This window comes from Tamandua tetradactyla, chromosome 3 (genome assembly GCF_023851605.1).
Source record: "Tamandua tetradactyla isolate mTamTet1 chromosome 3, mTamTet1.pri, whole genome shotgun sequence".
NCBI lineage: Eukaryota > Metazoa > Chordata > Mammalia > Pilosa > Myrmecophagidae > Tamandua > Tamandua tetradactyla.
This window is the reverse complement of record NC_135329.1, coordinates 168,997,651-169,286,008: the sequence shown is the minus strand read 5'-3', so window position 1 is coordinate 169,286,008 and position 288,358 is coordinate 168,997,651. Positions and strand designations below refer to the sequence as shown.

General features: G+C 35.3%; 3 long non-coding RNA genes across 5 annotated transcripts; all 3 read left to right on the top strand.

Moving 5' to 3' along the window:
• The first annotated feature begins 27,184 nt into the window (after positions 1-27,184).
• LOC143676482 (uncharacterized) lies at positions 27,185-82,943 on the top strand. 2 transcript variants are annotated; one of them, XR_013172122.1, is made up of 5 exons: positions 27,185-27,370; positions 60,698-60,775; positions 66,925-67,146; positions 71,243-71,453; positions 81,659-82,943. It is a non-coding gene; the product is annotated as an uncharacterized LOC143676482 (long non-coding RNA). The 2 variants fall into 2 exon arrangements; XR_013172123.1 differs by lacking the exon at positions 71,243-71,453.
• Positions 82,944-124,144: 41,201 nt separating this feature from the next.
• On the top strand, positions 124,145-164,346 carry LOC143676481 (uncharacterized). Its single transcript, XR_013172121.1, has 3 exons — positions 124,145-124,234; positions 143,212-143,319; positions 164,285-164,346. It is a non-coding gene; the product is annotated as an uncharacterized LOC143676481 (long non-coding RNA).
• A 185-nt stretch (positions 164,347-164,531) lies between these two features.
• LOC143676480 (uncharacterized) lies at positions 164,532-257,133 on the top strand. Of its 2 annotated transcripts, none has more exons than XR_013172120.1 (3): positions 164,532-164,613; positions 176,015-176,107; positions 256,891-257,133. It is a non-coding gene; the product is annotated as an uncharacterized LOC143676480 (long non-coding RNA). The 2 variants fall into 2 exon arrangements; XR_013172119.1 differs by lacking the exon at positions 256,891-257,133 and adding an exon at positions 189,081-189,160.
• The last annotated feature ends 31,225 nt before the right edge of the window (positions 257,134-288,358 follow it).

Sequence of the window (288,358 nt, the reverse complement as noted above, 5' to 3'; positions counted from 1 at the left end):
AATGATCAGAGTTCTCATGACCATATATTATAGTTAAATCTGAAAGATGACCAGCAATAACCTGATCATTTTTGAATACCGTGTAACTCACACCTCCCATTCAAGGAGAGCATGCTAACAGCCAGGTTGTGCTAAGGCAGGAAATAGGGACAAATGCTGGTGAAAGGTAGCCCTTTGAAGTACTAGCTGATTGGAATATGGCTTATGCCATGGCCTGTGAAAATCATGAAGTCATCACCAATCACTGAGGTCAGAGGCAAATTGGAAATTTTAGTCAGGTGCACATGAAAAATGTATGGAGGGGCGGGCCACGGTGGCTCAGCAGGCAAGGACGCTTGCCTGCCATGCCAGAGGACCTGGGTTCGATTCCCGGTGCCTGCATGTAAAAAAAAAAAAAAAAAGTATGGAGAAGAGATAAAAGCAGTCCTGCTCTAGGAAGTATCTAGAGAGATCTGATTGCTTTACCAACAGTGGTGTTGTCATTTACTGTATATTATAAATCTAAACCAATTTATACATTTTGGTATTTGGTAACTTTAAATTTTTGATAAATCTCAAAAAAATCATAAGTGCAATTTTTATCGTGGTAACATATATACAACATGACATTTCCCAATTTAATCACCTTCAAGCGTATAATTTAGTGACATTAATTATATTCACAACAATGTGATACTATCAGCACCATCCATTACCAAAACTTTTCCATCACCACAAACAGAAACTCTGTATTCATTATCAGAGTTAAGGTAAAAACGTTCTCATTAAATTAACACTTAAACTTTGGGGTTAGTTAATGTGCAATGTCTTGCAGTAAAACCATAATTATACAAATTTACTAGTATTTTAACATATAGAGAGTACCTGAATCACACAATTTTTGTGACATATCTAAATTTGAGTTTTTTAAAAAAAGATTCTGTAGTATGGTATGTATTTTTTTCTTTTTGTTGTCTGCTTTAGGCATATTTAAACCTCTGGAGAATTCCTTTGCAAATTAACTTAACTATAATGACATAGAAATTATAGCCAAACAAGTTCTAAATTTTTATTGCATTTTTTTGGGGGTCAAAATTCGTTGGAATTTTTAGTCAACATAATTAATGAGCATCATTTCCAAAATATCAGCATTTGAAACTTTTAGCAAATCACAATTATTTTCAAACCTTATGACATTAAACTTTTTCCAAAGATAGAACTGACCAAAAAAACTTAGGATGTCAAATGGAGTATCAGATTTAAATTTGAAATTCTATAACTGCATATTGAAATATCTTGTCTTGCGAGAAGAATCTTTTGATGGAGCTTTTATTTTTAACTAGATAAATTTATATTCTATGCCAGAATGGAAAGAAACTAAGAAGGACTGTGATTTACTTTTGGCAAAGCATCAAAATGAGTCATAAAGAGAAACAACTTATTTGATATTTATCTTGTAAAAATGTTTGTGAAAGAAAAGCACTCTGGATGCAAAAAGGCAGTACCTGCAAAAATATTTGGGCTGAAGTATTGACATATTTCAGCACAAAATTATATTTAATAATTCTCATTAAGTACAATTTAGTCTGAGTTTACCGAGTACCTTAGCACCTCTACTGAGAGTTCTTCATTAAAAATATTATGGTGTCAACTGAAGATATCAATAATTTCAAAATGCTGAGGAAGATGGAAGGTAATTTTATGAAAGCAATGAAAAAGGAAAAAGATTATATAGAAAACTAAATTCTTCATAAAAGTACCAGGACAGGTACTGTCAAAAATTGATTAAAATAAGAGCAATTAATCTACTTTTATTGCTTTTTAATGTTCAGATATTTAATATAGGTTGCTGAATTATGTTTTATTTTTTATTTTTTTGCATGGGCAGGTACAGGGAATCAAATCCAAGTCTCTGGCATGGCAGGCAAGAATTCTGCCACTGAATCATTGTCACACCGCCCTAAATTATATTTTTAACATACATGGATATGTGTTATTTTTAGTTTAAAATTTTTTAATAGTACTATTTTAAAGATCCAACAATATCAGGCAAATATCTGTTGATCAGTAAAATTTAAAAAAAATTGTGTTATTTTAAATAACCCCTTTCTACCAAAGTTGTCTTGGCTTGGATGATTAATCATTTGGTCACCATTTATATAAGGGATATGATAGCAAAAAGCCTACAACTTGTTTTTTTGCATGGGCAGGCACCGGGAATCGAACCTGGGTCTCCAGCATGGCAGGCAAGACCTCTGCCTGTTGAGCCGCCATGGGCCACCCAAAAAGTCTACATCTTGAGATTCATCTAAGACCAACTGTTCTTAGCAACCAAGGGGCCTCTGTTTCATGTCTGAACTTCTCCATTTTGCTTGCTCCCCATTTTACACCGTTTTATCTCCAACCTTGATTTTGGGGTCTCAGTTGTTCCAATTACTGCTTTCTCTTTCGACTCAATGGCTAGGCAGGAGAAATAATATAATTTATTTCTTTTGACCTTGGATACTGTTTTGGTTTGCTAAAGCTGCCAGAATTCAATATACCAGAAATGAAGCAGCTTTTAAAAGGGGAATTTATTAAGTTGCAAGTTTACAGTTCAAAGGCCATGAAAATGTCTAAATTAAGGCACCAACAAGAGGTTACCTTCACTCAAGAAACGCTGATGTCATCCAGAACAACTCTGGCGGCTGGAAAGGCACATGTTAGCTTTCTCTCCCAGCTTCTCATTTCATAAGGCTTCCCTGGGGACATTTTCCTTCTGCATCTCCAAAGGCCCCTGGCTGTGTGGGCTCTGAAACTCTTTCCAAAATGGTGCTGTCTTAAAAGACTCCAGTAAGTGACCCCACCTTGAATGGGTTAAGACACATCTCCATGAAAACTACCTACTCAACAGGTCCTACCCACGACTGGTTGGGTCACATCTCCATGGAAATAACTTAATCAAAAAGATCCCTCCCAGCAATATTGAAACCAGATTAAAGAACATGGCTTTTCTGGGGTACACAACATTTTCAAACTGGCACAGGTACGTTTCTTGAAAATCCTTCCATGGAAGTCCCATTGAGTTGGTCAATGTTTAAGAGCCCTTTCAGGCTGTGCCTTGGTCCCAGGTCTTTAAGTTCTGCCTGAGCAGTGTTGTTGATTGTCATTTTTGGGTTTTTATTATTATCATTTTAAAATTTATTCATGTTTTATTTTTCTCTATAAGAGAATATATTAGATATCTAAATGGTTTAATTCACTTATGCTTTATTCTGAATTATCTAGAGCTGACAATCTGATATTCAGATAAATGCCTACAAATAGAGATACTTGTTTATATTTTATTTTTAATCATGAAACATTTATTTTTGTGACTGACCAAATTCTAGGATAAACTCTTCATATAGATGACTATTTGTTGGATACAGTAAGGCCATAGCTGTCTTATGTAATTTAATTAACTCCAGTTTGTCATCTTTCTGGAATACTCAGGAGGTTTCCAAATTTAGGGTATTCTGTTAAAAATGTTGTCACCTGCAATTATGATCATGTTCATGCATGGAAATTAATTTCTGTTTCTGATTATCCCTCAATTAGTAACCTTATCCATAAAAATTTTACCTTCCAGATTGATAATATTCAACAACAAATTCTGTGGAACCCTCCTTCCACTGTGAAACTAGTTATACTGGCAAAAAAATTTTAAGGTATATTCCTGGTATTACTTTAATCTTTATAAATATGACCTGAATACCTCCTTTAAGGGACAACAGCTTTTCTTGTACATGTGTCGCATGAAAAGCAAAATGTGGTATATGTGGTCACTTAATTTAAAGTCTCAGATTCATGGACAGCACAGACTTCAGTGATATTAAAACAGAATTTATTAGGAAAGCAATCAAAAGATTGTTAGAAATAAGACACCCCACGGGACTGTACCAACACCCGAAGAGAAGTGCTGGGGAATCCTGGAGACAGCATTCAGGGTCTGACTGGAAAAATCCCAAGTAGAGCATCTTCCTCCCAGATAAGATTCTTTAGCCTAACTGCTTACATGCAGTTTACATGGTGTCTTTACACAACGGTGGCTGGATTCCAATGAGCTTGCATGACGGGGCCCAGGTGGTCCTCTGGGACTGGCTAGGGACTGAGAGGAGCTTCCTGGGACCTAGATAACTTTATCAAAGTACATCTCCATCTGGGAGGAGAGCCAGTCCTCCCAGCTGGAGTGCACATTTCAGCAATGCATCACCAAGGTCACGCAAGGCAATATCAGTTGAGCAGAACAAACTCTACAAACTTAGTTTCCCTTTCAATATATTGTAAAATACTGATGTTACACAGCATAGGAAATAACTTTTTCACTCAATCAATTGATCAAAGAAAATATTTTTGCGCTGCTTGGATTAACTGCACTTTTTCTGTTGTAACCTCAGATATCCAAGAACCACACTGACAGAATTTACCAAAATTTCATGCCGTGTGCATGTGGCTTAGTATATTTATACCATAGTGATATCACCTCACTTTGTGGGCTTTGGAGAGAAGAGGGTGGGTGCCATCTGGGAAGGGTTTATATGACATTTTGGGTTGTGATATTTCTATACTGGTTGTATCTAAGATAAATTACTCCTCTCTCATCAAGGTATCTGTTGACATGGAAATCTAGGAGGAGTTGGATATATTGGTTTCTCTTGCAATGAGCACAAGTTTCTCCCTTGGCTTGACATCCCTTAATGCTGCATTTGAAACTCTCCTTTCCATGGCAATTATAGCAAATGACACTGTGCAGACTGTGTGTGCTATACAAACTAAAACAAACAAACAAAACCACGTTTAACCTGCTTATTGCAAAGATGCTTGACAATAGAATCACTTTAGCTATTTTCCTGACTAAATAAGGTATTATTTGTGGACAGGCTAAAACACCTACTCCATTTGGAAATGACTGAGAATGCCAGAAATCCAAGTCAGTTGGAGGTCCGAGGTGGGAAAAAAGAACCCATTGGATCTTTCACTTGTTTTGAACTTATCTAAATAGAAAACTGGTTAAGGGATCCTTTGTGAATATTTTTATGTCATTTCTAATTGTTGCTGCTGTCATGTGTTATTAATTGGATCTGAGAGTGTTTTTAACAGCCCTCAGACCGCAGATTCATGCATAAAATAGTTCTATATTGAGGTGAACTCTAGTGAGGATGACATTCGAAACCAAGGTGGAATTATAGCTCCTAAAATTTGATGATTTGTGTGCTCAACTCAGTGCTTTGTGATAAAGGAGCATCAAAAGGATGGACTATAAAGTAGAATTATTTTTAACTTAGAGTAGACTTTCCTGGAAGATGTCAAACACTCTCAAAGCTGAGTGTTGGGTTATGTCACAATGGATTCCAAACAACTGAAGTTGATAAGTGACCATAAATTTTGAGTGAACACCAGACCCTTACTGGACCTAAATTAAGATTCCTTCCTGACTAATGAACAATGGGACTTTTTTTCTCCCCCTCTGATTAAAGGTTTTATTTAACTAAGAAATCTTAGCACATCAAAAAATAATCTTTTGAGTGTAAGTGTATTTCAAAATTTTAACACATGTATAGATTTGTGTAACCACCATTACAATCAGGACACAAAACAATTTCATCACATCCCCAAATTTCCTCCTGCTAACTTTTCATAGTCAATAGCCCCTTTACATCAACCACTGTAGCTCCCATTGGCAATTACCAAACTGTTCTCTACTTCTATATTTTTGCTTTTTCCTGCATGCCAAATCATGGAGAAGAACTTTTGAGTTTGGCTTCTTTTTACTCAGCCTTTGTGATTCATCCATGTTGTTGCAAGTATCATAATTTATTCTCTTTATTTTCTGAGAAGTGTTCCAGTATATGAATAAAACAGTTTGTTATCCATCTACCCAATGAAGAATATTTTTTCCTTAGTTTGTGGAACTTATGAATAAAGCTACTATAAATGTCTATGCACAGATTTTCGTATGAAATAAATCTTAATTTTCATTTCTCTAAGGATTGCTAGGTCATTGAGTAGGTGTGTTTAATTTTAAAGAAACTGCCAGACTGTTTTCCAAAATAGCTGTACCATTTTGCATTTCCACCAACAATATTTAAGCATTCCAGTTGCTCTGTATCATCACCAGTATTTGGTATTAACAGTTTTTTAAATTTAGTGACTCTAATAGGTTTGTAGTGATATCTCATTGTGGCTTTAATTTGCGTTTCCCTAAATGTTAATGATTTTGAACATATTATCATGTGTTTAATTGCTATTTATATCTTCTTTGGTGTTTGTTCAAATCGTTTGCCTAATTTTTTAAAAATTTGGATTGTTTCTTGTTGTTGAGTTTTGCGGTTTTATTTAAAATATAAATTCTGACTATAGTCTTTTGTTGAAATTGGGACTTGTTTTAACAAACTGTGTACAGGCAATATATATTTATTTAATTCTCTCCAGAGAACTAATATTCAGTGCTTAATTAGCATAACTACCATGAACTCCCCCTTTCTAGCTTGTAAAAGCCCTGACTTTTTCCCTTCAAGTAGGTTACTAGACTACTATGGTAAGTTAATAGATTCAGAGTTTTAAAAATAAATATCTTGAGGTCTTTTTTTTTTTTTTTTTAATTCTTTACCATTACGAATCTTGACTGTCATCTCCTAAGCAGGCTGCTGTGGATGTGTTGCCTAACTTCTCAGGGCTTCAATTTATTCAACTGGAAAATAAAGATATGCCTTAGAATATTTGTGAAGACTAAATCAGATAATGCTTAAAAAGTGCTTAATTAGAGCCTTGTGCATATTGGAATACAACAGGGATACAAAGGAATTTCAATGAATAGGGAAAAAAGTTAAGAAAAATAGCAATCTAACAGAAAAATAATAATTTTAAATAAGAGGTATTTCAGATTTCTATTACTCTTTGCCAGATAGTGTAGCTTTGTGATTAGCTGTTTAGGAACTAGGGAAATTGGCTCGCCAATGTTATTACGGACAACTGTATAATTTATTTCTTTAGTAAACCCAATTAGAGCTACCGCTATGGATGGAAAGAGGCCAAAAAAAATGATTAAAGCCCAGGCATGAACAGTCCTAAAATTGCATAATGAAGAGCAAGCAAGCGCTTCCACAGTCATGGAGGAAACATAAGGTGGTTAGTTAAAAGAGTTATTTGGTGTTAATCAAAGACTGCTTTTCTGTCAGTAAATTGTTGGTCATGAATTCATTTATCCAGAGTAAAAATATTTTTTAATCTTTTTTTCCTAATGTAAATTCATTTGTTAATGGCAAATTATTTTTAATGTATCTAAGCAGAAAATTTAACTTCAGCACGTAATGCAAAAGGGGACACGTTTTAGAAAAATAGTTAATCTATGGAAGGGAAAAAGCCTCTAGTAGGCTGAATCCAAGGTTCAGTCTTCATAGGGCATTTGGCAGAGGGAAAAAGAAAGAAAACAGAGAGGGAGAGAGGGAAAGAAGGGGGAGAGAGGCAGAGAGAGAGAGAGAGAAACCAGCCTTATCACTGTTAGGCTAGATCAGTGGTTTCCAAACTTTGCTCTACATTGAACTCACCAAGGGGAAGATCTTTAAAAGGCATTAGATATTGATGCCTAGTTCCCACCCCAGACATTCCTGCTTAGGTATGAGGTTCAACGCTGGATGTTGAGAATTTTAAAGGCTCAGGTGATTCTAATATGCCACAGAATTTGGGAACCACTGGATTAGATACAAATGAAAAAAAAAGTCTGGTTAAAGGTCACTCTTGACTGACAGCTATGTGGGAAGGAAACAGTGTCCCATAACAAGACTAAATTAAACTTCATCAGAAATTTGCTTAAGCATCTTGCCAGGAATGTTAATTTCTCCCCCAAAGGACAAAAAGTTTGGCTTCCACACCAGTTTTTCATTTACATAGGAAATTGCACTGGAGTAGGAATCAAGGAACTTGATTCTTAATCTGTTTCTGTCTCTCATTGCCTCACTCACCAGCTTAATTATATTGGGAATTTTATAACTTCACTAGCTTTCAATTTACTTATTGGTAAATATGGGATAAATGTATGGGATGCATTTTATAATCTTTTCTAGCTTTAACATTCTGTAATTTTATAAGTAACAACAATAATAATCAGTGCTATAAAATAAAATAAAATGAAAAAATCAAAGTAAATTTATCAAATATTTATTTTTAGCATAGGTATTCTGAATAAGTTGAGCCACCCCACAGCTGGCAGGAGCATGGAGTTGTATTTAAAACACACATACACACTGAGAGAGAAATCAAGTCAAACTCTGACAAATGAAGGAAGACACGATAGAATTATCTTCCTCAATACACATGTCCTAAAATACCCCTTTAGCCATTTCTTCCCCATATCACCAAACAGCTGTTTCTCCTGATTACTTGCTCCCATTCCCTTTTCTAAGTCTTCATTGCAAACATCAATCTGCTCTCTAGAACTCATCTTCAGCCGCAGAATCTTCTTCTTCTAGGATTGGCTCAGTCAGGCTTTGCCAAATTTTCTTGTACTAAATTCAGCATCTGGAGAAATTAGAACTGACTGTAGGAGGAGAGCCTGAGAATTCAATTAGGATTCTACTCTTTGCTCGTCCAGAAGGATATTTATTGCCAAAGAAGAATATGGAATGTTCATTGCATATTTTCCTCCTGGCTGCATGGGTCACCACGTAGTTCTCCATGCCACAGTCAACATGAGTGCATCTGTTTCTACCCTTCCCAGGAGCTGTGCAGTCTGGGCTGTTCTATCCCACAATGTATGACATCCTTATAGCCAGGGAATTAGTGCCTAGCTGATGCAGTACTCATGTCTGTAAATCAAGCCACACTAGAAACAGATTAGGAGAAATAGTCAAGGTCCCATGGTGACTTGAGTTTAGACTGACTCTAACAGGGTCTCCTAATCAGGGATGATTTCCATCATCTAGTCACCAGAATCATCATGGTTAGGGAGCTGATATCAAAAGACTGAATCATATTTATGTTACTTTTGTTTCCTGGGGCCACCCTGGCAATTCTATAATGAAATAAAAATTTGATCGTACTCCCTGAGGATTATCATGGTAGCCTCTTTCTCCTCATTCTAGTTTTATTAACCTGAGAATCCAAATCTACAATAAATCTTGCCTATCTCTTCCTCTAGCCCTGATCTAATTTGGCTGTTTCTGGTTCTCCAGATTGCATTGCATCACAATTGCACTGTTTTCTCATTATCTGACCTTCTTACCAGGCGTAAGCACCATTTGCTTGCCACAGAGAAGATTAACATTAATAAGGCATATAAGCAAAAGAGTGTCAATTTTTTAGGATCCTTCAGTTGAGTTTTTGAATCCACACTAAAACAATAGTCCCCAAAAGTTTGGCTTAAAAGAGAGAGAATGAATTTTCTAAATTCTTTAAGCTTTCATTAATATGTTAATAACTAGGTCTGGCAGGTATGAATGTCAGGGTTTTATGAACCTTGAGTATAGACAGTTTTTCTGTTATGCAGGAAGGGAGGAATGTCTTCCCTTTTGAACCCTGGAATGAGGGAAGGAAAGGATTGCGAGAGAGAAGCCGAGAAGCCAGATTTGGAGGGTGGTGGGAGAGCCACCTGGCAGAAGCCCCACCTGACTTGGAGAGATGTCCGGCATAGTGTGGGAGAACTAGAGCAGTGTTGGAGGTGAGAGGCAGCTGGTTAGGTGAGCCCAAGTCCGGCTTCTAGCTTCCACAGCGTATCTGTGTCAGGCTGGGGATCTAGAGTCTCCGTGTCCTGGTAGATAATGGAAGAGGTGGAATCCATGGGCTGGTGGAGTCTGGGGCGGACATATGGGTATGGTAAGTTTATGAATGAGGCCCAGATGGCTGAGATCATAAACTTCAGTCTGTACCAGACAGATAGGCTGGTCACAGCTGAGAAAAACAAAGCAGTTTCTGGTCAGAGAACCTGCAGCGGAGACCAGTGGGAGACCAGCGGATGGGTCAGACCTGCTTTAAATATTGTCAGGACCCCACTGGTGTTACCAGGATGTCATGTGAGCCTTACCACAAAGCTGGAAACCATCTTGGGGAGGGACAAGGACAAGAGGAGAAACTCTGAAAGCCTAAGAATATAAAATTCCTGAAGAAATTAAAATCTGTAAATACCTGTAAAATCTGAAATATAATGTATTGGCGCGATGTACTCCACTATTCTATGTGAGTTTGTAAAAAAAAGGTTAAATCAGTTCTGGAAAAGAACAGAGTCAAATTTTCCTTTGCCTGTTCAATTAGTGATGTGAACATTTTCCTCCCTTCTACAGATGAATTCTAACAACTTCCCACTTTGATGCACACTCTTTCTAGGGCAGCTAGGAGGTTGACACAAAAACAGGAGCCAAAAAAACAGGCAGTCTGGCCTCCACAGGATCCAGTCTTTGCCAGAGAAATGAAGCAAGGGCTCTGAATGAATCCATTCCTGTCTGTCAAGTATTACTCATTTCTTTCAGAAAGAGTTCTAAAACCTTAAGACACTGAATGTCCATGCAGACCTACTCTCCAGTTTGGAATGTCGCATGGGGATTTCTTTGACTTCCTCAATTTAGTGGACTCACATAATGTCTGCAACCACCAAAATAAGCAATTCTGTAGCAGTGCCTGCCATCGTGGCCCAGGCCCAGGGTGAGGATCTGTCAAGCAGCAAAAATGATCCTTTCTTCTTGGAAGGCAGTAAGGGCAAAGGCAGGTGTGCGATTACTTATTTTAATATGTTGTCCCTGTCACATGTTCATATACTTTCATCTTTTCAGAAATGGTTCCTTCTCTAATCTTAGTCTAGCCAGTCACTTCCTCTTCTTAAGACAAACACTAAGTGTTACACTCATGTGTTTATGTATGTGTGTTTGTGTTAATATACGTATATATGAAATACATGTACTATGTATATATTCAGTAATCTGCTTAATAAATTTGGAATGAGGTCAGTCATAAAAGTCAACAAGCAAACAGAATTACTAAAGCCTTATAATTTTAACTGGATAAGGATGGCCTAACGCTGATAAAAGTAAATCTATCCAATTCAAAGACTTTTCTTTGCCTGTAAGTGTATTGTTTTTCCTTACAGCCTCTTTTTTTCTGCAGCATCTTGTGAATGTGTCGCTTGTATAGCCCAGTATGTTCTAATGCTATAAAACGTTAGAATTCTTTAGAGGAATAGGTATAATTTTGCCTATAAATTGGACCTTGTACTTAAAAATATTTATAACAAAACTTTACCTTAACAAAATATGCAGAAACATTTAACCAGAGTTGGATTTACAGTAATTTAACATATCCTTATTTTTAACTTAGCTTAGTGAGGCATTACTTTTAAAGTCTTATCATCTAAATTAACAAACATAAGACAATTTTTAAATTTAAAATGTTTCAAAAATAGATAATATGGAAAATAATGTGGAGAATGTCCATGAAACCACCACTCAGCTTTGTCAAATGTTAACCACCTGCCATAGTTACATCAGATTTTTAAAGAAATAAAACACGAGGGTCATACATGAATTTTTGTACACGCTCCTCCTCATATGTGTTCTCCTCCTTCTGAATCCTTTCTAAAAGTTATTCACTATTCTGAAATTGTTTTTTATTCCTGTGCATGTTTATGTACTTTTATTAACTATGTATGTAAAAATAAATAACACATTTTATCTTACATATTAAAAACCTCACAAAACGTTAAATTCTAGGAATCTTCTGCCAGTTGTTCTTTCCTTCATTATATTTTTGAAATGTATCCATATTGAAGAATGTAATCCATTTTCCTTTACTGTAACTGCTATACAATAGACAAAGAACACAGTGTGCAATGATAAAGAGAACATTCTTGTACGTATCTCTAGTTCTCAATGTTCCTCAAGTAATGGTCACTGTGCCACTGAAGATGGCCTTCTTTAGCCAATTCTCTCCTGTGTTACAGTAGCCACTCTTGCCCATCATCCCCTTATAGCTAGGGTTGGTAAAAGCTCGGCTACTTCTAGCTCTGGGTTACTTTTCCTTCCATAAGACTTCTGTATATCCATAACTCTGTAAATAGTCCCTTTGCAGCCATGACCGATCCTGAGTGTTTGCTTCCAGGAAGGTTTTTTTGTTCCTACCCTGCATCCGCTGCTGCCACTTTGATGTTAATTTCTTATCTCAGGGACTCCAGGCCATGTGGTAGTGTAAATTCAAATTCTAGACTTATTTGTTGTACAGACCTGGGTGTGTGCAACCAAACTGAGAATTACAAATCCTCAGAGATGATTTTCTACCCAGATCCCAGGCAAAACAAAGTATGTGTGTGTGTGTGTGTGTATCTTGCAGTGCTGATGAATGGATCTTTTTTTTCTCATGCTTTCATTGAAGGTGTTAATTTTCTAGCATCTAAGCAATGCATACACGTCTGCTTTTGTGTGTGTGTGTGTGTGTGTGTGTGTGTGTGTGTGTGTGTGGAGAAGGTCTCACTTCTACCTTCCAGCTTACTTCATGTCAGAGACCCCTGTTTTATTCCCTTGTGGTAAGTAGATCCAAGCTTCCACATGGCAGGGATTAACAGAACTTCCCAGGCAGCCATATTGATCACACACAGCACAATTTTAGCTCTTTGTTCTTCTTTAATTTTTGGTCTCTAGGCATTTGTCTTATTTCCTCATTAATGAATTGGTGTTTTTCAAACCATGTTTATTATATTTTTACCCATCATTTCTAATTATTTTGAGGATCATACGTCCAGGTCTCTAATTGGTTCTCGAATTTTACTAAACATAGCTAAACTGCTCTCCAAATAGTAGTACCAGTTTGTACTCCCACTAGTAGTACTTGTTGCTCCATGTTCTCACCAACACTTGGTAATGAAGGATGCAATAACAAAAAGATTCATCATAAAATATTGGCATATATAAAAAAATATTCCCTATGGGACAGTGTAAAGTTGTATCCCCTTGTTCATTAATGTGAATTTTCCTGATTTTAATTGATATTAATAATAATATGAATAATTGTCAAATTATTCATTAGACATAGTTTCCTCTTCACTGAAATATTTTTACATATTCTCTGTCCACTCCTGCTGTTTCCTCATTGGAATCTTATCCCTTTTAAATTAATTTATAGATTTAAAAAATCTATATTCTGATGCTACTTTGTGGTTTATTTATATGTGCCACAAATATTTTTTTCTCAAGGTGCAGCTTGTTTTTCTACTTTGTTTAGGGAAAGTAGGCTTGATTTTAATACTTTACTTGTGGAGCTCATTTCCTTCTTTTCTTCTTAAGATGTCTTAAGTTTTCATTTATTTTAATTAATTAATTAATTTGTTTTTTGTATACTGTATGCCTGGGGTCACATTTCATTCTTTTTCCATATGAGTATCCCATTATTGCAGCACCATTTTGTTGAATTTTTGTTTGTTTGTTTTTTCTTTCTTTGCTTGTTTGTTTGTTTTAGGGAAGTGCATAGGCTGGGAATCAAACCCAGGTCTCCTGCATGGCAAGTGAGAATTCAACCACTGAACTGCCCTTGTGCCCACCAAGTTATTTATTTTATTTCTTTATATTTTTTATATGGACAGGCACCGGGAAATGAACCCTGGAGTCTCCAGCATGGCAGACAAGAACTCTGCCTGGTGAGTACCATGGCCCCAAGTTCTTTATTTTTAAATACTAAAAAAAAAATACTTCTGATCTATGTAAAACATTTTTCCTGGGACTAATTATTAAGATTTATATAAATCTCAGACCTTATCAATCTGCTCACTCTTGTTCTTTAAAGTGATGTTTTTCTGTTCATATTTTAAAACTATAAGTTATTATGCACACGTTTCCATATTTCTATGATTCTAACTTTTAAATAAATGGTGAAATAATTATCCTCAAAGGCAGTGACTATGATAAATTTAAGTCTAGGATTTAGTGAAAATTAAAAAAAAATTAATTTTTCAATATTGACTTTACTCTGTACCTGTGTGCCCTTGAATTGCATGTTATAAGAAAAATATCAAAAGTTAAAGCAAGAATATCATGATTGAACTTGAATTAATTATGATTATCACTAATAATTAGCAATAATAATGTATAATCTCTTCCTCTGAGCACAATTATTGAAATTTTTCCATGCCTAAGAGTCTTCCCAAGATAACTGTAATGAGTCTATGTAAATAATTTTTATTCTGATCTTTTAATTGCATATCATATATATTTTCATATATGACACAATACTCTTTCCACTTTAGAAAGAACTTAAAAGACAGTGTAAAGAATAATTTCAAGATAAAACACTTAAAGAGGAACAGACTATCTAGTACAAGCAAATTTTCTCCAGCATCTGTCAGATAGATGATGACACTTGGGCTATAAAATTTGAGTTTCACATTTTTCTTAGCTGAGGTGAAATGGGAAACTGTGGGTATGACGTATTTTGGCATGAATTCATACACACGTACAGAATTTTTCACGCAACTAAACTGAATGTAGAAATTTATCACACCTGGCAATAGAGTTAGGGTGACCATATGTTTTTTCTTGTGAACCAGGATACTTTTGAAAATGTATGGGTGCTTATAATAGTTACTGGGATAATAGGACAGCAGAAGTAAACTGGGACTGTCCTAAGGAAATTGGAATGTTTTCACCCCTAGTTATAGTTGGCATGACTTTGCCCTTGCAGTGCTCAATCCTTGATCTCTTACACAGCTGTGCATTTCTTATACATGTCTCTTTTTCATATACAAGATCAACTGGAAATGTGGCAATATCAACCTGACACTGTTGAAAAATGAAGGTTTGTCCAAAGATTTATTGCACTAAGTACTAATGGCTTCAAGTAATCCGTTAATTTAAATATATTTTATGATGATTTGAAGATAGAGTTGACTGTATGGTATTATTATGAACGTTTTTCTATTCTTTGAAAAACATTGATCTTAGTTGCTTTAAGGGTTTTGATAGATATTGTTCATTGCTCCCAACATTCTTCTCTTCTTACATTGTGATGGACTCTTATTCTTTAGGAGAGCGTTGGGATCACCTGAACTAAACACTACATTTCTAAGCTTACCATGCATTTAAGTGTGATGATGTAACAAAAATCTGTTACTGGATACAAGTGGAAGTCACTGGTGACACTTCTAAGGAATGCATTTAAAATAAGGGGGTCTGTCTTCCTTCTTTCCCTTCTCCTTTCATTGAGAAAATCCAGACATGATAGTTGGAGAAGCAGCCCACTTAATCCTTAGGGGTGCTGCCATAGTTGAAGATGGATGACAAAGTAGTAAGACAGAAGAAGCCTGGGTCTGCAATGATTGTGAAGCTGCTGTATCAGTCCTGACTCCCCATGTGTTTAGAGAGAGAAACAAACTTGTCTCTGGTTTAAGCCTTTGCTATTTTGCATTATAACCACGTAGAGCTAAATCTAATCATCACCAATATAGAAGTTGATATGAAAAGTAGGTCTTACACATGACAGAATCCAAAATAAGAGACACTGGTTTTTCTGCTGAAGGATAGCAGGGACACAGATATTCAAGTTTGGAAAACTGGTGATCCTTATTACACCATGGCAAAATATTTGGCTAAATTTTATCAATAATTCCATGCAATGCAATCTTTGGGTTGACCGAGGCTTATAGCACTGGGGAAAAGGGTAAAATAAATTCAGAATGCTGGAGTGTATTGGTTGCTTCTTACTGCAAAGTGCTATAAGAAAGTGGTAAACTCAGGCTAGAGTTAGCTATCTTGCAAGCCTTTTCAAACACCTTCAATCATTTTCTCTGTCAGAAAATGGGATCCAGTTCAGCAGGAAAGAGCAGATTAAGGTATTGCCTTTTCACCCAAGCCCCTTATTTCTTATGGCTTTAAGAGCGCTGTGTTTAAAGGACACAGAGGGAAAGAGTTATTGTGTGAAGCCTGTAAATGTAAGATCAGAGGTCCAGGCTTAAAATATATTTCTAGATGAGAATTATTTGGCTTGGGTTATATGCATTGAAAATGGATGTGAAGCACAGAGGTTGAAAATAACAAAATTTTGAAGGAGTTTCTTCCCCAAATAGGCCTCGAGTTTGATTTTTCAACCCCTTGGCTGAACTTTCCTGTCCCTCTTCCCCCCTCTTCTCTCCCTACTCCCTAGGCCTAGCGGAACCTCCCAGATAGGGCAGGTTCTCAATGTATGTGTTTTTTTTTTTTTCATATGCTGTTTGGTGGGGGTCACATTTCATTTTTTCTGTGTGAGTATCCTGTAACTGCTGCACCATTTGTTGAAATTTTGTTTGTTGGGGGAGTCCATGGGCAGGGAATAGAATCTGGGTCTCCCGCCTGGCGGGCGAGAATTCTACCACCGAACTACCCTTGGACCCCATCAATGTACATTTTGAGAGGGTAGATCTTGGAGGATAGATTAAGAAAACATCTGCCAACAGGCAAAGGAGCCACAAAGGATAGTGGATGAGGAGAAGGAAAATTCTTTCAGAGAACAGAATCAGATGCTTCCAGATGGGTTAACAAAGGAACTTGCACTACTTCCAGAGAAGTGGTGAATGCTTTCCCATTTTTAGTGAAGTGTGAGTGGTATTAAATGGTGAAGGGACTTAGAAACCTCAATTTTTAGTACTTTCAGATGGGAAGACATGCAATAGTAAGTCCATTACTAAACATATCAAATGCTTTATGTCTTCCAAAAAATGCAATTATATAGTCACATGTTGAAAATTGCAAATTTAGAGTAACATGGCATTAGTTTTCCTTCTTTTCTTCTATCTTTTGAGTGTTTTCTGATGAAATAATTATTGCTTATTCTCTTTCAACTTCCCTTTTCTAAATTAATTTATACACCTTAAAGTTCTATGCTTAAATATCCATGTATCATTTACTTCCTTTATTTAAAAATATATTCATACTACTTTCTCTGTTTATTGCAACACTATCTGCAGTACAGACTATATTGCACATTGTCTCAAATTTCTACTATATCTCCAGACATGACTGTAAGCTCTGGGGGCCAGAGATGTCTGCCTTGCTGATCTCATCAACATCATTAAGAAAAAGAAACAGAGGTTTTCTTTATTGAAAGCCTGTCACATTTTTTAAATGTTTATGGAAATCCTTCCCAAGCTTAATATGTATATATTCTTTTGGAAATAGAACTTCTAGTGGCTTAATAATACATAAATGACAACTTCAAAAAAAAGCCTTTATTAGACTACCAATGATACTGAATAGAAGACTCTTGCATACTGTGAAAAAAAATTTGAAAAACACTGGTGTTGTGTCAGTTATTAATGTTTTAATAACAAGTCACTAAAAACTGGTGAACTTGCACCATTCAATTCTTTATGGGAAGCCTCATTAATTAGGTGGGAACTTTACAACTTAATGGTTGTGTGACTGGGGGATGAGTAGAAAATGACACATCACATTTCTTATAGCTGTATGAGTACTCTTTGATACCTTTTGGATTAGCATCTAAAAATATCCTAAAGGAAGCATGCTAAACTTTTTACCAGCAATTTAATCAAGTGAAATAATGATCCATTACTACCAGTTCAATATGAATGCTAGGTGTTCTTTTTTCTTCATATTGGATCATATCCTTCCCTGTTCAGGGAAAGGATAATCTCTTCTAGATAACCTTGAGTTCCTAGGTTTATTATCATGATTTGGGTGACCCACATAGAAAAGAATGAAATAATAAATCTACTTGAGATTTGTATACAAAATTCTTTTCTATGCTGTTTCATAATGCTATGTTCTGGAAGACAGTTTTCCTTTTTACACTTTTAATTCTGGGTATAATCTGATATTTTTATGATTCTAAACTATATATATATATATATATATATATATATATATATATTTTTTTTTTTTTTTCACATGGGCAGGCACTGGGAATCGAACCCGGGTCTTGGGCATGGCAGGTGAGAACTCTGCCTACTAAGCCATCATGACCTGCCCAATTCTGAGATGTATTTGAAAAATATTTACCTGAGCCTGTTTCAGAGATGTTTTCCTTTGAAAGTCTAAGTCTTCCTCTCCTTATGAGACTGACATTGGGAAACTGCTTTCTCATGATTAGGGAGTGACCACTATGTGATTTCATATAGGCAACAGGGTTAAGCCTCCTCTACTTTAACAGCTGTTGTCTTTTGTTATGGAGAGGGGATACACACATTGATAGAATTTGCCAGCTTGATAGAGGATAGAAGCACCCACTTCAGGCTGCTCCCATTTGTAGAGAGCCATCCTAGACAAGACTCTCATCTTTGAGGTGCATATAAGCTCTAGGTTGTTGAACAACTAGGTGTCTTAAAAACTTCACAACCCTGGTATCCCCTAGGTTTAGGTGTACCTTGTAAAATTCAGGATATATTGAAAACAACAAAACAAGAAAAAGATAGCACACTCAAATCTTATAATAAAAATAAGAGTTGTAGTATATATTGACTAAGAACAGCCTAGATCAATTAAAAAAAGGCATTAAATTATACTGAGACTTGTCTTCTGTAATAACTTGCCTTTTAGGACTATCTGTATTATTATTATATTTAGTTGCATTACCAAAGTGTCTACTTTTGATTTATGAAAGGATCACTGTGTAAGAGAAAGTCCCTAGTTTCTCTCTCCCAATAGCTTTCTTGAGAAATAAAAGAAATATTTCTAGTCCAATAAAAGCACCCAGGATTCCACATCTTCAGACAATTCCTGCACTAACTTGGTCTTCACTTTTGTAGAAGTCCTGATACTGTGCTGAGACAAGCAAACAAGTCATTTGTTTAAGGTATAAACTGATGGATTGTACTCAAACCCTCAAAGGCCTAAAGAAAAGCTTTATTCTGGTAAAAACTGAGAGATTCTGTGAGTTGGTTTGGGGTGAGATCTCAAAGTGAGTATTTGCTAAAATCTCCTTGGAGATTCTCATCGGCAGCTGGGATAGAGAGCCCCTACGCTATAGCCATGAGCACATTATGCAGTGTGTGCAAGCAAATAGCATTAAGATGTTCTGATCAGAACAATATTAAACACAGAATCTGCATGCACTAGGTCAAGCGGAGCCATGGGGGCGGGGGTGCTGGTGTGTTTGTTTTTCTTTCTCTTACTGCTCAAACTTAGGTACAACTATACAACTACACTTCATTTTCTGGGTGAGAGCTTTATTGTATTTATCAGGGAGAAAGTAGCAATAATTTGTCTATGTCATCATTGATTCTTACCCCTTATAAAGTACCAACTGCAAAAGCAAAATGCCACTGAAGAAGTTAGCCAGTGCTTCTAGGCCTGTTGGCATGATGGCTGGGCATGCTACCTTGCCTTGGCAAAGGACTCTTAATCAGGACCCATCCCTCCCTCCTGGTGTGACTTATTCTATAATAGCTGTGGACAATGCTATCCCTGCTTAATGTTTGTGTTCCAGTAAAGCTTCTCTGTAGAAAGCTTCTGAGAGCATATCCCCACCAAACTAATGTAAAGGCAGAGAGTTCTTTGTAACAATATATGAGGTCATGCTGTTATTCTGCTTACATATTTTTAGTAGTTTCCTCTTGCTTTCAGGTTACATATGATATAAGGGCATTTATTGCCTGATCCTTCTTTTCTGGCCATCTCTATATCACACCATCCTCTTTACCACTCTCCCTGTACATATACAATGTGGAAATAGGGACAATAATCACTCACTTCATAGGACTATGTGAGGATTAAATTAGAGCCCTGAAAAGTACTTTGTAAAATGCCTAGAATGGTTTAAGAACTCAGTATAGCATTAGGCGCACATGCACAACAACCATAAAATGTCTATTCCTGTCACCATGAAGCAGCTGTCAGCTTATTCCTTCACATTTTGATAGCTTCTTTTGCATATCTCTATTATAAAGCTTATCATATTGCATTGTAATTGATGGTTTGCCTGTCTGTTTAATACCATAGGACTTGATGCAGAATAGGTGCTTAATTAATGTTTCATGAAAGCAAATGCCACTGATTAAGGATTTTAAGTGAGCGACAATAGATTTTTTCTTATCCAGCTATTCTCTTGCATGTTCAGAACTCAAATATTAAGTCAATAAGTGAATGAATGAATGATTCCCTTTAAAACCAAGAATTGGTAAGAATTATGAATGCAGCTCACAAAGTTTTGGTAACTGGTCCATAGATGGTTTAAAATGTTGATATTATCTTTCTAAGAACCCATGCAAAAATTAATCTCTTAACTAAATCCAAAACTACTACAAAAAAATTTAAAGATGGGAAAATCACTATAATGCATCTTTCTTACAGTTGCTAAAATCTATTTCATTGAAAAAGAATGAGTTATCAAGGCACATATGTTTTGATTTTTCTCTTTTAACAGGGCCAATAGTGTAAGCAGTCAGCACTGAATGTAGTTGCCTGCACTTGATATCATAGGCTTTCAGGGCAGAACTGTTAGTTTTCCTTTTATGAAAATAGACATGTTAGAGGTTGGTTAGGCATTCACACTGAATTTCCAAAGCCCAACTTAGTAAATCAGAATAAATTATTGTCTTCAGCTGAGCTGGCTCTGGGTAATATGCGCACATTAATCAAGTCCCTTCTTCTGGGAGCCTGGTACTTGCATGGTGTTCTAGAACAAATTCACAAATCCCATGTGTAATTTCCTTGGGGCTCAAACAGGCAAAAAGCTGGAGCTGAGAAGTTTGTGTTATTATTATTTACTGATTTCCTACCACGTGTTGGGCATTTTGATTGGTTAAGCAAAAGGATTAATATGGGGATTTTGGGGCACTATGGCAAAAGGAAGAGGTGAGCTCTGGGGGACAAAGAGGCTTTTTCTGGCACTTCTTACATTTCAGCACAGGGATCAGGGCTTGTGTCATTCGCTATGAGCATGGCAAGCCTGCTGCTCCACAGGATTTATTTATTTTCTTTCCTTCATTCCTCCCTTCCCCACTCCCTTCCTCTCTCCCTTCCTTTGTAATCTTCACTCTTGTCGTTTTACACTCTCAACTTTCTGAGGGTAGGGATCATGTATATATTGCTCTCCATTTTATCTTCACTAGATGGAAAGTGGACACTAGCATCATTCAGGATAAAGATATGTTCTGGTTCTAGATGTGGAACCAGAAGCAGGTTGCATTTCCTCCAACTGAGTGTTTCTTTATATTGAAGCATAGACTTGTAGTATAAGGATAACACAAAAGAAAGGGAATCAACCCAGGCAAAAAGCAATTAGTTGATGGTTATGGTTGGCATTCCAGGAAATGTTTGGCATAAGCTGGTAATGGAGATTAAAGGTGAGAATATTCTGAAGACCCACAGATCCTCAATAATTCTGGGTTTAACCTTGTTTGTTTAGGAGTATAACCAGGTGTGTGCATGGTTGCTTCATGGACCTCACAGGGTGTAATCTTGTCTCCTATTGTGAGTGGCCAGGCATTTATGAGGCAGGACAGCGGGGTGACCCCAGCAAAGGATTTGAACTACATAATCACACTAAAGGTCTTTCAGAGGCTGGGCTGTTCGGTAAAAAAAAAAACAAAAAACATCTTTTTTTTTTTTTTTTTTTTAAATACTAGGTTTAAAACTAAACACACACTTAGATTTCAAGTATGGCATTGGCATTTACTCTGCTGTATGTAATCAAGTTGTAGCAACTCAGTTTATGCTTATATAGATATAAGATTTCTCTAGTCAGTAAGAACCACTTCATAGCAGAATATGATCAAAGAAAGTCTTATTTTTAAAGGGTTTCTTTGGTAGTGCTTAGATACCTGAAAGGGGATATTCCAGGGATTGTATTAGCAAGACAAGATTTAATAAATAATTGTTGAATGAATGAATGAATAAATAAATAAGTATACAAATGAACGCATGCTGCCATACATGAGAATTGAGAACATGGGAATTAATACCACTATATTAAAAATCAGAAAAACTGCATTCTAGTTTCAGCTTTATTCCAAATTAGCGATGTGATATACGTAAATAATTTACCTCTCTCAGTCTCAGTTTCTTCAATTATAAAATGTGGTAATAATTTCCACTATATTTATCTCAGAGGCTTTGTTTTTTTTAATAAATAAAGTTCTGATGATGAAATTTTGAATTTATGAAAGGATATAGATGAAAGTGATTATTGAAGAAGGCTAATTAAGTATTCCTTTCCTTTTACTCAGGGGTTGTTTTTATTTATTTATTTTGGGGGGAGAAGATCCCAAGAAAGCACTGCTGTCTGAGTATTTATGCTGTACTTCTCAAAATACAAAGAGGATCAAATATTTTATTTCTATGCTATCTTGTTCATGTAGTTCAGTGCAGCAAAAATATGTAAAATGCCTCTTATAATCATAAAAGAGTCAGATGTCAGAAATTCCAAAGAAGATTTAAGTTTTTTGAGATTCTTTAGAATCTCCCCAGATAGCACTAAATACCAACAGAAATTTGTTTAGAAAGTGCAGTGATGAAAAGGGAATAGGAACCAAAACTATTTTCACAATTCTTTTGCAATGAACACATTGCTGGAAACCATAGGTCCAATGTAGCAGAATCTGTCAGTTGTAATCCAGTATCCATATACATACCCCTCCCCCCACCAAGCTTTAGATACATAGCCTCCCTCCGAATAAAGACTACATTTCCCAGCCTTCACTGAAGCTAGGTCTGGCTGTTTAAGTTCTGGAAATGGTATATGGGCTGATGAGAGTGTGAAAGTCCCTGTAAATATACTTCAAGTGTGGAGGTAGATTTTTCTTATTAGCCCTTCTTCCATCTTGCTGGAAGGAATGCAGATGTGATGACAGCAACTGGAACAGCCCACAAAGACCATGAAGAAATAGCCACATGCAGAGAGTGGGAGAGCAAAGACACAGCAGCCTGAGTCCCTGACAAGAAGGCCCACCATAACAGCCCTGGACATCACACCCCTGTATGCTTTATTTTCTATTTGTAAAAGAGAAATAAACTCCTACTTTGGTTTCTGGCATTCATAGCTAAACTCAATGTTAAGGTGGTATACTCAATCTTGTGGATGTGAATTAGTAATGAAAGAAGTACATAGGGAAATGTAGAGATGTTATTTCCACTTTTACTGTCAATGTATCCATTTTTTCTCTATGATGATAAATTTTGAGTTGTTATTCTAGGAATTTAAGTGGATTACTTTGATGGGGCTCAAGGGAATATCTATAGTAGGAAAGGGTTAAAGTTCTGAATGGATGAGGCAATTTCACACTGAACATTGTGTTTTAATATGGGTAGTTAACAATATCCTTTTCCTGGCATGCTTCCTTTTGGATGTTGGGTTGGGCTGGACCGATTCTCAGACTTCAATGGATGAGGAGAACTGAGGGCAATCAGAGGCAGAGTCCAGATGAAGAATTAAAATTAAAAATTAGATAGAATGGCAGAAGTGACAAGAGCAAGGGACCAGGTAGAGAGACCAAATCCAGCTATGGTCAATAGCTGGAAATGGGGAATACCAACTCAGCACAAAGAAGTTTTAATAGAGCTGGGAATTGGAGACTGCAGAACCTCTCTGAGCCACTGCAGTGCTTCACACCACACCTTTATTAGGACAATCATGCCTGGATTTAGTCACAGATGGGGAGGGCACCAAGCTAGGTTGGACTGGGGAATATGCTGGGACTGTTTTAGGAGGGAGAGTAAAGAAATAAGGACTGAAGAAGAGTGGAGGCTGGCCTCTGAGTGAGCCTTTCTATCAGTCAGTTAAAGGATCCTCAGTGGTTCATTGATTGAGTCCAACGTGAATCTGTGGAGAACTAATTAGTCAGTACAGCAGGTGGGGAAGGGTGGTTCATCAGTCAGGGATGAATGACAAACTGATATGACCCTTGGTAGTTGGTGCATTTACAGTACAACCTTAGACACTGGCTAGGCAAAGGGAAAATAAGATCAAGCTGTTGGGGAAAAAGAGATAAAAGCAAGGTAGAGTATTAGGGCTCATTATGCTAGCTGAAGTTAAGGACAGAATTCCAGTCCCAAAAGGTACCTGAGTGCTAAGGAGTAAGCTAAAGTTTTGATTCTAATATTTTACAGATTAGAATCTGTGGTAGATTGATTAACATACTTCAATTTAAGCATATTCTTCACCTTAATTCATGTCCCTGTGCATGTAAACCCTTTGCAAATAGGGCCTCTTGAAGATGGCCAAAGTATGCCCTGACTAAATGAGCTTAGGCTTTAATTAAATTACTGGAGGCTTTATGAAGGGAAGGCCACAGGGAGAAGCAGGAAGCCAGCTGGAATCTGAAAGAGAAAGGAGAGGACATTACCATGTGGTGGGAGGTGAGATGCAAGCCAAGGAATCCCAGCGATTGCTGGCAGCGAGCACCAAAACATCAGTCTTCAGGGAAAAAGCAACCCTTGCTGATATCTAGATTTGGGATTTCTTCTCCCCTAAAATAATGAGCCAATAAATTTCTGTTGTTAAGCAAAGACCAGTTTATGGTATTTGTGATACAAATCAGGCAAACTAAGACTGATGCCTTCATATCAGTATTGGCTCTATGGAGGCTCAACTAATTGCTCCTACTGTGAGGTGGGACCAGGGCTTCAGAATTCTGGTGCAGCTCATGCTGGAGCCCAGTGTGCTGTTGGTAGGAAAGCATTCATTCATTGCACCCACTGAGATGGCTGTAGGGAAAGGATGACAAGAAGAGGTGGTTTACTTCCTGTTCTCAGATCAGAGTGCAAAGAGGCCAACTCAGAAACTTTCTTGAGAGGCTAACCATTGCAGAGAGAGGGGAGGGGCCAGTGTAAATAACTTCCTAGAGGCAGCAGCCAGATCAACAACTAGAATAGTGCCTGTAAAGATACAAATGACTTTATTATTCAGACTTGCTGTGAGTAATGGTTTTGGTTTATTAAAAATTTACCACATTTCCAATATTCAGTGTGATTTCTATTGTTATATAAGACAAAGAAATAAAATTGTACTTTGATTACAAAATAGTCCACAGACTGAAGAAATTACCACCCACAATTGTATGTAGTGAGTATTCATTCCTAAAACAGTCATCTATATTCAGACACTTAGCTTCTACTAAGAGAAGGTCATTTTTTTTTAAAAGTCTTACTTTCAAGGAATACTCAAGACTTTCTTCAGAAATTAAAAAGAAAACTTGAAAATAATCTTGGCCCAACAATTTTGATAAAGGAATACCGTTCTAGGAAGTTCAACCTCATTTTCCACAAGGTATTAGTAGCAAATATTCTTCTGAAGTGTATTAAAAACACATTCAGGGTGGGCAATGGTGGTTCAGTGGCAGAGTCCTCATCTGCTGTGCCAGAGACCTGGGTTCGATTCCTGCTGCCTGCCCGTGCAAAAAAAAAAAGAAAAGAAAAAAAAAACAGCAATGCACATTCAGCACCTTTATTATTTATATGGTATGACAATAACTTTTAACTTGTGTTCTACTTCAAAGTTTAAAAAAAAGATCACAAAAATGTTTAATCTATTTTTTTCTTTTTGTCTTGGGCCAAAACATAATTTGGAATGTCAGGAAGTCCAACTAACTGAATAAAAGGAAGAGATCAAAGTCGATATTTAAAATTTTGGTAGGAAACACATAATATCCAAAATAAATAAGTGGAAATTTTTGTATAGAGCACGACAGTATAAATAGTAACTAACGATCATTGCTGAAACTGTGTTTAAGTGAATAAGTATAAGTGAGATCGGAAGTGTCACAGTGGATACTTAGCATATCTTCAAGCACCAGCAAGACATTTCTTCTGCTCTAACAAATGACAAACTTAATGAAAAATTTAAATGCACTGGAACATTTGGGGTCAACCCTCTTGGCTAGAAATTTTAGTGACACTGCACCACACCACCACCAACATATGGCTATCTAGGTTGGGCATAGTGGGACCTGTCATTCATTGTTAAGATGTGTCCAGTTCTAGGACAATATTTTTCTCTGATATTCAGAAATAGGTGGCTCTATCTTCCTTTGGGATAGCCAACTAACTTTCTGATTGAACTAAGTATACAGCAGTTGAACTATGTTTATTGTACATAATTATTCCTTTGGAAAATTAAGCATAGTTGGCCAGTTGTTTATCTGAACTCCCATATAATATTGCTAAGGAGTTTGTACTTCTTTTATAGCATTAATTTTATTCTGTGCTATATTACATTTAGTTGGTCACATATCTGTTTCTTCAAATAGACTATAATTGGAAGTGAGCATCTGCATACTTCATGTTTATATCCTCCTTGGTTGGGAGCATTTATTCTTGGCTTTTCCCAGGCCCCACAAATGGCAGCTTCACAGGCTTGCACTCAGGTAGAGTTGCAGAGGCTGGGCTAGTGGGTCCCAGCAGTGGCAGCAGCCTGTTGCCTGGATTAGTGGAAGAGACGTAGCCTGAGAAAAAATCATATTGAAGAATATGACCATAAACTTGTCCTATCTATTATCAAATTGAGGTAATGAATGTAAGACTCTGGTCAAAAGCTGAAGCAAGAGGTCTGGGACTAATGATAAGGTTATGAAACAGGATGTGGACTGGGGCAAAGTTACTGATTAAGGTTGAGAACAAAGCAAGGATGCCAGAGTTTAATATTATTGGGTGTTGAGGCAAAGAAGATTACTGACCAGTTAAAAGGTACAGAGGTAGGACAGTCCAGTGGAGTTTGATGCTTACTGTAGCTACATCATGAATTTCTATTGAACAAATTGAACCCGTTACTTGTACAGTCTATGAAGAGCGATGAAAAGAGAGCCTAATTTTCAACCCTAGGCCCTTGACAGAATGAAACAGCATGTTTCTCATCAGAAGGGGATGCTTTTTCAGTGGATATTCACATCATATTCCATATCAAGTTCATAAAAAAATTCTCCCTGCTACACAGAGAAAGAAGGTATTTGGTAAGGGCAACTTGAGCAGGAGTACCTTACAGAGCATGCATTGTAGGAGAGCTATATCTTCTGTAGTTACCCATATCTGTACACTCATGAGACAGACTGTATTTCCCAAAGATGGCAGCTGCAGTTTATCCCCTCTCACATGCAAGTTCTACAATCTGAGATTGACAGTTTGCTAATCTATTGATAGGGTCTCTGCTTCCTTCCTTTGAACTGGAAAGACCTTTGTTAACAGCCTTAACTAACAGAGTATGGCTGAGTGATGCTATGTGATGTCAGAGGCTAGGTTCTAAAAATGCCGTGCACTCACCTTGTTCTCTTGGAATGTTTTCTTTTAGAACTCAGCCATCATGCTGTGAGGAAGCAAAGCAGTCATGTAGAGCATCCTAAGTAGGTGCCCTGGCCCATAGCCCCAGCTAAAGTCCCATCCAACAGTCACAACTGCCTGCCAGATGTGTGAATGAGTCTCCAGATGTTTCCAGCCCCAGCTGAGTCTCCCCCAGCCTTCTTGTCATCCCAGCTGATGAGGCAGAGGTAAGTTTTTGTTCTGACCCCTGCCCACATTTCATAGTTGTGAGCCAAATAAATGAATTATGTTGTTGTTGTTGTTGTTTTAGAGTGGTTTATTATTCAACAATAGATAACTGGAGCAAGTCACTAATAGAAATAAATAAAGTGTGTTATAGAAATACCATCTTGGTGAAGATATTTACTCCAAGGCCATTTTTATGAACTTGGTTTCACGTTTTCTATGCTTTTACCAAATGAACTCATTCATTATATGAGTATAATGCCTTTTCCTAATTAACGAACCTTGGTTCCAAAGTAAGAAAAAAAATTATTAGTAACAAATTATGTTTATAATGTAAAATGTATTTTTAAATGATTATGGGAAATTAGTGGTTTTTGTGCCTCTGAAGATCACTTGAATATATTGCATAGATGATTAAACAAATAAAATCTTAAAATTCCTACCTTAGACACTAATCTTTTTCCAGAACTACAATTTGCTAATATCAAAATGGCAGAATAAAGTGACTATTGAAAATGACAGCTTATAATTCAATACAGCACTAATTTGACTATTTTAAAAACTTAATTACTCACTCAAAGGAAATCTCCCGTTTCCAGCTTTCCATCTCAAGAAAAGTGAACACTTCCATTATAACATCTTGGATTAACAATAGGGAAGCATTTAACATTTATGTTTTAATTGAGTTAAATGCCTAAGCCTTCAGTGACATCGCATGCGATTTGACAGGGAAAATAAATATATCCATGGATGAAAGAAGTACTCATGAGGCTTGTTTAAAATATTTTTGAGATTACTAGGTAATGGTATGCATTTGAGAAATTATTCTTTAAAAATCCAAATGACTCATTTCAAATGGACTAAAACAACTGAAAATGACTGCAAGCTTCTAAAAAGGGGCATGATGTAATCAACATGACACTTGAGAAAGACAATCAAGAGAGCTGCATGTGTGAAACAGGGCTGGGATTCTCCAGAGGATGGGGATGTAGCGAGGTGAGCACAGGACATGCACATACCTTCCACTTCCTGGAGAATTGGAGACATTTCTTCTATGTCCTCCTTTGATAAATTCCCAAGTCCCAAGAGAGGACCACTGGAATAGTGAGAAATGCTGAAAACTGACAAAATTGGGCCAGGGTTGTTGGGGAGAGAAATCAGAAGGCAGAACAAAGAAATATGGATTATGAAAATAGATAGCAGAATTTACTTTTTATTTGGATGTGATGAGTGTAACAAGGATTTAGGTTAAGAGCCTGAAGGAAATAGTGAAACAGCGGAAGTAGGATGTAAGAATGAGAGAAGAAAAATTATGCTGAGCTCCTTATTAAAAATAAAAAAAGGGCTTGTTTCCGAGCAATGAATTGTTTAGACTTCAGAGAATTGTGAACAGCAACTGACATTTTGTATTTCAGTGAAACAGTGTTTATCTTCATACTACTAGGAAGCTCAATATAATTTCTACACAGATTTTAAAGTTTAAATTATGCTACTTAAATGTGATAAATGAGTCATTTTCCTTTGAACTATGAAAGTTTTATTTCTTGGCATAAGAAAGAAAATTTCAGGTGTTGCTAATGTACTCTTGGTAATTTTCTTTTATATTAATGAATTTATTTTTATAGCAATGCTATATTAATTTCTAAAAAATTCTATTTTTGCTAAATATGTCTTTCTTAAAAATGTAGCTCCTGAACATACTTAGGATTTCATTTGCTACTTTATGTTGACCTTCTCAGTTCTTGTATCTCTTCACCCATAAATAGTCTTAAATATCTCCTCATTTATTTGTTTATCTTTTTTAGTCAGCCCCTTTGCAATCACAATCCCTGACAGCTGGCTGATAGCCCCACTATGATCACTTGAATGAATCTGAAAGTAGTATTGCAAAGTCCTATTTCCTCCCTGTTTTTGTCTGCTGATACGAGAATAGCCTCCCCTCTTTAATCCTTATTACTCTAGTTTTTCATAACATTTTTAATTCAAATCAAGACTGACATTTATAAATATCCCTGACACCCTGGATGAAGAGGTATATTCAAGGCAGGGCAGTAAATAATCTACAGAACTTTATATAATTAGCCTAGATCCTCACTTGACAGTATTAAGTATTTTAAATCTCAACATTCAGGGAGAGGACTCTGTGGTTGGGCTCTGTTTAACTTTGCTCCCAATCAATGTATCTGCTTTTAGGAAGTCTATCCCCCAAAGAAGTGCTTAGTCTCTAAATGTCAAAACATTCTCCCTTTTGAAAGAACAGTTTCTTTTCTGTGCCAAAGGTCTTCCTTGGATTCACTCAGTGTGTTCTCCTTAGCATTAAAAAATAAACAGAAGCGACATATCCTTAAAATAACTATCTGAACTCGAGTCACCTGTGCATCCCCGAAGCTTTCTAAATGAATGAACTGTCAAACATCACACAGAAGTGGGAATTAAAACTGCTGAACTTAAGATATTAGAGACAATATAGTGCTTCTTCAGGTCAGCATGTCTGCCACAGAGTTCGCTCAGCCGCAGTGCTGCATTTCTCCCAGTGTATTAAAGCATTCCCTCTGAGTAGCTCAAGCTCTATGCTACATTACTTAACCTCCGGGTGAGTCTAAGCCTCCAAGCCATCATCCAATTAGAGCTGATACTTTCTAGTTAGCTATTGTGTTTGGAAGAAGAATCAGTTCAAAGGGGAATTTAAGAATAGGACATGCTTTTCTTCAACTAAAGAAATGAACAAAGATTAATCATGCCATTGTAGGATCAGGACTGAGGATGCAATGTTTACTTTAATTGCTTAAAAACTGTAATGCTGGTTTCCAAAATGCTTGCTCAATTAACAGAGATATTGCTGGTCACCTGCCCTGTCTTCAAAGGATAACCTTTAATAAACCTGTGCAGCAATTAAAAGTTTGTTCTTGGAGATTTCTTTTCCATAGACTGGGGTTATAGTCAGTAGTGACCAGAGGGACCAAAGGCCCTCTTTTCTGCTGGAGCCCACAAAAGAAATTCTGTGGAATAACTGTCTCTCCCCCTTACCCTGATGATCCAGTCCCTTTTGCAGACATACTGTATGTGAAGATTCCATGTGCAAAGTTGAGGCACTCTAAGAAGGAAACAACTGAGGGGAAAGCTCTTCCTCACTTGGAGTTGACTCTTACACTGGTTCTTTGTGTATTAAGAATTTCCAAGGATTCTTGCTTCAGTTTTGATCTTGCTTTTCTCCCCTTTCTTTCATATGCATCTGCTTCAAGTGACTCAGTGAAAAAATCTTTCTCTTGGGAATGCCCCGTCCCCTCCATAGGAAGTAGTTCTCAATTTCTGATTTCTTCCTGAGCTCTCAATCTTCAGACCCTGAGCTTCAACTCGATGAGAGTTGATGGTAATTGCTGCTCTCTCTTATGGGCTCCAGGTATATGATAGGGCTCTATTTTATGAAGCAGGGTAAGTCCATTTTTCCTATGGCCCTGATTGTATGCTTGCTTGGTGATTAGTTTAACCAGCGCATATCTTTAAGGGAAACCTAAGTTTCTGTTTGTTTTTTTCAACAATGTTACCTTTCCAAGAGTGAGGAGAGACTATTTTTCCTTCTCAGGGTCTGGCCTTGACTTTTAGGGACAATGGGCCCACTTGAATGAACTGAGAAGCTCTGGGCTCTTTCAGGCACCAACATGAAGTGATAGCATATGAGCACAGTATTTAAAATGGCTATTCTCTTTGTTACCCAGGGGATGTCTCCTGAATTGACTGAATTCTCTAGGTTGAGAATCTGATTTGGATAGAAAAGGAAGTGTTTGCTTATTTCATCTGCTGCATTTCTATCTTACTGTGTTTGAAATCTCAACATCAGTCTAGACAGATGGGTACTTTGTGGTCTTGGAACATATTCAGTTCCCACCTTTATGATTTGCACTGATGTTACCACTAATACTAATATTATTACTAATATTAATATAATAATTAATAATTAATATTAATACTAATATTAATACTAATATAGTCTTCCATATTCACATCAGTGCACCTTAGCTTCTCTCTTCCTTGGAAGATCTTTTCTTCCTCCTCACACCTGTGCTGATCTCTTTCTCCCATGTGTTGCCTCTCAGCACAAATCATTTCTGCTGCTCCTTTGCCATTTATTTCATTTTGCTTTGTGTTTATAGCTAATATATATTCATATATATGAATATGTATGAACATATATATATATAGTTTTTCAAAGAATTATAAACTCCTTGCAAATATTTCTTATGCTTTTTTATACTTTGCCTTTAGTTGGCACTGAATTAATTTTTTCAGCCTGACTTAATATATTCAGATATGAGCCATCCTCACTCTAGTTTTCACATTCACTTTCTGGGGTATATTACTGAGTTTTAAAAAATCCCCATTCCAAGGCTGCTTTAAAATTCTAAAGGATTCTTTAGGAAACAAACAAACAAAGAAATGCTCCAAAACCCTTGCTGGATAATCTCTGGCAGTGAGGACCACTTAAACTAATATGAATTCCAAATTTAACATCTTAGACCCCCAGGCCATTGAAATTTCTGGTTAAACTCTCAAGTGTGCATTTGCTTATTTAAATTTGGAAGCTTGAAAATGTCAAGGATCTTCTCTTTTTCAAAGAAGACCTATTTTTATTCACATTCCATTAAATGAACAATTTAAATTATTTATTAGATCGCAGATAATTTCTATTAATACTCCTTCCCTGTATAATTTTAGGTGTCGGTGCCTTTTGCAGAAAAATACTTCTTTGTATAATATTTTTTGTTATTGTTGCTATATGTTAGATAACATGCTAAGCTTTGATGTCCTGCAATTCCTTGTAAAGTTTGATTAAAGCAACACTGTAGGCATATTCTAAATTAGAAGACAGGAAAATATTGAATGGGAAGACCTAAGAATATAATGTTTACATTGGCACTAAGTGAGCACACAGCATATTAAATTGCATGCTACAGGGCAGTAGTACAAAAAGAGCATTCCCTAAACTTTTTTTTTCAAATGCTTTCCATTTAATTTCCAGTGATAGTTAACTTTACTCTCTACTTTTCATCTAGCATCTAGCTCTTCAAAAAGCAGTGTCTCTTGATTTCACACAAATTTTTCTCAATTTAAATAAGTACATTTCAGGATGTTTATTTTGAACAGACATATCATCATCAAAATTGCCCTAGACATTTCATATAAAGATATGGTCTACACGTATCAATTATAACATGGTAAGAAAAGCAAAAGAAGAAAATAACAGAGTGAATAATTTCCATTTAATCACTTAGTTTCAGAATGTTTAAATCTCAAAAAGGAGAATATTTTGGGCAATGTTTTAGGCCAAGGCTAAATTTTGCAATTATTTAAGTAATTGAATTCTTAAATTAAGTTCCCATGATATAATTTTATTTATTTCTTTTTAATGTTTGTGGTGTACCTTTGTAGAAAACTCTGTGGAGATTTTATAATTTCATTTGAGACCATGTTGTCTGTTGTTATATATTTTTAGTCTACAACATTTTAGAGGAACCAGACCTCAGCAGAAATGCATGAATCTGATAGGATTTACAGTAGCACTATTTAGTGAGCTCATATATGTTTCAAGAAAGATATTTTTAAGTCACTATTTCTATCTGTCAAGAATCACTGAATTTCAAGAATTTAAAGAAGACAGTAAATCACTGACATTTAATGTATTTCACCACACAAACAAAGGTGATAGTTAATGGATGTATGGGATATAAATGTTATAAAATGAAGGTCAAAATTTTTCATTAAAAAACATCTTATAATATATTTAATAGCACAAACTGGTGCACATTATTGCTATTGATTTCTTTAAAATAGACATTTAAGATCACAAACTATTCAGTAGATAAAGGCTGATAGTAAAGAGGACAGGTATAAATGTTACTATGAGCATGAGACACTAAGTATGAAATTCTAATTATTGGACCTGATGGGGAAAGAAATCTGATGGAGCAAAAAAGTAATTATTATAAAACTGTTGATAGTGTAGGTAAATGATTTGTCCCTAAAATTAAAAAGTCAAATCTAGTTAATTATATCTCAGCTAATAAAAACTTCAGTGATAAGGTTTATATTGGTGAAAAATTAATGAAGTCTTTAATGAATTTTTCTGGTAAATTATAAGAAGTCAAAAGTAACTTAAGGAGCCTGAAAGTGTTCAGAAGAGATTAGATTTACTGAGATATAAAATGATGTTGGAAATACTGAAATTCCATCTTCTGCAAGGAGGAATTTAAAATTAAATCTGTCTTGTTGGGTTGTACTTCATTGTCTAAAATAATCTAGCACAAAGTAACATTTAATAAACAGTTATTGCATAAATTAACATTAAAAATAGACATTTTATGGAGACAGAGGTGGTGTGTGTGTGTGTGTGTGCTGTAACTCTGAGACCTGTAGGCAGCATTTCAAAGTGGTCAAATTCTGTTTCCTGTACATTTACACCTCTGTCTCTCTCTAAATAGAGCATTTGTGCTGCCATTAAGCTGTCCAAAGCATAAACCCTTCACCCAAACACAGTTAGGCACCCCTAATTTTTTTCTTCAGAAATGTCTCATATCAAAATTTCTGTTCCTTTTTCCTGTCCTACTTAAAACACCCATTAGTTTTACTGAACTCTTGGACTAGGTGATTTTCTGACTATTAGTCACAATAAGATCTGGTTTAATGCCCCAGATCTCTTTGCATATTTTGGGAGAAGATGTTCACCTTGTTTTGTTCATTTTTGGCACCAAAAATTTTCCTAGTTAGACAGGTAAGACTCGTGGCCATGGAATTAAATGCACATACATGCACAAATATATGGAAGTCATCATGGTAAAAGTGACTATCCAATTCCCTTGTTTGATATTTTTTGGGAAAGAAAATATTCTTAACATGAAGATATTTATCCCTTCCCATCAAATATTACTGTTTCTTTTTTGTTTATTGTCTTTACAGATGATTATAGAAAATACATATCCACACTTTTGCAAATAAAATTCTAATAAGTTGCCAAATGAAATTCAAATTTTGCAAGCAGTTCTGAAGTCTATGGAAAGTAATGTCTGAGAACTGCTGTAATCACATGGAAAGCCATTGTTAAATGAGGATCTGGCAAAGTTAGACATGTTAACAGTTGAAGGGAAAAGTGACAAGCATGATGACTGGATCTGTTCTTCAAAAGAGAAACATTAGAATGTCAAAGGATTAAGGGAGGTAGGTCCTTTGGGACAATGGATGAACCCTTGAGTAAATTTGCAAGAAAATGATCCTCTTGTATGATCACGGTATGAAAGTCAAGCTGGAGATAAAACAGTACCCAATTTTGCGTGATAAATTAAAAAAAAATCCTAACATTCATTTGTTAAAATACTAATAATTTGTGTAGGGTTACAAATATAATCTCTATTATGTTAAATAGAAGATGAAACTTATTTTTACAATTATATTTTTCAGATTTAAGCCCCATTCGTATACTTTATTCCACCACGTAGTATGATTTTTTTTTTATTTTTAGCTTTCTTTATTGTATAGTATAATATATATACAAAGCAAAGAAATAAAAAAGCAATAGTTTTTAAAGTACTCTTCAAGAATTAGTTACAGGACAGATTCCAGGGTTTGTCATGGGCTACTATAAAATCCTTTCATATTTTTCCTTCTACTTGCTCCAGAATATATGAGGCTAGAGGGCTTAAATATTTTTTTTTATCATCACAATCGACTTTTTTTCCTTCTTTTTTTATAAAAAATAACATACATACAAAAAAGCTATAAATTTCCAAGCACAGCACCACAATGAGTTATAGAACATATTTCAGAGTTTGACATGGGTTACAATTCCACAATTTTAAATTTTTAGTTGTAGCTGCTCTAAAATACTAGAAACTAAAAGAGATATCAATTTAACGCTTCAGCATTCATATTCATTTGTTAAGTCCTATCTTCTCCATATAACTCTACCATCACCTTTCATCTTTCCATCCCTCTCTTTAGGGGTGTTTGGGTTATGGCAATTCAAAATTTTTCAAATTGGAAGGTTCTGTCACTAATATGGGATAGGGAGATGGAAGTATCTGATGTTCTGAAAAGGCTGGGCTGGGTTTCAGGACTTATCTGGATGAGGGACCCATCTGGAGGTTACAGGTTTCTGGAAAGTTACTCTAGTGCATGGAAACCTTGTGGAATCTTATAAATTGCCCTAGGTGTTCTTTAGGATTGGGTGGAATGATCCTAATTGGGGGTTGGCAGGTTATGATAGGTAGCAAGATCTAACTGAAGCTTGCATAAGAGTAACCTCCAGAGTAGCATCTTGACTCTGTTTGAACTCTCTGTCACTGATACTTTATTAATTATACTTCTTTTCCTCACATTGCTAGGGAGACTTTCACCCCTGGACATCATGTCCCATGTAGCGAGGAGGGCAATGATTTCACTTGCAGAGAAGAGAGAGGCCACATCTGAGCAACAAAAGAGGTCCTCCAGAAGTAACTCTTCGGCATGCCTATAGGTAGTCTAAGCTTCTATGCTGCCTACATAAGCTTCACAAGAGTAGGCCTCATGATTGAGGGCATGGCCTATTGATTTGGGTGTCCCTAAAGTTTGACACAGTATCAGGAAATTCCCTGATGGTAAGGTTTAATAGTTCCATATTCTTTCTCTAATCCCTCAGGGGACTTTGTGAATACCTTTTGATCAGCTGCTTAGTGTGCTGTAGGATATATCCAGTCATTACAATAATCTATACAGGATTAAAGGAACTCTTTCTTACTCTGTGTGACCTGTGTTTCAATTGTTAATGAGTTATACAGATAAGTTGAATCAGATTATGCACTACAGAAAATTTCAGTTCCAGACCAAGTAAACTTTTTTTCATTGGTCTCAAAGAGTATGTGTGGTTCTAAAATATAGACACTGTCTTCCTTACCCCTATGTTCTGAATTACTTTAACCCCAACCTGTTTGACTTTGTTTTTATCTCTAAATATCAGGTTATATATACAAAACAACCTCTCAAAATCCAGAAATAATAATCACCACTCTGGACTTAATGTGTCTACACTAAAAGTTTTCTTATAAGCATTTTCTATAGGTGACCATACCATTCTTGTTCTTTTGTTTCCAGCTTATTTTGTCTCAACAAATCTCCCACATGTTCATTCACATCATTGCATGCCTCACAACTTTGTTCCTTTTTGTAGCAACACAACCTTTGTTCATAAGTATACACCATCGTTTGACAATCTACCTCTCCATCAGTGCATCCTTCAGCCACCTGCATTCATCAGGCATCATGTAGAGGGCCCAAAGTCCACAGTCCATCAACATTCTCAATTTTAGATAATTTCATTATTCCCAAGGGAAAGAAAACCAATAAACACACCCTTGCCAAATAGGAAATCTAAATCTCCTCTTAACTCTTGCCCCTCCCCACATTATTTACCTCTGCTGTTGCTATGGTAATGCTGATGGTTTCCTTTTTAACATTGCTCATAGCAATAGCAGTTTTCCCCCTGTACCCTGGACTTAAACACTCTTTGTATAAGAATTATATCTTTGAAGTAATTCTTGCAAGAATGAATTCGTATTTCTAGTGTTAATCAGTGGGACATGTAGGTCTATACAACCCCTTTCAATCTTGTTCATCTTCAATATGGTAATATTATTTGTAGACCCACTAGAGAACCACCTTCACTCCTGTCTATTCCCTTATATTGAAGTTCAACCTCATTAGCTAACCATTCACCCATCTCTACCTTCTATGTATCTCTAAGTCCCCTATATTCTGTATTATAAGCCACTGATTATACCTTTATGCTGGTCACAGAAGTGGAATCATACAGTATCCTTTTGTGTCTGGCCTATTTCACTCAGCATTATGCCTCAAAGCTCATCCATTTGGTCATGTGCTTCAGGACATCATTTTGTCTTACTGCTGCATAATATTCCATCATATATATATATACCACATTTTGTTGATCCATTCGTCAGTTGATGGGCATTTGGATTGGTTCCATCTTTTGGCGATTGTGAATAATGCTGCTATGAGTATTGGTGTGCAAATGTCTGTTAGCGTCATTGCTTGCAGCTCTTCTGGGTACATACCAAGCAGTGCTATTGTTGGGTCATAGGGCAACTCAATATTTAGTTTCCTAAGGAACCTCCAAACAGTCTTCCATAGGGGCTGCACCATTATACATTCACACCAGCAGTGCATAGATGTCCCGGTTTCTCCACATCTTCTCCAACATTTATAGTTTCTTGTTTGTTTAATAGCAGCCATTCTTATAGGTGTGAGGTGGTATCTCATTGTAGTCTTGATCTGTATTTCCCTTATAGCCAATGAAAATGATCATGTCTTATGGGCTTTTGAGCATCTGTATTTGCTCTTTAGAAAAATGCCTATTCAAATCTTTAGCCCATTTTATAATTTGGTTGTTTGTTCTTTTGTTATTGAGTTGTATGATTTCTCAACAGGAAATCAAACCTTTGTCAGATTTGTGATTTCCAAATATTTTCTCCCATTGAGTTGGCTGCCTCTTGACCTTTTCGACAAAGTCTTTTGAGGTGCAGAAGCATTTGATTTTGAGGAGTTCCCATTTACCTGTTTTTTCTTTTGTTGTTTGTGCTTTGGGTGTAAAGTTTAGGATGCTTCCTCCTATTACTAGGTCTTGAAGATGTTTCCCTGCATTTTATTCTAGAAGCTTTATGGTGCTAGTTCTTACATTCAGGTGTTTCATCCACTTTGAGTAAATTTTTGTGTAGGGTGTAAGATAGGGGTCCTCTTTCATTCTCTTGGCTATTGATATCCAGTTCTTCCATGCCCAATTATTGAAAAGACTATTTTGCTCCAGTTCAGAGGATTTGGGGGCTTTGTCAAAAATCAGTTGGCCATAGATTTGGTGGTCTATTTCTGCACTCTTGATTCGATTCCATGGTCAATGCTTCTGTCTTTGTGCCAGCACCATGCTGTTTTGACCACTGTGGCTTTATAATAGGTTTTAAGGTCAGGAAGTGTTAATCCTCCCACTTTGCTCTTCTTTTTAAGGATGCTTTTAACTATTTGGTGTCTCTTTCCCTTCCAGATGAATTTGGTAATTAGCTTTCCCAAATCTTCAAAGTAAGTTGTTGGAATTTTGATTGGTACTGTGTTGTATCTGTAGATCAATCTGGGGAGAATTGACATCTTAACTATATTTAGCCTTCCTATCAATGAGCAGGGAATGTCTTTCCAGCTATTTAGATCTCCTTTGATTTCTATAAGTGATGTTATGTAGCTTACTGTGTACAAGTCCTTTATGTCCCCAGCTAAGTTCATTCATAAGTACTTGTTTCTTTTAGTTGCTATTTTGAATGAATTTTTTCCTTAACTGACTCTTCAGCTAGGTCATTGCTTGTGTATAGAAATGTTACTGATTTTTGCACATTAATTTTATATTATGCCACCTTGCTGAATTTGTTTATTAGCTCAAGTAACTTTGCTGTAGATTTCTCAGCATTTTCCAAATATAGTATCATATCATCTGCAAATAATGAGAGTTTTACTTCTTCCTTTCCAATCTGGATGCCTTTTATTTCTTTGTCCTGCCTGATTGCTCTAGCTAGAAATTCTAGCACAGTGTTAAACAACAGTTGTGACAGTGGGCATCCTTGTCTTGTTCCTGATCTTAGGGGGAAAGATTTCAGTCTCTCTCCATTGAGTATGATACTGGGTATTGGTTTTTCATATATTTCCTTTATCATATTGAGGCAGTTACCTTTGGTTCATATGTTTTGGAGTGTTTTTATCAGAAAAGGATGCTGAATTTTGTTGAATGCTTTTTCAGCATCAATTGAGATAATCATGTGATTTTTCCCTTTTGATTTGTTAATGTGCTATATTACATTAATTGATTTTTTTGTGTTGAACTGTCCTTGCATTCCTAGTATAAACTCCACTTGGTCATGGTATATAATTCCTTTGATTTATATTAAATCAAAATATTTAATTTTGGATTTAATTTGCTAATGTTTTACTGAGAATTTTTGCATCTGTGTTCATTAGGGAGATTGGCCTGTAGTTTTCCTTTCTTATAGCATCTTTACCCAGTTTTGGTATTAAAATGATATTAGCTTCATAAAATGAGTTAGGTGTAGTTCCTTTTTCCTCGATTTTTTTGAAAAGTTTGAGTAGGGTTGGTGTTTGTTCTTTCTGGAATTTTGATAAAATTCTCTTGTGCAGTCATCTGGCCCTGGGCTTTTCTTTGTAGGAAGATTTTTGATTACTGATTGAATCTCTTTACTTGTGATTGGTTTGCTGAGATCTCCTATTTCTTCCTGAGTCAGTATAGCTAGTTTGCATGTCTCCAGGAATTTGCCCTTTTTATTTAAGTTGTCTAGTTTGTTGGCATATAGTTATTCATAATATCCTCTTATGATTTCTTTTATTTCTTCAGGGTCTGTGGTAGCACAACTCTTCTCATTTCTGATTTTGTTTATTTGCATCCTCTCTCTTTCTTTGTCAGTATTGTTAGTGGCCCATCAATTTTATTGATTTTCTCAAAGAACCAACAATTGATTCTTTCTATTTTTTTTATTGTTGTTCTCCCATTCATTTATCTCTGCTTTAATCTTTGTTATTTCTCTTCTTCTATTTGTTTTGGGGTTAGCTTGCTGTTCTTTTTCAAGTTCCTCCAGGTGTGCTGTTAGATCCTCGATTTTTGCTCTTTCTTATTTTTTTAATATGGGCATTTAGGGCAATAAATTTCCCTCTCAGCACAACTTTTGCCATATCCCATAAGTTCTGATAAGTTGTATTCTTGCTTTCATTCATCTCTAGACAGCTGCTAATTTCTCTAGCAATTTCTTCTTTGACCCTCTGGTTGTTGAAGAGTGTGTTAATCTACATATATTTGTGTAATTCTTGTTCTTTGGTGGTTATTGAGATCCAGCTTCATCCCATTGTGGTCATGCAAAGTGCTTTGAATAATTTCAATGTTTTAAATTTATAAAGACTTGTTTTGTGCCCCAGCATATGATCTATCTTGGAGAATGTTCCATGGGCAATAGAGAAAATTTATAACCTTGTGCTTTGGGGGGCAATGACCTATATATGTCTGTTAGGTCTAATTCATTTATTAAATTATTTAACTTCTCTATTGCCTTGTTGACCTTCTGTCTGGTTGTTCTATCTATAGAGAAGGGTCGTGTATCGAAATCTCCTATTGTTATTGTTGTAACATCTATCACTCCCTTCAGTTTTGTCAATGTCTGTCTCATGTACTTTGGAGTTCCTTGATTGGGAGCATAAATATTTATGATTGTTTTATCTTCTTGGTGAATTGACCCTTTAATTAGTGTATAGTGTCCTTTTTTGCCTTTTATATATCATTTCCAAATATTGTCTCCCATTTGTGTAGGCTGTCTTTTTACTTTCTTGACAAATTTCTTTGATGCACAAAGTATTTAATTTTGAGGAGTTCCCATTTATATATTTCTTTCTTCAGTGCTCACACATTGGGTGTAAGATCTAGGAAACCACCTCCTATTATAAGATTGATAAGATATTTCCCTACATTTTCCTCTGAAAGTTTTATAGTCTTAGATAAAGTTTTATGGTCTTAGAGACCATACAGTATTTGTCCTTTTGTTTCTGGATAATCTATCCAAAATCAAAAAAGTCTATTTTGTCAGATATTAATATAGCTACTCTTGCTTTCTTTTGGTTACAACTTGCATGGAAAATCTTTTTCTGTCCTTTCACTTTCAGTCTATTTATATCCTTGTGTCGAAGATGAGTCTCTTGTAAGCAGCATATAGCTTGGTTATGTTTCATTTTTTTTATTAAATAAAACCAATCAACATACATATATGAATATTCTTAACCTATGAACATTCCATACTTGGTGTGCAATCAGTGGCCCACAATATCATCACATAATTGTATACTCATCATCATGACCATTTCTCAAAAAGAAAAAAATCATACATAGCATATGACCACTCATATTTCCTTCTACCCAATTTATTTTAACATTTGTTCCCCCATTATTTATTTATTTTCAATCCATATTTTTTACTCACATGTCCATACCATAGATAAAAGGAGCATCAGAACAAGGTTTTCACAATCACATAGTCACTTTGTGAAAGCTATATCATTATACAGTCATCTTAAAGAAACATGGCTACTGGGAGACAGCTCTACAGTTTCAGGCACTTCCCTCTAGCCTCTCTAATACACCTTAAACTATAAAGGTGATATCTATATAATGCATAAAAATAACCTGCAGGACAACCTCTTGACTGTATTTGAAATCTCTCAACCACTGACACTTTATTTTGTCTCATTTCTCTCTTCTCCCTTTTAGTTGAGAAGGTTTTCTCAATCCCCTGATACTGAGTCCCAACTCATCCTAGGATTTCTGTCCCACATTGCCAGGGAGACTTACACCCCTGGGACTCATGTCCCAATTAGAGATGGGGAGGGCAGTGAGTTTGCTTACCATGTTGGCTGAGAGATAGGCCACATCTGAGCAACAAAAGAGGTCCTTTGGGGATGACTCTTAGGCTTAAGTTTTAGTGGGCTCAGCTATCCTTTGTGGGGATAAGTTTTATATGAACAAACACCGAGATTGAGGGTTCAGCTTATTGATTTTGTTGTCCTCACTGCTTGTGAGAATATCAGGCCTTTTCCAAATGGGGAAGTTGAATTTTCCCCCTTTCTCACCATTCCCCCAAGGGGACTTTGTAAATACTTTTTTATTCACTGTTCAGATCACTCTGGGGTTTATCAGGGCATTACTCTTGACAAACCTACAAAATCTCATGCCCAAGATTCCATGTACTTATGGTATTCAATTAAACTGTCCATATAAGTTATATTAGGAGACGCACTACTCAAAATATAAATTTTGTACCAAGTAAACATTTTTTGCTTTAGTCTCATGCATAAGTTAAAATGTTAAAATAAAAATTACCATCTACTTTCAACATCCTTCAATACTGACATTCCTTTGTTCTTACTCATGCAAAAGCATTTTTAAAATTTGTACATTTAGTTACTATCATTGTAGACTCTAGGTATTCCTAGATTAACCTTCTCAATCTTTATCATCTATCATTCTTTCTGATTTCATTTGTGCCTCCAGCCCTCTTCACTCTATCATTCTTGCATTTTGCTTCATTCAGTGTACTAACATTATTGTACTAGAGTTAGGTAGTATTGTACTATCCATTTCTGAATTTTTATAATCAGTTCTGTTGAACAATCTGTGTCCCTTCAACTCCAGTTACCCAAAGTCTACCCTATTTCTATCCCTTCATGGCCTCTGTTCTTAATGGAAATTCTACAAGTTCCTTTATTAATGTTCGTTCATATCAGTGAGACCATACAGTATTTGTCTTTTTGTTTCTGGATAATCTCACTCAGCATAATGTCCTCAGGCTACATCCATGTTGTTACATATTTCATAACTTTATTCTGCCTTATAGCTGCATAATATTCCATCATATTTATATACCATAGCTTGTTTAACCACTCATCTGTTGATGGACATTTGGGCTGTTTCCATCTCTTGGCAATTGTAAATAATGCTACTATAAACATTGGTGTGCAAATGTCCATATATGTCCTTGCCCTCATGTCCTCTGAGTATATACCTAGCAATGGGATTGCTGGATCATATGGCAATTCTATACTTAGCTTCCTGAGGAACCACCAAACTGCCTTTCATAACGTTTGTACCATTTGACATTCCCACCAACAGTGGATATGTATACCTGTTTCTCCACATCCTCTCCAGCACTTGTTGTTTTCTGTTTTAATGATAATGGTCATTGGGGTGGGTGTGAAATGATATCTCATTGTTGTTTTGATTTGTATTTCCCTATAGCCAGGAAAGTTGAGCATCTTTTCATATGCCTTCTAGCCATTTTGAATTTCCTCTTCTGAGAAGTGTCTGTTCATGTCTTTTGCCCATTTAGTTACTGGGGTGTTTGTCTTTTTGTTGTTGAGTTGAACAATCTCTTTATATATTCTGCTAGACCCTTATCTTATATATCATTTCCAAATATTGTCTCCCATTTGTGTAGGCTGTCTTTTTACTTTCTTGACAAATTTCTTTGATGCACAAAGTATTTAATTTTGAGGAGTTCCCATTTATATATTTCTTTCTTCAGTGCTCACGTATTGGGTGTAAGATCTAGGAAACCACCTCCTATTATAAGATTGATAAGATATTTTCCTACATTTTCTTCTGAAAGTTTTATGGTCTTAGATAAAATGTTTGGGTCTTTGATCCATTTTGAGTTAATTTTTGTATAGGGTGTGAGATATGGATCCTCATGCATTCTTTTGCATATGGATATCCAGTTCTCTAGGCACCATTTATTGAAGAGACTGTACTGTGCCAAGTGAGTTGGGTTGACTGCCTTATCAAAGATCAATTGTCCATAGATGAGAGGGTCTGTATCTGAACACTCTATTCTATTCCGTTGGTCAGTATATCTATCTTTATGCCAGTTCCATGCTGTTTTGTCCACTGTAGCTTCATAATATGCCTTAAAGTCAGGCAGCATGAGACATCCAACTTCATTTTTCTTTCTCAGAATATTTTTAGCTATTCGGGGCACCCTGCCCTTCCAGATAAATTTGGTTATTGGTTTTCCTATTTCTGAAAAGTAAGTTTTGGGGATTTTAATTGTTATTGTATTAAATCTATAAATAAATTTAGGTGGAATTTATATCTTAACAATATTTAGTCTTCCAATCCATGAACGTGGTATGCCCTTCCATTTATTTAGGTCTTCTGTGATTTCTTTTAAAAATTTCTTGTAGTTTTCTTCATAGAGTTCTTTTGTTTCTTTGGTTAAATTTATCCCTAAATATTTTATTACTTAGGTTGCAATTGCAAATGGATTTTTTTCTTGATTTCCCCCTCAGATTGTTCATTACTAGTGTATGGAAACACTACAGATTTTTTAGTGTTGATCTTATAACCTGCCACTTTGCTGCACTCATTTATTAGCTCTAATAGTTTTGGTGTGGATTTTTCAGGGTTTTCAACATACAGTATCATATCATCTGCAAACATGAGAGTTTTACTTCTTTCTTTTCAATTTTGATGCCTTGTATTTCTTTTTCTTGTCTAACTGCTCTGGCTAGAACTTCCAACACAGTGTTGAATAACAATGGTGGTAGTGGACATCCTTGTTTTGTTCCTGATCTTAGGGGAAAGTTTTCAGTTTTTCCCCGTTGATGATGATGTTAGCTGTGGGTTTTTCATATATTCCCTTTATCATGTTGAAGATGTTCCCTTCTATTCCTATCCTGTGAAGTGTTTTCAACAAGAAAGGATGTTGAATTTTGTCAAATGTCTTTTCTGAAACAATTGAGATGATCATGTGGTTTTTCTGCTTTGATTTGTTGATATAGTGTATTACGCTAACTGATTTTCTTATGTTGAACCATCCTTGCATACCTGGGATGAATCGTACTTGGTCATGGTGTATAATTCTTTTAATGTGCTGCTGGATTTGATTTTCAAGAATTTTGTTGAGGATTTTTGCCTCAATATTCATTAGAGATATTGGTCTGTAATTTTCTTTTCTTGTAGTATCTTTGTCTGGCTTTGGTATGAAGGTGATGGTTGGCTTCATAGAATGAGTTAGGTAGCCTTCTCCTCCCTTCAATTTTTGAAGAATTTGAGCAAGATTGGTACTAATTCTTTCTTGAATGTTTGGTAGAATTCACATGTGAAGTCAACTGGTCCTGGAATTTTCTTTTTGGGGAGCTTCTTAATGACTGATTCAATTTCTTTACTTGTGATTGGTTTGTTGAGGTCATCTATTTCTTCTAGAGTCAAAGTTGGTTGTTCATGCCTTTCTAGAAAGTTGTCCATTTCATCTACATTGTTGTATTTATTAGCATAAAGTTGTTCATAGTATCTTGTCATTACCTCCTTTATTTCTGTGGGGTCAGTGGTTATGTCTCCTCTTCCACTTCTGATTTTATTTGTTTGCCTCCTCTCTCTTCTTCTTTTTGTCAAACTTGCTAAGGGTCCATCAATCTTACTGGTTTTCCCATAGAACCAACTTCTGGTTTTGTTGATTTTCTCAATCATTTTCATGTTTTCAATTTCATTTATTTCTGCTCTAATCTTCATTATTTATTTCCTTTTGCTTGCTTTGGGATTAGTTTACTCTTCTTTCTCTAGTTCTTCCAAGTGAACAGTTAATTCCTCAATTTTTGCTCTTTCTCTTTTTTTTATATAGGCATTTAGGACAATACATTTCCCTCTTAGCACTGCCTTTGCTGCATCCCATAAATTTTGATATGTTGTTTTCGTTTGTTTGCCTTGAGATATTTACTGATTTCTCTTGTAATTTCTTCCTTGATCCACTGGTTGTTTAAGAGTGTGTTATTGAATCTCCATATGTTTGTGAATTTTCTGGCCCTCTGCCTGTTGATTTCCAATTTCATTCCTTTATGATCTGAAAAAGTGTTTTTTATGATTTCAATCTTTTAAAATTTATGAGGCTTTCTTTGTGACCCGGCGTATGTTCTGTCCTTGAGAATGATCCATGAACACTTGAGAAAAAGGAGTATCCTGCTTTTGTGGGGTGTGATGTTCTATAAGTGTCTGTTAAGTCTAGTTCATTTATTGTATTATTCAAGTTCTTTGTTTCTTTATTGATCCTCTGTCTAGATGTTCTATCCATTGATGAGAGTGGGGAATTGAAGTCTCCAACTATTGTGGTAGATGTGTCTATTTCTCTTTTCAGTGTTTGCCTCATGTTTCCTGGAACACCCTGTCTCAGTGCATAAATATTTTTGATTGTTATGTCTTCTTGTTGAATTGTTCCTTTTATTAATACATAGTGCCCTTTTTTGTCTCTTTTAATTGTTTTACATTTGAAGTTTAATTCGTTGGATATTAGTATAGCTATTCCTGCTGTTTTCTGATTGTTGTTTGTATGAAATATCTTTTCCCAACCTTTCACTTTCAACCTATGTTTATCCTTGGGTCTACAATGCATCTCCTATAGACAGCATATAGATGGGTCCTGTTTTTTAATCCATTCTGCCAGTCTGTGGTCTTTTGTTTGAGGAGTTTAATCCATTAACATTTAGTATTATTACTGCATGAGCAGTACTTTCTTCTACCATTTTGCCTTTTGGATTTTATATGTCATGTCTAGTTTTTCTTCTTTTTACCTTTACTGATAGTCCTCATGTTTACACTCTTCTCCACACCTCTCTCTCCTGTCTTTTCCTATCTGTCTCTAGTGCTCCCTTTAGTATTTCTTGCAGAGCTGGTCTCTTGGTCACAAATTCTCTCAGTGATTTTTGCCTGAAAATGTTTTAATTTCTCCCTAATTTTTGAAGGACAATTTTGCTGGATATAGAATTCTTGGTTGGCAGTTTTTCTCTTTTAGTAATTTAAATATATCATCCCACTGTCTTCTTACCTCCATGGTTTGTGCTGAGAAATCTACACATTGTCTTTTTGGGCTTCACTTGTATGTGGTGGTTTGCTTTTCTCTTGCTGCTTTCGAAATTCTCTGTTTCTCTTTGACATCTGACATTCTGATTAGTAAGTGTTTTGGAGTATGTCTATTTGGATCTGTTCTCTTTGGGGTATGCTGCACTTCTTGGATCTGTAATTTTAAGTCTTTCATAAGAGTTGGGAAATTTTCAGTGATCATTTCCTCCAGTAGTTTTTCTCCTCCTTTTCCCTTCTCTTCTCCTTCTGGGATACCCAGAACATGTATATTCATGCCCTTCATGTTGTCATTCAATTCCCTGAGTCCCTGCTCATATTTTTCCATTCTTTTCCCTATATTTTCTTTTGCTTGTCGGATTTCAGAGGTCCCGTCCTCTAGTTCACTAATCCCATCTTCTGCCTCTTGAAATCTGACATTGTAGGTTTCCATTGTTTTTTTTATCTTTTCTACTGTGCCTTTCATTCCCATAGGTTCTGTGATTTGTTTTTCAGACTTTCAATTTCTTCTTTTTGTTTATCCCTTGTCTTCTTTATATCCTCACTCAATTCATTGATTTGATTTTTTTTAAATCAGGTTTTCCATGTCTATTCAAATATCCTGAATTAATTGTTTCAACTCTTGAATCTCATTTAAATTGTTGGTTTGTTCCTTTGACTGGGCCATTTCTTCAATTTTTGTAGAAAAATTCGTTATTTTTTGCTGGCATCTAGACATTTAATTTCCTTAATTAATTTTTTCTGGAGATTGTTTTCACTTTTTTTTAACCTAGAATTTTCTTGCTGGATGACTTTGTTGTCTAGCTGTTTTTTGACATTCAGTTCAGCTTCTTCTAGACCTCTAGCTTATGTTTTGTTTAATAGATGAGAATTTTTCAGTTCATGTATCTTGCCATGGCTGTATGGTGTCTTTTGTTTTTTTTCCCCCTTAGGAGGGTCTACTTAGACCCCAGTCAGATTTTCCCAGACCAAACTGACCTTCCCTCAGGAAGAAAGAGTTACCTGCATCAGTTTTCCCTGAAGGTGAGACCTGAAAGACTTTCCTTTAAGGCCTCTAGACTGTGTGTTTTTTCCTATCCTGCCCAGATTGTGGCACTTCTCTGCCTGCAGGTCCCACCAGCATAAAGTGATGTGATACCTTTAACTTCAGCAGATTCTCCCTGCTAGGGTTGTGGTTGAGACAGAGGAGAGGTTGTAGGCTGGCTTTAATTGCTTCAGTTTTCCAGTCCCTGGGGTCTGAATTCCTTGAGGGAGGGATCCCACCTGAGCTGGACACCACACGTCTCCTGGGGAAGGCACAGCCCCATGATAAGCTCTCAGACCAGCTTAATTCCACCCTTGCCTGGGGCAGTTGGAGCCTGAGAAGCCTTGCAGTTGTATTCAAAAAGCAGTGAAGCCACAGAAACAGAGCTACAAAAAAGAAAAAGAAAAGATAAACGTTCTTTTCAGAGAAGGACTGCCATTCCTTAGGTTTGTCAATCAAGTGCTTAAGTTGGTATATTTCTCTGTGTATCTCCAGGTCCTATGTACCCCCTCTTTTCCTTCAGGGCCAGATTCTTTCAAAGTATTTTGGTCTGTTTGATCCAAAAAAAAAAAAATTCTGTTGTTTTTTTTTCTTTGTTTGTCAGCCCTGCCACCTCTGTGCTGGGGCAAAACCCAACACCCTCAGCTTTTACTCAAGATTCAGCTGAGCTAGGGGCCTATTTTTAGTAGTCAGACTTTGTTAATTAATTCTACAATTGGAACTTGGTTGAACTTGGCTCCTTGTTGCTAGTAAGATCCCTTTCCTTCCCCCTCTGGGAACCAGCCTGTGGGGTGGGGTGCCAGCCTCTGCAGCTTGGGGGACTCACAGTTCTGGGTGGGATTGCAGCTGGTCCAACTTGTCCAGACTAGTGTATGCTGTGAGTCTGGTCACTGATTTGGCCCCATTAGTTGTTCTATACTGTTACTGGATATTTACTAGCTGTTCTGGAGGAAGAACTAAATCCCACACCTAACTAAGCCACCATCTTGAACCAATGTTGGGTTATGTTTCCTGATCCATTCTGCCAATCTGTATCTTTTAATTGGTAAGTTTAGTCCATTAACATTCAAAATTATTACTGAAAAGTCTTTCTTGGTTTTACCATCTTATCTTTTTAATTTTATTTGTTAGATCTATGTATCTTTTCCCTCTTTCTCTTTATATTCTTTAAATTACCCATACTGGTACTCTTCAATTCTGTGCCCTCCACCAGACCTCCCTTTCCTGTCTTTTTTTTTTTTTAGCTGGCAGAAATCCTTTTAATATTTCTTGTAGGGCCAGTTTCTTGTTGACATATTCTTTCAGGACTTCTTTGACTGTGAAAACTTTAATCTCTCCTTTGATTTTGAAGGACAATTTGGCTGGATACAGAATTCTTGGCTGGAAGACTCTCTTCTAGGATCTCGAATATATCATACCACTGCCTTCTCACCTCCAGGGTGCTAGTTGAGTAGTATGAACTCAGTTTTATTTGGTTTCTCTTATTTGTAGTAGATTGTTTTCCTCTTGCCACTTTCAGGGTTTTCTCTTCTCTTCAATATTTGACAGATTGATTAGTATGTTCCTTGGGGAAGGCCTGCTTGGATTTATTCTGTTTGAAGTTCACTGGGCTTCTTTGACATGTATATTTATGTCCTTTATGAGGATTGGGAAATTTCCCTCCATTTTATCCTCAACTACTCTTCCTAGACCTTTACTCCTCTCTTCTCCATCTGGGACATCAATGATTCTTATATTTGTGTGCTTTGTTTTGTCCATCATTTCTCTGATATCTAGTTCATTTTTTTCCATCTTTTTTTGTCATTTTCTGTTTTGAGTCTTTGAAGCCAGCTATCCTGTTCCCTATATCACTTATTCTTTCTTCTATCTCTTCAAATCTGATGTTATATGTTTCTAGTATGTTTTTTATTTGGTCAATAGAGTGTTTAATCTCTGTGATATCTGCTCTTTTTCTATTTATTCTTTCAAATTCCTCTTTTGCTCTTCTACTTCTTCTTGATCTCCTTTATGTCATTTGTAATCTCACTTGTTTTATTAAGTAGAGTTGTATAAACATCTTTGATTAGTTGTCCAATGACTGTGTCTCTTCTGGTGTTTTAATTTGGTTATTAGGCAGGGCTATATCTGCCTGCATTGTGATATGCTCAGTGATCTTCCACTGTCTTCATGGCATTTAAATATCTTGATTGATTTACTTTGGGAGTTGATTTCTTTCAGTAGTCTAAGGCCTTGTGTTTGCAGGATCATTGTACAGCAGGGAACAGGGTAAGGGGTGGGGCACTAGTGCAATGATTTGTTTCAGGGCAGGTGTAGGCACACATTGGAGGATGTTATGCTGAGGCTTGTGAATGTGGGTGCCCAGTGGCCAGGGATGTAGCTGTGCAGGTGCACCAGTCTGGGAGGCTTAACCCTGGTGTGCATGTGTCTAAGGCATGGGGCCCTTTGTGCACATGCACAGAGTTGTGGCAGCAGGTTGGCATTATGCCTTCATGGACTGGGGGCAGATGTAACCTGGCCATGCAGGTCAGCACTTTCTCAGAGCCAGGAAGAGAGGCTGAAGGCTGTGCACATGAGCAATTCTAGGACTGCTGTAAAGTGTAGTTCCCAGAGCTGAATGACATGATTGGGGTCCCATGTGCATGTGTGGGCCTAGGAGTACCATAAACTGATACACAGAGATCAGAGGGGGTGGGGTGAGGCTGTGAAACACTATGGGCAGGGTGGCAGGGGTAGCCTAGGTATGGAGGTTAGTACCTGCAGCGTTTATGCACTGGCAGCAGTCTGCGGGGAACAGGGAGGGGGAGGTAGTGCTAGGGAGATGTGTAGGAGAGGTGGATTGGGCTGCACTTGGGGTCAGGGTATGGGGCAGTTACGTGCACTGGGGGCTGGTAGGGTGCGGGTGCCTGGACCGTGGAGAATGGGAGCAGGTGATGGGGTTCAGGTGTGTGGGGTATGGGGTGAGTTGCTGGTCACAGGGCTGCGCTGGTGAGAGTAGCATGTCCTGGCTTACTTCCTAGTCCCTGGCTCCTGTCTGTGCACTCCTGTGGGATCCACGCCTCTGTGCCAGGCTCCAGCTTTCTGTCCCTCAGTTCTTCAGCTTCTGCAACCAGGGCCACCACATGTGGTGCAGAAGGCTCTCCCAAGTCAGCTGTATTCCTGAATCACCATGTCCATCTCCCTGCTGTCCCTTCTCTAACTTTCTGTGGATCAGGGCTAATCTTGAGTTACTCTATTCAGCCATCTTCCTGGAAGTCTGTGTAGTATGAAATTTTGCCCCTGCTTTAAATGGGCTTTTTTTTTTTTCAGTGTCTTTCTACTTACTATCCACTATCTGTGCTAAATAAATAATGAGAACCATATATATATGGTTTTTTAAATTTAGAATTTTGTGACAATAGCAAAATATGTTAAAAATGAATGATGCATTATTGGTAATGAGAACTTTATGCTGTTTACAACCCATATAGACTCTATAGAACACATAGTGGATTTTGATATCCACTTCCATTTTGTCTCAAGTTGAATTGGGATATCTTGTTTTTCAAGAACTTTCTTATTGATTTAGAGTAACTTAATTCTTTTGGTTGACTAAATGTCTGTGTGGAACAAGTGTGGTTCTTTCCTCTATGGCTCTGTGAAATGTATGTATGCACATTTGTATGTAATTATATAGGTTAAATCCATTCCTGCACAAAAGGAAAACTTCTTGATTAACTGAGCAGTGAAGAATCTCTCAGTATCTGGACACTTTCTGTAAATCTACAATTAAATAATCTCTTCTATACAAATAGATGGACATGCCTGGTCAACTGTTTTCTTTGCATTTGAATATTGTTTGAAATATATCCCTTGATTTTTAATGTATTTTCCCTTTAAAATTTGGAAAAATTCAGAAGAAGGTAAGGAGGAAATCATAACCACTTACAGTATTGCCATCTAGCAATAAGCATTAGTAATGCTGTGGTGTATTAGTGTATATCCTTCCAATTTGTTTATATGTGAACAGAATACTGAAAGAATATTTTTTATCATCATTGTCTTAGAATTTTTTTGTGTACTGTGTGGTAGCACTCACATTTCATTCTTTTTCCATGTGAGTATCCTGTTATTGCAGCACCATTTGCTGATTTGTTTTTGAGGGGGGCGGGAAGTTCATAGCCAGGAATCAGATCCATGTCTCCTGCATGGCGGGTGAGAATTCTATCCCTGAACTACCCTTGCACCCCCAAGACTGAATTTTTAACACTCGAAAGTGACTGGAAAACTGTAGGATTTGTCTAAGATGGTATTAAAAGATGGGAAAAAAAAATCACCAGAGCATGTTGAAGGTACTGAATAGAGAAAAATAAAACCATATCATCTCTATATCCCATTGAATTCAAAGGCTGTGCAATAGGCCAGTCATGTGTGCATATAGAACACTGAAATCATATTGCACACTTCACAATTTTGCTTTGCTTTTCAAAATATAAGTGTGATGACAAAATCATTTTTTTCATGTTACTGAAAACTATTTATCTATATTATCTGTGTGTGTTTACTCTTTGATGTAGTTGGGAAATATGGCCTCAACTCAGAGTGGGGAGGAGGGATAATCTTGCTCATCCTCCTGTTGGTTCCCAAAAACCATGAAAATCAATACCCCACTTCCATCCTGAACTTAGCTCTTTAGAGAGAAGGTGGAGTGTGCGTGTGTGTGTGTGTGTGCACGCGTGCACGTGAGATATGCCTCCTAGCTACCTTTCATGGTAAAGCACTAAAATGATGTGTTTTGCATAAAGTAAAATAAGATGTTTTGCTTAAAGTAAAAGGAATTAAACATGATTTTAAATGACAATGTGGTCTATTTTATAGCTGTGCCATAATACTTTAACTAGTTTTCCATTCCCCCATTTTTGGATTTTAAATAAAGCTATGTATGAACATCTTTGTACAGAAATATTTTCTTCATTTAGGGTTGTTTTCTCAGGGTGAATTCTTAGAAATTGCAATTAGAACAAGCAGAATTTATTTTAAAATGCTGTTATATATAACGAACATTCTGTCAGAAAATTTGAGTATGAAAGAAAAATAAGAAGAAAATGAAAATACCATCAGCCAACAGAAGGCAATTACTACCATTTTCTTCTAATCTTTTACATATGCTTACATATTTGCAAAAGTGAGATCATAAAGAATAATCAGATTTGTGTTTTTTCTTTTGTCACTTAATATTATATCATGAGGAATTTCCCATATTCAAATATTTTGTTTAAACTTCATTGTTACAGTTGAGCAGTATTTTACTGAATATATTTGCAAAAGTTTAGTTTCCCTTTTCCTTAGTCATGGATACCTAGATTGTTTGAATTGTTCCTGGAGTATGATGCTACTTTAAACATCCATGCACATAATTTTTTTAACATATATCTATGATTTTTTTCTTTAAGCTAGATTCTTAGAAATGGAATTCTTGAGTTAAAACTTAGGAGCATTTTGCTGAATTGCTTTTCTGAAAGTTAGTACCAGGTTTTCATTCCTACCCTTTTATTAGAGTTGTATATTTATATTCTTGTTAATACTTCACTTGACATTGAGAATTACCATGACAATTTTTTACAAGTTTCATAAGGAAAACTGATATCACTTTAATTTTCATTTCTTTGATTATTAATGAGGTTGAACTTTTCCTTAAATGTTTATTAGCCATTTGTTTCCCCCTTGTGTGTTCTCTGTTCAAGCCTTTTGCTCATTTAGCTATTTGATGCATGTGCATTTTAAAAGAGGAACTCATTAACACAAATAAATCTCTAATTAGTGAAACCTATGTAAGAAATATTTTCTATGCAGTGGGGGATCTTTTTGGCTCTTGTCTACCTTTTTTGAAAATTTATTTAATAAAAAACTGAGAACATGTTTGGTATAAAGTACCATGCACTGTGGGAAATAAAATGGGGAAAATATTTCTTACTCTGAGGAAAATCTATTCTGTGGGTTGAGTAAATAAGTTGGCTTATTGCTTTGAAAAACTTACTGATTTTTGCTTCAGAAATTACAAAAATGAATTAGAGAAAATATGGACAATAACAAAAACAAGGGATAATTATTCCTAATTATATCACCTTAATACATCAGTTTTATACTTTTGTATAGCTTTTTTTTCGCATTTTAACATAGTTGTAATCATACTCCCATGCTACTTTATAATTTGCTACTTTTACTTAATAGTCTTTTTTTAGAAAGAGTCTTTATTCCAACGGCTGAATAGTAGTAGTCTCTCTACTATTTACTTAATCATGACATGTTTTGGGGCATTGAAATTGTTTCCATGTTTCAGTATATTTTCTTTAGGTCTGTTCTATACTTCTTAGTAGCTTTATTATTTTTATTTAGTATATAGTGGACATAATATTCAACATTTTGCACTATAAATATAAACTTATTAGAATAGCTACTTAGAAAGCCATAAGTAGTGGCAAAGAGTGAATGTTGGATAACCATGTCATGTTTTGTGGTTGACAATTTGGGGGGCATGGTTTCCTTAAATACCTCAGATAATGACATTTTAGTTGCTGCTTGTGCTGCATTGGAGAGAACACAACTCAACACCAGAAGACCTGAATCCAGACTTCACTGTGTGATCTTGGGCAGATAATGATTTTAGAGTCTTCACTTTCTCATCTATAGAGTATTGCTTGTAAAGCCAGCACCATCCAATGCTGGTGTGAGGATTAAATGCAATAGTTTATGGTGTCCCCAAATTAGCTCAAATCAATGTTAGATTATTCCCTCCCTCATTTAATCTCTCTCTGATTCTGGCAATTTGGGAAGAAAACTAGAGCTTAAATTGGCTTGAGGATTGACTTTTCCATTTCTTCCTTTCAAACTCCTGTAGGAATAGGCTCTTAATCCAGGCTGTTTCTTAAGTCTTGAGACAGCTAAATATATCATTACTGATTTTCCATCGGTTTTCTCTAAGGCAATGTGTGGCTATAATTAAGGCCCAAAGAAATCTTTTCTATCTTCTGTTTGGTTGACTGTGCATTGCCAGAATATCTCAGGTAGAACCAGGCTTCTAAGTCACAGCTCATGAGTCAGCAGCTTTTTCATGAAACTAAGCTCTTCTTTCGTGCTTCTAATGACTTTCTTTTCCTTAATCATGCCCTTGAAACTTGTCCCTCATATGTTTTGCTTATCAAGTGTTAAGATTTTTGACACAAATAGAGCAGAATTACTGAAGATGTTCAATCCTAATTCCATAGTAATATACACAAAAATTACATTTTAGGAAGATAAAATGAGAATCTGAAAAGTGTACCTGCACACAATGCCTTTCATTCTCTTGAGAGAAACGATACCTATGTATGTGTGCTTTCATTATTTGTTACTTAAAGGCATCAGTGAAATAAAGTAGGAAATCAATGCTCTGGAAAAGCTGTTTTCTGCTTTAGAGTGCAAAGTTAAAGGGAAACAGAACTTTCCTGGTAAATGTGTCCCTTCCTACAGCATGTACTTTTCTGGACATGAACCATATCATAATACCAACAGTTGGCCTGTGAGCAGGTTGAGAGAACATTATACACACATGTTTAAAAAGGAATGCTGTGTTCCCCAGGCTATAGTGCAAAAGCAGAGACAGCATGAAATTGATTTTTAAAATAAAGAAATACATGTTTCAATATTACCATTGTTTACCATTGTGCAGTTTATTTTCCTGGTTCAGTGTGTTGGCGTTATGATAGTGGGGGAAGAAGGAAGGCAATGAGTTTTACTGAGTTACCCAGATTAAATATATGTGTGTTGCGGGGCCAGGTGTGAGGTGGGGTGGAGGAAAAGGGCAGGAATGAGAAAGTTGTTGGGAGAAGAGAGGAGGTTTAAAAAGAGGGTAAAGCCAGGATTGTGGTCCAGGGTCCAGTTACCTCTCTTCAAATACCATCTCTGCCCTGAACTACCTACTTAATCTGGGGCAACAAACTCCTTATACTCTCTGAGTCTCCATTTCCTTATCGTTAAAATGGGATAATACCCACCATACACTGTTGTCCTGAAAAACCTTTGCCTTGTACCATATAGTAAAGGTTCTTTTTAAAAATCATTTTTATTGTTAAATAGAACATATATACAAACTAAAGAAAGAAAAAGCAATGATTTTCAAAGTATGCGTCAACGAGTAGTTACAGAACAGATTTTAGAGTTTGTAGTAAAAGTCCTTTTAAAGCAAGTTTTTGTTGTTATTAATGAATTCTGTATTCCCAGATTTTAGCAGATATAAATTCGATTGAGACAAAGTGTGCCTGTATTTTGCTAGCTTAATCAATTCATAGGACTAACCAAGATTTTGTTATTAAAAAGTTTGTCTCAAACTATCCATACTTCCCAAGTTATAGGGAGGAGTAAAATGCATATATTAAATATGAAAACAGTGATGGAAGCAGAAAATTCTTTATGAAGTTTATTCATATATATTTTGGGAATTAACGCTGTCAGGAGTTTTAATATTTCTTAGGGCATGCTTCTTTTGAAGTGCAAAATTTCAAAGAAGAGAATTGTGCTAGTTTGAAAATATTATGTACCCCAGAAAAGCCATATTTTAATCCTGATTCAATCTCATGGAGACAGTGGTTTCTTTTAATCATGATTTAATAGTGCAGGTTGGCATCTTTTAATTAGATTACCTCCATGGAGATATGACACACCCAATTGTGGGTATTAATTATTGATTAGATGGAGATGTGACTCCACCCATTCCAGGTGGGTCTTAATTAGATTACTAGAGTCTTTAAAAGGGGAAACATTTTGAAGAAACGCCAGAAACAACAGAGCCTAGAGAAACAACAAAATCCTCAGAGCCACCAGAAACTTCACAGGAGAGCCGACACAGATGTGAACACATGGAGAACAGAAACACAGATGTTTGCAGATGCTTGGAGCCCAGCAGATGTGGCCATGACATGTTAAGCAACCCTGAACCTGGAGAGGCAGATGCCAGTTCCTAACCCATGGACTTTCCTTGAATTAAAGTAACCTCTTGTTGGTGTCTTGATTTGAGTATTTTCATTGCCTTAAACTGCAAACTTGTAATTTACTAAATTCCCCTTTCGTAAAAGCTGTTCCAGTTCTGGTATATCACATTCTGGCAGTTAGCAGACTAACATAAGAATTATTATTATTTTTTCTTTCTTTCTTTCTTTTTGCATGGTCAGGCACTGAGAATCGAACCCAGGTCTCAAATAATTGTTTCAACTAACTTTTTTTTTTGCATGGGCAGGCTCCGGAAATTGAACCTGGGTCTCTGGCATGGCAGGTGAGAATTCTGCCACTGACCCACCACACCATCTTCAGCATGAATTATTTTTATCAGTACCATTTACTTTTTTTTTATTTCATAGTATAACATATGTACAAAGCAAAGAAATAAAAAGAATAGTTTTCAAAGCACTCTTCAACAAGGACAGATCCCAGAGTTTGTCATGGGCTACCATACGATCCGCTCATATTTTTCCTTCTAGCTGCTTCAGAATATAGGAGGCTAGAGGGCTTAAATGCTTTTTTATCATTAAAGTAGACTTTTTCCCTTCTTTCTTTGTGAAAAACAACATATGTACAAAACGCCCTAAATTTCCAAGCACAGCACCACAATTATTTGTAGAATATTTCAGACTTTCACATGGGCTACAGTTTCACAATTTTAGGTTTTTACTTCTAGCTGCTCTAAAAAACTAGAGACTAAAAGGGATATCAATTTAATGATTCAGCATTAATATTCATTTAAGTCCTATCTTATATGTATAATTTCACCATCACTTTGATCTTACCATACCTCTCTTACAGGTTGTTTGGGCCATGGCAATTCTAAATTTTTGATATCGGAAGGGTCTGTCACTAATATGGGGTAGGAAGATGGAACTATCTGATATTCTGGAGAGGCTGGGCTAGGTTTCAGGACTTATCTGGGCCAGAGACCCGTCTGGAGGTTGTAGGTTTCTGGAAAGTTCCTCTAGTGCCTGGAACTCTTGTGGAATCTAATAATTTGCCTTAGGTGCTCTTTAGGATTGGGTGGAATGGTCCTGGTTGGGGGTTGGCAGGTTATGATAGGTAACAAGGTCTACCTGAAGCTTGAATAAAAGCAACCTCCAGAGTAGCCTCTCAACTCTATTTGAACTCTCTCTGCCACTGGTACTTTATTAATTACACTTCTTTTCCCCCATTTGGTCAGGATATAATTGTTGATTCCACGGTGTCAGGTCTGGATTCATCCCTGGGAGTCATCACCCACGTCGCCAGGGAGACTTTCAACCCCGGATGTCATGTTCCATGTAGGGAGGAGGGCAATGATTTCACCTGCAGAGTTGGGCTTAGAGAGACTGAGGCCACATCTGAACAACAACAGAGGTCCTCTAGAAGTATCTCTTAGGCATGCCTATAGGGAGCCTAAGCTTCTATGCTACCTACATAAGCTTCACAAGAGTAAGCCTCATGATCAAGGGCATGGCCTATTGATTTGGGTGTCCCTAAAGTTTGACACAGTATCCAGGGATTCCCTGATGATAAGGTTTAATAGTTTCATATTTTGCCAATACTATTTGATTATCTGCTTAATATATTCTAGGATGTTTCCAGGTATTGCAACAATCTATACAGGATTAAAAGACCTCTTTCTTATTCTGGGTTTCCTGTGTTTCAATTGTTCAAGTGAACTATGCAGGTAGATTGAATTAGATTATGCACTACAGAAAATTTCAGTTCCAGATCAAATAAACCTTTCTTCCATTGGTCTCAAAGAGTATATGTGGTTCTAAGATACACACACTGTCTTCCTTACCCCTGTGTTCTGAATTAATTTAACCTCAACCTGTTTAGCTTTGTTCTTATCTCTAAATATCAGGTTATATGTATAAAGCAGTCTCTTAAAATCCAGAAATAATAATCACCACTCCAGACTTAATGTGTCTGCTCTGAAAGCTTACAATATAGGCCCCTATCTTCTTATAAGCATTTTCTAAAGGTGACCATACCATTGTTGTTATTTTGTTTCTGGCTGAGTTTGTCTCATCAAATGTCCCACATGTAGTATCATCTGCTTTTTCAACTGGAAAGGACTGCATGAAACCACTTGGGGAAAGAAATGCATAAAATAAAGCTAAGTGGGGAAAGCAGGCATAAAGGCAAGAGGCAAGGTGTGTCATACAAGCTACCTAGTTCATAATTTTACTGAAGTCAGTTATGTGCATAATAAACATTTTGCTTGACAGCTGTCCATGATTTCTTAAAAAATTCTCAAGGAATATGTCAAATAAATTACTTGGGAATACTTTTAAAAGATTAAGCACTTTTTAAAATTAACATTCAATAATACAAAAATTATTCTTGAGTCTGCATGCACTACCTTTTGAATCTCCCTTCTTTTGTTCTTAGCCAAATTTTTAAATGGATTTTAAATTTTAGAATAATTTTAGATTTATAGAAAAGTTGTAAAGGCAGTATATAGAGAGTTTCCCTTATTTTCTTTGCTCCGCTTCCCCTAACGTTAACATCTTATAACCAAGGTACATTTTATGAAAGCTAAGGTATTCAGATTGGCACTATATTATCAACTAAACCATAGACTTTATTGGAATGTCACTGATTTTTCCACTAATGTCCTTTATTTTTTTGTTCTGGAATCCAATCCAGGATACCATATTGCATATAGTTCCTCTGGTCTGTAACAATTTCTCAGTTGTTCCTTATGTGTTAGTTTCCTATTACTGTTGTAACAAATCACCACCTATCTAGTGGCTTAAAACTGTCATGCAGATTTATTCTCTTATACTTCTAGAGGTCAGAGTTTCCAAAATGGGCCCCAATGGGCCAAAATCAAGGTGCCGACAGGGCTGTGTTCCTTTCTGCAGGCTCTAGGACAGAATTGGTTTTCTGGTCTTTTCTAGCTTTTAGAGGCCATTGGCCTTCCTTGGCTTCTGACCCACTACCATCTTGAAGGCCAGGAGGATCAGCTGAGCCTTTCTCAAGATGCCATCTCTCTGGTTCTGACTCTTCTACATTCTTCCCCATTTAAGGATCCATGTGATAATATTGAGCACAACAGGGTGATCCAGGATTATCTCTGAATTTTAAAGCCAGTTGATTAGCAAACTTAATACCATCTACGGTCTTGATTGCCCATTGCTTTGTAATATACCATATTGATAGGTAATGGAGAAAAGAGGTGGACATATTTGTTGGGGCATTGTTCTCCCTACCACAGTGCGTGCTCTGGAACCCAAAGGTCTGCCTCACATGCAAAATACATGCACACTTTCCTAAGGTAATCAAAGGTCCCAACCCATTGCAGTATCAACTCAAGTTAAAATCTTATCTAACTCTCATTAGGTCAAAAGTCCCAAATTTCAACATGTAAATAAATCATCTAAATCAAGAATGGATAAGGTGCTGAGTATAGTCTACCTTGGAGCACAATTCTTTTCTGTATCTGTGAATATGAAACTCAAAACACAAATTAATTTCTCCCTCCAAAAATACAAGGGTGGGACAGGCATAGGGTATCATTTGTAGAAGTTCAGTTAAAAAGGGGAGAAATTGGAAGAAAAAAAGAAGTCACAAGTTTCAAGCTATTTCAAAATCCAGCTGGGCACACTCCATTTGTTTTCAAGACCTGTGAATAATCCCCAGTGGCTTTTAGGTACACCCTCTTGTTTGAGCCTCCACTGTGAGAGTCATCCTTCCTTGTTTATGAAAGGTAGCGCATGCTTACAGCTAAGTAAATTTATCAACCTGTTTCTTGCCTGTGCAATGTTGGTGACCTGACAGCTTTCTTTCATTTCATACCCTCTCTCTTTTGGTCTAAACTCGCAGTGTTCCTGCTGGAATAGAATTCTCAAGAACCTGCTGATATCCATTGAGACCCATGTTGGACTTCTAACTTTCAGGACAGTAAGACAGTGCATTTGTGTTGTTTTAAGCCATGAAGTTTGTGGTAATTTGTATAGCTGCAATAGAAGATATGATTGGATCTACCATATGGAGATCATTGAAGACAGTGATAAAAGCTGCTTCAGGGAAACTGATAAGTAAAAGCTATTTTTGAGGAATTCAAAAGAGAAAGGAAAAAGACAAATTGAAGAGAGAGCATGTGTAGACTACACTAGAGTTTTGCTACATACTCCATGCTTTGTTTTTTTTAATGCAATTTTATGAGATTTATTCACATGCCATATAATCATCCAAAGTTTACAGTCACGGTTCACAGTATCATGGTATAGTTGTGCATTCATCACCACAATCAATTTTTGAACATTTCATGAGTACAGAAATACATATAAGAATGTAAATAATATTAAAAATTAAAAAGAATACCTATTTAATAACACATCCTATACCCCTTATTTCCTCCCATTATTGTTTAATTTATCTGTCCTTATGTTTTTACTCATCCACATACTAGTTAAAGGAAGTGTCAGCCACAAGGTTTTCAAAATCGCATGGTTACACTGTGAAAACTCTATACTTTCTTAACTATTTGTCTCACCTCATTATCTTCCTAGACAGGCTTGTACCTCCTCCCACTGTATGCCACCTCACATTTTTCTGGTTAATTTCCTCTCACCAACTTATAACATTGCATGATATAAGTTCTGTCCCATCTAATCTTCTTTGTATTCTCAGCATTTAGCAGAGTGCTTAACTTGTAATAGATGTCAATAAATGCTTATTGAATTGGTAATTATTTTGGGAATTCTTGTGCATTGATAAAATTAAGCAATTATAAAGTATACCTTACTACCCTTTGAAGTTTTATTATCTCTCTTCTTTACACAGAGTTCAGGAGTTAGGCTTTTATTCAAATATTTGGCAGAAAGAACAAATATCCATCAAATTTCAATCAAATTATAGCTTTAGCACATAAAAAACTATTTACTTAGGTGAAAGCTCTTTTTCAGAGAAATATTTGTAGATCATTATCCTAAGTTTCAAAGTAAATTTCTGAGTAAGTCCTGAGTTGTGCTTTTCCATGGGAAGAAAAAAAGTATTTATAAAACTGAATATGAAGCTATTTAACTTTCAGGAAAGAGGATGCTAGGAAATGCTATAAACATTTGAAAGCTTAAACACACCTGCATTGAAAGCTTAAACAGACAAAGACATAGGAACTAGGAAATTAAACCAATTAAAATAATCAGGAAGCCAAACTTATGAAAATAAACAGAAAAATTATTTAGGTTTCAAGGTGTCAACGAATTTCACTTCCTTGATTTTAATTTTTTCTTTTAAACTTTCTCACTAGTTCCTATCAAGTCCCTATGCTTCCTCTCAACAATCCACCCCACCAATAGACACAATTTCCTGTGGCTTCAGAAACCAGATTACTCAATTAATTTTTTCCTGTCCTCTCACCATGTACATCTTCCCACATTTTGTCTTTTATTGCCTCATAGACATTGAAATCTACTTTGAGTAAGCAGCACCATCTTACATTACCAGAAGGAAATCTTTGATCTCGCAACTACACCACTCTTAAATAACCTGGAACAAAAAAGGAAGCAAGTGGTGCTTCTCAGTAGCCGAGATTCTCTCACAAAGACCGGAGTCTACAATTCATATAATTTAGTCATTGGAGCATCTTCCAGACTCACACTCTAAGTCTGCTTACTTTGATACAGTCCATTTATCAGTATATCCTGAGGATATTAATGAATGATGTCATAAAACTACCACTATTAGAATAGAAATCTATTAGAGTAGAAATAATGGAAATCATTACCACGCTTAAGAAATGAGCTTCATTTGTTCACAAGGTACATTTTTGTGGAAAATGTCATTTCTTAATAATGCAGAGAATGTTTTAATTTTTTTTTCAATTCATCCAGCAGCAGTGCCTTATGATTTTAAATTTATTTAGTTTAGAAGTTAATTGTGTTTGTACAAAAGTTTGAAGATAACTAAGGAAACCCTAGGGCATCACAAAATCTACTGAAGTCTACATTCTGCAGTGGCTATGGAAGTAAAGTCTGGCTGATGAGCCACACTTAGTCAGTTGGTTTTGAATTCAGATGCTTGGGTTCAGACTATTATTTTGCAACTGACTAGCTGTGTGAACTTTGTCAAACTACATAACTGTTTCCTGCCTCAGTTTCCTCATATGTGAAAAGAGAATAATAAATATAGCCACCTGTTAGTGTGGTATACAGAGTAAATACACAATAAATCTTATTTGTTATAATCATTTTTCTATAGTTTTATTTTTATCCCTATCAGAAACACACATATATATATAGAGAGAGAAATCAGGAAGAATTAAAAAATCTTAGCATTGAAAGAGAACATAATTTTTCAATGAAGGGAACTTAGAAGCTATGAAATCCTACTTTCACCCAGTGTACGCATCTCTTCTCAACTCCCCTGACAGTTATTTAGCATCTGCATGAGAAATTCACTGAAAAGAGCGAACTCTTTTAGGAGTGCTTCTTTTGTGGCATGGCTCTGCCAACTTTATCCATGGGTCTCAGTCTACCTTTTAGAGCAATAGAGGATGAAAACACCCAACCTTTATGAGTGTTGACTGTGTTTCAGGTATATGCTATAACCCTTACATGTACCGTTGTTAATCCTTAACAATAACCCTATGGAACTGATATATTTAACTCTATTTTAATGATGAAAAAATTGAGGCACAGATGGCCAAAGATCTTTTCTGAGGTCATACAGTTAATAAGTTTGAAAATGATGGAATATTCTTATCAGTAACATCCCTCTAAAGTATTTGAAAATACACTATTAGAAAATATGCTTTTAGCCTTCTCTAAGCTCTCTCTTTCCTGCAGTAAGCAATTCCTCCAGGTATTCTTTATATGCTATGAAGACTATATTTTGTATCTGTCACCCTTTCCTGAGTACCTTAAAAGTTCTTAATAATGCTCTTAAGTGTGCCACTCAGGAGTGACTCTTCTCCAGATAGATATGCTTATTCTGATTGGGACCTTACTAATTATACAGTCTAAGATATTTTATTATTTTCTGCAGCTATATCAAAATATTGATTAATGTTCAACTGGAGATCAATTAAAGCCTCTAGGTTTTTTCCCCCCTCACTCAAAATGCTATCAATTCTTGTCTCGCCTGTCTTGTACATGCAGAGGGTGTATTTTTATTTTTGTTTTTTAAATCTTAACATGTTTAGTTAATTTCACTTCATGGGTTTCATCTCAATGTTCTGCCTTGTCAAGATCATTTTGAATCTTACTTCTGTCACCCAGCGTATTAGCTCTGCCTTTCAACTTAGTGTTATCTGTTAATTTGATAACCATGTTTTCTGTGCCTTCTTCAAAGCTGTAGATAAAAACACTGAATAGAAAAGGGGCAAAGATATAATCTTGTAACACTACCAGAGACATTTTAGTTAATGAGGCTCTCCCCAAGTGAGTAATGGTCAAGCAATAAAAAATAATGTGGCTCTGTTTGCATAGTATTAAATAGTTGTAAAACCCTATATTTATCATATAAAACATTATCTTGATCTAATCCAGTCCTCATAACCATGTAATTGGATAGACAGAAATTAGATTCAAGGACAACAAGCTGCGGTGGAGAAGTAAGTGCCTGCTGTGTGTTAGGATTTTAGGAGCTTTGAAAAGACTGCTTCTCTTCCTTGAGTTCTTCCTCATTTAATTAATTGGCATGAGGAATTCCACTCTAGTCCTAATTCAACTTTTTATCCCAATGGCCAATCTAGTCGTATAACTTTTCTGAAATGGAAGAGTCCTTGCTTTGCTTTTGCCAGTTGTCCTATGGCCGGGAGTTCCAGACGTTGAATACCCACCTTCATTTCCCATTACTGCTCATTTGGAGTCCTTGATGCTTAGACTTCTTAACTGAGACTGTAGTGTCACTGCAGATGCCATCAGCTCCCAGCGCCTTTAAGCTCCTATCTCATTTTCATGATTTTTTCTTTTGCAATGATCCCAAGCTAATGCAGATAGAGACAGAGTGGGAGGGATCATGAGATCACCACTAGCTGGGAGATGAGGCTCCTAAAAACAAACTTTGCCCACCACTTGATTTGGCACGGAGAGCCCCTACTAAAAATTATTATTGAAGTAGTTTGTACATGAATATTTATATGGCTTGGAAATAAGATATATGCAAGGACACCAAAAATTCCTTTTTTTAGGCCGGAGAAGAAGTGACCTAATTATTGTTTTCTGCTACATGACGAATTGTGCCCATCTGTTTTTCAGCTCCACCAGGAATAGAACTAGAGGAAACAGGCTTAATCTGTAGCCTGAGTTTTGTAGTTTAAACAGAAAGGAGAATATCCTGACAGTGAGTAGTGGATTATAGAAGTTGTTTCTTATGAGATTTAGATTTCCATCTGGCTGGGGTATGTTTGATGCAGATGTCTATGACGGTGGCAGAGGTAGGGGAAAACGTACGTTAAGTGACCTCTCAAAGATTCCTGTTCCTAAGAACTTATGATAAACTTTTTGGACAAAATAACTAAAATGGCTTCATGATTTCCTAACTTTTTAAATGCAAGATAAAATGAATTTTTAATTTATTGGGGGAAATCATTTAAATATAACTTCAAAAATGGATGTTCAGTTATTTCTAGAGTGTAGGAGGGCAGACCTGAGATTTTTTAAAAGATTGAACATGGTTTACTGAAATGTATTTTTGTGCTTCCCCTAGAAAAAGTTGTTATTTATTCCTTTATGCTTTATGTTTCTAAAAATGAATTTGAATTTGGAAAGAAGCAAAAGTTTTTTCATGTGACAGTATTTGACTTTAGATAATATTGATAGTAGCAACATTAATACCCATCATCTTTGCCCATGAGTTTGATCAAAAAGCTTTAAGACTTAGTAATTATGGTTATGGAACTAGGAAAATTGTAGACAATAGCAAGAGAAATAAACACAGCCCAAATAATGTGTTATACAATATGGTTAGCTAAAGCACATGATCTAGTTGGAACACAAAAGTCGAAATAATCATAAAGAAAGAAAGAAAATGAGGTGCAAAGTGAGCTAAGATAAAGGTCATCTTAGAAAGCTATATAATGTTATACAAATAGCTAAAAAAAAACACATGAAGAGATGTTCATCTTCATTAGACATAAGAGAAATGCAAATCAAAACTACAGTGAGTTAGCTCACATTTATAAGAATGGCCGCTATTAAACACAGGAAACTACAAATGTTGGAGAGGATGTGGAGAAATTGGAACCCTTACTCATGGCTGCTGGGAATGCATGATGGTCCAGCCACTGTGGAAGACAGTCTGGCGGTTCCTCAGAAAACTAAATATCGAGATGCCCTATGATCCACTACTTGGTGTATACCCAGAAGAGATGAAAGCAGTGACATGAACAGATATTTGCACACCAGTGTTCATAGTGGGTTTATACACAACTGCCAAAATATGGAAACAATTCAAGTGACGATCAACAGATGAGAGGATAAGCAAAATGTGGTATATGACAGAATATTATGCCCCAGTAAGATGAAATGAGGTCTTGAAGCAATGACAACATGGATAAACTTTGAGGATGTAACGCTGAGTGAAATAAGTCAGACATAAAAAGATAGATACTGTATAATTTTTCTAATATGACCCTGGTAAATGTAAAAACAGAGTCTTACAATGTAGAATATAGGGGACCTAGAGATACACAGAAGCTAGAGATAGGTGAACGATTACCTAATAAGACTGAACTTAAATGCATGGAAATGTTAAGAGCAATGGTAGTTCATTAGTGGGTTTTTAGGTAATAATGCCATATTGAAGGTGAATATGATTGAAAGCGATTTTATAGAGCCGTGTATCTCACCAACTAACACAAAAAATATAGATAAGTTCTCGCATGAACTACTTTAAAGGTTTGAATCTTGTACAAAGAATAAATAATAGAGGGATATAGGGGAAAACTGCTACTGCATGCTATGGACTAAATTTAACAGGAAGACATCACCAGTACTACAGCAATTCCAGGGGTAAATAATTGTGGGGGGAGGACAAGAGTTAAGGGGAGGTTTGATTTTTCTCTTTGGTGAGGGTGTGCTTATTTGCTATTTTTTTCTTTGCAGAAATGAAAATTGTCTAAAATTGAGAGTGATGGTGATTGTACAACTATGTGAGGATACTGTGAGACATGAATTGTTTATTTTGTATATTATCCATGATACCCAATGAATGGTGGTGGTCGAATGTTACATTGACTGAGATGCAGAAAGGTGAACTCTAGTGTATACATCTGATGGATATTGTGTGGCAACAGAAAAGATTGGAGTCGTGAGGCATGCAAAGAGGTAAATGAACCCTGAGGACATTATGTTGCGTAAGAATAAGCCAGAAACAAAAGGACAAATATTGTATAATCTCTTTTAGAAAATATTTATAAGAAAATTGGGGCCTAGATTGTAAGCTCTTATAGTAGTCACATTTATTCCTGAGCTTTAAGTGTTATTTCTAGATTCTGAGAGGCTGTCCTATACATGCATAACCTGGTATTACTCTGGAACTTTGGGTACCTATGCAGCATAAGACTCAGAGTTGGAGTTCTGCAGTTCTGAAAGTTAGCATTGCTATATACAACATTGTTAAATAAACAGAAAAAGAAATCAGGGTTCAGGTAGAGATAAGAATGAGGCCAATCTGGTTGGGACTAAGGTAAATCAGAATACAGGGTAAAGGATGACAACGTACTGTAGAACTTCACCTACAGTATGAGATGAAATGAAAAGACGTTTATTTTGTGTGCAACCTAACTTTTCTGTAGCTCACAATTTAAATCAACCTGTCTGGGGAGCTCATTTAAACAGCCCAAATATGGAGCCCAGAATGGGAATGAGGGCTTGTAATTCTGTACAGCTTAATGTAATACCTGGATACATTCCAGAGTATGTTGAGCAGATAATTAAAAATTATTGATATAGCTCCTTTAGGGACTGGATAAAAAATGTGGAATTATTAAGTCCCCCACCTGGTAAACCCCAGATATGCTCTCAAACACTTTAGGGACTCCCAAATTAAAAGGCCAAACCCTTCAGTTTGAGGCTTGCTCTTATGAAACTTACTTCTGCTGTGGATAAACTAAGCCTACCTATAATTATGCCTAACAGTTACTTCTAGTGAACTTCTTTTGTTGCTCAGATGTCGTCTCTCTCTTTCTCTCTATGCCCAATTCTACAAGTAAAATCATTACTCTCTCCACTACATGGGACATGATGTCCAGGAGTGTGTGAGTCTCCCTGGCAATGCGGGGCATGACTCCCAGTGATGAGCCTGGCCCTGGCACTATGGGCTTGCTAATGTCTTCCTGACCAAAACAGGGAAAAATGTAACAAAATAAGGTAGTAGTGGCTAAGAGAGTTCAAATAGAGTTCAGAGGCTATTCTTATAAACTGCAGCTAGATAGTGCTAATTGCCAGTTTACCAACCCCCAATCAACATCATTCCTGTTAACCCCAAAGAACACCCCCATATGATATTCTACAAAAGTTGTAGGCACTAAGTTTACTTTTCAGAAACCTAAACCTTCAGATGGTTCCTAGGCCAGATAAGTCCTGAAACACAGAGGGGCCAGTCCCTCCACGAACATCAATCAGTTCCAACCCCCCATTCCATATTGTCAACACCCTTTTTCAATGTGAAAAAAAGTTAGAATGGGCATAACTCAAATATTTTTAAGATTGGGAGAAAGATCAAAGGAGAAGGAGGAGTTATAACAGAGAAGCTAGGGTTTAAGAAATGAATATGACTACTGGATTATTATATTGATTTTTCTTTTTAGTCTCCAGTATCTTAGACCAGCTAAAAGAAAATTTGTGGAACCGTAACCCATATCAAACTTTTAAATTTGTTCTATAACTACTTTTGAAAATGTGCTTTGACATTTATTCCTTATTATATCTATGTTATATTTCATAACATATACATTAAAAAAGAAATAAGTGTAAATATCAAAGTATTGAAATTCTGCTAAACGCACACATGGCATCTGCACTGTTCTCTCCAAAGCAAGTGCTAAATCTTAATAATGCGAACTTCTGTATCCTGATAGAAAATGTTAAATATTCAAGACTGATAATTAAGAGAGAGATTTTATGATAGTGGATTAAGTACTAGTAATCACATTACAACCTCCAATAAGGATTCTGTGTACCAGGTGCCTTTCATGTTAGAAAATGACTGCAATATTTACTTTCTTGATTATATTTGAACATTGGATCTGAACAAATGAGAAATTAATAATTTAATTGAGGCCAACAACAATGCTTTTATGACTTAATTATCAACTTTCGAACAAATATTAAAGTTATGCCAAAGGAACTATGCCAAATGCTGGTATTTTTATATAAAATGTGATTTAATCTTTAGGTTAGGCAGCTCTTTCTTAAATCTACAAAAGGTTCTTTAGAGATATCAATAATAGGTAGAATGTTAGGGATTTTCCTGGGGAGATATTTCTACTGTTTCTTAGTTTTATTTTAATAAGTAAAGTGGTTCAGACCCCTGCCATTCAGGGCACATAGAATAAACTAATATCTTCCTAAAGAATAGAAATTAAATTTTGAGAAATCTGTTAATTACTATATAGAGGGTGTGCCAGTTTGAAACTATTGTGTATCTCAGAAAAGCTATTTTCTTTCAATCCTGAACAAATCTGACCTACTCTTTAGGGTGGACCCTTTGATTAGGTTGTTTCCATGGAGATTGAGCCATTCAATTTGTAAGTGTGACTCTTGATTAGATGGAGATGTGAATCTGCCCATTTAAGGTGGGAAGTTTGATTAATCAACTCCAGTTGATGAGTTTACTGGAGTCTTTTAAAAGGGGAAACATTTTACAGTTGCTTCAGAGCCAACACAGACACAGACATTAGGAGATGCTTGGAGTGTTGACAGAGAGAGCAGACACCTAGATACAGACTTTTGGAGATGAAGAGCCCAGCAGACATCACCATGTATCTTCCCATGAGATGCTAAGCAATCCAGAACCCAGATTTGTTCAGAGGAGTTAAGTGAAGGTGCACAGATGCTTAGAGAGGAAACCACTGGCATTAGAAGCTGGAAGCAAGGGAACAAGAACCAGTTGATACCAGGCATGTGCCACCCCATGTGACAGACATCAGCCTTTCTTGAGTCAAGGTATCTTTTGCTATGTGCCTTAGTTTGGATATTTTTATGGCCTTAGAACTGTAAACTTATAACTCAATAATTTCCCATTTTAAAAACCATTCTATTTCTGGTATATTGCATTCGCAGCATTTAGCAAACAAAAACACAAGGGGATAAAATCCTCTAAGATTTTCACAATTCCTGGCAGCATTGGTTAGCATATTTGACTGAAGTTGATGTCACTATGGGAATTAAATTGCCTTTGCTTTCCTTTTCTGATGATCTTCTGCCTATTTACTGAGCCTGCCTCTCTGCCATTCCCTAGGTCTCAATATGTTTATATCTAGCTGACGCTACTATTCTTTCAAATGATATTTACTCACTAACTTGGATAGATCTACAGTTCTATGCCTTAACCCTTACCATTTCCACTAAAAGTAACAAATTGAGAGAATGCAATATATACTTTGTAATAGAAAGCTCTGGATTTGTGTGAGGTCATAAAATTTGGGGGATACAGTTACAGTAGCTCATGTGCTTGAGAAATGAATGACTTGGGTGAGAGACAAACTGAGAAATCCTCTATTAAAAAATAATCTGATTAGGTTATATTTAAATATGCTAATGAAAGTAGATTTTAGCTGAGAAACAGATGAGGTCCCTTTAAAAATAAAAAATTTGGTAAGTGTGGTGGTTTGGAGTTATATAGCCCAGAAAAACATGTTCTTAATCTTAATCCATTCCTGTGGATGTGAACCCATTGTATGTAGGACCCTTTGATGAGGCCACTTCAGGTAAACTATAGCCTAACTGAATCAGGTTTGGTTTTAATCCAGATTACTGGAGAACTTTATAAACTGAATGAAAGTCAGATGGAAAGATGATATGGTAACTCAAAAGCCAGAAGTTAGAAGTCAGCTGCACTGGGAAGTAAGGCGAGGTTGCTGCCATATGCATTGTCATGTGACAGAAAAGCCAACAATCGAAGATTGCCAGCAGCCAGCTCCAGAACACCATATTTGTAGGGGAGAAAGCATTGTCTTGCTGACACCATGATTTTGGACTTCTCTAGCCCTCAAACCCTGATCCAATAAATTTCAGTTGTTTTAGCCAACATTTTACATGGTGTTTGTTTTAGCAGTTGGGAAACTAGAACTGGAAGTAAACCTAATAGTTACAAAATGCATTATATGAAGTCTTAAAACTAAGAAAAAATTTTGAAGATTTGATCCCTTCTGGTATACCACTAGCTGTCTATCCTTTAAAATCTCTTCTCTTCTTCCAGGGCATGCGGCACACCACTAGAGGCTACGTTTAACAACCCCCTTTGCTGCAATGTGAGGAGAAGTGATGCATAAAATTTTGCTCTTGCTCAATTACTCATTCTAGGCTTACCCCTTTTCCATTTTTTTTGTGGTATGGAACATGAACACGCTTAAGACCCAGTTTGACCAGGAGATGAGAACTATGCCCTGGGGGCAATGTGGAGTAACAAGGTAAAAGGAACATGGTCCCGTGATAACTAAATGCAATAGAGCCAACCTTCCAAACTGGCTACTCACCCTGAAACATAAATACTTACCTCTTTGACCCGGAAGTCTCTTTAATATAGAAACATATCTGTACCTTAACCTATCTACCCTTTATGGACCAGTATTTCAAGCCAAGAAAAAATATTAGGGTGAATTATGTTAGACAGCTTTCATGATAGGAAATATTAATAAGAAAGTCTTCAAATTATACCATGTTTATGTTCTTATCTTTTTATCCCTTCAGAATCACTCACACCCTTTCTTCATTTTGTTCATTAGCCCATGCAGCTTTTTTGGATTGCAGAAACAGGCATCCGTGCTTTCTGACTTGTGGTTAAGTTTGACTAATAGAGAGTCCTGGAAAAAGATGAGAAGTAGGTAAATGAGGTCAAGGTACTTACTCTTCTGGCTTTTCCCATATACGGGTGTTTCAGGCTATTTCATCCCTCTAACTGCAGGTAACTGCTTCTTTTAAGTAGTCTTCCCTACATGATTCTCTCCTCTTTTTCAGCAATGGCTCCCTCACCTTGTCCTTTTGATGTTAATAAAGTTGGGTTACAGAACCATCCCTGTGGATCCCTTCACCCTGTCAACGCCTTTATAAATAGTCACTTTGTAATTAAGCTCTCTTTGAATTATCTTAACTTGAATGTTCCATCTGTTTCCTGTTGGGAACCTGAGTGAAACACTATTTGTGCATCATTCTTTACAATATAATACTTATGGTTAGGAATTTATTTGTGATCAGTTTGAAGTTACTCTATTTTTTAAGAAAACGTTGTAATTGAAGGGAAAGCATTCAATTTAGGTAACTATACCTATGCAACCATAATTATTTTATAATGAAAACCTGACTCAGATTCTGGTTTCTTTATTTCCAGAGAGGCTAACTTAAATTACAGACAGAGTGCTTAGAAAAAAACAGTACAGCAAACAAAAACAAAAGAATAGCATTGAAATTAGTCTATTCTAGGTAGCAATGACTCATGTTCATGGAGGTTGGTGGTAGAACAGTATTTTTATGAGTCTGGTTGTCTGTCCTGATGTTCAAGTGCTGTGGAACAACAAGTGGGCTGTAATGTGGATGTTTTATCAGCCCCTAGCATTGGCTTACTCAATATTCTTTCATTTTGAAATGACAGAAGTTAAGTACACAAGGTTTATAAAAAAAGTTAATTTCTTTGCTTAAATAATTAGGAAGTCTGAGGAATATCCTAAGCATTGTAGAGTGAAAAAGTGGCTTTTTTCTTGAATTCATGGCTTTAATTTGTTCTATGCATTGACCTCATTTTTAGGCAGAATGTTTTTGTATGTTGAGAAAGATGGTCGTGCGGTACAATGATGGCTCAGTGCCAGAGCTCTCGTCTGCCATGCCAAAGAAAAAGAAAGATTGGTTGCTAACAGCCTTAACTAAATATAGATATTTATGGTATATGATCCTATGGGAATAGAACCCCTTCCCCTTTCAGATTTAATCCATCACATCTCATTAAGCTACTGTGATTAGCTCCACCTGAGTCAAATTCCCAATTCTTGGCTGTGATTATGTGGATTTGATGTTTTGAATGGACCTAGCTTGGGTCATGTGTCCAGTTCTGTGGGCAAATAGGATCAGGTGTTATAATTAAGAGGAGGAGCGGCAGTTGATGGATAAGAATAATATGTTCCAGATATAATATGGCATCTTAGCATCAAACATCTCTTTTATAATCTCTCAAAAAATAAGATGGAATGTTTTTAACTCTTTGGTGGAAAAGCTAATGGTCTTGGACATCTACTTCCATTATGGCAGGCTTAGTAATTTGGATCAACCTCCCCTCTGAAGAAAACTAAATATGCTGAATAAAAGGTTATACAATAGCTCCTTAAATGCATCAAAGAGCTAGTAGGTTAGGGCGAGATTCCTGAAACAAAGTCAGAGAAAGCTAGGGTCTAGAGAGGCAAGAGCAGCACTTGAAACTGCTTTTGCTCAAAGGACATTTACTGTTCTTTGTAAAGCATCTTAAAAACTGAGCTTAAGGTTTAGCTCAATTTCAGCCTTACATGTTGAGGGAAGAAATGTTAAAGTTGAGGACCTTTCCTAAATAGAGTGTCTGATTACCTTTGCCTCTACACATACATACCTCAACTGGTACCTAAAGAGCTACAATCACAGAATAAATCTCAGCACATTTCATAAAGCTTTTGTTTTTGGACAATAGTGGAATTATGTTAGAAATTTATAACAAAAGGATAACTAGAAAATCCCTAAATTTTTGAAAACTTAAAAATATGTTTATAAATAACCCATAGATGAAAGATTTCATAAAGAAAATTTGAAAATATTTTGAACTAAATGGTGTAAGAATAATACCTATCAGATCATGTGGGATTCAGGTAAAGGAGTGGTAGAGAGAAATTTATAACCTAAATAAATGCAATAAAAATGAATAATGTGTAGAAAGCCATGAGCCAAGCAGAAATCTCAAGTTAGAAAAAAAGCAAGAAAAACTGAAGAAAGTAGAAGAAACCAAATAATAAAGATAAGAACAGAAATTTATAAAATAGGAACCAAGCATAAATTGATTTTTAAAAAGGATTGATGAAATTAATGTAATCATATTTTTACTCTTTTTTTTAAAAACTAAAAAATATATTTTTATTGAGAAAACTTCACACACATACAGTCCATACATGGTATTCAATCAGTGCCTCACAATATTGTCACATAGTGGTGTATTATCATCATGATCATTTTTAGAACATTTGCAATACTCCAGAAAAAGAAATAAAAAGAAAAAACTCCTTATCTCATACTCTATACCCCACCTTCTCATTGACCACTAGTATTTCAATATACCCATTTTGTTTACCCTGTATTTCCCATATTATTTGTTCAATTTTTAGCCTTATTTTTTTTACTCATTTGTCCATGACATAATAATATTTTGACTGCAAATGTTAAAAGGCAATGTTAACATCAGGAGATTAAAGTTGGGAACGAGACGTGTGATTTATTGGTTGGCTTGGGAGTTTGACTACTTTTCAAGATATTCTCAGTCTTCAATCCACACTTCTTTTTCTGCATTCTTGTTGTTATCTAATGCTATAGAACTGTTGAAAAGTTTCCATTTTTGAGGACTGTCTCCCCCTCTTGTCTCCAGCCATGAATCTGCCAGGAACTTTAATTCAGATTTACTATAGCAAGATTAAAACATTTTTCATATATACATATTTATGTATATATACATAATGCATACACATACGCATACACTTATACATAGACTCATTCTAATGAAAGGTCAGGGTTTACTTAGGCTTAGCTTCTTTCATGGCCTTGACTCAGGGGCTTAATTGTGCAGGAATTTGTTTGTTTGTTTCTTCTTCATTGTTTGTAGTTACAGGCAAAAAGATCTTAATCCTGCAAAATGTGGAAATTCGCTTTGATTGGCTCTGCTTGAGTCATATATCCAGTCTAATTACTTTGGCCAACGGAATATGGATATTTTGCCTGTCCAAGCTTGACTTGAGCCTTACAAGTCAACACCGGCCCAAGATAATATTGCCATCAACAAAACTGCATGGATTAATAATGGGTGTAGGGCTGGTGCTCTCAAAGCAAAAACAGGTTATTATTACCACAAGGAGTGACAGGTGTTTGGTGGGACACAAAACAACCAAAGTCGATTGCAAAAGCTCTGTTGTTTAGTGAGATTTTCCTTGTTTTGCACTGCCTGAACCACTTAACATTTTAAAAATTTGCAGGTGAAGACAAATAACGTTTTTTATAGGGTAAAAGATTTGTAAGTTGATATTGCTCTAGTAAGTTTAATTCTTAGAGAACTGATGTGGAATGACCTTTTAGAATAGTCTTCTCATGTTCCTTTATTGTTTAACGAAGGAAGGGATCCTAGGAGACCCTTACACCAAATTCTGCTTGATAGAGAATGATGCCATAGTGAAAGCATGGTATCCTGTTAAAGACATGTAAGTTTTCCATTGGGAGAATCCAACTCTGGAGGGTGTTAAAATTAATCTTTTTTTTTCACAGCCTCAGGAATATGCTGAAATTGATTCCACTTTCAAATGTTTCAGTTCAAGGAAGAGAAGAGTGAATTAGAGTCCCAAAGATTCAGTTGCCTCTATAATAATTATTCAGGACAGGCACAGATGTGACTTTTTTGTGTGTATGCTGTATGGTGGGGGTCATATGTCATTCTTTTCCCATGTGAGTTTCCCGTTATTGCAGCACCATTTGTTGATTTTGGGGGTGGGGGGTGGGGGGAGTGCGCGGACCTGGAATTTAACCTGGGTCTCCCGTATGGCAGGCGAGAATTCTACCTCTGAACTACCCATGCACCCCCATAGGCGGAATTTAAGGGACAGCTCTTTTCCCAGCATTCTATGAAATGGGAAATGACCTGGTTAATTCTATAGTCTTAAAGAGCTGTTCCATGAGTTCCTCCTATTTTCTAACAATATGCAAAATATCCTAGGAATAAAGAGCTACAGTAACTTTACTTAAGAGGAGAGCTGTTTGCCAAAGACAAAGCAATTGTTTTCTTATGATGTTATGCATGTATCATAATGTTTCCTCACAGGATGATCCCTGCATTTAACAATAATATGAATGGAATCAATTCACACTGCTTTTCCTCAACATATGGATTTATTTTGTAGATTGCTGGAGGTAGTGAGAACTGTGTGGAAGGTCGTTTTATGAGCCCCTTTTTTGGGAGGTCAGCTGGGCTATTGTTTCTTCATTCCCTCAAATTTGATAATGTGGGTGGAGTGTAGGCAGGTCTTTTCAAAATCAGTGAGGAATACTTTCTCTCAAGTAGGTAGAAAATGGTAAATCATTTATATAAGTCAGACTAAGTCTTAAAGTCCATACTAAACTTCTCTAGTTTAATAAATCCATTTGCTACAGTATTGTCGTTTGAAAACCAGCTCCATTCTAAAAGACCATACAGTTTTGTGGAATTTAAGTCCTTATGCCTTCAGTCAACACAGCACTTCTCCTTCGAAATCTGAGAGAGTGTTTTATATTAGAAGGAAACTCAGCTTTGGTCCTAACACCCTGTATTGAATAAATGAATACAAAAAATTAATAAAGGATTTCTGTTCAGTCTAGCATTATACATGATAGCTTTATCTTTTCATTTCCAAAGTAGTTGTATATTTTAGCACAAATTACATCAAATGTAAAACATTGAAACCATATATCTTCTGCTTTCTCTGCCCCCTTTTCTAGGTAGGTATGGCTTCCTATGGTGAAATGGCAGTCAGGGATTAGGAAAGAGGATAATTAATGTAGACCACTTTTATTCTCCACCTGGTTTAGGCATAAATCAAAGAAGATGAATGTCCAGCCATTATAAAGAAATTTAAAAATGTTGCCTTACACAGGAATTTTTGTTCTTGTTTTTTTACATATGTTACCAAGAACCATCACCTTTTCCCTACTTCTTGTCTACATCTTCACTCAGCTTCTCCCAATGCTCAGTGTAAAGAGTCTTTAAGTCCTCTGTATTGATTTGGAAACTGCTTTTAGTGACAGTTTTGTTGCCTCCTAAGGATTGAAGCAGAGAACTGAGGAACTGGTCACAAACGACTCATTTTCTTGTCTTCCCTCTGCTTGTCTATCAATCAGAGTCTTACTGGTGGCTATTTTGTGGTTTGGAATCTCATCCTCCCATCCTTCCTGAAGCTTCAATCGGCTTTTACAACTAAAACAAAGAACAAACACAGATTTTAAGTGTGAAAGCTTAGAGAAGATCTAGTTATCTTCCCAACTTGTATTATTTTATATACTACCTCTCCATATCCTTATTGAGCAGTTTCTTTTCCCTAGTATGTTGAGAGTCATCCAAATTGATAGGCATATATCTACTCTATTAATGGTTAAGTCTAATCTCAGGGAACACTGGGAAGTAGGCATATGGATCTTTGGAGTCTCTCCTGCCAGATTTTTTTTCACCTTAATACAAAAGCATGGCATGTTTATTATAGATTTTTTTAGAAAATGAAGTAAAACCATAGGAAGAAAAGGAAATATCATTGGTAATTTTACCACCCAGAGATAATGCAGTTAACATTGGCCAAATATCATGGTAAAATTTATTATGTGACTACTAGGTGCCCAGGACTCTGCTAAGCACTGACAATAAAAGCAAAACAGGTCCCATTCAGGAATTTTGACCACCCTTTCTTCTTTTAATTCCCCTTCTAGGTACCCAGGATAGTCTTCAGTCTTCTCAGTGTTTCCACCCCAGCCCCCACCCTTTCACAGACACGCTGGCATTTTTCTTCAATAGTATTGCTGGAGGTTCTTCATATCTTTTCAGATTTTCTCTTCCTTTCCTCTTCAAAATTTTCCTCACCTCCATCCCTATATCTAGATTTACTGGCAAATCTAATAAACATTAAAAAAAAAAGTGGTAATGACTAATATCACCATAAAAACTTTACTTTTGTATTTTGACCTAGAGGAGTTAGCATTTTGTGAATTTCAGGCCTCCATAGAGCCAGTGAGAGAGATATTTTTGAATGACACTTCTCCAATGAGAGCTAATCATATCACATCTATTTTAGTTTGAAAGCTGCCGGAATGTGATATACCAGAAATGGAACAGCTTTTAAAAAGGAGAATTTATTAAGTTGCAAGTTTATAGTTCTAAGGCTGCCAAAATGTCCAAATTAAGGCATCAGGAAAAGTTACCTTGGTTCAAGAAGGCCAATGATGTTCAGGGTTTCTTTCTCAGCTGGAAAGGCATGTGGTGACATCTGCTTGCTTTCTCTCCTCATTTCATGAGTCTTCTTCAATGGCTTTACTGGGGCTCTGTCCATCCTGTTGGCTCTGTTGGTTCTAGTGACTCTTGTGGCTATCTAGCTTTTTCCTAAATTGTTCCCTCTTAAAGGGCTCCAGTAAGGAACCCCACCTTGAATGGATGGAGACACATCTCCATGGAAACCATCTAATCCAAGGTTACCATCCACAATTGGGAGGGTCAAAGCTCCATAGGAACAATCAACATATTTCACCCAGCAATATTGAATGACAATTAAACAACTTGGCTTTTCTGGGGTACTTAATAGCTTCAAATTGGTGCAACATTCATCTTCGAATAAAGAACAGATAGGGAGAAAAATGCCCTGAGAGCAACCCAAAATGTACTGAAGGAATTAAACCTCATTGGGTTCTATATATTTCTGAGCTAGCTCTCTGTCACCACTGTCCTTCCTCTTTCATCACCCCCGAGGCTTCAACATCCTCTGAGAGTTTGTGATTAGGGCATTATAGTTGGCGTTCCATGAGGACACTTTCTGTCTATTTTGAATGTGATTACTGTATGTCACATGATAATGGCGAAATCTTCAGAGCTCAATGTAGTATTTCATAGACATATTTTACTTTTGCAGTTGGACAGGATCAGGATGACATAGATTAGTTGGTAGTTTTATTAAAACAGTCTTTGACATCTAGATAGGTCTGAATAGGACAGGAATTTAATCTGTGTAACTTCTCTATATAGAATTCTTCATTGTGGCTAAATTTAAGACGCTATTTAAGATATACTACTTAAGAGAGAAAATAATAAATAGCTATTTCTGTACCTGATTCTGTATCTTATATTTTTGTGTCTAAATTTAAGATGCTATTTAAGATAAACTACTTGAGAGAGAAAATAATAACTATTTCTGAACCCGATTCTGTATCTTATATTTTAAAGAACTGTTGTAGCTACTATGAAAACAATACTGAGAGGCACTCTGATGTTAGTCTCGCTAGCACTATTAACTTGATAATTGTTCTATTCTTACTTTTGACCTTATTGTAACATCTAAGTTCACAATAGATCAACTATTAAATGAATTTCACCTCTGAAAATGGACATGAATAAAACAGTTTTACTTAACACAAAATTCATGTAGTAATTCGCCATGTTGACATTCATAATCCACAAAGGTTTACTATTCCCTGACATTAGAGGAATTGCAGTTAACAATACGCCACAGTAAATGGGAACTCTGAACATTGCGATTCACATGTCTCACGTTAAATTTTTTTTTGTCATGATTCAGTGAATGAAATTCAGCCATCATTTACAAATGTCTACTGCCTGGAGGCTTAGAATATTCTTGATATTTAGCAGGCAGGAAAACTAAGCTAAAATCATGACTTATGAATAATGAAACAGGCAAATTTACTCCCTCTGGTGAAATGGAAATAAATACTGTGCACCTTTGCAAATATTTGTTTATTTGTCCACTTTGCTCACTCCTGCCCAGAGGAGTAAGTCCCCCACCTTTTTAAAATGGAAATGTCTAGAAAGTAGTCCTAGTTGAGAAATATATTTTCAGAAAGACTAAGGTTTTAATTCTTTTTTATTTATTATTTATAATTATATATCTCTTTCAATAAAAACGGACATTGACAATATGCGGTAAAGGATAATGACGGTGACCACACATCTGAAGTGGGGGAATATTCCCAAATTAAAGCTTCTTTTCCTATTCAGAAGGTGACCTAGAAATGGCTTTCAGTGACTCAGGATATCTGGCCTCGCCAGCCGTAGAGAGGGTTGAGAGGGCCAAGTTGCCTCTGAAGTTTGTCTTTATGTACCATTAACAAGTCCCAACCTGGAAACTGTGTCTGTTATGGGCTTGGCTTGATTCCACCTCTCACAGATGTGTATTAGGGAACCAAGAGCTCACTGTAATCAGCTGGTTTGGAATTATTTCCTTGCTTGTGCTCCCTGAGCTGTCTTCATTAACACAGAGCCATGGTTCTTGTTCCCACATCGTCTAAAAAGGCAAGCCTTCAGACTGATTTCATTTGTTTGTACCTTCCCTGGCCAGAATAGTTAGTATATTCAATAATTTTAAAGTATTGTGATTATGGTTATATGAATAGAAAAGGAATAAACTTCCTTTCCTATAATCTTCTTATTTGAAGATGAAGGATGAATTCAGAAACTGAATTTACCTTTCATATTTATTTATTCTTCTTGACAAATCACCAGCTACACTAGAATGTCTCTAGACCAGAACACTTAGCTCTTTTCTCACCTTGGAAAAGATGGGATTTGATGCCTTTTAAAGGCCGTTTTAGGCTGTTGTATCAGCTCAAAGGGCGATGCTGCACAGTCTGTCATTGGAGAGGGGAGTAGAATAATGTTTAGCTATCCCCAGGCTTGATAGTATAGCATCATTCTGTTATTTGGAAGAATTCTCAGAGCTCAGCCATGTACAAATGTAACAGTACTACTGGCTCTGTGCTAGGTGTGTGAAGTACATTCTTTATTTAATTCCTAAGCAGTAGGTATTATTGTTCCCATTTTTACAGATGGTGATTCTCGAGCTCAGAAATGCTTATAAACCTGACCCCCAAGTCACATAGCTAGTAAGAGGTACAGCCAATAATTGATGTCTCCTCGACTCTGGAACTCATGCTCTTACCCACTGCAGTGAATAAAGATAGCATCCAAAGACAAAAGGAAATGAGTCAGACCATCTGTTTTCATGATTTGTTTTAGCGCCATTACACAATGACTAATTTAGAAACTCAGCAGGAAATATGTACTTCTGTGACTCTAAAACGCGTGTCCCCCCTACATTTAAAAATCTCTTAAATTGAGGTGTGCCTAATAATCTTGGGGTCTTACAATTATTGAACGCCTGGCAGCAGCTGTGATGTAGCTGTCACTGCCCTAGCTAAATTATTTTGTTTATTTTCCTTTCTATGGATCAGTAGGATGATACATTAAAGAATATCTCTGTCAAAATAAGACTAAAAGAGCTCTTTCATCAAGTATAAATCAAATTTTAAATGATAACAAAGCAACTTGTCATACTCTGTCAATGCTTTTCTTTCTTAGCGGAACAGTGTGTTTAACAACACCTTTGATTCAATAAAACACAATATGTGATGTGTGTGTATATATATATATATATATATATATATATATATACACATATATATATATACAGTGGCTACATAACCTCTTAATAGTAAAAAGCAAAGTTTCTCACTGTTTCTCACTTTACTAAAGTGTAAATTTCTTGCCAATTTCATCATCTTTATATCTCTACATTATCTGGCATAGTGCATGCAAATGATAGATACTGAATAAATGTACGTTGAATTGGATGTGTAATGAGACTGATTTTCTTGTCTTCCCTGCAAGGCAAAATCAAAACAAGAGTTCCAGTGTCAGCATCACTCTAATTATTGTAGAACCTCCCACGATGACCTTCTTGAAATATCATGCTAATTTTAATGCATTCATCGTAAGAAGAGTTGACCTGCTATGAGGAGCACAGTTTGGGAAGTCAGGAGATTTTAATTTTAATCCTGCCACAACCTTCCTATGACATCTTAGGTAAATTACTAAGCCATTAGTAATTAGTCCGAAGCCATTTATAAGAATAATTAACAGTCCTCTTAGCTACGTTACAGGGTCAAAGTCATTGTGACTGTGAGTGAAATTATAGATGCAAAATCATTCTAAAAGCTTTAGAAAATACTCACAGTTACAATGTACTATTGTATATAAAATTATCTCATGTAGGGAGCCTGAAATTTCCAACAGAGCTGATCAGAACCTGGAGCCCCAGCTATTTATGAGCAGCAGTAGGTAAGGGCTGTGAGCACTCCTTATTTTCTTTTTGGCACAATTCTTGGCACAATAGGGCTCCTACATGTTTGTTTAATGAGTGAGTGAATGAATGCAGAGGCAGAACCAATTGCTAAAATACATGGGGGAGTAGCTGTGAATTTTATTCTCATAAGATCCCACGATCCTTTGAAAAGGAAGGTCTGGTAATGAGAGTAGTTCACTTTCCCTCAATACAGAGGGAAATAAAGCTGAGTTTGGAGGTGAAGATTATACAGTCCTTAAAAAAATTCTTGTCCCTTGTTGTGTGTTGAATTATATCCCCTCTCCCCCGAAAGGATATGCTCAAGTCCTAACCCTGGGTACTAGTTCATGAATGTGATCTTATTTGGAAAAAGGATCTTTAGCAAATATAATCAAGGAAAGATGAGGTAATACTGGGTTAGAGGGGCCTTAAATACAAAGACTGTCCTTATCAAGAGGGAGAGGTTTGAAGACACAGAGAAGATATAAGGAAGAAGACCATATGAAGACTGAAGCAGAGATTGGTGTGATGTTGCCACACGCCGCGGAGCACCAGGGATGGCTGCAACCACCAGAAGCTGGAAGCGGGGGGAGAAGGATTCTCCCCTAGAGCCTTTGGAGGGAGCATGGCCCCACCCGCACCTTGATTTCAGATTTCCAGAAAATAAATTTCTGTTGTGGTAATTTGTTCCAGCAGCCCTAGGAAACGAATACACCCCTTTATCCTCCATCCGATGAACTTGAAATTTGTGTCCATACATCCATACAGTTTTCCTCCCTGTATGGAGAGAAACAATCACATGTTGTATAAAATAAAAACTTTCTTCTGGAAACCAGGCTAATTTCCATCCTGATCACTAAATAGTCAATAAAGTTCAGAAATTGGAACCTTATTAAAGCTTCTTTTTATCAAATTCCATCACTGCAGATACAATTTTCATGTTTAAGCCATTTATTGTAGTAACTCTTGATCATCAACCCAGTCAAATATGCTTTCTATTAAGATATGATTTGGACACTTGAAACACATGTTTTAAATCACACACAGATAAACCTGTTTCTCTTAAGATGTGGGCATGGTTAGCACAAAACTCTATCTGCAAAAAAAAAAGGAAACAGAATTCATCTAGGAATATGAGATGTTTCCACTTGGTGGCAGTCTTTACTCATTTAAAGCAGAGTCGATGCCTAGAGGAAAAATGTGTTTGTAATAAAGAAAAGTGACAGTCCAGGGAGAATTGTAATAGTCTAATTTTAGACCCATCATTCAGGTGTTTTGGTATTCAGATAGCCTTGATCGGGTGGTTTCTGGAGCCCTCCAGTGCACCAGGAGGTCTGAGGAACGCCACTCAGGTTATGGAATGCATCAGGTCTGCATATGAAGATGTTTTTATGTTGCACAATTTGGAATTTTAGATTTACCCCTTTGATCTTCTTTTGTCTCTATTATAGAGGGCATGTTTTAAAAAGCCGGACCAATATATGGATAGTAAATATTCAAGCGATTTTCCAGAAGATTCTTCTAAGAAATAACTTGGATAAGTAAACATTCAACCAAGCAATCTATGACAAATTTTTGGTTATTGGATAGCTGAACCTCATTTACAAATAAAATTTAAAAGAAGGTAATCAAGCAACAGCTGTCACGAGCCAGTTCCATCCATTAAAGGGTATTTTTCAGGAAATGCAAATTGGGGTAAACGCACCCGTGATGCTGAATGATACCAGGTTCTTGTTAAGTCACTCAGAATGCAAACTGTGAATACTGGCATCCTAGCCAACTGTTACTCCTTCACATGATCAGCCGCCATTCCAAAGGTTTAATTTGACATCAATCATTTAAACAGAACATTAGAAAGGAATTATGTTAGAATATTGTCACTGAGATGCTTGGGGAATAGAAATTTCTGATGCAGCCAGTCTTGTTCTTACTATGTATAAAAATACTCAATGCTAACCTTTTTCAGTGTTTGGGGTAGAGGGTGGGAAACATTAACGACCCATGCCTATCTTCATTACAATCACAGCTTCTGGGCAATAGCCCAGCCTCTAGCATAAAGAACCTCCCAGAGCATAGAGCATTAGTGAGTGCAGTTCAGCTTTATCAGCTGTGACATCAATCACATTCAGAATAGTTATATCAGTTCCCCACCCAAGCCACTCAATTTTGAAAATCTGTCTGATGCAGAACTTGGAGGCCATAACATTCGAAATCCATTTAGACAAGCTCATTGACACTAAGACATCATGTCTCCCATTTTAATAGATGAGATTTGTTGAGAAGCAGCTACATATTTTAGGACATTGTTTCTCCAAGTTTAGCCTAAGAATGAATATGTTTCCAAAATACTCAAGATGAAGTCTAAAATGCAGATTCCCAAGTCCTAAGAAGGAACAGAGGTTAGCACAGAATTTTGGTAGTTTTCATGAACTCTCAGAGTTATGATTCTTATGCTTACTAAAGTTTGAGAACTTCTGTTAAGTGAGGAATGACAGCTTATGTGGTCTAACAGTAATCCTGAAACTACAGAGGAGTATTCTGTTTGAAGTTCTGGTTTATTGGAAATATGTTGCTTTCATAAATATTACTTGTCTCCTATATAAATATCCGAGGATAATATTTAGGGATGGTACATACTCCAGGGAACTAACATTCATTGTCATCTACTTTGCAATGGTTTTTTTATATTGTAATATTTCAATTAACCTGACATTACCTTATTCCATCTCCACGACATCGATTACATGAAATGATGTGAACATAGTATCATGTTAGTCTGAGAAAAATAATTAGGGGGATGTCTTGCTCACTGCTAATCAGATTCTGTCAGGGACATTTGAATTATTGTTGCTAATATGCCCTTTGAAAATTAAGAATCTCTGCACCACCTTTAACTGCATCTTTTTCTATTTTGCAAATCTTGTATCATATGGGCAGTTTTTAGATATTTTTAGAAGCTGTCCTATCTTTCATTCTTTTAGCTCACAATTATATATGCCCTTAAGCCAAAAAATTCTATTCTGTATTTCATATTTAGGGTTTCCACTATGATATTTCTTCAGCTAGTATAGACAATGTCATTGAAAAAACATACTTTGTCTGCTAAATATGCTAAATTCTCAAAAAAGGACAGATAATTGTGAATAATAAAATCCAATTTTGGGTCTTCTTAATCTCATATTTCTAGGCAACTATTCTACTGTAGCATGAAACATAATGAGAATAATGTTTATCACCTAAATTTCTTTTGATCATCACAAGTCTCCATTATAATGCTTTTGGTTCTCCAGAAAGGCAACCAGGAAATCACAGCAGTTAGACTGAAAAGCTGCTTTTGATTTCTGCAAGAAATTAATTCCATGAGGACTATAGTGTGATGTCTGTGGATGAGAGAGTATTTCTAGATCCATCGACATTCTATTCTCAGCCAACAACCTATTGATATGAAAGCCATGCTTCTTGTAATTGAGACTGTTTGCTTCAATCATTTTTCTTTAAGACTTGCATACAGATGATAGTTGAGAAATAACAGCTCCCATTATTTCAACTCTTGCTTGTTAATGAGTGTCTAAAAGTGGTTTGGGACTAATTTGAACAAGATTTCCCAAAATAGTCCACTTCAGTGGCTATAATAAATAGTACATGTAATCTATTAATTGAGGAATTTTAGAATTGAGATGGACTGTGGAGATCATGTTGTGCAAACCTTCTATTTTGCAGAAAAGGAAGCAGGTTCAAAGAAACCAATTTTACTTTCACTGTAAAACCAAATTTATAGCTTTGCATAAGAAGATGACAATCATATAAACTGCACAGGTATGAATACAACTTCATCATTCAGGCTTACACATCATAGATGAAAAGTCTCAAACTGCTTTTGGTTTTGCTTTATTGTCTTTTCACTTCTTTCTTTAATCATTTCTGCTTAATCCACATTTCTCTAAATGTGATATCAGTAAAAATCCTAGGTTTCTCTAGTTTCTACATCAGGAAATGCATTTTTTGATCACATACATTTATTTTGACAACCATAAAGGCATTGCTTAATAATATCCACCATAATTCACAGCTCTCACAGATTTTCCTTTGATACTTTCTGCTTTTCCTTGTCTTTGACTGAGAAAGTTCAACTCCGAAGAGCTGAGGGCTTATGAAGTTTATCCATTTATGGTATTGGAGCTGTGTTCTACGTGCTTTCAGTCCCTGAAAGAAATAGGTGGAGGAGAGATGAAAGCAGAGGAATCAACTTATTCCTTGGGATGTCTCCATTGAGCTGTGGTTTGCAATGGCCTGAGGTGGGTGGATTACAATGGATGAGGACAGGTGTACCTACCTAGTGTGTGATGGCCCACGTGTAGTTTCCTTGGCCGTTCAAGCACATACCATGCAATGGGTTGGCTTAAACAATGGGAATTTGCTAGCTCATGATTTTGAGTTTAGAAAGAAAGTCCAAATCAAAGCAATGTTTTCTCCACAAAGACTGGGACTGGCTTCTGGCAATCCTTTGTCCTTAGCTCCCATGTCATGGCAGTGCACATGGCATCTTCTTCTGGCCTCTCCCTCCTCTTCAGGCTTCCATTGACTTATCTTCTGACTGTCCGACTGTGGCTTTTCCCCTCTGTCTAAATTTCGCTATGCTAATAAAAGACTCCAATAATAGTTTAAGATTTGGGACACACCTTAACTGAAGTAACCATCAAAAAGTCCTACTTACAATGGGTCACACCCACAGAAATGGATTAAGTTCAATAACATGTTTTTCTGGGGTGCATACAGCTCCAAAACACCACAAATGGGGAAAGCACAAGTTGAAATTCATTCTATTTTAGCCTAAGATGTATGCCTATAACGTTGCTATGATTCTCTTTTCTCTCCCCTGAGTCCTTACATCTTATAAGTTACACACTCATCATTTTTGTTATCATTGGGTCTTTTGTATTGGTCCCTCTTCAATAAAAATTACTCTGAAACAATATTAGAGATTATCTTGTCCAACCACATATCCATTACAAGAATCACTACCATAGCTTTTCTGATAGATGATCTTCCAATTTGTAGTTGAATATCTCTAGTCTGAATAACTCATTACTTATTTAGGAATCTATTTTATTATGGAACAACTCTAATTGCTACAAATTCTTTCATTCATATTATAAGGAAAATAACTTCCTCTGCAAATTTTAGCTTTTGGTATTATTTTCAGAAATTTGGTTTTAGTTAGATTGAGAAACTAAATTAGAAAATTCAGTTATTTTCAAAGTATAATTCTTGTTTAACTTGGTAAACATATAGTCAAATGTTTAGAGACAACTGGTATTACATCCACCCCATCCCCACTTCATGCCACAGATATATACATTTCCCTTCTTCAGCCCAAACATCCTCAAATTCCTCATGTGACATAGTGGTTTATAGGTTGCTTGTCAACCTGGTTACCTCTTGTGCCTTTATCATATGTAACAGCCTCTCTCTAAAAATAATACATGTAGAATTGAACATAGTAAATTTCCTTTATCTGGAAATTATATTCCAATCTAGTTAATCGAAGATTGCACCAGGTTTTGTTCATTTTCTTATTTTAGTAGCAGTGACACACTCTTAGCTTATTATTTTAATCTTAGAGTCAACCATCCAGCCACCCCCTTCTTCATATAAGCAATTAATGCTTACCTCAATCATCTTGTATTTTTGCAGTTAATTTATTGAATGTTAAATTTCGCAATTGTTAAATTTCATTCAAATTTCCATTCAGACTGGTCTTCCACCTTTTGAAAAATTATTACTTTCGTCAATCAGCGTAGTAATTTGTCCTAGCTTTGTGCAATATATACTTGAAAAACATGTCCTTATCCAGGTGGAGCAGGAGAGCTTGAAGGGCACAACCACAGAGAACTCAATTTGTAGGTTGACCCTTCACAAATCGACATAAATACCTGGTCATGAGACCCACACCCAGGGTTGCAAAGACTTGTCACATCTCTTGTCCATGTCAAGGTACTTTACTTCTCTTACCATTCCCACCATTTACAGCTGCTGTCTGCCTCTGGTCCCTCCTTTCATTCATGGTTGGCTATAATCTATTCATATGTAGTCATGCTCTGTTTAGACTCTTTCTCATCTATGCTCTCTAGAGATGTTGAGATTGTTTTTCTTACACACTCTTCTTTAAGAAGTCTATGAACCAGGGGTGCATTATGACATTGGTGGAACCTAGGCATTTTTGCTTTTGTGAGCCCCTTTCTTCATTAAAATTAAAAAAAAAAATACATTTCACGACTATATTGGCATAATTAGATTTTGACCTAAGAATTCATTTTTTCTTTTGATATATAAAGAAATCAAAACAGTGTGGGCCTCAGTATTGTGCCTTCTGTGTTTAACGGATAACCAGTCCTACATTGAACTCTAACATCAAATATTTACTCCCAAGTTGAATATGACAGTGCCTCCACTACCTTTCCTACTCAAGTCTCTCCATTTATGTAGTGTTTTCTCTCACTGTACCAATACACAGTCCCTGTATGTAGGAAGTGACCTACATAACAACTTCCCTGATCATCAATTCTACTTCTTTCATATTCCAAGGCACATTATATAATGGCTGTGACTTTGATAGTTAATTTGGGATTAAGAATTTATTATGGTCATTAGCATTAAATAGGGACTACACTGTGACAATATTATCAATTGATAAGTGCCTGAGGACATTTTCTTCATTGATTTTTTAAAAATTAATATTTTTTTCCTGATTCATACATGTAGAATAATTTCATTGGAAAAATTTGAAAAATACTGTGTTATGGAAAGAATATAATCACCCAGAGTACTATCACAGAGAAAGAAGACTCTAACTATTTTGTTCTATTTCTTTCTAGACATTTCACATATAAACTTATTTATACTTTTAATAGAATTAAAATTGTACTTGTTATATTGCTTTATACCCTGCTGTTCTTCCACTTAACAATATACTGAAAGCAGTAGCTGTGTCTGTAAAGATTCTATTAGGCTATGATTTTACTTACTGAATTTTCTTTCTTTTTTGAATGTACCATGATTTATATAACCTATCTCCTAATTTTGGGATATTTAGATTATTTCTAATTTTAATCTGTTATAGTCAGGTCTATCAAGTTTGTTTATTTCCTGTTTGGTATTTTTTAATTACTGCTGAAAAATTCAGGAGCTTGACAGGTGGTGGTAAACAGGAGGTTTGGTAAATGCGGTAATTATCATCCTCATCAGCATTTCTGGGTGTTTTGTATTTCTAAACGTAGTTTCTTAAAATTAGAATGTTTTCCCTTAAATTAAAGAAATATGATGTGAAGGCAAATGAAAATTAGAGGCAGTTGTTTCAAAAACTTAAATTTTCACCATTTTAAACCTTTAAAAATACTACAGAAGCAATATTTTAGCAGTGAAAGTCTAATCTGCTTGTAATGAATGAACTGTCTTATCAGAACGATCCCAGTTTTTCTTAGAATATCAGCATTTGAAAAGCTGTTATTGCTTTGTGTGCTTTATCTAATAAATGTTGCTTAAGTAACGGCCCCCCTCCCCCAAATTACAATACATGATAGATCAGAGTCTGAAAGTGCAGTGTGAGAAATCCCTTCTATTAGGAATCGTCTACCATTTGAAGAAGAAAGATGGATTGATAAAAAGCTATTAAAAACTGGAATTAATGCATACTTTATGGACTCTGCAACATTAAGGGGAAGATTAAACTTTAGGTAGCCATTTCAGGCTCTACACAGTACTTTATAATTTTATTTTCATCTCTTAGAGTAACATGGGTGTAATGCCAGCAGACCAATTATGTTTCAGAGATGAAATAACCATCTTCAGCAGCTTGGCAATCAAGGATCTATTGTCTAAAAATCTTCCTGGTATTTATAATGTGAAATTTCCTCCTGGTATTTATAATGTGAAATTTCCAAGGCAACTGCTTTTTTATCCTTGCAGAATTCAGATCGTTCACAAAGTCCACATGCCACACATCATCTCGGAACTTCCACCGTAGTGCTTAAAAGACATTCATATTGGCTTACAAAGTGCACTTTTCCATAAACAAAGTTATAGCGCTGAGTAACGATAAAAGAGCTGCAAATACAATTATGTGAATGAATTTAATTCATATAGTGATTTATACTACAGGAAAGTAAAATGAGCAACATTTTCCCAGAGAAAGTGAACACATAAGTGATACATTCGTACACTAGTCATATCTTTCAGCATTTACACAGTGCAGCTTTTGTTAAGTAAGTTCATCCACTTATAAATCACTCTTGTGGCCCTATCCTCAGGGATATTAACCTATGAATAACCTGGATGGAATGAAATTGGAGATGTAAGAGCAAAGATCTAATGGAGTGATTTGGTTATGAAGAATAATGAGTTTATAGATTTTAGATTTTTTTTTTTTTTTTTTTTAAAGGAAAGACAGAGAGAAGGAAGGAACGATAGAAGGAAGGAAGGGAGGAAGAAAGGGAAACATCTTTAAACATTTTCTTGTTTTATTGTATTTTGTTTTTTTGTTTTTGTTACATGGGCTGGGGCCGGGAATCGAACCGAGGTCCTCCGGCATAGCAGGCAAGCACTTTGCCCGCTGAGCCACCGCGGCCCGCCCCTAGATTTTAGATTTTGTTTCTGGCCCCAGTTTAAGAGTTTGATTCAACAAAATCACATGCACTGTATATGAACCAGTATATGCAATTTGGAAATGAACCAGATAGATTTTAGGAGTGGGATGAGTGGGTTCTAGGGAACAGGAGATTGATGCTGTTGTTGATATGGAAACATTTTATTCCACACATAACCGGGTTTTATTCAATTTAACAAGATAAAAATAATAGTAGTGGCCACTTATCAAAGGTATATATATCTCAGCTGACCATTACATGCAAGATGTCAAATCTCTTTTTAAAAGCATGCAAAATACTATTATTATTACAAAGTTAAAATAAATAAAAAATTGTGATTGGGGTGATGTAAGACTAAGTGACTGTGGGCAGTGCTGATATCTGAATTCACATCTATCCAATTCCAAAGACCACCTCCTTCCAACCACACTAGTGATAACCGAGCAATCATATTTCTCCTGTGGTTGGGATTGAATAGACTCTAGAGGTAGTTGTCTACATCTGATAACCTCTATGATTTTTTTGTATTCACTTCCCGACTGTAAGAAGCTCTTAATCACCCATCACATTCTATTCCCTCGTGATTAACTTGGCAAGCTTGAACATAAAAGGTTCAGCTAGTTAGCAATTTTGGCATTGTTCTATGGTCTGTAAATCTCTGGAAAATTGCCAAGGGATGCCCAAGGGTAATCTTTGAGTTTGTGGGTGAATACTCTTCACGCCACATCACTGATATAATATTGTTTGTGTGGGTTCTTTTTATAGGAAATATACTACGCTGCCCTCTGGAGAGTTATTTACCATCATTAAATATATAATTCTCTACTACCAGAGCACATTTCATGGCGTCACTGTCATTAGAAACCACTTTATTACGAATCAGTACTTGTAAATCTTGTGTGTGTGTGACTTCAGATTGGTGGGCCATAGTTTCAGTCATGGTTTGAATGTCCATTCTGAGTGACAATTAGGGCAGCCTTTTAAGCCCCAGATAGAGTTTCTCAAGAAAATTTCAGCTTGCCATTTGAGGGGCCTCTTTGAGATCTTTCAGAGTAATTTTCATATATGATCCAGTAGTTACATTTCATTTCTAACTATCCCTAAAATTTCTTCCAAATTTGGTAAAAATTCTGAGCTTTTTTTTTTTTTCACACGATGGGCAAAAAGATTGAAATTTGATTTCATGTATTTGGATTGTGACTACTGATAAATTACTTGTTTATCTTTGCTTTCCTAATCTGAAAAATGGGGAAAATAATAGAATAGACTTCTATTCTATTATTATTCTATTCTACTCTATTATTCTATTGTTTTAAGGATTAAATGAAGTAATATGGTGTGTGCCTGGTGGCTTGCATCAAGTCTCTCCACTTTCTTTTATTTCATCGTTTAATCTGGCATGGATTATACCAGAATATAGCACTGAGAGGAAAAAGAGGGCTATTATAGAAAGGAGAAGGATAAGATAGTAGGTACAAAAGAGAGAAAGAGGAAGCGAGAGAGACAGAGAGAGAGAGAGATGAGTTAGAGTTTGAGATAGAGATAGAGAGAGAGAAGGCATTGGATACAGAGAGAGATGGATGCAGGAAGCAAACAAATATAGGATGGGGAAGAGAAGCTATGAGTTCTATTGGCTTTCATTACCTTCGATTTTTCAAAATTTATATTGTTGTAAATGGTTATAAAATGATTTACTGGGGTGTAGTGAGGGTAGTTCAGTGGTAGAATTTTCACCTGCCATGTGGGAGACCCGGATTCGATTCCTGGCCCATGCACTTCCCAAACAAACAAAGAAACCAGCGAAAGCAAGCAAACAAGCAACTCAACAAATGGTGCTGCAATAATGGATGCTCACGTGGAAAAAGAATGAAGACCCCGCCATACAGCATACAAAAATAATGGTTTACTATTTTCATCATTTTTTCTCAAGGTGGATTTTTTTTTTTTATGGATAGCAAATGATGAAAATGGAAGAGAGAAGTGAGAATGTGATCAGAGTATCTGTCTCTCTTTCTCTCCAATTCTGAGCCTATGCCCTATTTTCCTCACTCTTGAACTACCAGCTTTGAAGGGAAAGGGAACAGGAAGGAAACAGCAGTCCTTGCTATAAGAACAGAGGGAAGTGCTCTGCACAGTCTTTTCTCTATCCCATCTCAATCTCTACACCATCCCTTCTCCATTCCCAGTCTTTTTTTTTTTTTTTTTGAAATGTATAATATATGGTTTTCAGAAAGTTGGGAGAATTAAGGAGGGCCCGAAAATAAAATAAAATGTCATTGACTTGTGATTTAGCAAGTGAGAAGAGTCCCGGAAAATAAAAGCATTGCATTCTTTTGCATTAAAGATAATAACTGTTTCATGGATAGAGCTTAAAGAAAATATTTGCTGTCCTAACTTCTTTATAGAAAAATTGGTAGTAACCAAAGTCCCTGTATATATATAGGCTATGTGCCAGGATCCAGAGATCTTCAACATACAGAATTGGAAGATTTGAGATTTTTACCACCTGTACTGATGCATCTTATTATGACTGATTGCACTGGACTGTTTAAGTCCCACTGGCTTACAGCCTCATGAAATGGTATATAATCAGTTTGACAAAGCATAACCAGCATGCCATAGTATAATAGGTTGTATTTTACATATTGGAAGCTGGGCCACTAAAATAATTTCACTTTTGCAGGCTATATAGTCATTTCTTTTTGTGAGTCAATATGATGCAAAAATTCCTATATACCTTGCTAAAGCTTTATGCAACTTCTGGATATCTATAATTAGCTCTTTATTCTTAGTAAACGTGTAAATAATTTAATCTGTGTTTTAAAGTAAATTTGATCTGATTACAGCAAACAGTTAAGAAAATTGCCCATTTTATCTTTTTAATTCTTAAATTTAAGAGTTAAAGATATATTTGCAATTTTTTCAAATCAAATATAGGAATGCTGAGAGTTCATCCAATTTTCTGGCCAGCCAATTCCTGGTACTTTGCTAACATGGGATTTCTGTTTGAATCCAGATTTTGTCCTATGTTTCTAGGCTCTTAGAAAAATGACATTTCTGTGCAATTAAGTCTCAGCATCTGTGAAATGTTGTCACAGTAGCTCCAGTTGAGGTTGACTAGAACAAACTGTTTTACAATATTACATGTGATACTATGCCAGAAAGCCAGCTTAGAACGTGATGCATAACATTGCTCTCAGCGAAAATTTTATTGCTAGTTCCAAATAATCATCGGTACGCATGAAGATACAAAATTAGATAGCTACTGCTCAATCCAAACTTTTATGAGATCCTAGAAACAGGAGTTCATAAATGTATAAAAATGGAGAATTTCACCCCTTAGCTTATGAGACAGAATGAACAGCAGGAGCCCAACTAATATCTGTAGCAGACAAGCCCAGGTTATGTTTAAACTCTAAGGGACTGGAAAGCCTGATCGAGGACAGCTTATATGGGAACTTTATTATCTTCTGCCTCTGTATATGTAATTTTCCCCTGTATTTTTAGAATAAGCGCATCCAAATCAGAATGCAAACACAGTGCAATTAACAAACTCCATCTGCATATTGAGCATATGTCGACATTGTGATTTTATTAATTTCATCCTCATAAAGTGGTCTCATGTACACTAGGATCCTATTGAATTCTTATTGTCACCTTAGAATGCCCTTTAAAGTCAATGGGAGTCGTGATCTCATGCCAAACTCTTAAACACACCATTGTACTTATGGCTAAGTAGATAAGGAAAAACGGTGGAATTGCAGTGGCAAAACTTATAGTCTCCTTTATCGTACAAATAATATTGCAGTGACTCTGTAAGTATATATTTTATGTTTGCTTTTTTCCTTGCCTTTGGAAAACACAAAAAACATCTTAAAAATGGATTCGGATCTTGAATTTGGCTCATTATTTTGTTGAATTAAATCTGAATTGATTTACTTTGCTTATGTGTCAATGTGTCAACTTTTTCACATTACATTATTGAATTTATCAAAATAGTGATTGTGCAGATGGTACTCTGACTTTTCCTTTCTGTATGCCTTAAAAACCATAAACCAAAATACAGGCTTCGGTAAACTAGAGAATAGTCCTGTTTAAATTCCATTTCATAGAGTTTACATTTGTGATCAGTGATTCTAACTTGCTGGTGTTTCAAATTTCTTGTTGCAAACGGAATTTCTTGCTACAAACTCCAGTTGTCTAACCAATAGCATAATAATACATATGCCCACTTCTGACAGTGATTCCTCACAATCTTTTAAAGCGGCTTTCTGAAATGCAGTACTATCAAAGGATTAAAAACATGCTTCTTCTATTCGTACCACAAATCAAACCTTCAGAAGCTGAAGCCCGAACCAGAAACCAGATTTCTTTTTATCTTGATGCCTTTGAAGGAAAGGGAGAACACGGGGAAGAAAAGCAAGAGAGGTCTGACTCAGCAAAAGCTAGACAGAAATCACTGTGCAATAACAATGTACTTTAGAAGTTCTAATAAGTGCCTTCATGTTGACAATTAAAGTGTTGAGGGTTTTAAATCCACGAATAATAGACACATAACATTATAATTTTGATTTCCTACTGCTTTATTGATGGGTCTAAGCTATAGGGACAGCAGTGGAAATTTAATCTCTGTGTAGAAGTGATAGGAGTTAAGAATCAAAAATAATAATTCTAACAGAAGTCAAAACTGTTTAGTGGCTCATTATTTTTTGGAGATTAAAAAAAAATGTTTTTCCTGTGTTTTAAAAAATGTAAATTTTTTAAAATTTACATTTTTAAATTTGTACCTGCATGGTAATCCCAGGTACAAATAAAGAAACCAAGACACAGAGAGGATAAATATTTTAACCCAAGTCAAGCTAGTTCTTTGGGTGAAAGCTAGGTTTCAGTACCAGAAAATCAGACTCCGAAGCCCAGTGTTCCACTTGACTGCCTTTGTACCTAATGGGCTGGGAGCAGAGCAGGATCTTTGATAATTCTGAGCACACAGGTTAATTTCAGCCCAAGTGCCAAGGTCAGGACTCTGCCAAATGAGTGCAGCAGGGAAAGAGTCCACTTTGATGTTGATTTTGTAGACCTCTTCATACGCTTCTGTATGCGCTCCTCACTTTCCAGCATTTTCTACTTTAATTCCTGATATTGATTCATCTAAAACAATTATTTATGGCATGGTATAACATCTTAGACATCCATATCCTTGCACATTGGCATTGGATAACTATAGCCAAAGAGAAATAGAGAGTAGTGGCAATGCTCTGATGCTTTTCAAGGAGAATTTTTCAAGGAGGATAAGATCTATTATTCAAGTAATTGTTAATATTTTTGTGTTTTACTTATTTCTGGTTGAACTGAATTGATTTCGATATTTACTAGGCATATATGAAGAGTTTAGGTCTCCGAAGGAAAGCAAAAATAAATTGGAGATTTGGGTAACCACTCTCACAATCTGGCCAATTGTTTTTTTGTGCTGTTCCTCAAATTCCAGAAGGCACTTGCTTCATCCATCACTACTGTTTTCTCCTCCCTTTCACATACTTTTCACTCACATGATTCCTTCCCTGAACTTACTTGAGATTTATTTTTGAATACTTGTATGTAAAATTAATATTTATATATTTGATCTTATTGAAAATGACATACATTTCCCATTTTATTTGTGAGAGGGCTCACTGGTAAGTGTAACCACACTGGTTATATTCAATACAATCTACAGTTTGGAGAACCTTGAGGAGAAAAGTCATTCATTATCAAATGCTTAGGATAGAGTGAATTTAAAGAGTTGGGTCCATTACAGATAGAGTTCTAGGGTATACTAAGTCTCAAAATAGTGAAATCACTTTATTTTATTTTATTTTATTTTACATGGGCAGGCACCGGGAATCAAACCCGGGTCCTCTGGCATGACAGGCGAGCATTCTTGCCTGCTGAGCCACCATGGCCCGCCCTAAATCACTTTTACCATTAAATCTTTACAGATATTTTTAATATGTACTACTTTTTTTTCACAAGTGACACCACTTCAAATGCTAAGAAAAAGAACACTTGAAAAATTCAGAAGAGCACAAAGGAAAAAGGAGCCCTTACCTATATTCCCATAGTTTTAATGCTGAAAGGAAACCACTGATACATTTTATGTATCATCCTCCAGATGTGCATATATATAAATATATATATATGCCTAAGAAAGGCAGCATTATAATATAACTACAGTTTTGTATCTTAATTTTTCTCATTCATATATACTAAAATATTGTCTTACATTGAATATTCCTTTACAATAGGATTCTTTTTGTGTGCGTGTGTGTGCTTTTCAGCTTTTTAAAATTTATTAATTAAAAAAAATTTAACCAAAAATGAACTAAAACATTAACAATGTGATCATTCTGTTCTACATATATAATCAGTAATTCACAATATCATCACTTAGTTGCATATTCATCATTTCTTAGACTATTTGCATCAATTCAGAAAAAGAAAAAAAAGAAAAAGACAGAAAAAGAAATAAAACGAAACTAGAAATAAAAAAGATTATACATACCATACCCCTTACCCCTAGCTTTCATTGATCACTAGCATTTCAAACTAAATTTATTTTAAGATTTGTTCCCCTATTATTTATTTTTTATTCCATATGTTCTACTTGTCTGTTGACAAGGTAGATAAAAGGAGCATCAGACACAAGGTTTTCACAATCACACAGTCACATACAATAGGATTCTTAATAGCTCTTCTGTCAGAGGCCCCTCTAGAAGTCTGTGGCAGCATTTGAACCCCCTTCTGAAAATAATATTTTTAAACCCATAAACACATCTAGGATCATATTCATTCACTGGAGCTTTGGGTGAGATGCCCCAATACATCCCAGAGCAATCTGGGCAGAAGATTAAAAAGTGTTTGTAAAGTTCCCCTGAGGAACTTGGGAAAAGGTAGAAATATTGAACTTCCCTTGGGGAAAACCTGATGTTCCTGCAATCAATGGGGACTGCCAATTTGATGGGCCAGGCCCTCATCTTGGGGCTTGCCTTATGAAATGTTTTCCTATAAGCAGAAGCTAAGCCTGTTTTTGATTATACCTAAGAGTCACTCCCAGAGATCCTTTTTTGTTGCTCAGATGTAGCCTCTCTCTAAGCCAACTTGGCAGGTGAATCCATTGGCCTCCTCCCTGTGTGGGACGTACTTCCCAGGGGTATAAACCTCCTGACAATGTGGAACATGACTCCCAGGAATAGTGGGGGTGAGAAAACCTTTTTGACCAAAAGGGGTAAGAGAATCGAAACAAGATAAAGTTTCAGTGGCTGAGAGATTTTGAGTAGAGTTGAAAAATTATTCTGGAGGTTATTATTATGCAGTAATCGAGATCCCCTTTCAGTTTTTGATATATTGGAGTAACCAGGGGGAAATACCTGAAACTGTGAAACTGTAACCCAATGACCTTGATTCTTGAAGGTGATTGAATAACTATATAGCTTTTATGTAAGAGTGTGTGATTGTAAAAACCTTGTGACTGACACTTTATCCAGTGTATGGATGGATAAGTAAGGAAAAAAAAAAGACAAAAATAAATAACTAAATAATAAGGGGAAGGAGGGTAAGGGATGTTATGAGTACTCTTTTTCACTCTTACACTTATTCTTATTTTCATTTTTGGAGTAGCAAAAATGTTCAAAAATCAATTGAGATGATAAATGCACAGCTATATGATGGTATTTTCTAGCAGGGATGTTCCTTGTTCCTTTGGCTGATTCCATTGGCTATTTGTACAATTTGGATGATTATATAGTATGTAAATATATCATATATCTCAAAAAAATTGCATTAGAAATGTCAAGATAAAAGAAGAAACTAGCTATATTGAAATGTAGTTAAAATAACAAAACACATTTGGAGATATTATAATAAAAAAATTAACTACGCTCTCCCAGTTGGTCTAATAACAGCCATAACTTCAATGTAGTGATGGTTGCATGAGTTATCTGTGACAGCTATAATGTGCTTTGAAATAATTGTGATTTTTAATGCTGACAATGTCACAAGTACTGCTATTATTACTCTGATTTGTTTTCTCCATTCATAATTGAACTTTTAGCTAAAGGTTAGTGAAAATAAGGATGTCATTTTTTTTCATAAAGTTCATATACCCCACGAGAACCCCTATTCTAGAAAATATTTTTAATAATATTAAAAATGATACTATAGTATCATTGACTGCAGCCAACAGCTAGTAAGTAATTCCCAGTTTTGAATCTAAAATGATGGGTCAAAGAAATCAAATCATGGCCACTGCAAGACTTCACACTCTAAAATGCATTATCTTCAGCCCACATATCCAAACACTTAGATTCTTGTATCTATTTTCTTGCTGGATATTTTCACTTAAATGTCTGACAGTAGCCTCAGACTCAACAGACACTAATCTCATTATTCTCCCAGTCTTAACCCAAGTTTTCTAGAAAAGAGAGCTTGAGGCAAAAGTTTAGGGCAGGCCACGGTGGCTCAGTAGGCAGTGTTCTTGCCTGCCGTGCTGGGGACCCAAGTTCGATTCCTGGTGCCTGCCCGTGTGAAACACACACATACACACACACACACACACACACACACATATACACAAACAGTTTACATGCTATCACTATATTGTGAGAGTCAGAGTGAAGAAAAAGGGGAAGTGAGTCAGAGAAAGAGGAAGAGCATGTACAAGTGGATGTGTTACAAAGCTGATTGCAGGTTCACAACCAGTTCTGCTGTTGCTCAGTTTCGTGAGATTCTTCAGGGAGGCAGGACTGAAATACTGCATTTTGGAATACTCTACGAAAGAGGAGAAAAGAAGAATTTATCCTCCAGATTGTCTCATTTTTTTTTTCTCATTGATCAAAATTTGCCTAAAGGGTTCTTGACTCTCCAGCTCCTCTACATTGCGTTACACAAGCCTTCCAAGCAGCCACCGTGAAGCCAGATTCTACAATCGCAGCAGCAAAATCCATGGCACAGATGACAGCATGCAGGACCGGCCCCGAGAGCATTTCCAGTTTTCAGCAGCCTGCCACCTCATAGTCTTAGGCACAGCAGGGTGAATGTGTGTACATGCATGGTTGCTGCGAATATTCCCACTTAAACTCAGTGTGAAAGTGAGTCCACAGTACCGGAGGCAGGGGGCATTCCGTGAGGCGCCAGGTGAGGTGCTTTCAGTTTGTGCCATATGGGGTTTAGGGAACCAGGAAGCAGCTGCTGCAGCTCAAGTGACCAAGCAGGTAGAACACTATCATGAACTATTTGACCGTCATGATAGGGGCAGAGATGGAACACAGTGAGCCTTTTAGCCAATGAAATCTTCTTTCTGGGCCCCCCAAAATGTGGCTGGGTTAGGTCGTCTTCCCATAGAGTCATAATGGCATCAAACAGTAACTATGGCGAGTAAATCCAGGAATTGCATAAACTGGGTCTGGCACACTTCATTTCCATTTCATCCTTTAAAATCTGCTCCTCTTTTCATATTCCTCTTGCAGATGAACTCAACTGAGATAGCCAAAGGATTACAAACAGTCTTTAAACATTCTTCTTAATTATGCCAGGTTATTTGGTCAAATCAAATACTCTAAATTCTAGATACTTCAAAAAGGAAGAAGTGTTAACTCTTCCTTTCTCTTATTCTTTAATCTCTGGGCTCAGGGCAGGGTACTGTATGGGACATCCTGACCTTTTAGGTAGGGGAAAGAGTGTCAGAAAAGACCAGATGGGTCATAGTGTCAGGATAACTACTGTTCACTAACTTCAGCAAGTCATTTTCAGAAGCCATGAACCCCTTTATTAGAGGAGTGTTACACAGCTCTCTCTATTAGGAAGCAGGCTTAGAAGAGAATGCCTGGGGTACCACGAGTGAGAACTTTTCAGATTATTGACTTTGTTTCAAGCCTTTTAACAGACTTCAGGTGGTTGGACATATTCCTTGGAATGTGTAGGCAATTCTAGAGACCATTATTTCATATGCATGCATTGTATTTCAAGCTCAGATTATACTTGTGATATTTTCTCCTTGGGCAGCTTCCCTGTTCTTTCCCATACCTCCCTTTCCAGCTTTCTAAGAAATATCTATAAGCTAGGGCTTCGATTTTAGAGTTTGATTTTGGCTAGTTTATCTACATTACACATATTCTAAATCTGTTTATCCTTTTCCTCTAGCCTGAGAATTATTTAACCATCTGCTCTTCCTTCCCTTGCCTTGGCCAGGTACATTCAAACATAGGGGCTATCATGTTCTCTACACTTTTATGAGCATGCGGTGGAAGCTCAGTTGGCATTCAATTGGAGGGTCCTTCCTTAACTTATTGCTGACATGACTATTTACATTATAACACAATGTTTTGTTTTTCATCTACTGAGATATTTTCTAGCATGGATGTTCCTTGTTCCTTTGGCTGATTCCTTTGGCTATTTTCTGATCTCCTAGGAACATTGTCTTTATAGGAAGCAACACCCAGGTTTTTTGTTGTTGTTCTTAGTGATGGTGGTGGGATAACAGTCTTTGCCCAAAGGCATCCTAAGCACTCTTTTTTCCTTAAATGTGCTCCATTTTATAACACTCCTCCAGTCTGAGTTAATAAATAATCACTGGCTACTATATTAGAAGCATACTTTTGCCTGCATGACCCCATGCACTTTTACAGGCTACTTTCATTTTCTTCTGAATTGTTCAAGGATGATATAGAAATCAAGGAGAGGGCCCTGAGTTCAATGTTCCATGCCAGTTTGTGTAGTCCCTGAGGAATTATAGGAGAATGTGTATGTTTACAAATCTAAGGATCATTGTAACAATCAGATTGTTATGTGTTGGAGCCAGGCAGGTTACTCCTATTTCAGGAAGACCTGCAGTTACTTCAAAGCAAATAAGTAAGTTATTTCCCAGTAAGAACTCAATGGCAAGTTCACACATCTTAAAATTTGGAGTGGTTTTGCTTCAACTTTTTAATTCTCTGCCTGCCCAGCTTCATTTGAGCTGTCTTTCTGTTCTGTTATATTTGGCAGAAATCTGGTAGCAGGATAAAGACATTTTATAAGGATATCCCCACTGGTGTATATACAGCAGGATAAACACATTTTATAAGGATATTCCCACTGGTGTACATACTGTACTAATTATCTAGAAAACAATCAAATGATAAAAGGCACCCTATATCTATTCTAATCTTTTGATTTTTTTCTGAAATATCTCATTCGCCACAACATATGAATGATTATTTTATAAAATGGATTAAATTTAAATTCTTTGTCGTGTTCTGGAAATGAAACATTTCTTACTGACTTCGGCAAGTTGTTGGAACAGTCTTATGAAAGCTTATTGAGAAACACCTTTCTATATCAGTGGGGCATCCTGATCTCCAGAGAAATCTGCCCAGGATTTGAGTGGAGTTAAGACAAAAGGAAAACTATATTTAGCAAAACCTCCAAAAGTTTTTTTTCAAAAAAGAGTTTCTAGTATTCTTTTAGATGCTGCAGACTTCTGAGTATTAAAAGACCCAGGGGTGATATTCTATAGTTTTTATAATTCAATTTTATTTCTGCAACATGTATCCCTCAGTAGACAAATTGAGGACATGTGTGCAAATGGGCCATCAATGCAGTAGTTATTGGTGGTCCTGATATTCCCTACGTGAAAGTGGAGATTAGTTTTTTAAAAAGTGAAGATTTGTATATATGTTTTCTTTTTTAAACAAATTTTGTCACGTTGAAAGTAATCTTCCATGAAATTTATGGATTGAGGAGTGAATTTGTTAATATAGAACCTATTTCCTGACTTTATTAATGGGCTATATATTTTCTTGTCTGCATATTGTGCCAAACTTAGACATTTTTATGTGCTGTCTTGAAAAAAATCTTCAAAAAGCATAAATGAGTGACTCAGTTTTATATTTTTGTTCTCAAGATTGTACATGTTCTCTTATCAAGTCTAATGTCTATATGGTTAATGTCTACAAGGTATTAAAACATAAATTTTATAATCTCTTGGACAATTGAGTGCTTTATCTTCCAAAAAACCAGGATTAGACTCTAGGTATTATCTTATCAAGTCAAAAGCCCTGATGCTGTTCTGTGATGCAAATCTGAAGCAAGTATATCGATCTTTCTTGACAAGTCTAGATGTTGGCTCAGATACTAACGGATGTGAATACGGTCCTTTTGGAGAGGTGTTTACTCTCTCTCCATATGAAATGATGCATTTGCCAGAGTATTATGGAGGTACAGTTCAGAGTTTTAAAAAATACTCTGATTTCTTGTATATTATCTAGGGTTGCTAATCAAGAATAAAAATTTGTGCTTGCATATCCATAATTCATGGAATTTTGACCCACTGTTTCCCAAACTATATTTCTTCAGTTGAAGAATCATGAAATGGTAACCCATGGTGATTAATATATTCCTACATTATCATACTATTTATTTAATCTACTTCACTGTTTTCAGAGTAAGAAATGGCTTTAGGGGTTTACATGGAATGCAAGCAACATTCTTATTTACAAACTATGATGTTCCAAAACATTAAACCAAAAACTACAGTTCTCCATTTGGCCACAGAGACAGACTCCCCTCTATAGCTCTGTGGCCAAATGGAGAACTGTAGCTTTTGGTTTAATGTTTTGGAACATCATAATTTCATGGAGCTTTAGGAATAGGTGTCCATGCAGAACTCACTGTATGGCATCATGTGGACATAGGGGATATGTTCTTGTGTGAATGGTGATATTTTCACATTAAGAAGACATTTCATCTGCAACCAAAATGCTCTCACCTTGGGAGTAGGATGATGTGGAGAGTGATTTCCTAGATCCAGAAACACTGCACAGCAGACTGCAGCAGGAACCAAGGGGCATAATAAGTAAATAATGCAAATTACCACAAACCAAATAAATTCTACCATTGCCCATGATTAGTAAAGGATTCAGCTCATTTTGCAGAAGGCTCTGTAGATTAAATTCCAGCTCAGAAATGTACAGCTTGATCAGTAAAGTTTGTAAATGACTTTACAGTTGAGGGTTGCAATTCAATACTGAAGATGCACTTCAGTTGCCAAAGCATTTTAAAAACTTCACAGCTGAGATGTGCTGCAGGCTGGAAGCAGGTGCCCGGATCTGTTACAAGTTAAACTGCATTAGCAAAGTATTCACGTTCATTAAGAGTAAAATCTAAAAGTACAGTGAATTATATATAGGGTCTTAATTATTAAATTAGCAAAGCAGGTGTTGGGGATTGAAGCATGTCCTCCACAAAAGGCATGTTCAGGTCCCAACCCCTGGTCCTGTGGGCAAGAACCAATTAGTAATAGGAACTTTGAAGACGTTATTAGCTAAGGTGTGCCCAAACTGATTGAGGGTGGTCTTTAATAGAATAAAGCTGAAGTCCTTATAAGCAAAGGAAATTGAACACAGAAAGAGAAGACATAGGAAGAGCAAGAAATTGAATGTCAATAGAACCCAAAGGAGAAAGGAGAAGACATCACCATGTACATTGCCAGGTGCTGGAAAGACCAAGGACCAAAGGATTGCCTGCAGTTGAAACAGACATTCACAGACTTCAGGGAGAAAGTATTGCCTTGTTGATGCTGGATTTTGTACTCTTCCTCGTCTTAAAACCATTAGCCAGTAAACTCCTGTTGTTAAGCTAACCGATCATATGGTATTTGTTTTAGCAGCTGAGAAACTAAAACAGTAGGCAAACATTTGGCAGGTTCAGTGTGAGCCCAAATGAAGATATTTCAGTTTATCAGAAATAATAATGACATGGGGACATCCAGGCTTATCTAAAATTTACCCTAGGACACAGTCACCCTTTCCTAGGTGGGTATATTCACAAGGCAAAATGAAATATAGGAGGAAAGTACTACTTCATTGTTTGCTGGGCTTGGGTCCTAAATCACAATACAGAGAAATCTGATAAACTGAACTATGGCCATTTCCCCCTTAACTTAGGTTTCATAATTTCATATCAGAAGAGGCTGTAGGTGAGTGAGAGGTCTGTTCATATACTAATCCTCCAAAACAAGTCTTCAGATTTGAATACTGAGCTATGCATAGAAAAAAGTCTAGAGGGATTTGGGACAGGGGGAGAGAAGAACGGAATCAAGAGAAAGAGAAAGAGAGGAGGGGGAGAGATTGTCATGGTATAAGGTCTTGACAATTCAAGTGGGCTTCACCTTTACTGTTTTAGTTCTATTGAAGAGAGAGAGAGGCAGAAGTAAAGTGACTGAAATGGCCAGCATATCACTTTGATTGCAGAAAGAGTTGTCAACAAGTGCTGCCTTTTTAATTCACACCAACTGGCAAATGCATCTTTAGAGATAGGACCAATCAAATTCTGACTCCCAGCCCTAGCCTTTTCCTGAACTATTGAATTGTACACCAAACATGCTACTAGCAAGCACTTTGGACTTTTCATCAATTCTTATATATAACATGTTTGAAAACTTGATTTCTTCCTTCAAATATATTTCTGTCCCTTTCACATTCCCACCCCAACAGTTTTTCTCCTTTTAGTGATTTACCCAACCCCATTATCCCTTCAGTTGCTCAAACCAGAAATCTAAGTGCTATTTTTCATTTCTCCCTTTTTCTCAAGTCTCACATTCGATCCACTAGTTCATTCTATCAATTCATCTTGCCAAATATGTCCCCAGCATGGCCATTTTTCTTAAACTTTGCTAACATCCCCCTTCCCTGGCCAACACCCTCTCACCGTGACTCATGAAACAACCTCCAGGTATCCACTTTTGGTCTCCTCCAATCCATTCTCCACATAGAAGCTGGAGTGGTACTCTCAAAACATAATCTGTTCATGGTCCTGTGCTGCTTGCTACTCTTGTAATGTCTACTGGACTTAGAATTATGTCCAAACGTTTTGTCATAACCTAAAGAGTCCCTTCTTCCTCTTGCTTACATGCTCTTGACATGCTGACCTGCTTCTACTCCTTCAAATATGCCAGTATCTTCCCAGCCTCAGGGACTTTATCCCTATTTTTGTTTTGCTGGAACACTCACTTTTTCCTCTGTCCTGACTATATCCATTTCATCTTTCCAGTCTTACTCTACATGTTACCTATTCATTAAAGCCATCCCTGACCACTCTTTCTAAAATAGGTCTTCAGTTCCCATTCTCACTTCCTTTATTTTCTCAGCAACTTTTTTTTCCTGCATAGCACTCATCTCAACTAATAATTATTTGATATACTTTCTATTAAATTATGTGCTTTATTTTCTGGAAATCATAAACCATGTTGGGAGATTTGGGTGATTCAGGTCCTATCACAGACAATATTGTCCTTTTGATGATTCCTCCCTCCTCATCAGCTGACTAGAATACCATGCAATAGGTATCTCTTTTGATCACAGTTTTGATGGTAACATTCTGCATTAATCCTCCCCTAGTCCCCCTACCAATGCAGACTCTCAAGTGTCCACTGGACTGGATCTAATAAACTTAAAGTGTTAATGTTTCATTATTTAATAGACCGCAAAGTCTTTGCTATAGATAAGGTATCTCTCATAGTAGAGTTTTAAGAATCAGCAGCAAGCCAATGACATGAATTATTTTTTAGCTGAGAAGGGAAGTCTTTCCCATAATTTCAAGCTAAAGCATGTAACTGTTCACCAATTCTGTTGTGAGGAAAGCATCATTTTAGACTAAGGTGGTGTGTAAGTCATTTATATGTAACTTTGTGGACAATTTCTAGCTTTCCTTATTATTTATTTATTTTGCATTTCATTTTTGGTTTACTGAAAACTTTATCATGCATAGCTCATCTGTATTTGGATACTATTTTTTAGGAAAATCTTATCCCTCCTTTCCCCTACCTGCTGATATAATTGGATATAGATTTTTCCTCTTGTAAACTGAGAACTGCTCTACATTCTTGCAAGATCATAGGTGAATTCTCAAAATTCATTATTTAAGAAAAAATCTATAGTTCCTCACCATACTTATCATTACATGTCAATTTGAATTTTCATCTGTAGACATAATCAATTATTTGTTGCTTATGATATATGTGGTTTTGTTTAAAAGAGACAGCAGAATAGCAATGGGCTTAACCAGCATAGAAATGTATTTCTCTGACCCCAACATTCGGACGTGGTCAGTCAATTCAGTGGCTCTGAATCTGTCTGTGATTTTGGTGGCTTTCAGATTTCAGTTCCACTATCCCTAGGTTGGGGTCCCCACACATTTGGTATGTATGGAGCTTTAGCTAACACTATTTTAAGCACCAAAGACAGAGGAAAGGGGAAAGAGGCGTTACTTCTTTTGTTAAGAACCTACCCTGGGAGCTATTGCTTCCTTTTACATTTGATTGGCCAGATCTTAATGACATGACCATACCTGCTTTCATGGGAGGCTGGAAAATGCAGTCTTGCATGCAGTTTTTATTTTGGACAGCATTGTACCCAATGGGAGTTTTTATTAGAGAAGAAGAATGAAAGAACAGACACCGGGGACAATTTCAGTCTCTGCCATGCATGATAATCCTTTTATGTGGAATGCCTGTTGTCTTTTCACTCCTAGATGGAAGTTAAATCATCTGGAGAAGAAAATATAATATAAAGCACATAGAATATTTTAGGTATACAAAAATATATATCTGGACCAGTTTAGTAATTGCAAACATCACTTATAGCAAATTCATGAACAAAATTATTTTGGAGAATTAATCTATATCAAATTTTATCTTTAGATATGAACAGTGATCAGCCTCATTTACAATTACAGTTTGTAAGAGAGATAATCAGAGAATGGATCTCAATTAGATTCGATCTTATCATACACTTGAGTGACATATGCTGTCCATTGGAAGTACTGGAACAAATGAGTAAAGATCAAATGACTAAGAAAACTGTTATAAATTAAACTATAATTTGTGTGTGTTGAAGAGTAATGTTTCCTATGTAAGATTATATTCCTGGAAAGGAATCGATTATTATGTTCAGTCATTGCAGAGTGGTTGGATTTCCCATAACTAGTCATTACTGCTTTCATTTATAACACACACTGAAAGGCTGCATACTCACTGAATTGCCTTTTGAATGCTTCTACACAGAGTTTCTAAGTTTGAATGACACACATGAGAGACAATGGATACAAATAGGAATAAAAAAATATTAACCTTAAAGCTACATGTTCATCTTAAAACTTCTAAAACTTCAAGAATTTCTTCTTCTTCCCTCTCTCCCTCTCTCCTTTACCCTCTCATCATCTCCCTCTCTTGCATTCTTTCTTCTTTGGCTTTGAAGAGAGAGCACTAGAGAGAGCAACAAAGTTTATGAAATGGTTTCCAATATTCTTTTCGTCTCATTGTTTTGCTCTGTATGTTACTATTCAAATTAGTTTACTATGGATGACATTGATTATGTTTTTTCCTTAGGCTTCTATATTTATTTATTACTTTATTAGAATCTTATAATTCTAAAATAACTCCATACTAAAAAAAGAATCAATTGTAGGTGGGTTGAAACATCTTAAGGTAAAAGAAAGCAGAATTTCAGAGAATTTTAATGCCATAACACTGAGAATAAAAAGCAATATTCTTGACTTTAAAAAACTGATTTCATTTAAATATTCATTCATCTAATAAATAATTATTGAACAATTACTGTGTGCCAGGCACCTCATTAGGCATTGAGGGATACAACAGTTAACAAAACAAAATTTCTAACTTTAAATTATGCTTTCTATGAGTAGAAGGCATAAAATAAACAAATGTGTCATGGAATGATAATTATAAAAATGACCAACCAAACAAATAAGGCATGATAAAGAGAACAAAGAGAAACCAGTGTGTGTGTGTTTGTGTCAGTGATTTTTTTTTTTTTTGTATAGAGAATGGTGAGTGATGACATTGGCAGAGATATGAAGGAAATAAGGAAGTAAGCCATATGACTCTCTGGAGAAAATGCCAAGAAGCGAGAATAGAAAGAGCAAAGTCCATGGAGCATAGTAAGGAATTCAGAATTGGGGAAGAAAAGCAAGGTTGTAATAGTTGGTGCCAAGAAATAGGAGATGAGGTCAAAGAGGTAGGGAAGGCCTAAGTCATGTAGGGTTTTGTAGGCAAGGCAAAGATAAACTCTGGATTTAACTCAGCAGTATATGAGAAACAACTGGAAGTCTTTACTATGCTGAAAAACCACGTGAACACAAACATATTTCCATCATAAATAGGGGTATGACAATTGTCTTGCTAGAATAAAATATTTTAGATAAGAACACTTTAAAAGCATTCCAAATAGTGTTTATTCTTATTAAAGTGTTTGGACCAAACGTATCATTTAAAAATGTATCTATACAGAGCATCACAGACTAGTGCTAGAAGTATCGGGTATTACTCATTTTCATAGGATGAACTTGACTTTTATTGGAGAATGAGATTTTAGGGGAACCTGATCACTAGATTAATCAATTATTTGTGAATAGGAAGAATATAGAAAAATCTTCATTTTTAGAAGCCACATATTAAGGTATTGGTGGTACAAGTACATGCTAGAACTTGGTCTCAATGGATATATTCATGGGCCTGTTAAGAACAAAAAATTGTATTCATACATTACAAAAAACAATTTTTAGGGCTTGTTAAACCCACATACCTTTATGAGGTTTGGCCAAATGACTCTATTCTGTAAGATTTCCTTTTTATTATTCTTAATTGATGCTTTATTTCCATTCAAAAATCATTTCTTACTTATCTATAAGAAAAAATTCCAACTTTAAATGTAACCTCATCTCATCGCAGTACTCATTCAACAGTGGGAGAAAAGAAAAAGGAAAGTGAAATCAGTTTTGAAGACACTGATTTTGCAATACCATAATAAATTCAAGATTAAGGACTGAGAGTGGCAATCAGAATTTACGTGCACACTTTTAAGCAGACTCATATTTCACCAACACTATCCAACAGGCTGGAGAAAATTCATAATAACTAATTGCTGCTATATCAGTTTTAATATCCACCCTTGTTTAGAACTTGATATATCCTAACTCTCAAGGGTATGCCTATAATTATGCTTTTGAGGTGCTCAAGTGCTTTATCACAGAGAGACACTTGAACTCCAATGTGAGAAGGTTAATTATTTAGAATATCCTTGAAAACATCCGCTGGTATGAGTGGATTACATGAAGACACATTGAAGTGACTACAGAAGTCCAAGAAAGATAAATGTAAAAATCAATGCTTTGTCTATGCTGAGTCTCAGAGGATGACTTTAGAATACTAACGATATTAGCTACTAATCCTGTTTTCAGAAATGGTTTCAAAATGTTATTTCTCCCTTTAGCAATGCATGCCTCTGGAGGATTGTGTTTAAATTTAGCTAAGATTTTTGATTTCCGGACTTCTGTTATGTGATTAACCCATGAGAAATGCATTTGGCAATGTGAAGACTAAACGTGGCTTGCGTGTCTTGTGTATCTCTTTCTTATCTACAGTGTAGGATTCCATGATGATGAGGCTTTTAAACAATTTTAACAAGAGGTTGCTGGTATTTTCAACTACTAATTAGAACAGTTTGGGGCTTAGACTATCCTTCGTGTTCAAAGTCTCATGAGTGAAAAAATGATGGGCCATTTTTCCTAAAAATACAAAGTTTCTTTCATTCTACTATATAAAGACATTGAAGTCTATTATTTTTCTCCTTATCTATACCCTAAGTTTTAACTCCCCATTCACATCAGTGTTATTGAGTATCCAAACAAAAGAACTCCTCTCTCACTTCCAGAACCTCTTCTCCACGGAGTTGTGTTTCATCCCAGGATTGCCAGTTTGCAGCAATTATAACCCACAATTGAATTTGACTTAAACAAGGTAGCATCAGATTGCATGGCCTAACCCAGTCAGAGAGACAATATCTCACATACTACATTTCTAAAAAATTCTTCCTTTTTTTGCAGCTACCATTTCTTAGACATAAAGAGATTTAATTAGTAGGGTACTTGTGCATCTCACAGAATCCTAAGAACTGTTGAATATTAGTGAGGCACTGGGGATCTGTGCAGCAGAATTTGTAGGTTTTCTCTTTACCACACTGCTATTAATGATTTTGCTCCATTGACATCAATTTCTGTGACTATTGGGGTGAAAATGATACATTCTTGGCAGACAGAATTTAATTGCTCAGCTTGGGGTCCAGTGGTCACTCTTGGCCAGTTACTGTGGCCATACATGGGTCATATCCCCATGGAAGTAACTTAATCAAAAGATCTCACTGAGCAATATTGAATCAGGATTAAAGAACATTGCTTTTCTGTGGTACACAAACCAGTACAGATGCTTTCCTATTTTTCGTGCCTTGATATCCTATATCATCATTGGTGAGGTGAGGGTAGTAAGGGGTTTCCTGAAGTCTAGACAAACTCCTCAAGATGCTTTCTTCTCTTCCAAAACCTTTCTGGTTTTGGGTTTTTCCTAGTTGCTAGTGTATAATCACCTTTATTTTTTCTGTTTAATTAATTAGTTAGAAAGATGGTCTTTGAACATAATTTTGATATTGGGTTAGTAGCTGGGGTGGTCCATTTCAAATGAGTAATGCTGCCCAGTACAAAGTACCATTCTTCTTTGTTGGTTCACTTCCCTCCCTTTTTTCATCTTTATGCAAGATATGAACTGTTAATTAAATTCAAACATTCTTTGCATTTTATCAAGACTTCATGTATATCATGTTACTTAGACCTCTGAGATATGCAGACCAGATATTATTCTCATGTAAAAAAGCAGACTGAAGCTCTGGGAAGTTAAGTGCTTTATTTGGGTTTTCATAACTACTTGTTTTTCCTAAGTAGCCCAACTAGGATTCAGGTGCATGTCTGACTGTGGACCCAGTAGAATTTCCAGATTGCAGATTGTGATTTTACTGTTCTCTTATTCTGTTGGAAGATCCACTAGCATCAGTATTTTCAAGATGATAGTGAAATGGTGAATGACAAATTTTTGCTGAGTGAAATCTACATCTACTAGTCTAAAAAACTTGTCCCCCAACACTTTAGAAAAGTGGAAAATGTAAGGTAGATAATTTGATTGTGTACTGAAATATTGTCTTAGTCCAATAAAAATCCATTAGGTCTACCTTTAAAAAATAATTTTAAGAGAAAAATTGAATTATTTTAGACTTCCTCTAAATTTTCTGATGTGTAGATAGACTATAGAATTATTACAGATGTGGTAATAGAGATAAAACAACTGTGCTGTAAACAGAGAAGTTTACAAAATAAATTTGCTAGCAGAGAAGTTTACAAAATAAATTTGCTAGTGATGAACAATCATTAGTTGTACCAATCATCCAGTTTCTAAATAATTTACTTCTACAGTATACTTTGAATCCAAGCATGATTACTAAAACAAATACTATCTAGTTGAAGGAAGGGCACACCCATAAATATATAAAATATTAATTTTTTCATAAAAATATTTAAGGGGTTATCATGGTACAGGGTAACAAAATAATTTTTGAATGTAAACATCCAAGTCAGTGTCTCTGTTTAAATATTAGCAGATGACACTTAAACCAGAAATATTCGTTGCTTTTTCTATGAGACTGACATGCTATTACACAACTGAAAAACTAAAAATAAATGAATAAGGTAATTAAAGATAAAATGGTATACATTTCTTTTTAAGAACTTTGGTGATTTGATTTGATAAATCATGAATTGAAAAGGTTATTTATATATTTTGGTTTTACAATTTTCTTACAAAGTTCCACATATGATTGGAGATGTCCCAATCACTTCTACAATTTGAAAACAGTTTTGGAGAAATTCTCACTGGGATATATTTTTAAACGCTTATTCCTGATTTTGCATTATGAAAACATCAAAGATTTTCTGCAAGCAATATAATATGAAAGCATTTCTGCGTCACTTGTATACCTCCCCTGTCTCTTATTCCTCTTCCCATATGGAAGTTTCTATCGCTCCCACTTCCTAGTCTTGATGTCATACCTCAGCATTTCTGGCATTACCAACCCTGAGACATTCAGTATTCATTCATATTTTATTTTTAAAGCATCCTGTGGTGGATTGAATTACGTACCACAGAAAAACCATGTTCTTTACCTTACAGCCTTTCCTGTAGATGTGAAGCAGTCATAGATAGGCCTTTTGAAGATGTCATTTTTAGGTGTGGCTGACTGAATTGGGATGGAACTTAATCTGGATTACGGAATTCATTTGTAGGCGAAATGAAATTCGGACACAGAGAGAGAAAGCCATGGGGAAGAGTCAGGAGCTAGAAGCTGGAAGTCAGGGGAACCTGGACTTGAAGAGAGAGGAGAGGACATTGCCATGTGATACAAAGCCAAGGAATCAAGGATCGCCAGTGGGCAAGGATGCTACTGGCCCTCTGAAACCATGAGCCAAGAAATTCCTGTTGTTTATGCCAACTCATTGTGTGGTAGTTGTTATAGCAGTAGGGAAACTAAGACACGTCCGTTATGTACGAGGCACTGGCATTACTGAAGGCAGAGATGATGTCAGGCTTTTATTAAGTTATTGGCAGTGAGAATGGAAAGAAGTGGATGAGGGTGAGAAATTTGGGAGATTTAAGTACATTTTCATGACGAGTGGCGGGTATTGGGAGGTATCTCTCTCTCCCAAGACATGTTGATTGAATTGAATATATTTGTTGCTCAATAATTTTTTTTATATTATTAGTGTTCATATCCCAGGCAGCCTTAAAAAGGTGAAAATATTGTTGTGGTGCATTGTTTTCCTGATATTTTGCATCATTATGAGATTTATATAAGATATGTTCAACATAAACCTTTAAAATACACATACAAGAAAGCAAAACAGACTTGTCAACAACTAACTAGGTCAGATAAAAGTTACAAATGTTGAATAAAATTTTCAATGTGCGTTTTAAGGTTCCATTTTTAAACAATGTAAAACAAATGTCTTTTCAAAGCCTTCCCTTGCCAGTGGATGTTATTACTAAGGAGGGATAATTATACCAGTAGGTACATTACTATCACCTAATTTACGAGAGTCCATATTACCACAGATGTTTCTCAGGCAGGCAGATGGGGACTTCATGGACGATTTCCCCTTCTTCCCAGGAACAAGTGTCAATCTGAAGGAGATTTGAACGTTTGCCATTTAATACCAGGTCAAAGCATTCACTTGTTATTCCAGTGATTATCATGGTGTTAGAACTTTTATCTTGAGTTTATCATGTAAAGAAAGCACTCTCCATGAGACAAGATAGTGGTCTCACAGTACTCTGGATTTAACTTCTCTCATTTGTTCCTTTCCAGAAAAGAATTGTACTCCTTGACTTTTAAAAAAAATTTTTGATTGTTAAATTTAACATACAAACATTGCATACATGGTATACTATCAATGGCTCACAATATCATCACATAGTTGTGTATTCATCCCCATGATCATTTTTTTGAACATAGGCATCACTCCAGAAAAAATAATCTAAAAGAAAAAAAGAAAAAACTCATACCTACCATACCCTTACCCCTCCCTCTCATTGGCCACTAGTATTTCCATCTACCCATTTTAACCTTGAATTTTAAAAATGAAATATTTCAGACATCCAAAAGGCCCAGAGAATAATATAATTGATACTTACATAGGCAAGTATGTAAGGAAAAAGAAAGCTTCGAAGGACAGTGGAAGAGCTCACCATATTCTTTTCAGATCACATTTCTCTGTATCCCTCACAGAATATCTTTTCTATGAGTTTTGTGTTTCTTTATACTTTTACAACATGTATATTAAACAATATAAAGTATTGTTTGGAAGGTTTTAAACTTTAAATAAATAGTGCGCTAGTTAAATAATTGTCTCTCAGCTCTGCACTCATCTTTCACGTTCGGCTGCATGATGCTGGCATCAAGATTTTGCAAACCGCCTGTTAGGTTCTGCCACCAGAGGCGCTAGAGAGAGACGGAAAGGTTGAAGGAAGAAGGGACTTGCTTCTTCCCTAGCTTGGCAACTCTTCAGCCTTCCATTGGCAGCGGCTGCATCCTGTTTGCAGTTTTTACACCTGCAGAACCAACCTTCTTGCCCGTTCCTAGAGCCTCAGCAGGAGCCTCAATGCCTCATACTTAACTCAGGGGTCTGGAACCCCACTTCATCCTGTTTTTCCTGATTCAGTGACATGAGCCCCAATGAATCAGGGTCTGCGTCTTGACCCTGAGTTCAATGCCGTCTGAGTTCGGCATTGTTCTCACAGCCCTAGAAGGTATAACTGCTTGCAGAATTTCCTATTCTGTGAGTTCAAGCGTTTCCGTTTTGCTTTTCAGTTACTTGGTTAATTAATTAGACATAAGGTTGTTGTTCACAGTTCATTTTGTTCAATTCTCTTTCTTGTGATTTTGACGCAAGTGGCACCGTAGGTAATATTCTTGAGCTTATAGTTTTCACCTAGAATTTTATTTATGGGGTTTATCTATGGTGTTTGGGTAGGACTAGTGCAATAATTTTCATTGCTGTTGTGTATTTCATTATAGAAACATGTCATAATTTATTTATCTATTCTTCTTGGAATGGTTTATTTAAAAAAAATTGTTGCACTAAATATTTTTGTTATGTCCTAATGTACATGTTGGCCTGAACATTTTTACACATATGCTGTTGATTCTCAGAGCAGTTAACAAGCAGTGGATTTGTTGATCTATAGAAACGTACATTTTAACTTGATAATTTATTGCCAAATTGCTTTCCTATGTGATTGTATCAATTTACAATCCCCCCCCCCAAAAAAACCCAACAACAAAAAAAACAGTTAAGAGTTGCCATTTACCCATTAGGTATTATCAGGTTTCTTAATTTAATATATAATGTGAAATGATAGGTTATTGTAGTTGTAATTTGCATTTTCCTCAGTTCAAACATATTTCTTTGTTTCTTGGCCATTTGAATTTCTCTTTTCTTTGAACTATTGCTTATATGTTTTTCCCAGTCTTCTATTGAATTTCTTTTATTGATTTAGTGACATTCTTTATATATCATGGATTATAATCATCGGTCATTTTTAAAGCTTTTCAGGTATTTTTTTCCAGACTGTCGTGTCTCTTTTCAATTTTTGGAATTAGCTTGTTAATTTCCAGGAAAAACATTTGGGATTTTGATTAGATTCTTATGATACCATTAAATTAATTGGGAGAGTTGACATCCTTTGATATTAAGCCTTACTTTTCATGGATATAAGAGTAGAATTGATGTAGAACTAGAATATTTCAATTCTTTCATTAATTATTAACATTTAAAATACATTTCATTGAAAGCATCAGATTAAAGTACTATCATTAGTCATAGAACTGGTATTTTGCATAGGTAGCCAAATGATGCCAATATCTTAACGTATATCTTATCCTATCTCTGTCCTTCTGTCCCTGAATCCAATCTGTTGCTGAATCCTGCTGCTTTTCCTTCATAATGACTGTCAGCACCAGCTCGTTATTTCCTTTTCCTACTGTTATAATGTTAACTGAAACTATGCTCATCTCTGACTTGAGCAATGACAATCTCCTCCAGCAATTTACAGCTTCCCAATTCTTTCCACTGGCTTCAAACTTACCTTCTTAGTCCATTGCTTCTATCTTCAGAGATCTCGTGTTCAAAGTTAGGGCACTTTCAACTATGTTGCTTCATTGGTCCAAATGTTGTTTGCCATGCAAAGTAAAATGCATGTGCTCTGAATAAGACTAAAATAAGTATTAGATGCAGCGCTAATTTGAGTCTTAAATTATCATCTTAAATAACTACAATACTCTCCCATGCAATTTTGAAATACACATTTCAAGGGAAATAGGGACTTGAATCCCTTTAGCTCAGGCTTGACTATAGCAGGGTTAAATTCGAGGATCTGTGAAATGCCTCTGTGCTCTCAATGAGTAAATTATTCCGTTCAATTAAAACTAGACCCAGCATGGTTTAATAGAATGGGAGTCAAGGGACCAATTCTAGCTTGTTGTAAAGTTGTCATTCTTTAACTCTGTGTATTCCTTAGCTTTTCAGTAAACCCAGATAATGGGGGAGAAACATGATATGGCAAGTTGGATATAGCACTTGGTACGTGTTAAAAGTAATAAAAAGATTAGTAGGCTAAATTGAAAATTATTTTTACCTTTTCACAGCAATATTTTTTTATTAGTTGACATGCTTTGTCGTAATTGCTGATCCATCCATTCATTCCTTATATTCTGGCAATTTTGTTTCTCTCTCCAGTTCTCTAATGAAGTTTCTCTGTTGTCACCAGTTAGCTAGTGGGCACATGCAGTTTTCCTCTTTCAGTTCATATGTGTCTTGATTTTTCTGAAACATGACACTGTTGAACACACTCACTGTTCTAGTTTGCTAGCTGCCAGAATGCAATATACCAGAAACAGAATGGCCTTTAAAAAGGGGAATTTAATAAGTTAGTAGTTTATAGTTCTAAGGCCAAGAAAATGTCCCAATTAAAGCAAGTCTATAGAAATGTCCAATCTAAGGCATCCAGGGAAAGATACCTTGGTTCAAGAAGGCCGATGAAGTTCAGGGTTTCTCTCTCAAGTGAGAAGGCACATAGCGAACACAGAGTTTCTCTCTCATCTGGGAAGGCACGTGGTGAACACGGTCAGGGTTCCTCTCCCATCTGGAAGGGCACATGGCGAGCACGGCATCATCTGCTAGCTTCTTCTCCTGGCTTCCTGTTTCATGAAGCTCCCCAGGTGGCATGTCCCTTCTGCATCTCCAAAGTTCACTGGGTGGTCAACTCTGCTTCTCATGGCTATGTCGTTCTTCTCTGCTCTCTCCGAATATCCTTCATTCTCCAAAATGTTTCCTCTTTTATAGGACTTCAGAAACTAATCAAGACCCACCCAAATGGGTGGAGACATGTCATCACTTAATCCAGTCTAACAGCCACTCTTGATTAAATCACATCTCCAGGGAGATGATCTAATTACAGTTTCAAACATACAATACTGAATAGGGATTAGAGGAAACGGCTGCCTTTACAAAATGGGATTAGGATTAAAACATGGCTTTTCTAGGGTACATACATCATTTCAAACCAGCACACTCACCTTCCTTTTCTCCTCTCTCCCAGTTCTGTGTTAACTTTTCTAAATATGAATGTGTGAAAAGGTGAAAAATAAATATGTAAATGTACACATATACATACATATACATATATATCCCTTAAGAGTGAACATTAATCAGGATTTGGTTCTCATTCCACTGATCTTCTCTTTATGTTTCTTCTTCAAAGATTCCTTCATCTTCATACCTTCGAGTAATATCCGTTCCTCTGCCTCTAATTTCAGGGTACCTGGGGCTGCATTATAACTAGTTGACTGAACACTGTCTACAGCTCTTTAAAATCTTGGATCTGTAGACTTTTAAAGATTCCATTATGGGAAAACCAAAGAAAAATCACTAGGTGGCAAATTAATTTTCTGGAATATTGCAGCAATGACTCTCAAGGCTGGATGAAATGAAGCTGCAGACTTCACGCAATCTCAGTTCAGAGCTTCTTAATTCTCTGTAGATTCTTAAACTCTCCATGATGACCAGTGAGGAAAAGTGGTTTGTATGAGAGTCTAGGCAGCACATCAAAGTGAAACCAGATGCACTAAAAAAAAATGGCTTACAAATTTCTGTATCTTTTGCTTTTCCCATTTCTATTCTCTCAGTATTCCTTTCTTGACTGTTTTCTTCTGGGACTCTACAAGTCCCAGGTGTGTATAGCTTTACTTGGATTAATTGCTACAGTGAAATTTTGGGAGAACTCTGGGTTTTGTTTTTAAGTTTCTGGTTCCTGAGCAGAAAATCATATTATGGCTTTGTCTCTCTCCTATTAAAATGTCTCAAAAATGAGAAATAAGTTTTTTTTTCCTTAAAAATCAATGGGGGTAGAGAATTAACTCATAAAATAGCTGTGTCAGCTCTTTTCACAAGCTTATAATTTTTATTTAAACAGTTTGTGGAAACATTCATTATTGTATAGACATTCATCATTCTGTGACCAAGTTTATTTAACCACGTCTGCAACCAGAAAGACAGAGAATTTAGAGGGAATAAACTAGATATCCTGCTGAGAAATAAATGGTGTCATAACAGGTCTGTGATTCATTTTCTTTCTGGGCTGAGTTGCTGTTGGTGGGGTGTCATACTGAGAAAGAAAAAAGGCAGGTGACCTGGTCCAATACCCTAATAAACATGCTAGTGACAGACCTTCTGGCAAAGAAGCTCATGGTTTATTTGCTAGCAAGAAGTCCTCATCCATGGAATGCTTTATGAGATGTACCTAGTTGCTTAATATTGTATTTTTCCTTGTTTTCACTTTTCTTCAAGTTTTGCTCTATTAATTTGCCTTTTTAAAAGCCGTTCTTCTTCCCTTTCTTTTTGTTTAGCCTAAAACCATAAAATAAAGCATTCACAATTATCCTGATAGATTATTTGGAGGAAAAAACCACTCTGAAATAAAATGCACTTAGGAATTTTTAAAAGGAAAAGGAAAGTATTAGTGTGCCTTTCAGGTGTTCTCACAAATTAATGTAGACTGCAAAAGTGTGTACATATAATGGACGAATAAACATGTATCTACATATACATCTGCATACATACACACACTCACATTTTTTCACTAGATACATATTTTTTCATGTGTTTTTTCAGAACTTAGAGGCTACCAGAAGAATGAAAGAGTAGATATAAAAGTTTTCCATAACTCTCTCAGAATGCCATTAATGATAGGAAATGTTATCCATTTGGGAAAAAGTGGTTTGCTTCCATTAAAAGGTCAACCATGAGAAAACATCTGAGTATCAACTGTATATGTTCTTAAAGGAAAAAGGTGAAATGCAAATTCAAGGGTTACTTAAGAATAATCTGTCTTCTGGGTTATCCTTCTGGGACCCATAATTTGGATTTGGGACTTTCTGCTGTCATATTTTAAAGCCATAAATAATTCAAAGTCATTGTGTGACTTCCACCATCCCCCTTAGGCCCTATGCTCAAAGCCTCAAAATGTCAAAAGTCCTGCACTCCAGATCATGTAACTCTCAAGAGGTAATCAAGAAAGGAAGGCGGAGAGCTTGTGTTTTCCACAATTGTTTTTAATTAAGTGAGCAAACGATGATGGTAACTTGAGGAAGTTTTCACGTGAAGTCTCACAAAATACTGCACTGGCATCAGCTTCCCCAGCCTGGACCCTACTAGGCGGGTTTCTAATCCTACATAGCAAGTGGGCAATGAGAGGCTGCACCGATCATCTCTCTCTCACCAGGGAGACTAAAAGGCAGGCTTTAATTCCCCAAACCCCAGATCAGGATTCTATTTTGGATAATCTTTATTTCAAATCATACAAAAAAATGGTACAGATTCGAACCCATGGTTGATTTTTTTATCCAGTGATTTTTATCGTACTTTTGAAAAGATCAAAGATTGTTCCTGGTCACTGTTTGACTTTTCCGCACAAATATCTGTTCCAATTCATTGGGCCAATTCACTATATGCTTAATATTGTTCATGGTAAACACATCTATGGATTTATGTACATGGGTTTCTGGAGAATGCCATGTAAACCATGCAGTGATCTGGGTATAATCGGCTGTGTATGAGCCTCTTGACTGCTTACACACTTGAAATTTTGTAAAATTTGATGAGATCTTGGATTTGTGAGTTTGATAAGGCTATATGCTTTTTTGGGTGTGTTAGCTCAGTTACATTATATATGGCAAATAATATTGGCTTTTGAAAATATAGATCTAGGTTCTGGCATTTGGATATATATTACTTAACCTCTATAACCCTTAGTTTTCCTACTTTTCTTATTGTGAAAAATAACATATATACAAAAAAAGGAATAAATTTCCAAGTATATTTTAACAAATACTTATAGAACAAACTTTAAAGTTTGGTATGAGTTATAGTTGCAAGATTTTTCATTTTTTCTTCTAGCTCCTCCAAGACACTGGAGACCAAAAGAAATATCAATATAATGATTCAACAGTCTTACTCATCTGTTAAATCATATCTTCTCTGTTGTACTTCTCCTTCTCTTTAAATAACATATATACATAACAGCAATAAATTTCAAAATACATTGCAACAATTAGTTTGTAGAATAGATTTCAGAGTTTGGTATGGGTTACAATTCCACAGTTTTAGGTTTTTATTTCTAGCTGCTCTGAGGTACTGGAGGCTAAAAGAAATATCAGTATAATGATACAGCAATCATACTCATTTGTTAAACCCTACCTTCTCTGTATAACTCCACCATCACCTTTGATCTTTTTACCCCTTTTTAGGGGCATTTGGGCTATTCCCAGTCTACCTTTTTTATGTTGGAAGTTATGGTTGGTAGCAATGTCTAACTGAAGCATGCTTTCTTATCTTTTTAAAGAGAGCACAGATTTGTTATGAGACATTTTGCTACTCTTAAATGACACATTTGTTTAATCCCCTATACCTACCCCTAAAGTTGGCAAATATTTGGTAATCAGTCTCAACTAGATATTATGATGGTTACTTTTATGTGCTAATTTGGCTAAGCTATGATACTCAGTTTTTCAATAAAACACTAATGAAATGTTTGTGGCTATGAAGGTATTTTATAGATATGATTAACATCTATAATCAGTTGACTTTAAGTAAAGGAGATTTCCCGTAATAATATGGGTAGGCCTCATCTAATCAGTTTGAAAGATCTTCAAAGCAAAACTGAAGTTGAGGAAGAAGAAATTCTGCCTGTGGACTTTGTCATCAGCTCCTGCTTGAGAATTTCCAGTCTGTTGGCTGGTCCTGTGAATTTTGAACTTGTATAGACAGACCCCACAACTGCATAAGCCAAATCCTGCTGGTTCTGTTTCTCTAGAGGAACCCTGACTGATACAGCTGGTAAACTTCTGGAAATGTAGGACTCTGACCTATAATTCTCTGTATCCTTCATATTTTTACCACTACATCAGCTTTCTACAAGTAGAAAGAATGAATATATTAGGTAACAGAAGCAAGATGGTGGGTAGCAAATTGTGTTTGTTTTTTCCCCTCCAAATAAGTACAAAATATGATAATTCAGGTAGAGTTTAAACATAATTAGGTTCAATACAATACACTTTTAAAGGAGAAACTGCTAATTGTGTACCAGAATCTATTTTCCTTTTCTTTGCCCACTAGCTGGAATCTACACTTCCTATCTGCCACCTTCCTATGGTGTGGGTTATGTGCTTAAATTCTTGATAGTGGAATGGGAGCGGAAGCAACTTGTGTTTCTTTTGGACCTGAATCTTAAAGCATTGGAAGGACACAAGCACATTCACTTTCTCATAAGCAAAACATGGATGTATCTGCAGCCCAGCTTTGGCAATGCAGATGAAGGCTATACCCTAGAGAAGGGCAGAGAAACAAGATGAAAGTAAATTGATCCTGAATAACTGCAGAGAGGAGCAACTACTTGCCAACCCAGGAATAGTATTTGAGAAAGAAACAAGGTACTGTATCCCTTCATCTGTTTATTGTGGGGTCTCTTTGTTACAGCAGCTGAGTTTTTTGGCCTAGTATTAGCAGGAAAATGTAAAATAACATAAATAATGGTGTTTTGATGGGTGCAAAATTTCTGATTTCTTTGAACAGGTTTGGAGTGACTAGGGAGGATAAAGATTTCAAAGACCATGTTTATGATTTTTATCTTTTTAGTCTTCTTTTAAAGTTACTGAAGCATGTAAGCTGTCATTTATATTTTAGAAATCATTTTACATTAAATTCTGATTAACAATTAAATTTCAAAGAGACACAAAGTTTTAAAATCTGTCTAAGAAATTTAAGGTACGTTTGTCATCTTTAAAATGGCATTATATTTACACATTGAATTTATAAATGCTTAATAGATTTTTAAAATTCTCCAATAAGTTTATAAGGAAGTTTTTATTGCCTTAAATTTTATTTTACCACCTCTGTATTTTTAAAATTTGAATAAATGTTCTCTTCCAAATATTTGAATTCTATTGCTTTTGCTGTAGAAGACTCATTGCCTTGAATGGTTTTCTCTTCAGATAGTGCTCAGTTTACATGTGAATATTTTTGGTAAAATCTCAAGGAGGGTAACTTGTTTTCTTTTTCCAAATTCTTCTCCATGCTACAATCTCATTTAGATTTCCAAAGTGCAACAAATATGGATTACACACTTTCAAAAAAGGTTGTTTTGGGAAGCAAATGTGTTTGAAATATGGATAGGTTTGAACTTCAGTAAAAAAATAAGTGGAAAAAATATTTTCTTGTTAAATGAAAAGTAGATAATTTCTAGCTCTAATTATTATAAATCTTCATAGAACTGTGTATCACAGCTTGTGACATTTATCAAAAATACAGTTTTACCTTTCATTTATCTCAGTATATGATTTAAGTTTTTTTCCCTCTTCCAGCTGTGTTCAAGAGGACGCAGTGCCTATTCTTCGTTATTGTGGTCGCTCCTGTTCCTAAAACAGTGCCTCATATATCATGTGTTCAGTAAATATTTGAATGGTAAAGAATAACATGAAGTTAATTAAAGGCATATTTTTAGATGCCTGTGTGATATAACAAATTGATGCTATACTTTTCTCATACCTGGAACCTCTTTTTTTTGGTTTCTTTTTATAAATTCATTCTGAGATATGTAAATCCCAATTCAACACAATTGAAACAATTACCTTTATAAATATGAAAAATTATTTTATTTCAGATATCTGGGTGAGTAATTTAATATAAAATATACTGTTATTAAAATAATAAAAAGAAAACTCTGTACAGATAATTAAATATAGAGAAAAATAGAGCATGCCATGGCAAATGATGGATCAGAATGCTCATATTTTGAAGAAAAACCAGAATATGTTGTTTTATATAGTAGAAAAAATCCTATTCTTTTTTTAAACACTGTAGTATAAGAATCACACAAACGATATTGAAATGTTTCTCGTTAACATTATAGTATCTTAGACTTATCAAATATGGTAATTGAGATAATGTGACCAAAGCTGAGTTGCTTAATTGCTCAGTTACAGCACTTAGAGTTACTTGCAAAGAAACAGCATTCCACATTCCAAAAATAATTTAAGCAACAGCATATCTCAAGTGGATTCTGTTGAAAATGAGGAGTGACCTTTAAAAACACACAGCAAAACCTAAGAAATATTTAGTTTTCTTTCTTTCGCTGATATATATGACAGCTATTAAGAGGATGCTTTCTCCTTCTTACCGAAGTTCCTAAAACTAGGAATTCAACCCATTCTGTTTCTTATATTTCTTCCTCTTCCCTCTTACATTCTGTATCTCTTTAAATCATTTCTGAACAGACATGACTTTTGCTCTTCTCAATTCTTCCTATCACCCTTAACTCCAAACTGACACATCAAAGGCCCAGGACCTTACTTCCTAGTTACTGGAAGTTATCCTAGCAACAAGAGCAGTCTAGTTGCTATAAACAACATGGGAACTAAATGAAGAAATAAGACGAAATCTAAATTGTCTTAAAGATGAAAAATGGTAAACTATCCAGTCTTATTTAGGATTCAGGGAAATGAGGACTCTGTATTATTTCTTAGAGGACAGTTTGGTTATATATATATCAAAAGTCCTAAAAATATGCATTTTAAATTTTAGTAATGGATTTTAAGGAAACAATGAATCATTGCTTACAACAGTGAAAATGGAAAGAATCTAAATGTCCAAGAATATAAATAACTGATACTTTGATGTGAAAAGACTTAAATAAATGTCTTTTCTGATTTATCCAAAAAGGTAACAAAAATTAACAGAATAGCCAGATAAAATTCACACGATCAATTTATTCAGGTTAATCACCATAGGTTGTTTGTGTATACTAACTAGTAAATTTTAGTGGTGGTGTTTGTTGTGTAATATCATGGCACTTTTGGATTAGAGCAATATCAACACATTTTAAAGCAACAGCAATTTACTGTTCCCATTTCTTCTGACCCTTGTAAGAGGAATAACTAGTTCATATTCTGATAGGGATATAAAAGGGAAGAGATTTGCCCCATTTGAAAAGAGAGAAGATAGAGGCATATTGTGTTGCATATTCCATTTTAAGAAATAGAGAAGGGATTGAATTTTTAAATAATTATAAAGCCACATTATTTAAAAAGTCTGTTTCCCATGACTTGAAACAACTTTATAGAGGTCTTCTGAAAAACAGTATTATGTATTTTTATTACTGACTTGGAAATTTAAGTGAATTTGAAGTTAAAGTTTGAATAATAAGATTGTAAGAAGCAGAGATCATTAACTAGATGTACAAGAGTCTACAGAGACTTCAGATAAGAACAGGTGTTTTTTCTTTGAAAGTTTTTTTTCAATTGAAGGTCACTAAACTTCCCTAGGTTCAAAGATTCATCATTGTTCAATTATTTTCATAAATAAAACATTTTAAATTTAATGCAACACTAGGAATAAACAGGTCATTAAAATGAAAGTTTTTTTCTTCACTCAAAGAAGGCAAAAAATAATTGTCCTCCATGAAAAAGGTCCTTTCTTTGATCAAACTTGAAATTACTGTAACTTTCGTCTTGACAGTGTCTCAACATTTTCAAGATATTTTTTTCTTAACTTAAAGTGGCTTTCTTTTAGTTTTTACTTATAAAAGGAACTACTTAATTTTTTTAGAACAAAGTTTTTCATTTTTTAACTTTCCAAAGACAGGATTGGTTGCTAATATAATACATTTACATAATGTGTTGAACCTAGAAGGCTCCTGGAGTGCCTTAAAACCTTGGATATACTAGAAAACCTGCACCTACCAGAGAAATACAATAGCAACCTTAAAAGGGCACATTATAGTCTTCCAGTCCCTACTATACAGAATAGTAATCATTTACGTAATTTGTGAGTGAAAAGAAAGCAGAGCCCAGAGTTCTTTCAAATTGTTTCCTTTCTTCCCTCACCATTTTTTCTTTGAGAGTCAATTAGAACTTTACCTTGACAGGAGATTAATGAAAGAAATTTCTTTTTAAGATTCTTCTGCAGGGTTGCCTGCTAAGGTGACATTCTGCTTTTTAAATTATTTACTTATTTATTTTTTAGATTAATTATGTGCTGCTATGCAATCTGATGTAGGATCATGATAAGTTGAGTAGTAATGAAAGTGAAGGGTTCTATCAGAGCAAAGGTCAAAGTGTGTAGATGATTTTTTTTTTTTTTTTGCGTGGGCTGGGCAGGCACCCGAAATCGAACCCAGGTCTCTGGCATGGCAGGCGAGAACTCTGCCTGCTGAGCCACTGTGGCCTGCCCTGTTTTTAATTTTTTTTTTTGGCATGGGCAGGCTCCAGGAATCAAATCTGGGTCTTGGGCATGGCTGGCGAGAATTCTGCCGCTGAGCCACCATTGTGCTGCCCGAAATTTGATCTTCATTGCACTTACAATTTTCTATGTATTCCACTTTTATTTCTTTTAAAATAATCATTTTACTATCTTCCTAAAATATATTACAAATATATTAACATGCTTTACAAAAAGTTAAAAAACATACGGGAAAAAAAAATCTCAAATTTCACCACCCAGAAATAACTATTGAATTAACATTAGGTAATTATAATTTCAGATTTTTTCTGTGCATTATAATGAAATAATATTTAATTATAATATTTCATTATAATGAAATAAACTAGATGATTATAATGAAATAAGTTAGATGGAAATAACTATTTTATAAAAATGAGATAATATGATACATGCTAGTTTTTAATAAAATGTATTAATTTTAATTTTACTTGACTTTAATGAAGAAAAAGAAACAAATAAACTGCAGAAATAGCTAAACTTTTTTTTATCATAGGCATTATTAGTTACTAAAAGGTCTTTTTAAAGTTAAGAAAAAATAACAGGAGAGACATTTAATTGTATCATTGTGTTGTTAAATTTTCTATCATTTATACATATTTTCAGAACCATAAACACCAAAATACTACTTTAGTTTTGGTTCTGTATTCAAATGCATTCAATGCTCTATTTCCTGAATTCTTTAATGTTTGGGAATGTCTGTGTTCTGGAAGAATAATTTAGCTGGGTCTAAAATTCTTGTCTCACAAACTATTTACCCCAGAAATTTGTAAACATTATTGATACGCTATTTTTGGGCATTACACACCACCTGAAAAATTTTTAAGGCGGTTTGATATTTTTGCTCTTTTAAGTGATTCACTTTTTCTCCTACTTTATTGTCTCAAAATGATTGCTAATTATTCTGTATTAATTTTTCCTGAAATATGCTTTGCCTATTAGCAGATTTAGTTTTCCCTTATTTTAGGGAAATTTTCTATTATTTATACTCTTTGTGCTCTACTAGAGTTCAATACCTCAGGTTTGTCTGCTCTCCTCCCCCCAATTCATTATCTTTCCTCTGACTGCTTTAATATCGCCATCATTTTCCTGTCATTTATTGGATTAGATAATCTCAGACTTTATATCTGTTACTTAACTGACTTCCACTCAAGGCGATGTCATGTCCTGTGGCTAGTTATGTTCTTTCTGGTAGGCTCATGAATTTCTCCTTTCAATAAATGTGTCGAGTCCTTCTTGAGATTAAGTTGTGTTGGTTCCCAAACATGTTTTTGTGCATTTTGAAAGTTAGTATGATTGTATTACTTGCCTAAAAATTAAAAAAAATTCATCTACTGTGAGGATGATAAAGAAAAGAGCTGTTACTATAAAAAAGTAATTTAAATGCCTTTGCAAAACCCGACACAGGAAAATTCCTAAAATAAATTGCTATCAAATCAGGTGTGACTGAGTTATCAAAGAACGAAAATAAATTCATAAATACCTCAAGGGCTTCTGCTCTCTCTGCTTAACAGTCATTTTTAAGTTTTTGTTCCTCACTGGAAATCATAGGTGATGAAAACAGATGAAGAGAAACTAATATCTAATCCCATAGTAGAAAAAAAATTCTGACACTACATCAAAAGACAGGCAGATAAATGTGTATTTCTATGCATTAAATTCAAATGTTTACTGTATAGCATTTTTTTTTAACTTTTGATCATTCCATTCTACATATATAATCAGTAATTCACAATATCATCACATAGCTGCATATTCATCATCATGATCATTTCTTGGAACATTTGCCTCTATTCAGAAAAGAAATAAAAAGAAAACAGAAAAAAATCATACATACCATACCCCCCCACCGATCACCAGTATTTCAATCTAAATGTATTTTAACATTTGTTCCCCCTATTATTCATCTTTATTCCATATGTTTTATTCTTCTGTTGATAAGGTTAATAAAAGTGGCATCAGGCACAAGGTTTTTACAATCACACAGTCACATTGTGAAAGCTGTATTATTATACAATCATCTTCAAGAAACACAGCTACTGGAACACATTTCTACATTTTCAGGCAGTTCCCTCCAGCCCCTCCACTCATCTTGACTAACGAGGTGATATCTATTTAATGGGTAAGAATAACCTCCAGGATAACCTCTCGACTCTGTTTGGAATCTCTCAGCCATTGACACTTTATTTTGTCTCATTTCACTCTTCCCCCTTTTGGTCGAGAAGGTTTTCTCAATCCCATGATGCTGAGTCTCAGCTCATTTCAGGGATTTCTGTTCCATGTTGCCAGGAAGGTCCACACCCCTGGGAGTCATGTCCCACGTAGACAGGGGGAGGGCAGTGAGTTTGCTTGTTGTGTTGACTGGAGAGAGAGGCCACATCTGAGCAACAAAAGAAGTTCTCTTGGAGGTGACTCTTAGGCCTAATTTTAAGTAAGCTTGACCTATCCTTTGTGGGGTTAAGTTCCATAGGAACAAACCCCAAGATTGGGAGCTCAGACTGTAACTTTGGTTGTCCCCACTGCTTGTGAGAATATCAAGAATTCAACTTGGGAAGTTGAATTTTCCCCCTTTCTCACCATTCCCTAAAGGGGACTTTACAAATACTTTTTTATTTACTGTTCAAATCACTCTGGGATTTATCAGGGCATCACTCTGGACAAACCAACAAAATCTCATGTCCAATTCAAGGTTCTATGTAGTTATGGTGTTCAATTAAGCTGTCTACATAAGGTATATTAGGAAATGCACTAGTCAAAATATAAATTTTGTGCCAAATAAACATTTTTTGCTTTAGTTTCACACATAAGGTAAAATTTTAAAATATTAATTACCATCTATTTTCAGCACCTTGCAGTAATGACATTCCTTTGTTCTTCCTCATGCAAAAACATTGTTTAAATTTGTACATTCAGTCACTATCATTATATACTGTATAGCATTTTAAAGGTGCGTGCATGTGATAAACTGTCTCTGCACTCCTGAACAGCATGGAATCAGCTTGTATAAATTCTTCATGAGTTTTCTTCTTACCTCAGCATTGTGGTTTTTTCTTCCATGTTGTTGTTTGCAGCTGGAGTTTCTTCATTTTCGTTGTTCTATAGAATTTCCATTGAAGTCACAATTTGTTTATCCATTAGTTCCTTCTTCCTTCAGCAGATTTGTTTTTTTCTAATCTCTTTGGGTTTCCTAAGTTGCGGTTTGCTATTACTTGTGTGATTGTGCTCAATGTCCTCCCCATCTGCTTTTCTCCTCACCTGGAGGTGCCAGAGTGAGTTTGTATTTGTTGTGTTTTACCTTCTTGAAAAAATTAACTTCACTAAGTTTTGAGAGGCGGTTTTAAATCCAACTTCATGCTGCCACCTTTAGGAGAACAATTTTCCTTTGTGTATTTGTTGTTATATGACAAATCTCTAAGTCTCTAAATAATTACATGTTTAAAGTCCATAAAGTTTTGTATTTATATAATGTAAATCCTAATATTAAATTGATTATCAGAATGTTACTGTGAGGCTTTGTTTATTAGTCATAAGTGAAAAGAGCTATAATCTTTTAATTAAGAAAATAGCTTTAAAAATTTCAAATTAGTTGTTGTCATCACATCCCATAAACTTAATTTAGGACTCATTCTCTATATAAATGTTTTCTAGTAAGATATAATTCTTATCTAATGCTTGCTATGTGCCTGAGAACATGTTTTGTGTTCATTTTATTTAATGCATCATTTTATTATTTAATTCTCTCACAAACTCCAAGAGACTGTCTTAAGTAAAAATGAGGAAGTTGAAGCTTAGGAAAGTAAGTAACTATTCAGCTTGAATTTCAGCTGAAAGCCATCTTTCTTCATACGTTAAACTTTTGATACCTTGGGTATTAGAGCAAATAAGTTTGATTCTAAATACAAGTTAAGCAGTAAATGTGAGGCCTTATAAAGTCATGAAATTTCATCATTACTGTGGGTTTTCTTCATGGGATGTTAGTAGTAAATGGTCCAGATCTTACCTTCACTGATGCGTATACAATAGTCTTTTTTCCTATGGTATTGAGTTACATTCCTTGTTTGGGATGCCTCACTTAGAATCTGATCTTGGCTTTCTAGCTGCCTCTGTATTCAGCATGACAATTTAACAGCCCTCTGAGTTTCTTATCTCCTGCTAAGTGTTCTCTTCCTTGCCTCTGCTCCCATCATTCAACCCTGGCATTCTCCAAATGATGGTCTCAGTCAACCTCATTTGTAGGCCACAGGCACACATTTTTCCTCCAAGTATATTTTTATTTTCTTCTATTTCCAGAGTAGTGACCTTCAGCCTGTCTTTTTCTTTTGTCATGCCAACTTTGCTGAAAACTGTAAGAAATCACAAATGTATCCTAATAGCCTGAATTTTCCCTACAGCTTTCTGCCATATAGCCCCCATTAGAGTTGTTTGAATCTTAGGCCTTGTCTTGAAGTATAGGCAATAGCTTAACCAAATGTTTCCTGGTTGTATAATATGATTGATCAGTGTCCTTACCTACATAGTAAGCCCTCTACTTTTCGTATATAATTTGGTAATATTCTAATAAATTGGTTTTTAATTCAAGTGATAAAAACCAACTCTGGCTAATTTAAGCAAGAAGGAGTTTATTAAAGAAGATTGTGTAGTTCACAGAATTTCCAGAAAGGTTTGATTCATACCCCACTTGTGGTAGGTTGAATTATGTACCCCATCATACATGTTCTTAATCGTAATCTACATCTTTGTGGTATTAACCTATTTTAAATAGAACGTCTTTAAATGTTATCTTTACTTAAGGTGTGGCCTGGCTGAATAGAGTGGGTCTTAGTCCAGATACCGGAGGTCTACAAAGAGAAAGCCACAGGGAGGAGCCAGGAGCCAAATATCAGCAGGAACTTGGAAGAGAAAGAAGAGGACTGTCATGGTCAGGGACATGTATCAACTTGGCCAAGTTGTGGTACCTGTTTATCTGGGTGGGCAAGTGCTGGCCTGTCTGTTGCAATGAGGACATTTGATAGAATTAGATCATGATCACATCAGCTGCATCCACAGCTGATTCCATTTGTAATCAGCCAAAGGGGAGTGTCTTCTACAATGAGTGATGTTTAATCTAATCATGGGAAGCCTTTTAAGGAGGACTCAGAGGAGACAGGTTCCATTCCTGCTTCGGCTGGTGAGCCTCTCCTGTGGAGTTCATCCAGACCATCCATTGGAGTTGTCGGCTTCACAGCCTGCCCTGTGGATTTTGGACTCTGCGTTCCTGCGGTCACGTGAGACACTTTTATAAATTTTGTATTTGCAAGTGTTCCCTGTTGATTCTGTTTCCCTAGCGAACCCTAACTAATACGAGGACGTAGCCATGTGATGGAAAAGCCGAAGGAACTCCAAGGATTACTGGCAAGCCAGTACCGGAATGCTACCAACCCTGGGAGGAAGCAAGCCTTCTAGCCTCTGAAACCAGGAAGCAATAAATTCCCATTGTTTAAGCCAACCCGCTGCAATGAGTCTGGCCAGTGGTTTCCCCTTCATCCATTCCCATGTATATGGAATAGTATTGGAGAAATAAAGACTTTCAGGACTTTCTTGTCCAGTGGGTAAGAGGCAATAATTGTTCATTCCAGCTCAGACAAGTAAGGAGAAGGAATACCATACAATTTCTTTAGGACTTCAGATAGTATTATTTATAGATACTGTTTTTGTGTAATGTTTAGTAATTGATCCTTATTCTGAAACATATAAATACGGTTAGGACCTGTCATCTTTTTCAAGCAAAAGAAAAGAAAAAAAATTTAAAGTCAGGAAGTAATGTGTTACCCTTATAATCTCTTCTAGATCTCCTAATATTATTTCAGCAATCTATCCAAAGTGATCCTACTTCCATGCATATTAAATATATGAAATGTTCTTTTGGTCCTGTAAGTCATTCCTTCAGTATTGTATCATTCCCCGGTTTAGTAAGCAGATGTCTTAATTGTCATTCCAATTTCCATTTACTTCACTGCATTGTGGATGGTAAACTATATGACAGTTCATTATGTATGATGCATCTAGCCTGATGTTATACTATACCTGCTATATAATGGATTCCTTGTGAATAGGGGCACATAAACCTCCCAGATGTGGTATGTGATTTCTTGAGAAACCAGATGATTTTTTTCCTCTTCTATTAAATTTTGAGCTAACAGAGACAATAATTTACTTTGGGTGAGGAATACTGCTAGTTGTTCTGGCCCATGTGATTACTGGGAATATTACCTGTATGCTGAGCCCTATATTTTAGCTGGGTTAATTGGCTACCTTCTGGTGGTCCTATGATTAACCAACATATAACTCATTCTTAGGTTGATTTAAGATTTAAAAATCAACATTATATTATCCATATAGTAAGTCACAGTACATTTCTGTTGAATCAGAACAAAGTCACTTCTTACAAGGTTTTGGCAATGAGCCTAAGAATTTAAATATCCCAGTAGGAACACGGTAAACATGTGCTGGAGTCTGTTTCATGAATGCAAATTTGATTTTGACTTTCTTTCAAAATAGGGATCTAAAAGAAAGTGTTAAACAAATTGATCACAATCAATCTCTCTTAGTTTTTTGCACAATTTGAAATGTTACTACTATGTAAGGTGTGGCTGGTGCTATTGGAGGCACCTCTTGATTTAGTCTTCTAGAATCTAGAATTATCCTCTAGGGCCTGAACTTTTCTCACAGGCCATTCTGGACTTCTAAGCAAGGAATTTATGTATATGATTTCAGCTGCACTTAACATTACCTTTAACTAAAACTGAAATTTCATGGTGTTTCCCTACCATGGTAGTCTCTCAAGGTATTCTATATTGTTTTAAATTAACCACTTGAGTGGGTTTATATAGTTCCCATCCAATAAGCAAATTAAAAGAGGATGAAGAGCAGATTTGCCTAAGTTTCCTTTCCCAGTTGTTTGGGTAAGGCAAGACTCCCCGTTTGTACATCGTATCCATTCGAGTAATGCATTCTCATAGAGGTGATGCAAGTTGTTACACAACTTTCATTGATAAATCCTTACTTTTAGGCATACTTTTACTTTTGAATATTTTGATAACTGATTACATTCCTCTTTAACTTTTCTTTAGCTGGTTAAGTATATTAGTTTATTAAGTGCATGTTCAGCAATCCCAGTAAAATTTCTTTATCACTTGATCATTCCTTGCATAGCAGTGCAAATGATCATAAGTCCCCTGCTGGGGAGTTGCACCAAAGGACCCTGGTCATCTTATCATTCAGAATAGTAATACTTTTCCTTATCGCCCACTATTTTAAGCAGTACTACTTCGGAAGAGATTGTAGATTCTACGTTTATGTCAGTATTAGACCTTTTTTAGAATTCATCAAGGCTAGAATAAATTGAGGAGTTGATGATGCATCCAGATCACCTAATCTTTTGTAGTGATTATTAAAATTTTAGTAACTACCCCATCTATCCCCTCCTTTTCCATATTCCTTTTAAATTAACCATGTGAACATTTCCACCTCTAAATGTCCTGATAGTTATTTTTGATCCCTTTTATCATTATTTTCCTTCTTCAGAATTATCCTAATCTTTTCCTAGCATTCTGTCCTATTTAAGGGTCTAAGCAGCAGGAGGTCAATGTCAGCTTCCCTTACAGCATCCTGCTCACTCATCAGAAGGGACACATAAGGAATTCAAGCTTTTGGAAACTCTTCAGTCACAACATCCATCAAATCAAAGGCATTAAATAAAGGAATACTTTAGTATCATCATAAAGCTAATCTACAGTTGTTTGTATTCTTAACATTTCAGCACTTTCAGGAGGATTATTTCATTCAGCATCTTATTTCCCCTTTATAGGTATGTTTTATGTAACCCTGCCTTTATCCATATCTGCATATTGGGAGTTTGTCCCTCTATCCACGTATCTATAAAAGTTCCAGCTAATTGAGAATCCTGAGTGGTACTGCTAACATTTGGCAGTATCTCATACAAGGGAAATAGCTCCTTGGTTCTGAATGCATAAAATCCGTTTTGGCAGAGGCTTCTCAGGAAGCCATTTATATCTAGTCCACAAAGGAATTAACTCTTTCACTGAATATCTCTGGTTTCAGTTGTCTTTGATTCCTCTATAGGAAACCATTATGTCTTTTTAGTGATTCTCTTTCAGACTGAGTCACATTCTGATCAAAAGAAATATCTGCCCCATTCCTTTTTGCTATACTGATCCTTTTCTTTAGGGTCACCAGCCTTAATTTGGTAGCCGCCACCCTTTTTGTTACTTTCATTTTTGCCAAAGTAGCCAAAATTATAGTATTCTTGATTGACAACCCCTTTGTCTGAATTTCTTTTTTAAATTCATGTAGCTCCTCCCTCTCCCTGGCTCAGAATCTCTCAACTTTAAGACCCAGAAGTGGCCTGGGAGCCAACCTGTCATCAAAAGTTTATCATCACCCTTTCCTCATCTTTCTTTAACTCAAAGAAAGCCTTAGCCATCATTTAAACTTTAGAGCCAAGGGTCATTTCAATACCTTCCTCATTGTGCCAAATATATCAGTTTCACAATGTTGGATAACTTAAGGAACTCATGAGGTGCCATGGCATATATTCATTTGAGGCTTTAATACAGATGAATTGTAGTACAGTGAGAGAAAGAAATTTCAGGCAAACAGAGAGTCTGAGACTTCTAGGTACAGCTCTCAGTGAACTTTACTAATTATACAAGATGCACTGTGACTTTGAATTGTGACCCATTAAGATATGTATGAAATACCTTGGCCTTGGGTCAGCCAAGCACAGGTTTCCTGAGGCTTTTTTTTTAAATTGTGTAATATAACATACATACAAAGCAAAGAAAGAAAAAGCACTTTTTTTTCTTTTTTCAAAGCACTCTTCAACAAAGAGGCCAGCTCCCAGAGTTTGTCATTGGCCACTATAACATCATCTCAGATTTTTCCTTGTAGCTGCTCTGGAACATTGGAGGCTAGAATATATATGTTTTTTATCATCACTTTTTTTCTTTTTGTGAAAACTAACATATATACTAAAAATCAATAAATTTCACAGCACAGCACAGCACAGCACAGCAATTAATTGTAGAACAGATTTCAGAGTTTGGATGGGTTACAATTCCACAATTTTAAGTTTTTACTCTTAGCTGCTGTAAGATATTGGAGACTAAAGGAAATGACACAGTGATTCAGCAATCATACTCATTTGTTAAATCCTACCTTCTCTGTATAACTCCACCATCACCTTTGATCTTTCCGTCCTACTCTTAAGGGATATTTGGGCTATGGCCATTCTAAATTTTTCATGTTGGAAGGGGCTGTAATAATATGGGGTAGGGAGATGGAACTAGCTGATGTTCTGGAGAGGTTAAGCCCTCTAGGTTTCAGGACTTATCTGGACCATGGACCCGTCTGGAAGTTATGGGTTTCTGAAAAGTTACACTAGTGAACCTTTGTAGAATCTTATATATTGCTCTAGGGGTTCTTATATATTGCTCTTATATTATATATATATTGCTCTTATATATTGCTCTAGGGGTTCTTTAGGATTGGCTGGAATGGTTTTGTTTGGGGTTTGGCAAATTATGATAGGTAGCAATGTCTAACTGAAGCTTGCAAAGAGCAACTTCCAGAGGAGCCTCTCGACTCTATTTGAACTCTCTCAGCCACTGATACCTTATTTGTTACTCTTCTTTTCCCCCTTTTGGTCAGGATGACATTGTTGATCCCATGGTGCCAGGGTCAGGCTCATCCCTGGGAGTCATCTCCCACTTCGCCAGGGAGACCATCACCCCTGGATATCATGTCCCACGTAGGGGGGAAGGTAAAGATTTCACTTGCAGAGTTGGGCTTACAGAGAGTGAGGCCTCATTTGAGCAACAAAGAGGTCCTCCAGAAGTAACTCTTAGGCATGCCTATAGGTAGACTAAGCTTCTCCACTACCTACCTGAGCTTCACAAGAGTAAGACTCAAGATCAAGGGTTTGGCCTATTGATTGGGGTGACCCTAATGTTTGTAACAGTATCAGGGGATTCCCTGATGGTAAAGTTTAGTAGTTCCATACTTTTTCTCCCATCCCTCAGGGACTTTGTCAATACTTTTTTGATTATCTTCTTAATATAGTCTGAGTTGTATTCAGGCATTGTATTAAGCTATATAGGAATAAAGGCTCTCATTTTTATTCTGGGGTCCCTGTGTATGAATTGTTCAAAGAGCTATCCAGACAGGTTGAGTTAGATTCTGTACTGCAGAAAATTTAGGTTTTGGACAAAATAAACCTTTCTTTGGTCTCAAAGAGTAGGTGCAGTTCTAAAATAAAGACAATGTCTTCTTTACCCCTGTCTTCTGAATTACTTTAATCCCAACCTGATCAGCTTCATTCTTATCTCTGAATACCAGGTTATATAAATATAAATATATATATATATAATAGCCCCTCAAAATCCAGAAATAATAATTACTACTTTTGACTAAATGTGTCTGCTATAAGAGCACACAATCTAGACCCCTGTTTTCTTATAAGCATTTTCTAATGGAGTCCATACAACAATTCTTTCATTTCTGGCTTATTTTGGGCATCTATTTTTTTTTTAACATTTTTTATTGTGACATATTAAGTATATACAAAAAGCAATAAATTTCAAAATAGATTTTTCACGAATAGTTATGGAACAGATTTCAAAGTTTGATGGGGTTACAGTTCCACAATTTCAGGTTTTTTTCTTCTAGCTGTTGCACAACACGAAAGACTAAAAGAAATATCAATATGATTATTCAGCAGTCATACTCATTTGTTAATTCCTATCTTCTCTGTTTTAACTCCTCCTTGTCCTTTGATCCTTCTCCCAATCTTTAGGGATATTTGGCCAACACCTGTTCTAATTTTTTCATGTTGAAAAGTAACCTCTGGACTCTATTTAAACTCTCTTAGCCACTGATACTTTATTTGTTACATTTCTTTACTGACTTTTGGTCAGGAAGACATTGTCAATCCCATGATACCAGGGCCAGGCTCATCCCTGGGAGTCATGTCTCACGTTGCCAGGGAGACTTTAACCCCTGGATGTCATGTCCCATGTAGGGGGGAGGGTAATGATTTTCTTTTCAGAGTTGGCTTTAGAGAGAGAGAGAGGCTACATCTGAGCAACAAAAGATGATTTCTGAAAGTATCTCTTAGGCATAATTATAGGTAGGCATAGCTTCTCTGCTACAGAAGTAAGTTTCAAAAGAGTAAGCCTCAAGACCAAGGGCTTGACCTATTAACTTGGGAGTCTGTAATATTTGAAAGAGTATCAGGGGATTCCCAGATGGAAAAGTTTAATAGTTCCATATTTTTTTCCAGTCCCCCAAAGAACTTTTACAATGCTTTTAAAATTATCTACCCAACATATTCTAGGATGTATCCAGGTATTTCATTAAGCTGTATAGAATTACAAGCCCTCATTCCTATTCTGGGGTCCACATGTTTGGGTTGTTTAAATGAGCTGTCCAGGCAGGTTGAGTTAAACTGTGTGCTACAGAAAATTTAGGTTTTAGACAAATTAATTTCTCTTCTTTTGGTCTCATGTAGTAGGTGAAGCTCTAAACACAGAGAGTATCATCTTTTGTCCTATTCTGATTTACCTTAATCCCAACCAGATTGGCTTCATTCTTATCTCTAATTGAAGTCTGATCTTTTTTTTTAGTTTCTTTAGCAGTTTTATGTAGTAATGCTGGCTTTCAGAGCTGCAGAACTCCATCTCTGAGTCTTAGGTGTCACATAAGTACCCAAAGTTCCAGGGAAATACCAGGTTGTGTACATACTGCACAGCATCTCAGAATCCAGAAATAACACTTAAAGCCCAGGAATAAACATGAATGCTATAAAAGCTTACAACCTAGGCTCCAGTTTTCTTATAAGTATTTTCTAAAAGAGACTATACAATATTTATTCTTTTGTTTCTGGCTTATTTTGCACAACATAATGTCCTGAAGATGCATTTACCTTGTTGCATGCCTCATGACTTCATTCCCTTCTGTAGCTCCACAATATTTCATCATATTTATACACCACCATTTGCCTTTCTGCTTCTCAGTCAATGTACCTTTTGGCCACCTCCATCCATTGGGCATCATGGATAATGTCCATGTCTTACAGTATCCTCACTTAGTTGTACAATCATCATCACTTTCAATTTTAGACAAGTTTCATTGCTCCAAAGAGAACAATAATAGAGAAACAGACCTTCTCCAAATAGAAAATCTAAACCTTAATTTCCTCCCTTTCCCCCAATTATTTACCCCTGGCATTGTTGTGGTACTATTGATGTCTTCCCATTAAATATAGGCCATAGCATGCCATAGTAGTTCCCCCCCACCCCATACCTCTCTAGGATTGGCTCTTTTTACAAGATTCATACCTTTGAAGTAATTCATGCAGGAACTTAGTTAATTTGTAGTGTTAATCTGTGAGGTACATAGCTCTATACAATCCCTTTCAATCAGGTTCAGCTTCAATATGGCAATATTGCTTATAACCCCACTAATGAACTACATACAATCACTTCTATTCATCCCCTCAAATTTAAGTTTAACCTCATTAGGTAAACTGTTCACCTATCTCTAGCTTCTGTGTATCTCTAGGTCCCTATATTCTATATTATAAGACTGAGGGATCTTTTTTATACTACATATCAGTAGGTAAACTGAGGCTATGTAACTATGTAAACCAGCTATAAACAATTAATCTACATTCTTGATAAACAAGGTAGTTGACTTGCTATTGCTAGGGAAGTTTCAAGATTCAAATAGTACATCATAAATCGTTAGCTAGTACATTTCATTCCTGTCTTGGCCAAGGGTCAGTACCATGGTTATAGGTATTTCTGGAGATAAGCATAGAACCACAGCTGCACAGATCAGCTGCAAGTTCATTCTATCTGTACACAATATTCCTTTTTCTACACACATTTTGGGTTTCTATGATGTCCAAAGTTGATTCCTGTTTTCATTTTTTTGGTTTTCTATTGCATCATTAGTTTAGTTTGCTCCTTATTATTTTACCCATTCTCCTTTCCTTCCTGCTCGCTTAGAGATGAAAATATTTTTTCCAAGGTTAACTCACCCATATTAATGATCTCTTTCTCCCTTTCTTTCTCTTATTTCTCTTTCTTTCATTCAACAATTAAATACTGGGTTTTTGCAAAGTGCTAGTCACTGTGCTTACCCTCAAGAACCTTAAAGTCTATTAAGAAAGGTAAATTTGAAAACATGTAGCTGGAAAATAATGTTGTCAGTGATGTGAGAGAAATGTGTCTAGGCTATAACCGTGTACAAGGAAAGGAGATTTCAATCTACCTGAGGATTCAGGAAACATTTTAAATAAGAATCGGTGCTTGAAGCATAAGTTGGATTGAACAATGATAGGCACTATATAAAAAGTGTTTTAGAGTGTGTAGTAAATGGAAAGCCACTGAAGGACTTTTAGTAGGAGAATAAAATGGTCAAATTTAGAAAGATCATTCTGGTGATGATTTGATAATAGATTCAAGTTAGGCAAGGCAAGAAGCAGGAAGTTTGTTACAACTCAGGCCTCTGAGTTACTTATAAATAACTTCATCAGCGAGGTTACTTGTAAATCTATTTAGATACACAGTCATCTCATTTTGGGGTACATTCTGTCTGTGATATTTGATATGGTTTGCTCCCATTTAAAATGTCCTTCCTTTGCCAAGACATCACTTGTGGGTAAAAGGATTTTCTGGGTCATAGAGAGTTGAAGCCCAAAGTAATGGTCAGGCACTCCTGAGCACTGACTGTTTTCTCCATCCCATGAGGTAATGGCCTTCCTGATGCTGAGTTTTGATCCAAGAGATCCAAGAGAGCCTGAGGTTGCAAATATTCCTTTCAGTAGAAGTGCAGTGATTCTAAATGTGGTTTCTTTCTGGAAGGGAGAATAAAGACAAATAACAGGGAAAAAATATGTATTTTCTCAATTTTGGTAGGCATGCACTTGAAGAGGCTAGGATGAATAGCATCAAAGTGTGGTTATTTCACATCTAATGGATTTCAGTATCTTGGTTAAATAAATCTGGAAAGTGCATGTATGAGTTTTAGGGTTATATATGTTGGTAGTAGTGAGTGAGTGGATAGTTGTAGGGGTGGTATCTTCATGCCAATCCATAAATCTCCTGAAATGCTGCACTCTCTCCCCTATCTGCTTCCTCATTTTCCTTTGTGGTATTGTTTCCTAGTTGGCCATGCCCACCATTGCAGACTCTGCACCCAAGTGTTAGTTTGAGACAAGTTCTTCCAACCCAGAAGGTTTGACCTCCCAACATAACTCCCATGTAACATGTCACCGTCTCTTTCTCCCTATAGGAACATTCTAATGATATTTCTATATAGAACATTCTAATATTCTACTGTAGGTATGTTTACTGTAAACACACATATATATATAACATAAAATTTCCCATTTCAACCACTTTTAAGCATACACTTCAGTGGCATTAATTATATTCGTGATATGTGCTACCATGATCACCATTTGTTACCAAAACTTTTCCATTACCTACAACAGAAAGTCTGTACCCATTAAGCATTAACTCCCCATTCTCCTGGTAGCCTGTAATCTGCTTTCTGTCTGTACAAATGTGTAAGTAAAATCATATAATATATATTATATAAATAATATATTATTATATTACATATAATAATATATTATAAATCACATAATATTATAATAAATAATATAATAACTGTCCTTTTATATCTGGTTTATTTCATACAGCATGATGTTTTCAGGATTCATCTATATAGGAGCATGAATCAGAAATTCATTCCTTTTTTATGTTTGAATAATATCGCATTTGTATATACATTTGTTTATCTATTTTTTTGTTGATAGACAGTTGGGTCAATTCCACCTTTGGTTTATTGTGAATGATGCTACTATGAGCATTGTTGTACAATTATCTGTTCAAATTCCTACTTTCAGTTTTTTTGGGGTGTACACCAAGAAGTAGATTGCTGAGTGATATGGTAATTCTATGTTCAATTTTTTGAGGAACTGCCAAACTGATTTTCACATGGCAGCACCATTTTACAATCACCAAGTGTGTATAAGGGTTCCAATTTCTCCACATCCTCACCAACACTTATTTTCTCTTTGCTTGTTTTTTAAACAATAGCTGTCCTAGCAGGTGTGAAGTGGTATTTCATTGTAGTTTTGATTTGCATTTCACTGATGACCAATGATGTGGAGCATCTTTTCATGTGCTTTTTGGCCATTTGTATCTCTTCTTTGTCAAAATGTCTATTCAAGTCCTTTGTCCATTTTTAAATTGAGTTCTTTGTCTTTTTGTTATTGGTTGTAACCATTCCTCATATATTCTGGCTCCTATAACCATGTTAGATATATTGTTAGCAATCATTTTCTTCAGTTCTGTTGATTGTCTTTTCATTTTCTTCATATTGCCTTTTGATGTGCAAAAGTTTTTAATTTTGATGAAGACCATATGATCTTTCTTGTCTTTTTGCATCACAGCTAAGAAATCACTGCCAAATCCAAGTTTTAAGGGATTCTCCCTATGTTTTCTTTAGGAGTTTTGTGATTTTAGGTCTTATGTTGAGATTCATGATCCATTTAGAGCTTTTTTTGTGTGTATGGTGTGATGTGTATGTCATTTACTTTTAACAGAAGTAGCTTTTCTACTTTCATTTTTGGATAATGAAGACACTATGAAGACCTGACAAAGGCAGAACCAGAAAACTCATTCCGCATTCAGAAATGTATGCTCAACTAATCCTCAAAACCTATCAATGATGCCAGTGGACAGCTTGCCTCACATGTGGATGCCAAGCAGTCTCCTCGTTTGGGGACCTTTTTTTTTAACATTAGGGGAATTGGTTAAGTGGGTCCCAAAGGGCTTCCCTGTTAGGATTCAAACATCTCTTTTAGCAAGGGTAATTGGAAAACCAATGAATTAAACAAGAGAGATAGTTGAGAAAAGTACTTATACATTGGAAAACTTGGAAGTAACATTGCCCATCCTTTCATAAAGGCAAGTGAGAACAACCTGCTGGGCAATACCAAGCATTGACTTTCTGATGAGTTCCTTGGTGTTATTAAGCTACATTGACTCAGCAGGGAAATAGTCAATGTCCATCATCTAATTAAGGCTTTGAAAATTGTGCACACTTAAAAAACAAAGAGTTATAGTGTTTCTTTTGAGAAGATGATGATGATGATGATGATGATGATGATGATGATGATGATGACTGTGACAATGACTGTAGTTGCTCAGACAATACATGCCTACACATGCACTAACGAGGGAAGGGAGGATGCTAGAAATAATGTTAGTGTACATGCAGGAGTTAGCTTCATGTTCAAAAATATTCTGAAGACAACTCTGCAGAAAACAAATATAACTCTATGTGCCCTGGAGACTAAGCTCCTTTTAGTGGAACTGAAAGGCTTCCACTGCTTGAAAAGATATTAGAATTCTGAGCTAATACTTGGGAGGTTCCTAAAGGAATATTATAGCAATTTGAATGCAGTAAAATGAATGTTTTCAGATCCTGGAAAGAGAACTGTGAACATGATTTGTGGAAGCAAAACAGTGAGAATTAGAAATCATTAGGCACTGAGTTGCTGAAGAACTTTTGCCAAAGCAAGCTCATAATAGTTCATGGGAGACAGTTAATATTATGAGAAACAACAATAATTCAATAAAATATAAAGTGAAAATATGCCTAACAATATAAAGGCCTACATTATTTTGGAAATAGCATAAAATTTAAAGCCAGCAATCCAAATTTCTGCTCTATCACTTACTATTATGAGGCTTTGGACAGCTTTCAAAGCCTTGATAATTACAACTTAAAAATGGGTTATAAAAATTACTCTATCAGGTTTCTATAAGATTGCTTGAAATTAAATGTATGTGAAAGCATTTTTAAAAACAGTAATGCACTATGTCAATGCTACTTTTTAATTTGCCATTATAAGTGCACCATATTTACTTTTCTTTCAAGACTAATTAATTTGCAAATGAATCTTGCCTTAAACTGGGTTAAATAAGAAAAGGATATAATGAAAACTCTAGACACAGCTGATCCAGATTCTCAAATGATGGCTCCCCATTTTTCAAGTCTGCTTTTCTCTGTGTTGTTTTTATTCTCAGAATGGTTACCTGACTGCAAAGATGAGCTCAGCAATCTCAACAGAAAAAATAAAAGCTTCTCTTTTCTGATAGTTCCAGCCAAAGTCTCAGGATTGAGTTTCATTCCAGGTTGGTGAGCATCTAAAATGCATTAACATGACTAGTCCTTAATGCTTTAATTCTTGTCCAAACGCTCATCCAGGAGCTTGGAGTGGTCAGGTCCTATTTGTGCCACAAAGGAAATATTTGCAAGGGCGGGCAAAACAGGAGATTGTGTTACATCCATATTCAGCTGGATTTCAGTTTCTCATAATGGTCATTATGATGATAAAATAGCTAAGTTCTTCTTCCCAGTTGTATTACTCTATGTAATAATTGATACTCAGAACAAACTTGTGACATCAGTATTGTTATTAAAGAGGTTAAGTAACACCTGAGTTTGCACGACTTTAAGTGCCAAAGCCTTGTTTCAAATCCAGTTCTCTTTCATTCCAGGGGTTGAATATAGACCATTAGAGTAGTTTGTGATATAATGTTGTGGATCATAGTTTTTGAACTTCCATTCCATAATTATGCAAGTTAGAAAAACGTTTTAGAACCCATTTCTTTAAAAAAAATTGAGATAAAATTTACAGTATGGAATATACAGATCTTGAGTATTTTGACCATTGCATTTACTCTAGAAAGCTACCACCCAGGTACCCAATACCCCAAATCAGGATGTAAAAAATTTTTATCACCCAGAAAGTTTTCTTATGCTCCTTTCCAGTCAGGTCCATAGCCCTCCCCAAGAATAACTGTTATTTTTACTTCTGTCTCCCTGGATTACTTTTGCCTGTTCTTGACCTTTCTATAAATGTAATCATACGGTATGTATTCTGGCCTCTTTCCCTCAACAGAATATTTTTGAGATTCATCATATTTTTCTTTGCATCAGTAGTTTAATCTGTTATATTGCTGAACAGGATTGTATTTTATGAATATAGGACAATTGGTTTATCTATTCTCTGTGGACATTTGAGTTGTTTCCAGCTTTTGGCTCTTCAAATAAAACTGTTTTAATTGTTCTAATTTATCTTTTATTGGACATATGTTTTCATTCCTCTTGGGTAAATGCCTAGGAGTGGTATTGTTGATTCTCATAGGAAGGGTATCTTTAATGTTATAAGAAACTGCCAAATAGGCAAATAGTTTTCCAAAGTGGTTGTAATATTTTATCCACTCGCTAGCAGTGTATGTGGGATCCATTTGCTCCATATGCTTGCCAATATTTGATAGTCTTTTTGATTTTAGCTTTTTAGTAGACCTTAAATAGAATCTTATTGTATTTTCCTGATGACAAATAATGTTGAACACCTTTTCTTTTTCTTATTGGGTATTTGTACATCTTTTCTTGTGAAGTATCTGCTTAATTCTTTTGCTCATTTAGAAAATTGGGTTTTTAATCTTCTGATTATTGATATGTAGGAGTTCTGTATGTATTTTTGAGCCAAGCCCTGTGTCCAATATATGTATTGCAAATATTTTTTCCCACCATATTGCTTGCCTATTCACTTTCTTAATGATACCCTCTAATGAGTAGGAGGTTTTAATTTCAATTATCTACTTTATTACTTTTTTCGTTCATGGTTAGTGTTTTTTTTTTTTTTTTTGGAGCAATGATAAGGCTAGTGCTTTTCAGGTCTCCTCTAAGAAATCCATGGCAATGAAAAAGCTGCAGTGATGTTTTCCTACATTTTATTATAGAAGCTTTATAATTTGAATTTTATATTTAGGTGTATGAACTATCACCTTATAATTATTATGTATGGAGGAAGGTCATAGTCTTGTAGATGTCAATTTTGATTAAATCTTATTTTTTATTAGAGAAATCGCAGACTTACAGAAAAATCATGCAGAAAATATGGAGTTCTCACATACCCCCCTCACAATCACCCAATTTTCCTTATTATTAATACTTTGTGTTAATAGGGTGCCTTTCTTAAAATTGATGTAACAATATTATTGCCAATATAGTATTATTAGTTCATAGTTTACATTAGGGTTCATTGTCTATGTTGTACAGTCCTATGTTTTTTTTAATTTGTCCTAGTAATTATATATATATATAAAATAATGCTGGACCATTCATCTATCTATCTGACCCACTCCATGAGTATTTCCTACTCGTCCTTTCATTCATCTGTCCATTTGAGTTAGCCTACTGAAATCCACAAAAAGAGGAAAAAAATTAAAGTCATCAGGGGCTGAGACTTTTAATATATAAACTATTGTGTTTTTTTATTGGGAAGAGTATAGGGGAAACAGAAGTTTGATCATAGGAAGGGTTTGCTATGGATTTGGAATGTCATAATTCAGGGCATAGCCTGTTTCCTTTCCATGACCATTGATCATAAGAGTTTGTAGCTGCTGGGAAATAATAAAAAAAGGATGATGTCTTTAAACCTGATTAGACTTTAAGATTGAGACAAGCATTCCATTTGACAGGAAAAAGAACTAATTGACATTCAGGTCATGTTTCCTCACTATTTGGCTTCGTGCTTTTCTGGCAGAACTGAACTGATACCAGTTCCTTGTGATCATTGCCAATTTCCATGCCTAGTAAGCAGAATTATTTTGATTTGTGGTTCATGTACTGGGGATTTTATTTCCCTAATCATTGACCTCCATAGGCCAGTCACCCATTATATGAGAGTATATATTATCTACAACATGTTAAGTGTATCTTGACTATATTGGGGGAATATATTATGCTGTTTATTACAAGGTACTGTGTTTACATTCTTCAGTATTTTGTTAGGCTTAGGGCTCAAGTTTCTCTAAACCATTAATGTGTCAAAGTAAATCTTTTTTTTTTTTTTCCTTTAAAGATGATTAGAAATTGGCAAGCCCTACTCTGGCAGTGAAACATAATATGCTACATCATAGGATATATCTACAGACACACACATAAATATACAGTTATATAACCTGCAAATGAAAGTTATTTCAAAGAAATGAAAAATTCTTAAATCAGGTAGCTGTACAGTACTGTTTTATGGCCAGAGACATGGGCCTGTAATTATGTATAGTTCCCTTGGTGGAAACTTTCTAAGAATGAATGAAGCCTCAATGACAGTTTTCTCTAACAATAACAGACTCCAAAGTAGTCAAAGAACTTAATATTGGAAAGAAAATATTGGATTGTATTGGTGAAAGTGCTATATTGTAAAGGTGATAGCACCCTAAAGTAACTGTGAACTGAACGGCCCATGGCAGATGATATCGCAGCATCTCTTTTATTTAGTATTTCACGGGAAAACCAGTTTGTTAAATGAAAGGTACAAGATCTAGTGGTATTAAAATGTTCTAAACAGTCTTTCAAATAGCAAATTATGGCAGATATGGGGACTTGAAGGACAATGTTGTAGTTACAAAGTATGGAGATTCTTAGAATGGACTTTTAGAGCCTGAGAGGCAGACCAGGAGAAAATATACTGCTCAGCACAAGGGACTGAGGTCTTCCCTGGAGTAACTGACTCATAATACCAGTCTTGCATATGAGGGCCTGTCAGTTGTAGTATCCCTATATAACAGTATCCATTGCAAATCCAGAACCCGATCCACATCTACAAACTTAGTAGTCCTTTAGGAACTATTTGTTGAATAAATGAATGGGAAGTCTGGTGTTTTAGAATGGTGGTACTTCACATTCCTAAATCATGCAAAGGAATTTAGTTAATGTTGAAAGAAAAGGATAGAGCACAGAACCAGGAGGTGGCTGCAAGTAGTTAAAAATATCTCAAATTTGGGGCCTGGCTTTAGACATTGGATTGGAATTAGGTCTAGAGCTTCAGTTCTTAGAGAATCTGTCAGGAACAAAGCAAGATTCCAGCCTGGTACAAATAGATGTACTAGTGCAGTTATAAAGGCTGGTATCCCAGGGAAAAAAGAAGGCTTGTAGTAAGGTTGAATTAATGCAGAGTCACCTGGGATCTGAAATGGGGCAGAGTTGGCTCAACGAGGCAGTAAATTTAAATTCTTCTTGATGGTGGTCAACATTGGTCTTGCAATATGAGGTCACTTGAGCTATAGTTGGGAGCAGGAAATGAAGAATACAGAAAATGGGGAGACTGAGTTTTTTTTTTATTCTATTTTTTCTCATGTTTCCTTATGGATTCAGAAGAAGTAGAAGTTAGAATATTTTAATATACTAAAGTGTGATAGAACTGGATATTGAGGATATTCTCAATTTAAAGAGAGTCTTCACAGACTTCTATTTTGAAATTTTGAGATGTCCCAAATATGTGAACCTTCTTTTCTTAGCCAATAGGCAGCTATTATAAATTTACTGGAGCATTTTCTTTCTGAAAAACTTAAAATAAACGATACCAGTTGGAACTTTGAGAGTATACCAGAGATTTTTTGGTGATAAATAAGTTGATGGCAAGAATGAATAATTAAGTTTTTAGCTAAAATGTGACAAGAAATACTGGTGAAGTCAAAAGTCATAATGATGTATAATTAAAAACCAGTTTGGAAAGGCTATTCCTATATAATCTCATTTCTGACCCCTACTCAGCTCAGGCCCATGGCATCTAGAGAATGAAGCAGTGTTTTTCTTCCCGCCATAGAAACACTAGTGACCTTTTAAAGAAAGCACAAGTCCTACTGCATCTACTAATCTTTTTTGGACTGAGTTTGAAGATGTCTGTTTCTCTTTTGAATAATAACATTAATTACTAATTGTACTGTATACATCTGACAATTATGTACTGCCTTGTGATACAGTATTTTTTTATTTTGCCATTTTAACATGTAACTTAATGTACATTTAGTTTCAAAACATATATGTTCATGCCTTGACTCTAAAATTAGAATGTAAACTCTTTGAGAGAAACCATTTTATAATTTTTCTTTCTTTATGATACACAACACAGTGCTTTGACAATAGTGTGTTCCATCAATGCATTTGGATTCAAGTGAAGAGCTTATAAGGGTAAAAAATAATTATACTATAAGTCTGCTAACCATATTGTGTTTAATCTGACTGCCTACACTTATGCTGAGTTCTCAGGACAAAGATTTAGTAGTGTAATTCCAAAATCAATTTAAAGTAACATGAAAGTACTAGGAATGGAAAAATTTTGGTTCTTTATAATATCATGTAATAAGTATATAAACTATGAAGAAGTATTTTTAACCTTGGCATTTATTTCAGAATGTGTTTTATTTTCACATTACTTTTGTTAACTACTGATGGAATATTGGATTATTGAACTGAAGATTTCATAATACTCTCACCATTTGTTGGCATGATGTTTAGAAACCATGGTATTAGATAGTAGAAGTTGTGATTTATGTTGCTGCTTTTAAATCTATGTGACAGTCTTTAGGAGAGTGTGAGATGTAAGCAATAACTGAAGCTTGAGGTACTGCAACAGCATTTTAACCAGACTAATTAAATAGATGATATGATATTCAAAGCAATGTCTTGCTATTTTTGTCGTAGACTTGTATAGCAATGTTCTCGTTTTCAATAAAACTTAAGATCATCACATTGTCCAGCCTTGGTGTTAGGTTGGGCCATATGAAATTGCTGATATTTGATCATTTAAAAAATTAAATTAGTTGTAGGTTTACAGACAAATCATGTAGTAATACATAATTCCCATATTCTCTCCCCACAACCTACAGTTTTCCTATTTCAACACTGTTAGTGTGGTACTTTTGTTCCAATTGATGGAACAATATAATTATAATCATACAATTAGTTGTAGTTCATAATTTACAGGTTTATGATAGGGTTCCCTGTGTTGTAGAGTACTTGGTCTTGTAAAATTTTTACTCTAGTAGCAAATATATAATATAAACTTTCCCATTTTAGTCACTTTCAAATACACAATTCAGTGATGTTAATTACATTCACAATGTGTGCTAACATCACTACCATCTATTACTAAAACTTTTCTGTTACCCCAAAAGAAATTTTCTAATCATTAATACCCCATTCCCTGTCTCCACCCTGGCCCCTGGTAACCTGTATTCTAGTTTCTGACACAATGAATTTTCATATTCTAATTATTACATATCACTGAGGTTACATAATATTTGTCCTTTTGTATCTGGCTTATTTTCTTGTGCTTACTGTCCATTTGCATATCTCTTTTGGAGAACTGTCTATTCAAGTTTTTTGACCATTTTTGTTGTTGAGTTGGGGGAATTTTTTATATAGTTTGGATGTGAAACCCTTATCGGATATGTAATTTCCAAATACTTTCTCCCTTTCTGTAGGTTGTCTTTTTTTCACACTATTATTTATTTAGGTCATATATGATAAACACCAAAACATGAGCTAAAGTTACAAGATTGGCAGATTCATGTTTGCAGTGAATAATATCAACTTTGTCAGAAGTTGGATATTTGTCATCTTAAGTTTCCAGCCACTTCTGTGATTTTAAAATGTGCTGTGTAATTTGAGAGAGGCACTTGCTTTGTCCCCAGTCATTTTCACCGTTTCTTTGACAGCAGTTTTGGCAAGTATCTCAGCGATGATTTCAGCAGCTCTAACCTTTGAAATTTTGTAACACTATAAAATATGAATTTTATGGCTTTTGCATTTTTAGCCTTTGGCACACTGTATTTAAATTTTTATTTTATTTTTGTTAGAGAAGTTGTAGGTTTACAGAGTAGCTTGCACAAAATACATAAAATTCAGAATTCCCATATACAACCCTATTATTACTCCATTTATTAGTGTGTTACATAGGAGAAAATAGGAGGGTGAGAAAGTTGCCTTTTATCCATAAATATGATGCTGTGTGATATAGGACGTTATGGGCAAATAGGAATTTTTCCAAAGAAGAAATTTAATGATAATATTGAAGGCTGATTTTCGGGCAACTCATAAGGATCAGGAAGGCAGTGATTCAATGACAGAAAATCTGTAGAAGTCATTAGCTATATTACAGGTGAGGTCGGAAAGGAAAATATGATGGGTGTCTTAGTGATAGGTTGGGAGTTTTCTTGAAATGATGAAAATTTCTGCCTCATACTAGGAAGATTGCTGTACATTATCATGTTCTCTATGCACATATTATGTGAGCACAGGCCTCCATTGTCTGGTGTGGCCTGTATAACCAGGTATTTATCATTATATTATTTTACCCGGAGACTGAATTTACATGAATAGGTCTTTTTGGTTATGTGAAGACATATGAGTTAGACAGTGCGAATGTAAGGTGACTGTCTAAGCTAAAGCAGCTGGGCTGAACTTGTGCTCCTCTGCATGAAGAGCTGGTTGACTCCAGGTAGCTCTCCATTAATGACTAATACACAATTGTAGACTCTGCAGATTACATTCTTAAATGTCACCAGTGTCCCCTGGTTGTGAATAAGAATGATTTATCATAGATTTCACAAGACTGTTGTATTTAATTAGTTGCACATATGAACAAACTCTTTCCAATTATTTGTGGTGCATTATAATTAATTGTGATATGCAGTTTAAAATATTAATCCACATATCATGAGAGAAATACTTCAAGTAGATGTTTGATCATTTATTGTCTGTCATTTGATGCCTAATGAAATACATTTCTTTGTATTTACTTTGATGCATATGTAATGCATATTGATTCGAGGAAGTAAAAATCCCAATATTTCAGTAAATATAACACCCTTAGTTACGAAACCAATGTCTTCTTTAGGCAAAAGTACTGTCTTTATGTTGACCTTTTCCAATTATTAGTTAGATTTATACTCTTAAAACAAGGCTTTTAGTATCTAATGATGCAATAAACATAGGAATATTGTGGACTTTGAAAGCATGCTGTGTGACTTCAAAATCTGGCTCCTACACTTATCTGCTGCTATATCCTTGAGAAAACTATTTAGCTTTCCTGAAAATCAGTTTTCTCTTCTGTAAAATGTAACTAATACATTTACCTTATGGGGTTATAATGAGGATTACATGAGTTTATACATGAAATCTCATAGAACAGTGCCTGCATCTACACCATTAGCAGGAGTCAACAAATGTTAGCCATTATTAGTTACCCCCTATTCCCAGTAAAATGTATTTTAAAAGCTTAAGAATTATGATTAAAAGTAAGGCATTTTAAAAATACTACTTTGTTGTTTTCACATATAGCCAGACAAGTAAGGAGAAAAGAGTTTTTGGATTCGAAAACTAAGAAGTGATGAAAGTTGTATACCACATCCAAATACTTTTGAAGCAAACAGAATGTTAATTGTCAGGCTTAACACTTTATATACTTTCATTAGTTACAGAAATAGTTCTTCAATAAAATTTCTTAACTGTACATCCATAAGGAGATTTTTTCTTTTAAATGATGTATTATGAGATATGTTACTTCACTAGCACATATACGACATAAGAGAGTGATACCATCAAAGTAGGAAACTAAAATGATAGTTGTTTCTGCATACCAGTATTCTACTTAAGTTTCTCTAGAAGTCTAACTTTAGTCACATGGAAAGACTTAGAAAAAATTCTCTGCATTTCCAGTTAGGCTGTGGTATCAGCTCTACCCCATAAATGGAAAGCTATTGCCAAGCTACAGACCTTTGCATAACTGAGAATTCAGAGAAAAACTTTTTTTTTCCTAAGAAAAATTAATTAAGTGTAAGCCACTATGGTTAAGATTTGGAGTTTTCCCTTAAAGACATATTTATTTGCCTCCATTAAAAATCCCTTTGAAAGGGAGTTCTAACTTTTCTTCACTGAAATATGTATAATTTTTCTCAAGTTTTTTTTTATTTTATGATTTCTCAAACCAGTGCACAGCTAAACCACACAATTCTTCATGATTCCATTACCAAGAATAGAATCTGATAATGCTATTTTGACAAAAAAAAAAGAAGAGAGATGATTTATGAGAAATTAGAAAACTGTTTGTCATGTATTTCACCTTATTTACTGTGATGATGCAAAATCAAATTAGAAAAACTTCTCTTCCTTTCTCCACAGGGGTACAGATTTACAACTGAGTTAGTAAATACAGATTATTATTTATTGTACTACTGAAACAAATTCTGAGATGACTGTCACTGTGTAAATGATATTCAACAGAGTTTTAATCTGAAATATTTTCTTTTACAAGGAACTTCGATGAAGGATTTAAAAATTAAACATATAATTTTGTTTAATACTTATAATATGTTTATTTTCCATTTAAAATTATAACATTTGCTTACATTATGGAATTTTGGGGTTATTTTAAATTTACGGTTCTAATAGTCTTTTCAATGGAAGAGGGAAGCAATATGGTATAGTCATTGGGCATGGAGTTTGTTTCAGTAGAATGACCAAAAATGAGACACAGCCACATGAGAGCCCAATATATATTCAAATATTATTTTAAATATCTACGTGATATTAAAAAAGATGAGAGAATGTCAGATGCTATCAAGTCCAGGTGGAAAAGGCATGTGCACAGCTTAACTTCCTACTAAGTACAAAGATTTTAAGAGTTAGATGAAAAATAAATGTATATAACTCAAGAGCGAGACATATACACAATCCAGTGAAGCACTTGTCTTGGCTTTTGTGAGTAATGGATACAACTGTACCTATGTTTTATAGCACATGACACAGTGATCCTCAAACTATTTTGCTTTTGGATTCCTTAGTTTTGAAAAGAAATACTAAATTTTTACCACTTAGGTATTTCTAAGTTGCCATCTAATATTTTTCTTCATAGAGTCAAATAGTAGAAAAGGGTATAATTTTACGTATATGTTATTGACGAATTGTATGTCAAACTGCCACTTCCACTGTTTTCAGCCTGGTTGAAGCCACCATTATGCTCCACATGTTTCACTGTAATAGCTTTTTAACTTGTCTCCCTGCTTTTACCTTTTTCTATTTGCTATTGCATCCATAGGGATTCTTCTAATATGTGAATGAGATTAGGATCTGTTCAGAACCCTTTAATAAGCCCTTGTTTTAATTCAGAGTGAAGCCAGGGCCCTTACAGAGCTCAGAAGGCTGCACATGGTCTGGTCCTTGCTATCTCTCCAATCCTACCTCTCTCCACTCTCCTCATTACTCCCGTTGTTCGTGTCCTGCTGGCCGTGGGGGGCCCCTCGGACACGCCAGGCATGCTTCTTCACCTCAGCGCCTTCTCATTGCCCCACTCTTTTTCTGCCAGGAAGATCCTTCTCTTAAATATCTGCTAATCCAGTCACCTCAAATGTCAACTTTTCAGTGACGCCTCTCCTGACCTTGTTGATGAAAATGGCAGCCAATCCCCCTAACCTTATCTCCCTTCTCTGCACAACCCTTCGTTACCTGGCATAGTAAATTGATACTTGCCAACATCCATTTAAAGAGCTGCACCAGCATGTTATTTGTTCAGTCACAAATTTTATGTTAATTCTTTTATCCCTTGATTTTGTATTTCCATTTCACTTCTCCAGCAGCATTTTAATTTAGAGCAATTTATTTTATGCTTGGAAGGTTTTATAATTAACTCTATAATATTTCTCTGCACCGAAATAGAAATTTAAACGTGTTATTCCTAGGTACCATAAGGTTCTAAGCATGAAAAATTTCTTCTTAATTGAACTATTGCTACAATTTTAATAGTAAACATTTAATAAGAGATAATATACATTTTATTAACATTATACTGAAAAAATGTTTCTGAAAATATATTTCTTAATTAGATGGATGAGGCTTTTTATATTTTAATTAATATAAATGTTTATGGATGAATATGACTTCTTACTAGAATGAACAGGGATTATAGTCATAGCTCTAAGCTCTGAGGAAGCTTCTTCACATAAATATGTAAAGGGGAATGGAAGAATTGTCACAGCAGTGTTCCTCAGATCTTTGAATTAGTGATCCATCATCAAAATTTTATTTTAATAATCTGCTAACTAATTAGCAACTCAATTAGGTCCTCCTGAATTTTACTGAAAGCAAAGAATTAGAAATCCATTGATTTGCAAGATGATTTCTTACCTGGTCATTAGCATGATTCACTTTTTCAAATTTGAGGTCTATAAAAATGTTTTTCAAATATGAAACAAATGACTTTTAATTATACTTGTTATACTTTCTCTTGGAGGCATTTTGTTTATGGAGTTAAAATTAGGCATAATTAGGGTAAGAACAACTCACCGAAAGTTAGGATTTTTCCCACTAGTTCTGAACAAACATTTACATAGCTAACCAAATTTAATTTCTGAATATCTCAAAATACCTTAAAAGGGGACAGATAGATAGAAAGACACATGAGAACGATTATCTATGATAGACAGAAAGACAGACACTTGAGAATGATTATCTATATTTAGATTGGTAATTTCGCTTTTGGGTTGAAATTAACCACATTTGTACTTATGCATTTGACAGTATTAGAACAGATTATCAACACCAAATAAGAGAAATTAATCTTAATTAAATGATGATATTCTAGAGTTCAGGGCATTGCTTTATTGAAAATATTTGTTTCTCTAATATTTTATGAAGAAAGCAAAAAAGTTGAAAAGGTTGTACAAGTGACCTCCCCCATTTATTCACCATTTAGATCCTATTATTTTGCATTTTACTTTATCATAATCTGTCCACCTACTTATTAATAACATTATGGGAATTTTTAAAAGCCATATAAAAGTAGGTGTTCTCCTTTTAAGAGTGTTGTTTAATCTCCTTTGTGGAAATTAACAGCAAAATGAAAACTATTTTCATTCCCACTATCTGACTTTATAATATATCTGAATTCAGGCTATTCCAAAAAAGACTTTAAATATCTGGTCTCTAATGCCAAGCTCTGTCTTTGCCCTTTACATAAATTATATGCAGTACAGAGAATGATAAGAAGCCCTACTGAAGGTTTATGGTGCATTGATTAAAAGAAGTTTCACTAGCAGACATTCTTAAATTATCCTTTTGTTTGGCTTCTTTCATATTTAGACGACCCATGGCAATGTGAGAATTAAGGTTGAAAAAGAGGTAAGCCCTTCTTTGTAAAGTCAGAGGATCATTTAAAAAGGTGAACCATCACAATTACTTGATAACAAATACAATTCGTAGGCAGATCAGTTTCAGGAACAGGCACATGTGGAAGCGAATAATTTGGAAATCAATTCCCTTAAATTGTTAATGCCCATGTACACCTGGGAAAACCCTGCTCTACACCAGTGTGCGGACCTTTACAATGCCTTATTGACACAAAATAGGGATCAGAAGTTATAAAATTGTCAGTGAAATGGACATTTAAGCTTCCTTAAATGTCATATAAAGTTTAATCTATATTAGATTTACAAGAGGTATATAAGATCTCAGGAAAGTTTTGTTTCAAGCATTTGAAGAACCTCCCACTTGTTAGTTTTGCATAATACCTTTGTTACATTCAGTGGAATGTATATATTACAATGTTAATGTTGACTATAAACCCTAGCTTGCACTGACTGTACTTTTTCCTGTCTACCATCCCATTTTCAATTCCTTGCAATGTTGACATTCATTTGCTCTCCCACATGCAAAAACATTTTTATATTTGTACATTTAATCGTCATCGTTGTCCACTCTAGGCATTCCTCAGTTATACTGTTTCAGTCTTTATCTTCTATCTTTCCTTCTGGTTTCATATATGCCCCCTGCCTTTTTCCTTCAACCATACTCACATTCAGCTTCACTCAGTGTACTTATATTATTGTGCTACCATCCCATAGTATTGTGCTATTCATTTCTGAATTTTTACAATCAGTCCTGTTGCACAATTTCTATTCCATCAGCACCAAATGCCCAATCTCTAATTTCTATCTCCTGATATCCTGTTTTCTTAATTTCAACTCTCAAGTCCACCCATTAATGTTAGTTCATATTAGTGAGACCGTACAGTATTTGTCCTCTTGTTTCTGGCTAATTTCACTCAGCATAATGTCCTCAGGGTTCATCCACATTGTTACATGCTTCATGATTTTATTCTATTTTACAGCTGTATAGTATTCCATTGTATGTATGTACCACAAATGCAGGCATTCATCCATTGATGGACATTTGGGGTGTTTCTATCTCTTGACAATTGTAAATAATTCTGCTATAAACATCAGTGTGAAAATGTCCATTTTATGTTCTTGCTTTCAGTTTCTCTGAATGTATACCTAGTAATGGGATTGCTGGATCCAATGGCAATTCTATACTTAGCTTCCTGAGGAACCACCAATCTGCCTTCCAGAGTGATTACACGATTTTACGTTCCCACCAACACTGGTATGCCTGTTTCTCCACATCTTCTCAGCACTTGTTGTTTTCTATTTTTTTGATAATGGCTATTCAGGTTGGTGTGAAATGATATGTCATTGTGGTTTTGATTTGTATTTCCCTAATAGCCAGTGAGGTTGAGCATCTTTTCATGTGCCTTTTAACCATTTGTACTTCCTCTTCTGGGAAGTGTGTGTTCATGTCTGTTGCCCATTTTTTAATTAAGCTGTTGGTCTTTTTGTCGTTAAGTTGAAGAATCTATATATTCTGGATACTAAATCCTTATCTGCTATGTAGTTTTCAAATATTGTCTCCCATTGCTTGGGCTGCCTCTTTAATTTCTTGACAAAATTCTTTGATGTACAGAAGTGTTTAATTTGAGGAGATCCCATTTATCTATTTCTTTTTTCAATGCTTGTGCTTTGGGTGTAGGGTCTAGGAAACTACCTCCTATTACAAGTTTTATAAGATATTTCCCTACATTTTCTTCTAAAAATTTTATGGTCTTAAGTCTAATGTTTATGTCTTTGATGCATTTTGAATTAATTTGTATATAAGGTATGAGATATGGATTCTATTTCTTTCTTTTGCATATGGACATCCAGTTCTTCAAACACCATTTATGGAAGAGGCTGCTCTGTCCCAGGTGGGTTGACTTGACTGTCTTAACAAAGCTCAATTTTCCAGAGATGAGAAGGTTTATTTCTGAACACTCAATTTGATTCCATTAGTCAGTATGTCTATCTTCATGCCAGTTCCATGCTGTTTTGAACACTGTAGCTTCATAATATGCTTTAAAGTCAGGTAGTGTTAGACCTCCCCTTTATTTCATTTTTCCTTTCTCAAAGTATTTTTTAGCTATTCAGGGTACTCTGCCCTTCGAAATAAATTTGGTTATTGTGTTTTCTATTTCTGCAAATTAAGTTATTGGGATTTTAATTGGTATTCTATTGAATCTATGAATCAATTTGGGTAGAATTAACATCTTAACTATATTTAGCCTTCCAATCCATGAATATGGCATGCCCTTCCATTTATTTAGGCCTTCCATGATTTCTTTTAGTAATTTCTTGTAACTTTCTGTGTGTAGATCTTTTGTAGCCTTAGTTAAATTTATTCCTATTATTTGATTCTTTTGGCTGCTGTTGTAAATGGAATTTTTTTCTTGATTTCCTTGTCAGATTGCTCATCACTAGTGTATAGGAACACTGCTGATTTGTGGGTGTTGATCTTTTATCCTGCCATATTTCTGTACTCATTTATTAGCTTTAGTAGCTTTACTGTAGATTTTTTGAGATTTTTGACATATAACATGTCATATGAAAACGGTGGGAGTTTTATTTCTTTCTTTCCAATTTGAATGCTTTTTGTTTCTTTTCTTTATTTTTTTTGTCTAATTGCTCTGGCTAGAACTTCTAGCACAATGTTGAATAACAATGGTGATAGTGAGCATCCTGTCTTGTTCCTGATTTTAGAGAGAAAGCTCTACCAATGCTTAATTATTAGTACACCATAGTCTCAGATGTATCCTGGTATTACATTAAGCTATACAGAATTAAAAGGCCTCATTCCTATTCTGAAGTCCAGGAGGTTGGGTTCTTTAAATGTGCTGTCCAGACAGGTTGATTTAGATTGTGTGTTTCAGAAAATTTAGGCTCTAGACATAATAAACCTCTCTGCCATTGGTCTCATACAGTAGGCATAGGTCTAGAGTAACTACTTTACCTTATATTCTGATATACCTTAATCCCAGCCATATTAGCTTTGTTTTTATCTTTAATTGAGGCCTGATCTCTTTTTAAATTACTTTAACTGTTGTTGTATATAGCTATGCTATCTTTTAGGTTGCAGCACTCCATTTCCGCATCTTAGGTGTCATAGAGTTACTCAAAGTTCCAGGGAAGTACCAGCTGATACACCTATAGCTCAGTGTCTCAGAATCTAGACATACACTTACAACTTCAGTCTAAGTGTGGCTGCTTTAAGGGGCTACAATTTAGGCTCTAATTTTATCATAAGCATTTTCTGAAAGAGATCTTGGCATATTTGTGCTTTTGTTTCTGGCTTATTTTGCACAACACATTGTTCCCAAGATTTATTCAGTTTGTTGCATGTTCTCGATGTCTTTCCTTTCTTTAACTGCATCATATTCCATCATATAAAGGTATCACAGTTCACTATTTTGCTTCTCAGTCTTTGTACCCTACAGCTCCCTCCATCTTTTGAGCATCATGGATAATGTCCAAAATAAATAAACCATGTCTTATAATATCCTCACTTGATTGTACAATCTGCAGCACTCTCAATTTTAAACAGTTTTCATTGGTCTATAGCTACAAAGAACCAACAAACAGTGACACCAAATATCAAATAAAACTGCCCTTTATCACTTGTCCCTACCCCAAAATTAGTTGTCCCTGGTAGTGCTGTGGTACTGTTGATGTCTTCTTTTTAACTACTGGCCAGAGCATACATTTTTAGTTCCCCCCCTATGTTCCTCTAGTATTAACTTTTTGTCCAATATCAAAACTTAAAAATAGTTCAAGTGAGAACTTATTTATAATTGTAGATTTCACCAGTGGGACACATGGCACTATACATCCCTTTCAGTCATATTCACCTTCACTATGGCAATGTCACTTATAGCCCCACAAATTAGTTTCCATCATTTCTATCAGTTCCCTTGAATTTAAGTTCAATCTCATTGGGTAGTCTTCATCCCATCTCTAACTTCTTTGTACCTCTAGGTCTGCTATGTACTACAGTGTAACCTTTGAGATTACCTTTACCAGAATGATAATAATGAAATCATACAGTATCTGGCCTTTTTGTCTCTGACGTATTTCATTCAGTATTATGTCCTCAAGTTTCATCCATGTTGTCATATGCTTCAGGACCTCATTTTGTTTTATTGCTGCATAATATTCCACGTATGTAAATATCACATTTTATTTATCCACTCATCTGTTGATGGATGCTTGGTTTGTTTCCAACTTTTGGCAATTGTGAATAGTGCCACTATGAATATCAGTGTGCAAATGTCTGTTTGTGTCACTTCTTTCACCTCTTCTGTGCATATACTGAGTATTGGTATGGCTGGGTTATATGGCAACTCAGTATTTAGTCTTCTGAGGAATGGCCAAATTTTTCCACAGTGGCTGAACCATTATACATTCCCACCAACAGTGGATAAGTATTCCAATTTCTCCACATCCTGTCCAATATTTGTAATATTCTGTTTAATAGCAGCCATTCTTATAGGTGTGAGGTCATTTCTCATTGTCATCTTTATTTGCATTTCCCTTATAACTAATGAAAATGAGCATTTCTTCATGTACTTTTTTTGCTGTTTGTATTTGTTCTTCAGAAAAGTATCTATTCAGATTCCCTGCCTATTTTATAATTGGTTTTTTTCATTCTTTTATTGTTCATCTGTATAATTTATTTATGTAAACAGGATATCAAGCCTTTATCTGATATGTGGTTTCCAAATATTTTTTACCATTGAGTTAGCTGCCTCTTCACATTTTTGACAAATTCATTAAAACATGGCTTTTCTAGGGTACATAAAACCTTTCAAGTAAGCACATTCCACCCTCTGGAGCCTAAAAGAGACATGATTTTTTCCCATATTCAAAGTATTTTCATTCTATCACATATCAGAAATCCTTAAACCATTTCAGTAACAATACAAATACAATACAAGGTTAAAACCAGTACAAAGTCTCATCAAAGTTAGTTACAGACGTAGTCTGTTCTAAGACAAAATTCTCCTCTGACTCTGAACCAGTAAAACTCAGAACAAGTTATTTGCTACCAACATACAAAGGAGCAACAGTCATAGTATACATATTCCCATTTCCATAGGGAGAGATTGGAAGGAACACAGGGGTCATGGACCCAAGCAGTTTCGAAAATCCACAGGTCAAACTCCATCAGATTTCAAAGTCTGAGAGTCATTTATCATCAGGATTTTAGAAAGCAGCAGTCGTACCCTTTCCAAGGGCCTATGCAGTGGCCTGCCTCTGTCTGAATGCAACCTTGGGGAAATTAGGGAGACCATCTTTTTCCTGGCCCCACCCTCTCCAGACATTGGGGTGCACCACAGGGTCTCTGCCATCTCCAGGACACATACTCAACCCCTCCATGAGTTGGCAGTCAGGCTCTCCCCAGTTCCCAAGGAATGTGCTTCACCCTCTCTAAGGCCTGAGGGGGCACCACTCTTCTACTGCAACAAGGTAGAAGACCCATCCTCTGTCTTTGGAGCAAACTCATCCTTTCCAAGTGCTTGGGTGGGTCCACTTTCCTGGTCTCAGGTTTCTTGACTCTAGACTTTAGCTTCTGTAGTTCTGCCTCGTAAGTTATTTTTCCTTCAATGTGTCCCTTTTCTGTTCCTCTCAGTCCAGACTGGCAGTAGTTCTGTTTATACAGATCCTGCAACACTCTTGTTGGCTTTCTATGTAGTAAACTCAGATTGTGCCCATCAGAAATAAGGATTTTCCACAAATCCTTCCTGGTTAAATCCATCTCCAATCATAGCTTTTTCTGAAATGGCTGACTGGTTCCAGATTTGGCAACATCCTCACATGGGGTACCACTCTCTGGGGTCTTCTCTCCTGGAAACCCAGAATTTTCTAGCACATTAATTTCTGGTTTCTTTGTACCCAAGAGTTCAGGTCTCAGCTTATCTCTTTCCTGTTGCACTTTCCACATTTAATTAGGAAATCTCTTCTGCTAAATATCCAAGTTTATGGCTTTTAGATCTGCCTTCCAGCAAAAACCACTAGTCAATTTTGCCAGATTATCTTCCATTTTAAAACAAGGATTGCCTTCCTTCCAGTTTGAAATAACACACATCTCACTTCTGTGTAGTGCTTTGCCAGAGGCATCCCTAGAGTCCATGTTTCTACCAGCAGTCTCTTAAAAGCATTCTAGGCCTTCTCTATCAAGTATTCACAACTCTTCCAGAATCTTCCCCTTATCCATTTAAAAAGTTGTTCCAATATGTTTGGTATTTGAAAACTGCAGCAGCACCCCACTCCTGGTACCAAAATCAGTTCTAGCTTGCTAGCTGCTGGAATGAAATATACCAGAAATGGAATGGCTTTTAAAAGGGGGTATTTATTAAGTTGCAAGTTTATAGTTCTATAGCCCTGAAAATGTCCCAATTAAATGAAGTCTATAAAATTGTCCTAATTAAGGCGCCAACAAGAAGTTACCTTCACTCAAGAAAGGCTGATGAAGTTCAGGATTTCTCTCTCAACTGGAAAGGCACATGTAAACATGGCAACATCTGCTATATTTCTTTCCAGGCGTCTTGCTTCATGAAGCTTGCCTGGGGCTTTTCCTTATTCATCTCCACAGGTCTCTGGCTGTGTGGGCATTGATAGTTCTTGTGGCTCTCATGGATCTGCCCTCTCCAAAATGCTTCCTCTTTTAAAGGATGCTGGTAAACTAATCAAGACCACCTGGAATGGGTGGAGTCACATGTCCATCTAATCAAGATTAATGCCCATAATTGTGTGGGTCACATCTCTGTGGAGATTATCTAATGAAGTTTCAAACTACAGTGCTGAACAGAGATTAAAAGAAATGGTTGCTTCCACAAGATTGGATCAGAATTAAAACATGGCTTTTCTAGGGTGTATAAATTCTTTCAGAGGAGCACAATACTCTTTATGATATTGTGGAGGTTTCCTTTGATTCCTACTTTTTGAAGTGTTTTTTTTTTAATCAGGAAAAGATGCTGAATTTTGTCAAATGTTTTTCAGCATCTTTCCATATGATCATGTGATTTTCCCCTTTTGATTTGTTAATGTGCTGCATTACGTTAATTGATTTTTCTTGTGTTGAACCACCCTTGCATTCCTATTATAAACCCCATTTGGTGTTGGTGTATAACCCTTTCACTGTATCATTGATTTCAATTTGTTAGTAGTTGTTGAGAATTTTTGCATTTATGTTCATTAGGGAGATTGATTTGTAGTTTTCCTTTCCTATAGCATCTTTGTCCAGTTTTGGTATTAGAGTGATGTTAACTTAATAAAATGAATTAGGTAGCATTCCTTTTCCTCATTTTTTGGGAAGAGTTTTAGCAGAACTGGTGTTAATTCTTTTGGGAATGTTTGATAAAGCCCCCTGTGAAGCTGTCTGGTTGTGGGCTTTTCTTTGTGGGAATATTTTTGATGACTGATTGAATCTCTTTACTTGTAATTGGTTTGTTGAGGTCTTATTTTTCTCCTTGAGTGAGTACAGGTAGTTTTTGTTGTTTCTAGGAATTTGTCCATTTCATCTAAGTTGTCTGGTTTGTTGGCATATAGCTTTTCATAATATTCTCTTAAGATTTTTAAAGTTTCTTCAGGATACTTGGTAATGACCCCCTTCTCATATCTGATTTTGTTTACTTGCATCCTCTTTCATTTTTGATTTGTCAGTCTAGCTAGGGGTCCATCAATGTTATTGATTTTCTTGAAGAACCAAATTTTGGCTTCATTGATTCTTTCTAATTTTTTTTTTGTCCTCTACTTCATTTATTTCTGTTTTAATATTTGTTATTTTTCTTCTTTTATTTGCTTTTGGGTTAGCTTGCTGTCCCTTCTTTAATTTATGCAAGTGAGCATTAAATCCTTGATTTTTGCTTGTTATTATTTTTAATACAGGCATTTAGTGCCATGAATTTCCCTCTCAGCATCATCTTTGCCACTTCCCAAAAGTTCTGATATATTGTATTCTCATTATCACTTATCTCCAGATATTTACCTTTTTCTCTAGCAATTTCTTCTTTGACCCTCTGATTATTTAAGAGTGTGTTGTTTAATTTCCATATATTTGTGAAAGCTCTGGTTCTTTGGTGGTTATTAATTTTCAGCTTCATTCGTTGTGTTCAGAGAAAGTGCTTTGGATAATTTCAGCCTTATTAAATTTACAAATGCTTATTTTATATCCTAGCATATGATCTATCCTGGAGAATATTCTATCTGCACTAGAGAAGAGTGTATATCCTGGTGTCTTGGGGTGTAATGATCTGTATATGTCTGTTAGGTCTAATTCATTTACCACATTATTTAGGTCCTCTATTTCCTTGTTGATCTTCTGTCTGGTTGTTCTATCTGTAGTGACTTTTAACTTAATTCTCACTGTAGCTTACCTTTATAGTTAACCATATTGCTTTTATAACCATCTTTCTCACCTCACTCTTTAATTAGAGATAAAGGGCAACTGACTTCAAAACTCCCTACTCCCCATCATCACCACCACCACCAAATATAGAATTTTCAAAAATTTTCTCTACATTTAGAGTAGTTTATTTCCAGCCACAGTTGCTAATTTTTGTCACTATTTTATCCTGCCCAATTCATCTTTAAAGCCATTTCTATGGGGGCTTCCAGGAATATGGTGGAGTGGGGTGGACTGAATTCACCCCTGCTCCATGGGATAAAATAGGGGATAGGGAGAGAATGACCAGAATTGTGGCCCTGGGAGATGACTGATCGAAGAGGAACATCAGGGTTTCTTGGGGAGGATAGAGGTGGGGGGATTAGGACAGGAAGATCAGGGTGGTGTGATGGGCTGTGATCCCCACCAAGGACAAGCTGTGGCACAGAGGGAAGTGTGGATACATGGGAACTGACCATTCCTCCATCCCAGCCTACTCCAACTGCTTGCTGGGGAAAACTTCCCATGTGGTTCTGCAGTGGGCAGTGCCTCCAGGGCCCCAGAGGCAGGCCTGGCTGTCCACCGTAAGAAGCCATACCCTTGGGCACAAGAAGCAGTTTGCCCACATGGGCACTGAAAATAGCCATCCAGACTGGTGCAGTGAGCAGTGGATCTGCTGGGTGCCAGGCACAGCTCTTGGCTCTTCCTACCCATGTACAGGGGACCAGCCATCCCGCCACCATGTTGGGAGCAACCCTCCACCAGACATGCCATTTTCCCAGGTAGGTGCTGCCGTCATGGGTAATGGACCTGAGGGGAGGAGGTGCAAATTCCCTATTTGCTTAGTTTTTTTTTAAATATATTTTTCTGTATATTTTTATTATTATTAATTTTTTATCTTTATTTGTATGTAGTTATATTTATATTTATGTATTTTTTTATTTATTATTTATTTTTATTTTCTCTCCCTAGTGTGAACACCAGTCTGAGTTCATTTCCAGTATATCTGAGGGTGACTCCTTCTGATTTGGGGGCCTACTACTCTTGAGGTATGTTTTCTTTTTGTTTGTTTGCTTCATATATATATATATATTATTTATTATTATTATCTTTTTGGGGGGGTGCATAGGCTAGGAATTGAGCCCACGTCTCCCATGTGGCAGGCAGGCATTCTGCCACTGAACTACCTGTCACATCCTTGCCTAGCCTTCAATAGACCCTCAAGTAGAATTATACCCCCTACATGAGATCCAGGCCTTTGTTTGGTGGGGAATTAGTGCAGACCAAGTTCAAAAGGAAAACTTCCATGCAAAACCAAGTAAGTACAAAACTTTAGATGAGTGAAGGAAACCAACTTGCAAAATATTTAGATTAGATATTGCAAAATATTTGTTATCTTACTACATATTCAAATGATCTTAACACAATAGAAAACCACAAAGCATGTGAAGATACAAGCAAAAATGGCCATCCAAATGACCAAATCAGAATACTGCAAGAGACACAAATATGAAATAACTACTCTAGGATATTTATAAAGAAATAAAGGATATTAGGAAGACACAAGAAGAGCATAAAGTAGAATTCAAAAGGTTTAACAGAAAAATGGCAGGTCTCAAGCAGATGAAAGATAGAGTAGACCAAGTAAGAGCTATATGATAGCAGATTTCCTAAATGTTTATGCTCCCAATCAAGGAGCTCCAAAGTACATGAAGCAAACACTGGCAAAACTGAAGGAAGCTATAGAAATTTCAACAATAATAGTGGGAGACTTCAATAAAGCCCCCAAAGAAATGGCTTTAAAGATGAATTGGGCAGGATAAAATAGTGACAAAAATTAGCAACTGTGGCTGGAAATTATGTAGAGAAAATCTTTGAAAATTCTGTATTTGGTGGTGGTGGTGATGATGGATAGTAGGGAGTTTTGAAGTCAGTTGCCCTTTATCTTTAACTAAAGAGTGAGGTGAGAAAGATGGTTATAAAAGCAGTATGGTTAATTATAAAGGTAAGCTACAGTGAGAATTAAGTTAAAAGCCACGTTAGTTTAACAAGAGTACCCTAGTCAGTAATTAGAAAGAAATACAGGAGAGCTGCGGAAAGCAATTGAACCATGTTGATCAGGGAAAGACAAGGGCAGTGTGTGATGAGAGGGATGTGGATATTTTGGATGGGCACTATCTAGTATATATATTTAAAAAGTTTTTTTGTATCTTGTTTGATCAACTGTTATATTGCAGTTGTTAGCATTAATAAAAACTATATAAAAGCTAAGTTCCTTTAGGTACATTAGTTATTCACATTATGAGCCAATGATTCTTAAAGCAAAATCTTTCTAAACATTCATTAAAACAAATCATTGCATCTCTGCTTAGGTAGGGAATCCTAGAATTATTAAGTTAGAAGACCACTGAAATGAAATTTTCTTCCCATTTTGCATTGATGCACAAGAGGATTATGTTTTTATGATCTCAGATAGGAAACATTATCTCATGTTGAGTACTGACTCTCCCTCTGTAATTTGTTTGCATATTTAGCAGTATGCTTCCTGTCAAGACCTTCTTGTTTATATCCCAGCTAAATCTCTTTTGTAATAGCTTAGGCTCATAGCTTCTTATTTTGTCCTCAGTGGAAAGGAGAAGCAACTGATGAAAATCTACATGATATCCTGGCATATATTATGTCTCTCCCTCCCAACCTAGTATAGAATCATGATTTTTGCAGAGGGGCTTTTCCTCATAGGTATCATTTCCTTTACTTTAAAAAACTTGGCCAGGGGTATTTTACCATTTTTTTTCCGTGTCATTTTGTGTCCCTCAGTTTTCATTCTCTTTGTTGCACAGAGAATAGCTTTTGAATAACAGATATGTCTAGGCCAGGTTCACGTGATTCAAGGACTTTATGAGGACTTTAAAAACTGCATAGAGGTAAGCTATGCTACCAACCCCACTCCAGAGCAATGGGGGAAAACACCTTTCCAAAGGCATGCTGAGAATCATATCAAGACATTTTCTTTTTTGGTAAAAGAGTTGAATTATGCCAGGCTAAGAGACCATTATTCACTGAAACAGTAAGGACAATAGCATATAGGGCCTTAGGATGAGAATGAGCAATCTACTTCTTATACTACAGTTTTCGCAATTCAAATAACCTTCACTCAAAGATAAGCACACAAAACTTTTGAATGATATTGCATTATTCCAGAGCAGATCTTTATAAAACACAAATTACGCAACCCTGGAGCACATTTAAGACACATTGGAAGACTATTGGCCTACTTAGAGAAGCTTAGTCTAATTTATGATGGTCTGTGTGTCAGTAGAGTCATTTCTGGAAATTGGCCAAATTTGCTGGCTGTGATTTTGACATTTCTCACTTTTACCTTGACCCCACGATCATCTTGTTCATTATTTTTCTTCTTTAAGGTTCAAGCTCCTGATTCTCTTCAATCTTACCTGACTTCTCGCCAGGCAGTGTAGCTCTCACCTGTACCGGCTCTTAACTTGTGACTGCTTAGCAGGAGAACATGTGAGCAGAGAACTCTGCATTCTTTGCACTTCCAGTACAGAAATTAATTTGTGCCTGTGATTTTTTTATGATTTTCCTATTTTATAATTATCATGATTTGGGATTAATGATTAAATGTTGTTGAAAGGAAGGGCCTGAAGAAAACCCAGCTCCAGTGAGTGCCTTGCTTGCTAAGTCAAGAATAGCAATTACCCAAACCATAAAGGGCAAGCAGTCTACACTCTGTTTGTGAGTTTAGGTGTATTTGTATACAATGGTATTTAGATCAGAATGATTCTTTCCCTGTTTAAAATTCACTAGGTAATGTGTTTAGTGTTTCTTTTGGTACTATAATGAATAAAGTACCAAAACCATGCATAGGATGATGTTGCTCAACTTATCGCCCTAAAGTCCATCAGAAAAGTTATACTTTGTAGAATTTTGTGTCAAGTACACAAGATCCAAGACAAAGTGAAAACTCTAGTTCAAAATAAGCATCTTGGTAAAGTTCAGATTTCTTTCTTACAACAGTTTCTGAAATTAATAGAAAGTAGATCCATCTCTGAAGTGAAAAACAAAATCAGCCTATTTTGTGGAAAAATATTTCTTCATTAGTCTTTTAAAATGACATTTGATCAATAATGTTTTTCTAATGGAACTTATGAGAAGTGATTTAAAAAATAAAATCAGGGCAGCATTCAAATCCAATAATACTCACTTATGCAAATAGCACCTTAATGTTACTTTCAGAAAGGTGAAGGTTAGGTGTAGTAAATATCAGTAATAACAATATGCTTTGCAAGTGAAATTAGAAGACCATTTTAATAAGTCTCTGAAGTGTGAACTAGGGATAAGAAGCAAAATGTTCCAAATAAAATTTTCTTAAAAGGTCAGGGTCTTAAAGTTATAGTGTATATGAACATTTCTTAATTCAAGTTAAGTATATATCAATGACACTTTTTATATGCACAAGTAAAAGACATTAAATGCACAGAGCACAGATTTGTTAAAGTATTTTTATTAGTAATATATCCAGGTTCCATTCCACGCTCTTTCTCTCCTCACAGATATGCTATTGGGGATGTCTTGGGAAGGATCAGGAAAATCTAATAGACATCCTAAAGGAAATGTTATTTGGTTTTTGAAAATTTTAAAACACTACACCCAGCGTCATGATATACGTGTAAAAATGGAAAAAGAATTATAGATTATTTAAGAACATGAATGGAAATGATGTGGTTAACTCTGGAGAGGAAGAGAAGATAAAGGGGTAGGGTGATGCTTTAGTTGTATTTGTAATATTGTTCTTTATTTAACAATGTTCTGAAGAAAAGTGTTAAAGTATTTATGCCAATAAATCTTGTGTTATTTTCTATACAAGCCTGTGCATTTTGAACATTTTAGATTTACAAATAAAAATTTAAAACATGTTAGTAAAAGTTTTCAAACTATAAGCAAGTGTACATTATCATCTTTTGTGGGTAATTTTGTTAATTGCTGTATCCCTAATATCTGGAAGAGTAACTGATACCTTGACATATTTAAACTGAAGAAATATTTTATACAACAAATATATTCAGGTGTCATTCTGAGATGTAATAGTGGTTAAAAAAAATCTGCTTATTCTTAGAGCTTATTACCTTCTGGTGGGAAAGATAAACAGAAAACTGTTGATGAGAACTGTCATGAAGTAAAATAAAACAGATTGAAAGAGGAAGTGAATGAATGAGTGAGTGAATGAATGAAAATGATTTGTATAAGATTAGTAGTGGTGGAGACAGTGCTGTTTGGGCTTCTTGCACTATCATCTTCTTGGGTATGCCAAACTGCCTGTGCTGACCACCAGGTTTGTTGTTCAAGGTTGAGAAATGAAGTAATGTCTCTCTCTTCATTCAGACAACAAGCATGCTTACTTACTGATTGCTGTAAAAGTGATAGATTCCCTGAAGTTAGTGTTCTTTTGATGTGATGCAAATCCACTACTTGTTAACATCCAACTATGTCTGTCATGCTGCCTATGAGTCTTGGAGACAAGGAGAACCAGTGAGGCAAATATGCAGATATCTGTGCTGTTTGCTGTGCTGTGAGTAATAAAGACTTTTGTCTCTGTCCCAAGAATCTCGTGTCTTTAACAGGTGTCCATGAAATAGTAATAGACTAACAGTGTGTAAATAGAGTAAAATCGAATCTGAGCCCTAAAAGAGTCAGTAAGGTGGGTAACATATGATTCAAAGCCAGATCTTTCTGTTTCTGGAGGCTTGTTCTAAATGACTATAGTAGCTATATTGGCTTCATACATAAATAAATGTATTTTATTACCTGATAACTTGAAAGTCCTTCAACATTCATCTATATATATTGTCAATTGTTAATTAAATTTCTTTGAACTAAATTCTTTTCTTCTGTCATTTTGGTCTCATTGACTGGTGATTGATTTTTCAGATGTGTTATTTCATACGTCACAAAGATAGGAAAAAACACGTAAATGTCTTCTGTTATTGGTATATAATATGTCATATTTAAAATAAAAGTATAAGCAAGCTGTATTTTTCACTTTCATTCATTTATTCATTCAGATTTACATTAATCATACACTGTTCTATTTGCTCTATGATGTTGTCCAGACAATAAGTTTAAATAAGACACAGTCTCTGTTCTTGACAAACCCAGTATGGCTTCTCCTTCTCCAATTCTGGATATATTTGTTTTCAGTTAGGAAAAAATTCTCAAAATAGCTACATGTGGCCAAATTATGACTGTATTAGCAGTCATTTATTAGCTTTATTAAGGAATTCTATTACACAATGATGGACAAAAATCAAGGACACATCTGTATTAATTGATGGTCTTGTCTGTATTCACCTTTTATCCTGTGTTGAACTATATTTCGTAACATATGTACAGATCTGGTAGAAGGTCAAGCAATTCTTAGTGACTTTTTTTTCAGTAAAACATATTTTTTCTTCTGTCTCAGGCTTTCCGCTCTTTGTTATAGTGACTACTTTTGCTCTTATGCATCTTAGACCTGTCATAGTTTCTGAAGTCATGGATTTTATGCGGAAGTATGTCAATGGCCTCCATTCCCCAGTTCATAACAACCCCTTAAATAAGGGATCTGACGGTACTAGCTATTAAATTCCAGTGCTGCTTTTTCTGACTCTTTTATGAGGCAAATCAAACTAGGAGTGAGCCTTAGGCATTTAGATTGTCCTTGGAGTTACCTTCAACATTTTCCCCCTACCACATATTGGCTAGTCTATAGAATTGAACTTACACTTTGCCTCTACTCCTTAGTTTCACCTGGTTAATTTAGTCCCCCTTAAAAATAGAATTTTTCCATGAACCTGAATTTTGAGTGTGTGCATGGGTAATTTCTAAATATCTTTGGTTTATAACTATATTAATTGCAAACATTTTATCAGAGTCCTGCTACTAACATAGAAGTTACTCACTTCAAAAGTCTTTGAATTGTTGTTCAAGATCATAAGTAAAAATCTTGAAATAGATTCTGTATTTGTTTTTCGTTTAAGGCCAACATGTTATAATACCATGATTTAGTACTAATTCTATTGTCTTTGATCCAAGATAAAAGTTTAAAGAATGCTGTTCACTGTTAATTTGAATGACAAGCATGTTTTTACATTATTTTTCCAAACTGATATGGCCATCTGTTTATCCATCTATTTACCATCTGTCTATCTACCTTCATATTTTTATGTTATCTGTGTTTGAGTTGAGCAAATTCATTTTAATTATCTTCCAAGTCCATGCGTATGAAACCAGGAGAAAAGGGCTACAAATACTTTAATTATTCTCCTTATGTATTTGATATTAAAAAAGCAATATTAGTTTATCTGAAATATGTACACAATATCAGTCCCATATGATTTTAATTTGGAGTTAGAGTTGGCATTAATAAAGTAAGCATTTGTGTCTGTTGAGATTTACAGATTTCTTTTGTTGAGCTATGCCTGACATTTAGTGTAGTTTGGGAAAGGTAAATAAAATCATGTCTTATTAATAAGGAAAATCATATTTTACGTAGGTTATAATCGTGAATGCTCACTGAAAGAGTTTTAATAATAAAATATTCAAAACACAATAACTGTACTTAGTGTTTAAGTAGAACAGATATAAGTCAGTTAAAACCTAACATTTATACATGAACAACCCATAACAAAGGTTTTTTTTTTACACCACAGTAAAATTGAATTGGAGAGGAGTCAGCTTGCACAGTCAGTCCTCCTAATAAATATAGGCTGCAGGGGCAATCCACCAATAAAAAATAACAATCATAACTATTTGTGCACGTAACCAGGTTGCTTCAAAATACGTGAGACAAGCACTGGCAAAACTGCACAGAAAAACAGATGTCTCTACAATAATAATTGGGAACTTCAATGCATCACTTTTATCAGTAGACAGGACATCTAGACAGAGGCTCAATAGAAAACAGAGAACATGAATACTGTGTTAAATGAACTAGACCTATTAGACATATACAGAACTTTATACCCCAAAACAGCAGGTGATATATTTTTCTGAAGTGCTCCTGGATCACTCTCCAGGATACACTACATGTTGTGTCACAAAACACATCTCAGTAAATTTTAAGACATTGAAATCTTTTCAAAAAGCCTTTTAATTGAGATTATATAAGGCACTTCTCTGACAATAATGGAATGAAGCTGGAAATCAATAGCAGGCAAAGAACTGGAAAATTTACAAATATACAAAGGTTAAACAACAGATTCATAATCAGAGGGTCAAAGAAGAAATTTCAAGAGAAATCAATAAATATTTTGAAAGTAATGAAAATGAGAACATAACATACTAAAACTTATGGGATGCAGTAAAGGCAGTGCTGAGAGGGAAATGTATAGCCCTAAATGCCTGCATTTGAAAAGAAGAGCCAAAAATCAAAGACCTAACTGCACACTTGGAGGAAATAGAAAAAGAACAGCAAACTAATCCCAAAACAAGCAGAAGGAAAGAATTTAAGATTAGAAATTGAGAATAAAAAACAATGCAGAGAATTAACAAAACTAATAAAGAAGATGAATAAAATTTAGACAAACTGACAAAGACAAATGATGTAAATAAAATAAATCCAGAAATGAGAGGGAAGACATTGCCACTGACCCCACAGAAAAGGATCATAAGAAGAAAATAGGAACAGCAATATGCCAACAAATAAGACAACCCAGATGAAATGGACAAATTCCTAGCCACACACAAACAAACTACACTGACTCTAGAAGAAATAAAATATTCTGATAGGCAAACTCCATGTAAAGAGATTGAATCAGTCATAAAAATCCTCCCAACAAAGAAAAGGCCAGGACCAGCTGACTTCACAGGTGAATTCTACTAATCATTACAAGAAGAATTAATATACTCCTGCTCAAACTCTTCAAAAAAAAAAACTTGAAGAGGAGTGAACAATATTGAACTCAATCTATGAAGCCAACCTCACCCTAATACCAAAGTAAAGATTCTACAAGAAAAGGAAAGTACAGATAGATTTCTTTAATGAATATAAATGCAAAAACTTCAACAAAATACTCGTAAATTGAATCCAACAGCACAACAGAAGAATTAAATACATGGAAAGACATTCCACATTCATGGGTTAGAAAACTAAATGTCATTTGGATGTTAATTCTACCCAAACTGATTTACAGAGTCAACACAATCCCAATCAAAATTCTAACAGCCTACTTTGCAGACATGTAAAAGCCAATTATCAAATTCATTTGTAGTTGTAAGGGGCCCTGAATAGTGAAAAACATCTTGAAAAAGAATGAAATTGGAGGACTCAGATTTCCTGAATTTAAAACATATTACAAAGAAATATCAAGAAAGCATGTACTGGCATAAAAATAGATATTTTGGCCAATGGAACCAGAATTGAGAGTTCAAAATGTGGTGTATACATACAGTGGATTATTATTCAGCTGTAAGAAGGAAGATGATGCATGCTACAACATGTATGAACCTTGAGGACATTATGTTGAGTGAAATAAGCCAGACGCAAAAGGACAGATATTGTTTGACCTCACTAATATGGACTAATTATAATAAGCAAACTCATGAGGTTATAATCTAGAATATAGATTACCAGAAGATAGAATGAGGGTAGAGAATGGAGAGCTGATGCTTTATTTGTGCAGAATTCCTAATTAAGTTGATTGTAAATGTCTGGAAATTGGATAGTGCTGACAGTAGCACATTATTGTGGGCGTAATTAATAGCACCAAGTTATGCATGTGAATAATGTTGAGTATGTTACTAGAAGGAAAGCTAGAAGATAAAACACTGTGTATTACATAGTGAACCTTGCTATGGACGATGACTGTGGTTAATAGTGCAAACATAAGAATATTCTTTCACGTACTATGACAAATGTATGTCACTATTAGAAAGTGTTAATAATTAGGTGGTGTAAGGGAAAAATACACCTAATGCAAATTATGGATTATGCGTGACAGTAATATTTTAATATTCTTTCATCAGTTGTGATAAATGTACCACACAGTTTCAGCAACAGTGGAGTTCGTGGAAAAATTGTATTTTTTACATGACTTTTATATAAACCTACAACCTCTCCAACTGAAAAAGTAACAGTAATTTAATATAAAATACTGAAAAATCCATGGGTCAGCTTTCATACCTTTAGGGTGCTTTTGTTGCGCAACAGTTCAACACATGTCCAGCTAATCTGACATGTTCTCTCAGTTCAAATGGTGTATCTAAAAACAGAAGTTTATCTGTTTTGCTACCTGTACAAAATGTAATCTATACTTATCCATTCTAAGAAGGATTCACACATATTCTGCCTTGAGATGATACATCCTTTAAAATAATTCTGATGTTTTGAGGCAGTATGTACTTCCCTTTAAAGTGGTCATCATTACTCAAACTGGACATTTTATTGCTTGACATTTTTTCTTTTTATACTCTTCTGCTTAAGTTTATAGAGTTGTAAAACTCCCATGAAATCCAAATATTTATTAACTAGTGTTAGGGTGTTCTTCTATTCTGAAAAAAAATTCCAACTATGTATATTGTAGGTTTCCTATTTCCATTATAAAGGTAAATATACTGCGTTGTTGCTTCACTCCAGGCTCCTATCTTGATAGTCTGTCTTCAAAACCGTCTCATATGACATTCAATACTTTTACCCACTGTGCTTTTTCTGATCTCACTCAAATGAATCCAACTGTTTACTTCCTTCAGTTTTATCCCTGGACTTCATAAAAGGTCAATGCACATCATTACCACCATAATCTGAGTGCTTTTCAACCTACTGACCTTTCAGAATATCTTGGGAATTATTTTTCTTTTCCTTTTTCAATTTTTTAATTTCTGTACTATCTATTCCAAAATTTTAATTCTGAAGTCTTACTGTACTTTCAATGCCTCATGTTCATAGACGTTTTCTTCACAGAGAAAGCCAAGATCATCTGGAGGAAATCTCCCATGACTTCGCATCTCTTCTTCTAGACATTCTTGTGGTAATGCACAGTTTTCCTTTTCTACTTCAAAGGGAGCCCCTTCACCTGTACCCTAGAAACTATTTCCTTCTAGCAGTCTGCAACCCTCCTGGGTCTTTTTCTCCAGGGATTCCTTCCACTCAGCCTACAGTATACAAATAAGGTCATTCTTTATCTTTTTTCCTTCAAACCCTCCCTGCTTTCTTCCATTTACCACCAAAATCTTAGATAATATAGCCTAGACTTGCTGTTTCAAATTCTTTAATTCCCATTTACCCATTAATTACTTTTAACATACAAGGGATATTTAGTGCCTGATTAAGCTGCTCTTTCTGCAGTCCCCACTTCTTACTCATCAAATAGAGTGACCTCTTGTGATCCTCATCTTGCCTTTTGTGTAGTACTTGGCACTATGGACTAAGTTTTCCCCGATTTGTTTTTCAGACATTCTTCTAATTTTCATCCCCATCTAAGAGAGACTTTTATGTGTCCTTTAGTAACTTTTCCTCCTTTGCTTGTCCTTGAGATTTCTGGATTCCATGAAGTTCAATTCTTTCATCCTCTTCTTTTCTTACTTTGTATGATATCTCTGGGTGTCTCCAGGCTTCCATGCCTCTAATTGCCATTAAAATGTTGTGATTGGCAATGGCAATTTTATTATCTTTAACTTTGCACTTTCAGCTGCAAATGTATTTTCTGAAAACATCTCAAAATTAGTCTGTCCAAATTTATTATTTCTCCTCTTATATCAGGCTTCTATTATAATGTTTCCCATTTGAATGAAAGCATCACAATTGCCCCATTTGTTAATGTGGAAATCTGGGGGCCATGCTAGTTTTTTTAACTGTAATTTTAGTGAGATATATTCGTCACCTTACAGTCCATCCAAAGTATACATTCAGTGCTTCACAGTATCATCACATACTTGTGCATTCATCACTGTGATCATTTTTAGAACATTTATACTACTCCAGAAAAAGAAATATAAACAGAAAACCCCAAACATCCCCTGATTCTTATTTACCCACTTTTTGATCACTAATTTCTCAGTTACAACTCCTCCCTCTCATTAATCATTCTCTCGATCTTCTAGGATATTTGGCAATGACCTCTTCGTGCTGGAAAGAGGTCATTGCCCAAATATTGTTGACGATCTTCCAGAGACTGGTGCTTCTGGATTTCAGGGCTTATTTGGCATAGGACCAGTCTGGAAGCCTTAGGTTTTTAAAAAATATAACTTATGAAGAAAAACTTTTATGGAGATTTAAATTGAGCCCATGGCACTTCCTAGGGTTTTCAGGAATACCATTGGTTGGCGTTTGACATACTGTAGTTTGCAATATCTGGCTACAGCGTGCATAAAAGTAACCTCCATAATGACCTCTTGATTATATTTGAAATCTCTTAGCCACTGAAACTTTATTTTGTTCCATTTCTTTTCCCCCTTTAGGTCAAGAACGCATTCTCCATCCCACGATGCCAGAGCCAGGCTTATCCCTGGGAGTCATGTCCCATGTTGCCAGGGAGACTTACAGCACTGGGGGTGAGTCATTTCCCACATAGGGGGGTGACACAGAGTTTATTTTCCATGTTAGATCTTGATTCTCCCCCTTTCCCTCCCCTCTCTCCTCACCTACTTTAATCAGTCCTTAAATCATAAAAAAAAATATGATTGAATCTAGTTCTTTTCATCCTTCCTGAAACTTCCTTTGAGGTCTTCATTATCTTTATTTTGAAGAGTTAAAACAGCCAGGTGATCTGGTTTCACTGCCTTTAATCTTACCCCCATTTAAACTATTCTCCTCTGTCTCCTGAATGTTAACATTCCTCTACGTAAAATTCTCTTTGGTCTCCTTAACGTCCAAAGGATTAGATCCAAACTCTTTAACTTGTCTGAGAAAGCATTTTTACAATTTAGTCCCAACCTAACTTTCCAGTCTCATTTGTCTGTCAGCCTCTATATGCACCTTTATTCCAGCTAACCCGATGTCTTCACCTTTGCTCCTGTGAGTCATACTGCCTTTAAGGCTGTTCTGCTCCTTCTGTGTCTTCCCTTTTCAAACTCCCAGATCAAATGTTGGTCTCTCCGGGATGCACTTTTTATCTCCTCAATGGTGTCTAAGTTAATTTTGGAAATTAAAATTTAAGTTACTTCTTCTGGAGAGATTGATTCTATGGCTGAGCATATCTTTATCTTTCATAAGGATATTTTAAAATACACATGCTTTCACTTTGACAGGACTCTTTGATGTTTCTTAACCAAATATAGGGAAATGTTTCCTTTTCATATTCTATCCAAACACAGCTTTCAATCATCTACTGTTTATCATGAGTCTATGGATTGGCTGGACTAGTTTAAACTGATCTAAGTTGGACTTTGCCATCATCTGTGTCCACCTGGGAGTTGGGTGAGGACAGGTTCATGTGGGTAGTCTCTGCTGGGATGAACTGATTCTGTTCCAGGTAATACTCATTTCCAGCAGTCTGACGTGAGCTTGATGTCATGGTAGAGGCAGGGGTCCCATATATAGTGGAGTTTCACAAGAGGTCTTTAAGCCTAGGCTTAGAACTGTCACTGTCATTCCTTTGCATTCTGTTAGATAGTGATATTCACAAAGCCAACCCAGATTCAAGAAGGTAATGAAACCTAGACACTATGCCAAGATGGGAGGAACTGCAAAGTAATATTATAAGGAAAGAATTGAAAATTGAGGCCATTTTTTTCAATCAGCCAATTGACCACAGCTGAAAGGGGCATTTTAAAATTTGATACGCTGTGCAAGTAATATTTTATAATTAATGAATCTTTTCGAAATGAACGAGTAATAGTGAACATTGCAAAAAAAGGAACAATGTGATAAAAATATATTGTTTTGTTAGGCTATGTTTTTTATGTCATGCTATGTTATATTTGTTGAAATTCTGTATTATCCTTTAAAATTTAGACTGTAAAATATGAAGCAGTAGTCACTTAGGCACATGGGCTAGTTTATAAGAATTAAAGCTTTATTTTTAAAAGTAAATTGATAAAATTTGAAAAGATCTAAAAAAATCAAAGGTTAAAAAAAATTTTCTTGAAAATAAAAATTACACTAAAATGCATTTTCAGTATGATGAAAGGAAATTGAAAATGAAATACCATAATTTGAGAAAGTCAAGGAAATAAATCTCAGATTACCCTAAAAATGTTACAGGTAGAATTGCGGAATAATTTTGAGAACTCTCCAACAAACTTGTGGAAATAACTGGCAGGATGACTGGCTGCAGTTGATATTGTCAATTTGTTCATGGCATGGCTTCCAAGTATTGAGTGCATGAAGCTTGCACTCAGATGACAGAGGGGTATGCTTTACTGAAGTGGCATGGGAATACAAATAAATTGGATACCACTTAGAGACCTGAAATGCCACTATGAGATGAAAGGCAAACCCCACTGAAAGTGACAGCAATATTTCCTTTTCTGGCTAGGGAAAATATATAGGAAGAAGATGAGAGACCTTTTTATTGGAATAAGGAAAAAATGATGGTACTTATATAATTCAAGAACTCTGGTTTTTAATGCAATTCAGTACATGCTTCAAAATAGAAGTACATTACATTTCAAGGCAATCAGCATACCACCACTGTATTGTTACAATGTTGTAAAGGAAGTGATATCCAAAGTTGGCAAAGATACCTACAGGAATTATGTAGCATCAAACATTTTAGAACCATTTGGCAGTGTCTTTGAAGGTGCATATTGAATTGTACATCTTGTACTACTCATTGAATGTTTTTGTATGTTTCAAAATATGCCTAATAATAGATTTCTTCTTGTCTTAATACATTTTTAAGCTAATTGATTCCAAGACGCTGACTTCACGTCAAATATAAGAATGCTGACATTTTACACACATAAGCCACAGCCTGATAAATAGTCACATACACAGGCACACTTCACTTTTAAACTAATCAAGCATGTCTTGTTCATTTCTCAAGGCATGGTGGCACATTAAATCTGTAAAGGTTTAGCCATTTAGCTTTTGAGATATGGGTCTCAAGTACTTGACAAGAATGGCATATTAGTTATAGTAGAATAAATATCGTGTGAATTTTATTAAATGAGAATGTGTGATTATAATTTTAATCATCCAGTACTTATATTGCAGTTTTTTCCTCATTCATTGTCTTGTTTGGCCAAACACACACACACACACACACACACATACATATATATATATGTATATTTCTACATGCTTATATACTTTAGGACTTATCTAATGTGTATTCTATATAAATATTCCTACATGTGTATATGAAAAAATATACTATTCCTGTATTTCTTTACATATATGTGTGTATGTGTGTGTGTCAAGATAATATCAAATTATAATTTGTCCAACTAGCTTTCCGTATTGAAAAAATTCTTTAGAAAATGTGTATAAGCATTTTTGTAGACTAGATTTAAACATGCACTAGCAATACCATAGTATAGCAATGATCACTCGATTTTTACAATAGTCAGTGGTGCTGTTTGTTTTTCTACTCCTAAATTTTAAGCTCTTGAGTTTAATGTATTCACAAAAATGCATTAACTTCTGGCTCGGACTATGAAATGTAACTTTCATGAACGTTAAGAACATTTAAAAGTTATTAATATATCTCTAATGGCAAAATCAAAACAGATGCTTTATTATAAGCAAATGACTATATTTAATTTTAAAAATATAAAGGCACATTCATAATTATTTCACTGTTTATAATTGAATAATTGCTTCAGAGGGTATGGATTTCTGACAGTGTTTCAGACTGTTGCCTAGTTGTAGGGGGCTGATTGGGGTGGAGGTGGGGAAATTCTTCCTTGACTTTTCAGATCACAATACCAAGACATCCATTTTGCATCAGTCTGACCTCCTTACTGCCTCCCTCTTCCATTTTCAGGACCTTCATGACATTATTTCATCACATCAGGCCCTCCCAGATAATCTCCCTATTTTAAGATTTGCTGATTAACAACCAAAATTGCATCTGCAACCTTAATTCTGTAAGCTAACATAGTCACAGGTTATTATTACATGAACATCTTTGGGGGAGCAATAATCTACCTAACACACACACATATCCACATGCGTACACATGTATGCAAAGAGAAAGATTCTATAGTTAAATATCATGTCATTAGTAGTCTGTGGCTGAATTATGGTGATTTTATTTTCTACTCTACGTCTCTACTATCCAGATTTTCTACAATAAATGCAATTAGAAAAACATCTAATAAATGCTTTTTTAAAACAGACCTCTAAATTACATTTTGCTGCTCATTTACTGGATATTATGGAGACAAATATCCCCCATAGAAGTTTATAACTTCGGCATTTAAAAAGTAATTTATTTTAAAATTTGACGGTGTACAGAATTAACTTCACATGCTCAGAGGCTTAGGAAAGAGGCCAACTAGGAGAGATCTGGCCTTCTCAGCCATTGATTTCTTCACAATCAATTGACTCAGATCATGCAGTTAATCCAATTCAGTAGGTAAGAAAATTGAAAGGTCCAGCTGTGTGATTTTTTTTTAGGTCCAGTTTTTTTTTTTTTTTTAATGAGAGAACAGAAAGCAATGACATTTTTGTCAGCCTGTCAGAAGATTCAGAAAGGTAGAAAAATAAAAAATATTTTTTTCCTCTGCTGCAAAACAATTATTTTCTAATGTCAATAATGAACTATGTGCCATCAATTCTCCTGGGAACCCTATATAAGCAAATCACAAATCAAACTATCTCATTATAATTTGTGAGCCATAGTAAAGTTCTATGCATATATATTTGAAGAAAAATAAATTTAAGTGCAAATAGAGCAATCTCAGTTTGTTGAAGCATTTAAAAATAACTTGTAGCATCTGAAATGGAATAATTCCATTTGCCCTTAAATAAAAACACATATAAACAAGTCAAATTTTGAGTGCCAAGAAGCTGTGGAAATAAATTAGGTCTGTATGCCACTCCTAATTACGATCTGGTGAATAACTATTTTCAAATATAATGCAAAACGTAAGAAACAATCACTTGTTCTTTCATTCTTGTAAAACATAAGGAATAGCTCAATTAGGTACCTGTGTTACAGAATACATACTATACTATTAGAATTATAACTGGTTTCTTCTTTGTGAAATTAATTTTTTTTAACCATAAAATGAGACCTTTTCTTCTTTCTACATTCTTATTAATTACACAGTACTTCACAGGCTCTTGTTGAATTGAAGAAAGTAAATTAGTCAAGAAAAGGTCACTTTCTTTTCTTACCAGTTGCATGCTAATTAGCCAGGAACACAAGGAGCAGCTTGTGAGGTGATTCAAAATCTGAACTGTGGTAAGTAAGAAATGGTGCAAACATATATGGAATAGGGAAAAGGGCAAGAACATGAAGTGCCATTAGCACAGCTAGCTGGGAAGGCTTAGCCCCCAGTTGAAGCCTTGATTCCCTCCTTGGAATATGTGATAATTTTTGGTTCCAACTCACTATTCCACTTTCAGATGATGCTTCTTACATTATTGGAAATTTTCAGGTAATTCAAAGTGAGCTTTCTAAACTGTCCATTCACATACGTGAAAAATTGAAATGTCCACACACATAGGACTGTGCCCAGGGCTTCCTGCTGGTGAAGGAAGATCATTTTACTTTTCTAAGACTAAACCTTCCACCTTGGTCATTTCCTCTATGATAACCTTAAATTCTCCAGTCTAGCAAATACATCTGGTCTTGGGGATGACCATATAATATATCATCCAAATCACACTTTACAGCTGCGTTGTCCAACATAGTAGCTAGTAGACACATGAGACCAATTAAACTTCAATTTAAACTAATATTTGAGTTACATTAGCCACACTTTGAGTGCTCAGTATCCACATTGGCTAGTGGCCAGCATATTAGGTAGTCTGAATGTAGAACCTTTTTATCATGACAGAAGGTTTGATTGTACAGTGCCATGGAGGAAAGTGATACTGGACATATTAATAATGTCAGCACAAAGGTGTTACCTGGGAGTGTCACCAGCAAACCAGGACATATGGCCACTCTACTTAATTTTAGCTTTTCTGTTTACTGGCTCCTTCCTTCCTTCTGCCTTCTTATCTGCCTGTTTCAAAACATAAGTGAGCCTGAAGAGCAACAACCTTTAAATGACATAAGCCAACATTGATCCTATTAGTGACACTAAATATTTAGCCAATTAAATAAAGATATAAATAAGCCAAACTATTTTTTTCCTGTTAGTAGAAAAAATAATAACTCGAATTAAATTATTCTTACTTTAAAACTGGCTGCTTCAGGACACTATAGCTAATAATAATTGTTATTAATTGATATTTATGATGTACTATACATGGTATTAAATACTTCTTTTATTATTATATTATTAACCCTCATAGTAACCACCAAGTGAGTGACTATATATTCATACATAATGTTCTATATATAATGCCCTATATATGTAATATCCTCTGTATATGTGTTTGCATGTATAGATATCCTATGGAAGTTGGTGATTTGCTTTACTCATATGTTCACATAAAAGTCCCCTAAATAAGATTCATAGTGCTTAAATAGAAACAATGTGCTATTTTCTTGGTTAACCAGAATCTCACTGTGAAATTAAATCATTGAATAGGCATACATAAAATTTAATTGAAGTATATTTTGCATTCTTACCACTGTTGTTATTTATATAAAATAGACTAACTTTATCCTCCGAGTGATACATTTGGGCACATAAAAGGTGAGAAATACCTGACATTTGTGCATCACTTCAGAGTTTACAAAGCATTTTCCATAGATTCACCTCATTAGATAACCTTTTTTTTTTTTTTAACACGGGTAGGCACCGAGAATCGAACCCAGGTCCTCTGGCATGGCAGGTGAGTATTCTTGCCTGCTGAGCCACCGTGGCCCACCCTAGATATCCTTTTTAATGTGTCAGTCATGTTATTAACTCAGTATTTTTCAGGTAACTTCAAGAGTGTAGTTGCTATAAAATATAATTCTGAAATGAATTATATGTTTAAAATATATACAGAAGTCTGAAAAATTAGGAAAATATCCCCTGTGCTAAAGTGAGTTGTAATCCAGAAGAAATTGTTCAGAGCAGTATACATTTATTGCATAGAGTCAGAACCTACTCCTGAGAGAAACTTGTCTATTGATCTTGAGTTTTCAAAGTCCACCTGTCCAATAGATGCATAATTTCCAGGGCTGAGATATATGTGTGGGGCTCTTTCTCAGCTGTATCTCCATCTAGCCCCAAGATACTGATATTGAAAATAGAAGTGTAGAGGGTGAGGGTTCAGAAAACCCTCTTATGGTTAGTGGAGTAAGAGTTTCTCTAAGTGGGAGCGTGCTGCCAGGGGAATGTCTGGGATGGTAAGTTGCCTGTGGCTATTTTTCATATGCTTGTCCAGATAAGATATGGGGAAAAGCTAGTTGCAAGGACAAAATTTACAAGTATATCAGTCCTTTGCCTTCAAATCTTGCTTACTATCCTTAAAACTTCTGTTATGTCATATCAGGGATTGGATCCTGTAATTTTTTCTACTTCCTGGTGAGACAATTTGGCTAAGATTTGGGCTGATGTGGGATGAGTAATTGAGTTCTGAGAAGCCAGTCAGGATGGAGAATCCTATCTGAGATTGCCTGAAGTGAGTGGGAAATTGGAAGGCATCTGGCCAAGACAAAAGACTTGATAGATGGCAGCAACTGTTAGAAGCTGGAGGAACTCAACACTGAAGCTAATTCCAAAAAAAGCATTTATAAGAAAATGAAGATGAAAATGTGAAAACATAAATCAAAGCTATGTAATTGTCTTTTCAGAAAAGATCTTGCTTAGAAAAGTCAAAATGACTTTATGGGCCACATGGCAATGTAGAACATTGAAATGTTGAGTTCTGTGCCAGGATGAAAATATAGGACAAAAGAAACTCTAGAGTATTTCCTTCCTTTGAAAAAAAACAAAAATGTGATTTGAAAGTTTAAAAGGACAGGCTAATGATGTGTAATTAATTAATGTTTAAATAATCATTTATAATTAAACTGTTGTAATATTTCTATTACAAAAATGTCTTTTTGTAATAGAAAAGACATTTTTGTAATAGAAATATTAAATTCTATTAAATATTAAATAGTAATATTAAAAAAATTTAAAAAAAGGACAGTAAGTTGACCTTATCATAAAGACATATGCAAAGATAAAAGAGAAAATAATAACATTTTTGTTCTTCATTATGTACCTTATGCCATTTTTTAGGTTCAACATAGATTATTCACATCATGCCATTCATATTCTCAAACCTGTATTAGTGCCAATAAAGGATAAAGTTAACATCTAGGCAATTTTCCTAGTACTAAATTGTTTTGTTGTTTTTGCTGAGCCTGACAGCATGCTGCTCAGTTAACCTAGAGGAGGGAAGGTGAGAGGATAACCTAGATGATTTTGAAAAATGGTATCAATGGGGACAAAGTTTCCATATCAGATATTAAAGTGCAGAATAGAAGTTCAATAATAATAAAATAATTTGGTACTGCAACATGTGCAGGAAAATCAATAGAACAAAATGAAAAGTCTAGAAATAGACCCAAATAAGATGTGTAAGTATATTTTAAAAACAGTATTTCAATCAGTGGATAAAGTATGAACTACTAATAAACCTTGTTGACATAACTAAGCAGCCCCTGTACGAAGAGGAGAGAATATCCATAATTCACATCTTACCCATTAAATACATTTTCAGGCGTAGTACAGATGGGTAAAAATGAAACTATAAATTTGATAGAGAACAACAGGTGAATATTTAACCAATTTTGTGGGTGGAGAATTACTTTATAAACTTATTGCCAAAGCTAACTGATAAAGGAAACACTTTATTTATTTAATGCTTGATTTATTTAACTTTGGAAAATTCAGTAGTTCTATGCATAAAAACTAGCATCAACAAAATTATAACCACAGAGAGGGGAAAATAATTTTTATTACCTATGACAAAGAGCTGTGATCTCTAAACCCACAATTTCTCTAATTAAAAAAACTTTTTTTCAAAAGATCATCAAGCAGTATAAAAAATAAAATAAAAGCTGTGATCTCAAAAATAAGCAAGTTTATCATCAAAGTTATTTCCAAACCATGACAGTTTGTTCTATATTTGCTCTCATATAGCTCTAGTCTATGCCTCCATTCTTTCTGGAATCTTTGAAACCGCCTCCAAATCGCACTCTTCTCTCCCTAAAGTTGGTTTCCCCATGGAGTCCAGAGTGACCTTTCTAAAGTTTAACTCATCATTCCCTTGCTTAGAAATCTCCTAAGGTTTTTGTTGCAGATATAAAAAAAAAAGAATCTAAACCCTTTCCCATGGCCAGAGTTATTCTTGGCTACGGGCCCTTGCAAAGACCTTTCCTTTTGCTTTAGATCACTGTCCTGTCAAACCTTCTGCTGATGTCCTAATTTTCATCATTCATGTCTCAAACCACATGTTCTCTCCTTAGAGAGATCTTCAGTCACCATCTGAGCTAAAGCAGTTTCTCCTCCCTCCTCTGTTATATCCTGTATTTTCCACAGCACTTCTTGCTTCTTGCAATTACCTTATTTATTTACTTGTGTTTTTTTCTTCCTCTCTTCTATCGAATGTCAACTACTTGAGAGTAGGATTATTCTCTCCCCATTTTATATAGAACAATGGGTGGCATGTAGAAATTGGTGCTTGGTTAAATACACTGTGGTACATTGATACAATGGACAGCACAATAATATAGAAAAATGTTTAATAATAAGGAAGATACATGTTTTTAAATCAAGGAAACATTAGCCCATTGTGTAAAGAAAAAAAGAAATACACAATGCCTATAAAAAGCACTGAAATGTACTCACTAACATGTTAAAATTGTTTATCTTAGCACAGTGGAAATGTTATCTTTTCCTCCTTTTCAGTTTAGTTGTATTCTTATGACTAGAAACAGAATAAGGTGTTCAAAACAGCTCTGCTGAGGAAAAAATAGTTTGGTGGAAAATAGGATTTTGATATCAGTCCTCTAAGTATTAGTCAATTCAGATATCAAGAGAATAATCTGGAGCTCCTAAAAACATAAGAACTCATATGTGCAACTTCCAGACGGCACACTATCTTAAAGTGTAAATAGAGTCCAAAACAAGTGAAAAGTTTTAGATTATTTTCCTTAAAAATTAAAAAGACCTAACGGTATTCTATCTATGATTCCATAATAAAATTCCACAAGCTCTATTTTTAATGTAATTTATTTCATCAGAAGCAGTGTAGAAAAGGGTTAACATAGCAGGTCTGAGACTGTTCTTAGAAAGTTCTTTTGCAAGGTTGTCTCTCGGCTGACACCTGTGATTGCCCATCATAACTGGTAAGAATGGCTCACTGCACTTAAACTGCTTGTACAAATAGTATGGTTTGTGCTGTACACCTGCTTTCTTTCTGGGAGTCTGGAATTTTGGTGTGTGACAGGTAGAGGCTGCTTACGTGATGAGCCCCCACCTCCACCCCCAGACCTTGGTGACTGAGTCCACAAGCTTCTTTGGTTGACAATATTTCATACATGTAGTCATAATTCATTGCTGGGCAAATTAGAGCATCCTATGTTCTTCCACTGGGAGAGGATCCTTGGAAACTTATCCCTAATTTCCCCTGGACTTTTTTGGTGATTTTGCTTTGCATCCTTTTGCTGTAGTAAATCACAGTCATGAATATGACTACATGCTAAGCCCTGTGAGTCTCTTAGGCAGTCATCGAACCTAGGGGTTGTCTTTGGGAACCCTGGACATTGAACTTAACTTGCAGAGAGCATTTTTCATCCTTTTTTCCCATATATTTTTATTACCTTCACTGTGGTTAACATATAGGGTCTCTCTCTGTACCATGATACAAAAAATTTATAGCCTACCTATCCTTATGGTCTTGTTGGACTTAAGTAATTTTCACAGAGAGAATCTCCATGTATATTATTAAGTACAGACTCCACTAAGTCTGACTAAGCCGTGTCCTGGGTTGGGTTGAGAAACCAGGTTCTTCTGTGGGGTGTGCAATTTAGCTATTCATGACAAGCCGTAGGAAACTAGATCCCTGAAGCTCTAACTTTGGGAATGGATTACTCAAGTTTTTATTTGATGCTAGCTAGCAGGAGTAGAATAGGAGCTGAGCACTATATTATAGTATCTGATTCATAATTAAGACTAAAAGATTTTGTCCGTGTTTTTAGAAACTCCTTAGCTAGGTCATATTACTGAGCACTAATTATTCCTCAGAAGGCTTTCTGCTCCTTGTTTGGAACTTTCCATTATGGGAAACCAAGCTATTCTCTTTGTTTGTAGAATCCAGTACTTAACAACATGATGTGTCTCTCTTAAGGCAATTGTTACTGTGATTGAGCACAGAGATTTAGCTCATGACTCTGCTCTGTCACTGTCTGTGTGTCCTTAGGTAAGTTACTTAACCTTTTAAGCCTCAGTTTCCTCATTGGGAAAATGGTAATAACACTGCTGCCTATTCCCTATGGCTATTGATAATGAGAAAATAGACACAAATATTTAGGTGTCCATCAAATAATGTTCCTTTCCCACAGTGAATGTGGAACCAATTGAGATAGCCATAAGCAGATATAAGGAAGTAAAGGTCATCTGTATTACTGAGAAAGTAACTTGGAGGATGAGTCTTTAGTTCCACAGCCAGGTGAATTTATCAGAACTTCTCCCTTGAATCAGACTACACACCCACGTGCCAGAATGTGGCACAAATGAACATCTGCAAGCTTCCCTTGCAGGGGTTGCTCCTCAGCACAGGCAGACAAGAGTGCACCTGTCTTCTTGGCAGGCTGGATTCAAGAAAGGCCCAGATGGGATTCAGCCATTCTTCTTCAAAACTTACCAGTCAGAGAAATCATTTCTCTTTATTGGTGTAAGTGATGCAAACAGAGCTCATAAGTAATGTTCTTCTCTGACTGAGTCTCTCCACGAGAGAGGAAGTTCCTTGTAAAATAAAGCCCTGTGGGGTGTATAACAAAGGAGGTTTCCAATGAATGCTCACTATATTTTTACTACAAGTGTTCCATGGAAGGCGAATTATCTTGAGGTTTTGAGGACATGCCTGAATTATCTCTTATCCCAAGGTGCCCTGGTACCTTGTACTAATAGATACTTGGGAAGGGTTCTTGAGTATGTGAAGGGATACTGTGCAGAACACGGCTATTCTATGCCTTCAAGCTGGTGTTTTGAACAAGTATATATATTGATAAGAACAATGAAACATGTGCTGGGAAACCCGAATTCTAATTTTGACTCTGCCTTAACAGGCTGTTTGACATTGAACAGTTAATTTTTTTCATTAAGAAACAACACTAATAATACCCTAGCTTACATATTTTGCAGGAATAAGGCAAAACAGTAGATGTAAAAGTGCCTTAGAAAACATTTAAAAAGTACTATCAACTACTAGAAAACTTTTAGGCCTGCTTTTCGCATTCAAACAACAGATAAAGGAAAACTGCCGCATACTCCTTCACGTTGGCTCTTGACTGCCCATATCATATGCTCAAAACTCTTGTGTGATTTATTTCTGTCTCTGGTCATAAATCATTTCCCGAAACAAAATGGTAGAACATTGTTATATTTCATCTCCTTCTATTTTTCAAATTAAAAGAAATAAGCATACATTTCTTTTTAAAAGTGGAAGCCCCAAAAACTTGTTTATTAAAAAAAATTCTCTGATGGACCCTCGTTGCCTAAAGAAGAAAACCGAAACTTTTTAACATTGCATTTAGTTCCTTCTAAAATATGATTTTTCTTTACCAATTTTATTTTATATATACCTTGTTCACTAATAAATTTGGTTTTATTCTCTTTTTTCAACATAATTGAACAATTTTTGCTTGTTTCTGCTTATGCTATTTCTTCTTCCTTGATTGCCATTTTATCTTTACCTTTTAGTATTCAGTTCTTCAAGATTTATATTGAATCCTAATTCTTTCACTTCCTTCTCTGAAAACTCCATCCAACTTTTCTTTCTCTCCACATGGAACTTATGCTTTGTCTTACAGGCTTACTTATATTCAAGCTGCATGTCTCGTTTGCATTTGTATTAATCACAGTGCCTAGCAGAGTGCTTTGCCACCAATATTTATTTTCTAAATGTTTATTGATGTGAATAAACTACAATAAAATAAAAAACCTAATGAGGTCTGCCGCTCAGTAGATTTACCTTATAGTATAAAACTATTCCCTCTGGATAGCATAATTTACTCTTTTTTTTTTTTTTTTTTTTTTTTGCATGGGCAGGCACCAGGAATCAAACCTGGGTCTATGGCATCACAGGCAAGAACTCTGCCTGCTGAGCCACCGTGGTCCGCCCTGGATAGCAAAATTTAACAGTGTAAAAGCGCCAAACATTAGGCTGGTATTTTTAAAATTATTAAAGGGCAAGACAACCTAATAATGAATGCATCAAAATTTTTTCTTCTGTTTCATTATTTCTCTATTTTAGGTGTTACTGATTAACTGGTAATCACCATGCTAATGAGGTCCCTTGTGGGCTACTTCACATCTTTACTCTATGCCCAAAAGGTGAGCTGCAAATATACTCCTTAATCACAATTAGAAACTAATGAAATACTTTAAATGCAGCAACCAGTTATATATACCACCTCTGGCAAAAATAGTCTTAAAACATATCAAAATCGGTCACCAGCATTATATTTGCAAGCAAAAGACAGTTTCACTTAGTGCGTGTGTGTGCGTGTGAATGTACTGAGAAGATTCACTTGAATGACACTATTGTCTGATTTTATAAATATGATGTGAGATATAACTAATACATATGGCTTATATGCTTTCATATTGCAAAAAATCAAAATAAGATAATGTGATTAGATACATCCCAAGAATAGCCATTAGGTACATATTGTACAAAATGAAAGAAAAGAAAATGTGATGCTATATATATATATAAAATATAATGACAGAAACAGGTTGTAATGGTTAATTTCATGTGTCAACTTGTCTAGGTTATGTTATTCAGTTGTTTGGTCAAGCAAGCACTGACCTGATTGATACTGTGAAGATATTTCATGGATTTATATTAGTCAGTTGATTACATCTGTGGTTGATTACATCTACAATCAACTAAGGAAATTATCTTCAACAATGAGAGAAGTCTCATCCAGTAGGTTGAAGGCCTTAGAAATGGAACTGATAATTTTAGCAGTCAGAAGAAAGAATTTGCATTTCTACATCAGCCAGCAGCTTCTGGGGAATACAATGGAAGTCTTTTTCAGAGTTTCCAGTTTATGGCCTGCCCTGTGGAATTCAGACTTGCCTGTCCCCACAGTCCTATAATAAACCTCATACAATTAACATTATTATAACATGCACACTAATACACAGGTTATTAGCTAATAATGGAGAACAAAATTTTTAACAAGTATTTTGAAAGTAGATAAGCTGTGATAATAGTATTTCTACTCTATTTTCCACAGAATATGTCTAAAGTAAGTTGACTTAATATTTGTGACTTACAAAGTTATTCCCTTTATGACCTGACTTAGTCACATTATGTCTTCTTGAATATGTCTTAAAAATGAAATATGAAAAGAAGATAATTAAAATCCATTTAGTATAGCTGGAAGCTAAGGTGTTTTTTTATTAGAATTTAAACTGCTCATGTAAATTATTTCACCATCTCAGGTGCCATAGGTGAAATCAACTTAGTTATTCCAAACTATCTAGTTTACATTTCCTTTGTGTTACAGAAAATTTACCCTTTGCATGCCTAGCTGATAGTAAAAATATTCTAATAATAAACAGTTTGTCAACACAATAGAAAGGAAAACAGAATTCCTGTAAAATCTCAAGCAGCTCCTTTCCTGAAACATACCTTTGTAAATATTCAATGTGCATCATCTATTTACTTATTATTCTTACCTAGCCCATACAATGAAAATCCTTCCCTAGTCAGAATCTCTTTTTTAAATGTTTCTGTTCCTATTATAAAATTAGGTGTCACAGATCAATATCAACTCTAAGATAGAGAGTAATATGACACAGTATAATTTTAGCAAGACTGAATGATGTGTTAATCCTTTTAAAATACAGAACAATATTTTCACTGACACCCCATCTGGGCTGATTATAATAAAGTTATTTTTATTATACTGGTAACTTAAAAAATCTACATGTAAAATTAATACCAATTTCTTATTCTTTCATATAAAACTATAAAAATCAATTTTTTGCAAATGAAATGCAAACGAAACTTCAAAATCAATAAAACCCAAATAAATTACCTTAATTTGATGGAATGGTGATGTTGTTTTGTAGAAACTTACTGAAACTAGCAATGCAAATACGGTCCTAAGTGCTCAGAGCTTGTCTTTACCATTGAGGTTTTAGAGATGACTGAAGTGGTCTATACTCTTCTTTCTTTGAATTATCAGTACAGCTTTCTTTTCCGCAATGTATGTGGCATCATCTGGCCCTCAGCTCATGTAAAGTGCTTCTTTAACATAATAATCTGCTTTGCTAGCTCTTTAATAACCCTTGAGAATAACATTTTTACTACGTGATAGCAAGGGAATTTTACTCAAAAATGCAAACCCAGAAACTGAAATTCCATAATTTTAAGATGGCAATTGAGACAGACCAGAATATGCATATATATATATATATATATAATTTATTCATTAAAATTTTTTATATAGCTCATAGTATGCAAAAACTTTTTAAATATTAGTATAAAACAGCAATGCAAAAATTTAAAAGTTCTCTTAGGAAACACTCAGACCTGCAAAATCATTGGTTTCAAGGAAACATGATAGAATTTCTGCTTTGCTCCCCCAACTAGGAATGTTCTGTATTCTTCTAATGTTTTTAACATTAGCCATGCAAATTTCAAGATACCAGATACTTGAAATGGGATTGATAAGATGTTATGTTATAGAAAGTTCAAAGCGGCTTAGCACATAGCAAATGTTTGGAATGTTATTTATATACCTTTGTATATGATGGGCCCTCACAGTAATATTCACTAAACTTTTACCTTGTGCTAACCAACACACTAAATTCTCTAGATATATGTTCACATTGATCTTTAAAATAAATCTCGAAGGCAGATTATCTCCAATTCTTTTTGTGAAAATAGGCACAGAGAATTTGGTAAATTGCTCTAGGATCATAGTAAGCAAGAGAGCTTTGATCCATATACAAGTATCTAACTCCAGGAGCCATGTATATAATTAGCTCATTCTTCTGATTAAAACATTTATTAAAATTTTAAGATTTCTGGTTAAACATGGCAGATTGAACAACATGTTTATTTTTGCCTCTTGCTCAAACCATATTGATATGATAGTAAAAAAAATTGTAGAAGACAAATTAGATCAGTTACTAGTGACATGACAAGAGGGGAAAGCTGAAACCTAAATGTCTACAGAGGAAGCAGCAGTGAGAAGCAAAGCATTATTGCCTCTAGAGCATGAGAAAGGCTCAGGAATTGTCAGCACCAGGTACATCTGTAAACTGAGAGCAAGGGTCAGTTGTAAGTTTCAATAAGTAGTTGTACTCTAGTCCAAGTTTCTGTAGCTTTTATCTCTCTTGACTGTGCCAGGAGAAATGAGGCTTATATTCTGGGGATATTGAACCAGATGTCTTCCATCACTGGGGACCAAGGCCTCCCTGACAGTGGCTGGGAGGACTACACAGAGCAATGATGATGAATGATGATACCCTAGTCCCTGCTCTAACTCCAAGCTCAGAATGTCATCAGCCATGCTTTGATTTCTGAAGCCATCAGATGACTGGCCCAATGAAGACTTTGTCATATGGTTTCCCAAAGAAACAAGTGGGCTTTGAGCCGATCACTTCTGAATGAGGCACACTCATGGACAATCCCTCCTGTTTACCTCTCACTTTGCACATACACACACGCACAAATATACATGCACACATACCTCCCACACATCTACTCATTAGATTTTTATTCACCCTTAATGAATAGACAGTGGGAGAGGAGAGTAAGGGAATGAAGAACAGGGGAAGGAAGTCAGAGTAAACAAAGGCAATGCAAAAATCAGAAGAAAAATCCCCAAATGCTGTATTGAATAGTTTTAAAGAAGAGTGGACATTACATAAAAAAAGGACAATTTGTTATATAAAATGTATTTAAAAGGAAGGAGAACAAGAAAGAGCTCTTAGAAATAAAATATGGAGGACTGAATAAAAATCCAATAGGTAGATTGTAAGGTAAGTTTGAGGAAATCAGTCAGGAAGTGTGCTGGTTTGAAAGGATTTATGCACCCTAGAAAACCATGCCTTAATCCTAATTCAGTCTTGTGGGGGCAGCCATTTTAAAAATCCCTATTCAATAAGGTAGTTTGGAATCCTTTGATTAGATTGTCCCTATGGAGATGTGACACACCCAGTTGTGGGTATTATTAACTTTTTTATTAGATGGAGATGTGACCCCACCTATTCCAGCTGGGTCATGATTAGTTTACTGGCATCCTTTAAAAGAGGAAGCATTCTGGAGAGAGAGACAGAGTCTTGAGAGAGCCACAAGGTTGAGAACCCATGCAGCGAGAGATCTTCGGAGATGAAAAAGGAAAATCTTCCAAGGGGAGTGAGGGGAGAATCATGAAACAAGAAGGCTGGAGAGAAAGCTAGCGTATGTCATCATGTTCGCCGTGTGGCTTTCCCGTTGAGAGAGAAACCCTGAACATCATCAGCTTTTTTGAACCAAGGTATCTTTCCCTGATGTCTTCGATTGGACATTTTTATAGCCTTGCTTTTATTTGGACATTTTTGCAATCTTAGAACTTCAAACTAACAATTTAATAAATTCCCCTTTTAAAAATCCATCCATTTCTGGCATATCGCATTCCAGTAGCTTTTAAACTAGAACAAGAAGTAACTCTGGACACAAAGATGGAAAATAAAAAGGTAAGAAAATGAGAGGTCCATATCTGGCAAATATGAGTTCTACAATGAAAGAACCTTGAAAATGTAGAGAAATACAAAATAACACAGGAGGATTTCCAGAATAAAACATGATTTTAGGGACTGAAAAGGTCTGCTAAATGACCAGCAGAATGAATGAAAAAGATCCACTCCAAAGTGCAACTTTTTTAAATGTTAGAATAGCAGGATAAAGAAAAAATCCTAAAAGTTTTCAGAGGACTGAGAATCACAATATGTTGAAAATCACAATATCACTATGCTTCATAAAAATAAAGTTGGAAACTAGAAGACAAAGAAGAAATGATCTTTAAATATCTGTGTAAAAATTATTTTTGACTTAAAACTCTATAATCACCCAAGCTCTCAAGTTGGTGTGGGGGTGGAAAAAAGAAGGATTACCTGATGCATTTGATTTCCGTGGAAAATTTGGAGCTAAATTTTTAATGGACTCATAAAAAAACCTTAATGGAAAAAGTACAGTGAGAAAGGAATTTATTTACCAAAATCAGTAATTGTGACATAACTGATAATGTTATTTAACCAAAACAGTAAATTATAATTTATAAACATGAAAGTAGAATGGGGGCAGGGAAGTGCTGTAGATGTGTGTTCAGTGCCCACTGAAGTGAGATATGAGGTGATTGTTGTACAGTTCAGGGAGTTTTGGTATTGAGTTCTGAGGAAATTTTGAAGCCCTGAATAGTTACAAAGTTGTGTTTAAAAATGAACAGTGTGTTAAAGACATTTGTTTGCATTATTTTCATTTTGTTCTGCATAGACCAGTTCTACTTGGACATAAAAGCTTGAGTTATACTGTTTGTTCTAATTTGCTAGCTGCTGGAATGCAACACACCACAGACAGATTGGCTTTTTTTTATTATTAATTAAAAAAAAATTAACTAACACAACATTTAGAAATCATTCCATTCTACATATGCAATCAGTAATTCTTAATATCATCACATAGATGTATGATCATCATTTCTTAGTACATTTGCATCGATTTAGAAAAAGAAATAGCAAGACAACAGAAAAAGAAATAAAATGATAATATAGAGAAAAAATAAAAATAAAAAATACAAAAAATATATTAAAAAAAACTATAGTTCAGATGCAGCTTCATTCAGTGTTTTAACATAATTACATTACAATTAGGTAGTATTGTGCTGTCCATTTTTGAGTTTTTGTATCCAGTCCTGTTGCACAGTGACAGATTGGCTTTTATTTAAAGGGGATTTATTTAGTTACTGTATAGTTCTTCAGAGGAAAGGCAGCTAACTTTCAACTGAGGTTCTTTCTTACTTGGAAAGGCACAGGGCGATCTCTGCTGGCCTTCTCTCCAGGCCCCTGGGTTTCAACAACTTTCTCTGGGGTGATTCCTTTCTGCATCTCCAAAGGCCTGGACTGAGCTGCGAGTGCTGAGATGACATATGCTGAGCTGCTTGGGCTGTGCTACGTTGAGCTCTCTCATTTAAGCACCAGCCAATTAAATCAAACATTATTCCTTGCAGCAGGCATGCCTCCTAGCCGACAGCAGATGTAATCAGCAACAGATGAGGTTCACTTGCCATTGGCTCATAGCCACAGCAATAGAACTAGGCACCTTCACCTGGCCAAGTTGGCACCTGAGCCTAACTATCACACTGTTGGAGCACTAAAAGCTCGAAATTGACCGTCACTCTGATAGCAAGCTCAGGAACTCAGACTTGTCTAGAAAAACAGATTTTATAATACTATGAAAAAGCTTTTTTTAAACACAGCAAATTGTTTATACTATATATTATTTTTACAGTTGGAGTTAGGTTGAGTTTAACATAGAGATACTGATGAAATCGGAAAATTCAGTCAATGTTGGAGTTGAATATTTGGGCTTCGCAACCATCAGTCAGTCTGCAAGTAGCTGAATTAGCCTCTGAGTTTGAGAAATGAAAAATTTGTCGTTTTTTAGTTTTGAGAATTCATAGAAGACAGGTAAGAAACATTTATCTTGAATGTTTATCACATACAGGTAAATGTTATGTCTACATCCAGAAGAAGAAAAGGAATTCAATGAAACATAGAGATTATCCCTTTATTAATATAGTTAGGGAAAAAGACTTGAATGACTCATTTTTTTCATGCAGAGGAAAATTATTAAAGTGTTAAAATGAATTTAATTTACATTGAAAACCCTTTCTTTTTTGAGTCTTATACATCCATGAATAATTAATATCGTAGGCCGCAGATAATTTTTTGTATTATTGAAAGGTCATTCTACAAATATATAAAGGGTGAAAATATGCCAGATATTATTCTGCTGATCTTTATTATCATTGTGGAACAGACATTTAATCTGACACAACAAATATTTATTAAGCTCCTACTATGTGCTTGGAACTCTGCTGAATGTAACTGGGGATGTGAAGATGCATAAGGAACACTGAGGGATGGGGCAGAGGGAAGTCAAATACACAGATAAAATTGAAGGCAAAATTCTTGAGGGGCATCATGCGCCACGTGCTATAGGACATGCAGATTCTTGGTCCCTATCCCTAGATTTCTGACTCAGTAAGTCTTGTTGAAATTTGCATTTCTAACAAGTTCCCTGGTGGTGCTGATTTTGCTGATTCATTTTAAAATCAGGCTAAGGATCACATTTAGTTGTCATGGTCATAAAACTCTTTGCTGAGTGTTCTAGTTTGCTAGCTGCCAGAATGCAACACATCAGAGACAGATTGGCTTTTAAATAAAAGGGGATTTATTTTGTTAGTTCTTCAGAGGAAAGGCAGCCAACTTTCAACTGAGGTTCTTTCTTACGTGGGAAGGCACAGGATGGTCTCTGCTGGCCTTCTCTCCAGGCCTCTGGATTCCAACACCTTTCCCCTGGGTGACTTCTTTCTGCATCTCCAAAGGCCTGGGCTGAGCTGCAAGTGCTGAGATGAGGTATGCTGAGCTGCTTGGGCTATGCTACCTTGCGCTCTCTTATTTAAGCACCAGCCAATTAAGTCAACCGTCATTCATTGCAGCAGGCACAACTCCTAGCCGACTGCAGATGTAATTAGCAACAGATGAGGTTCACGTACCATTGGCTCATGTCCACAGCAACAGAACTGGGCACGTTCACCTGGCCAAGTTGACAACTGAATCTAACTACCACACTGAGCAAATGCTATTTGAGATGGGTCTAATATGACTTAATGATGTGTTCCTTGGTTTTAAGCTAGATCATGGTTCTGTTAATTCTCTAAACGTATATTGTTAAAAAAGAAATTAAAATATATATATATAGGATGGGGCAGACCACAGTGGCTCAGCAGGCAAAGTTCTAGCCTGCTATGCTGGAGACCCAGGTTCGATTTTTGGTGCCTGCCCATGCAACAACAACAAAAAAGGATAATTTACAGAAATGAATGAAATGTTGAAAGGCCAGCCTTCAAAAAGACGGGAACCAGAATAACTCCACATATCTAGGAATAAGAAATCAATAAGCCGTGTCCTCATGGAGTTCTCTTAATGACATATGATCACCAACAGATTTCAACCCTGGTATAATTCCAAAAGATCAGGAAACAACTTGGGGAGTATTACAAGATTTAGGAATCAGGTGAAAGATCTTAAATTATGGGTTGGCAACTCAGAGGAATAACAGAAAAAGGAAGATACACACTGTTAAGACAGAATCTATAGGTTGGATGGGCTGTGGGTTTGAAAGAAGAAGATAAATTAAGTCTGAAGCTTATTTTAGAGACGAGCATCTATTTAAATACTGAATGCATGGTTCAATTGCTTTTCAAATACTCTTTAATCCTGTCATTTCATGGGCATTTGTTTGACATATCAACCAGTGGGCATCTTAGGTTAGCTGTGGAGTTCTCACTGAGGCATATTTCATTCTCAGTTTTCTATTGTTTTTCTGATTATTGAAATATTCATTGTCCAAGCATGCAAATATGATTTAAATATGCACGTGTTGTATGAATGATCTTCCTTGTTTTGCCAAGCGTCTCTTGTTAGTAAATTCTACATTTTATCGTTGGCTAAAATATTATACATAAAGCCAGTGGTTTGCCTATATTATATATATTGAATGTCAATTCTAAATTCATATGATAGTGTTTGTATTAAAGCTACTTTGAAATATATTTGAAACTTGAAGCTAATAGATTCATTTTGTATGAGTATGGGAAATTTGCCTTAACTGAAAATTTTAGGATACACTGTTATATCTTTAAAAAGTATTTTCAAATATATGCAAATTGATATGCATTCTTAGATTGCAGAGGTAGATGACTGAGAATTCTAAATTAATTTATGTTGTTTAAATCTGATGAATAAAAATTGTATTTGGTTTTTGAGAATATAATTGGGCCTAGACAGTATATAACATGTTTTCTAATTATTTATTCTAGCAGACAGATTTTAATGTTAGAATGAAGAAAGATTAAGAAGATATTCCCAGAAATATTTTAGGTACAACTGAGGGTCTCAAACTAAGCACAGGGACTATTGTTTGTCATCCCTTTTGCAGATACTGAACTGTCAGGACCAATGTAATCTCTTTATATTCAGCTATTTCATCAAGTCACTTGAACTACTTAACCTCAAGGTACTGGTTTTGTTATCTGTGAAATAGTAATAAAGGCACTTATAACTCATGAGGAAGTCTAAGCAAAGAAACAAGCAAATTCAAAGAATCATGTGATAATATTTACTCAAAACCGTAGGTAGACAAAATTTTTGAGGCAAAATCCCGTCACCAACAGCATTCTGTGTGAAACTACAAGTCTATGTTTTTAAAAAAATATTGAGCAATCTATTCCTATTGACATTTTCTTTTTTTGTGAAAAGCAAAACCAAATGAAGGGAATAGCTCCCTAATTTCAGCCAGCAACTCATGAGTACAGTCTTTGGAGTAGCCAGTTCATACTTACTAACAAATCAAAGGCAAGCTTTCCAAGGAAGTGCAGAAAAATGCAAGGAACTGATATAACTAAGAGTTTAGCCAAGTCTTTGAGGCAGGTTTTCTCTGAAAATTTATGGAAGTTATTTCATCTCAGTATGATTTTCTTTCCTCTAATTCTAAACTGGGATAAATTTAGTTTATGTTGGTCATTCTACCTGCTCTTGATGAGGTTTCCTAAATGGAATGCAGGAAATGTTTTAGTTTAGAGAAAATCCTCTGGAGCAGATTGTCTGGATTCAAGTCCCAGCTTGCCATTTACCAGCTGCTGCCTCTGAACATGATACTTCATCCCTCTGTGCCTCAGTTTCCTTGCTTGTATAATGTAGGGTATCTACCTTATGGCTTTATTGTGAAGAGTAAGAATAAAGAATTTATTAGAATAATTGAAAAATGGAAAGCTATACACAAGTGTTTGCACATGGAAATTTGGGCAATTAGAAATACACATCAAAAACTAAAAGTTGTTTTTCTAATTCTCTGGAAATACTTTTACTGTAATGGAATTAATGTTAGCAAGAATTAATGATAACCAGTCAATGGAGTGCTCTAAATTCATTAGTTAATTTAATTCTCAAAGAAATCTTGTTAAATTGATATTAGTATCACTATTTCACAAAGAAATATTGAAAATTAGAGAGATGCTGGATGCTTGTCCGAGATCATGAAGTTAGAAAATTGTGGGATTGGGCTTCAAAAGCATGTACTCTGTGTGAGAGCCTGTTCTGGTTGGCTAAAGGTGATGAAATGCAATATACCAAGAAATGGATTGGCTTTTACAATGGGGATTGATTAGATTACAAATTTACAGTTCTAAGGCCATGAAAATGTCCAAATTAAGGCATCCAGAGAAAGATACCTTGACTCTGAAGAAAGACCAATGGTATCTGGGGTTCCTCTGTCACATGGGAAGGAACGTGGCAACGTCTGCTGTCCCTTCTCTCCAAAGTGTCTCTGGACTTCTGTGTGTCATTGCTTGTTCCTCCCAGGGAATTTCTGTCTCTGAGCTGTCTCCAAAAATGTCTCTGGGGATTTCTTCTCTCTGTCTAAACATCCCTGGGCTCTCTCTCTCCTTAAGGGCTCGAGGAAAGGATTAAGACCGACCTTGAACTGGGTGGGTCACATCTCCATGGAAACAACCTAATCAAAAGGTCCCACCCAACATTAGATCTGCTCCCACAGAGATGGATTAAAAGAACCTGGCTTTTCTGGGATATATAAGTTTCAAACCAGCACAGAGACTGAGCACTTAATTATTTTGCGAAGCATCCTCCAAATCTAAGGATAGATACCAGAGAAAATGACTCTTATCAAGGACGTTCTGCAGAGAGGTAATGGGTCCAATGGGTTAGCCAATGACAGGAACAGCGTCTGGGCCCACTATTTCTCTGAGTGTGAGGCTGCAGTCCTGGTATTTCTGATTTTTCTTCAACAGTATCCCCAAAGGGGTAGGGTGGTTATGAATATCCTTTTGTAAGCACATTATTATTAGCAAAAAACTTAATTTTCCTCATCAAAAAAACCTGTCAACTAATCATCCTACATCTGTAGGCTGCTAATAATAAGTGATGAACCAGTTTATTTTTCCTTTACTGAAAAATAGGACTTTTTTTTCCAAAGAGGATTGCATGTTACTTGAAAAATAGTCTCAGTCTAATTTTACCTGCCCTGATGCCATCGTCTGAATCCCATCATTAGGCTGTACCTTCAAGATCATGAGAAGACTCTGAAATCATAAAAGGAACTTTTATACTTGGAAGAATAAATGAGCTACCTTTATCACCTTCAGCAGGGAACTAAATTAGACTCACCCTAATGATCATTTCTATTCTAGGAAAAGTATAAATGCCTACCTTAGTATCCTGTGTTAAGCAGAAATATGGCAGATTAAAACGATGAAATCCACACATTTGCATGGCAGAGTAAAGCAATTATGGAGAGCCATTTCATACTCTTTACATCTTTTTAAATTTTAATCTAATTTTCTTCTAATTCTAATCTATATATTTAACTGTATTTCCACCGCCTTAACATAACAGCAATAAAGTTTGAAGCTTTTCCTCTAATCTGCTCTTATATGTATACATATTTAGAATTTTTAATCAACTAATAAATACAGAGAAAAAACAATAAAATGGTCCAGGGAGGCTTAAAATGAGAAATCAGCAGTCCTAATCCAACCATTCCTTACATCAGAAGACCAATTTATAAGTGGCAACTGCTTTCAGCTTTTACAAGCTGCTTTTTTCTGACACTTACCTTAATATTTCCAAATAATATACTGCGGTGTTGGACCCTGTGATATGCCATGCAGATGCCCCTTCAAAAATAAAGGACTTATGACTCGCTTGCTGGGAACATCTGGCAGGTAGCCCTCAGCACCAATCTCTTTCAAGAATTGCCTAAGTTAAGACAGCTGCCTCCTGTAAAATCATGCACCCTTCCCTGTGCAGTCCACATCCATTGACTGATCTGCTGGGGTGGTTAAAGGCCTGGCTCCCTCATCCCCAGGGAGACCTCAGGACTCTACCAAAGGGTCATTCCAACTCCACGTTGCTCTGAATGTTCATTCCATCTTTTGAGCAGGGTCCACTAACATTCAATTGAAACTGAATTTCTCAATTTTTCCTTCCACCCAGTTTTGCTTTCTTCCCTTCCCTTACACACTTGTTGACCCCAAGAGCACTCCTTAATAAATCTACAAATGAATTTCCATCTTAAAGTCTTCCCAGGGTACACAACTTGCAATATTGCTATTTATTGATTTCTTTATTTTAGACATTATCTATTTACTTGCTGAGATGATTGAGGAACATATAACTCTTACATTATAAGAGTTAATAATGTAACTGTATATACATTAAAGAGTTTCCCTACATCAAGCCTCTAATTCCTTTTCTCCTCTTCAAAACTATATCATAGAAAAATAAATAATGGAGGGGGGATAAAAGGTAAAATAAATTGGGTAGATGGAAACACTAGTGGTCAGTGAGAGGGAGGGGTAAGGTGTATGCTATATATGAGTCTTTTATTTATTCTTTTTATTTTTTTTTTCTGGAGTGATGCAGATGTTCTAAAAAATGATCATGGGGATGAAAACACAATGATGGGATGATACTTTGAACTATTGATTGTACACCATGTATAGAATGTATGTGTGTGAAGATTTTTCAATAAAATAAATGAACAAAAGTAAACTATATCGGGGGTGCAAGGGTACTTGCAGTGATAGAATGTTCGCCTGCCATGAGGGACAGCTGGGTTTGATTCCTGTCCTGCACAATTCCCTCCCCAGCCCCCACCCCCTAAGAAACTCAACAAACGGTGCTACAATAATGAGACAGTCACATGAAAAAAGAATGAAATGTAACCCACTCCATATAGCATACAAAAAAAAAGACCTATATCATAGTTCTTAATTAAATCAAAAGTTAGACTATATATTATTGTAACTAGGAGATATTGTTTATAGAGTAGTCAAGTAGTATACTATGATTAAATTTTCTTTCTTTCCAACATTTAGTTTTCCAGCTGCCTGCTTTATTCATTTATTTTTAAAAATTCTTTCTCCATGAAACCCACAGATCTGTAATCATTCAGTACTATTTTTTGAAGACCAACTGCATCACGTGATTTATCATTACCTTCTCAGGACGCTTCCATCCAAGAATTTTCTGATGCTTGTTCCAGTTGTGTGCTTTTTAGATTGATACTTAATTATCATTCTGGGATTTCTCTTCATTATCTTCTAAACTTACAGGATCCATGCCTACCTTTCTCATTGTTTACATATTCATTTTGTTGGAGTACACCCTCCAGTAGATTTCCTAAGAATGAGTGAAAGCAAACTAAAATTTTTTTTTTGTATAAGCTTTTAAAATTTTTTCTTTCTTCTCTGTGATCTGAATTTCCATGATTGTAAGTTTTGTGGCATATTTATTATTATTCATTAAGTTGTATAATTGATCTGGGAGATTTTTTCTTCTTGTTTTTTTACATAATTTCCCACTTGTTATTTTCTCTCTTATTAGTTGTAATTCTCTCTCTTATGAATTATATGACAAACAAATGATTAGTAATTTGATTTATTATAATTCTTGTTAATTAGATATTGGACTTTTGTATTGATCCTATAAATTTCTATTTTTTCTTTTCTTTTTCCAAAACTTTTACCCTTCTGTTTTATTTTGTTGGAGATTTTCCTGGCTCTCCCAAACTCCTCATTGAATATTTCATTTCAAAAACAATACTTCTAGTTTCCAATATTTTCTATTATTTCTGATTTTCCTTTTTACAGAAAACTGCCTTTGTCTATAAACGTAATTTTCTTATTTCCTCAATAATATTAATTGGTTTGTTTTTATTGAGTTATCTTCTGTTCACTGCATTTCTGTTTTTCCTTCTTTCTCTTCGGTTATTTGCCTTCATCTTGTTTATGTGCTCATAAGCTTTTCTCCTCCATGTAGTGATTTTTTGTTGTTGCTGTCCATTTAAATTTAAAAGTAAGATACAGGAAAGACTGAGTGGAAATTTTGTGTTGATGGCAATTTCTCTGCCAGTAGAATTGACTGTAGGATTACATAATAAGCCAGCCCTTTTTGGGGGTATACTAAGTTCTTGGTGTGGTTTGTACTTTTCCTAACCAATCTTATGCTCTCTTGCCTAGGCATAAGAAGGAAGATTAATTGGTTGTCAACATTCTGTGACTATAATCTTATCTATCATTTCTTTTTTTCTTTTTTTTTTTTCTTTTTGCTGCCCTAGGAACCATCTGGAGGTTATAGGCTTCTGGAAAGTAAACTTATTGGGGAAACTTTTGTAAAATCTCAGATAGAGCCCTAGATGCTCTTTAGGGTTAACAGGAATGATGTTAGTTGGGGGTTGGCAAAAACTGTGGCAATTAGCAATGTCTATCTGAAGCTTGCTTAAAAGTAGCCTCCAGAATAGCCTCTCAACTCTATTTGAACTCTCTTAGCCACTGTTACCTTATTTTGTTAAATTTCTTTTCCCCCTTGCCTGACTCATTTTAATTGTCTTCTATTAGGGTTCACTGATTTTTTTCCTCTACCAGCTCTAATCTGTTGTTGAAACCTTCCTGGGAATTTTTCATTTAAGTTATTGTATTCTTCAACTCCAATAGTTGTGTTTGGTTCCTTTTTAAAATTTCCATCTCTTTATTGAGATTATCATGTTGTTCATTCATTGTTTCCTTATATCTTTTATTTCTTTCTCTTTATTTTCCGTCATCTCCTTGAGCATATAAAATATCATTAAAAAATTTTTTTTATTAATTAAAAAATTAACAAACAAAAACTTTAACATATCATTCCATTCTACATATATAATTAGTAATTCTTAATATATCACATAGTTGCATATTCATCATCTCTTAGAACATTTGCATCGACTTAGAAAAAGAAATAAAAAGACAACAGAAAAAGAAATAAAATGATAACAGAAAAAAGAAGATTATACATACCATACCCCTTACCCCTTGCTTTCATTTATCACTAGCATTTCAAACTAAATTTATTTTAACATCTGTTTCCCCTATTATTTATTTTTATTCCATATATTCTACTCGTCTGTTGATATGGTAGATAAAAGGAGCATCAGACACAAGGTATTCACAATCACAGAGTCACATTGTGAAAGCTTTATCATTGTTCAATCATCTTCAAGAAACATGGCTACTGGAACACAGCTCTACATTTTCAGGCAGTTCCCTCCAGCCTCTCCATTACATCTTGAATAACAAGATGATATCTACTTGATGCATAAGAATAACCTCCAGGATAACCTCTCGACTCTATTTGGAATCTCTCAGCCATTGACGCGTTGTCTCATTTCCCTCTTCCCCCTTTTGGTCGAGAAGGTTTTCTCAATCCCTTGATGCTAAGTCTCAGCTCATTCTAGAGTTATTCCTCAATCCCTTGATGCTGAGTCTCCGTTCATTCCAAGATCTCTGTCCCACATTGCCAGGAAGGTCCACACCCCTGGGAGTCATGTCCCACGCAGAGAGGGGGAGGGTGGTGAGACTGCTCATCATGTTGGCTGGAGAGAGAGGCCACATCTGAGCAACAAAAGAGACTCTCCTGGGGGTGACTCTTAGGCCTAAATTTTAAGTAGACTTGACCTATCCTTTGTGGGGTTAAGTTTCATATGAATAAACCCCAAGACTGGGGGCTTAGTCTATAGCTTTGGTTGTCCACACTGCTTATGGGAATATCAAGAATTCAACTTGGGGAAGTTGCATTTCTCCCCGTTCTCACCATTCCCTGAAGGGGGCTTTGCAAATGCTTTTCCACTCACCGATCGAATCACTCTGGGCTTCATTGGGGCATCACTCTGGACAAACCAACAAAATCTCATGTTTTACCTGAGATTCCAAGATTTATGGCATTCAATCAAACTATTTACATAAGTTATATTAGGAAATGCACTAGTCAAAATATAAGTTTTGTAACAAACATTTTTTGCTTTAGTCTCACACATAAGGTGACATTTTAAAATATTAATTACTGTCTATTTTCAGCACCCTGCAATAATGACATTATCATTTCTTATTTGTTAATTTATTTAGGAAAATTTTCACTTATGATCATGAGAGAGATTGTCCCCTAATTTTCCTTTCTTTTAATGTCCTCTTTCAGGTTTGGATTTCAAAATTGTGCTGGCATCATGGACAATTTGGGAATAGTTGTGTGTATTTTTCTTATTCTTGGAAGATTTTGTACTAATTAGGAATTATTTCTTCTTTCAGTTGTTTAGAGAATTTACCACTAAAACCATCTAAGTCTGAAGCTTTTTTTTTGCATGTGTGTAGAAATATTAAATATGGAATCAGTTTCTTAATAGGTACATTTTTTGTGTGTCAGGGTTGGTAGGTTTTATTTTTCCAAAATTTGTCCAATTAACCTAGATTTTTCAAAGTTTTGGTACAAGTAGTTTAAATATCTTATTATGATCCTTTGACTGTTTACTATCTTTGATAATGTTTCCTTTTTAATACCTGATATTCCCACTTTTTCACCTTTTTTATGTTTATTAGATGTTCATTAATTTTATTAGTCTTTTCAAAGAGCCAACATTTGACTTTTTATTTTCTTAATGGTTTTTGTTTTCTATTCTATTAAATTCTTTTTTGTTTTTGTCCTTCAACTTTCTTTGGATATAATTTTGAAATGGATGCATCTTCTAAGTGTTTTCGTATTAGAAAAAATCGACTTAATTGTGGAAATCAGATAGTATACCTCTGAATTCCTATTAGGTCAAAGAAGAAATCAATTAGGAAAAAGGTTGAACTGAAAAATAAAGGAAATAGAAGAATTATTTCCATACTCGGTTAGAAACTCTAAATACAAAATCTTCTAATTCTCCCTCTTTCAAGAACTGAACAAACCAGATAAACTACAATTCAGTGCTAAAAATAAAATAAAAACAAACAAAGAACATTAGAGATCTGAGAATACGAAGGAACCTATTTGAACAAAATTCCAGAAAATTGTAAGGTCTTCATAGCAGAGAAGAGATCCACACTGTTCTCATTTTAGGTGGAATTGCAGATGGAGAAGAAATCTTCCGTAGACCGTGGTAAAGAGATACCAGACATATTTTAAAACAAATTTTTAAAGGCCACATGCAGACTGCAAGATAGATTAGAATTATGAGGAGCCCCAGCCCCAGAGCAAGTCTGCACCTCCCCTCTGACTGTTTGCCATAAATTCTAACAGAAATTTGAAGGTAATATGCCAAAGGATGGGAGCAGTACAGAAGAGCGAGATATCCTTCCTCAGCCATGCAGTGTCTGTGAAATCCAAAGCTGCTTCTTCCTGAAGATGGGATGTAGTTGTAATGCTAAGAGAAATTCATCCAAGGAACTCTGGGCTGTCAGACTGGAGGTACTTCGAGAGAGTTGAGAGAAACCCATGTGAGGCATTCCATAATTTCATCTATAAAAAGGCTGAAAGTGAGAAAAGAAAAATGAGAGAAACTTCACTGTTTTAGTTGCTAGCTGCCGTAATGCAATATATCAGAAACGGAATGGCTTTTAAAAAGGGGGAATTTAATGAGTTGCTGGTTCACAGTTCTAAGGCCGAGAAAATGTCCCAATTAAAAACAAGTCTAAAGAAATGTCCAATCAAAGGCATCCAGGGAAAGATACCTTGGTTCAAGAAGGCCAATGAAGCTAGGGTCTCTCTCTCAAGTGAGAAGGCATATGGCGAGCACAATCAGGGCTCCTCTCTCAGCTGGCAGGGCACATGGCGAACACAGCATCATCTGCTAGCTTTTTCTCCTGGCTTCCTGTTTCATGAAGCTCCCTGGGAGGCATTTTCCTTCTTCATCTCCAAAGGTTCCTGGCTCGTGGACTCTCTGCATCTCATGGCTACATCATTCTGCTTTCTCTGAATCTCTCTGAATCTCTCATTCTCCAAAATGTTTCCTCTTTTATAGGACTTCAGAAACTAATCAAGACCCACTCAAATGGGTGGAGACGTGTCACCCCCTAATCCAGTTTAACAACCATTCTTAACTAAATCACATCAACCAGGGAGATGATCTCATTACAGTTTCAAATATACAGTATTGAATAGGGATTATTCTACCTTTAAGAAATGAGATTTATATTAAAACATGGCTTTTCTTAGGGGGCATACTTCCTTTCAAATCAGCACATTCACTAAGGCGAAGTTTGGGTGAAAGTAAGGGATCCATATTCCCAAGACTTATGGACAGGACAGCAGAGCAGAGAGAGAGAGAGATGTCCCAAAATGCAGAACTCCTGGAGTGGCAATGGAGAGCAAAGAGAAAAACAAACAAGATCCAAAGGGTTGGAAGGCAGTATACAAAAGAGAGATATACCATAGCTTGGAAGCTAGTAGCTTTGATACAAGGGAACAAGAGAGCTCTTATATCTCAGCAGGGCTCACATCTCCAAGGTCTGATAAAGGGAATGTCCTAGCCTGTCTTTGTTCTGAAGGGCAGCAGCCTTAGATTGATTTGACAACAGCCCTTAAACTGATTCAAGATCACAACGAGAGATTGTCCTGTGTTTTCATTTCTTCTAATATCCCTGTCAGGCTTTGTTGTCAACATACAGATTGTGCTTTCAAGCCTTGAAATTTGTTGAGGCTTCCTTTATGGCTTAGTATCATGCCAACTTTTATGAATGTTCCAGGAATACTTGAAAAGAATATATATTCTGTGGTGTTTCAGCAGGGATCCATAGCCGATTTTGTTAATTATGTTAAAATCTCTATTTTTCTTGATTTTTTTTTTTTTTTGCCAGTTCCCCAATTACTGAGAGAAATGAGTTAAGGTCTCCTAAAATTGTTGTAGTTCATTCTGTTCCTCCTTGTATTTTCATCAATTTTGGCTTCATATACTTTGAGATAATGTTATAGGGTGCATACAAATTTGGAATTTTTTTATTCTTGGTGGATTACATCTTTATCAGCATGAAGTATCCTTCCTTATCTCAAATAATACTTTCTGCCTAAAAATCTGTTTTGTCTGCTTCATATAACACTACCAGCTATTACTTGTTTAGTGTTTGCGTAATATATCTTTTTCCATTTCTTACCTTCAAGGTTTTTATGTTCTTGTATTTAGGTATGTCTTTTGTAAGCGATATATATTTGAGTTTCTATTTGCTATCTTATTTATTATCTGGTTATCACACGCATTCTTTTTCCTTCTATTTTTGTCTTATTTTCAGTTAATCTAATATTTTCTCCGATTCCATTAGCACTCTATTTGCTTGTTAGTTAGATGTTTTTTTTATTACTCCTTTTCAAACTCTCACAGCCTGAAAGTGGGTAAGGAATTTCAGAGTCATGGAAATGTTTTTAAGATGCTGGTTACTTTGGAATATCTTATTGGTGGTATCTTGATTCATCAGGTGGAACTCTAAATATCATTTGCAATAGGGTTTGACAGATATGCTTTGCGTTTCAAGGCAGTGGCAGTCCCAGAATTATTATAAGAAAAAGTTTTGCATCAAATTGCTTGGAAAAATGGGGAAGTAAGTGAGCTAGGGAACTTTTCTTGAAGGTTCATTTTCCTTCCAAAGGTTATGTATTTAAATCTTAAAGTTAATCCTTTATGTAGTGTGACTTGGAGGATTGTTGATGGGCAATGGAGACTAGAGGTGCTGCATTCTATCATCCTCAACCCATTCAGCCCCATTACTAGGTTGTAATTTGGTGTTTACACTCATTTACTTGTTTTATTGAGGGTGGAGGTATTTCTCTTTTTCTCATTTTTGGTGATTTTCATGAATTTGAAGGAAGACGAGAAGAGTAAAACTGATTTTATTTTACATTTCTCAGTTAGCTGTCCCTGCCTCCAAAATTTAAGGCTGATCATTATTCAACAGTGATTGGGGGAGGCTATAAGGGAAAGCTTGGCATGATTTGGGCTTTGCTTTATCTTCTTACTGTTTCTATTACCACTGAAGCGAACGTTTATTTACAGAAATTTTATGGCTAAACTGGCCAGCTTGGTTTATTTAGGCAATTGAATAATTGGATCTATTGATTTGGATCTGTGATAATAACAGTAATTCTTACTATTAAATACTAAGTATAATACTTACAATAATACTTTTAATAATAATAATACCTTTTAATAGTAAACAGACTCGTATTGAATACCTACCATGTGCCATCATTATTGGCATGGGAATATAACTGTGACTCTACCAGACAAAAATCTCTGTCTACATGGAACTTATATTCTAGTGTGTGGGAAGGCTTGGTAATAATAGAAACTGCTAATGATTATTGAGCATTTGCTATGTGCTAGGCACTCTTATAAGTGGTCTCCCTATATTAATTCTTTTAATTATCACATCAACCCCATGCAATGGGTGTAATTTTATATGGAAGAAAGCCAAAGTATAGAAGATCTAAATAGTTTGATTATGTCCCTTCATTTTAGTAATTAATGAGATCAGGGTGGTTTCCGAACCTTCACTTTTAAACACTTGTGACCATATCTAAATTGATTTTGATGATGGCTTTCAGAGAAATCCATGGCTGAAAGTTTTAAAATAGAAAACCATTCTGTGGCCATTGCATGATTTACTTAGACTCTTATCCTTCATTGAATTAGAGAATTAATAAAAATATTGAAGATCTAACTTCAACTTGCAGCATTGTAAGTTGGTTTCATGTAATAAAGATAATTGAAAACTTTTAATGGTCATGAATATTTTAAATGTCATGTATTTTTACTATCTAGTATTTTAAAATATATTTTGGTGTATCTATAATTGCCATTTAAATAGATTTTACATTTTAGAGAAGATTTAGATTTACAGGAAAATTAAGAAGATAGCAGAGTTCACACATAACCTTGGACAAAGTTTTTCCTATTATTAACATCTCACATTAGCATGGTACATTGTTACTATTAAAAAAATAGAGAGATATACATTATATTTAGTTGTTATGCCTTCTTAGGCTCCTTTTGTCTGTGACAGTTTCTTAGATTTTCCTTGTTTTTGATGACCTTGACAGTTTTTTTTTTTTTTTTTTTTTTAACATGGGCAGGCACTGGGAATCGAACCCCGGTCCTTGGGCATGGCAGGCAAGCATTCTTACCTGCTGAGCCACCGTGGCCCACCCACTTTGACAGTTTTGAAGAGTGCTGGTCAGACCTATTGAAGGATGCCCCTCTATTGGAATTTGTCTGATGTTTTTCCTCATATCAGGCTGGGATTATGGGTTTTGGGCAGGAAGATCACATAGGTAAAGTGCCATTTCTATCACTTCATGTCAAGGGTATATTTGCCAATATGATTAGTGATTGTTGGTATTGAACTTGATCGTCTGGCTAAAATCATGTTGATCGGGTTTCTGCACTGTAAAGTTACTTTTCCCCCTTCCTCCCCTTTCCATATTTTACTCTTTAGAGGAAAGTCACCACGCATAGCCCACACTTGGGAACAAGGAGTTTTGCTTCCCCCCCTTGATGGGGAAGTATCTAAATAAATGATTTGGAATTTTTCTGCATGGGATATTTGACACATCTCCCCTATTTACTAATATATTCAATTATTTATTTATTTATGTCAGTATGGACTCACAGGTATTTTATATATATATAAATATATATATATTTATTTATTTATTTGGGTTATAATCCAGTGCTGCTTTGTTTCTCAAGTTGTTCCAGCTTTGGCCATTGGGACTTTGGTGGCTTCCAAGCTCTTTTGACATATCCCCATCACTGTGTGTGTGTGTTTTTTTTTTCCTTTCTGGTACCATAAGCTGTTATAGGCTCATCTTGTTTATTTCCAGTCCAGACTTAGAATCAGCCCTGGTTATTTTTATTGAAGAATAGTGTTAGAAACCAGGATCTGGGTACTACATGTGCTTCTTTCTACTGTTGTTTCATTTCTTTAAGACTTTTTCAGCTGACAGAGCACAGAAGTATATGTGTGTGTACTTACCACTGTATATACATGTATCTATGAATAATACTATATTTAGCTGTCTTTATCAAAATTAATTTAAACATGATCATACTGATCTTTCCAGCTCTAATCCTTAATCACATGGATCATTCTAGCCTTCTCCACTTGCTTATTTCAAAATTCCCCCTCCATCAGTGAGAGACTTGGCTCTCCCATCTGCCATCCATTTACTTAATTATTCAATTCTTATATGCATTTATAGCAATATCAGAATTGTTAGGCTGTACCCCAAAGGTAGGCAGCTTTATCAAATAGAGTTCAGTATTTACATGTAATTCCTTTTGCCTTTTGTCTTATAGACTCTACTTTTCCCCCTTCTCCTGTCAGAGAAGTTGTTTCAAATAGTTGTAATAGTTTTAGCTTCTCTTGCCACAGTCTGAATTTCTTCCTGTGATCTCCTGATCTCCTAAATTATCTTTTAAAATTTGCATGCATCAAGATTCACCTTTGGTATTGTGAAGTTCCATGAGTTTTGACAAATGTATAATGTCATGTGTCTTCCAGTACAGTATCACACAGTATATTTCCACATACTAACAGTTATTGTGCTTCACCAATGCTATTCCCTTCTCCCCTTGAACTCTCCTGGTGACCATTGATCTTTTTACTGCTCCTATAGGTTTGTGTTTTCTAGACTGTCACGTAATTGGAATCATACTGTGTATAGCCTTTACTGATGGGGCTTCTTTTATTTAACATCATATATTTAAAGTTCCTTCATGTCTTTTCATGACTTGGTAGCTCGTTTCTTTTCATTGCTGAATAAAATTACATTGTATGGATGTTTTAGAGTTTATCCATTCATCTATTGAAAGAAATCTTGGTTGCTTCCCCTTTTTTGGTATTATGAATAAAGCTATAAATGTTTCTGTGTAGGTTTTTATGTGAATATAAGTTTTCAGTTCATTTGGGTAAATACCAAGGAGTGTGATTGCTGTATCATATGAAATGACTATTTTCCTTTATAAGAAACTTTGAAACTACTTCCACAGTGTTGTCTCATTTTGCATTCTTAGCAGTGAACAAGAGTTCCTATTCTGCATCTACATCATTATTTGACACTGCCATTTAAAAAATTTTAGCCACTATGATAGTTGTTTTGTGACATCTCGTTGTTTTAAGAATAATGACTTTTAATTATTTCTTTAATAGGGCTAAATCTGTTGAAAAGTAGAATTGGAGTTTTGTGATGAGGACTCCAATTTTAAATAGCTTCCTGTCAATTACTTGAAAAAAAATAGGTTATTTCCTGTTCTTATTCTAAAGTTTGTTTCATAGATGCTTAGTTAATGTGGTTGTGGTAATCTATTATTAAGCTTGTTTTAGTACTAATATAGTGAAGAAAGCAAATAGAAACCCTCAAAAATAAAATATTTATTTTACATGTAAACATATGTAACATGTATATATATGATGTATATATGTCATGTATCTATATATGACATCTAAACATACACATACACATATATATGTACACATTTAATTTTCTGCAGTTGTTCTTTATTTTATTCTGTATGAATATTCAGGTGACCCTGAAGTCTAGGCTTATTCTAGGCATGTGAGGAAAATACATCCTAGCAAACTGACTCTGTGAATTAACTTTTAATTCTCTCAGGTTCACATCTATCACCACAGAATGTGGCAGGGTTGCAACTTATAGAGTCAAATCTCTAGAGCAGTTGAGAAGGGCAGGATGATCAATATCTGAAAGCTTCTGAGGGGTCTTGAGAGCAGAGAGGCTTGCCTTTCCACCTGGGAGTACTGCTGAATATCCAAATCTGGTAACGTTCTATGTTTTATCGAGTTATTGTTCACTTGCTTTAAAGCAACTCCTCCCTTTTTACTTTGTCTAATCGTATTTCTCTGTTAATCCTATCACCGTCAGGTTGTAAATAGCACCATCAGGCTGTAACAAAACCACATATTTTTATTATATGGTTTCCATCGTAACACTTCCTTTCTAAAATACTTCCTCCTCCTTCTCAGTTACTCTTTTCTATACTTTCTACCGGTCACTCACAGCTTATCTTCATCTGTAATCTCACTCCTTTCCCTATGCATGTAGCCATGGAAACTATCACAGAATGTCTGTGTTTTACAAATCGTGGTATAAATTACGGGTCATTAGAACTGTTATGTTACTGTTCTGATAAGAGTGCTGCTTTTTCACCTATGACAAGGGTTATGACTGCTATTAATTCTAAGAGGATCTGTGCTAGTTTGGTGTGGGAGTAGGTCGGGAATGCTGTGGTCTGCCCCTCAGTCAGTGTCATGATGAGATAAGTTATTATTGTATAGTTTTAATAGCTGCTTTCACGTTTACTGTGAGTGACTCGCTTCCTAATTCAGACTAGTGATTCTGTTCTAATTTTCTATTAAATATTAAACCTCACAAAACTCCTTTCATAAATGCAATTCAGCCCATCTGTGAAGCATTTACTTTGCTGCTAGATGCTGTGCCAGGTGTTACAGGCAGTGATCTCAAAGAGTAGTGGAGAAGATGAAGCCAATATGCAAATCAGCATAACATATAGTGGAATATAGAGTATTTATTAGTCAGGGTTCAGCCAGGAAAATAGAAAACACTCAAAATATTCAAGGCAGAGTGAATTTAATGCAGGGAATTGGTTATCTAGTTCATAGAAGGGACTTAGACACCAGCCAGGGGACAGTGAAGCAATTCAGAGGTTAGCAAGAGTAAGAAACTGCCACCAGGCTGGGCTGAGAAGGATGAAGGTTAGGGCCAGTATAACTGGACCCAGGGACTTAGGTCATTTAGTCACGGAGGGAAGATGGAATCATGAAGAGCCTGTCTGGCAGATGTTAAAAAGCATGGAAAGGACATAGCAGCTGCCAGACACACCAGCTGCAGCATTTAGGGAGAGGGAAGAATATCCTAGCTCTATGCTTCTTCTTCAATTCAAGTTTCCTGCCACTGCTTTCCATTGACAAAACCCAGCTAAGGTTCTTCTGACAGAGAGTCTGAGAGATGCAAATGTCAGAGTTATCCTAATGCCGAGAGAGTAGCAGGCAGGGGAGGAACTGACCCTATTGAGAGTTCAGAATTGGGCCAGTTAAGGAGTTAGATTATTGCACAGTTATTCCTAAATACTATACTCAGCTTCATTCTGCATCAAATCCCACTTCATTAGATCTAAATGATACAGTGCTATATTTAAAGGCAAATTTTGAAAATAAATAACACCTAGCATAACAGTTTGTCAATGTGGACTCCAGTCCCCCTGAAGAAATCTTCCTCACCTTGGATCTAATACCATAGCTTAAAGCAAAACAGGAGAAGAGGAAACAAAGCTTTATCCCCCAGTTACTCCACAAGCAGTACTGCTCTGTTCAAAACAAAAAGAAAATTGTAACACATACACACACACACACACACACACACACACACATATATATATATATATACTCCTTTTACTACTGGGTTGATCATGGACAAGGTGATAAATTTGAATGCTTGGGCAAGTAATTCTTCATTACATGGGGCTATTTGTAATTTTATATAAAAGAATATAAACTATATGATGTAAATTTGGGTTAGAAAACAACCGTTGTACACACAGTCAAGTGTATGAGGACAGAAGAAAATAATTTGTTGAAATATTTTCTGAAAATATAACTGCACACATTGATACATACTCACACATATACATACTACATTTAGACTATGTAACAAGTAAACCTAAGAGTTTTTTAGAAAGCTACATCCTAAAATTTCCTAAAATATATTGCATTATTGTACAACAAAAAATGTTTAGAGTATCTGGGGTCCAGCAAACCTTACCTCGTTGATATTCTAATTTTTTTCTACATTTTACCTTTTTCTTCATTCATTATTTTCTATTTGCTCTAAATATGTACATCTCATGTCTATTTAATTCTTTATGTTGTACTTTCTGTAAAAGCCTTTTCAGAGATTTTACGCCATTATCACCTTTGTGCAGATATCTTTCCGAATATCCATTTTTAATGCCTTTCACTTGACAAAAATGGCTGGTGAACTAAATAGTAGGAAGGAAAAAAAAAAGAACAATTCATTACTATTTTCGGAACAGATACATTTGACTTAGTCTAGATGGTATAATAGAAGGCAGATTTCAAGACCTTATATTTGGATTTAAATCTTTGTTATGAAAGCATATCTCACAGTTGTTAAATCTATGCTATGTATTGAAAAGTTCTCAATACTGAAGCAGAGATCAGTGGAGGAGAGACATATTTGATTCACCTGTGGTCCAAGTGTTGGGCTAAACTCATTTTTGAGGAAGAATAGGGGAACTTTGCCTTGAAATTGATGAACACAATTCATTGGCTAGAGCTGATCAGTAAAGATAATGAGGCTGATGCAGAATTTGGCTTACCTACCTTAATCTAGTTAAGAATTGGTAGTCTTTGAAACTTGGCTTCAAGGCTCATGAGGACAGAACTACTTTTTGCCTCTATTCTTATGGCTAGTGTGTATTCCTTTGGAATTTCCAAATCAGTTTGGATTTGGATTTACCAGGGCTCCCCTTCCAAGCAAAGAGATCTGTATTCTGCTTTTCAACCTCTTAGCTCCTTCTACAATACCTTTCAGATTGTGAGAGTGGTAAAGTAGTCCCAGACATTGGCTCACTACTCCAGGATTCCTTCTTCTCCCAGATAATGGGCCCTGTGATTATTTATTTTGTTAGTTCACTAACAGTTTTCAACCATTTTTTTCCTTACATTTTCCAGCTTTTCAGAACTTAAATTTCTACCATTATCTGCCACTTATTTATAAATAAACTTTTAATATAATTATTTTTTAAATTAAACATAGAATTATGAATCCTCTGAATAGAAAGGAAAATAAAGAAGAGAAAGAGAAAACCTCTTTCAATGCAAGATGTATGCATAGATGAGGGAGGATACAATAGTGCTAAAGAGAATCTATTTAATTTCTAAGTCCAATTGCAAAATAGTCATGATTTACTGGGTTGATAAAAATGTATCATTCTATTCAAATACATTGTAACTTAGTAAATAGATTATCATTGTTTCTAATAAGGATGAAACAGTTTGATTTTTCCATCAAAGATTTGCCCTTTTTCTTATACTGCTGTCAGAGAAGAATGAAATTAATTACTAATTGGTCTTCTTAATTTAATCTCTGGCACTGTCTGAGTCTCTCCTCATACACTCACTCATGTAGCCTAACACATGTATAGGACCTTTATCTGTTTATGGGTACAATATAGAACAATGAAAACCACCTTATTAGAATAATTGGAACTGAAGTCACCAAGCCCTAATATCCATATTGCCATGGGGCTTCACATCTGCAATAATGATTTACAGTAGAGTTTTAATATGAAGCCAAGAAACTGAAGCTGAAGTGCTACTTTAGATAAAGGGGAATGGGGACAAGGGTCTAGCAGTCATTAATAATTATTAATGACTGTAAGTTTACATATGTCATTTCTTTTCATTCTCACAGCTCTGTGAGATAGATTATATTCCCTAGTGTCCGGATTTGTTTTTCCAAATGAGAAAACAAATCAAAGTTAGGGAACTTTCACTAATGTGATGCAGCTGGTAAGAGTCTTAGCTGTATTTTAACGTATCTGGTTGAGGCTGAGGTGTGTAGTTTTGCACTAAAACCATATTGTGATCTATTAACAAGAAGCAAGAAAGCAAACACATACCAAGGAACTTGTTCCTAATTCATGATTTAATTTTTAACAGCTACCTCAGATTCCCTCCACACAGTGTTCCACCTTAGAATCTTATTTCGGTTTAAGCAAACTTCATTGCCTCTCTTAGCTTATTTTTATTAATTAGATTTTAAGTCATTTTTATATTCTTCAAGTCTGTCACTTCTACTTAAATTCTTATCTAAATCTTCTCCTATTATACTCTTGTTCTCTCTTTTCTCTAGAATAAGGGGTGGTCTTCTCTCCCTGGCTCTCCTGATTTCATTTCTTACCCCCTTTTCTGATACTTTGATCTATCATTCAATGATGTTTCTGATTTCTTGTCAGCATTTCCCTTTGTATTATTTTCTTCTCATTAACCTACAAATATGTGCAAATATGGTCCTTTGTTTAAAAGGCGATGTTCCCAGACTCCATTTCTCCCTTCAACTATTAATCTTCTTGAAAATATAGACTATGTTCATTGTCACCTGTTTGCCACTCCAAACTCATCCCTTCATCTACTCTAACTTGCCAATAATTGGTCCACTGAAATTGTTCTGGCAAGAGTCATGGCTGAAATCTGATCTATGATAAACCAGCACACATCTGAGTGATGGAGTGCCATGAATGAACAAGTGCCCTATATTCCTCATCTTCAGAGCATATCTTCTTTCATTAAGCAATACTTTTAACATCTAGAATACAAAAGGTTATGGATTTTTCTATAAAAGTACACAGGAATCTTAGTATTGGACTGGAAAAAGAAGGGGTGATGATATGTAGGGAAAGCATGTAGAAAGGACAAGTCTGTGGGGAGTTGAAGGTACTGAGAGGAAAGTAATCTACCTCATGAGCCATTGGCTTCGGGTTGGCTAAGGAAGGAAATGGAGTCAGGAAGCTACTAAACAAAAATTGAAGAAAATAGTTTGTGTAAGAGGGATGGTGGAGCAAGGAACTGAATGCAATCAGAGTGCATGCAAGTGAGATGTCTAAACATAGAGGACCGTGGAAAGAGAGGAAGATATAAGAGATTTGCTTATTTGTCTTGAATCAGTTCTGCATGAGTATCAGTGCTAGACTGTGACCCTCAGCATGAGTTTGGTGAGAAGAATTAAGACGAACAGCTTTGGTTGTCACCAAAATTGCGATATAGAGTGCTTTTGTGTTAAATGAATAGAACATGAGGGCTTTGAAAGTTCCAGAAAATTATTAGTGCTTCGTGATGAGAGAAATAAAGGTGAGCAGAATCTTGAGCAACCATAATCCAGATGTCTGTAAACAAAATGGAGCAAAACAAAGACCTAGTGGAGGGGAGAATTTGATAAGATTTGGGTGATTCGTTATGAATCTTCTTTCTTGCCACCAAATCATTATACTCTGTACATTCTTAGAATCTTTTTAAACTTCTGGTTATTGTAACATAATTCTCTTATGTAGATGACTTACATAACCTGGTAGCCTTAAACTGTACTGTCTCATTTCCCATTTCTTTCTTGTGTATTTATTATTTTATCTCACAAATAGATTGCTAAGCTTTTCTTTGGGAAGGAATTTTTGAATATTATGCTTCCTTTTAAAAACTAAATGGTACCTAGGGAAGGGCCTTGGTCATCAGATTTCTCTTTAAATACTTGTTGATTAGTTAAGGCTATCTTCTGAATATGTAATCTATCATAAAGCCTTAAAATGGCCTTGACTAGTACTATCCTAATTATTAAAAGAAATATTAATGATAAAATATGTACTTAGGAGGCCACTGACACTTCCTTTGGTTAATAAATTCAAATAATTTTTTGGTGCTGCTAAATAAAATCTTTCTCAAGTAATCTATTCATTGGCACAAATGGCAATTTAAAATAATTGATAACTGTTTCAATTTCACATTCACAAATTTTTCTTGATTTGTTATTTTTTCCCTCTCTTTTTGGCTATGATAGTCACAAGCCTTTGAGAAGGAAATAGCTTTAAATGTTAGTGGATGGAGAATGAGTTTAAGAATACAGTCTCTTTCCTCTCTGAGACAAAAGGAAGAGAAATCCATTAGCTCAGCAGGGAAAAGTTGTTTTGCAACTTAAAAAACACTTTGATTTTCCTCCTTATTCATTTTTTATTTTGGAAACAGCTGAAATTATATACTAGAGGAAATTGTGGAACCCGAGAAAGTCAAGTTCTTAAGGACAGACTAGAAACGCAACCAGGTCAGAGACAGGAGCAACGACATTTCCAGCAAAGCAATATCAGCACATATGGAAAATTCTGATCTTTCTTTGAGCTGTCCTAGGATTCTACATCCCAGGGAGTTCTGCAAAGGAGAGTGTAGTCTTATAATATATTGCATTTGGTCCTGAATCCAGAAATCATTCAAGCTTAAAAAGGAATTTTTCAAAAGTCTACACACAGTATTCTTTTTCATCCAGTATTTAAGGATATAAAGCATATATAAGCCTGCTACTCCACATTAAATGAATTTCCATTTTGTTTTGTGCTTTGTTTTGAGTATGTGAAAAATAAAGGCTGATTTTTAAATCCTTGGAGAGAAAATTACTTTAGAAAGCCCATTCCATTCTTCAAGACTATTATTACAAGCCAAAATATTAAAATGCCAGAGAGGTGTTGGAACAATAAAGGTCAGTTGGCATAATACTAACTTAGTCAAATAAAGTACTTTTAAGGTAAAAGCATTTCTGCTTTTTTTTTTAAAATGATATAAAGAAAACAATTCACTCACATGCAGTTCATTTGATTTCTCTGAGAAATATATTTTATTCTTGCTGCCTGGGCTAAGAAGTCTGAGAAGATAAATGCAAACTGTACTTACATTTCACGAGTTGACTGATTGACTGACTAATAGCCACATCTTACTCTGTAGGGGGGAGAAAAAGTAAGAAAAGGCAAATGTAGTCATGCCTGTGTGTATGTGCGTGTGTGTCTTGTGTGACTGGATGTGTGTGTTTGCAGATATGACATTCCCTGTTAAAAGATTCAAAGGACAGTTTTGGAAAATAAAAAATGGACTCTGACAGTAAGAGATTGTCTTCTGGTATTGAGTTAATGCTTCTGAATTATTTAATAATTTTAAAAACCCCACCTTTTTTTGCTCCTGGAGACAAAAAAATGCAGTTATGGCTTATATGGTTTTGGTGGGAATGTAGATATAAGGTTTGAACAAAAAAATCTCCAAACTGCTTTGATGGCGTTAATATGATTAAATTCTAAATTTTAAGTGAAAGCAGTGAGCATAACTTTTCACTTGTTTATTCTGTGAATATGCATGAAATAACTGCTGCATGCTCGGCTGTGTACTCTGTGTTGAGGATATGAGATAGAGAAACAAATTCTCCGGCTCCAGATTGCTTCCAAGTTGTGCTTTGTATGACTGTGTAGAGACTTAGGCAAGATACTTTGGAAAGCAAGATCAAAGAACAAAGAAGGTTCAACTCCCTCAGGTGGGAGCTGGTGGCTGCATGGCAAGGCAAGGCCAGCAAGATGGGAAGAGATGGGACATGGAGGAATTTTGTTATGATGGTAATACTTTGGAAGTCAAAAGCATTAATTCAGTTAATCTTCATTCCCCCTTTTCTAAACCTCTTTTTAAAAAAACTTTTATTGTGAAATATAACATATAGATAAATAGCAGTAATTTTTGAAGTACACTGTACCAAGTAGTTATAGAACAGATTTCAGAGTTGGGTGTGGGTTACAGTTCCACGATTTCAGGTTTTCCCTTCTAGTTGCTCCAAGACACCAAAAGAAATATCAATATAATTATTCAGCTGTCATATTCACTTGTTAAATCCTATCCTTTCTGTTATAAGCCCCCCCGTCTCCTTTGATCCTTTTCCTAATCTTTAGGGGTATTTGGGCTATGCCCAATCTAACTTTTTCATGTTGGAAACGGGTGTTGACAATAGGGATGGGGGATGGCACTAGTTGATATTCTTGGAGAGTATGACCCCTCTGGGTTCAGTACGTATCTGGCCTAGGAACTATCCGGAGGTTGTTGGCTTCTGGCAAGTAATCTTAGTTTATGAGACTTTTGTAGAAACTCAGCTAGAGCCCTAGGTGTTCTATGGGGTTAACAGGAATGATATTGGTTGGGGTTTGGCAGACATTGGATACTTGGCAATATCTAGCAGAAGCCTGCATGAGAGTAGCCTCCAGAATAGTCTCTTAACTCTATTTGAACTCTCTCAGCCTCTGATATCTTATTTTTCTACATTTTTTTTACATCTTTTGGTCAGAAAGGCATTGTTGATCCCACAGTGCCGGGGCCAGGCTCATCCCTGGGAGTCATGTCCCATGTTGCCAGGGAAACTTTCACCCCTGGACTTTCAAAACCTATTTATCCTTTTCTCCTCAAGCAGTGTATGTATTTATAACACTAAACCATCTGGGATTTTTGAAAAGAAAAGTGAAAAATGAAAAAAATCCAATTACGATGTTTACAATTGAATATGACACCCTCAAAATAGTACATTTGTACATATGCTTCTGGAAAACATTTTAAATTGGCTATTTCTTTTGGTGATGGACTATTGTCCACAGTTTCATTATTGGTTCAGTGAAATGAATTTTCCCTGAAATTCACACATTTAGGTGAGAGACTGATTTGATCTATACTTAATCAAAATATGTTATTGCTATCATGCGTCCTTCATTCACTTTCTAAGGCATGCATGTACTTGTTTATATAATATTTTATTTGCATATTTGGACTTATTTCTATACCATTTCATTTTAATGACTTCATAAGCCAATATGTTCCTTGTTTTAGCTTTTGAGCTTCTAGTGACAATATCTGGATCTAGCAGAGGTATATCTCTTTGTTGGTTATTATTGTCCCATAATGCCATGATTAAGTGTTCAAAGGACTATTTCTTTGTTTGGCACATGTTCCTTTTGGAATATTTATGTGCTGATGTGTGTGTGTATGCATGTGTGTGTGCTCATAAATGTTTTTTGTTTTTTGCTCTCATTTTTCTCTCAAGGAACATTTATAAGTTCTGTGGTAGAAAGTTATATTAAGAAGGCAATTAACAAACTACTATTCAGTTGACACTTCAAGATAGGCATATAACTAAGTAATGAGCCTCTCGGCCTGACTCCAGAAATGTTCTGGATATTTTCTGGCCTCATTGCTAAATGCAGAAATATCACTGGAGCAAGTATTGTTAGTCAGGAAAGCCTGAGAGTAATAATTGAGGCACATGCTCATTTCTGAGTATCACACACTCTCTGGCCTTCATGAGTCATGCTGTGCATGTACTGTCCCAGTTGGGGAGGAGCTTCTGGCCTAGATGAAATGCCCCCACAACATGTCCAGAGAGCTCACATGCACTTGACTTTATCCTTGTTATATATATCTACAACTACTGGGTACAGTTAAGTTTTCAGAAGGCCAGGTTTTAGAGTGACATTTAAGGTTTTGACCCACCAGGACACTTTTGAGAGAGAAAGGGGACACTATTAATTATTATGCAGGGCAATAGACAGAAACCAGGACTTTGCTGTGTAAACCAAGATGTACAGTAATTCTAGGCCCTGATACAACTCTCATTCTCTCATGTTTCTTTCTTAGCTGTGTGTTTCCTAGTGAGCATTTTGGGGCATGAATGCTTGCAACTGTGCCTTTCCTGAAAAATGTTTCTGATTTCTCACCTTTTTATCCTTAGTATGCTGATTTCTTTCTGTATCTTCTAGATAAGTGAAATTTGCCTGTGTCTATTTTTTTCTCTGTCAATATAAGCCTGCCATTGATAATTCTGAGTACAAGGATCATACAGATATAATATGTATGTATTGCATTCAATACAAATAATTCTGAACCTGGGCAAGGTACTAAATGTCTCTCTGCCTTGGTTAACTTGACTGTAAAATTGGATGAACATGGTAAATAGTATCAATCTTAGAGAGTTCTTGTGATAATCACATTCATGTATCTGGAGTATTTTGAACAGTGTCTGTTTTGGTTTGCTAAAGCTGCTGAAAGCAATAAACCAGAAATATTGGCTTTTATAAAGGGGATTTATTAAGGTACAAATTATAATTCTAAGGCCGTGAAAATGCTCAAATTAAGGCACCAACAAGAGATACCTTCTTGCAGGAAAGACTGATTCCCGCATTTCTCTGTCACATGGGAAGGCACTTGGCAATGTCTGCTGTCTTTCTCTCCCTGCCTCTGGTTTCAAACAGCTCTCTCAGCTCCCTCTGCATCTCCAGACATCTGTTTCTCCTCTGAGCTTTCTGCTTTCTGTGTTGGCTCTTTAAAGAATTCCAGTAAACTAATTAAGATTCACCTTGAATGGGCAGGGGTCACATCTCCATCTAATCAAAAGGTCACACTAACAGTTGGGCAAGTCTTATCTCCCTGGAAACAATCTAATCAAGAGGTTCCACCCTGCAATACTGGATTAGAATGAAAAAAACATGGTTTTTTTGGAGTACATAACCGTTTCAAACCAGCACAGTGTCTAAAATATAAAGTGCTCATAAAAATAATGATAATAATAATTATTATTATCCAATTCCCCATTGTCTCACCCACAGTCCTTGAACCTGTGTCCTTTCCCTGGGTCTATGCAGGAGGGTATGTCTATAAATGATGCTTCTTCACTGAGATCCTTGGATCCTCTCAATTTTTATAACATTCCTCTGACTGCGACAATTCTCCACACGCTGGATTTATTTCCTTGTGAATCACCTTCACAAGCAGCACAAGTTTAGGGGAGCAGGCAAGAAAACCCCACTTTCATTATAGTGAACTCTGTCTGTGTCTCTGCAGCTGAGGGCCAGATCTCCTTTCTTCTCATTTGTTTCTGAGGGAAACAAGAACAGAAAGTAAGCGGCATCTCACCACTTGCCCTGGAATGCTGGCATTTTCTGGTGCAAAGGATGCACTTGACATATATTTGTTGAATTAAACTGCATTTTTAAACTTTATCAAATCTTTCTTAGAGGTAGATCTAACCAGTTTCACCCTATTTCCCTCTGGCTATAAGTAATTACATGATTTGTGATGGTATAATTATGACATTGATGTTGTTGACAGATATTTTCCCATGACCTCTGGCAATGTATTGTTAGTAAAATTAATGCTAGTAATACTCAGATACTTGGCTTCACTTTTCTTTTTTCAGTGATAAAATGAGCTTAAGTCAAAAATTTCAGTGGAATTTCCTGTGATAGTTGTACCCCAGAATATATACATAGTAGCATTTGATATTAAATGGAATTAGGATAAAATGATATAATTAATTAATTTTTAAAATAAAAAAATTAACATCAAACAAACGCAAATGTTCTTAACTTATGATCATTCCATTCTACATATATAATCAGTAACTCACAATATCATCACATAGTTGCATATTCATCATCATGATCATTTCTTAGAACAAAATGATATAATTTTTTGGAATGTTTGCTTTTGTGAGGAGTTAGAAATTACAAATTCAATCATTAAAAATGTTAATTGGCCCTTAACTATATATGCTATAAAGTGACCATTTGCTATATGCTAGACACAAAGCTAAACACTCCTAGAATAAAAAAGATGAAGAGCACATGATCCTCTTTATCAGCCTTATAGATGTCTATTAAACATCCAAGTGGAAATGTCAAATAAGCAGTTAGATGAACAAGCCCAGAGGTTTCAAGAGAAGTCTAGACTTGGAGACATAAATTTGGAAATGTTTGCTTGCAGATAGCATTTAAAGCCTAGAGACCTGATGAACCCACCAAGGAAGAGTCTAGATTGCAAACAAAAAACTTCCAGGCTTTATCTCTAGAGCACTTCAACAATAAAATCCAAGATCCTTTTATGATCCAAGGGAGGAGACTCCCTGCAAATGTCTACTTGAGGTCTCAAGCCAGCTGTAATTAAATTTGAAAGCATAGTATTATGTTGTCTATAATTTACTTTAAGGTACTTTAGCAGAAACATTGCATTGTATGCATCTGTCAGTTAGGTTTGATCTGTACCCTAGAATGGTTAGTTACATTTGAACTAACATGATAAAGATATGAACTTTAGGGGCAATCAACATTTTGAAACTCATCAAAAGCTTGTAGTGTAGAAGTAGTCCAACTGCCTGAATTTTCCATCAACTCCACAGGGTATGCCCGTAACTAATGGAGAACTGAAGTTTTCCATCACACTGAAGGTTTTCTTTTTTTCTTTCTTTCTTTTTTTTTTTTTTTTTAGTGAAATGAATATTGTTCAAGGTGTGTGGATTTGCTACAAATATGCAAGCAGTCCCACTCTTTGTGAATCAGATAAAATAATCTAATCGGCTCAATAGCTTATACCTTTCAGAAATATACCCTAAGCTTAAGATTTCCACGAGGTGTGTTCTGGGATCTATGGAGGACATTATTCTCTGACATTTGACTAGTAGGTTAGTTGAATCTTTCCACTAGAATTATTATTGCAACTGTCTTGAATGAATTTTCATATAGGGGACTTGTTAGAGCACTTAAAATAGAGCCGAGACTTCATGGAGTTTACTGAGTATGTTGTATTACATTTTGTTTTTGCTTGATAAATAATTACATAGGTGGCAGAATTTGGCTGGATAGTGGTGTTAGTCAGATACTGCCTTTCAGTATAGCATATGACCTGATGGCAAGGGATGTGTGTGTGTATGTGTGCATGTGTCTGTGCACCTTCAATTGCCCTTAATTATTGGCAACTATACTGATATCTACCAAAAGAACGTAATAAATATGATAGCAGTGTATTGTTGTCTTAGATTAGTTTGCAATCAGTTGAAGATCTAGTGTGATAGCATGATTTAAATCTATTGTAGTACTTCATAGAGGATCAGAAATGTCCCAGATATCAATGGTATATGGCAAGAGATAAGGATTCTATTTGAAAAGCAATTAAGTGCTACATATTTTAGAATAAGGCTGTTTGGTTACAGGAGGAATAGGGATTACGAAAGACCATGTGGAGGAGATTAATTCAAGAAATTGAGGAATGGGTAAGATTTAAAATTATATACATAAGATTAAACACCTGTCTAGGGTGACGATAGTAGCTGATATCTTTCCTAGTGGGAGAAACTGGTATGGCTCAGGTCCCTTGTGTTCTTACCTGAGGCTGTGCCGTCCGAATGGAGAGGTGAACATAGGTTCCAAGTCTACGGGGAAGTGTTGTTGGGTTAAAGTGAAGAAGCCTCAGAGCGATGAATCTGAAAAAGGCATCAGAGGCCAAGTTAGGTATGGAGGCATGTGGAAAGATAATAACTGGAAAAAGTGAGTGAGAATGCATAAATGAGAGGTAAAAACTTACAGATGTCCTGAAGACATGTTAACATTGATAGATTGGGCCTGGTTAAAGATATTAGGACAGGACAAGCAAAAACTCTATAATAAAAATCATGGTAATGGCATTCTATGTGTCCAACCAAAAAAGTTTGTTACAGACTTATGAGGAGTTTGTTTGCTCTGCTTCATTCCAGAAGTATCTTTTAGATGGCTTTATACAGTCAACTAGCAATAAATTATAATTAGAAAAGGACATCATGGAAAGAATAAATAGAAGTAAAAAAGGACCAGGAAAGGGGAACTCAAATATGTAGGACAAAAGGAAAACTTTTATGAATTTATTTCAGGTGCGAATTTGTCAGAGCTATGTAGCCACTATAATAACGTTGAAAAAAAATGTGGTCAGTTGAATAATTCTTCTAATAAAAGCCAAGAAACTTATCTGAGGAAGCAATACTTTAATATAAAAGAGCTGAGTAATGTGCTCAACAATGTTCAAATAGCTATAGCTGTGAAAAACAGTCTGGTGAATAATTTTGATGTTAACAAGAAGTGCTTATAAATTGAAGAAATTGGAAGGATAAGTTATGGTTTGGCCAAAGAAGGCTGTGATCAACAGGCTACATAAGGTATTTGAGATATAGTTAATTGCAATGGAAGCTATGAAAAGTTTTTGAGATGTATAGTGAATGGTATGACATCATCTTTAGCAAGAAAGATGAGGAAATTACATTCAAGATAGATTTGTAAGAGAAGATAAATTGAGAGTAAGAGCTCATTTATGTGACTTTGCTATGCTCTGGAAACAAGGTAATAAGTGTCTAAGCAAGTACATTGACATTAAGAATGCTAATATTGTTGAGAAAGAATCTGCAGAACTTGACTTTCCATTCAATATGGAAAAAGAAATATTTATAAAATAAAGAGTTGCATTTTTTGAACAAGGTGAATAAGTTAATGATCATTCAAATTAGCGGGAATGGATATCAAAGGATAAGGAATAGATTTTGTTGGGGTAGGTAACATTAGTTTGGGATATAACAACTTTGATGTGTCTGTAAGGACACCAAGGTGAGATGATCAATAAGAAGTTGGGGATGCATAACAGAAGGTTAAGAGGACAAGGCTGGATATGCAGCTGATCATGTATGTATACAGAGGTGGTGACAGAAGTCATTATATTAGACTTTAGATAAATATTGAATTCTGTGGAAATTTTTAGGAGTATCATCTCTAAAACTCAGAATTTAAATTTGGTATCCGAAAGATATTTTTCCCACATCTAATAAAAACAAGAAATTTATCTGAGGAAGCAATACTTTAATATACATGCTAAAAGAAATCTTTTACATTCAGCTTTATATAAAAGTTGTAGTTTATTATTGTTATTTTCAATAACCGCATAGCAGGAATAAAAATAAATATTAAAACTGGAGCATACATAGTTTTGTGGGAAAAGATAGGTATCAGTTATTTAGAAGTATATAATATTAGTATTTTCCTATGAAAACATTATGCCCTAACATACATTTATAAAATTTTCTCTGTTGAGCTTCAAGTGTTGAAAGCGGAACATTCTTGAGTGCTGTCATAAGAGCTGATATTTAATAGTATCACCAAGAAGTATTATGACAAAAATATCTCTCCCCAATAGTGAATCCATTTTTCCCTTAGGTTCCTGTTAGGGATTCCATTGAGTCAGAGAGAACCAATCGCAAATGATTATCAGGTTGTACAAAAACTAATACAAATTCAGCATAATACAAATAATTGAAGGTTTACATGTAAAGAGAACAGCCACCATTCTTCAGAGTATGTTGAAGGGAAGGATTTTAAGTAGTTGCAAATGCCAAGAGATTCTGAACCAAATGATCCCATTATTCACTCAAATAAAAATTCATGCAGAATTCTTTTAGGTATTGCCCTTTGTGAAATAATGTCTCAGGTACCTGACCATTTCCAATTTTGCCATTACTGGTCGAGACCTTTGCGAGGGACATAGTTTTCATTTCTTGCCCTGGATTTTTAGCCTGGATACTTCTTTCACACTGTCTTGGTTCCCATCCTGCCATTTTCTCTGCATGCTGTCTTGGTCCCATTTGCCTGATGTACATCCACCTTAGGTTTCAACTTGTCTATTCATGGGTCAAGATTATTGGTCCTCTACTTGTCTAAAAATGGAGTTCACTCAAGACTAACAGCTTTTGTAAATTGCAACAAGAGGACTCATAACAAGGACTTGATGGAATGGGACCAGGGAGGAAAGTTGCTAGGAAAGAAACTAGAGACAAGGATGTGATAGAGAGAAGGATGAGACTGTATGTGTCTGTACTTATATAATCCAAACTGCTCTTTTGTTCTTTACATCCTGGCCAGGATAAACCCCTTAAAACCTGAGTCTTCGAGTTAAAAAGTGACAGGAAAAGCTATTAGTGTGTCTCCAATTCTTTGCCAGGAAGATTACTGGCCACATGTGGGGTGACTGGGAAATAAATATATTTGGTGCTGGAGTTAATATCAGGGCTTAAATTAAACTACTCCTTAACTCAGTATTATTGAACACCATTCAAGTTAGAGCTATAAAAAGTTGCTTTTAGGACATGCTTATAGGAACATACAATAAATATATATTTATCTCTCTTTGTATTATTATTATTCCATTATTGAAAGCCAAACCAATAATCTTTGTCTCTTCACAAAATACAAAGTTGAAAATCTCTCTAGATTTTGTACCATGTAGATACCTGGACTTAGTGGTTATGATTTGACTATTACATTGGACATTGGCATGCCCAGAGTAGATAAAATCAGAAAAGTTGGGCACTTATAAAACATTCTTAAATAGATTATTGCTCTGGGTGTGCTGTGTTATTAGAAACACATTCACATTTTATTAATTGGTCTACTTTTCTTTGATGTTTCTTCTTCAATTTATTGTCTTTGCCATAAGCTCAGTATTAGGGTGAATTTTGCTTATCTCAGAAAGATAGATGTTGGCTATTTTCTGAAGGAAATATAACCATAACACCTATTTATGAAGTAAATATTATCATTTGCCTCATTTTATTAACATAGAAACTGAAAGTAAATGGATACAACTTCCTCAAAGCACCCCATTCTGAAGTGGTAGAGATAGGATTCAAGCCTTGGTCTGACTCTACCCCAGTTTACCTACTAAAAATTAGGATTTTCTTTTCCAGCCTAAATTTTCGTGGTAGTTTGAAGCTATGTACCCCGGAAAAATATGTTCTTAATCTTAATCCATTCTTGTGGGTGTGAACCCATTGTGAATAGGACCTTTTGATGAGGTTAGCTCAGTTAAGGTGAGGCCCAATGCAGTCAGGATGGGTCTTAATCTGAGAGAGAAGAAATTGGAAGTAAATAGAGTGTGAAGCCAACAGAGGCCAATATGTGCATTGCCATGTCACAGAAAAGCCAAGGACCGAGGATATCAACCGGCCCCAGAATGCCAGCTTTCTGGGAGAAAGTGTTACCCTGATAATGCCAGGGTAACACTAAGATTAGATTTGGACTTCTAATCTTAAAACTATGAGCCAATAAATTCCCATGGTTTAAGTCAACCCATTGCATGGTATTTGTTTGAGAAGCCGAGACAGTAAAAGTCTTCTGACAACTTGCTCCAAATAAAGTATTAGCTATTTTTTTCTTTAATATACCCAGTAAACACAGCAGATCCTTGCATTGTACATAATCTTTGTTGTCACCTGATTTTGCTTCTGTCTAGCCCCATTTCCACATAGCTTTGTGTTTTTCAATTTATCTGTTTGGTTGCAATCTTTCAATTGTTCAGCAACATTAGGATAAATCAACATATAAATGATCCTGACAGCGAGTGTATTTGTAGATTTATTATCACGATATGAAAAAATTTTTCATTATTTCTTAGTTTATTTTACAATGTTTTCCATCAGGGTAGGATGGTAGTGAAGAATTTCTCAAGAATGCCAGAAAAACAATGAACCCATGTTTGTTGGAATACAATGTCAAGCAATTAACTCAAAAGCAAAATGTAATCAAATCTTTCTTCCTGTCCACACCCTCCAAAAAACTACATCCCCAGAGTAGTTGGAAAATGTTTTCAATTTATCCATTTCTTTTTTCTTTGTATAAGCACTTCAGTAGAATGTATTATTTTCCTTTTCATATCATTTAGTAATTAAAAAAGATTCTTTCTCTTTTGAAGCCAATATCTAGTTGATTAGTAATTGCATTTTTTCCTATTTCTAGATGCACAATTACCGTGAGAAACAAATCTAGCAGATGCAAATTGCATTTAACCTTTGGAGTCCTAACAAGCATATTAGTATTTTACATTTAAGGAAAAGTTCAGACTTGGAAAACAGCAGCAAAGACTTTGTTTCGTTATTTAGTCAAATGCTATTCCAAATACTGTTTTGTAATAGTATGGTTTATTTTAGGAAGTCAGGTAATTGTCTCATTTTTCTTTTTATTCTTGTTAGGATAAATACTATTAATGCTATTGCTGTAACATCTAATTTTGATTTTTAGTGGGGCCAAAAAACAAGGTCATAGGGCAAAGAGGTGCTAAACACTGGTGAAAACCTAATAATATAATAGCTTTTAACAACAAACATGGCTACATAATATTCCATCAAAAGACCTTAAAATTAGCTGGTGAGTGCGCACATGTTTTATCTTGGTAGGGAGAAATTTCTGCCAAAAACATAAAATGATTAATCCAGGTTTCCTCTTATTTTGAACTTCTTGTTTGCTTGTTTTCAGTTCATATGCAAATGGTGTCAAATCAAGCTGACTTGAGTAGATATTATCCCCCATTACTGATCCTGAGTTTAGATCTTCGCACATCATCCCTATATCTGCCTTAAATATCACTATTTTCAGATTCGAATTTAAGTATGTTTAGAAAAGTAATTTGAATGTACAAAATTAAATAAAATTTATATTATGAAATAGCAGTGTAAGAGTGGTGCATTATAAACTGACTTTAATAATAATTATGATAAATATTTCCTTTTACGTAAAGTAGCTTGGTGTAAGTCAGAAATAATGCTGAACTGATTTAATTTTATGACTAAAGTATAAAATTATATGTCAATTATGAGTATGCCAGTTTGAATCTATTGTGGGCCCCAGGAAAGTCATGTCCTTTAATCCTCATTCATTATTGCTGGGTGGGAGCTTTTTGATTGTTCCCATGGAGATGTGACCCACCCAATTATGCGTAGTAACTTTTGATTAGATGGTTTCCATAGAGATGTGTTTCCACTCATTCAAGGTGGGGTTGCTAACTGGAGCCCTTTAAGAGGGATTGGTTTTGGAAAAAACTTCAGACACCATCAGCCAGAGACCTTTGGAGATGAAGAAGAAAAACACCCCCAGGAGAGCTTCATAATACAAGAAGCCTGGAGAGAAAGCTAGCAGATTTCGTCACGTTCGTTATGTGCCTTTCCAGTTGAGAGAGCGACCCTGAACATCTTTGGCCAAGAAGTTCAAGAACTATCGTTCCCTGGATGCCTTAGATTGGATATTTTTACAGCCTGCATAAATTTGGACATTTTCACGGCCTTAGAACTGTAAACTTGCAACTTAATAAATTCCCCTTTTTAAAATGTTCTGTTTCTGATATATCACATTCTGGCACCTTGTAAACTAGAACAATGAGTAAAACATTAAAATGTGTACAATTCCAGAAATTTTTTCAGCAAGCAAAAACCATTTAGAGAGTTACTTCCAGTAATATCATATTTTATTTAATAATTGCCTCTGGTCCATATAGTTATACAATACAAGATCTATAATGAATTTAAAATGTAAAAATGAATTGAAACTATTTAAAAAATGGATGAAGAACAAGAGGAATTGCAAAATACTTTCAAAACACCATAAATTTGCATAATTAATCTGTACTATTTTCTGTGAGCATTTAGAGGAGAAAAAATAGTAAACATTCAGCTAAGGAAGGGAGCTGTGGCACTTTATGTAGCCCAGTCAGCCTAGATAGCCTTCCTGCTACAAAAAGAGGAAAGTCGGAGTGGTCCTTTTGTAGTTGACATTCATTTTTGAACATCTCCTTACAATTTCATAGTTTCTTGTAAGAGTCACATCTTTTGAAAATGCAAATCCTTAGATTCCGTTCTGGCTTTCTGGCTTGAGTATAGGCAGATGACCTATGTTCTCCAAATCAGATGTGAACTCAGAGATGAGCAGCAAAAAGAGGTGGCCATGCAAGAGGAGCTGATGTTCTGACCAGTATGAAGGTGAAGGTACCCACCCTAATGAAGTGGCAGATGTTTTGGAGAGCCATCCTGCACCTGAGGCATGCTGAGTGACTCAGGCAGTGATGTCTGACAGAGACGCTGTGGAGTTATTGGGCATTGTTTCCGGTGGTATTATTTCAGAGCTGTATTGTCCAAACCTTTCACAGATTCAGTGAGTTCCTAATGTCCTTTATTATTTTACCTTCTTGAAATGTAAATTGATCCAATTGGATTTTCTTATTTACAACTAAGAACTAGAACAAATACTCCTCCTACCTCCCACTGCCAGTAACATTTCCTCTGGAAGTTTGTTAATTCCTTTTATGGCCTTTCCCTTCAGGCTATTTTTGCTTATAAGATGTATTAGGGCACTTTCCCTAGGAAACAAACTCTGAGATAGAGATTAGCTTGCAGAATGTTTACTAGGGAGTGTTTTGGGATCAGGCCATATAGATGAAAGCAGGATTGGGCAAAGAACAGTATTGAACTGTGATGCAGTTTCAAAGAAGGCCCCAGTGAGTCCCATGGGAAGATCTGAAGTTGGGATGACCCGTAAGAGTCTTTGCAGTGTTGATCAGCCATTGGATACAGGCTTGCCTGGAAAAGTTGCTGATCTTGGGCAAGGTGAGTCTTTTCAGCCAGAGCAATTTTGAAGAGTGTAGACAGCTGAAGAATCCCATCAGGCTACAATGTCTATTATATGGCTCCTATATTTTACGATTATTTTCTTTTTCCACTTATGTCAACCAATAATATCAAGAGTTCGCATGGAATATTTCTCAAAAAAGTAAAGCATTATGCTTAAGCACATGAGCCCTGAAACCAGGTTTCCTGGGTTTGAATCATAGCTTTAATACCTACTTGTTATGTGACCTCAGCAAATGTGTCAAACCTCTCTATTTCTCAATTTCTTCATATATCAAATGGATACAATTCTTCCTTACTCATTGGGTTACTGTGTAAAGGACATAGAAAAATGTTTAGTATGGTATAAATGTTCAATGATGATAGCTAAATTAAACTTTAAAGTGCCTAGACTTTGGAAGAATGCCTACCTGTATTAGTTATTTGATTTTCATTTTATTGAATGAATAAGTTACTGGAAGTTGGATAGTAGAATTCAGAGTTTACATCTGCATATCCAGCATGATTTAGAGACTAATAGACTTGACTGTCCTAAAATATATCTCCCATTAAGAGAGGTACTTGTTAAAATGAAGAAAGATTTAGTTGGATTGGGATAACTATATTCGGTTGCTACACTATCTCATTGTCTCAACCAGAAGACGTTAATCATAATATATTTTCAGACACCTGAGCTAATAGGTTAGTTTTGATGGAGTGAGTAAAAGGAAAAAAAAAAAAAAAGAAAATTGTACAGCTCAAGGTGCATGACTAAAGGAGAACCACCTATCATGAAGATACAGAGGCCTGATGAGAAATGTCCAACCAAGGAGGAGGAGGTATTGGTCAAAGATGTCCTGACCCTACCCTGGGAACTCACTGATGGTGGTAGGCACAGTGTCTGGCACTTGCTGTCATTGAAGAAATGGCCACTGCATTGTTTCCTGTAGCCTGAGGGGAAATATTTTAGAATTCTCCAGATAATGTGCTTTCTAAGCAATCATTGCTCCCCAATTAGAAAGCAAATTATAAAATCTCTTTCGCAGGCCTAATTAGTTCTCTTTTGAGCTAACAGAGTGGCCTGCCTTTCCTTTTCATTTTTAGCACATGAATGACCCATGATTTTCTCTAGGACTTTGTTGGTGAGTAAGGAGCAGTCTTTTCTGATAAGTCTCTCATGAGATAATGTTCATAGGTCTTCTTTATTTCTCCTTTCAAACTTGATGGAGAATGTGAACTATTTATACTGCTCACAGAACAAACATCTATGACTATAAAGTTTGATACTACCATGTTTCTAATGTAGAAAAAAGTTGTTTTTCTGCGACATTGGAACATTATATTAAGACATGAAGAAGGGGCTATATATTATGGTGACATTAAGGAGATGTCTTCATCCCCAACATGCTTATGATATTTTTCACCCAGTTTTCTGAGAATTGTTATCACTTCAAACCAATGAAAATTAAAGTAAACATATAACAAAAATCAAGAAATTTTGTTGCTTTTCTAATCCAGTAATCATTTATAAGCACCTGCAGGGTTCCAATACAGTACAAGATATTTCATTCCAGACCATGTTATTACATAGATTTAAACAGATATTACAAATAGAGGCTCTTAAGAAAATTGTGAAAAGTTCCCAGAAGCAAAATAAACGCTAATAGTTACTTAATATTTATAAAGTTTAATTCTGAGCTCAATGCTTTATCATTATCTCATTGACTCCTCACAATTGCCCTGTGGAATAGAATGTTATCCTCATATAGAGGAAGAAACTGAGTTTCAGTGACATGAAAGTGATTGTTCAAGCTCATTTGGCTTTGGCTTCCCTTGTCACTCAGTGTATTATCTCCTTGGGGGAGGCATATCAGAGTTTTATGAGGATTTAAGAGAAGCAGCTCTAGATTCTTTAAACCTTTGACTGAAAGACTAACACATTATCAATGGTGATACTTTAAATCTGTCAGAAAGTAGATGTATACAGATTTATAAGTAGATGGACTTAAGTAGATGATACCATCTTATTTGTGGTTCTCTCCATGTTTCTTAAGAATCACTGATACATCTTCCATCAGGATCACATGGAGTGTGTTCTAGTTTGCTAGCTGCTGGAATACAATATACCATAAATGGAATGGCATTCAAAATGGAAAATTTAGTAAGTTTCTAGTTGATAGTTCTAAGGCCACAAAAATGTCCCAATTAAAGCAAGTCTATAGATATGTCCAATCTAAGGCATCCAGGGAAAGATACCTTGGTTCAAGAAGGCAAATGGAGTTCAGGGTTTCTCTATCAAGTGAGAAGGCACATGGCGAACATGGTCAGGGTTTCTCTCTCAGCTGGAAGTGGCATACAGCGAACATGGTGTCATCTGCTAGCTTTCTCTCCTGGCTTCCTGTTTCATGAAGCTCCCTGGGAGGCATTTTCCTTCTTCATCTCCAAATGTCGCTGGCTGGTAGACTCTCTGCTTCTCGTGGCTATGTGTTCTGCTCTCTCAGAATCTCCTGGCTTTCTCTCTTGTCATTCTCTAGCTTTTTCCAAAGTGCTTCTTCTTTTTTAAAGGATTCCAGTAAAACCAAGCAAGAACCACCTGAAATGATTGGAGACACGTCTCCACCTAATCCAGTCTAACATCCACTCCTGAGTGAGTCACATTTCCAGGGAGATAATCTAATTAAAGTTTCAAACATACAGTAGTGAATAGGGATTAGAATAAATGACTGCCTTTACGAAATGAGATTAGGATAAAAACATGGCTTTTCTAGGGTACATACATGCTTTCAAACTAGCATAGAGTGCTTGTTTAAAATAACAGTTCTTGTGTCCCACAGCCCTTCTAGTAAGAATTTATGGAGGCAGAATTAGGAATTTGCATTTTTAACAAGTACTTCAGGTGAGTCTTAGGCTCAACTAACTTTGAGAAATACTGTTTTCAGCCCTGGACTCTAAGAGAGTTAAAGCATTTCACAGTATTTGTGGGAAAAGAAAATCAGTGTGGTTTTTGATTAATGGCCCTGAGAAAGAGAATAAGAAACGTATCTAAAAATACCACCTTAGAATTGGAAAGGTTGATGGGCGAGAACAATAAGTTATTAAAACCCAAGAATAATTTAAGAACTAATTTTACAGATAATTGATAATGAAATGATCTGATAATAGTGCAAGTCGAGTTCATAGGGGTGAGTTTTGAAGAAGCTGTAATTAAGAGGATTAAGGAGACCAGCTGAAAAGAAATTAAAGAAATCAAGATAAATGATAATAGAGCAGGAACTGGAAACTTACTTCCTGGAGATGAGGCAGTCTTAGGAAAGTGGCATTAGGTATTAGATTAATCTGAAAATCTGTAATTGAGATTAGAAGAATGACACTTGGGTATTTTAGAGAAACTTCCATGGATGTAATCTTTCTCAGAAGATCCACGTGTCACTTGGATTGAGAGGTTTACTTTTGCTTTGTACAATAACAGCAATTTTCCATGCTAGACATTACTGTCCAGTGTTTATCAGAAAATATTGATAACACTTCTACTGAATAAATGTGAAATGTACTTTCTCATGCAAAAAGCATAATTTCAATATAATTTTGTAATTTTTTTAAAAAAGTGAAATTTAGACTATCCTGATAGAGCAACAGTATTGCTTACTGGTAAATGAAAAGTTGATTACATTCAATATGTTAAATAACTTGCTTAAAGTATAAAATCTGCTAATAACATACGTAGTGTTAAATATTGCTTCCCAGAAATTTGAAACACTTTTTACTCATCTGAATTATATTTGAATTTCAAATCAATATATCTATAAGTATATATGAATAATATATGAATATATTTCCAGATTTTATGTTGTCATCCTCTAATTTACCTGTTTTCATACCAATACCTATTGTTTGTGTTCAGTAATTTTAGAGTAAAATATACATTCTGATAATGCAGTTCCACTTACCCCATAAACCTTGCTGTGCTTTTTATTTTTTAATTGAAATTTCTATTGAGATAATCATTGAAGTAATACAGAGAAATCCCTTGTACACTTAATCCTGTTTCCCCCAAGGGTAGAATTTTGCAAAATTGTAGTATAATATCACCACCAGGATATTGACATTGATACAATCCACCAATATTATTCAGATTTGTCTAGTTTTAATTGTACTCTTTTTTATGTGTATGTATATTTCGTTCTATGCAATTTTATTATATGTGTAGGTTTGTATATCTGCCAACACAGTGAAGATACTGAACAGTTTTATCACCACAAGGACCCATCATGTTGCTTTTTTGTAACCATATTCACCTCCTTTCTTATATTTTGGTATCTTTGTTTTTTTTTTTTTTTTTACTATTCTCAGGCATTTATACTTTTAAGTGATGTTGAAGATCCTTTTGATCAAAACCCAACTCCCGACACACACACAAAGTGAAGACTCTGATTTTAATTGCTTTAAACATTAAAATAAAGATTAGTTTTTAGAAAATCAAAATGTGTGCTGTCACCCATTCCATAGGGTTCAGTGCCTTCCAGCCAAAGACCATCAGGAACAGCCTGTTGTTGAACAAGTTGGGTTTATTGCTCTTTTCATTAATGGAGAATATACATCTTGGAGAATTGTGGATTGCCTCAATAAGCAAGTATAAAAATGGACTTATTATAGGATTTAGGCTTTTATTAAGTGATTTGAGGGATGGCTCAAGGAAGCATGCCTATGCCCTGGATTGGATGCTATCAGGAAATGGGAGCAATTCTACAACTGGGAATAATGTAGCTCTCATCTATAAATCAAGAGGAAGGAAGCTGGTAAAGAAGAAACAATCACTCATATTAGGCAGTTTTATTTGGACAAAGTTCATATTTAGTCTGCATTCAGACATATTTATGAGATTTATAAGGTATCTTTTTTTTGTACTGATCCATCAAAGAAGACTTGTCTGGAAGTAGTGTTCTGTGAAATCATGTATGCTCAACAGAACATCAAGCCGAGCTGAGAGGGCCAGGCCAGTTCCCAAGTGTCAGGGGCTACTTTGCTCTTTCCTACTGGAAACATGGCATAACTTTCCATTTATTCAGACTCATATTTCTTTTAATTCTATTTCATAGTTTTCTTTATATTTATCTTTCATGGTATATTTATTACCAAATATTCTTGTTTTGGTTTTCATTATTATATACAGATTTTCCCCCTATTTTCATTTATTCACATTTATTGCTAGAGTAAGGAAAACCTATTGAGTTTTGCACATTTATATTGTGTCCTTCTTCTGTAGCAAGTTTTTCATTTGTTTTACTTTTGACCATTTTAACCTGGATTTTATATCAAAATAGGATAATTTAATCTCTTTCACTGCTTATGCTAGCTATTTAGTTTTGTTGGCATTTTACTTTCACTAAAATTTCCAAGGTGCTATTTGAGATTAACGGTGATAGCATTCATCTCTATCTTTAATGGGGAAGATTTTAGTGTTTATTTATTGTACAATTGGGGGTTGTGGTTAATAGACTTTATTTTATTTACATGGTTTATTTCTGTTAATATTTACTTAGAGATTTTATTGGATGACTTGCTGAATTTGATTGAGTATCTTCTTATTGTCTATCAATTTGATCATACTTTTTTCTTTCACTAATATGTGGGAATAATGGATTTCTTAATAGACTTCTTGGTAACATACTCTCCTGCTTTCCTGGAATAAACCCTGCTTGGTCATATATTTTCTTTCTGTTGTTATTTCTTGATTCTACTTGCTCATACCTTGTATAGCACATTATATAACTTAAAGAATTTTCACACAACCAGAAAAAGATTAATAACTCTAGAAAAATGCAAAGGCTATGGCTGAAATGACCGACAACAATATGAAAAAATGTTCAAATTCAATAGTCAGGGAAATGCACACATGCATGCACGTACACACACACACTCAAATGGAGAAGGAGTGTTACTTTATTTACATAGGACTGTCAAGAAATAAAAAAAGAATTGCATTTCCCCATCATTGGTGGTGATGTGGAGAAAAGTTAAGTTTTTCACACATTAGAAAAAATGAAGTGTTACCCAGCTGTTCAAGAAAGTAATCTGACAACATTCATTGAAATGCAAAACACATATGCCCCCTTTTCATCAATTTCAGTCACAGGAATCCATTATATAGAAACAAGAGCATCATTACTTAGTAAAGTATGTGAAAAGATGAGTAGAAGAAAAGCAAAACAAAGAAAAGTGATGGAAATAAAGAGAATGCCTACCAATAGGTGAGTGGCAATGTAAACTCTTCATTAAAAATAATTAAATAGGTCTATATCATTTAATTTGGAGGGATTTCCATGATGTGTCTTGGAGTGAGAAAAATAAGATGCAGAAAGCTATGAATATGATTTATATTGTTGTAAAAGCAATAGCTAAATTAGTGTACAGTTATGGGCATATTTTATATCATGCGTCTTATACATCTGACATGTTTTGTGAAAAATCATTTGAAATATTTCTAACGGTAAATATGGTGTCCTTTCCTAATGATCCAAATATAATGCTTTTCTTTCCAGGTGGATACAAATTCAGGAATTTTATCTGAAAATATACAGTAGTTTTTACATGTGTCTGGTGCCTAGGTATGTATCTGTAAGTGATCTTAAAACAACCATCAAGGCAGTACAACAATGGCTCAGTGGCAGAGTTCTTGCCTGCCATGCTGGGTTCGATTCCCAGAGCCTGCCCATGCAAAAAAATTAAATAAATAAATAAATAAACCACCACCACCATCTCCAGCACCACCACTACAAAGAGCCTAGAGGACACTGGCATAATTAGAATAATGGGAATTAGACAGTTAAATTATGAACCATTTATATTGCTAAGTTCAAAAAATATGAACGGTTAGAATACCTCAAGATAAAAAAAAAACTTTGAATAAAGCTTTCTATAAAAATGCAAAGTATATCTCAATATATCAACATGTATCCAGAATTAAAGATTAAATAAGCAGAAGCGATACTGTAAAACAAGTCTTTTAGAATGATTTATTATAGCAGATGACAGGTTAACAATGAAAAGGTGAGCTGACAAAAGAACTGTTCTACAGTCTATTTCTATCACAGCTGGAGGCGCATGACTTGTTCTTACAAAGGTATTACTGCCGCATGGAGAGCTCCTGCAACAAAAGTTAAATATGAATTGGCTTCTCCTCTTAAATATTAATTATTCAATAATGATATAAAAGACATTTAGTAATGTATATTATAGTTATACAAGTTAGAGTTCAAGATTTTCTTTGGGGTTTACTCCTGCCATCCTTATGCAATGACAGCCCTTCTGAGACAAGTGTATATAGTGACATTCTCTTTGCAAGTGAAATATCATACCACTAAACTAAGTAGTTTTAAAAATCTATATGATTAAAACAACTGTCTGAATTTCTTCAATAAATTCTGTATTTTGATGCAGTGGATACTGGACTTTATTTTCATTGTACCATTAAATGCTATGTAGATGTAGGCTGAGGACAGGTAGCATTTACTTATCTCCTAGGGTCCTATAGGTTTTAAAAATTAAAAACTTACTTTTTATTATGTTTATGAACATTTACTAAACTTTGAGACCATCAAGCAACAATTTTTTGGGAATTAGGGCAGGGTGGGGAGGTGAATTTACGTGTGGCCTATAAATATTTGCCTAACCCATATCGACTGATATTCTGTTATCACCTAGCACAATTTGAAAGTGTTTCTGTCACTTAGTTTCTAAATGTGTTAGTGGGATGTAGTCTGAAAAATAAAATGTTAGGAACTTAAAGTCACAGGAAAGAAAAGAGAGTACAGAGGGAACATAATCATTTTCTGCTTAGGTCATTCATTTCTAACAAATATTTATTGAATACCAGGGACTCTCAGAGCTATAGATTCAACAGTGATCAAAGAGAAAATGTCCCTGCTTTCCACACCTTATTTCCGCAGTCCACACCTCCCCAGGTCAAGAATGGGAACAACTCTCAGAAATTATTTCCTATATGGTTCCAGAAAGGATAATAACCCAAAGAAAATAGAAACTTGCCAATAAAATAATACGTGATTATAGATTTATTGTTGCTGATGCTTTAAATATCTGATATCAGAAAGGAAAATGTAATGGAGTGGATGAAGGAAATTATATCTATAAAGCCATAGTTTAATATAATTTCTCACAGATGACTGGAAGTCATCCCCATTTTAGTTGTCATCAAAGACCTGTGACAATGTGAATTATTTAAATAGGCGAAGGGGATGATTGAGTTCTTGTCTTCTTATCTCTGCAAACAAATGAGCATAAAATATGCACTGGAAATAGGCCCATACACATGTTTTACATTAAATAATGCATTAGAATAGAAAGAGCTTATGAAGAAATAACAAAGTAAACTAGATATTTATTTCTAAAAGGCTGAGGAATAATGAAGTCTTTTCAGAGAGACCTGTGCCAGTAAAAGCAGAGTCAGGGCAAAAATTATTAAGATATTAAAAACCAAGTGAAGCTGGTAGAACGTTAGTTTTATATTAACATATTAAATTTTTATAATATTAAAATTCTTTAGAACAGCTACATGGCAGGAAGAATAAATATAAATTTATTTACTGGAGTATTTTACATTTACATGGACCCTAATAAACTAGAGAGATGAAAGTCTGAAATAGCCCTAATCTTTTTCATTTATTAGTACCCTACCTACATATTTGACTCATTAAGTGTTTATTCGTTGCTTTTTTCTAGCAATATTCTTCCTGCTTTGAGGAACACCTCATGGACTCTATCTGTGAGCAACTTCCAATCCACTAATTTACCTGAGCACATAAAATAAAGAGAGTATAATAATGAATTAATAGTACTGAAAATGACAAAAGGTGATTTATATGTTAATAGTTGCCTGACCAAAGAGTAATCACCATAGGCAAAGTATTGGGGAAAACTTTATGGAGGAGAGACATCTAGAGTTGCATTTTGAAGATTTCTGGACTTGGGTGGAAATAAATTACAGGCAAAACATAATTAGCAAAAGTTATCAAAATCGACAGTGGAGTGATATATATTGGGAACAATCTCCTAGAATGATGGATCTGTTGTAGGAAGCAGTGGGAGAAAAATTAAGATGAAATTAGATTTCTCAAAGACTTACATAGCACAGTAAGGAAGATGAATTTCTTTTGTATAAAGCAAGGCTACTGAATATCTCTGAGTAGTAGGTTAAAACAAAGGAATCTGGCAGGGTATTGCAGGAGCAGTTGGAAGTATGTGGTATTTGAGATGATTGCTGCCTCAGTTTGTCAAGCTGCTGTGACAAATACCATACAATCGTTTGGCTTAAATAATAGGAATTTATTTTTATAAGCTAAAAGGCTTGTTACCTCCAGGTTTTGGTGTGGCTTTGCCACAGTCATTTTAGTTCCTTGGCTTGCATCTCTGCCTCATGTTACCAGATGATCTCTTCTCCTTTCCCTATTGGGTAAGGAGAAGACTGACTTCCTACTTTTGGCTCCTCAGAGTCTTTCTTTGATTATGTCTGAATTTCTTCTGCTTATAAAGGACTCCAGTGATCTGGATTAAGATCCACCCTCATTGAGCTGAGTCACACCTTAATTAAAATAACATCTCCAAAAAATCCTATTTAAATTGTGTTCAAACCCAGAGGAATGTAGATTAAGATCACGTTTAAATTGAGGTACAAAATTCAATCTACCACAGTAGCATACGTGTACCATGACACCATCCACACAGACAGAAGATATAAGAATGCGTACTGAATAAGAGCAAGTTTTCTCAAGACAAAAAAGATTGTATGGGCTATGGGGAAGGAAAATTTGAAAATAAAGTAAAGACTTCATTAATGAATTATCCTGTGGAAGGGATTGTATACCATTTTCTTTGAGCCAAGTTCTGGTCATAGTGGTGACATGACTCCCAAATAGGCTTTTGGAATGTAAGAGTGGAAGGTACCTTTGACTTCCTAGCAAGAGACCTTCAAACTGGTAAGATTCCAAAGAATGTATGTATTCTTAGACAACTTCATCTAGTTACCTACACCTCAGCTCCTCTTTGAATGAGAGCATCCTTTCCTGTATATTTCACAATGGCAAGGAATTATCCAGGAAGATCCTAGGCTTGGAGTGGATCCCTGGATTGCAATGAGGAGTAAAATAGCAGCAGCAGGAAGCCACTGATGAACAAGAACAACATGAGATGAGGTTTGAGGTCTACATGTGCAGGTGATGATCAAAGACCAGAGAGGGACTCTGCATCCCTGATAGCTTACCTGTACATACATTTTCGGCAACTGTATGCAAGTCAGGCAAAGAGTGTGTGTGTGTGTGTGTGTGTGTGTGTGTGTGTGTGTGTGCGAGAGAGAGAGAGAGAGAGAGAGAGAGAGAGAGAGAGAGAGATATGCAAAGGATAAAGAGATGTGAGGCCAGGTTATATATCTGCCACTGTGGAATGAGAATCCAATCAAAGTAAAAATGGGGTTGTAATAGAAAAATAAAAACTAGTATTTATTCCCAGTACATATAGCTCATTTCATAATGAGTTCTAGCACATTTTTGGTGAGTGGTAGTAAGTACTCAATAAATACTTATTAATTAAATAGAATTATTGATTGACTTAGACAAGGACTTAGATGTCCTGGTATTCATTTTAGGACATTATACTTCCTAAAAAAAATCAGAATGTTATGGAATCTCTATACTTAATTGGATGCATAGGTCCTTTTTACCCTAAAAGGAGGCAACAACTTTATTTCTTTCCTAAACTTACACTCTCACTCCAGTCCAATGCTTTTTAGTGCAACAGCATATTCCTCTTGAAAATCCTGCTGAGTTGAAAACTTTAAGTTATTTCAATTTTTTCAATACACAAAAATAAATAGAGGTTTCTTCAATATACAAAATGAACAGATTTTATTTAGCACTTAATGACTAAGTAAAGCATATTAACCTGTCTCCATAGTTATACGTTTGAAACACACAAACCTTCAGAGTTAATAAAATGTTTGAAGGTGTATTTCAGTACTACACTTGGAAATATATGATTATTTTAAGCATTCTACAACATTGACCAGGGATGTGAAAATTGATGTCTTTAACCTTCTTAACAGTTGGTAGTTTTCCCAGCAAGATCCCATGCTAATGGAACCTTGACTTGCACGGTGAAGTGGAAACCAATAACTCCGTGCTGAGGGTATAACATATGGATAGTGTATGTATGTAAGTATGCACTCATGTGTATACATAGTAACATAAATATAAAATATAATTTCAGTGTACTTTGGAACATGCAAGAGCAAAAGCAGATTTATTAGTTTTAGCATATATTATACTTAATTAAAAAAATTGCTTTTTTCTGATTTTAGAAGTAATTAATATTTATTGAAGAAAATTTGTAAATAAATGTATGATATGCCAATAAACATAATCTCACTATCCCATTACTTTATGATATTCCTTATGGTCTGTTTTAAATGTGAAATCATTCATTTAAATGTTGCTTGATCTAACTAAAGTTAGGTGTAGTAGAAAGCCTCCAAAATTTCATTTTTCTATGTTGACTTAAGCTTTCATTGAAATAAGGCCAAGGAAGCGTCTTGCTCCAAAGAAAACTGGTCGATTTTATTGTCTCCTTTTCCCACCTGCTATTTTCTCCCATCCCTTACACGTAAGTCCCCAAATCCAGATCCAAACAAATCTTCATCCATCATAGTTATACTTTGTTTTGTTCTAATGACACATCCATTTTTTGTTCTAATGACACATCCATTTTTTTGTTATTAAACATGAATGCAGATTTCTCCAAAGAAGATATACAAATGGCCAGCAAAGACATGAAAATATGCTGAACATCATTAGTCAGAAGGGGAATGCAAATTAAAACCACAAAGAAGTAACATTTCACACATTATTAAAAAAAGAAACAGAAAATTACAAAGGTTGGCAAGGATGTGGAGAAATTGGAAACTTCATGCTTTTCTGGAAGGAATGTAAAATAGCTCAGCCACTGTAGAAAACAGTTTGGTGGCTCCCCCAAAAGTTTATTATAGAATTCCATATAACCCCACAATTCCCTCCTAGGTTTATACGAAAAAGTAACTGAAAATAGGGACTCAGATGGATATTTGTACACCCCTGTTGATGGGAGAATTATTCATAATAGCCAACAAGTAGAAACAATCCAGGATTTCATCAATAGATGAATGGGTGAACAAAATATGATCTATATACACAATGAAGTATTATTCAGCCATAAGACGGGATGAAGTTCTGATACATGATGCAACATAAATGAACCTTGAAAGCATGGTAAATGAAATAAGCCAGCCACAAAAGTACGGATGTTATATGAGTTCATGTATATGAAATATCCAGAATGATCAAATTCATAGAGACAGCAAGTAGATTAGTTTCCTAGAAGCAGTAGGACAGGGGAATGGGATGTCATTGCTTAATGGGTACAGAATTCTGTTTGGGTTGATGAAAAAGTTTTAATGATGGATTGTGTGGATGGTAGCATGACACCATAAATGTAATTAATGACATTGAATGGTACACTTAAAAATAGATAAAATGGCAAATTATATGTGTTACCACACACACATATAAAAAGAATCAAATAGATTCCACAACATCGGCCAAGAAACCTAAAGAAAGTTCAATAGATTCTTTCCTTCTAGGTCCTCATTGAGGTGGGATTTCCCCATTAGAGGGGTCAGGATCCTTTCCCTGTAAAGGGATGGATCCTGAGACAAATGAACGAGAGTGCTTTGGAGACTGATGTGCTTGGAATTCAGGCAAGAAATTCAGCTTTTTTGTCTTCTGTTTCCACCTCTCCTTCCTCTTTCCAGCCTGTGAGGTGAGAAAGTCACTGAGACCAGCAGAGATGGAGGGGCTCTCAGAGAGGTTGCCAAGAAAATGGATCAGATGGCCACATGAGTGCCACAAAGCAAAGAGTATCACACTTTGTTTGCAACCTGTTGGCATGAAATGAATTAAAACTACCCTATAATAAACATCCTAAACCCACATGGTGGCTTAGTAATAAAAAACAAAGCTGCCACTTACTGAGTACCTACTAAGTGCTGAGAACTATACATATGTGTGTCCTGTCCTCATAACAACCTTGCAAGCTGGACCTGAGTTCCAGTTTTTAGGTATGGAAACTAGCCTCAGAGAAATTTTTAAAAAATGAATGCAGCATTCCAAAACTGAATTTCTAGAAATAGAGAGTCAAAGTTTCATTCTATTAAACATGATCCTTTCTCTCTGGTTTGGCACTCACTTCTCATACTTCATTTAATTTTGGTGAGCTTCTATGATTCATAAATACCTAGTCATGGACATAAATAACTAGAAAAGCACTTAATGTACTGTAGGCACTCAGTAAATATTTACAGATTAAAAAGCAAGACTCAGGAAGATGGCAGAATGAGGACAGGCAGAATTTGCAACTCCACCATGAAACAACTACAGAATAGGCCGAAACTCACCAAAGCAGCGGTTCCAGTGCTTGGGTAACCAGGGAAGGACCACAGCAATATATATGGAATAGCTGGATGAAAAAGTAAATAAACTACGACTGAGAAATAGGGGTGATTTTACTCAAACATGATCACCCCTGAGGCCTGTGGTTGTGCACTGGATGGACCAGGCAGCCAAAAGTTACATTTCTACTATGTCCGCCAGCTGGGGGAGTCAACATGCTTAGTCCCGAAGCTTAGAGTTTCTTCATGTGGGAGAAAGAAGAAACTTTGGGAACAGCAAACTCATGATATCCACATACAGAAACCCTGTTGTTTGTGGTGCCCAGTGCCAACTCCCAACCTTGAGGCTGGCCGCTGCAGGTGCCCAGATTTGGTGGAGACTGGAAGCCTCTTCTCAGGAGGACAGGTGAGCACAGAGCAGTGCTGATCTGCTGAGTGGCAAGGGAGACACTCTGGTTCCTGCTGCCTGGATCCCCTCTGCACCGGGGACCACATGCTTATGGTTGGGTAGTGTAGACAAACCGAGAGTCTGATTGAGGGAAGGAGCTGCATTGCCATGCCAGGTGCCCTTCTCTCACCCCAGAGGCCATGGCTATGCACTAGCCTGGGTCTTTCCAGCCTGAAACACATGTCATTCCTGATCCAGCTGCTAGCTGGTGACATCAAACCTCAGTCCTGCAGCCTAAGGCCTTTCCTTGCAGGAGTCTGGAGACCAGCAGATCTATTTTATCCACAAGTGGAGTGTTTGCTGCAGTGCATGTGCCCAGGCCTCTCCTGGGAGCCAGCAGCTACCAGCACACCCAGACCTGGAAGAGACAGGGAGGCTCTCCCTCAGGTAAAAAGAGTGCAGTGGATTATCCCTAAGCTAATAGTTGGTTGAAGAGGGTGACCCTCTGGGGCCAGCAACCTGGTACTGGACTCTGACATGATCTACATCCTGCCTAGCAGGCTGCTGCAATCCAGGAGAGACAAGGTTGTGGGGGAATAGGTGGCCCAAGAGCTCTGTCTGCTGGGAAGACTGGGAAAATGCAATCTGGCAAGTTGTTTTTCTGTGCAGCTTCTAATAGCCTTCCCAAAGGGGTTGCACCCCTGCATGAGACGCCAGCCCTGGTTTAGTTGGGAACTATTGACAAACCAAGTGCCAAAGAAGACTTCCAATGCAAACTCAAACAACAACAAAAGCTTAGACAGGCAAGGGAAACCACATTTCAAAATAATCTTATCAAGATAATCAGATCCCAAGAAACCAGCAAAAATCACATGAAGAAACAAAGATGATATGGCCAAGCCAATGATCAAAGTAAAATGTGAGAGGAGACAGACTTTAGAACAACTAATCAAAGATGTTCAAATGAATTTCTTAAATAAATTCAATGAGATGGTTAAAGAGTTAAAGGATATCAAGAAGACACTAAAAGAGCATAAAGAAAAATTTGTAAGAATAAATTTTAAAATAGCAGGTCTTTTGGAAATAAAGGATACTGTACATAAGAGTTAAAAACACACTAGAGACACAGACTCAGGTTCGATTCCCAGTCTATGGACTTCCCCCAAAACAAAACAAACAAGCAAAAGCAAACAAACAAAAATTCAACAAATGGTGCTGCAGTAGTGGGATACTCTCATGGAAAAATAATGAAATGTGATCCTGACATACAGCATACAAAAAAAAATTTTTTTTTAAATATACTAGAGACAGACAACAGCATATTTGAAGGGTGGAAGATAGTATGTTGGTTTGAAAGGATGCATGTCCCATAGAAAAGCCATGTTTTAATCCTAATCCCATTTTGTAAAGGCAGCTGTTTCTTCTAATCCTTATTCAGCACTGTATGTTTTAAATTGTAATTAGATCAACTCCCTGGAGATGTGATGTAATTGAGAGTGGTTGTTGAGATGGATTAGGTGACAATATGTCTCCACCCATTCGGATGGGTCTTGATTAGTTTCTGAAGTCCTATAAAAAAAGAAACATTTTGGAGAAGGGAGATTCAGAGAGAGCAGAAGAGAACCACATAGCCACGAGAAGCAGAGTCTACCAGCCAGCGACCTTTGGAGATGAAGAAGGAAAATGCCTCCTGGGGAGCTTCATGAAACAGGAAGCCAGGAGAAGAAGCTAGCAGATGACGCTGTGTTCACCATGTGCCCTTCCAGATGAGAGAGGAACCTTGACCATGTATGCCATGTGCCTTTCCAGATAAGAGAGAAACTGTGACTGTGTTTCCCATGTGTCTTCTCATTTGAGAGAGAAACCCTGAACTTCCTTGGCCTTCTTGAATCAAGGTAACTTTCCCTGGATGCCTTAGATTGGACATTTCTATAGAGTTGCTTTAATTGAGACATTTTCTCGGCCTTAGAACTATAAGCCAGGAACTCTTTAAATTCCCCTTTTTAAAAGCCATTCCATTTCTGGTATATTGCATTCTGGCAGCTAGCAAACTAGAACAGATGGAATAAGCAAAGTTGAGGACAGAGCAACCAAATTTGAATGCACAAAAGAACAAAAGGAGAAAAAAATTGAGAAATTTAATTAGTTCCTAGGGAAATGCTTGACAACACAGATCATACAAATACAAGAATTACAAGTGTCCCAGAAGGAGAAGAGAGAAGTAAAGCACCAGGAAGATTATTTGAGGAGATAATTGCAGCAAATTCCCCAACTCTTATAAAATATGCAATTCAAAGAAGCCAATGTATTCCAAATAGAATAAATCAAAATAGATCCACTCCAAGGCACATACTAATCAGACTTTCAAATGCTGAAGGAGAGAATCTTGAAAAGAGCAAGAGAAAAGTGATTCACCACATACAATAGAAGCCACATAAGACTAAGTGTTGACTACTACCATGGAGGTGAGAAGGCACCTTAAATATGTTTAAGATTCAGAAAGAGAACAATTGCCAGCTAAGAATTCTTTATCTAGCAAAGCTGTCCTTCAAAAGTGAGAGAAAATTTTAAATTTTCACAGATAGAAATGCCGAAAAAATTTAACAAGAGACTTGCCTTGCAAGAAATACTAAAGGGAGTTCTGTCAACTAGAATAAAAAGACAAGAGAGAGAGGTTTGGAGGAGAATATAGAACTGATGTTTATCACTAAGGATAAGTAAAAAGATAAAAAAAGAAAGAAAAATTCTAGATCTGACAAATAAAAGCCAAGTTATAAAACGGTTGAAGTAAGGATGGCTCTTATAGCAATAACATTGAATGTTAATGGATTAAATTCTCCAATCAAAAGACACAGCTTGGGGGTGGCCCATGGAGGCTCATCACCAGGTAGAGTTCTCATCTGCCATGCCAGAGATCCAGGTTGGATTCCCAGTCCTGCACATGCAAAAAAAAAAAAAAAAAAAAAAAAAAAAAAAAAAAAATGCAGCTTGGCAGAATGGATAAAAAATGTGATTCATCAAATGTTGTTTATGAAAGACTCATTTTAGACCCAGAGATACAAATAGGTTGAAAGTGAATGAATGGCAAAAGATATTCCAGGCAAGCAATAACCAAAATACGGCTAGGAGACCTATACTAATATTAGATAAAAAAGACTTTAAACAAAAAATGTTATAAGAGATAAAGAAGGGCACTATGTATTAATAAAAAGACACTTAACCAGGAAGAGATATCAATCATAAATATTTATGCAATGAATCAAAGCACTCCAAAGTACATGGGGCAAACACTGGCAAAATTGAAGGGAGCAATAGATTTCTCTACAATAATAGTGAGAATGCCAGTACACCAATCTCTTCAATAGAAATAACATCCAGACAGAATATCAATAAGGAAATAGGAAATGTAAACAATGTGATAAATGAATTAGATCTAACAGACATATATAGATTATTGTACCACAAAACAGCAGGATACACATTCTTCTCAAGTGCTTATGGAACATTCTTCAGGATAGACCATATGCTGGGGCAAAAGATAGATCTTAAATTTAAAAAGACAGAAATTATTCAAAGCACTTTCTCTGATCATAAAGGAATGAAGCTGAAAATCAATAACAAGCAGAGAACTGTAACTTTCATAAATGTGTGGAGGTTAAACAACACACTCTTAAACAACCAGTGGGTCAAAGAAGAAACCGCAAGAGAAGTGAGTCTCTTTGGTCATCTGAAAATGAGAATACAGCATATCCAAACTTATGGGATGCTGCAAAGGCAGTGCTGAGAGAGAAATTTATAGCCCTAAATGCCTACATTAAAAAGGAAGGAAGAGCTAAAATCAAAGACCTAACTGAGCAACTGAAAAAGGTATATAAAGAGCAGCAAACTAATCCCAGTGCAAGCGGAAGAAAATAATTAACAAAGATTAAAATGGAAATAAATGAAATGAAGAAAAAAAATATAATGGAATTGATAAAACCAAAAGTTGGTTCTTTGAGAAGATCAATAGGATTGACAAACCTTTAGCTAGACTGGCAAAATAAAAAAGAGAGAAGATGTCATTACTATGGACTCTGAAGAAATAAAAAAGATCATTAGAAGATACTATGAGCAGCCTTATGCCTACAAACTAGGCAATTTAGACAAAATGGACATTTTCTTAGAAACATGCAAACAACCTATATTGACTCAAGAAATTTCTTCTTGAGAAGACCTCAACAAAGCAAATACCAGTAAAGAGATTGAATTAGTCCTCAAAAACCTCCCTACAAAGAAAAGCCCATGACCAGATGGTTTCACAAAGAAATTTTACCAAACATTCCAAGAAGAATTAACAGCATTTCTGCTCAAACTTTTTCTAAGAATGGAAGTAAAGGGAACACTGTTAACTCATTCTATGAAGCTGTCATTATCCTAATACCAAAACCTGATAAAGATACTCAAGAAAAGAAAACTACAGACCAAACTCCCTAATGAATATAGATGCAAAAATTCTTAACAAATACTTGCAATAATAATGTGCAATGGCAGATTAAAAGAATTATACACCATGAGTAGGGAGGCATTATTCCAGGTAGTCAAGGGCAGTTCAACACAAGAAAATCAATTAATATAGTACAATACATTAACAAATCAAAATAGAAAAATCACATGATCATCTCAATTGACATGGAAAGGCATTCAACACAATTCAGCATCCCTTCTTAATAAAAACACTTCAAAAGGTAAGAATCAAGGGAAACTTCCTCAGTATGCTAAAGGACATATATGAAAAACCCGCAGCTAGAATTATACTCAACAGTGAGAGACTGAAACTCCTCTCTCTAAGACTGGGAATGTGACAAGGATGCCCACTGTCACCATTCCAATTAAACATTTTGTTAGAAGTTCTTGATAGAGCAATTAGGCAAGAAAAAGAAATAAAAGGTATCCATATTGGAAAAGAAGAAGTAAAACTCCTCTCAATATTTGCAGATGACATGATCCTTTATTTGGAAAATCTTGACAAAGCTGTAATAATGCTGCTTGAACTCATTAGTGAATTCAGCTAAGTGGCATAATACAAGATCAACATTCATAAGTCAGTAGTAATTCCATAAACTAGTAATGAGCTAACAGGGAGGTAATTAAAAAAAACATTCCATTCACAATAGCAACCAAAAGAATTAAGCATCGAGGAATAAGCTTAACCAATGATATAAAGGACCTGTACACAGAAAACTACAAAACATTGTGAGAAGAAATCAAAGAAGGTCTAAATAGATGGAAAGACATTCCATGTTCATGGGTAGGAGGGCTAAATGTCATTAAGATATCATTTTTGTCAAAATTGATCTACAGATTCAATGCAATACCAATCAAAATCCCAACAATCTACTTTTCAGAGTTGGAAAAGTTAGTTATCAAATATATTTTTAAGGAAAAGGGGACTTGAATAGCCAAAAACACTCTGAAAAAGAAGAATGAAGTGAGAGGACTTACACTTCTTGTTTTTAAAGCTTATTATGGAGCCACAGTGCTCAAAACAACATGGTACTAGCATAAAGATAGACATTTTGATCAATGGAATCAAATTGACAGTTCAGAAATAGACCCTCTGACCTAAGGTCAATTGATTTTTGACAAGGCCCCAACTCCACTGAACTGGAACAGAACAGTCTCTTCAATAAATGGTGCTGAGAGAACTGCAAAATATATCCAAAAGAATAAAGGAGGGACCATATCGCACACCCCATACAAAAATTAACTCAAAATGGATAACAGACCTAAATATAAGAGCCAGTACCATAAAACTTCTAGAAAAAAATATAGGGAAATGTTTTCAGGACCTAGTGATAGGAGGTAGCTTCTTAGACCTTACACCCAAAGCACAAGAAGTGAAAGAGAAAGTAGATAAATGGGAGCTCCTCAGAACTGAATACTTCTGCATGTCAAAGGACTTTGTCAAAAGGGTGAGCAGTCAACTAATTCAATGGGAGAAAATATTTGGTAGCCACATATTTGATAAGGGTTTGATACCCAGTATATATAAAGAAATCCTACAACTCAATAATAAAAAGACAACACAATTATAAAATGGGCAAAAATACATGAATAGACATTTCTCCAAGGAGAAAATACAGATGGCTAAAAAAGCACATGAAGAGATGTACATTTTCATTAACTATTAGGGAAATGCAGATCAGAACCACAATGAGATATTATCGTACACCTGTAAGAATGGCTACTATTAACTAAGCAGGAAACTACAAGTGTTGGAGAGGATATTGAGAAATAGGAAGACTTGCTCATTGCTGGTGGGAACGTAAAATGGTACAGCTGCTATTGAAAACAGTTTGGTGGTTCCTCAGAAAACTAAATATTGAGTTTTCCTATGACCTGGCAATTCTGCTACTTGGTATACGAAGAAGATCTAAAAGCAGGGACATGAATAGACATTTGCACACTGATCTTCATAGCAACATTATTCACAATTTCTAAGAGATGGAAACAATCCAAGTGTCCATCAACCAATGAATGGACAAACAAAATGTGGTATATACATATGAGGGAGTATTATTCAGCGGTAAGAAGGAATGAAGTCCTGAAGGTGACAACATGGATTAACCTTGAGGATATAATGCTGAGTGAAATAAGTCAGACACAAAAGGACAGATATCATATGATTTCATTAATAAGAACTAACTGGAATATGTAAACTCATAGTCATACAGCATGGAATATCAGTTACCAAAAGATAGATTGAAGCTAGAGTATGGGGAGCAATTGCTGATTATGTACAGAATTTTTAATGGAGTTGAATTTAAATGTTTGGAAATGGATAGAGATGAGGGTAGTTCTTTATTGGGATTATAAGTAATAGTGCTGAATTGTGAGTGAATTTGGCTGAAAGGCATTGTTTAGAGTCATGAATGTCACCAGAAAGAAAGCTAGAGGTTTAAATATAGGATTGTATAACACAGTAAATCTGGAGGTGGATGTTGTTTAAAATTAATACTACAGATATAAATTAGTTCTTTCATGAACTAGTAGTACAAATGTACAACACCTGTACCAAGAGTTAATAGTAGATTGGTATATGGGAAAATTAGATACACATACCTATTGCAACTATGGACTATAGTTAACGGTAATATTTTAATATTCTTTCATCAGCAGTAATGTGTACCACACCATTACTGGGAGTCAGTAAAAGGAATATAAAAAGTATTGGGTATTTTGGGTTTTATTTTTTATGTCTATCTGTTATTTTTTTTTTAGGGGCAATTAAAATAATTTAAAATTGAATGTTCTGATGATTGTACAACTAGGTAATGACACTGTTAGAGACCTTGATTGTAGACTTTGGATGGATTATATTGTATGTGAATATATCTCAATAAAATTTGCAGAAAAAGTGTAATTTAACTGTTAACCTGATTCATCATTATGTTAGTATTGCAATCATTTGTTATTACAGAAAATTATTAAAAAAATAAGAAAATAAACCCATATTCAGTAATATGAATAGACTGAATCTCCTTATTAGATTATAGGTAGAATGATTATTGGTGTTTTGTACATGCCACAAGTTCATTACCAATTGTTGTGATTATAGATGGTTATACGGATAAGCTGGATATGTGACACTATCATGGCAAACACCTCTTTTTGTGAAATTCTTTGTGAGTTTTCCCAATTTTGTTTACAGTTGTGTCCTATATGGTCTTTTATAACATATATGAAATTCATCTTACTATTCATCCAACAATTGGAAAGAATATCTCTATGTATATTATCCATTGATGCACAAAAGGAATTGTGTTGTTTAAAACTATTTATTTCCATTAATGCAGCATCGAATTGCAGAAGTTCCTAGAGTGAAATAAAAGGACTTTCCTTAGACTGACAAAAATACCCTGAGGCATTTCGCTTATTTAAATAGAGTGTTCTTCAGTAAAGGTTGCTCCATCAACAATTAGTGTCTTCATAACTTCTAAATTATTCATTAATGCAAATCCAAAATCTAATCACTTTATTCTTCAGCAAAGTTGAAAGAAGAAAATTAATGCTATTTATTTCTTTAAAATGTACTTTCTAGTTCGTTTGGTCCTAATGTGTTTGAATAATGATAAATATAATTATGATATGCATGGTTTCTATAGCAATTTAATTTTCCAATAACAGAAGAAAGATGAAGACAAGATTTTCCTAGACATATAATAAACCCATTAAAGTCTACAAAATGATATATTGGCACATCGTGTCAGATTTATACTCACATTTATTTACTCCAGAGGCAGTCAGTTACTATGTTCTTTTTGCCCCCAAACTTTATAAGCAGTCCAGTGACCAAAACATTTATATTTATTTATCCAATGATTTAACTAATAGGGAAATAACACAATTTTGCCACCAGCAACTTTTATCTTCTCTTTAAAAACTAGTAACCTATGTTTTCATCAATAGTTCTTGTCTTTCCAACTCTGAAGCCATGCCACTGCATGTGAATTTGATCTTAAGCTCAACAGCAGGGTTTGGTCTCATGACTCAGGCTGGCCAGCCAGAGAATTACATTTCAGCCACCCCAGGACTTGACTCAGGAATAGGTATATGACCCACTCAGAACCAACGAAAAGCCATCAGTGTTTGGTAAGAGACCCACTGATGGTGGAAGCATGTCCTGCCTTTGGACATTTCAGTAAAATGAACAATAATCCCAACTACACAGGTTAAGCAGTAAGAATTTATTAAAGTTCCATTTTATTAAAAGAAAATGTATTAATTCACGGCCTCTCTAAGTGACACATATGGGAGACACCTAAAGTCACTGGTAAAAAAGAATTATGTACCCTAATTTAGACATAAACTCTTAGACATATTCTTAATCTGCATTACATGGGGGTGAATCCATTCTAATTAAGATCTCTTGAAGATGTCATTTTTATTTAAATTGTGACCAACTAAATGAGGGTAGGTCTTAATCCAGACTACTGGAGTCCTTTATAAACAGAAGAAACCAGGACATAGTCAGAGGAAGCCACGGAGAGGAATGGGAAGCAGGAAGTCAGTGGGAACCAGAGGAGAAAGGAGAGGACATTGCTGTGTGATGGCAAAGCCTGGGAATCCAAGGATTAATGACCAGCTAGAATGCTACCCACCCTGGGAGGAAGCAAGCGTTCTAGCCAGCACTTTGATTTGAACTTCTGATCTTTGAAACTGTGGGTCTATCATAGAAACCTGAACAACTAAGACAGTCACCTAAGTGACAACAATAATTGAGTAAAGCATTCTATACTCCTGACTCGATGCAGTGCTCCAGGGAGATAATCAGGACATCAGGGATGTCTGCATAAGTTATATATTGTACGAACCTTAAGGGGACAATCTTCCATACTCTATGATGTGAACGATGCCCCTGGATTTTGTGAATCTTTTGGTACATACAAAACCAGAGACAAATTGTTGACTTTAGGACTCAGATGAAACTTATTATTCAAATGTTTGATTAGACTTTTTATGTGGTAATATAGTTTTATGCGTCTCTTGTGGGGAAAGTCCATTTGATCATGTGAAATTGTCATTATATGAGGAGTTTAACTGTATTTGAGGATCTTCTCTCTATAATATTCAGACTTCCATATTCTTTTGAAAGAAGGTATGTACAAACAATTTGAACAATTTAAATGAACTCTCAAACTGTTCTTTCCAGAAATAGACTGTTGATTTTTTTTGAGATTAAGAAAGAAATTTTTAAAGTAAATTAAGCTAAAAATAGATTTGTGTTGAAATTATGTTCTATGTTGTCTGTTGACCACTTGGAAGTTTAAAAACTACATTAAGTTTTAAATTGCATGGCATTTGCTAGTAAAGGGTCATACTATAATTGTTAGTGAGCTTTCAGAAGTGTTTCTTGGAGATAATATTTGAACAATCTGTTGCCTGAATTTGAATAATTTATGCATGAGCCAGTGTAGAGTTATAATTGCAATTACAATGTTCAGTTCAGTAACAATGAGTTGCATTTGAAGTTGGATGGTGATTACACTGTATAGCTTAGGCGCTGCTTTTCATTACGTTTTTAACAAAGGCTTCTGAGTAAAGGGAGATGGCTCAGAGCTTGACAAAAGTTCCCAAGTGAAGTTTTAAGGGAGTTTGTTTCTAAAGATTTTTATTTCACTTTATTATTATTTTTTTATATTCAAAGTCTGAAATCCAATCTTTCATGCTTCTGTGCCATAGAGATAAAGCAAAGGACTGAAAATGCCCCTGGTTGGACAGAAAAGGACTTTTCTATTTTTTGTCTGAAGGAGCAGCTGCTCTCATCAATAATTTCCTGAAGCAATAGTCCTGGAGTGTAAACAATATTTTATACGGATGATGGTGGAACAGAATACGTTATTGCTGCAATTTGCGCACTTCACTGTGGAGAATGGATTAACCCTCTGCAATGTGAAATCAAATATGTTGTACTTTCTGAATTAAATGAAAGGGTTAAGAGTTTTTATGTGAAATGAGTTTCTGACTCAAAAAGAAAGAATTCAATGATTCTCACAAACACACCCAAAATATATTATATCATAACATATTCTAAGAGAATAGTGCTACCAAACTTAGTGTCTTGCTAGTTAATTCAAATTAATTTTGTAATGTGACACTCTTTTGCTTTCTTGAAAAATTAAACATTTTAAAACTCAGAGTGTTGATGATTGCAGAGATCTAATTTTCCTTGTTTATTTAAGATGTCGACAGGTCATGAATTAAATTCTTTTTTATCTCCTAAACACAACAAGCAAATATTTATAAAGACTTTCATCATTAAAACAATTTTAATTGCAATATCTCTAGAATCATACACATCTATGGAAATAATTTGTTGACAAATACTCAGGTTTATTTTTCACTCATTATAGTTAACTCTTTCCATATAACGTTTCCCTAAATTTTGTCTGCTCTTGTTACAATATGGTAATATTCCTTAATTTTATTATTCATGTTAAAAGCATACTCAAACGGGACCTTGTAAGGAGGAATGAAAGGTAGAATTGTTTAACTATTAAATCAAGGACACTCCAACACATACATACAGAATTGTGGATTCTTAAACTTACAACTTTGAAAGCAGCCGTGATTCCGTCCCATTCTGTCCTCTGCTTCTAAGCAAAACAAAACAGTAAATGTGTTAGGCATGTTTTGTTGAAAATCTTAAAATCAGATAAAACTTAAAGCCTTCTATTGTTTTTCCACAAGACATCTTCAGGAATATAATTTATTTCTGCTGCAACTTAGATCAGTTCCCATTTGCTAGTTTCTAAATTACTAATTTAGGTTAAGCTCATCATAAAAGCATTAGAAATGGTCTAATAAATTATAAAATCCCCATGGGACTATTGAGAAATTTATAATTCAAAGATATAAGAATTTATTTCCTTTTTAAGTCTTGTTGAGTTAAAATGTTTGCATTTTTAGGCACCTGACAAAGAAGTTGACTACTTCATTCTTACTTAATCCTACTTCTCTTTGCAAAGTGAATGAAAAAACAGATCAGATTTTGTTATCACAGTTAACCTTATTAAGCCAGTTTCAGAACCCATGTGGATTGAAGCAAAGAAATTGAGTACTCCTTCATGAAACGATTTACTGCCTACCCCAAATTCAGTTGTTAAATTTGTTTTTGATGTTCTCTTCTTGTTTAAAATGATCAATGGAAGTGACTTTATTTCCACTATAGTAATCTACAATTTATGGCACAGAATGGATTTTATATAGAAATACTTTTGGCTGAGCAACATCATAATAATGTAATTTACGTTGCAAGATAAGTTTTACCTCTTAAAGAGAAAACATGCTTTTTACATAGAGGAGCAGTGGATGAAAGCATGGACCCTGAAGTCAACTGCTTGTGTTTTCTGTCATGTAGGTAAATCTTAGTTTCCTCATCTGTAAAAAGTACTTGCCTGTGAATATTAGAATTATTTTATTATATGCAAAAGCACTTAGCACAGTGCCTGGCACATAGTACTCTGTACGTTTTTGATAATATTTATTATTTATATTTAAATGGATTACATTTATTTTAAATTAACCTCTGCTCTTTAAAGTAGTTTCTCTACCTGGAAACATTATGAGAAACCTCACTTTTGATAGAATTCCATAAAAATATATAGTCTTATGTCTTTCACTAATTTGGATGATTCTCCTTTTCCCCAAATTACTCTGAAGTAGTAAGACTTTTTGTTTGAGAAGAAGCAATTCATGACTCAGGGGAAAAAAGGGAAGAAAATATTTACACCAAGCTTGTTATATGTTAAGTATATTCAGTTATTTTCATTTATTCATTAGTTATTTATTCAGGCTTGCATTGAGTCTTTAAGAATTGGCAGAATTTGCACAGATGGGAAGTTTGTAATTTCAAGCAATGAAAATACATGGACAACATTACAAAATATTTGTATATTGTTTACCTTTATTTGTTATATATTTATACATAATAAATTATGACAAATTTTATATTATTTACATATTGTTGTATATTATTTATATATATTATTTAAATTCTCCCAACAGGCTTGTAAGGATATCATATTCTCTTTTTATCGAGATAAAGGAAATAGGAGCATGGAGAGTTTAAGTGAGCTAATATGTGACGATACTAGGATTTGAATCTAGATTTCTCTGCTCTAAAGCACATTCTTTTTCCAAAATATCATATTACCTTCATAAATGGTAAATTAGGCTAGTGATGAATGAAATAACTAAGGATGACAGTGTGGCAAGACCAAAATACCAAGTGTTAGGGTTCAAATTTATATTAAATGACCCAAATATCGATTTAAAAATTGCCTAATTAAAAAACAAGAGGATTTAACAATTTATTAACCACTTTGGTGAAGTTATAAAGTTTCTCAGTCTTTACTATCTATACTACATTTTAAGTCCCAATGACAATGACTGAACTTACTATATCATTTAGGAACGCTTCCACGGTGAAGAGAAAATAGGACATTTTTAAACAAAATATTTAATTAAAGGATCAGCTTAATAATGCTGATGTGTTTACAATTCTGGTCAAAATTAAAACAAAATTCACCTAAATTATTTGTAAAATATTGTGCCATGCCTTAAGGAGTATTTCTACACCCCAATCAAGGATATTCAGGGGCTCTAACTGGTGAATTGATAGCATTATGTTTATGACAGGTCATCTATTGAATGATATTGCAAGAATACTTTAAAATATCTCTTTCCTAAGCATTTTCTTCCACCAAGATGGTCAATTTGACAACATTTCTGCAAGGACTTGAGAGATGTGAAAACATAAAATTTCCTGAAGTTATGTCTCTTTGTATTTAGCCCAAGATAGAGTTGCATTAGCCTTTCTGTTATGTTAAGAAATCCCATTTGAATATGGTTTACAGTTTAACCAATAAATTACTTGATTAAAAAGTACTGGTGAATTAGCAGAGGCAATTCTAAAAGATATTTTATATTAATGTATTACATTTTCTTAATGTGGAACAATATCCGTTGTGATTTAAAAATGGCTTATTCTGAATTACGGGTTGTTACTTCTGGAAGATGTAATAGGTTTATATTAGTTTATGCTTATATCTGATAGGGCCTTTATATATGCGCATCTTGTGCAAAATAGGATGGTAATCTACTGCTGTTAGAGAGTGGTGGAAGTTGGCATAAATAATAAAAACATGGGATTCAACTGCTTTCTAGTTTTATATCCTTGGTCAAGTGATTTGACTTTTCTAAAGCTTTAGGCTATGTATTTGTGAAATGAGATTGCAATCAACGTTAGCTGTTAAAATCATGGGCAGGGTTTTCTCATCCATCATGGAGGAGATATAGGCAGCTCTCATTCTAACTCTCAATTCCAAAGGTTACTGTGATTGACCACATAAAACAAGATAGAAGAGTAAAATATTTAATTTCAAGATGACATTCAATGCACAGTTGTGTTCCTTATAAAACTCATATCGCTGTTTCTTTTGAAGCATGTATAATATTAACATAGTACCTCTCACACAGGGTACAATATTACCTCTCACAAAACTGCATAGCCACAGGATGATTAGAGTCAAAACTGAGAATGTCTACAAAAATCTTAGCAACAGCTGCAAAACAGCTGCAGTTCTATTGCAGTAATGACAATGGATGGAGTTATTCTCTGTGGGCTCTCTCTCATGCAGTCTGAACTGACACTAACATTTAGGATGCAAAGCAAATTAGATAATAATAAACAACTCATTTTAATGGATGAAGAAAACTTCAGTGTTGAAGAATGTTGAGAATTTGACATAATTTACTGTCAGTATCAACCTTATTCTTTCATTCAGCTTTGAATGGCAATATAAGCATTAGCATTGAACATTAGGAAGAATATGTGCTAAAATTTAAAAATTAGCTTACTTTAATAAAAAACATTGCTTTGTAGCAAAATTTGATTTAGATACCATTTTAAATTTTATTCCAAATAATATATATGTTTTAAACATTTCTGTTTGATACTATTGACACGTCTTGCCATGGTTTGATTTAACTTTTTTTTTTTTCTCTTTTGGAAAGATGTTCCAAATCTGAGATTTCCTTCAGCCATGCCTCAATGTGCAGTATAATTGGTATTAATTCCAAAAGTATTTTTGAAGTGCATACTACATGCTATGGGGTGTGGAGGGAGCAGTAATAAAAGTAAAATGAAAGAGTTTCTCAAAGAGCTTTCAATCTAATTAAAATAATAAAATTGCTTAAATAGCTTTTAGGTGGTGAACATTGTAGACTCAAGAAAGATACTGGCTTGAATAATAAAATGGAAACTGGAAAGACATTTCTGTTTAGAGGACGAAGGATAATATCAGTTTTTGACAAATTGCATTTCAGATAATGATTAGGATATCCAAGTGGGATTTCAATATGATGTTGCTGTTATAACTGTTTTCATTATGCTGGTAAACCCATCTGATGATTCTGTATTTCAACTAATACATTATTCATGTCTAATAACTTTGAGTTATTCTTTAAAACCGTGTGCACTTGCTTCATGTTTTTAATATTCTCCATTTTTACTCTTAGAACAATAATTATACTTTAAATTCTGGTTGTTTCTGTTTTCTTTATGAGGAAATGGAAAAATTAAGATTTGAAAGATGCTTGTTATGCCTGGACTAATAATAGTATGTGGTAATACTCTGTATTTTTTTTGGATCTGATTGTCTAATCAAGAAGGAAAACTTTTATATATGTATGTGTGTGTGCATATATTTGTATGCCTTATATATATTTATATATAATTTCACAGACAAATCATAAGGCCAGCTTTTGATAACAAATATGATATTGTCTTATCTATATTTTTATACATTTGGTGTAATTCGTTTGTTAGATTTCTCTGTTATTTCTTTATCTTGGTGACCATTAATGAGTCAGAGTCATTCATATCTTTATGTCTATGTAACTCTCTCTCTCTCTCTCTATCATCTATCTATTATGTTTTATTTATTTTGATTGTTACTGGTAGCAAAATAAAAGTACTCTGAGTAATTATATAACAGAATATTAGCTTACTAATATAACACCGGATTTGGGTCACAATTAAAAATAGGAAAGCATATTTTAAAGAACAAAGTGAATCACTGATGACTAGAGCACTTTTTCAGTGTTGTGAGGTCAAACATATTTTAATGTTATTTCTGAGAAATTGGTTAATAGGGAGTTGTGGGATCCTAGGACGTACATTTTTATCCATACATTTAAACTTGATTTTTAGTAAATATAAATGATCTCTCCTATCTTCTGGCTCTAATCTGTACTGATAGAATGCAAATCTTCTCTAATTTAATAATATAGTTTGTAAAAACTTTTAAGTTGGAATTTTTTGTCACTATTGGATGATTTAATTTTCTTGCTTAATTTATAGAAGAGCCAACTACTGAGTTGTCAGAAAAAAAATGGTGGCATAAGACTGGGATACAAGTTGGGTCTTTAAGTGTAATTAGTTATTTTTAATAAATATCTACTAATAAAACCATCCATGTGATAGACATTTATTCATAACATTGTCAGGGTCTCATAGGGAAACAAAGATGAATAAAACACTGTACCCCAGCTTTATGTGAGAAAAAATATCCACAAAAAACTGATATTTTTACTTATCTATGATTTTGTGTATTGTTTAAACATAATCTAGATCTTTTATTTTTAACTTTCAAATTCTAAATTGTGACAGACATTTAGGAAAATGTTCTTTTATACTGCAGGATACTTTTTAAATTTAGATACAACATCTTTATTTAAAATTACTGGACATATTACAGTTTAATTTATTTAGTAATAAGAATTTTTTAAGGCTTGAGACAAAGGATACTTTTAAAATTATACATGTATGCCTGGGGCTTAAGGTCTTGCAGTCTAATAAAAAATGTTTAATGTTAAATAATTTAAAAATTAAAATCATCCACAGATTAATTAGGGACTCAAGCTAATTATTCTGTGCATTTTATAACTCCTGGCAGATAAATTGCTGCAAGTCAGCCTGTTATAGCTGAATAATGATTATGGACCCTCACAATCTGGGTTTATATTGGTACGTGTCATGTTCACTAGTAATAGTATTTCTTCTTTTATTGGGTAGTGAAGCTGTGTCTCTTCAAAGCCAGCAATCAATTTTTGGTCAAATATAAGCTTTTAACCTCTCTCTATATGGAAACAACAAATATTTTCAGAGAAAAAGGAGATCATATACTACTTTAGACGCTTAAAATCATTTGATTCAGTACATCTTTGTGTTTGGTGTATTTGAGCTTAATGAAGAGAAGCAGTTCTTTTACATAATTATTAATTTTCTAAAAATAGCATCTTTGGAAGGCATTTAGAGAAATAGTCTATGACAGAAATTTAATCAAGGTGAACTCTTCAAGAACAGTTAATTTGAGGTATTGGGTTAGTCTAGAAGTGAGTTGTGTTAATAGTTGGAACTTAGTTCTAAATGATGGGCAGGAATCAGAATTAGTTGCGATAAGTAGGCCAAATCTTTGTACAGGCAGAGATGGATCTGTGGGCAATTCGGTCAAAAGAGCTCAGGCCAACAACAGAGAAATGGGAAGAAAAAAAGGGAAAGAAGAACAGGGCTCTTGTTTTTTATTTTATCCGAAATGCCCTTTGTCTCCCTGCCTATCAGGCAAACTTCTATTTCTCCTTCAAGTCTCAGCTCCCATAACCTAATCACATCTTCTGTCCTGAAAGAAATAATTTCCGCTTTTGTATTTCCACTGCATTTGACATAGACTATATGATTCCTTACCTTCCTGGAATCTACTATAGTTACTTATTTATTTATCCAGCTCTCCCTTAGGATCACAGGAAATGTTTGTTATTTATCTCTGCATTTTCAGTTCCCAGAAAAAATGCATGAAACACAATATTTGCTGAGTAAATTCTTGTTTATATTTCTCCAGGAAAGATGACAAGTGGATTTTGAAAGTTCCAAATAATGCTCTGGATATTAGCAATTTCTGTTTGATATTTAACCGGCATTAGGTAGCTATTAATCAGGCAATAATATTTATTGGTCACAAATGGATAATATAAAGAGAATATTGGATAATCTCTGGTGAAAATGTGTGATTGGAATTGTTTACAATTGCATTGCTTGTAGCTAGCAGTGAAACCCATAACTGGTGTTGTGAGTATTTGCTGCAAGGCAAAGGGTGTATTGCATGGAGGTTGCCTTCAACATTGAGGGAAGTTGTATGGAGAAGGCAAAAGACCTTAATTCTAAACTTCACATGCCAGAGGGAATAAACACTGTGGAAATTTATACTGGAATCTATTAGGTACAAACTGCAGATATGAAATTCAAGATAACTCTCTTTTTCAGGAAGATTATATTTCTCAACAGCTTTACTTAAAATAGAGGACCTCAGAATGAATCAGAAAATAAAATTTAAGATGGAATTGCAGAGCACTTCAGAGAGAGGAAAAACAATTGCAGTACCTTGGGAGGAACAAGTAAATTAAAACTAAAATGATGTGTTAAAGACCAAATAAAGGTGTGTGGAGTAATACTGGTTCAAAGAAGCTGTATAATGGGCATGTGGCTCTTTTCACACACTTTGGAGATGAATTTCTGGAGGAGAATCATCATATTGTGTACTCCAGATGAAAAGGGCTGATTCACAGGACTAGAAAGAGTAGAGGAGACCTGACTTTTTACATAATAAAACATAGCCCCTAATGCTTAGTAGCTCCTTGAAGTAGCTTAAGCATGTTAAACCTAGCCAAGTGGTTAGGTATTGGGCCCATTTTTCAGATGCGGAAACTGAAGCATAGAAAGCTTAAAAAGATTTTTTCGTGTATAAATGGTGGAGTCAGATTTGTTGCTAGGCAGTATGAATCAGGAGTGTGTGTTCTTAATCATTATGCTATATCAGAAATCAAAGTAGTTTATTAATAGTAAAGATGAATAAGAAACTTAGCTTGACAGATCATCACAATTAGCTTTCTAATGCATTCCTCCTAAATTGAACTCAGCCACAATGATACTGGCAAAGTTGGATGATGACAGCCTTTATTTCAGGGCTAATCCTACTCCAGTAACTTTGATACAGAGGAGCAGAGAATGCAAGAAGGCTGAGCGCAGGATGCTTCAAATGAGACCGAGGCTGAGTTAAGTTTACTTAAACTCACAAATTAGGTAATTTGGTAGACTAAATTATGTACCCCAATTAGATATGCTCTTTATCTTGACCTGTGTCCCTGTGGGTGTGAACCCATATAATTAAAATCTTTTGAAGACGTTATTTTTATTTAAAGTGTGGCCAATTGAAGCTTTAATCTGGGTTGCTAGAGGCTTTATAAAGAGAAGAAACTGGAAACAGGGTCAGAGAGAGAAAGCCACAGTGAGAAGCCAGATGTCAATGGAAGTCAGAAGAGACAGCTGAGAACTATGCCTTATGATGCATGCCAGGGAAACCCAAGGAGAGCTGGCGGTCAGCACCACAATGTTTCAGGTCTTGAGGAGAAAGCATCCCCTTTCTGACACCTCAGTTTTGGACTTCTAACCTCAAAACTGTGAGCCAATAAATTCCCATGTTCCAGCCAAACCATTTTGTGGAATTCGTCATAGCAGAATGGCATACTAAGAGAGGTAAGTAATCATTACTCTCAGAAACATGAAAGGGTGGAGGCTGTACTTTCCTAAGGGGCAGGAATACCCACTGGTCTATGGAAATGCTCATAGAAAGCACTCGTATATGATGGGCTGTAACACAAAATCAGAATATGAAACAACAAAATCATATGTTTTTGTTTCTGAAATAGGAAATAGAATAGAATAGGGGTTAGGGGCATGAATTTAAGAGGCAGTAGACCGGGTTTTAAATTCCAAGTTCACTAATTTATTAGTTGTGTGGTCTTAGGGAACTTATTTTTACCTCTCTGAGATGGTGTCTTCATCCTAAATACAGGATAAACCTTTTAGGATTATCATGAGATTGTTTAAAATAATATATTTTATGAAACTATATAAATCAGGCTCAAACTTTCAGGTGAAAAATCTGACAAATGTTTTTGTACTTGGTTTAGATTGTGCCTCCATAATATTTTTTTCTGGTACTCTAGGATTCCAAAGGAAGGTTTGACCATTTTTGGCCATGTGGTATGTTGAGAAAGTAGATTCTCCCAATTAACTGAAGATGGCAATCTCCCAAAGCCATCTGTTTTCAAGATTGTAGGTATTTCATTTTCATTCTGTTTGATAAAGATGAATGTGATGGAGACGATTGGAATTACCTCCTATTATGAATTTGTTAATTTGTCTGCTGTAATTTTCCCAAGCATTTTCTTGGAACACATCCAGAAATTAACAAAAGAGATCATCTTCCATTTCATATTGCTACATATTGTGAAACAGTAACTAATTTCAGTTAATAAGTATTGGAGCTTATGTAAAATACATAAATATAAAACATGGGAGCCATTGTATAATATTTTTAATTCATTGGCAAGTATATCCTCAACCAGGACTAGAGGAGATATATTTTTAGCAGAGGTTATTCTTGTATAAGCTTAGTTAAAGGTATGGAAATATGCAAAGATATAAATATATTCATTCCAACAATTAGTTATTCAATACATATTTATTAAGCATCTACTATGTAACAGGTACTATTCTAAGCAGGGAGCCGAGGGACAAAACCCTGCTCTGGTGGAGTTTGCATTCTAAGATGTAAGATCAGCACACATTTGCTGGACCTTCACAAGTTTTCCCCCTACATTATTTTCTTTTAGCATTTTTTAATTAACTGAAACATATTTATTTAAAAAATAACTCCTAGTCATTGTTTCTACAGTGATAGAAAAACTTGTTTACTTGCATCTTATCAGCTACTAATGTTTAGTAAATGATACATATCAAGATGATTGATGATCAGGGAAGCTTTTCGTGTGATTCTGGTATACCAGATCTGTGTTCAGGAACTGATATGATGCCTTATTACTAAAGTAGTTAAAATTTACTTCCAGTTGACTTTGAGTATTAAGTGTATATAATTGTCATTTCTGGAAAACTGATAAACAGGTAATGTATATGTGATAATGCTTTGCATATCACAGATATGTGATTGATTCAACTGCCCCATCTCTCAATCCTTTCTAATGACAGAGGTGTGTCTTTCAACCATTTTAATCCATTTTACTCTAGTAATATATCTGTCATTTATTGAGGATCAACATAGACAAATGCTTCACATACAACAACTCTATAATCTCAGCATTAACTATGAAAAATTTATTGTTGTACTCATGTTACAGACAAGGAAATGGAGACTCACAGTTATTATTTGTGCCCAAAGTCTCAACAATTATATGCGGCAGATTCAGAATTCAGATCCAGATCTGTATAGATTAATTCAACATCCTACTACATTATTTACTATACATTTTGCAACAGCTTCTTAATTAAGGTCTATGGCAGAGATTGAAAGATTTGATAAGAGTGCATCACATGAAAGAGAGATGCCAAATATCCAAATCAGAGAGAAAAATTCATGTCTTACTAAAAACAGCAGCATCAGTTGAAACAAATTGTTTTATTTGCATTAAACTATTTGCAAAAACTTGCCTACTTGTTTTATGAGTCATATCCAATAAGACTATGACTGTTATTGTTTACTATTTTCGAATTAATTTGTTTTTAAATTTTGTGTGGTTGGTAGCATAAAATCATCAGAAAGTCCTTTTCTAAATCATTGCAACAACAGATTCATGTTTTGTAACTATTATAATTTCAAACTTCCAGAAAAAGAAAAGTTTTAATACCAAAAACTCCCATATACCCTTTAACCATATTCAATAATTCTTAAAATGTTGCCAAATGTTGCATTTGAGAATAATTTCCAGAAATTTTGCCTCTTTTATCCCTAAATAATCAAAGACATTGATAGAAAGACTTTGGCCAATGAGAAATCAGTAAGCCAGGTGTTAAAATCTTTAGCATATATGGAGTATGTGTCAGTGCTGAGGATTAGGGGCATCCAGCTTAGTAGTATCAGTCCCCAAAGTTCCAAATTTTTGACCTACCTTGATTGACCTTGTTCTGTACTGACAAGACAAGACTTCAGCCACCACTCTGATGGGCCACACCCTAGATCTCATCATACGAACTTCTTCTTCACTAAATTTATAAATTCAGATATTATCTTTTGATCACAACTAACACGGCCTTCAACTGACCTTTCTACCCATCTATCCCCTCCTATCTTCTCTCTCTATAATCCTTAGATTATATGACTCATCACATCCATTAATACTTCAAACAACCTGTCTCTATTGTTTTACTGCTTCATCCATCTAGCAAAATCCAAAATCTGAATAAATCCAGCCATCCACTTTCTTTGTACTAAACTCATGATTATTGCTACTATAAATTTGTGATCTTTAATTTGATCTGATTTACTCAATGTCAGGCAAACCCAGCCAAAAATCTTCCTTTCTTCACTGTAGCATTTTAAATAGTATTGCCTTATTAGACACATAAAACATACTTACATAACTAATAATTTTCTTGTTCTCTCTTATAACTTCAACCTCTACCTTCTACAGAAAACTTGCCGTTAAATTTTTTTTTTTTTTTTAACATGGGCAGGCACCAGGAATCAAACCTGGGTCCTCTGGCATGGCAGGCAAGCGTTCTTGCCTGCTGAGCCACCGTGGCCCATCCCATGCTATTAAAATTTAAGCATCTATACTGTAACCAGGGGAGTGGGCCACTACTGCAGTCCCTATGGATGAATAGTCTTCAAGTACATATTACCCAAAGAGCTCCATTCCAAGTCTGAGGATCCCTCATCTTCCTTATCGGGCCTTGTATGTAGCTCCCTACAAAGGGTCCTGACTAGAGCACGAGAGTCTTTTCAGAGCTGAGACTTCAATTTTTTCTGAAATTCTACTACTCTTTTATGTCCGGTGCCTGGTTCTCAGTACAGTCAACTCACCAGTTACAGAAGATAAGCACTTCTTTAAACGGTCACAAGGAGTTTGTGGTAGTTTGAAGCTGTATGCACCCCAGAAAAGACATGTTCTTAAACTAATCCATTCCTGTGGGTGTAAATCCATTATAAACAGGATCTTGTGATGAGGCTACTCCAGTGTAGGTGTGGCTCTTCTCATTCAGGATATGTCTTAATCTTCTTACTGGAGTCCTTTATAAGAGAATGAAATTCGGTCAAAGAGAGAGAAAGCCACTAAAGCAAGAAGCTGAAGTCAATGAAACCCAGGAGAGAAGGGAGAGACCATCAGACACTGCCATGTGCCTTGTCATGTGACAATAGGGCCAAGGATTGCTAGGAGCCAGTCTTCTGGAAGAAAGCATTGCCTTGATGATGCCTTGATTTGGACATTTTCTTTGCCTCAAATTGTGAGCTAAGAAATTCCCAATTTTTAAGCCAACCCATGCCATGGTATCTACTTTTAGCAGCCTAGGAAATTAGAACAGTTGCTCTGGCTTTCATACTTGGAATTTGTGATTGATTGCTCTGAAGCTGTCATTTTCTTACTTCAAAGCCTCAAGGACACTCAACAACTTTCCAAGTACACAGTCTTTATAATTACCATTTCCTCTGTACTTCTCAAATGTCAGATACACAGTACAAGCTAGTACATCCCTTTCAACCTGTTTTGTGTCCCACTCACGCCAGGTAAAATATTGCATTCCTATAGCATGTCAAGGATTATCAATCTTACACCTGCCACCAGTCCTGTGAGGCCCATTACCAACTGGCTGGTGGGTATCTAACTCAGAATTCCATCTGTAGAGGCAGCTTCTTAGAACTTCTTTCTATTCCAATCTTGTTAGGTTGACTCAACCCTAGAAGCAGAACCTGAGACAGAGATTCAGTTAAACATGGTTTTCTATGGGAGTGCTTGTTGTGGAAGAAATGGTAATGGATGAGAGAAGAATAGCAAAGGAGACAAAAACTGAACAAGAATAAAGTTTGGCTTTGACTTAATCCATGGGGAGGGGTCACACTAAGTTATCTCTAACTTGAGAAAAGAGGGCTGGCTATTATTACCCTGCATCAGTAAGTCATTGACTTCAGGTTGCTCCAAATGGGAGCTGCCATTAGCCAAGTGCAGTCTTCTAATGAAGGTAAAGCTGTCAGCAGTCTACCTCATGGCAGTTGTGATAGCAATTCTATGGCCTGTGAGAAGGATGGGGTTCCATCAGTGCTGCTATATGAATGGACTAAAAAACATGATGTTGAGAGAAAAAAGAAATACATTCAAAATAGTACATGCTGTATTATTTCATTTATGTGAAGATCAGGGACAGAGAAAAGTAATCCTGGTGATAAAGGCGGGGGTGGGGAAGGAAGTTAAGGGAATCTGGGGGATACTGAAATTGCTTTATATCTTGATCTCTGTACTGCTCCAGAATCAGCTGTAAGATGGAGGAGAGATCCACAAAATGCTAAATATTTGGGTCATTGCTCAAAATGGGATTAAATATTTTTGCACAGCATGGAATGGAGGACTCTGATGAGTTGAAGAATATCATTTAGGCTACTGACTCCCCCCACATCGTGCAGGAGATCTCTTCCTGGCTTGCGTTCTCACTGATTTGACATGCTCATTCATCCAAAATTTATTGCATTCTTTTGGGGGTATAAAACCTGTTCTTCCCTCTCCCCTTCATTTTTCTTTAATTTTTATCCTCCATTCCTTTTATATTTAGCTATTATCTTGCATTCCTAATTGATAATTAGACAAATTTTCTCTGGCCCAGCTTTGGTCCCAATTCTTTTCCAAATATTCTGTATTGTCTTCTGTGAAATATGATCACTTTGCATAAGCCCCACTGGAGCTGTTCCTTATAAAAGGAATTTATGTGGCTATAAATATATCATTTAGGTTTAAGCACCCAGCTTCAACAACTCATGCTGCTCCCCTGGGACTCACAACTCACTCAGACCCTCATGTCAGAATCATTGAATCAAATATGTACAGCGCATAAAAGTGTCGATCCACACAAACTTTTATTTATCCCTCAAACTGTTTTAATATTGGTTGAATACATGACTGCCACAAACTTTATTTTTCTACCAAAACATTTGTCTATCATTCTATACATTCATAGCAATGATACAAAATAATGAGTTATGTGGTTGTCTTCAGTAGAAACAATTACAAACTTGTGATGAACAGAGGAATAATGAAGAATTCACACATTACTGTACTGTGTGAAAATGACATTGTCATTTACAGCAGGAACACAGATTATCTTAAAGTTCACCTTTTGCCTTCAAGAAATCTTTTTTCCATATTGAAAGAAATGTGAGTTAAAAATTTTAAGCAAGAACCATAAATTAAGTGCAAAGAAACTATAAAAATAACTGCTATTTTTGACATAAATGCATAGATTTCAACTGAGGAAGGAAATTCGGAAGGCAAATAACAAAGAGCTTTTTATAGCACCTATGATTATGTTGATTTCTGGCAGCTATCAATTATAACTGATGTCCACTCTAATCTTGATTGATGTTTAATGCCAATCATTTTCAATTTACTTTGGATTAACACAAGAAAATTTCTTCTGCAAATGTACTTACCTGGCTGACAACACTTTGTACATTTTCCCTAATTGAGAATCTGCTTTTGACATGTCTCTGTATCTGTCAGTGTTTTCATGATAAAATCTTGCTCCGTTATCCCTTTTTTTTATCAACTGCCACCCCAACTTCTTCATGTAAACTACCTTGGCAGTCATTTAAATTTACCACAAGGAGAACTTGACATTCCAGTCCTAAGAAAAACATTTGGCTGCCTTTCCACAAACAGATGACATCATAACAACCCTCTTCCTCTCACTTTCCCTCCCCTTCCCCTACCCTTTCCCTCTCCCTCCCAATGCCACGCTCCCTTTCCCTCTCTCTCCCTCTTCTTCTGACACATAAAACCAGAGTTTAAAGTTTTGGGTGCTGTAGTAGTTAGATTCAGTTGTCAACTTGACCAGGTGAACGTACCTAGTTTTGTTGCGGACATGAGCCAATGGTACGTGAACCTCATCTGTTGCTAATTACGTCTGCAGTCAGCTAGGAGGCGTGTCTGCCGCAATGAGTGACAGTTAACTTAATTGGCTGGTGCTTAAATGAGAGAGAGCTCAACGTAGCACAGCCTAAGCAGCTCGGCATTCTTCATCTCAGCACTCGCAGCTCAGCCCAGGCCTTTGGAGATGCAGAAAGAAGTCACCCCGGAGAAAGTTGTTGGAACCCAGGGGCCTGGAGAGAAGACCAGCAGAGACCATCCTGTGCCTTCCACTTAAGAAAGAACCTCAGTGGAAAGTTAGCTGCCTTTCCTCTGAAGAACTAACTGAATAAATTCCCTTTTATTAAAAGCCAATCCGTTTCTGGTGTGTTGCATTCCGGCAGCTAGCAAACTAGAACAGATGCCTATATACTTTCATAGATACAGAATGCGTGCATGGAAATGCATGTGTGTGTGTGTATGTATATACATATATATAAAATGAGAGAAGATTAACAACTTGCAGGGTTATAGGGAACTACATTTTTTCTTTATTTAAACTTGAGTGAGATATCACTCATATTCTGCTACTAGATTACTTATGGCTCTAAATCACAAGTTTTTATTGCCATGGAAGAATAGAGAAAACTTTGAAGGGTTTGTTATCTAGGGCGATCCGAGATGTGTTTGATATTACTAACACTTTCATATGTATGTCAGGTCGAAATAAATATTATGGGAAGTTCTGATGAAGAAAAGAAAAAAGAAGCATCATCAAAGAGGCTATATATTTCCTCTTTGAGAGAGTGGGGGGTGGGATGGGGTGGGGGAGAGATTGATGGATGGAGATTGGAGTTCTTCTCACTTAGCCATGCAGGGAGTGGCTTGGATACTGTCGTGCTAATTAGTACAAGGTCAGGGACACTGCTGGGGATGGGTGGACGTTTCACTGTGATACAGGAAAAGGATTAAGTCTTTTTCTGTATGATGCGACATGGTGTCTTTGGATTTTTTTTCCTTTTGGTTTTTAGTTCTTGTTAGATCTAAGTTTGAGACTTTCTCTCTTGGGTATCCAATCATCAGGAGAGTTTTGCTGAAGTAAGAAATTTACTCTGAAATCTCAGGCTTAACACATAAATGCTTATTTCTCCTGCATGTCCAGGGAACGTCAGCTGGCTCTGCTCCACCTTGCCTGCACTCTGGACCCGGGGGTGAGGACCAGCCCTATCGGGAACATTGCTCGTTCTAGCGGCAGAGGGAAAAAAGGTTATAGTGCACTGTATAGAATCAGTATTAGCAGAATTGTTATAAGCACTAAGGGTAAAGTATCTAGAATATACTAGGTGATCAATAAATGTACTATTATTTGTTTATTAGTCCCACTACAAAGGTTACTTAAACCTTTTGAGATGTTGGGACCCCTATTTTTCCTGGCTCTCAGCCTTCTCTCTCCCCCCATCACCATCCCTTGTTTAGTATAGACCCAAAAGTCCATCACCTCATTAACTCTTTAGATTATCGACAAAATCCTTGCCCTCTTTTTTTTTTCTCCCATCCTCCTGGCCAAAGAAAAGAAAACCTTGTCTCAACCTATTGTTTTTCTTTTCTAGTCTTACTTAAGGCTTTCCAATGACTGCTGGGAAATTGACACAACAATACAAAATGCCATCACACACAAAAATATTGTACTTTTTGACCTGTCATGTTACGGCTATCCAGAAAATATTTTCTCATTTGCTAGTCATTTCGTTTATCCATTGTCTATAGTAATTTTTAAGAACTACTCCTCTTATTTTGTTATGTATTCCATCCACTCCATCCTCCTCTTAGAACATGACTAAGCTCCCGAAAATGGAAGTGATCATGGCGAGCCCTCCTTAAAAATTCCCCACCCTGAAAAGGTCCATATTTTGTCATCACATTCTCTCTTCATTCAAATAATTATTTTTCCTTTTTTTTATTGAATTTTTTTTGAATTCCATTCTCAAATGGCTCTGTTCCATCAGTAATCTTTATTTAAACCTGTCTTCTAGTTTTCCTCTCTTTTAGCCCCTTTTCATTACATTTTAAATATACTTGTCACTTTTAATGCCCATAAAGCCCTTTCTTTGCCTCATGTTCCATTATGTGGCCATTATATCTCCTTTCAGTGCCATTAGAGCTTCTTGAATTAAATCTGCTTCTTTTTCTCTGCTTCTTCAGTTTACATTTATACCTATACCCTTGAAATCTGACTTCTGTCGCCTCCACTTGAATGAATCTGTTTTTACCAATGCCCTGTATTGCTAAAAACATAGGCATGTTTGTTTCTGTGTCAAACTTACCTTATGATAGCATATGTATTAATAAATATCACTCCTCTTTCTGAAAAATTCTCTTCTGTTGGATCCCATAATTCTTCATTGGTTTGTTTTTCTTCCAACTTATCTCAGCATCTCTTGCTGTGTCCTCTTTGTCTGGGCGATCTCAAACATTCACATGAATTAAATTGAAAGTAAAATGCAGACATCTTACTCTGCTTCCTGAGATTCCTCAGTAGTTCAAATAAAAACTCAAACTCTTAAGCTGGCATTTACAAGGCTCTCCAGGATCTGCTTTCCTCTCCATCTTCATCTTCAAGTATCCCCCTTCTTCCTGCAAACAATAAGCTTCATTCATATTTGCCAAACTGTCCTCTTTTGCCCACTGGCTTTTGTGCATCCTTTCCCTCTATTTGGAATGCTTCTTATTGGTCAGGACACCTCAAGGGATGTTAGCCCACACCAATACAGTGTCTGGGATGCCAGCAAAGGTGCACTTCATACAGGCTCTGATGGAAAGTTGTCTTACCCACATAGAGAAGAGACAGAGCAAGGCCAGCTTCACTAGTGCTCGTAGGTTCCCCATAGCTCACAGGTCTTGATTTGTGTCTGTAGCAGGGACACGTTCAACACACAGCACCCCTCTCTTGTGTTTGTGAGCCTTAGTGGGTGAACCCATTTCCTCTCCCCTGGGGAAAGATATACCACTGGAGTGTACAGTGGGTGTCCTAAAACATCCTGACCAGAATCAGACTATTTCCAGTGAGTATTTACATGCGTTCTGGACAATAGGGGAAGGAATATACAGGCAGTCCCTTTATCTGTTAGGGACTGTGTTTTGTCCTGCCTGGCTGAGCGCAGAATGTAATTGTGGGTCCCAGGGAAAGGGGGCAGGCCATGCTAGAACTGTACCCTACCATACTTCTTCCTTAGCTGTCTTCATGGTATTTTACTGCTTTTTTTTTTTCTAGTTTCACTTTCCTAGCATCTCCCGCATGGGTTCTGACAGCATGCTGGGCTTACTTATTACTGGCATTCATCTCACTCTACTATAATTGGCTGTTTACTTGCCAGTATCTGGTTTATTCTGTGCGGAGAGGAAGGATCATGTTCCTCATTGTCTCCTTAGTGCTCAGCAAAGTTCTTGAGAGAAACACACACATACTTTTGAATAATTTAGTTGATGACAATCTTTAGTCCTAACTGACTAACCCAAGTGAGATGCCTTTTATTTCTTTAGGTGAAATGTAAGGTTTAATGCTTTTGATGATAATTTTTTTTACCTGATCGACCTGATAATGTATAACTTTTTGCCGTTGCTCAATTCTCACTTATTGTGGTCATCAAAGGCCACTCTTTTTGCCAATGAAAACGAATTATATTTACTTTCTTTAAGTTCTTTAAGTTTCACTGTCACACAGGTGTTACTACTATTTAAGCAACCAATAAGGAGAGCATCTTCTACTTATTATCCATCTCTTCTGAAATCCTAATGCTATTTGCAGAAACTGTTTCTTTTCTCTTTTAAACTTCACTCTTTGCCACCTTTCCTCTGGAACATTACAAGTATCTTCTCTGAAAACATCTCTTTAATTCTGTAACACAGCTGTCAATCCTTCATTGCAGCATGTGAGTTTTCAAGTCCACCCAAAGTTTCTCTATCTACACTTGGACTTTTCCCCCCTCCTGTTTTTTTGTTTGTTTGTTTGTTTTTTCAGAGCAGTAGGCTTTGTTAATGGTCTAGCATTATGAGTACTTGCTTACTGTAGCCCTAGGAGGCACTGGACTCACATGTGTTTTATGAGGTCATTTTCTGTAGATGCAAATGGATAGTTACATTATGGAAAACCTGGGATTGTTATTTCTCAAAATGAAGAGAAATTTCCCCAAATCCTCTTGGCCCATAGTTTATTATAGCAAGTGCTTCAGAGATGAATGCTTTTAAAGTTTTCTGAGATTTTCTGGATCTTTAAAATATGCGTTCACTTTGTCTTCTAAAGTTTATATACTGTGAATATATATATGAGAATAATTTATAAAACTGCTGAATATTAAATAATATATATTATGAAACAATTTAAAAAACTTATAGAACTTTTAAATAATATTTTATATTCTTATATATTTTTGTATTCAATGCACAGTTTTTAAAATTTTAATATTTAGCAAAAGAATAGTTGAGATCTGTTATAGACTCACATTAATAGAGCTTGTGAGTATTGAGTGAGTTTGATGGTACATTATATATTTTTGTTATTGGGAGGTTGGTTATAACTATGAAAATTAATGTGGAGAATTATGTGGAGTCATAATAAAAAAGGGACACAAATGATTGTCTCAGAAGAATTTTCTCTATCAAAGGAAAAACACAGATCACTCTTTTCAAGAACTGTACTGTCTATTTGTGGTAATCATTACATTGGTGGAATTCATCTTCAATATCACTTCTCTTGTCAGGTAAAAAAATAAAAGTCTCAAGAAATCTTTATAAGGTTTCCATCATAATGAATGTAGACTATGTGTTTAGAGGAAAATTTCTGAGATATTTCAACCCCATCTATTCAGGCTAAGATTGAGTGCAGTGGCTTAATATTCTCTTTTCATAAAAAGTAAACAAGTGTGACCTTTATCATAGGACTTTTTCTCATTAGTGGTAATTGAATAAATATTAGCATCATTGACATACTAAGCTGAAGGACAGGTACAATGAAATTTTTAATTCTGAATGTGAGAAATTTTACTTTGAGCTTCAACATGAATCTCAGATTAGCTGCTTAAAAGTTGTATATTAAATAGTATATTAGTAAAAAATCAAAAATAAAAAGATAACTAAAGGTAGAATACTTTAATGAAATGAAAAGCCCAAAGAGAAAAAATATAACATATAATCTTACAATTAAGGGATAATAATTAAGATTTACTTTTATATTTTCTTATACATTTGTTGTAAAATGAGAACAGATTTGCTCCATTATACTCAGGGTCAACAAGAAGATCCATACATCTCATTTTTCTTTATTAAATTTGGCTCAGCTTTCTCCTTACCAGGATTAGTGGAAAACCCAATCTCCTTCATTAGTCCAAAGTTCTTCTGTTTAATACCCATATATTACATATTTTCCTGGTGTTTAAAGACATTACTTTATTCAAAATGGTTATTTCTGCTATAGTTAGAACTTTTTATCTCCTTTTCCTCTTTTCCGTGTGTTTTTGATTTTTATAATTTTTGTTGGTAGAAAATATCAAACAACAGTCTTTCCAGGGTCATTTAAAAATTAGTAACATTAAGCTTAAAATAATGTTTAAAAACCACATCAATGTTATTGGGTAAGAGAATAATTCAAATTTTAATTATGAACAATGACAAGATTTTGTTAAGAAAACTATTTATAAACTATGAAGCCCAAATCTTTCTCATGGCATTTTATTTTCATGTATGCTCCCATCTAAAGACTTGTTTCCAACAGCACTTCCTGTTTCTAATTCTGGTCCATGAATGCAAAAAAAATTTGGAAACTTTTTGGAGGAGGGGAAAGCCAGATAGCTTAAATATGAGCAAATGTAAGATATATATTCAATTTCTAAATTCTTTTTTCCCATGTTTTTTTCCTTCAATGATTTTTAAATTGAGATATTATCATCTGAACTGTACATCAGTAGTTCACAGTATCATCATAAAGCTGTGCATTCATCATTGCAATAGATTTCTGAACATTTGCATTACTCCAAAAATAATAAAAATAAAAATTAAAAAAAAGTAAAAAAGAAGACCCAAAACATCCCATAAACCCCAAACATCCCCTATTGTTTATTTTTTTTGTCTTTTTTTTCTTGCTCATAATTCATACGCTGGATAAAGGGAGTGTCAGTCACAAGGTTTTCACATTCAGTGTGTTCAACATCTTAAAAGCTCTGTTGTTATCCAGTTATCTTCAAGAATCATGGCTATTGGATTACAGCTCAACAGCTTCAGGTATTTCCCTCTAACTATTCCAATATACCCAAACTGAAAAGGGATATCTATATATTGTATAAGCGTACCCTCCAGAAAGACCTCTCGACTTTATTTGAAATCTCTCAGCCACTGAAACTTTGTTTCGTTTATCTTTCCCCTTTTGGTCAAGAAGGCTTTCTCATTCCCATGATGCCAGGGCCAGGCTCATCGCTGGGAGTCATGTCCCGCATTGCCAGGGAGATTGACATCTCTGGGAGTCATGTCCAATGTAATTCTAAATTCTTTAATATCTTTTGGTGGAATTTAATTTTTTATGTAGCTTTTACACATTTTTGTTAAGTTTACTCCTATTAGTCTATCATTTTCTTTATCTGCAATAGTACCCACTTGTTCTTCCCCATTATCTTGAGTTTCCTAATCAGCCACAATAGAATATTTTCATTTTATTTCTAATAATTTATAAAATTTAATTTTATTGCTAGTCCGCATAATAAACTGTCATCTTCCACTGACACTTCTGTTTCTAGGTTTCAATTCTCATATCTACTATTTCTTTCTCTTGTCTAATTGCATTGGCTAGTACTTTATAGCAGGATTAAATTGTAATGCTGTTAGCAGTTAATACTGATTACATTAACACATTTCCTAGTGTTAAAGTATCCATTCAATTTAGAATTCACCCCCATTTTGGTAATATGCATTCTTCGATTGGTTTCTTGATTCAATTTGCCAAAAGTCTAATTGAAAAAAAAAAGGATTTTGTGTCATTTTACAAATAATGTTTTTCTTTTTGTTGTAAATCTTGGCAAGATTTTAGTATCAACTTCTTGCCAATTTGGTAAAGATATTGATAGGTAGATTTACTTTTTCCTTCCTTCACAATGGTAGTTAAGAGTGTGGACCCTTGAGAGAGTGTCAATTAAATTTTCTGTGTATATGCATAATCATATCATTTGTGTATAGTAATATTTGTGTTTCTTCCTTTCCAATCCTTGTTTCTTTTTTTTTTTCCTGTTGTTGGTTTTCTATTATGATGTTGATTAAAGCCTCTAATAAACTTTGAATAAAATTGGTGACAGGAATCTTTATCTTGCTTCCTATCTCAAAAGGAAATTATATTTTGCTTTAGGTATTTTTTTGTTGGTTTGTCTGTTTTTTTGTTAACATACCTTATTACCTTATTAGAATAAGGGAATTATCTTGTAATCCTGGCATGCTAAGAATTTTCATCAAGCAGTGGTATTGTATTTTTACAAACATTTTTCTCCATCTATCAAGATGATAGTTCCATTAGCATGTCAAATTATATTGATTGTTAAGCTTATTTTGCATTCCTGAAATAAACATTACTTGGTTCTAATGCATTATCACTTTTATTTATTCCTTAATTCAGTTTGCTAAAATTTTGTTTAGGATTTTTGCATATAAAATTACTCTTTAATTTTTCTCTTACACTGTCCTGGTTAAGTTACTGTATCTAAATCTAGACTCATAAATGAGTTGCGAAATTTTTTTTTTTTTTTTTATGTTCTTGGAAAGAGTTTCTATATGATTTAATTCTACTTGAAAGTTTAGTAGAGATCACAGGTGAGGCCCCCTGGGCCTGGATTTTCTTTGTAAGAAAATTAAACAATTCTGTTTTCAAATTAATTAGCATAAAGCTTGGTAATAAATGACCTCTAATGCCTACAGTATTTTTTCTTTCTTCTTCTTGTTATAAATTCTCTCTGTTTTTGCTTGGTCAGTCTTGACAGAGGTTAACTTTTTTTTGACTCTTTCTATATGTGGTAGACAGAATAATGGCAGTCAAAATGTCTGCATCCTAATCCCTGAAACCTGTGACTGTGTTACCTTATATTGTGAATTCTGCAGATTTTATTAGGAAGTTTGACTAGGAAAATTATCTTGGATTATCTGGGTGAGCCCAAAGTAATCACAAAACAGGAGAATCAGAATCAGAAAAAGAGACATGACAGTGGAAGCAGAGGTCAGAAATAGAGACAGAAAGAGAGATTTGAAGATGCCATGCTGCCAGCTTGAAAATGGAAGAAGCAGCTATGAGCCAAGAAATGTAGGTAGTTTTTAGAGGCTGGAAAAGGAAAGGAAACACATTTTTCCCCAGAGCCTTCAGAAGGAAGCTGCCAACAGCTTGATTTTAGGGCTGCTAGCCTTTGGAATGCTAAAATATAATAAAATTGCATTGTTTTAATCACTAAATTTATGGTTATTTATTAGAGCAGCAATAGGAAATGAATACACTGTAGAATGTAGAGCTGATAATGACTTAATCATAATCTGCTGAATACCAAATGCTTTTCTGCTATTTTATTTTTTTCTTCTCCCTACTCTCTTAGGGCTTATGTTTCTGTTTTTTTCCCCTTAATTTCTTAAAAGGAATGCTTATATAATTAATAATTTTTTCTAATACATCTCTATGTTTACATTTTTCTCTTTTAAGAATTGTTTTTGTCACATCCAACAAGATTTTTTTATTTTAATTTGTACATTTTCAATTTTTATTATGTTTTCTTTAGCCATCTAGTAGTTAGTAATGTTTTTCTCAATTTCTAAGCATATGGATATATACATGTGATTTTAGACTGTCAGAAGGGTTACAAAGATAATACACAGCATTCTCAAATAATCTTTGCCTGGTTTCACTCCCCATAAGCAAAACTAAAAAATACACATAAACATTGGGGCAACACTATTAACCAAGTAACAGACTTTGTATTTCCACGGTATTTCTAACCTTTTCCTCTCCCATGATCAATCCATTATCCCTTGTTAGTTACACTTAATTGCCATGTTTGTTTACTCTCTTTCAATCTGGAACAGTTCTGTCATTTTTTCTTGTCTTCATTATCTTCATATTTTCAAAGAATACTGGCCAGGTATTTTGTAGTAGGTTCTTCAATGTGGGTTTGTTCAATGCTTTCCCAGGGATGAATTTCAGTTATGGGCTTTGGGGATGAATATCACAGAGATGATCTGCCCTTGTCTGAGAATCATATCAAGGGGGCACGAAATATCAATATCTTATTACTGATGATGTAATATTGATCACGTGGTTGACATAGTGGCTGCCAGGTTTCTCCACTATAAAGCTAATATTTTCCCCTATTGAATTTAATGCATGCTTCCAGGAAGATATTTGAGGCTACATAAATATCCTGTTTCTCATTAAATTTTTACCTGCTAATTTTAGTATTTATCAATAGATTGTGCCTGTAGAAATTGCTATTGTGGTGTTCTAATGATGAATTTCTATTTTTCAGATTCCTTCTTAATTTGTTAATTGGAATTCTTCTATAAAGAACAGTTGTTTCTTCTTTACCATGTATTTATTTATTCAATCATTTATATTAGCATAGACTTGTAACTATTTTATTCTTTGGGTTATAAGCCAATATTATTTTTATTTATTTTGTCAAATTTTATTATTAAAATTGTTTCCACTTGGGAACATTGAGAGCTTTTTTCGGCTTGACTTTTCTGCCTTTTTGACCTTCCTGATCCTTTTCTGAGAAATTTCTTAGTTTCTGGAACATCATAAGATGTTCCACGTTCATCTTGTCTGTTCCCTGACTTAGGGCTTCCAGTCAACCACTTCTCCAAAGAGCCTATAGGTTCCTTAAACCAGAGAATGGTATTCAGAAATTAACATCTGGGTATGCAATGCGCTCTTTGCTAATTGGAGTGTTACTGCTTCTAGAAACTCTTCTGGACAGAACTAAGAAATATGTATATATGTAAACTCATGAGTACACATATCTATATTTCTGATCAATATCTCTCTACGTAGAGATGTTTACATAGATGTTTATATATGAAATATATTTTTAAAACTCTTAGGTTTATACTGACACCTTGAACTCCAATCCATTTGCAAAGCTTTTTTCTAGCATATTCCATTTACTTAAATGTAAACTCTTTTTCCAACAGTGGGAAATATGGTTATGATTATCTATGATATATTTACTTATTTGCTCATAGCTAATATACAAGGAAAGTGTATTTGAAGTTTTCTAACCTATAGCTCAGTGAGAAATTATTTTACGAACTAGTCTATTGTGCTTGTGTGTGGCTCAATGTCCCTTTAGGCTCACAATGACCTGACAAAACAGTGCAATGTTTTTCAAAGTTATGTAGATCAACTCCTTTCTTTCTGTCACCCTTCAGTGAGGTTACATATCATTCAGCTGAAATTCATTTGCCATAGTCTGCCTTCCATCTTGGCTATTGCTGACAATCTGGTTGGATTTAAAAAAAAATTGTATACAGGAGAATTGTCTCTGTGATATCCAGTTTTATAGGTGTTGACAAATACAATCTCTATCAACAGCACAGTACAATATAGGACAGTTCATTACACCCCAATTTTTCTTGTGCTGCCCTTTGTAGTTAATCCTACTTCGTATCGCTAACTCCTGACCACAATTGATCTGTTTTCTACCTGTATAGTTTTGCATTTTGCGAATGTGATATAAACAGAATCATATAATGTGTAGCTTTTAAATTATGGCTTCTTTCACTTAGCAAAATGCAATTTATGATGAGGTGCCTGAATTATTTTTCATCTCAAAACAAATTATTTAAAATTATTCATGCAAACATGTTTTTGCATGGATCAACATTTTGTTCCTTTTTATTGCTGAATACTATTCCATGGTATGAATGTACCAAATTTATTTATACATTTTCCTGTTAAGGACTATCTATTTTTTCCCAGGTTTTGGTAATGATAAATAAAAATTTTATAAACATTATTGTACATATTTTTATATGAGCATATGGTTTTCAGTTCACTTGGGCAAATACTTAGGAATGTGATTGCTGTATCATGCATTCAGTGTATATTTAACTCCTTAAAAGGCATTACTTAATTTTGGTATTTCTGTGTTGGTGTCTTTTTTTAATTCTGGAAAATTCTTTGGTTTTATCTACCAAAATAAATCTTCTGTTTCATTTTCTCTCTGGCCCTATAATTATTTCTCACTTTATCTTCCATTCCATTTAACTTATTAATAATTTCTATTTCTTTGTCTCTGTCTTTGCATTCCAATTAATTTCTTCAGATTTATCTTGTAGTTCACTAATTTCCTAGTTCTTTTAAGCTGTTATTTTTTTCAAACTTATTCATCATGTTTTATTCTCAGTGAATGCATTTTTCATTTCTGATGTCTTATTTCTTTCCAAATGTGCCTGGTGGTTCTATATGGTTTCTTAAATTTGGCAGATATTTTCAAGCTTTTATTTTGTTAAACCTAATTCGTTTAATCTATTGTTTCTCAGGTTTCTATAAATTTTAAGTGTTACTTTATTTTCAGTGCTTTTGAAAATATTTGCTTATTTTTAGATTATCTTACTAGGTTTGTAGGGAAAGGTGATTTTATTATCTGGTTTTACAGTTTTCGAGTCTTTCTATTTTTTAGATAATTTATTTGTATAATTTCTAAAATACTCTCCTTTGCTGCATTTGAAGATGACAATATGAAAATAATTACTCAACTCATAATTTGGCTTTAGATACAGATAGAGAGCTTTGGGTTGTGAATACTCAAGATTTGTTTGGATTTTCTCCTAATTCCTTGATAATTGTCCAATTTTTTTACTTAAATAATGATTTTATTTCTATTTCCTTCTCTGCATTTAAAAATGCAATTATTTAAAGCCAATCAATTTTGATTCATGTATGCATTAAATCTTTTTTTTGGGGGGGGTTTAAAACTTTTTGTTGTTGTTGTGCTGGTTTGAAAGGATGTATGGGCCCTAGAAAAGCCATGTTTTATCAAAATCCCACTTTGTAAGGCAGAATAATACCAATTCAATATTGTATGTTTGAAACTGTAATCAGATCATCTCCCTGGAGGTGTGATTTAATCAGGAGTGGTTGTTCAGCTGTATTAGGTGATGACATGTCTCTACCCATTTGGGTGGGTCTTGATAAGTTTCTGAAGTCCTATAAAAGAGGAAACATTTTGGAGAATGAAGGAGATTCGGAGAGAGCAGAGAATGCTCTAGCACCACGAAGCAGAGAATCCACGAGCCAGCAACCTTTAGAAATGAAGAAGGAAAATGCCTCCGTGGGAGTTTCGTGAAGGGAAACCAGGAGAGAAAGCTAGCAAGCTAGAACAATTGTATAGTATAACATATATACAAAGCAAAGAAAGAAAAAAGCAATAGCTTTCAAAGCACTCTTCATCAAGTAGTTACAGGACAGATCTCAGAGTCTGTCATGGGCTACCATACCATCATCTCAGAGTTTTCCTTCTAGCTGCTTCAGAATATAGGAAGCTAGAAAGAATAAATATTTTTCTAACATCACATTTGACTTTTTTTCTTTTTTGTGAAAAATAACATATATACAAAAAAGTAATAAATTTCAAATTTATTATGTATGTCAGGGATGACCACAGCATCACAATTAGTTGTAGAATGTATTTCAGAGTTTGACACGGGTTACAATTCCACAATTTTAGGTTTGTACTTCTAGCTGCTCTAAGATACTGGAGACTAAAAGAAATATCAATAGAATGATTCAGTTATTATGTTCATTTGCTAAATCCTATCTTCTCTGTATAACTCCACCATCACCTTTGATCTTTCCATCCCTCTCTTTAGGGGTATTTGGGCTATGGCCATTCTAATTTTTCATGTTGGAAGGGGCTGTCATTAATATGGAGTGGGGAGAAGGAACTAGCTGATGTTAAAGCTGTTATTTAAATTGAAAAAAAAAAAAAAAGAAAAACCAACATCACCAGATTTTGATTATTTTATACATTTTTTTTTTCAAAAACCCAAATGACAGGACAGCCTGACTTGGGCAAGTTATTTTGTCTCTCAGGGTCTCCATGCGTTGTTGAGGAAACAAAGCTAGTGCCTAAACCAAGTGCTCTCTTCAGGAAGCCCCCTTTTCACCTTAAGCAAAGAAACATGACCATTAAATTTTCTTGCCCCCTTAAAAATGCTGAAAGACTCATCCCATTTTATTTAATTATTGAAGTTTGATTTATTTCAACACCCAGCATAATACCATGGATACAAATGAGGTCCTTATTGCAACTATGATGGTGATGGTATATGGTAATAAATATAATCATGAAATAATTGAAATTTAAAATTGCATTTTCTCCATCATCTATGTGAAAGAATATTATAATTTTAAGAATTATATTAAAAAGAAAACAAAAGTAAGAAGGGGGTTAGGGATAAGAAGGTCAAGTGATCAAAGGAGGTTGTAAAGAGTCTGAGTAAGGCTAAAGAAATCTAGACATGAGAGGATAGGACAAATAAGGTTAGTAGATTGCTTTATAGCTAGATTTTGTCATTTAAAGTAGTAAACTATGTTTTAATAGTTGGCCTATGAGTTCAGGTTAACTGAAAGGTTTAACTATTTTTACCTAATGCATTCTTTTCTCTTTTTAAGATAACAAAGAATGTTTATAAAGTTATGTTGAAATGAGCCCTTGGAGATTACCCATCAGCATTTATCACGTTTATGTGGTTATACTTAATGTCATACACTAAAAATTTACATTTTATATATGCTTTGAAAATATGATCATCTAGAGTATATAACTATATAGGATTTATTTTCTTAAAAAGAATTCTGAATTAACTATTATTTTTTTCTATTTTGTCTTGTATGGTTATCTTTATAAAGCTGCTGGATTTCTTGTCTTTTTACTACTAACTAATGTCTCTTACAAGCAGCATCAAGAGATGAGTCATGGAGAATTTTTTTCTTCAATTTACAGCCTTTCAGCAATAGCAGAGAGCAAACCATATATTTTGAATATAAGTCATTTTTGTTACATTTCCAAGCTTACTATACTCCAACCTTACAGTGTATATCCTAGAATTAAGCAATTATTGATTTGATCGATAGAAAAATATCTGATTTTCTATTACTATTTTAAAATCCATATAGAGTAAAATAATTAGTCTTTACTAGTTTGTAATGTATTGATTGATGCTGGCATTACCACTGCCTGATTCTTTCAAACAGTTACAGGACATTTACATGGCACCTGACAGCTTTAAGGGACAGCGGCTGTTCCACAATGTGGAAGCTTTATCAGCGGATGCCTCACTTGTGTGTTTGTTTACGGGGTGTTATGACATACTGCAGTTTTATTTTGTCTATTTATAAATACTGATATACAATCGAGTTTCAATTGAATAATTCTCAGAAATGTACAAATGGCTTTAAAAGTTTCCCTGAAAATTGCAAGAAAATAAAAGGGCACTTACCCACTCTTATTTTGAGTTTTTCTTCTGCCATATTTTTAGATAAAAATTAGAATTTGGTAATTTTGAGATTATTTAGATGCATATTATAAATATAAAAATATATATTTCACTAATGATTAATATTGCTTTAAGCTTTTTAATCTGCCATGAGATATTACTGAATTATAAAGACATTATGATTAGCAAGACATTTAGAAGCTAAGCATGACATGAAAATAGCTGGCAGCAGGCTATCTCCCACTGAGAACAACTAAACAAGCTAGAAAGTAAAAATAACTAGAAAATAGAAAATAATTTAATGGCATGAGAGAATTGTTGAAGGAAATAGGACTAAAGGTGCTAAGTACAGAAAGGCATAAAATACCTGAAAGAGGTCAGCTGATGATTTATATCTACATCTTGTTGATCTGGGCACAAGAAAGAGACCAAGAATTCAGTTTTACCCAAGGAAAAGACTGTTTCTAGAATACAGAGAAACTAGCATAATTTTCTGTAGGCTCATGGGATACAATGACAAAATCAGAAAATCCACAGGCCTCAAACACTTGGCCAGTTTCTCTCTCAAGATATTTGTCCAACTCTGAAGTTCTAAAGATAGCAAATTGAAAAACTATGCCAAAAAGCTCTGAAAATATGAGTTCAGATTTCAATAGTCTTATGATGCTGAAAAGATAAAAAATTTGAGTTCAGGACCCATTAGAGGGAGGCTTTGGTGAGCATAACAGGCTCTCGGTTGAAGATATTGTAGGACAACATTTTATAAGTAGACGGCTCCTTACCAAATCTGCATCCCAACACATCCCAGTTCATGACTGGAGTAAGGTGATATACCCCGTCGTACTGCCAGCAGAGGAAAAAGACAACTTTCTCTGGCAGAAGGTAATAATATAAGGAACCTGAAATTATTTTATACACAATGTATGTGAAGAAACAGGACCATGTGGTTGGGGGTAAAAAGAGAGAGAGATAGAGAAATGCAAACTTCCCAGAATAGAAAATCTTCTTTTTTTTCCCAGCAATGAAACACTCAGTCCATTAATACCCAAACTTAATTAGCTTAATTTTGTCTATCAATTATCTATCTATCCATCTATCTATCTATCTATCTAGATTTCAAATCTGCTTTTTTGTGGGCTCTGACTAGCTAAAGCAAACTAAAGGGGGAAAAGACTCAAGCCACTCAGGACATTTTTTTCCATATATGATTAAAATGGATAAAAATGTTTGATTAGAAGATTTGAAGTAGATATAACTTAAAGATAAACCTACTACCAAATAGAAAAAAATTCAAACAATTAAGAAATGAGTATTAGGAAAAAAATATGCTTTGAGCAGTGTTTGCCACATGCTTTGATGAAAGGACAGATGTTTCTAATTTCTCTAAAATTATGGTATTTGATATTTCAATAAAACAAGATATGAAGAACTACTCATTTGTGAGTTAACATAAGAAAGCTCCACAGAAAAATATATATTCACAATATATGACTGTCAAAAGTAATATTTTAAGGAAAAACTGAATGGGTGCAACCTTTGATACAAAACCTTTGAAAAGATTAAAAGAGAAAAAAGAATTTGAGAATAAATTTACAGATAAACTGCTCATAAAATTTATTTATCACTCAAAGGAAAACTATTATAATAAAAATGATGAAACTTGAATTTCATAAAG